Here is a 241,629-nt window from a genome sequence, read left to right on the forward strand (position 1 = left end):
CTCGTTTTATTCAGATTGATGCAAACTGCGGTGCACGGGGGATGTGCGGAGCGGGTTTTTCACTGCGAGTTGCCGGGGGTCTCGGTTGGGCTCTGGTGGCGGTGCTCGCGGGGTGGGACGCACCGTGACCTTCCTCTGTGTGACCGGCTCGTGGCCGCGCTCCCGGGACGTTCCCGGCACTGCCGCGTGGATCGATGGGGCCAGCGCGGCACAGAGCCCGGGGGCCGTGTTTACACGGTGTCTCGGCCATCGATATTGACAGCTGGGCCGCGCGTCCTTCGGGCCGCGCTGTGCTGTCGGTGCTGGGTTATTAAGGCGCCAGCAGCCGCCTGAGCCCATGGTGCTGCGGGGGGGTCACCGGCGGCTCCAGCCCGGTGTTGCGGAGCCCGGTCCTGAGTGCTGCATCCCCAGGGTGCTCATCTCCCCGCAGCATCTCGGCTGGGTCACCCGGCCGCTGTTGGGGGACGAGGGGACGGGGACAGGGACGGGATGTGGCTCCGCTGCAGCGGCTGGGAGGGTTTGGAGCCCGCGGTCCTGTTCAGGATCACTCTTTTCAAGATGATATAAAAGAGAGGAATTCCCCACCCATCAAACGGTGGTGAAAGAACAGTAGGAAGAGCTTTGGATCTTTGGATGAAAGGGGCTGAGGAGGAACAAAATACCGCTTTGCTTTGAAGACGTAAAGCCCTCTGTAAATCCTAAGCAGTTTTATTAGTGGCTCAAACGCACCATGGGCTTAAAAAAGGCACAAATACCTACTTTCTTGAGCTTTTTAGTCTTGCTGACGTTGATGTTGCATTGATGCCCACAATTGCTGGGTGGTCTTTGGAAGCAGCAGGTGATGCAACTCGGCTGGGAAGGGGCTCTGGGGCTGGGGAGGGGACACGGGTGGCCCAGGCAGGACAGGGGACCCCCTGTGCCACACGGAGGGACGGGGCAGGGGAGGCGCCGGGGCCAACTGTGCCCTCACCTGCTTAGAAAACCCCGAAGTGAAGGTTTAACTGCGCAGGTTAGGAGCCGATGGGCTCCCCGGCTCTGTGCCCCGGTTCCCCCCGCACTGCCCATCTGTAAATCCCAGAGAAATTCAAGCTGCTGTTGGCGTTTGGAGATGCTGCAGGTGATGATTTTGTGACCGTTCCCATCTCTCTGTGCCTGGCTCCAGGCGGGAGTTTGCTTGGTAATGCACGTTTCAGTCTTCATCGCGTTTTGAACTCGTTTTTAATCAGCAATTATTAGTGAGCGGGAGCAGCGCGCAGGCTCCTTCACCCACTGCCCGGGCGAGTGCTGCTCAATATGTCACGGCAATTAGCGCCCAGCGCCGGGGCGCGGGCCGGACACCGTCACTGTCACCGGCCCCGCGCCACCACCTCGCCTGCTCCCCAGGCTCTGCCGCACCGGCTGCTCCTGCCGAAGATGCAGTGGCGATGGGCACGTGCTCGAGCATCCCCGGTGTGTTTTGGTTATTGAGGTTGAGCTGGGCGTGGGGTTTGGTGACCTGGGCTAAAGCGGCTTCAAGGACCGGGCTTTGTCCTCTCGTATCGAACTTTGTTTGTTTGCCTTGCAGACACAACGGAGAAGGGGACGCGAGCGGCACCGCCAGCCCGGCCGTGGGAGATGCGCTGCTGCTAATTACAGCTGCTGCCATGGAGGTAAATGGGGGAAATCAGCCTTGGACGAGGCAGAAATGGAGTCAAGTACGGGTGCCCCTTGCAAATAGCTAATGAATTACAAGTGCCTCTCCGAGCGCAGGAGCTGCCGTCACCCCGTGACCGGCTCAGAACCGCAGCCGGGCGCTCTCGAGATGCGGAGCCGGCCGTAATTGTTCGTGTCTTGTGAGAGCTGAAATAATTGCAGGCAGAACGGTACAAAAGGGTTTTATTTGCGGTGGGGGGGTTGTTATAATCAGGGTTCCAGTGCTGGGTGCTCTGGGGCCATACGCTGGTGGCACCCGGGCTGGCGCCCGCCGCAGAGATCAGTACCTGAGCTTTGAAAACCTGCTATTTTATTGTTCTTTAATAATAACGAGGAGGCCCTTGTAAAGAGCCACGAGAGGAAGTGCTTAAGCTCATAATTAATAAACGCTGGCTTGGTTTCTGCTAACGAACCGCGGCCTTGAGATACCTGATGGGGGGTAAACAGCTGTGCTGATGGCCGAGGGTCCTTGTGTGTGCGCCACAGGTTCCTGAACCCAGGACGTGTCCCCGTGTGCAGGGCCAGCCCCGGGGGTCGTGGCACCCGGTGCAGGTTTGGGGGCCGTGGGGCTCCTCTTGCAGCGCTTTATGCTGCAAAAGCCCAAGGAGCCCCAGCTGCCTCCTGAAACCCATCGTTACCGCTCGGTCGTAAATGTTTATGGCAGGAGGGAAAGGAAGTAAATCACATTTATACCCCTTGTTTTCTTTATCGGGGCACTAATTTGACAGGGAAGGGAAATTTTTGCTTATTTTACAACTCTGATTTTTAGCCGCAATTTGATTTCAGTAGCTGGGAGGCGAACACAAAATCTTATTTTTATTCCAGAGTTGGTATAAAAATTTGCATTTTGACACAGACCCCCGCTAACATTTTAGTGCAGATAGAGCGGGGCCTCCGGGCTTTCCACAGCACACATAACCCAACATATAATACGCTCATAATTCACTAATGTTTGCTGAATGACAGGGTTAAGTGGCTGCTATTCCCGGCCTCCCAGCACACTAATGCGCTCCAGCCCCGCGCTCCTTGCTGCTGGATCGCAGGAACCGTTTCCTCAGCCCCTTCCACCCGCGTAAACGCTACTTCCCAAACGGTTTTCATTTGTTTTTCTGATCTAGCTTTTCCCTTCGGTGCTCCGCTAATCATCAATCCCATGAAGGGCTGGACGTGGTGACCACTTTGCAGAAGACAGAACTGGGGCGTCTTTGCCTTTGGGCGCAGCCTAAACCCAGGTTTGTAGCGTGACCTGTCCCGTCTCCCCTCTGTTCCCGCAGCTGCTCTGGAAGGCACAGGGATGGGTTTGCTGCTGAAATTCAATCATCTCTTTTTATTTTATTTTAATTTTAATTTGATTTTAATGTTCTTTTTCCCCTCAGGAGCCCCCGCTGCTCCTCGCCCCCCAGCCGGCTGCTCCGTCCCCTCCAGCGCAAGGAACGTCGGTCCCCAAAGGGACAGCAAGGACAAGGCAGGTAGGGTTTCTTTTCCCCCAGGTATCTCAAAGTCACGCAGCGATTGACAAACAGAGGCGCTGATTGATACCTGGACACCAATATCGCTGAGCCGCAGAGCAAAGCTCTTCCCCGCTGCAGGACTCGCGGGGCAGGAGCGTGGGGCCAAGTGCCAGCCGCTCGGCCGGTGACACAGTGACACGCGCCCCCTCCGCCTCCTGCGCCCCCACAAGCGCCGCTTCCCCTCCCAATGAAATGGACTCCACGGATCTGTTCAAAACAGTTTATTGTATTTTTTCGTCAGACAAACACATTGATTTCTGGACCACAGTAGAGGATGGAAACCTTTCACAAACTTATTTATTTGAAAATACAAATATAAAATTATACTTTCCACATCTGTGATGTGAGAGACCCCCATCCACATAGTATTTTACAACAGGGCTTTAGAAAGCCATACACAGAGACCTGAAAGATGCTTGATATATATAGATACATATATATATGTATATATATAAAAAAAAACTCACTACCAAAGTTCTCATCAGTTCATACTAAAGTATAAAAGGGCTAGGCCTGCCACTGTGCCATAGTTTATTTAGGTACGTTTATGACCGCCTGAAACGCTTAGACTTGCATCCTAGTACTGATGGAGCTCAGACCTCGCACAACAGAGAATGACGGGGACTCGCTACCTACGACGGGCGACGCGACACGGAGCCCACGCGTCCCGGCGGCGCCGGCGGCACCGCGCACACGGGCTCCGGACACAACACAGCGGACTGCTTGGGAACCGAGAACCGGTCACGAGGATTTACTTTCTCTACCTTTTTTTTTTGGTAATTTTGTTACAGTAGTAAAGTATTGCTTAGCTTACAGAGCCTCCTCCCGTCGTGCTCGCGCACGGCAGCGCGCCGGACTCGGCCTCTGTACGTATGAGACTCTACAGTGTCGGTGCCAGACCGGGCTCCCCGCCGTGTCTCCACACGTCCTGTCTCTTCGCCTTACGCTAAACCTCACTTTTCTCTTCGAACGATTCCGTTAACAAAACAAACCAAACCACTAAAGAAAAGAATTCCTAACATTCCACCCAAGAGCCATTTCCACACATCAAGGACAGCCAGGAGCTGCAGTTAGTGTTGTGGTTGTGTTTTTTTTTTTCTTTTTCTTTTTTTTTTGTAAACAGTTTCATATGCAATATCATACAGACCCATGGCTGGCCTTCGGTAAAAATGTAGTAAACTATATTGCTTTAGTATTGATTATGTTGCATTGAGTGATGGGTAAAGGAAAGAGGAAGGGAAGTGTGGCTGGAGCCGCGAGCCCGCGTTCCGCTACGGGTGAGAACAACAAACAGCATCCTCAGTCGGAGCAGGAGAACAGAAACCAACACCTTTCAGGTCCTTATTACCAACAGCTACCCCATGGTGTAACCAGCCCAGAGATGTGCGACATTCACCCGCGGTGAATGCTGGACAATGCGAAGAAAGAAACTCAGAGCAAAGAGAGCCATGCTACCTTAAAGTCCAAGCTACACATTCAACTTAAAATGAGCGTTTATGAAGGAAAAAAACCAACAGGGGACAGCTCGGGCTGTGTTTTGATGAAGCCAATCCCAAAGGGGCTGGTTTACTTGGAGGGGATGGAGCTCTGGGTGCCCATTTCGCACAACTGGATGGAATAAAGGCGATTAAACCATCTCATTTTGGTCACTCCGGGGTCGCGGGAACGTGTGGGAGATTCGGGACCGACCCTTCGCTCGCTGTGCTCGACCGAGCCCAGCGCGGGGCTGAACCTTTGTGCTGGAGAGTTACCAAAACCCCAAACGACCGAACCAAACCAACCACCACCCTCGAAATGGACTTGGATGAGCGGGGACTAACGGAGCCTCGGCCTAGGTAGTCACATCCAAACATACCGGATTCCACGACGGTTGTGCTATGGGGGCCACTGGGACTTCTCAAAGGTATAGAAACATCTAAAGCGTATTCACACAGATCAGCAATTTTTTTTTTTCAGAGCATTCTTAAAAAAATAAGTTTTGTTTTTTTTTTTTTTCTCTTAGTAAAATGGTTTTAATACACCGTGCCTCCCTCTTTTAAAAAATAAACTAAAAAAATCCAGTTTTGCATATCTAGCATTAGCATTTAAGGTAGTATGGCACGTCCCCGGCCGGGGGGGAGCGACAAATGCCTTGGAGTTCGCCAGCATTTCAACGTTGTGAGACCTTTGGTTAGTTGAAACCGCATCAGATCCGCAAAAGGAAAAGAGTAAAAGAGAGGAAAGAAGAAAAGGAAAACCTTCCCAAAATTATTATTATTATTATCATTTTTTTTTTCTTCTTAAATAAGAGAAAGTTCTATCCTTACTGGTCCTAAATCTGAATAACTACATCTAGATTTTTTTAACCTTAATTACGATACACCTACCAATATGTACTGGGGGGGGGGGTCACTACACTAGCATCAGGACAGCACTCTGACAAAGATCGCATTTTATACACTATTAACAGACAATGAGCAACAAAGAATTGCATGAGGTGACAGGGAATGGAGAGGAAACCAACCGGTAGTACAGTACAGTACAGTACAGTACGGTACGGCACGGCGACAGCGACGGCGACGGCGAGCGGTCGCATTCCCCCATGGGACCACCCCAGTCAGGGAATTTGGTTGCTTCCTTTTTTTTTTTTTTTATATTTTTCTTTTTATTTTTTAAAGAACCGTTTCATTTATTGTATTACTTGATCAAGTCTCAGTATTTAAAAAGCGTCCAGCATTTTGCTTAAACCTGGTTGTTCTGAAATAAGAAAAGAAACCTAAAAGGCTACATAAAAAAGCATGACTCTCAAACCCAAGCAGCACAAGGTTTGCTCCTCCTGCTCTACTCAACCTCTACGTGAGTCTACTCGGTAGGAAAGTTTACAAAAATAGGAGTGCAGCAGCTCTTTTTTTAACAAATGTCGCATTCAGTGTCTGATACCGGCTGTACCTAAAGTACCAAATTTATAAACGTAACAATTTAAAAAAATATTAATAAAACTCGTCAATATTACGTTAAAAAAAGAAGAACTCTACCCACACTACAGTATGTTCCTAACGCCACCGACCGCGTGGTACGGCTGCTCGCTGTTGCAGGCCTATTTCCCAATATTAAAAAACTTAAATTAAAAAATATCCTTCATAAGTTTCCTCCCCCAACAGAGGACCATATATATAACAGCCAAATATTAAACATGTGCAAATAGGAAACTGTCAGTTTTTCCCCTACCAGTCACAGTGCAATGATGGTTTATATAGTTTTTCTTTCTTTAAATTCTGTTTACAACTACAATAAATTAAAAATCTTCCGCTGCTTCTCGGGTGAAACTTGTAGCACTGAGGTATTCCCAAAAAGATAATTAATAATAATAACAAACCAAAAAGTCGCTTTCCTAATTTGTTAACACAGTAAATGACGGCAGCGCGGAGCCGCTGAAATGGGGCCTGGAGCCGCTGAAATGGGGCCCGGAGCCACTGAAATGGGGCCCGGAGCCGCTGAAATGACTGCACAGCGAGTCCATCTGCTTGAAAACAACCACCAGAACCCCAAATCAAGGTGTGCTTTGAACCGGAAATGCCTGAAATAGGAAAAATAACCCCCCCCCGAAAAAAACGTAGCTTCGTGTTGAGCCTTGGGAAAAGCGGGCTTTAAATGACGCAAATGACGCGAATGCCGCGAGCCTGTTCCGGGTGGGCTCAGCGCCCGCCGCAGCCTCCTCAGGGCTAAACCGGCTTGTTTGCTTCCACTTTCCTAGAGAAACTGCCTTAGGCTGACTCCATCACAAAAATAGGTTTGTATTTCTTTTTCTTAATAGTTTATATGTAGTTAATGGAATTGTATTTACAGTATTATTATTATTATTATTTTTTTTTTTTTTCAGAATTCACAATTTCAAAAAACCTTATATCACCTCTTTCAACAAAAAAAAGCACTTATAGAAAAAAAGGACGCACAAAAAAGTTTGTAGTCCTTGCCTTATTGCCGAAAAATAGATAGAATTAGGTTAACGAAGACGCCACAAATGAAAAGAAGGGCTCGAGAAGCTGCTGCTCACCCCTGCCCCCCCGTGCCCTGCGAGGCCCCCCCGGAACCGCGTCCCCCGCAGAGCCGGGCTCGGCCGCCGGGGCTCCTGTCACCAGCTCAGCATCCTTACTAACGGTACATAGAACAGAATGGGGGGAGAGAACCGAAAGAAACCCCTTAATATAAACAGTTACACTATGGTTAGGCTCTGTCTAGATACACAAAGAATTAGAACTACGTGGCTACAAGACTATGTCAAAAATGCTATGAAAAAACGTGGTTTGGATAGGTTTAAAAAGAAGTGTGGGGGGGAGAAACCCAGCAAGAAAATAAAACGAACAAGAAATGGATTTTATATACATACTTTTAAAAGCTGTTGTTTTTATAGTACAGCAGATTCATGAGATGATGCGAGAGATTTTTAAACAACCCAAGTCCGTCGAGTGCCACCTCCGGTTTGCTTGCGTTCTTGGTGACGATGTAATTAATGCTCAGAGTCTGATGAGATCACCCAAACGTGGGCCCGTTCAGAAGCTTCGCCCCGTCTTGCCCGGACATCCAGAGAGACTCTGCGGGAGGAGAAGCAACACGGGACAGTTAACCGAGCCCAACTGGGATCTTGACAAAGCCCCGGGTGTCTGCCAGGGCTTTGCAAAGCCGCAGCTGCTCTGACCCACGGCCGGGGGACGCGGAGCGGCTCGGCCGAGATGCAGAGGCGTTCCTGGCACTGGGAACCGGGCACTTAATGTATTTATTTACTGCTCCTGGTTTCCAGCCCCAGCCCTGCGGACGACAGCCTGGGCCTCAGGCAGGCCGGGCTTAGCCGTGCGCTAGGCTGGCTTAGGAACAATAAAACGCGACTCGATGCATCAGAGGGACAAAAACTGTTCCCCAGGCATCCGTTACGCCGGGAATTTACAAGGCTTTGCTAAAATGAGTTTTTCCTAAATACATGGCTGAAGTACATGAAAGGCAACAACTTTTACACAGTGCTGATGATTTATTTCCTAATGGAGGCTTCCACTTCTAACGCTCTGCTCCTGCCAGCGCCTGAGCTGGAAATAAATATGAGAGGCCGGGGTTGGAACGCGCCCGGTGACGCGTTTGGGTGACGGGGGCGGCGGCGGCCGGGCCCAGACGCTCGGGATGCGCCGCCGTAATCAACATTTCAAACTCAGCGGTCCTTGAGGAATTAATAAGAAGGCTCATTTCCTCCCCTCAAAATCTATTTTAATTAGTAATGAGTGACATTAAAAGCGCTCTCTGTTTTTAAGTCATTAATGGTTTGAGTCTTACCACCGGCCAGTAAATGATGGTTGGGGTTTGATGTGCCGTGGTGAGTGTAAAGCGATTACGATGCATTAATGTGATGAACGCCGCCGTCACCGCGGCCGCGTTGGTGTGAATGATGATGTTTGCCGAGGTCTCCAGCCGGCGCTGGTACCACCTCGTCATTACAAAGGCTGACGGCCCAGAAAATGTGACGGATTCTGACAAATTGATCTGCGAACGTACACTGATACGTGCAAATAACAACTAGGATTAAAGCAGGAGTGCTTACGGCACTTTGGACGTTCCCATAAAAAACACTACTTGGTGGAGCAAATCAATTGGCGGAACAATTTCAGGTAATCTTGGGCGTATGTGGGTAGATGAAGAGTAAATAGAAAACACCTTTATCCACTACTATTTACGGACAAATCTATTCTTATATAATTTAAAGCCTCCAAATGTTTTGCACAGTTCTCAGTCCCTTGACTGACTCTAATTCTGATTTCATAGCTGAATTTGAACATCAAACGTGGCACTGCTCAGGCAGCGCTGGGCCAAAGGCAGAGGAGTGAACTCTGTCACGTCCATCCCCTCCGTCCGTGCGGACCGAGCTCCCACGGCAAACCCGAGCCCTGCGCGGGGGAGGCTGCTGTTCCTCGACTGCCTTTTCTAATCCACGCTGCTCTCAGGGCAAGAATATTTATTTGCAAAGACGAATATGCCAAAGGCCAATAAAATAAAAAAAAAAATTAAACATTTAATTAACTTCAGCTTAGTTCAAAGGGCAGGAAACTGGCGGCGATCCAAGGACGCATAACTCAGGTCATGTCTAGAATTTAATTTGCTTAGGTTTAATTTTTTTCTCGTCTTGATAATTGCTCTATGGTTACTAGTTACAATGGTATCTTTTAGCTGTAATATTTGGTAACGCACACCATTAAGAATGATGGTTTGTCTGTACGTGGGGCTGGCCCGGCCGCGGTCCGATCCCATCGGGATGCTGGTACCTGGCACTTGCTCCCTGCCCCACAACTTCCCGGGATCGCTGGTTTTCCACAGGGCTTTTGTCTCTCCGAATTACTGCACTAAGTGCCATTAATATCAAAACGTGACTTTTGGGGGGTTTGGCTCCCGATCTGTCTTCCAGTTTCCATCCCTTAGACTGAATAACATAAATCACAGAAAGGAATGATTAAAGGCCAAGGAAAGACAAAATGAAGGTAAAAAATTGTTCACTTAAAGTAAATATAGGGGAGATGGTAGTTTAGGACAAAGTACAAATGGTATATACTGTAATACCTCCAAGTGAGATGGCAACCAACCATGTGTAACGTTTCAATGGTATCCATTTGTAAAAGCCGTTGCAATCAAAGGTCCCTAAAATTGCACAATTGTTAAGGTCATCAGTGCTCTATACATGGGAACAGATGATTATTAATTTTGGCAAGAAATTATCACAGGACTTGAAAGACTGTGTTGCCAGCATGAACAGGTATTTCCGAGAGCTGCTGTGCTCCCCGGTCACTCGGTGGGCGAACCCTACGGGGACCTTTCCAAGACCGTCATCTTCTCATTCCTCCAGTTGCAAAAATATGCTCTGGGCTTTCCCTCCTTTATTATTAACCCAAGGTTAGTAAATGGAGAGTGTTAAATAAATATATAGGTAAAAAAAGCTACAGGATTCTTTGCAGTTATTGGAGGAAATTAAGAGGCTGCCAATCTGCAAGTCAACTACAAAACGGTTCTTCGGAGCAGCGTTAGTGCAGACAAATCCGATACCCAGGCTCAGGCCTCGTATCCTGTGACCTGTGACCAGGATATTACTGAGGCCAAGGTGCTTGAGTTTTCAAGAACAAACAGGTCTTTTTCTTTAGGTGAAAAATGGAAAGAAGAGGTGTTGTAAGTGGTGAGACATGGCAGTTTCAATTGATGTAGCTCTTAGCAGAGCAATAATATTCAGCGTTTGGTACCAGAGTTGACCCGATGGGATTATCACGTCCGTGGTGTAACCACGGCAGAGGAGGGAGCGGGATGGGGACCACACGAGGGCACAAACGGAGCCAGCTTTGTTTTTTCCCCGACTATTAGTTGCTAATGCAAAAAAACCCACCACAATTTGAGGAGCTTTGTCTGCACTACACTCCGCTCCCCGACCCGTCCGGCTTGGGCAAGGAATCAAATTCTCCGCTCAGCCCGAGGGATCTCGGGGGAGCCCTTTGTGCTTTGCCACGGTTATTGGGCAAGAAAAAGAATCCTCATGGTTTTACTGCAAAAAGGGAGCAGTTTTCCTGCCCGGGAGACTGACAGCCACCAGCGGGGTCCAACCACATTCATGCTAACACACAGGTAACGGTGCAGCTGAGAACCAGCATGCAGCTTTGTTAAGCAAATCTCCATCGCCCGTCATTAGTGAGATCGCAGACCCACACAGTCATTAAAGAGGCACTTTCCCAATGACTTGACGACCAAACAGAAGCAACTTGCTTGTAACCTGCAGATTTTAAGGACTGACAGCGATGCTGTCACCGGCTGAAGTGGGCGGGGGTCAGCAAATGCCAGTGGCCACTGCTGGTGACAGGGAGGCTGAGATGACAGGGACAGCTGTCCCCTCACCAGGGTGGTTGTGGGCACCCCTGGGGTCCCGCTGGCTGGATTAATTCTTACTCATTTCGGTAGGAGCAGGGATTGGTGCATTGGCTGCAATCGGCTCATCAGCCAGGATGGGCGGTTGGGCTGCTATAAAGCCCATATAGATAAGCAGGAACTTTAAAGTCCATAATTATTAAATATTTCCTTTTGAATGTGTCAAGTCTGGACTGCAGAAGGTGCCAGAGGAGCATTTCCAGCTGCACCGGCACCCGGGGCAGTGCAGCCTGTTGGTGTCTCCGTCAGGTTGGGCACAGCTCTCGCAGGCTACGGCAGCAAGGCGCCGCGCTCGCCGTCAAGTCATCATTAAAAACAACCAACACAGCCCCCCAAATGTCATTAAACAAAGAACCCCCCTCCCTCAACCGAGAAGCGGGGGCGGCGGTGCCCGCGGTACTTACGGCGATGCCGTGGCCGAAGCCGGAGCCCGGCTGTGGGCTGGCGGCGCTTATGTAGTTACCGACGCCGGAGTCCTGGCTGGCCGTGCCGTAGAGATCCGCGACGGGGCCGGGGCTGTTGGCCCCGGGGAAGCCTCCGGGTCGGGCTGGGTTGGAGCCTGCCGGGGAAGCGGGTGCGCCAAAATTCGGTTGAGCACTGTAGCTATTCAAGACTGGTGTGCAGAGAATAAAGCTGGGTATGAGGCCAGACGCCGGGCATGCACCGGTATCACAAAGCCAAACACCAGAATAAACAGCCTGGGCCCAACTTCTAACACTTAACCAAGGCCATGCGATAAGAGAGCAAGTACTGGAGAAGAGTCAGCCCGTACTACTACGAAGCTTAGAGCTCCAAAAATATATATATGGATATATATTAAAAAACAAAAAGAACAAAAAAAGAACAATCATTCAACACACTACTGCAACCAGAGACTGGAGCTGCTCATTTTCACCAAATTATCACAAAATATAATAGATATTTTTCAACATCTGACTTGATGCTCATGCAGTAGTAACAAGTTCTCTAGGTCTGGGCACGCCGAGACAGCATTCACATCCCATGCAAACTACAAAGGAACTAGTTTGAGACTACACATTGTGGTAATATTGATATTAAATGTTGACAGCAAATAACTTCAATCACGTCTAGTGATTTGGATCCATTCGATACTTTGGAAAAAACCCGCCCTTTTAGATCGGAAAGCTGGAGAAATAATTCAATAGCTGATTTTTCTTTAAATGGTATGGAATGGAACAGTTTGGAGGTTTTTTTTTAATATGACCAAGGAGAATATTGTTTTATTTAAGTTTTTCCTTTCGATTTGGAGAGCGAAGACCTACCTTCGTCTCCAAAACCATGCTCGGGACATCAACCAAAACTGAACAAATAAATCAAAATCAAACGCAAAAAAGAACTCCAGAGGGTGTTTGACAACTCACCTCCTAACGTGGAACTTAAACAAAATTTAGTTTTCCTCCCCCTTTTTTTTTGTTTGAGACAGAAAAACAATGTAAATAAGAATGATACTAAAGAATAAATTTCGATATTAAAGCATGTTAGATGAGCAGGCTTCTGGCATTCCTCACAGTTGTTCTTGAATGTAAAATTTATGAATAAGAGGGTCAATGCAAAAGAAAAGTCAGCGGACGAGGAGGAGCTGGATGGAAATGGCTGCGGAAGCTGGAGCTACACCTGGGGGACTCGCGAGGGGATTTGGGGCACTCGGGGACGCGCTCGCCCGCAACCGCGGCCTCGCCGCACCCGCCGCGCCGGTACCGGCAGCGCCGACACCGCCTGCTCTCACCCCTCCTGACCTGGCCCCTTCCCCTGCACCGTCCTCGCAAGACCTCCCCATTTCTCTAATTCATTAATTCACTAGGTGTCCTGGTTTTGCCAAAAACAAGTTTCTCTTTTAGTGAATTCGCCTGTCGGCTGAAGCTTCACGTGAGCTGCATTTTCCTGGAGAACCAGATCCATGTTTCGGTAGCCACAGCAATGGAGTGCGAGGTCACTGGTAGGGATGGACGCACATCTCGCGAGAGGGGCAACGAGAAACAGGTGACCAAAAACTGACCAACTCAAGCATTCCCATTCACGGCATACTTCATATAAAAGGGGGAGATCAAGAGGATCTCACCCCTCTTCCTTATCTCACCCCTCTTCCTTATGGCCAACATTAGGAGAGGACCTTGTGAGTCGTCCCTGCAAACTGAAGCCAAGTGACAGACTGAATCCGCTCCAGTTGGCTGCAGAGTCCAGTCCAGGACTTCGGCTGCCGGTTCTGCAGTTGCCGGGACTTTCCAGATTGTATTTTGTATTATTTTCTCTATTTTTATCAATCAGTAGCATTAGTAAAACACTTCTAATTTTTCCAACTCTCTTGTCTCTGTCCTCCTTTCCCTCCCGATCGCCTGTGCTGAGTGGGAAGTGGGGAGGAAGGGGCCGAAGGGGGAAGGCTGGGGTCAACAATACATCTGCCAGGGTTCATTGTCACCCCGCAATCACAACCTCAACACCAGGCAAAAACCCCTCAACCCGGCAGCTGTCGACTGTAAAGTAAATTTTACAGAATAAATGATTTAATGCAGCTCTGAACTGGTAGCAGGGGAGAGTAAGTAGGACATCTAAGCTAGCAAGTTAAAAGAAATAAGGCATAAGTGAGTAAACAGATTTTGGAATTCACTGGCAAACAAAGTGCCTTTTTTATTATTAAAGATTAAATGTCAAGATAACATTTGGCCTTCTCACTCATAAAGAAAAATATCCAGCTGAGATGTTCAAAAGCCCTTTATTGCTATCAGCTAGCACTTTTTTCCCTTTTCTTCCTTCTGGTTCAATAAAATGGACGCGAGTTTTACTGCCGGAGACTTTCCCCGGGCACCGCGGGGCAGGCAGCCCTCGCAGCCCCAGCGCCCATGGCCAACAGGCTCCGAAAGCTCCGGGTCCAGCTCACCCTGCCCACCCCGCACCGGCGTCCCCACGGCTCCCAGCTGCGCCCAAGTGCCGCCAGCCCAAGGGGGTCCTCTACGTGCAATCTGCAATCCCAAGGGTCACCAGGAAGCTTGTGATAGATCACGGTCAGCAGGGGTGTGGAAAAGATCAGATGCGTCTGTAAGTCACCGCTAACCCACGTCTGTCTCCAGCCACAACGATCCCCCATCCTCTGGGTTGCAGAAGCGCCTTCCTACATCTATGGAGATCAGGAGGCGGCAGCCAGGAGATGTGGCGGTGATGGACCAGGGAAGTTTAATGCCTTGTTTCCTTCACTTTCAATTTGCCGTGGTATTTCATACGGAAGAGGCTTTCAGCCTGTGAATTCTGATCAGTAAGCAAATGTTAGCTCTGAGACACTGCGCTGGAGCTCGCTGCTGCAGACCGCCCGCTCCGCACACGGCCGCCCTAACGCACCCTGCTCGTGCACTGATCCCTTCAACAGAAGGGTCACCACTGGAAGAGAAACTCTCTTCCGATGAACTCCTGAGAAAGTTCTAAGTCAGGATTCCTTATGCCATTTGCCTTAGCGAACAGTGTATTACACTAACGAGGACCCGAGCCCTCGCTGCGAGGGAGGAGAGGGCTGGGTAAAGCACAACAAGGTGCTGGAATCCCACCTGAAGAAATTCAATCCAGCCATGAACAGTGATGAGGAAGAGGGAGGGAAAGGGAGAAGAAACGTAAGGACTCGGTCAGGACTGTCCTGCAAGGAGAAGCGGTGTGGTACCGGCTGCTGCTCAGTCCCTCAGTGCCTCCTAAATTAGGTGTGAAGACAAAGCAACGCTTTCGAGCACCACTAAAATACGCTGTATTCCAAAGGAACCAAACCTCATGAAATACGCACACAGGATCACTGTCCTCGCACACAGCCCACGCGGAGCCCCTGGTGACAACACTCTCCCTCTCCTACAAAACCAACAAACCAGACTTAGATACCACTGCAGCAGCACTGGCTCCTACAGCAGTCTCTTCACCATTAACTGCTGTAATTTTGCTTTAACACATAACAAATATGAATATTTCAAAAGCAAAAAACAAAGAAAGGTGAAGCACGGTGCAAACTGTGGTTAGAGAAGCTGGCGGCTGCCTTCCCAGTCACCGAGCACAGGCAAGGAAAACCTCAAGCTTGGAAGAAGCCACCACAGGATACACTGCATTTCCTCTTCGAGAAGAGGCAGGATGCTCCAGGATGAGATAGAGCGCCCTGTTACCATAGCCAGAAAAACGTTTTGCTCTGGATAGAGCAGCTGAGAGCAGAGCGGGGCCGGCTGGAGCGCAGGGACACGGCCGGGGTGACACGGGACCCCGCGGCCGCATCTGCTGCCCAAGGTGTGCGTTGGTCACCACTAACCCAAGGCTCCCAGAGACCCGTCTAACGCCACTTGGTCACCACCTGCACCTCCTGGACCAGGATCCTTATCCCTGGGCAGCAATCCACACGGGCAAGAGGTTCCTCCCCTCGGAAATTCACTTCTAATCCCACACCAAGCATTTTCCACACTCAGCGCTGCTCGTCTCCAGCGCTTCCCTCGAGGGCGCCCTCGCTCCTGCCCCGTCCCAGCAGCCAGGGTGGCCTGCTGCACAAACCGGCTTCTTGACAACTTGTTGATGCAGCGCTCTAATTTCTGGATGACTCTCTCATCCACCATAAACAGCCACGCACAATTTGGCAGGCATTTCTGCCATCAGTGTTTATGATAATAACTACACGTGCTTGAAAGCAGCAGGAAATTTTCAATATAACTATCATTAAGACAAAATGCTTTAAATCAAAGCCATTACCCACTACCAAGACTCAAAGCTCACAAGATTAGGCTGTTTTTCTCTCTTTATGAAAAATTCATATAACATGCTGCAAACATCATCTTCCAGCTCGAAGGAGTAAATGATACATCAACACTGAACGCTGCTGACGGGGACGGAAACGGGCAGGGATGGGGGGCACGGAGGTGCCGTTTGGCACCAGCCCTGCGAGGTGAGCGATGGAGAGGAGGTACCGCGGGCCCATGGGCACGGTATTCATCTGTGTTCATCTGCACACAGCGCTGCCCGTCCCTCTGCCCACCATGGGCTCAGCAGGGCTGGAAAGCCGCGTCCCACGCAGCCCGGCCGGGACAGGGATCCGCACCACGGTCTGCAGACATTTGAGTGACTTGGGATCTACCGCTGGGTGTTAAGAGAAGATCTCCATGGAAGGAACACCACCTGCTACCCGAGCATCTGAGCTGCTGTACGGCCTTTGCACCACCGCAAGCACCACCACAGAGGACGCTGCAGCGCCGCCGCGGTGACCGGCGCAGGATTCCCCGCGGGTCCCACGTCTCCCGAAGCACCGGTGCTGGTGGCCACGCAGCAGCCGTCACAGCGGGATGCCGACGCTTTACATAACCAGCCACGGCACGCACTGCGGGGAAACTTCAGCACTGCACACAAATCTTACATCATTAGTGCTTAGAGCCTCATAAATATCGTTAGCGAGCACTGCGCCCATGATACAGACAGCCTGGTCAAAGCTAATTCTCGGTGCGTTCACGGCTGAAGTTAATGGGAGCTGGTACCTTGCTTCTCAGAGATGCTGACAACCAAGACGTGATCTACCCGAGACTGGATGGACAAATTAATGCCAGCCTGAAATAAGATGTCGGTGCTCCAGGTTCTCAGTTGCCTGTTGAGGCTGCAAGAGCACAGAGGCGCAGCACTGAGAATTAAATGCTCACATTCAGGCTCTTTTTTCCTACACCAATTACCACATACAGCTCCAGCTAGAGGCACAAACACCTTTGTTTGTGGCCAGGCTGATCTATCAGAAGCATCACTTTCTTGTATCTGCACTTTCACACACAGGGGTGTTTTACGCCTGAGCCAGCGCACGGCACACCTCAAATTCAGATCAATGCTCCAGCTCAAAAACGCCTCGGAAATAACGACCTGGAAACAGAGATATTCTGGAGAGCAACAAGGTATAAACAGCTCCCAACTAGCTGAAACAGAGAGTGGGAGACACACCAGAAAAACAAAGAACCCCGGCGTTACAATTAGAGGTGCCATTCAGTACATCTCCCGCGGGGACCCGCGAGGCGCAGCACTTCACTCCGGCTCTTCCCAAGCGGACATGAAAAGCAAACGCTGGGTGAGAAGCCCGTGGCAGACAGAACTCCTCTGCAAGTATAAAGACCGTAGATATTTTGCTCATGACAGTCGGTTCGGTCCTGACTCTGGAAAATCAAACCGCGAGCTCCGTGCCTTGGCTGCGGCTCCGCCGCGGGGCTGTGCCGGAGCAGCCGGGCACCGGGCCCTCCCCTGCAGCTACAGTGGCCCTGCAGGGAAGAAGATAAAATAAAACTGTCGGGCTCATCAGCAAAAGAAGTGGTGATGAGGCCAAGAGACACTGAGAGCAGCTATCTGCCGTAACAAGGTACTATTTGTACGTTATTTTTCTATCTGCAGTCACACTTTAAAAGGTTGTTCTGCCTCTGCAGCCCCTTCGGAAATGGCTTCACACATCAAACCATCGCATGGCTAACGACAGCAAGCAGTGGGTGGTGAGCGGGTTCCCGGCGCAGCAATTACCGCTGGCAGCGAGCAGAGCGCAGGGAGGGAACCGGCCCGGCCGTGATTCACACCCGCACACCCGCACCCGTGCACCGCAGCTGCTGCTGGGAGCCGAGCTGGGCACGTCGGGGTGATAATGGCAACCGGGACCTTGTGGCAACTGCTCCTGCCGCGGCCCGGCACCCTCCAGCCGCGGCGCAGCGCGGGCGCTCCCGCTCCGGCACCAGCACGGATGCTGAGCAGCAGCACAGGCACAAAACCAACTGCTAAGTTACCTTAGATGGGCGGAGGAAGAGCTGGGGGGGTTTCATAAGCTTGGGCAAGCTAAAAATTCAACTGGTGCAGGTGTTTTCCAAGGCCAGCCCTGTCCCTCCCGCGCGCTGCAGGCGCGTCAGCAGCACCTGCTTCTGCTAAACACTGCGGTCAACGCACCCGGCGCGACAGCCGTGTCTGCGAGATTGATGTGCGCCAATCTGCAGACGACATAAAATTCAACATATTCAAGCCCAGCTTTTCTAAGTCCTGCAGTTATGTAGCAGGACAAATAAATGCACTTTCCATCTTGGCTGTGATTTTTTGCCAACGATCAATATTTATTGCCTAATCACATTTTCCATATTGCAAGTTAGCGGTGTCACTCTCGCGCGGGGTTGAGTGCTACGCGGGGGCCACACAAAGCTTGGCTTGCAGAAGCTGCAATCAGGGAGCCAGCTCTTGTCACAGCCTTACAAAAGGATTTCCTCTCGAGCAGCTCATCTTTAATCATTATAAAAGCACAGAAGTTTAATCCATTTTTGATGTAAGCGCTAATAGCTTTGTGTCCTTGAAGTTCAAAGTGGTCTTCGTGCATGTCGCTAATTAGCCGAGCAAGCAGCCATTCAGCTCCCTCTCATGTTTCTAATTAGATCCTTAACAACAAACAAATGTCGACCTTACAAAGGCTGTGCTACGTTTCCCTCCATTAGTTCAACAGTTTGGGAGGGATGCGGTTCCCCGGTGCCTGCATCCCGCCCCCAGCACAGTGCGGTTGGGCCAGGGGCTCTGGGTGCCCGTGCTGCCCATTGCAGAGGTTACGCGGGACCGATGGCGCTTTCCAGGGGTGCTCAGCACCCCAGGGCCATGGGGAGGGGGTGGCCACTCCAGCCCCCGTGCCCACCAGCTCTGCAGGCTGTCCCCGCCAGCAAGGGACGTTCGCCAGCTGCGCCGGGACAAGCAAATAAAACAGAGGGTCAATAAGCTCTGTCCCGTTAGTCATCTTCCTAACGGGTTTCTCTGTCAGTCTAACTGGTTCTACAGTTAATTCAAAATCTGGTGTGCTTTAATGTTTACGTACTTCACACCAAACGCGCAGGACTGTTTCCTTTCACTCTTCTTTGGCACCCCACGTTTGTAACGCGCTGCACCAGAGCCACGCCAGCAGCACCGCGCTCGTGCTTCCACGCGCTGGGGTTTTGGGCGAAGCCTTTGCTCAAGCCCTGGCTCCGCAGCCGAGCGGCCCCGTCCCAGCGCTGCTCACCGTGGGGGGGCCAACGAGGAGGCCTCTGCCCCAGGGACGCGCTGCCATCGCCTTTCCCTCGCACGCCTGGCAGGGCTGGCTGCTCGCTGTTCGCAGGATCTGACCCCGGCGCTGTACCTGCTGTCTGTGTCTGCACATTAAGCTTTAACACTTATTACCATCCATCCAGCTGGCAAATAAGGGCTAAAGCTCGTGATGTTGTGCTAACGCAGACCTCTCTAATAATTTTTCTATTTAAAATGAAGGAAGAGCTGAGCCAGGCGACGCTGGCGCTTTCACCTCACGCCGGGTAACGCGAAAGCTGTTGCTAGTTTTACCACGGGCAACCACATCTACATTAATTGTTTACCACAGCCTGGACAGGTCTTCTATTAATATTAATGAGTAACAGGGAACAAAAGGCCTCTTTATTTTTAGCCTACTCTAATTGCGTAGTAATTACTCATCTACAAAACAAATGAGCCGAACTCCATTGCCATAGCAACAGAAACTCCGGCCTCCCACTGTACCACATTAACTGGCTATCACTCCTGTTAATTTTAAATTGAAGCCTTTTGTACAATAACAGGCAATACAGGAGGAAAACTGAAACAAACCCGGGTCTTTGTTTCACTGCATATTTTAAGTCGCTGCAGCGCGAGCTGCCCGGGGCACCTCCTGCTCCCACGGGCGCTCACGGGCTGGCTGGATGCTCGGACGCACAGGGGGGCTATCCAGGTAACAGGAGAGAAACCCAGCCCCACAAAGCCCCAGAGATTTCTCCTCTCCTGCAGAGCCTGCACCAGGCACCTGCACACAGAGAGGGCTGGGAGGGGTCCTGGTAATAACACCCCCAAAGGAAAACCTGAGCTCACCCATGTGGAAACACTGAGAGACGCTGCTGCTGCCCACAACACGGGGTCTGGGGAGGGCTCAGGCACCCAAGAGTCCTCACAGCACAGAGCTCTGGGCTCTGGTCTCTCCCTTTAACTAGCAGGAAACACCCTTAAAAACGCTCAGCTGTGTGAGTTCATTATTTTTAAATAGCTCAAGTTTATATACCTGCAGCCCAATTTTGCATTCTCTGGCAATTATTAATCCAGCATGCTCCTCACACTAATGCAAAGCCAGATGCATGCTAACATCTGCTGCAAGGAAAAACTCCACTGCTCCTTCTTCAGTTTTCTATTTCAGAAGGGAGAGAGAGAGAAAAAAATAACTGTAATTATGTATTTACTTTTAAAGCATTTGGGGAGAGAATCAGCATGAAAATACTCACAATAGTATGTCAGTAAAATGTGCGCTGCATCGCATTTAGTAGTTGTTCCGCTAATGGGTAACAGCCTGCGACTGCTGCCAGACAGGCGAGTTACCCCTCGGCTCAGCGAGGGCCTTACGCGTTCGGTGATTAAAATGCATGAGATGCGCTCGTGTGCTCAAGCGCCTCACTGCACTGAGAGCTCCCGCGGAGGGCCCCGTTCCAAACTTCGCAGTGACTTGCCTGCATCTTGCGTGGAACAACGCCTAATTACCACGGCCAAGAGCTCCGTCCCTCTGCTTCCGCCGGGAGAACGGAAACCAACCACCGAAAATCGGCTGGTTTAGGGCTTTGTGGGGCCGGAGCGCGGCTGCCCGGTGAGGGCGGCCCAGTCCCGTGCCCAGCGAGCTGGGCTGTGCCCGCGGCTCGAGGCAGCGGCGGCGCCGGCGCCATCGCCGTGTGCCGGGAGCAGCCGTGGGACGAGTCTGCCGAGGAGTGTTTTCCCATTGAAAATCATTCTCCTGATTGAAAAGACTATTAAAAGTTAGCCGTTAAATTCTTTAAAGATTAACTTCCACTGTACTTAAGTCTGCACTCCAGAGGTGGTCACTAATTGCACTGGAGATGATTTATCAAGTGCACAAGATTTTCTATTACAAAATTATTGATTAAAGCTGATGTGTTTTAACCACAATAGACTGGAGCCAGGAGCCCTGTGAAACCACCGCCGCTGTGGTCAGGGCCTGACAGCAGCAGCACCGGATTGTTTTGAATCTACTGCATTTTCTACTCAGCACCGCAGGGAGCTCGGTCCCTCGAGGATCGAAACATTTAAAAATGGCATCCTACAGTAAAGCAAGAGGAACCGCTGTGGGATGTGGTCTGCGTTCTGGAAAGGACCCGTGTGGTTCCAGCCCAGACCAGCACGGCACTTCTGAACCGAAACAGAAAGGACTCCCCTTCCATTATTTTTTTTCAGTTTGGGGTGTTAGTCAGACAAGTAACTGCAGTGCTCACAAAGAACGAGATATTGCCAGTAACGAGGCCAAAACCCCCGGAGAACCGCCGAGCGGCCGCCTCTAAAGCTGCACGACGCTAACGAGAGGCGAGCGGCGCGTTCACCGCTCGGGCGGGCGCTCCGTCCAGAGCCCGGCTGCTTTTATTTCGGTTCAACACGCGCCATTTGTCCCCGTGTCCAGCTCCCCCCGGAGCCCCAGGCGGTGTGGGGTCCCCTCTGCTCAGCCGACGCTCCCCGGCGCAGGCTGCCTGGGCTATAAAAATAGGCACAAGATACAATCTGATGCAGCCATTAATTTTCCGATGCATCAGCCACCAGCCTCTGTCACATAATTACCAGCGGTTCCAGCAGAGTGAGAAATTTCAGCCTGCTTGCTGCTCCCAAGTGGTCCACTTGTTAGGTTCTGGCTTTTGAGATTACATAGCTTGGATTAAACTTTATGTACTTTTATATAGTCGAATGAAAGAGGGAGAGCAGTTCCATCAGAGCCGCTGTGCCACAAGGGAGCCCTCTCAACAGGCCGCATAAATCCCAAATTGGTTCATCGCTGGATCTTTGACTCGCTCCTCCTTACATTTCCATGAGCTGGTGGCAGCTTCTCCCCCTCCTCACACACAGACCAATCTTGTCCCACTTTTTATGGCCGTAATTTGCTAACGCTCTGGGTGCCTAACGACAAGATTAAATTTTGAGAGCACCTTCTTTAAGCGTAAGACAAGGCCTCCTAAACCCCGTGCAATTTGTCGCTCTGCTGACTTTCAGACACACTCCTCACTCCATCATGCGCCCGGCGCGTCGAACAGCGGGTGCCCCCGTCCCCCGCCACACTGAGATCTAATGGGGAATCATTCTCCCCCTTGACGCAAAGCGTCGCAGCTCCAGCGCAACACGGGGAGCTCGGGGTGGCTCAGTGGCCCCGCAGCCCGGCACTGAGCTCCAGCCAGGCAGTCGTTTGGGTGATTTACTTAATGTTCTGTGCGAGGTAAGGAGCGATGCAAATCCTTAATTACATTTTGTCAGCCCGTTCTGGGTATTTTATCTCCTAGGAAAGCTCTTGCTGGGCTGAGCACAGCTGGTTTGCACGGCTGGTTTGGGGCTGCCCGGGGGACACGGGGAGCAGGGAACGGGTCACCCTGCCATACAGGGCCTTTTCTACTCCCAGCAGCATCTTTTCTGACAAGCAACACACCAAACAAATACACAACAGCCTAATTCCAGACCTCTGCTAAATGTACTGACTGCAGCTTCCTCTGAGGAAGAATCCTAAAAGTTGAGCAGAGAAACCTGGGCACAAGAAGCAAAGACACTCGCTGGCTCAATGGCAAAGATGATGAACTTGTCTCCAACTCCTCATGTTGATATTTATGGAATGTTAAACCTTTATTTTCAAGTGTTCCCTTAAGCTGGGTGACATGGCAATGAGTACGGCCCACCAATAGCTCAGACTCTGTTGCATAACAAGATTTAGGGTTTATGACCTAAAACCAATTGCCTCGTGTGTCAGGACAGTCTGCGGGAAGCTGCTTCACACACGCATTACCTACGTAGCCAAATGGAGTGATTTGCGCCTGGCACATCTGGCCTACGGCTGCCAACGGATGATTCTATGGGCTAATATGGACGAGTAACAGGCTGATGGAGAAACCATGATTGTAAAATGATTTAAAAAATATCTTAAGTTCTTTTTAATCCAAAATAAAAATAATACAGTTCTAGTCAGCATTTTAATTCCTAGGGGGATTAATTTGAAAAAGAAAAAAGGCAAATTTACTATCAACATAACAGCATATGCGGGTTCTTGTACAGAGGGTGTAGGTTGCCTACAGCCGGGCTCAATTTAAACTTCCAGATAATGGGGTTTAACAAATAGGGGACTATGGATCCAAGGCGTTAGCAGCTCTCTGCTGGCTTGATAGCCCTACCCTTTCGACCAGACCAAGGCGATGCTTTTAACTGCCACGCTCGTTCACGTTGGTGACACCTATAATATCAACTCGACAATGCATGTTCTACAACTACATCTACTGCTACCAGTACGACTACTACAGTGCATGCATTTAGTTCAGTCCCACAGATACATACACTCTAAGAACAGGCAAGGGGAGATGTGAAATGTTTTACGGGACGACAGGTGTTTTGTTTTTTAAGTAAGGGAAATTAATAAAAAACATCAAAAGAAAGAAAGTGTACAAAAAATAGAGACATTTCTCAAGAGTTGATATGAGTTGTTTCTTGAACCGTTTCGTCCGAACAAGCAAAAAACATGCAACCAGCTGCTACTAACAAGAAGCTGGACACTGAGAGAGGATTAATAGGTGTGGACAAACCTTCCCGCTGAGAGCGCTCAGAAGAGTGTTTGAGAGGAGGTGTGCACGTCCGAGTGTAAGAGAGGCCGGAAAGTTTGCCTCAGAGACACCCTCTCTCACAGCAGCCCCAACCAAGCAAGAGAGAAAACAACAAAACATAACTGCTCACACTCACCATCAAGGTCAGTAGCTCACGTTACGAGATTTGTTAGAGCTGGCAAGTATAAAGTACAGTAAGGGGTTGTCGGGGCTCAAAGGCAGCACTGGCGAGCCGGGACTGGCGCCCCAAATCCAGATGTGCCGGGGTGTCGCCGCGCTGCGTGCCACCAAAGCGTGCCCGGGGAGCCTGCGCCGCGACCGGCACCGGCGGCTCTTCCAGCGGGAATCGGCTGGGTTACGGGTGGCTTTACGGGTTTTGTCTCCAGTCCTCAGGGAGGAATCACTGGTGGCAACAGGTTGGGAACTGGAAAAATCTGAGACTTGTCAATGAACCACAGAGGAAGGAACAAAACCCCTCTTCTGCCGAATTTCCTTGTCTCCCTCTCCTGCCGGATGAATCCCTCCCATGGCAAATGCAAGATAAAAATGTGCCTCCCCATGACTGTATTTTGAAAAAAGCATTTACAAAACAAAAATGTTTTACACGTAAAATATGTCAGGTGAACTCAAAAGAAACGTGACGCTGATAGTGAAGTTGTCTAGGAGGAGTTTGCAGCATTCAGACTTCTAAGTTTGATCGCTTCCTGCGGCTCAGGTCCCAATTCATTTAAAAAAATACGAGAATGGGTGAGGTTGTGAAAAGCGGCAGAGGGACCGGGCAGCACAGCCCCCCGGCAGCCGTGCTCGCGGGACCCCAGCTCGCCCGCCGCCGGATGTCAACGGGGCACACGGTTTGGAAAGGGAGGCGCTGCCGCGTTCACCTGGCCGGCACGTGAGCAGCTACGCTGGACGTGGGCTTACGGGGCACCGAGCACGGGCAGGGGAAATGCCCCTTGCTGCTGGTTGTGGGACAGAGCTGCTGTGACAGATAAAAGAACCTGTTTGGCTATCGAGGCGAAGCGGTGAGCGCGTCCTCACACGCCGCAATAGAAAAAGAAGGGGCACGGGCAGGGGAGAGCAGGCAGCGCGGAACCGGGCTCTTCTCCATTTACCGGCAGAAAGGGGCCAGCAAAGGCCAACCGCGCTGCGCCTGTGGGACTGGGCACGTGTGGGGGAGGGCTGCGCAAATTTGCAAAGGGAGAAGCAAAACCCAACGGAGAAGAATCAAAAAAACCCCAACCGTTTTTCTTAGAATGAATCGGGCCCATACGCTGTATCGCAAGATGGATCGGGCTCTACTGCTCCTGAACACAATTCACTACCATTGCTGGATGGAAGTGGCGAACCCAAGATGTCCCTTCCGGAAACCGTCTTTGGATGGAAATGGCTCTAGGGCAAGCCCGCTGTTGGCGGAGCGCGTTTCGCTGGACAGGCGAGCGGCCGCCGGGGGTGACAAACAAACCATCTTCCTCCTTGAGACCTCGGCCTGGGAACGGGGGGGCTCTTCCCATTCAATTTTGCAGTTCGGCCAGTTTTGTGCACACAGGCAATTTTGAGGCTTGAGAGACATTTCCAAACACCATACTGCTCTTTAAACTTGCCAGAAAGGGTGTTGTTAATTTAGGGTTAGATTTAGTTTTGTATTGCAAGTTCAAATAAAAAAACGAAAAAAGAAAATAACAACAAACCAAAAGAAAACCAGAAAACCCAACAGAAGAAAAACCAAAAACCACTCAAAGTAAAGACAAATGATTTTCAGGCACAGAATTGATCAATGCTCAGTTCAGTTGTAATGGGCACCAAAAGCACTCCGATTAAAAAAATAATAATAATCAGGGAAGCAATGTTAATCCAGCCAAACCCTCTGTGCCTTGCTAAGGGGCAACTCACCAGCTCTGTTTGCACGTAAAACAAAACCTGAAGGGCAAAACATGAGGAAGAGGCAGAAGCAATGAGGTCTGTTTTCCAAAAATCATATGCAAAATCAATCTTTTTTGGTTTTTTGGGTTTGTTTTCCCCCTCCATGAAGGGGCGATGGGAGAAGCCGGGAGATGGGGAATCCCCACAACCAGTCTGGCAAGTCACCCCTTAAGCGCTCTCTACATGCCACAAGATGAAACTGGTACAGATAATCCTTTGTAGCCTGCAAGCAGTGCCAGTTTGCATGGAACGGAGTTCTCCTGATGTCTTTCTTTGGCCTCCATGGCCTCGGGCTCGCACTCGAGACACACCTGGGCCTGCGCCCTCCTCCTAACCCCTCACGCAGCGGTTTGGTCGGGGCTTTTTGGGAAGAGCCTGGTGAACACACCGGCGCTGCCAAAAGAGCCACCGAGAAACCGCCACTTCAGGCCTGGGCCATGAGTGAGCTGGGAGCTGCGGCCGGCGCCATGGCCTCCTCTGCGGCACCTCCGCCATGGCCTCCTCTGCGGCACCTCCGCCATGGCCTCCTCTGCGGCACCTCCGCCATGGCCTCTGCCGCGGCACCTCCGCCATGGCCTCCCCTGTGCCACCTCCGCCATGGCCTCCTCTGTGCCACCCCCGCCATGGCCAGGCCGGGCCGCGCGGGGCCGCGAGCCAGCAGCTCACTGATGGCCGTGCTGAACGCTTAACACACCTGAGCAAAGCCCTAATTCACGTGTTTAGCTAAATTTAAAGTCTAAGGTAATAACGGCAATTGGTAACGGCTTATTTATTTCCCTTAAGGGGAAAACAAATGCAAGTTTTCAGAAGCAGAGGAAGAAAAGCTTTGACGTTCCTCATGAAAGCTGAGGGGGTCGCCCAGCCCGGGCGGAAGGTGCTGGCCCCAGGGGGACGCGGCCCCTCGGGCTGGCAGAGCAGCGAGCGCCCCCGGGCACGGCGGGAGCACCCGGGGCCGCGCGCCCTGCCCCCAGCTTTCTGTGAGGAGCAAAAGCTTTTTTTCAAAAAATGCAAGTTAATTTCTTTTCTAGGGTGTCCTTTATAACCTCGAATTTAAACCAAAGAAAGAAAGAAACCAACACAATAAAGGAATAAACAAAGAAACAAATGAGAATAGCTACCCCGGTTTTGGCGGTTCTCACACCAATCCCCTGCGAGGTGCTCCAGGCCCCATGGCCTCTGCTTGTAGTTTGGGTTTGGTTTGGGATTGAATCATTTTATTTTGACCATTTGTTTTGAGGTCCTCAGGATAAGCGTGAGGAAAATCAGAGAAATGATGGAGAGCTGCAGCCACACAGAACACGGACAGAGCTTTTACCTGACCCTGCACTCTGAGGGTTTGCTCTTCCACGGGCCCCCCTACCTGATCCTCTTGCTGCCGCCACGGCTGCCGCTGCTACTGGTCCATAAGCCGCTGCCGGAAAACCTGGCCGTGGAGAAAAGGAGAAGGTGAAGAGCGAAGCCAGCGGTACCGCGAGTCCCTGCGGGGCGGCCGTCCCGGCTCTCCGCGCCACAACGGGCGCCGCTTTCGGAAAGAGCAGAGCCCTTGCCGGGTGCCCGCTGCCGGCACAAGCATGGCCCAAATCCCCTTGGCAGAAGAGGAGGGCGGTGGCCCCTGGTGGCACCTGGCCGTGGCAGCGGAGGTGCGGGGAGGCCGGAGCGCGGCAGAGCCCGCAGCACTGGGCTTGCGCCTCCGCGCTCTCCGACGGCTCCGCTAAACAACGAGGGAATTCTGCTCCGTGCTTATTTGCAAGTGATAATAACGTGCTGATCTACAGACAGGGCAGTAATGGAAAATATGAGGAGGTCCCCATGTCAAGATCACAGATTTGCTGGGATCAAGCAGAAAAAACAAGAATAGAGAGAAAGAGAGAGAGAGAGAGAAAGAAAGGGAAAGGAAAAAAGCTTCTGAAAGCAAAACAGCCGCAGATCAAGGAGCTCTAGGACATACACCATGCTACCGGGGGACCGAGCGCTCACAGATGAATGAAATGCTGCCAGCAAGATTGCAGAATTAGTTTCTTTACTTAATCAATATTCAAAAGATCTGCCAGAGGCTCTGACTTAAAATATATGTATTTTAAGCGGGCAACGGCACGGTCCAGGTGATCAGCAAGAGCCCAAGGCTGCAATGTCACCAAAACCCCGGGGGGTTCCTGGTCTCTGGGGAGCTCTGCCCGCTCCTGGCGCCGGGGGCGTCCCCACCACGGCACCTGCCCCTGGAGAGGCTCCGGGACTTTGATCACAGCTGCTTTGCAATGCTGAAGAACCACAGAAAAACAACCGAGGCAACAGAAAGAGAACAGTGAGCTAGAGGAGCCGAGAGAGCGAGACCCAGAGAAATCCGCACACTGCAAGCCCGCTACCTCTAGCGCTATCGTCTCAGCTACAGATGATCTACCGGGGCAAAGCAGCAGAGGACGACTAGGCTAGAACTTGAAGCTACTTAAAACATCAATTAAAAAAAGACATACTTGCATTTAAATATGGTAATAGGGCTGTTGGGGGGAAAAAAATAGTATAGGTAAACATATGCACAGCTACCCCAGGCTGCTGTCTGCTGCTGCTCCCACGCGCCGCACGAGCCCTGTTCTCAGCGCCCATGTGAACCTGTTCGGTTTCACTGTGCTGATGAACCGCTACAGCCTCTGAGGAGTGGGATGCAGGAGGACACATCCAGACCGGGGGATATCATAACCAAATACCCGAACGCTAAATTCCCTCTGGCTGCTGATGGAGCCATCGACCCTGGTCGGGTCACCCCCGACAGGTTTGGCTGGAGCTGCGATATCCTGGAGTGAGAAGGCCTCGGTGTTAGAGTCAAACCAACCTCCAGACAGCAGGGACAGCACTGGCAGGACACGGGCTCAGGCTCTGGGGCTTGGTTTCCATGCAGAGCCGTGCTCAGAGCGGCCCCGAGCGCTCCCGCTGCGGCTCAGGAGGGAGCAGAGCTGGCGCATCCCCGTGGCACGGCCAGGACCCGCTGGCCACCACAAATCTCTCATCTGGAGGCTCCGGGGGCTCCCTAAACCATCCGTGAGGGATCAGGGGAGCCGTGGATTTTCCACAGAACAAAATGCCTCTGCCAAAACCAATCAAATACCCTTCAAATCACCAAGCACTCCCTGAAAGCAGCACAAATAACAGGGCTGCGATGTTTGTTTCTCTTGTTCAGCTGCCAGGGATGCTCAGTATCCATTTGAAATGCAGGACAAAAAGTTTTGCCATGCAAAACAAGAACGAAATAACAAGGGTGGAGAAGGCGCTCCGCGGAAAGAGCCTGAACAAAGGACCTGTTATTGCATTCCAGCGTGCACTGGGGACAGATGTGTGAAAAATTAATCCCTCCACACCCAAAGACAGCTATTATCCCACTTCTGAGATAAAAGCATCTGTGCGACATGGCACTCCAAACAACTCAAGTGTGATCGGCTGCTCGCGCTCTGCCTGGAACGGCCGGGCACCCCCGCGGCTGCGGGAGATGGAAACGGGGACCTGCTCAGCGACACAGCCTCACGGGCTGGCTCCATCACCGGAGGACCCCTAAATCAATCCAACGCACCGAGAGCAATCAATCCCCGCACTGCAGTGACATTTGCCAGGCGCTGCATTCATCAGCTCGTTCGGCTGAAAACAAATTTCGCCGTCCTCACGCTGCTGAGCACGTTAATGCCGCGCGGGGCCTCGCACCCCGCTAACTCACTTCTGTACTTATGTGGTTGTTCGCACAAACCTCTCAGCAGCGATCAGCAGCCAGCACTGTCCCCACGTCACGGATGGGATAAAATGAGGCAGAAAGAAGCAGAATGACTTGAGAAGACATTTCAGAGAGCCCAGGGTGCAGCTGGGCTCTGGCACGTTCTGCTCAGGCTCTCCCACTATCTCTGCAACGCCCCTCGCACAAACCCTACAGCGTTATTCAAGCACTTTGCCCACGCTGTACTATTCCCTCCCATCGGTTACAAACTTCTACGCCAGTGAAGACTTGGAAGAACTGCACTACACTGAGAGTGCAATTAACGCTGCACCTGCTCTGCGTACTGCGGGAACCTTCCGACTCCATCACCCTCCGCCCGCATTGGCGCAGCGTTTTATTGACATTGAGAGCCGAGGTATCTGCAGTAGCAGAGCTGGACGTGACCTGTCCCGCTCTGACCGACAGGAACCTCGGCACGGGGCACCGGGGACACCCGAGCCGGGGCCGAGAGCCCAGCGTGTGAGGTGCCAGTGCCACTGCCGTCCCTCGCCGTGCCTGGGAGCAGCGGTGCGGGGGCCCTGGGGAATCAGCAGGGGCTCTGCACCGAGGGACCGGAGCCCCTCTGGGTCATCCTGAGCGGCGGCTGCCGCTGAGCGGTGCCGGGGACGGGCGCCTGGCGCAGAGCGTCGACCGCAGCGCGTCCCGCACCCCACCCCAGCCAAGACCCCTGCTCTTGGAAGTCAACTGGAAAATCAAAAGGGGTGGAGGGAGAGATCGATTCATTCACTGTGTTCAAGGCGCTCGGATTCCTGCTGAAACCACCCCGTCCTTGTTTGCGTATCCACTGGTTATAATTGCCTAGAGAAAACAAGATACCAAAGCTGTTCAAAAGGACAAAAGTGCCCACTTTAGGCACTGCAATTAGAAGATATTTTACAATAAATGTTTTGCAATGGGCTCACACACTGTCCAGGAAAGCCCTGAGGATTCACACCAATTTCATGCTCTCTTACTGCTCTGAACGAGCCAAAGCCAGCATTTGGAGTTCAATTTTTCACAGATAAATTTTTCTGCTTCCTGCATCAATAGTTTAACTTTAAATACCGAAGCAGCCTGGTGGACACATCTGCTTTTAAATGCATTGCCCTCAGGCCACAGATGCACTCAAGGGCTGGCTGCAAGGGACCCCTTCTCCAAGGCACAAACAAGTTTGGGAGAAGGGGGTGAAGGGGTGGGAACGGCATCACCCAGCAGAGAACACGGCAAACAGGAGCGAGTGAGAACCCCCAGAACCGTCTGACAGCCCCAGCTTTCGCTTTGAGATCACCCACCGCCTCAGGCCGCCCTGCTCCGCTCAGCCCCACAGGACCCCTCATGTCCTGTGTCCCCAAGGAACACAAGGGCCTGCCCTCCACAAACAGCCAGACAACAGGAATCAACCCCAAAAGAAGCCACAAAGATCACTGAATTAGTTCTTGCATCAAAAAATATTACACAAAGAATTTTCTCTGCTTCTAATGGCTAAAGCACTTGGGGCAGGCGAGGTCTTACGTTTAGACTTTAGCGCTAAGCACATGGCTTTAAAACAAGAATAAAACCAGGAGCTGAGATTCTCAAATCAAGATCTGACTGCAGCAACTGACTTCAGAAAATGACCAAAATGATGGGAGAATACACACCACCATAAAACTGCGCCTAGCAAGCGAAATCCTTCCTGTCTGCGGACTGTTTGGGGTGTTGGCGGCTCCATCCCCAACGCCCCCGCGTCGCTGTGCGGGCGCTCGCAGCCCCGCGCGCCGGGGAATCCCGCTCTGGGGGGATTTTACCCCAAACCGCGTCGCCTGTTGCGCTGCCTGAGCCGCTCGGTTGGGGGGGTCACCCATGTCCCTGGAATAGAAAACCATCCGCAGGTTGAGGGGGAACAGGAGAGGGGGGAACCGATATCCTCTTTTCAAACAACGTTACCAGCGGCTTTGATCAGCACAGAAAAGCGTCGCCAGGCTCACAGCTGTCATTTCAAATGGGTTCTCGCTTGCATTATTCTTTCCATTAGGCAGTGTTATCCTCTTTGTAGGATCTTTAGGCTTCAGTTCAAAAGTATCAGAGACTCAAAACCATGAAGCAGAAGAGCCCGGTAGCTTTTCTTCCTTTTGAAGGCAGGCGGGCGTGGGTCCCATTTACTGGACAAACATGGAGTCTAACGGTGAGCAGGCACGAGGAAAAGCTCCATCCCCAAACAATCCCTTTATGGTGAAAACCTTCATCTTTCACACCTCTCTGTCTCAGACTCCCCCTCCCTTTCTATAAGAAAACAAGAACGGGGAAGAAAGAACCCTGCTACCGCTTCAGGCTTTAGATTAACAACTCAAGGCTCAACATCTAAAGAACACACAGCCAGAGAAATAGAATTTTATCCAGAACTGGTGAAAGATCGGGATTCTACCACATCATTCAGGACACATTGCTTAGGGGCAACGGACCCTCTGGGATCTGACTGAAGCCTCTACCGATGCTCTCACAGGACAGAGGCAGCTACAAGCCCGGAGTGAAACGTCCCGCCGTCCCCGGTGACCCCGGTTTGTCTACGCGAGGGGGACGCAGCAGCAAACGGGGGGACCAGGCCGGGACCCCAGGGGCACGCGGAATTGCTTTCCTAAGCTTCTGATCAATTCTATTCACACTTCAAGCACCTCCAAGCGCGCTCAGCCCCATCAAGCGTTTCCCTTTGTCTCTAGATGCTGTGTGACATCAAGCTTACCAAAATCTAGCTGAGCAGGTGAGGAACCGAGCGGACTGGAGGCGCGGCACGCGGTGCAGGATGGGCAGCGCGGTGAGCAGCCCCGGAACGGCGGTGCTGGGAGGACAGTGCACAGCGGCACCGCGCTTCGCACGCCGCGTGTTTGCAGATGGATGTTGTCACGAACAAATATTTCTGCTTTGGAATTCCAACACAACAACAAAACCCAAATATAGTTCATTTGAAATCTGGCACTTCCACTTTACGTACAGTAAACGGCCCATTTTTCAGCTGTTTACCACTCTCAGGCCACGGTTTGTAAAACGAGAACGATGCACTTTTGCCCAGTAATTACTTTCTGCATCAGTGAGACAAAGCCTTGTTTGTCTCCAAATTATCGCTCTGTGTCGTTTCAAGTGTAATAACCCTTTTGCAGTTATTTCACCGTACAGAAAACCGGGAAACTTCTCAAAGGCAAATAGTGCATTCTACAAAAACTATTTATTCAAAAAAACCCAAACCAACAAGCAAAAGCTGGTAGCTGATGTCACTTACTTACTCTGCTTAAGGATTGTCTCTGTTCTATGGCAGCTTCCAGGCACCCACTACACTTCTCCAATGTGTCCCATGAAAACCCTGCCTCCCACCATCCAGCGCTCAAACCCAATATGTAATTTGGATTCTCCCTAATTTAGTAACTGGTGAAACACAGAGAATTATGAGCTTCATGTGAACGCAGCTGGTGTGGATCAAAGGGAATCTCAACCAAATCGCTTCCTAAAAGCAAGTAATTCTGTTTAACACCGAGCTGATCGCTCCGACGAAAGCATTTCTCATTCTGAAGCCCAACGCCAAACATTTACTATTGATTTTTAACAAGCAAGGTAGGTATACGATGAAGCGACGGCTGCAGGGGGTGCGGTAGCTGTGGATCCCTGCGCACAACCAGCTCAGCACCTCTGTTCGTGTCGCCGGCTGCCGAACGAACAGGGGCAGCTTCGCTGGAACCGCATTAGGGCACAGATTGAAAGTTCAGCAGAGTGGCGCTGATTTGCTTCAAGCCTCATTTCAGTCGCTTCGTCGGTAAAGAAAATGAGCTATTTGGTTAAACCGCTTGCTTAAATTTTTATGAATGATCTAAACTATCTGGATAAGTATTATTAAAAGACAGATCTGTGCTGATGAACAAAGGCATGAAAAGAACTCCTGTCTGGAGGCTGAGGCTGGGAAAATTCAGCGCAGATAAGAGGAAACTACGCAAAAGAGAAGATAATGGATCAGAGGCCAAGGTTATCCGAGGGCAGGAGATTCTCCACCACCTGCGGGTTTGGAAGCCGCTGCAGGGCCGGAACCCCCGCTGCCTGGCTGCAGGATCTGCCACCGCTGCTCACGACCCACGTTACAGAAAGGGCAGCGGATTGCGGTGCTGAGCCCGGAGAGCTCCGGAGCTGCTGCTGCGCCCGCGCTGGGAGGCCACTCATCGCCAGCCTGAGGTCCCACTGCTAAACGTGATTGAAAACCAGTCACACTGGAATGTTTTTGCGCTTTAAGAAGACTGATCTCTTCATGTTCTCTGCAAGCCCCAGCTCCCAATTTCTAACAGCACTGCAGTTCAGAGCTGCATTCACAGAGGCCGAGGCACCAGCATCCACGCCATGGGCAAACTCTGCCACGGAGAGCTCCGCACAGCACAACCGGCACTACCAGCCCACGTTCTGCTTTCTACAGGGTTATCCACGTTTTCTCCCGTATGTGTGTGTTTGCGTTATGTCTCTTTACTCTTGTGACTAATTATTCTCGTTACGGTTCCCAGCAGCGGCAGCTGTGGTTCGTCTGCAGCGGGAACCGTCGCCCAGGGCCCCGGTGCTGCAGCATCACCCCAAACGCAACGAGCCCCCGAGACACTGGGACGCTTGGGTTTTCCTCCGTTTCTCTCCTCCCCATCCCTCCACCATCACTGATTTTCAGGGCAGCGACCTCAAGTTTGAAAGCCGGTCTCCAACTCCATGCAGTGAGCAGCTGAGAACAGGACAAGCAGCATTTAAGTTTGATGTTCAAAATGTTCTTACTGCTCAAGCAGGTTTTCAAGGTACCGGTGGAGAAAAACCTCCTGAAGGCCCCGGGCAGCCCTGGGCCCTGGCCCGAGAGCCTCCCGCTCACACCGAGGAGACAGCACCAGGGGACAGGAGAACTTGTACCGAGCACTCTGCTGCTGGCTTGGTGGAAGCTGGAGCACTGACTCAGATCAGCACGGAAACCCCACCTTACATTTAACATTGTAGGGGGTGAGGGAAATGGGAGGTGAAAAAGGAATTTTACACAATTCTCTGCAACATCAAAACTGCGACTCTTCTCAGGAAAAAATGTACCTAAGAGGCAAAGGTGCTCAAGCTCTGCTTGGACTCAGGGAGTAGCTCTAGATCCCATTTTTCCTGTGTCAAAACAAAAGCCACCGTCACCTCAGCAGAACGCGAAGGAGAACCGTCTGCCTGGAAATTCATGGCCTTCGCTATATTAATTTCTCAGCCTGCTGTCAGCAGCTGCTCCGCACTCCAGGGAGGCCCCTCCAGTGCGAACCGTCCCTCCTCAGCAGCACAAACCCACAGCCTCAATCTTAAACCAGGTCCAGGCCACTGCCTTTGTTTTCGCTGCTGGAGGCTGAGAGGAGGGGCCTGGAGAGCGGAACGTAACGGGGTTCTAGCAGGTTTCAGATGCACTTGACACCATGCAGATGCAGCGATGCGTTGGAGGTGAAGGAAAGCATGCGGCACAGGGATGGTCAGAGCAGGTTTAAGCAGTTAAGCAAGGGTTAGACCAAGGAGCGGGAACCTCTTCCAGCTCGGTTCCACACCTCTTATTGTTATACGTGGCTTAACTAACTGAAGAGACCACTTAAAACACACTTGGTATTTCCTCCCCCTATTTTGCAGCCGCCAGTAATTCCACCCCCTTTCTTAATTCTGATCATTAAAGTATCACGACCGAACTTTGCTCCTGCTACTGAACATTATAAAAGTTTTAGACTAGAGGAACAGTGCTTTGAAAGAGCGTTTCACAGAGCTGGCTCTCACCAATACCAACTTCGCTACTCCCTGCCGGCAGAGCAGCCAAACGTAGGCAGCTTCTCCACTTTCCAAAGGCTTTCAACGCTCTCATAATAATGAAAAATGTGAGTTTAGACTTAGAACTGAGCTTGTGCTGCGTTCTCCCAGCAGCAGGCGCTGCCGGAGCACAACCCAGGCTGGGCTTTGCCAACTACGGAGCACCATCGTTAATAAGCAAGTGTATTTCCCTGAGCTCTGAGAAGTTTGTGAAAATATTTGGTTTTCCCACCTTTCCCCACGTACCGAGGTTTTAATAAGCTTTCACAAACATACAAGCAAACAAAGCCTTAATTAAGGGAAAAAACCAAACCAAACCAAACCACAACAAACTGAATTCCTGAGCTGAAGGCTTCTAAGTAACTTGGCCCATCCCCAAGCATCCAGGTAAGGATGGAACAACGTACGACGGAGACAAACACAGCGCTCCGGTCTGCACGGAGCAGAACCGGGCTCCTGCACTTGGTGCTGGGGAGGTGGCAACGGGGATTCCTAACTCGCTCCTGGTTTGATGGGTAAACCTGCGTGCTGCTGGCGCCGGGCACGGCGGAACGGGCACCCCGCACCGGGCGCACAGCGGAACACGGGGCGCCCTCGGCGGGACAAGGGCTCTGTTGTCTGTCTGGGGTTAACTTCTGCCGTGAGCACATCTTGCACAGAACCGTCGGTCTGCGGGTTCTTCAGCCACGGGTCGGAGCGAGGGGGGGTTGATTCGTTTATTAAACTGGCATTGGTACTGGTTATTTGGTGCGTCCAAAGCAAGGTATTAAAACTGCGAGCTAAGAGAGCAGCAACACAGCATGTCCGTTGTAAACCATTTATTATTGTTTTCTACCTCGGTTACTTACAGGAAAAAGGTCATAAAAAAAGAAAAGAAAAAAAAAGAAAAGCACAGATGGACTATTTACAAAAAATTAGGAAATTCACAACAGCTGAAATGTTTGCAAATCATGCACACTAAGACAGGTTCACAACAGCAAAGCAATTCATAGCAAAAAAACCCAAACTAAATCATGAGCAGCCATACAGATTAAAAAAGCCGTTGCCTGCAGGAAAGGAAAAAGAAAACCAACCAATTATTACATCGAGCATCTTCAACGCAATGAACAGCACAGCCATGGATCGCAGCGCCTTGACACCGACATTTTAAACAGGTGGATTAACAAACATTAAAATGCATTACAGTTCTACTGCAAGCATGCAATTCACTTCTCACAAACTTATCAAACGGGCACAAACACTTGTAAGAAAACCCAGAATTTAAATATGAGGCGTGTTTGCTACCCAAAGGTCCAGAATCTGGTCTCGTTAAGAGGAAAGCCAATGATGGAGGAGTCGCCCTCGGGTGTGCAGCTCTGCTGCCGGTCGGGTGGGGATTAAGAGTGCGATGCAGCTTAAGCCAGCGGGGAAGCCCGGCCCTCCTGCCAAAACCCCAGCTGTTTGCCCTGATTTGCAGGGTGCGGGAGCAAAGCGGCTACGGGGGGTGTGGATGCGGGGTGTGGATGGGGGGTGTGGATGGGGGGTGTGGATGTGGGGGGTGTGGATGTGGGGGGTGGATGTGGGGGGTGGATGTGGGGGGTGGATGTGGGGGGTGGATGTGGGGGGTGTGGATGTAGGGGGTGTGGATGGGGGGGTGTGGATGTGGGAGGTGTGGATGTGGGGGGTGTGGATGTGGGAGGTGTGGATGCGGGGGGGTGTGGATGCGGGGGGTGTGGATGAGGGGGGTGGATGAGGGGGGTGTGGATGTGGGAAGTGTGGATGTGGGGGGTGTGGATGTGGGAAGTGTGGGTGTGGGGGGTGTGGCTGCGGGGGGTGTGGATGGGGGGGTGTGGATGGGGTGTGTGGGTGTGGGAGGTGTGGATGTGGGGGGTGTGGATGTGGGGGGTGTGGATGTGGGGGGTGTGGCTGCGGGGGGTGGATGTGGGGGGTATGGATGTGAGGTGTGGATGTGGGGGGTGTGAATGCGGGGATGTGGCTGGAGGGTGCGGATGGGGGGTGTGGATGTGTGGGGTGTGAATGCGGGGGATGTGGATGGGGGGTGTGGATGGGGGGTGTGGCTGTGGGCGGTGCGATGGGGCCGGGGCTGTGGCAGGACCGGCTGAGCCCCTCGCTTGCTGCCGCCTCCAGGAGCCCCCGACACGGGATGGGGCAAAACCATTTACCCCCCGGGTAAACCCTTACGCAGGGCACCGGCTCCGTAATTAACCCTGCGCTGCTAACGACCCCCGGGACACAGCCTCGCCCGCCCCACGCGGGTCAGGATCGGTGCCACTGCGGAACACCGCGGTACGAAACCCCCGGCGTGTCCCTCTGCGGCCTGATCATCGCTTTTGCTTCCTTGATCGAGCTATTGCTAACAAGTTTGTGAGAAGCCATGCCTCCAAACGCCCCGTCCTGCCCAGCCACATTCCCAGCGCGCACTGAAACCCGTGACAAAGCAGAGGGAAAAAACAAACAAAAAAGAAACAAAAGCCAACTCAAAGCGGTGAGGATATGGAGCCTTTAAAAATCAAAATAAACCGAAAAGTCCAGTCAATCAAACCAGTAAGAGCAGCAATTTTCAGTGGACATTGATATTAAGCACGGACCACCCAGGCTTTTCTGTCTTTCTCTCTCATTAGCACTGTAGTAAACCCCGATTAATTTGTTATGCATCTTTAAGAACTAGTTGATAAAAATTATGTCTTGTGAAATCGGCAAATAGTCTGCAAAGTGAAATAAGAACAGAAATTAATAGATTAAACTGAAAAGATAAGTCCCAGAAATTAAAAAATAAAAATGAAAATGCAAAGACACAGAAAGGGAGCAGTTGCAATAAAAAAGAAAGACTGTGCACTGAGTTACGGAGGCCTAGAGGGAAAAAACAACGGGACGGGAGGAGATGGAGCAGTCGCCAAAGCGGTTGCGTGTGTCTGCAGCAAAACGCACGGCCAGGTCCGTCCCTAACGATCCGCGGGGCGCAGCGCGACATCGAGACGCATCACACTGGTTTGTACATTAATCCCCGCTCGTGGCCGTGGCAGCACCGGCTCCGCTGCCCCACGGTTGTGTTGTTGTTTTGGAACCACGGCGCTGGGCGCTGGGCGCAGCCGCTCGCCAACCAGCGCGTCCCCCGGCCCTCCGCGCCGGGTCTGCACGGCACCTCCTGCTGCCCCGCGCTCCCAGCCGCGGCCGCCCCCGGCCCCACCGGCGCTTGGGCGAGAGCCGAACCCGCGGAGGGATGGGCTGGGGCAGAGCGACGCGCTGGAACCACGTTTATGGCATTCGGCCCACGGCACTACGGCTGGTCGGTCGCGGTGCCGACTCAGTCCCGTCCCCGGTGCCACAGGAGAGCGGGGACAGCCCGGCTGGCAGTGGGGACAGCACAGGACACATCCCTGCGAGGGCACACCCCGTCCTCAACCCCGACCTGCTCCCTGCACGCTGAGCTGCGCTCCCACGGCACAGGCTCTGTCCCCAGCGCTCCGGCAAGGGGACACCCCGTGGACACCCCACCGCCCCGACGGTGTCTCAAAAAACCACCTAACGGCTCCACGAACGGTTCAGATTGCTGTTAAGGAATGAATTCTCCGAGCGGGAGAGGAGCCGGTGCCGGGCAGAGCTTCAGGCACAGCCCAGCCGGGCGCTGGGGGGCTCTGAGCAGCCCCCTCCTGGGATGCACCCACTTCTGAGTGGTGACAACCCACTCTGGTTTTCTTCTACATACGTCGTCTACTGCAAGAAACTGAAAACAACCAGTGAATACCTGGAAGGCCTGTTCCGAAAACAGGCCCTTAATAAAAACACATATAACGAGGGTAGAGTCAAACCTCTGCTGTCAGCTGGCAGACACCTTCATTTTAGACATGTTTATAATTAAAGTCATCTAAGCTCTGCCAATTTTCATCATTTATCGAAGGCGTCTCTCATTTAGCTGTCTCCATACCAATCAGCCGGGACAAGGAATCGTGAGGATCCGTGTGGAAAGCGCGAGACAGCGCGCAGACACGGTCTGAAGCCCCATCCTCACGTCCGGAGCTCTGCCCGCGGGAGCCGCCGTGCCGAGGACACTTCTCTGATGGCTCCCAACAACCCGCAAGCTCCCAGCGCCGCGTTTCACCCCGATGAACGACCCAGTGCCGAACACAAGGCTGCACCTCTGCCCCGATGCAGCGCAGGGAGCGCCGGGCGTCCCTCCACAGCCTCACCCGCGCCGAGGGACCGGCCCCGTCGGGCGTTTGGTTTTCACCCACCAGGGCTCACTCCGTGGGTTTCACTCCGTTCCCCAGTTGTCCCTCTGTCCTGAGCCACCGAGAGCGGCGGTGGGGTCGCTCCGCCTGACCCTGACAAACAGGAACGAACACCCGGCACCGCGGGGTGTCTGGCCACCGGGAACCCAACCACCGCCAAACTGAACCATCGCCACACGGGCAGAAAGCACCATCGCCAAACCGAACCATTGACAGACGGGCAGAAAGCGCCGCCACCAAACCGAACCATTGCCACATGGGCAGAAAGTGCCACTGCCAAACCGAACCATCACCACACGGGCAGAAAGCACCACCGCCAAACCGAACCATCGACAAGCGGGCAGAAAGCGCCGCCACCAAACCGAACCATCGCCACACGGGCAGAAAGTGCCACTGCCAAACCGAACCATCGCCACACGGGCAGAAAGCACCGCTGCCAAACCGAACCATCGACAAACGGGCAGAAAGCACCGCTGCCAAACTGAACCATCGACAAACGGGCAGAAAGCACCGCTGCCAAACCGAACCATCGACAGACGGGCAGAAAGCACCGCTGCCAAACCGAACCATTGACAGACGGGCAGAAAGCACCGCTGCCAAACCGAACCATCGACAGACGGGCAGAAAGCACCGCTGCCAAACCGAACCATTGACAGACGGGCAGAAAGCACCGCTGCCAAACCGAACCATCGACAGACGGGCAGAAAGCACCGCTGCCAAACCGAACCATCGACAGACGGGCAGAAAGCACCGCTGCCAAACCGAACCATCGACAAACGGGCAGAAAGCACCGCTGCCAAACCGAACCATCGACAGACGGGCAGAAACCGGTCCTGCGCAGGACGGCAGCGAGGGCGGCAGAACACGGGACGGGCGCACTTCTGCCCCCGAGGCTGCGCTGGTACACAACACCACTCACCGCCTGTCGTACGGGAACGTGCGTCTGTGTGTGTGTCTGTGCGCATCTCTACGAAACACACACGACAGGGAAAACCCATCAACGGGAGGGTAACGGCTCGGAAACGATCTGTCGTGTTACGTTTTAATTTACAAAGTTTGTTTTCAAATAACCAGTACCAATTTACACGTTAGTAAAAATGTATTTAAAATATGTCTATAGAAATATCTATTTTAAAATAGTAAAAAAAGGCAATAGTTGTAGTGTGAGATGCTCCCTGCAGACTCGCCTGTCTCAGCTTGCAGCCATGGATATTGGAAAAGGAACAAAAAAACAGGAGGAAAGAGGGGAGAGAAATAAATCTGCAATTGAAAAGTACATACCTGGGAACTGATAGCTGTAACTTGGGGCAAATCCAGGATATCCTCGGCCATACGTTGCAACAAAATTTGGGTAACCTTGGTCACAGAAACATGAAAGAGAGAGAGAGAAAGAGAAGGTGGAAGATTAATAAAGGTTTTTTGCTTTTAAACACAATGCAAAATGACAGGGAGGATGGGCGAGACTTGATTTTTACAGCAGTATTAAAAAAGGAGATTCATCCTGCTCATGCAAAGTGCGGGAAGGTTCCATTATCACAGAGCAGAAAGCTCCGGAGCGGGCGGCGCTGGCTCCACGGGGCAGGGACTGTCACGCCGTGATTAACATGCACCGGGGCGTCCGCGGCCCAAGGACTGCGCACACTTGTTAGCTGAAGAGTAAATGCCAAATGCTGAGGCTAAACACATAACACGGGTTTGCTCTGACATTTGGAGAGCTTACAATGAATGTACTTTGCGGCAGAGCTATTGACAGTTGGAGATTAAGGTGGTAGTAATTCTTGATCCCAGGAGTGTGAAGGACAACAGTTAACACATCAAAGAGTTGAGGCAGCAGCAGGAAGGAGCCAGAGAGGCAAAGAGCTTTGAATTTCTCTGAAAAGTAAAACTCAGCTATGAGAAGCTTGATTCCGACCCTCGGCATTTCCCTGCTCGGTCTTCCTAAGAACAGGAGCCACCCTTTGCAATTTCAGCGCAACGCAGGCTGCGGCGCGGCCCCGCGCTGCTCAGCGTCACCATCGGTGTCACCATCGGTGTCACCAGACCCCTGTGCACCCAGAGCCAGCACGCGGGTGCTCCCGCTGCCACCGCGTCCCCGCAAACCCCGGAGCTGCGCTGGCCCCCGAGAGGAGCTGCAGCAGCCAAACCGTTCTTCTGGGGGCCTCCTACATCTGCTTTTATTTATTCTTCAATACACTCGCACACAGTACAGCTGTTCTGCTGCTGCGGCAAGTCCCTCCACTTCTGATTAGATTTATATATACGTATAATGTACTATTAACCATCATCGAAAACCGGAAGATCAAAATGCTCGGCTGAATGTTGATGACGGGATTAAGCGGCCCCGCGGTGCCCGGACAGGACGCTGCGGCTTCCAGCACCGCGTACGCATCACTTAGCCCCTGCCTGGTTATTTCAGAGCTCAACAGCTGGATTCCCTTAGAAATTAATCACTTCTGTCGTTAAATCAGATCTTCCAGAGTTAAGCTTAACAAACCTTTTTTCTTTTCTTTTTTTTCTTTAAAAAAATAATACTGATAACAGGATTGTTTGCTGAGTCACACCAGTAACACCAGTAACACCAGTGCAAGCTCCACCACGAAAAACCACTGTGTGGTGTTTGACCACAGCCCCTCACCAAGTGGAAAACGTGAGTTTAACTCCAATTCGAAGGACTCGGCAGCAGATCCGTCGGCTGGCGGCTCTGGAGGGGACGATGTGCCGGGCAGCGCCGGCGCTTTGCCGCGGGTGCACACCGGCCGTGCCTGACGGCACCGGCGCAGCCGCCCGGGGCTCTCACCCGCGACGCCAGCGCTCAACGCGCTCCAGGTCAGGCAGATGAAATCATAAATTTATAATACAACATTACTTCAATTTTCCTCTCCATTTGCTGCTGCAGCGCCCAGCTCTGCTCTAACGAGTCGCAGCCCGACCCACACCGGGAAATTGCCTGGCTGAATATCAATAGCGCATTAACACCGTGCCCATGTGGATGCTTCATCAGGCCGAGTTATGGCCACGCTGACCTACCCACCGTTTCCTTTAGGTGCCATCCTCATCCTGCATCGGGAACTGAGCGGTTTATTTGCGTCAGCAGTCCCGGGGCATGATCACTCTCTCTAATTATCCCTTGTTGCTGGACCGAAAATCCAAGTTTTGCCTGGATCGCCTCCTCTGAAGCGAGACCCTCCTTCCACGGAAGCAGAACTCAAACCCACAACCAAAACCGTCTCCACACCACCGCATCCACCCAGGACCTCTGCTTCCAAAATTAATTCGGAAGTTCCGGTAAACGCACGAACATTCTTGTGCGCTGGTGCCGCTCGGAGCACGGAGCGGCAGGTCCTTCTGCCCCGCACAGCCCCGCGCTGCAACTGAAACACGCGGGGCCTCCCTCCAAAGAAACGCGCTGTGACCTTCACACGAGCACCGGTGGCACGAGGGAGCGCACACCGAACATCAGCAGACACGGGGGGTCACGTAGGAGGGAACAGCTACGGAGAAGAAACGCGTCTGCTGGAGAAGTCTGTCCCTCGATCCAAGGGAGTACAGAGCGGAGCTGAAGCTGTCGGGAGCTAACGAAGGGCTCCCCTTCCCAACCCGCCTCAGAGGCAGGCGCTGCTCTATTAAACGGAGTCTGATGGAAAAAGGAATGACTTTCTTTGAAGGGCACAAGCTTCTTTTATGCATGAGTTCAGCCTACCTGGGCGGAAGGTGTGCGGTGAGGCAGAGCCCAGCTTTGCCGTGAGCGGTGGTGTCAGAAACTGCAGAAATCGGCGGTTCGCACCAGACACCCCTTTGGCAGGCTGGGCCGCGAGCTGGACGGGCCGAGCGCTCCTGCCTCGGGAGGGGGCTCTGAGTTAAAAAGAGCCCAATTTTAATATTAAACACCACCAAGTCTAAGATGCCCATCGCTAGAAGAGATGAGTGCTGGGGGCCCCGGTTCAGACCCAGTAGCACCACCGTCACCGGGACTACCCAACAGCAACTGTGACATCCCAGACGCAGAGAGCTGCTTCAGATGGAGGGGAGACACGGACACCTCCCATTAATGTTGCTCCTCGGCCGTCTTCTTCTTTTCTCTCTCTTTTTTCCGAGTTTTCAGGTACAGACCTGGAGCGCAATGAGCAGCAGGGCAATGCAGCAGCGCCCACACGTCCTCGGGTGACAGGGCTCCTGGTTTGGCAGCAGGACCGGGTGACAGAGATGAGGCTCCTGGGTGCGTGGCAAGCTTCTCGGCCACTGAACCGCTGCCGCCCGGCTGCGGATGGGACGCTGTGTGCTGGGGGACACGGTGCCGGCTCTGAGCACCCCTGGGCGGGGAGCAGCTCGTGTCCGCTGGGCTGCCGGGGAACTGGGACCGCTCCAGCCTGCTCGTTATGCAGAGTGGCTAATTAATATCCCCAATCTCCCCGAGACCGCGCGTGTCCCGTCAGCGGAGCGAGCCCCAGACAGCCCAGACGCAGCCCTGGCAAAAGGCTCAGCCTGCCCGCGGCTCCGAGTCCAAAAATCCTTTCACAAGAACACTTTAATTTTGTTCCAATCAGCCAAATCATCACAGAAGCGGCTGCCGATGCCCCTTTAGACCCCGGCTGCTGCGGGCTCCTTGGGGAGGTTGTGATTAATGAAAAAGACCAACTTCCTTAATAGCTTTGGAGGGAGCCGCTCTCCGCTCTTTCCTTTGGGTTGTCTGATGCGGTTGTTCCTGCGATCCCTCCTCTGCCCGCCAGCAGCGTCTGGAGAAGGTGACCTTGAGCAAGGGCTTCTGGAAACGGGTACAAAAATCCTTCCAGAGCAGCCCCGATCACTCTGCTCCAGCCCAGCCAGGCTCCCAAAAGGACGACCAGGGTCGGGCTGACACGGCTCCCCCGGGACCTCAGCACAAGGCTTGGCTACTGCAGCCGCTGCCTCTGGCGGTACGTTAATTGGTGTGCCTCCTCGTTTGATGGGTTAATTACGCCCCTGTCCCACCGCCGCGCAGCTGCCGGGCTCGGGAGGGAGACTGGGGCTCCCCGCTGAGCCGCTGCCCACCCGCCCCTGGAAGCCAACTCTACCAGGAGCCTTTGAAACGGGTTCACCAGGGCCGCCCCGCCAGCCCGGCGCTCGGGTGCTGCAGTCTCCTGTTTAGCGCTTAATTATTTAACACGGTGCCACTGTAGAGAGGAGGAACTGGGAAGATGAAAAACCAGCTAGAGCAGATAATGAAGCATCTGGCCTTCAACATCAATCAATCATTAATTCCGAGCAAGTCACCCCAATTTGAAATCTAATAAGAGCACGTTGCGCGAGCAGCTGGAGCAGAGCCGGTCGGGGTGACCCGACCACCGCGGCGGGACGGGGATTTGCCAACAGATCCGCTCGCCCAGGGCTCATCCATGACTTCAGATGGCTCGAAACCGCCGTTCTCCAGAAGGCAGCCCTGGGGGGAACGACTCACACGCTCCCCAGGGCTGAATTTTCCCTTCAGTCTCTGGGGTGGGTCCCGGCTCCATTCCCCAGTTGCGAGGAGCAGGGTCAGGGCAGCGCTGCCCCACGGACGGTGCTGCCGCCCCACGGACGGTGCTGCCGCCCCACGGACGGTGCTGCTGCCCCACGGACGGTGCTGCCGCCCCACGGACGGTGCTGCCGCCCGGCTCTGCTCCACCAGCCCGACGCTCAGCACCACGGGCGGACGAGAAAGAGAAATGGCAGAAATAAAGTACGTGTGCTCAAGCACACTGGGAACACACAGGTAACGAAATCACGGACTGACTAGAAGAAGATAAATATTTTAAGCATGAAATGTAATTTCCAAATACTATAGGGCAGGGTGGTGGTGGAGCGTGGGGACAGAAAAATAGATGATCAGCTGAAATAACCGAATTACGCATCCCAGAAATGGATCGCTCCAGCCACACGAACAGAAGTACTATTAATTCAGAGATAAAGCAAACATGGCAGGACCATTTTCCCTATCAAATCAAGCGGTGCCTCAAGTCAGACATCTCAGCTTGAGCCTCAGAGCCCCAGTCCTGGGGCCGCGGGTCCCCAGCAGCTCAGCCGAGCTCAGCACAACCCAGCACCAGCTTCCAAGGCTGGTTCTTGAGCTCAGTTTCTGGGACCATGTAAATCCAGGGCAGGAAACTCAAAGCACCCTGGAGAGCCCGCGTACCAGGGACGCTGCCCATGAAGGGCCCATTTCTGCTGCCCTCCGGTTCTCGCAGGCTTTAGGGACACAGCAGGTGGCAACCGAGGGAAAGTCCAGTGATGCAAAGGGAGCAGAACGTTGAAAATGCTTGAGGTTTCACAAAAAGACATTGGGAATGGGTTAGCAGCGTTTTGGCTCAGTCAGTCTGAGGACAGAGTGTTAAGAGGTTGTCACATTATATAGAAAGAAGAACCATCTAGGCAGAAACAAATGAGAACCAATTATAACTAAATAGACCTCGTGCACAAACAGAATTTTGCCACTTAATATCATTTATCCCATTTAATTAGTATTTTCTGGACACAATACTCTGGACTAAAACACCGTTCCATCTCCTTGAAACTTGTAATTATTGTTGTGACCTGCACTGCCTGCATCCCCCTGCCTCCTCCATCCCGCGTGCCAGTTCAGAACCGGCAAGATTTTCAATTATCTGCGCTGAACTGTCAGAGATACCTTTAAAAGAAGGGGATAATGCGTGACTCAATTCCTCTAAAAAAGGGGAGAGATCATTTTTAGTCAGAATGAACACCCTGCATCTTTCATCATTCTATTTTTGTGAGTAAAACAGGCTATTTAAAACACCCATTTAAATGCAAATTGTTATATTCCAGGAAGCAGGGTGGGGGGAGTCGATAATTTACCACCGAGGGGGTTATTCTCCCCGCTCCCCCCGCTGAGGTTCCCGCGCGTGGGGCGCGGGCCGGTCGGGAAGGGGCCGCGGGGGCTCCGGCACTTACCCAACATGCCCATCCCCAGCATGAAGGCGTCCATGGTGTACGGCAGCCCGCGCGCCCGGCCCCTCGTCCCTGGTGGAAACATCACTTCTTTAGGTTGTGCTTTCTTACATTCTACCTATTGAGCAGAAACATGTACAAATGAGATGCAAATGAATGCCATGTAAATGTCAAACGCAGAACTGATCTACTTTGGGGGGGGGGGGGGGGAGTTTTATTTTTAGCGCCTGCCTCCCCGCACCGCCTCCCCCTCAAAGGTGAACTTTAAGAATAGCGTAAATGGATTTAAAAGAGCAAACGCGGATGTCTCTTTAAGCACACAGAGCAAACCCCTCTGGAAAGACGACACAAGTGCTGATTTAAGAAGCTGCCGTGCTCCTAAGGAACCGCGTGCTGCCTGCTCGGTGGCGCGGGATGAATGGACGGAGGTCTCCAGCACAGCTCGATCGCAGTCGATAACAGAAAATGACTCTCGGTGATGATTACAAAAAGCTTCTTTTAAAATAGGAATAAAGAATCGATATTTCTACCCAGCAGAAAATTTCTGCAAACCCTATTAATAAACAATCTGCATTCTTTCACTTCCAGCTCGTCCCGCTGCCTTTGGAAGTTGGTTAACGCCACGTGAACCATATTGTGAGTCCCCACCGGCACCGTGCGAGGTGACCACCCAGGACACCCAGGACCCCCGGCTGCCGCTTCTCGGCCTCTTTCGGGGTGGGAAAAGGGAGAAATAAAGCACTTTTCCATGTTTTCCAGCACTGCCGACTCGCCCCCAGCAGAGCATCCCCATGCTCCCCGCAGCACCGGCCGCCGGGAAGCTGGTTTGGAGCCAACCGGAGCCATTCCAACCCATTTCTATGGCTTTCCAGCCCGGTCCACGCTCCGAGCAGCAGGAAGAGCTGCAGCCCTGCCGGGGATGCCCAGCTCTGTGCTGCACCCCGGGATCGCTGCTCCGAGCGGAGGTCGGGGCTGAACCCAGAGCTTCCAGCTCCTCGTCCTCTGTGCAGCACACGGGGGTGAGCGCCCCCGGCAACGCGGGCGCTGCGGGGACACGGCCGCACCTCAGCGCCCAGCGGCCCCACCAGTGACCGTGACTTCACTGCCTTATGAAAACCGGCCTCCTGTTCCTAAGCAACCCCATCAGCGAAAATTTCAGCTTTATACAATCTTCCTTTAGGGAACAGAAAGGTTAACTGGCTGTAATGGGAGTATTTTAAACAAACCCACCTCCTCCTCCCCTTCCCGCTGCAAACCCCCGCATTTACTTTGCTCGCTCGCAACGCTTCCCGAAGCCACCGCTGTCCGAACGTGCACTTCTTGAGAACGAGCTGCCCAACCCAGCCAGGTTTGGGGCAAAATCCTTCTGGAGTTCAACTTTGGGTACTTTTCTGCCAAGAGGCGCTGGGGTCCCGGCAGGAGGCAGCGGAGATGGGTACAGAGGGACCGGGGAGCGGGAAACGGGCAAAACGGGCAACAAATACCCCCTGAAACCACCCTTGGCTTCTTTTTCATCAGAAGGGCATTTAACAGGAGCCCACCAGTCTGATTTCTCCAGCCAAACGGCCTGGGTGAGCCCCACAATGTGCCACTTCACTTCGCAGCCGCGTTTTTTGGGTCCGTCACCACCCCAAAGGTCGCGGCAGCGTCGGCTGCAGCTCGCGGCCGCTTGTGCTGCCAACAGGCGGGATGATAAAAACAATCTAGCCTGGCTCGACGGACAATTAACAGGAAAATGAAGTTTGGATTAGCACCGTTAGAAACAATAACCCAGTAATTAGCTTTTGCAACCACAAACCAGCCCACCGCTGCTCTCTGAAAGATGAGCGTAATTTATGATTTTCACAGCGCACGAGGATATAAAGGGAATGGCAGCGAGCTGCAAAGAACTTTTAACTGGGATTTAAAGGGAAGAAAAACTCACCAGTAGGGAAGCAAAATAATTCCTGAGCCTTTGTAAACAAATATACCCCATATTGAGGGCAAAAATACTCCCCGCTATGCAGCAGAGACTCCGTCCGCCGGGAGGGTGACGGGGGGACACGGGCCCTGCGGCCCAGCCCGGGGAAGGGGCTGGGTGACCCGCGGGTGCATTGCGACACCCCCACTCCACAACGTCAGGGCTCCAAGTGCTTTGCAGAAGCTGCTCGCACACCATCCCATCGGCAAACGGGGAAAGCGCAGCAAGGGGAGGCGAAGCCCCACGTCAGCGCATGGGCCGTGGGCTCGGATGGAGCCTCTCCAGAACAGAGGAGCAAACCGGGGAAAAGGGGCCAGGCTGCTTGTCTGCAAGAGGCCGGCCCTGTCCCCCCCGGGAACCGGACGGAGACGCCAAAACCACCCACGGCCACGGCTACCGCAGGGAACCCATGGGGACGGCAAAGGGGATGGCGATGGGGCTTCTCCAGCGTCCGGACTGACGAGCCCGTGCTCAGCTCCACCCGGTCACCCCACGTCGTACATAAATCTGGACTTTGCACAAACGCTCGGTTCAGCACTTCTGTACATCTTAATAATTTCCAGATTGTTTCCACCTCCCCTATACGAGGGATGTGCTTCACTTTGAGCAGCCTAACAAACAGCGTTTTAACTCTAAAAAATAAAGAAAGAAAAAACCAGGGAAATTAAAATCCACTATTTTTGTTTAGTCTAGTTTGGAGAACGAACCTTACACTGGGGTGCTCCTGGGTCAAGGCGAGCGGGAAAAGGCACGAGAACCCAGGACGGCTGCGATGGGAGTGAAAAGCCTCTCAGAGCCGTCCAGCACCGCGGGCCGTCAGCTCCAGCACCGGCGCGTCCCAAAAGCCCAGAGCGAGCAGCTCAATGGGGAAACCGGGGCTGGGTTGAGGGAAGCAGAACACGCACACATTGGCCATGCACAAAAAGCCACTTTACCGCCCAAAGACAAGGCAACGTTGTCCTGCCAGCAACGTGCGATTCACTCAGTTACCCTGGGGACGTCGTGTCGCTCAGGGCACGGCAGCCAAAACTGCCGCTCCCCTAACAGAGAAGTCTGTGTTCGCCCTGTGCTGCTGCAAGGGCTACAGCAGGCAGCAGCAAAAAGGTTGTAAGCACCCTTAAAAACCCCCTTAGACCACTGACAAAGGTGGTGTGGGGACAGTGGCACCAGAAGCTGCCGCCACCAGTGAGACACCAACCGGGGAGGCGGGAGGACGGAGCGGTTCGGGCTCTCCAGGGACAGAGGTGCCTTAAACCACAAGGTATTGGGACGAAACCCCAAATGTGTGTGCGATACGCGCTTCCAAAACGTCACCGCACAGCAAAGGCTGCGGTTCACGGAACAGCCTGGAAAGTGCTGGTGTGTTACACAAATCCACAACATAAACCCCACCAAACGAGAGGGGAACTGCCGCAGGTGCTGCACTATATCGAAGCCTATTTTAAAGCTGCCCAACGCTCCTGTCAGCTGCTCCGCAGCCCCAGCCCAGGTCCCGGGAGCGAAGTGCCCGGGCAGGCCGGGCTCACGGCGCCGGCACCACCGCGCTGGGCTGGGCACGGCTACCGCAGCGGGACCGGAAGGGCGATAAATCACGGCATCGCACTCTTCTCCAGCTCCTTTTGCACTTCCTCAGAAAAACAGGTTTCTCTTTGCAAAGCAGGCTGCTCCTGTCAAAGGAACAACATTCTGGAGGCTGCTTGTTTGGGTTTTATTTGTTCCCCCCGCGATGTTTGGAAAGCATCTTCGGCCTCCCACGTAAATTCCAAGTTTTATGTATTAAATACCTCACTGGCATTTTCTTTTTGCCTTCGCACTGCTTGTTTAATATTACATTTGACATTCTAAGCTTCACGGATGGCAACAGAAGCAGAATGGGTGGGCTAAAAATAACCTGCCGGGGAGACGGGAGGCTGGAAATAGGCTGGGGAGCAGGCGCAGCCCCGCCACCCTCCGCCCGCCCCGCGGCTGGGAAACGGCAGCGCTCGGGGGGCGAGAAAGAACGAGCTCGGGGCGAGTTGGTGCCCACGGAGCCACAGACGTGCCAGCTGAGCAGCCCCGGGATGGGCACAGGGACGGGGACAGGGACAGGGTGTCTCTGTCCCAGCTCAGCGAGCAGCTGCAAACCCATCGCCTTGAGCCGGGGCTGTGAGAACCCGTCCCCTTCGCCAATCACGGCTGGACCAGGCCAGGTCGGACTCAGAGGGCGCTGCGGAAGGCACGTGTGTGCCTGCCCGTGACCCCGGCCGGCTGGGTGTCACCAACGGCCACCTGCGCCCCTGGCCGCCACACACGCCCGCACGAGCTCTCCTGCCCTGCATGGGTTGGTAATTAATCCGCAGCCACATCAGCACTCCGATGAGTCAGTCCCAAGGCAGGACCATGGCTCATCTCCTCCTTCGTGGGCTGCTTTTAAAATCAGTGCTGGAGAAGCACTGATGAGAAGACCCAAAGCACCGTGGCACCTGGATTGCTCACCAAGCCGGCACAGACAGCTGGGAAGAATTTATTTTAATTATCCGCGACAGTAACACGCCAACAGCCTACACCCTTCCTTTGGTTTTGTGATGTTTCTTGCATTTTCACCCTGTCCCCCTCCATGTTCCTTATGCTCCTGTCCCCATCTCATGCAGCCTTTTGTCTGTGCAGAAACCCTCCCACCACCTCCCCGCTCCCCCCAGGGCTGCGCCAACAGCCGTGTCCAGGTTTTCACGGCGCAGGAGGACAGACCTGGCTACGAAACGGCAAATAACGCGCCAGGACAGCCCAGCACCCGGCTGCTCCTTCCAGCCGACAACCAGCCCCTCCGCAGGGCCGTGCTGGGCCGTACTGGTCTGACCATCCAGTCCCACGCAGGGCCACACTGGTCTGCACATCCAGCCCCACGCGGGGCCGTGCTGGGCAGCACTGGTCTGCACGTCCAGCCCCATGCAGGGCCGTACTGGTCTGCACATCCAGCCCCACGTGGGGCTGTACTGGGCAGCGCTGGTCTGCACATCCAGCCCCACGCGGGGCCGTGCTGTACTGGGCAGCACTGGTCTGCACATCCAGCTCCATGCGGGGCTGTACTGGGCTGTACTGGTCTGCACATCAAGCCCCATGCAGCACCGTACTGGTTTGCACATCCAGCCCCATGCAGGGCTGTACTGGGTAGCACTGGTCTGCAAATCCAGCCCCACGCAGGGCCATACTGGTTTACACATCCAGCCCCACGCGGGGCTGTACTGGGCAGCACTGGTCTGCACATCCAGCCCCACGCAGGGCCATACTGGTTTACACATCCAGCCCCACGCAGGGCTGTACTGGGCAGCACTGGTCTGCACATCCAGCCCCACGCAGGGCTGTACCGGGCAGCACTGGTCTGCACATCCAGCCCCACGCAGGGCCGTACTGTACTGGGCAGCACTGGTCTGCACCGGGCCAAGGCTGAGCTTCGCTCCAGAGAAAAACCCATTGCAGGAAACAACTAAAGCTCCGGAGCACCCGCGACACGCGCCCTCCCGCGATGAAGCAGGAAAATCCCGCAGCTCTTCCCACGGACACGTCTTACCTAAATCTACATTCCGAGCGTTTCTGCTCTGTTGCTGGGTCTGTTGTCTGGATGCTGGGGTGGATGGGGTGAGTTCTTTTTGTTCGTTTTAAGGCAGATTAATCAGCACTTAGTGACTGTACCGAGTGGAAGGAGCCTCCCCCAGCACCCACGCGTGTCTCCTGGGGCATCGCTGGTGGGCGATATGGGGCCAGGGCAGAGAACAGCCCCACGGAGACGGGGTGAGGGGCTCCCCGGCCACCCCCCTTTGCCAGCGGGACCCTCGCTTTTATTTCAGCTGCATATTGCAGTGAGGAACAATATGAAGAATATTATTTCAGTGCCCTGGGAAAAATTAGCAAGTCAAATATTGAATCAGGCCTCCAGCATATGCCAAGGAGATTGCTTTGATCTTATCCACACTAAAAGCTCTATTATTGAATTTAAAGTCTGTGAACACATATCAGACCAATATACAATGCATATCTGAATACACATTTGAGAAGCAAAGGATGTTTTGACAAAGGGAGAAAGAATATTTTAGCTGAATATATCAAAGTTACTGCATCAATTGAAATACAAATGCCCTTTTTCATCTGGCTTGGCGGCTTTACTGACAGGGCAGCCCGGGACCCGTCATGGGCAGAGAGCGCAGGCCGGCCCGGCTGCTGGGCAGAGCGCGGTTCAACCGGGCACAGCGTGGTTTGACTGGGCACAGCGCGGTTTGACTGGGCACAGCGCGGTTCGACCGGGCACAGCGCGGTTCGACCGGGCACATGGCGGTTCGACTGGGCACATGGCGGTTCAACCGGGCACAGCGTGGTTTGACTGGGCACAGCACGGTTTGACTGGGCACAGCGCGGTTCGACCGGGCACAGCGCGGTTCGACCGGGCACATGGCGGTTCGACTGGGCACATGGCGGTTCGACCGGGCACAGCGCGGTTTGACCGGGCACAGCGCGGTTTGACCGGGCACATGGCGGTTCGACCGGGCACATCGCGGTTCGACCGGGCACAGCGCGGTTCGACCGGGCACAGCGCGGTTCGACCGGGCACATGGCGGTTCGACCGGGCACATCGCGGTTCGACCGGGCACATGGCGGTTCGACCGGGCACATCGCGGTTCGACCGGGCACATGGCGGTTCGACCGGGCACAGCGCGGTTCGACCGGGCACATGGCGGTTCGACCGGGCACAGCGCGGTTCGACCAGGCACATGGCGGTTCGACTGGGCACAGCGCGGTTCGACCGGGCACATCACGGTTCGACCGGGCACATGGCGGTTCGACCGGGCACAGCGCGGTTCGACCGGGCACAGCGCGGAGCCACAAACACACTTACCATCTTATTATTGATTTCGTGGAAATGAATTTCACAGACTTTTTCCACCACGTCTTCATTTTCAAAAGTTACGAAGCCAAATCCTGTTTAGTAAAGAAACAGAGAGGGGAGGGGGGAAGGAAAATATTAGTTAAGTTAAAAAGATCTCATTTTAGTAAAGCATCACCTGGCCACTGGGACTCTGGAAAACTGTAACCAACATACGCACACGGAAATGCAGCTGCTGCCTATGGAGCTGCGGCTGAACCCCGGGCAGGCCGAGGGAGGGGAGGCAGCACTGTCCTGGGGAAAATTAATACGGTTCTCTTCCAGCTCTTCCATAGGATTTAATGGAGAATTAAAACCTCCTTATGGATTTTTTGATCCATCCCGCAGCATTTAATGGATAGTTACACCTCAGTTACACGATGGCTCGGAAGCTACAGTAAGGCTGTATTTCCTTTTACACCTTATAGGTTTTTAAGAGCAATCTCTACAAAACCCAATTATATTTCTATGGAACCACATTGATTTTATCTCTTGTATAATTCCACAGGACCTCTCCATTAGGGCTGACTCAGTACACAACGACCCCAAGGAAAACAAAACATCCGAGAAGGCAGAAGATGGTGGGAAAAGCCACCGACGCTTCCCCAAAGCCACAGCAGCACTTGGCGCTTCCATTCGCTTTCAGCAACAGCGACCGTCCCGCGGACACGGCCGCGCTCCGGAGGTGCTTTATTTGGCCCTTTCTTCCTGAATTGCTTCCTCTAACACCTCATCAGGACATCCTGAGGCCCCAAGAAGCCAGGACGCTTCGGGCCGCTGCTCCGGTGGCTCCTCCCTGCTCCGTGGTGGATCCGGGCTGCTTTCGGGGTTCTGAACCCACAGCTGCACACCGGGTTTGCTCTGCTGGGCCACACTGATGACCCCGCAGCCCCAGCTCCTCACGGCCACGGTCATGGCCCCGGCAGCCCCGGCTCCTCACGGTCATGGCCCCGGCAGCCCCAGTTCCTCACGGCCATGGCCACAGCAGCCCCGGCTCCTCACGGCCATGGCCACAGCAGCCCCAGCTCCTCACGGCCATGGCCACAGCAGCCCCAGCTCCTCACGGCCATGGCCACGGTCCCGCTCCCTCCTCACAAACATACAAATCAATCTAACAAATGAAAACCCAATCTGATGTCTGTCTGTCCCACCCCAGCTGTTGGGGAACAGCAAAGCCCCAGCTCATCCCCACTTTGCTAACACCAACGGAAGTTTCCTTGGGGGGAAAAACACCAGAAATGGTTTCTAGATCTTTGCCAATGCACAACGCACCATCCGACAGCACATCACGCTATTTTACTTTGCACTTCGAGCATGTAACAGCTTGAAGTATTTTACTTAACTCCAGTCTTTCATTTGCCTTCTAAATTACTCCATTTAAATCTACCTTAAACAGACCTGTAGTTAAAACTAGGATTTTTGTGGTTAAGCGGCTGAACACGGCATCCCAGGCATCCCGGAGCTCTGCCCGGCGCAGCCAGGCCAGCGCGGGCCTACAAGTCATTAATTGTCTGAGCACCGGCCACGTCTTCATCAGCCGCAGCTCATTAGCGAGGGCTGTGGTTGAGGATTTCTCTGGGTGCCTCTGCAGCTCTGCCAGCCCCGCTGGATGGGGAGGGAGGGATTTGCAGATCAGCCGAATACACCGTGAGAAAGCCACCGCAGCCCTCGCGCCTCGGGAAACGCGTCTCCCATCCCCACCCCACTCACCGCAGGTTTATCAAGAAACGTTTTGTCTGATTAAGTCAGATAGCCACCCAGCCTTCTGTGCCTACAGATTCTATAACACGAATAAAATAACAAATCCGCAGGGGCCAGCGCTCGTTTGCAGGTTTTTAAAAGCTCTGTGCGACTGTGCACAGGCACAGAGTTGGGCAACAACCACCAGAGGTGATGGGTCCGTAAGGAAAACCAGCAGCAGGGTCCATTCCTGCCCCCCGGAGCGTGGCCGGGCAGGGGGCTCAGCCCCGCCAAACACTCACCGTGGTTCACCTTTGCCATCACCCGAGTCTGTAACTGATTGGAAACACTCACCATATTCTACCTTTGCCATCACCCACGTCTGTAACGGATTGGAAACACTCACCATATTCTACCTTTGCCATCACCCACGTCTGTAACGGATTGGAAACACTCACCGTATTCTACCTTTGCCATCACCCGCGTCTGTAACTGATTGGAAACACTCACCATATTCTACCTTTGCCATCACCCACGTCTGTAACGGATTGGAAACACTCACCATATTCTACCTTTGCCATCACCCACGTCTGTAACGGATTGGAAACACTCACCATATTCTACCTTTGCCATCACCCGCGTCTGTAACGGATTGGAAACACTCACCGTATTCTACCTTTGCCATCACCTGCGTCTGTAACTGATTGGAAACACTCACCGTGTTCTACCTTTGCCATCACCCACGTCTTTAAATGACTGGAAACACTCACCGTGTTTTACCTTTGCCGTTACCCACGCCTGTGACTGATGGGAAACACCGTATTCTACCTTTGCCATTACCCATGTCTTTAAATGAGTGGAAAGCAACCAGGGGATTTTAATCTGCGTGCACCCAGGCGCTTAAAATCCATAGGATGCTATTCAAGAGATGCCATCACTGCTCAAATGAACAACCCCCAAGACATCATACACCCCGGCATTAAAATCTTCATAAAAGTGACCGGTAATGGGTCCTTTTTTGGTTTCACTTCCTGAAAATCAGATTCTAACTTTTCATAATCGCACACACAGAGAAATGTTCTTGCGTGCATGCCTTATGAGTTAGCATAATGAACACGAGCTCATTTTTAAATCACCAGAACTCTTAGAAACCTTCCTGGACTCAAAAGACAATTATTTCTTCTGAGTGGTACTAAGAGTCAACAAAAAATGGTTCTCGGGAAGTGTATGAAGAAGATTAACACAAAACAAAGCAGGCTGTTTAAAATGGTGACATAAATAGGATTCCGGTTGTCAAGGAGCACACATTTTAAAATGAAATTATACCGCATCCTTCTGAATGAAGCTATTATTGGAAGCTAACAAGCTCTATTTAAGAGATAAGCATTTAACAGAGTCAAATGGCTGGGTTTTTAATTCAAATGAATAAAACTGAATATTCATTTGAATAATCTTTTCTGTGAAAGAAAAGACAAAGAAGAGGGGAAAAAATAAGAGGAGAGGCAAACAGCTGCCCCTGAGCGAGGCTCCGAGCCAAGCGCCGCGCTGAGGAAGCCGAGACGCGGATCCATCACCTCCAGGTGGGAAAGCTCCGGAGCACCGCGTGGAGCCGCTGCCGGGGCGGTGGGCAGGACGGGCAGGACCCGGGGACACGGTGGCTGGGGACACGGTGGCTGGGGACACGGTGGCTGGGGACACGGTGGCTGGGGACTCGGTGGCTCGGCCCAGCGGCCCATGGCGAGCAGTGGCTCTGCTCACCCGTCCTGCCCACCCTTCCTCTGCTGGGTGTTTTACTCGCTGGGACGTTCTGCACCTCCTAATTAGAAGCTACAATACTTGGGGGTCAATCAGCAGAGGATGCAGCCGCTTTGGCTGGAGCAAAGCAGGTGGAAGGTGCTTGGTAGAAGCCATAAATAACATTAAGAAGCTGTGCTGAAGATAACGAATGTCAGCGCTCCTGCGTTCTGCGTTTCGTTTTCTCCACGCTCAAACCAACTGTATTTCATGCCTTTGTCGTCACTTTTGAGAGATCTGATGTCAACCTCGGCAAAACACAGCTGGATGACGACACCATTGCTGCGGCGCACGCGCACGCGCTCGCTGGCAGCAGGTTCTGCACGGCCTGTGCTCGGCGATGGGCCCCGCAGCCGTTTGCTGGCGCACGGGACGGCACTCGGAGCAGAACCACACAACAGCGCTTCGCCCGCTCAAAGGTCTCCCTCTCCGAGCCCGTGCACGTATCAAACCAACACACACGGGGTGACCGCATCCCGCATCAAAAAGGAGCATAAATAGAATTATTTATGCACCTGCTTTCTTGTTTATACCAACAGTTTTGGCAGCTGGTCCTGCAAACCGTAATAAAACGCCTTTCAAAAAGTTAAAAAAAAAAATATAAAATTAAAAATGAAGAAATGTGACCAGACAAGCCAGGCATAATAACATTAGAGCCCGTGTCAATTAATTTTTCCTCTTCTTGATAAACGAGCCCCATTCCATCCATTAATAATGAGGGAAGAAACAAGAAGAGTTGACACTGGTTTAATTTATTTTCTGCACTTGCTGGCCGTGCTCCTCCCTCCGCAGAGCTCGCTGCTGCGCTGGGAATTGCGAGGGGCTCCCGCGCGCCGATGCACAGATTGGTGCGAATCAATACCGCCCGCGCGATTCACACATCCCTCGTCATCAGAGGGGAAAAAGTTACTTAGCAGCAACCGCATCCCAGCCTGCCAAGCCGCCCTATGGAAATAATAACAACAACAGACCTGCAGGAGAAAGGGGGAGAGGAGACAGGAAACCGAGTCCTGTAATTGCTGTCACCCAGTCTCGTCTTTACAGACACACAGAGTGACCCCAGCGGAGGGGCCGGGACATTTTAATTGCTCAGCCAGCAAACGAGGGATGTTTCCAAGTCCTGGCTGTCTGCGAAGGTAATTCAAGTCATTACCCGCGGGTCTGGAAGCGGGGACCTGTGGGTTCAGTCCTGCCCCTGGGAAAAGCTGTTTGTCTGTCAGTGCCAGACCCAACAGCCAGGCCTCCAAAACCCAGACCTGACTCTGCCACCTTCTCATTCTGGGGCTGCGGACAAGACACCCAAACCTCCCCTGTGGTCCAGCTCCCACGTTTCTTCCCCCCATCACACTTTCTAGTCCCTTCCACAGAACTTGCATCTGACGTAGTGCAACTCAGCCTGTTCAACCGCAAAATCATCTGGGATAGCACCTGTCAATTCTGACTTATTTCCTGTTATTCCAATCTCCTCTGCTGCAAACGCAGGAAAGCAGAGGTTTCGGTGTCCAAAGTGACTCCGTCCAGGCTGGCAGGACACGGCTCAGCCTGACACACACGCTCGCTCACATTCTCTCTCCTCACCTCTGTGCTGGGGTTTGCTGGGAGTGCGATGGGCAGACCCGCAGGCACCACCTCAAGGTACCATCTCAAGGCACCAGCTGCTCCCTGGAGATCTCAGCCCACCCTGTGACAACCAGACAGGGAGGGGGACGCACCAGGGATAGGAGGGGAAAGGGAAGGCTAACACCTACGCTTTAGGCTAGAAAATATCAACCTCGTTTAACTGTAAAGTGTGCACTCGAGCGGTGCTGCTGTGACTGACGCTCATCAGGACACGATTACCCTGCACACCCACGTGGTGTTCATGGGCATCTTGGGCTGGGTATGGCAAACAGCGGGGTTCTCCCGGCAGACACAGGCAGGTATTGCTGCCGGCTGAAGTGTCAACATACACCCCATGACATCAGAGCAAATCCTCAAAGCTACATCAGCAGACGGCCGGTCGGATCAGAACGTCCCGGCGCAGCTGGGAAAGGGCAGCGGCGAGAGGCTGCGCGCTGCTCGGGGAAGCGGAGAATCCGGCTCCCCATGAGGTGTTTGCACAGGGACAATCGCTCAGGGAAAGAAAAAAGCACCACGGGATGCTCAGCCGCTGCACCACGTAGCAGCCTCACCCTCCAAATGCACGAAAACCCATCCAAAGTGATTCTGGGGAACCATTGTCCCCAAATGAAGGATAAAGGGCACAGGGACTTGTCCCTCTCCCAACTGACCCATCATAAGCGCAAGTTCCCGTGCTGGGGACACACGGTCCAGACGCCGGTTCTGCCTGAGCTGTGGCCACGGCACGGGGTGCGGGAGGGAACCCCACGGCATGGGATGTGGGAGGGAATCCCAGGGCACAGGGTGCGGGAGGGAACCCCACGGCATGGGGTGCGGGAGGGAACCCCATGGCACAGGGTGCGGGAGGGAACCCCACGGCACGGGGTGCGGGACGGAACCCCACGGCATGGGACGTGGGAGGGAACCCCAGGGCACAGGGTGCGGGAGGGAACCCCATGGCATGGGGTGCGGGAGGGAACCCCATGGCACAGGGTGCGGGAGGGAACCCCACGGCATGGGGTGCGGGAGGGAACCCCATGGCACAGGGTGCGGGACGGAACCCCACGGCATGGGGCGCGGGAGGGAACCCCATGGCATGGGGTGCGGGAGGGAACCCCATGGCATGCACAGGGTGCGGGACGGAACCCCACGGCACGGGGCGCGGGAGGGAACCCCACGGCACGGGGCGCGGGAGGGAACCCCACGGCACCGGGCGCAGGAGGTAACCCCATGGCATAGGGCGCGGGATGGAACCCCATGGCACGGAGTGCGGCAGGGAACCCCATGGCACGGACCAGCTAATGTGAGCGCTACCTGAACTCTTCCTAATACATTTTTCATAACAACAAATCTTCATTAAAATTTTATTCTATTAACATTCTGAAATCAAACCAAAGCGCTGAGTACATAATGACTGAAACGCACACTACACAGGAACTTACTAAATGCCAGTTTTATCATATTGTTAATTAACAGAAACCATTAATGCATTCACAGATCATTTAGAAGCATTAGCGGTGACCTAAGAAAAATTGCGTGTACGTGTGATACACTTACGTCTGCACTTCTTGCATCTGAATTTTCTACACAGGAGGCCCCGAAGTTTATTCCCGACTCAGCTTCTCTCTGCTGGAGACATCATGTCTCAATGGGCACGTTTTTGTCAGCAGCTCGAGAATTAATGCATGGAGCTGAAATGTGAGATGCTGAAGGAGAAAGTTCTCTCGTGTTTGCTTTTCCGTCAGTATTTGACTGCAGCTCCCAGCAGCGTTTGGGAGCAGACCCATCTCTGCACTGCGCCTTCCAGTGCACAGCTCCACCTCTGCACCGCTCCACCTCTGCACTGTTCCACCCCTGCACCGCTCCTTCCAGCGCACCGCTCCACCTCTGCACCGCTCCACCTCTGCACTGCTCCACCTCTGCACCGCTCCACCTCTGCACCGCTCCACCTCTGCACCGCTCCACCTGCACACCGCTCCACCTCTGCACTGCTCCACCTCTGCACCGCTCCACCTGCACACCGCTCCACCTCTGCACTGCTCCTTCCAGTGCACTGCTCCACCTCTGTACTGCTCCACCTCTGCACTGTTCCACCTCTGCACCGCTCCTTCCAGTGCACTGCTCCACCCCTGCACCGCTCCTTCCAGCGCGGGTCCCATTTCCCAGCTCTCTAAAGCGTCGCTGGTAAAACGATGGGAGCGCAGTTGGGTGGGGGAACCGCGGTGTGAACTAACACAGCTCTTTTTGCTACCAAAGAAGAAAATCCCAAATGCTTGTACAGCACAATTACCTCTCTACAATCCGAATGGGAGCCTTGTGCTTCAAGCGAACAGTTCTCTGTCTGTTTGTTAGAGACCTGCAGCACGCAGAGCCAGCGACAAACCCCAAACCTGCTTTACACCACCAAGAGCAGCGTCCCACAGCCCCTCACGTGCCACCAGACAAGCCAGAACTGCCACCAGCACCCGGCACCGCTCACCACCGTCTGCAGCACAAAGCGGGGGCACCCAGCCCCGTGGGGCAAGGACAAGGACAAGGGAGCAGCAGCGCGGGGCCATGAGGACGAGGACGGGGGAGCAGCAGCGCGGGGCCGTGAGGATGAGGATGGGGGAGCAGCAGCGCGGGGTCCCCGCACCCTCAGCAGTGGGAGCTGCTCCCAAGGCAGCGCCCACCGAGCACACGGCCCTGCCATCTTTATCTGTTTGCCCACAGGCGTCAAATACTCTCTGCCTGTCAATTCTTCCACAGTTTATTACCAAATTTCTAAAACATTACATTTTTTATTATATCCAAATTCGCTTTATTGCATTTGACAATACAGATAATCACATACCATATGCTCTAATGTTTTGAAACCAATGCATGTTGACAGCAGTTTTTATTCATGATGCATAATTCCACCCAGGCGAGCCTGGTGTTCGTTTTGTTCTTGGGGGGGATCCTTTTTTCCATTTCCTTTTCTTCACTTTAACAACAGATTAACAATACTGAGAGGGGAGATGCTTTACTTTCAGTAGAAATAGGAAATTGGCTGAAAAGACGGGCTTATCAAAGAGATGGCTTTGAAATATTAATAACGGGTTGGTTATTATAATTATTAATACTTGTGTTGGAAACTTGCTGCAGATGGGGGTTTGGGGTTCTGTCCCCCGTCCCGGTCCTGTCCCCACCGCCCCGAGCAGCCGAGCTCGCCCAGCAGGACCCAGCGAGCGCCGGTTAAACCGCCGGGAGAGCAGAAACCCGAGCGAACCCCAATTCCCAACCAGCGGTTCAGGCAGGAGGTTCCACGACCTGAAAGATGGCAACGCCGCGCAAACCAAACAGGATGCTATGTCTAAATTAAGCTGTAATGACCCACTCTGAGGTCTTTATTAGCCAGGTAATGATCATTTAAGAGGAGGTTACTATCTTGAGCCAAGGGCACCTAACACCATTACTGAACTTGTTAAAACCTGCCAAGCAAGTCATTATTTCTAACATTATTTCTTTTTCTCTTAACACAGCTTTCTACCTTTCCCCTTGTGGTGCTCGGCCGTAAATCACGGGAGGTGACGATCGCGCGGCCTCGGTCGCCCTTCCCCAGGAGGCTGAATTCAGCTCCTGTTCACCACGAGTGGGCTGAATACAAGGCGAACACCCCCGGGAACAAAAAGCCTGCTTTGAAAGACTCCGGCTGCACACGGCCGGCGGAGACGGCCACGGCAGAGCAGCGGCACGAACCAGGCCACGGTCCGGTCCTCCCCGCCTGGTGGCCTTTGGAAGCCGTTTGCAGTTGGCATCGACAAGATGCCACTTGGCACCGCAAGCGATTCACACGCCGCACGGACCACCGGCACTTAGGCCACGAAGAGAGAAGCTTAAACACCACACGGATTTCAGGGTTGGTGAGAAAAACAGCAGCTTCCGAGCTCACGTGGGAGCCCGGGATGGGCTCACCTAGGGATGAGCGCCTGGCGCGGGGACCAGCACCCGGTGAGGGGACCAGCGCCCGGTGAGGGGACCAGCGCAGAGCTGCTGTGTCCCCAGCCAGGAGCCGCCATGCAGCGCTGGGGCAGACCTGCTGACGTGGACTAGAACAAGACATTGAGACGCCCTCCTGCTTCCTCCTGTTATGTCCCCCAGCAGACTGAACCCCCTCATCCCCTTGCACATCTCCAGCCCTACAGGGGCTCATAGAAGAAGAGAAAACAACGAAAAATCCCAATCTTGCAAAACTTCACCGCACGCTCGCACACCGAATGGGGTCCCAGGGCTGGTCCTGCTCCCGCAGAGCTGCTGGACCTGCGAGGGACAGGACCCAGCACCCGGAGCCGGCTGCGTTTCACAGCGACCCGCGTGGGCAGCGCCGCGAACGCCGCCCGCGCTGCCAGGCCCCAGCTCGCCGCTGTCAGGTACAAGGCGGCTGGCTGCCAGGCCCCAGCTCTCACACTCGCTATGCCAGAGCATCCACACACAATTTAATTGCATTATAATTTCAAAAGTGCTTTTCAAACTGGAAAAAGGCATTCACTGATTAACCAGCGAAGAGCAAAATTGTTTATGAAATTGAATACAAAAAGCTACAGAAATGTAATTGGGTCGTTCTAGCACCTAATTTTCAAGCCATTTTCCCACTTATTTAATCACGAGATACAAAAGGAACGAGTGAATTGACTTCATACTAATTAGATTACTCCCCGCGATACTCCAGGCCTATATTCCAACTGGTTGATAGTGTTGCTTTAAAATTAAACAAAAAATGTAGCAACAGCTTGTGTGGGGCCATAACGCATTTGTTTCCCATCAAGTCTCCTCTTACGAGAGGGCCATAAAACCCAGGTCAAATTCCCCTAACCCGCAGGACCCAGCAATCACTCACCTTCCCGGAAAGGAACGAGGAATGTCTGCTGAGCTGTGGCTGGGGACAGCCTGGGGCTCCCGCCGATGGTGGAGCTGGCGGGACGGCCGGTCCTCCAGGGACGAACACAGGTCCTGGAGCAGGACGGGCGGCTCTGCTCCCAGGGACGGGAACTCGGGTCCCGGAGCAGGACAAGCGGTGACGGGCGGCTCTGCTCCCAGGGACGGGTGCAGGACTCCACCACCACCTCTCAGGGCGGCCACACACCCCCTGAGCTTCAGCAAGACCAGTAGGAGCTGTACACACTTGATTTCATTTTAAACCAAGGCACTCAATTAACAGGAACACTTCAGGGGTCCCCGGGTGACCAAAGGCCGGCGTTGTGCAGACACACGGCCCCTTCCCAGCGCCCCCTCGATGAAGACCCCTAAAGCTCCCAAGGCCCAGGGTGCACCGATCTGTTCACAGCTTCCGTGCTTCTTTTAAATATTATTAGGTGCAACGTAATTGATTATATAATCAAATGTAGAATGTACATTATCAAGATATTGTAGCACTTCACAGGCCATTTAATCAGCATATCTGGGACTGTGCCAAAATGAATTAGCTTGCATTAAATTTCAAGTACATATTATTGGTTGTATTTGTCCCCATGTTTAAGCAGGCGCTTGCTCTTACAAAAGGAATCTGGAATCCTTCAATTACAGAAATAGATTATTAAAAAATGGAAGCACACTTTCCCAGAGTTGCGGGGGTTTGGGAAGACAGGGATTTCTGCCCGATTCCAGCGGGCGGAAGGGAAGCGCAAGGCAGCTCGGTGGCAGAGGAACGAAGCCAAACCCTGGCACCGACATCGCTCCCCAACAAACCCAGACACGGCTCCTTGGTCCTGCCCCCGGATTCAGTCACCACCGCAGAGCTCAGGGGAGCGGCGGCTGCCAGAGGTGCCCGAGAGAAACGACGTCTCTGCAGGACCGGCGGCGCGGGGAAGTCTGTCAGGTGGCCGTGCTCGAGGTGACTCCTGCTCCCTGGGTCCTGCAGCAGCACCGGGGTGGGGGACAGACCCACCGACCAGGCGGGGCCCCCCCAAAACACCGGCACCTCCTGTGCCGCCCCCGAGTCCCCATTTCTAGCGGAGGTGACAAAGTCCCCCCTCCCGAACCACTGGGGATGCAGCGCAAAGCCAAGGACACTCTGTGCTGAGCGCAGGTGTCTGTCCTCTCATTAACACACACGCATCAGCCGAGATAAATGGGGAGGCAAAAGGCCACACTTCACCACGGTCACCGAACAGAGGTGGTGACGCTGCTGGCGGCTGTCACTGCTGTCCCCAGGCAGAGCACCAGCACAGCTGGCCCATCCCCACCAGTCCCGCACCGGAGGGACAGTCCAGCCCCACCGCAGCCTGTCCCAGCGCCGGCTCCTCCCGATGGCCAGCACGGAGCTCCCATGAAGGGGGACACAGGGACACGTTTCCACGGGCTGCACCTCCCTGCAGAAGTCCCCATCTCCACCAGTCTGTCCGTGACAGCTGTGGTTTGCCACCACCCCGGGTCAAGCGCTGCCGCACACAAAGCCCCATGACCCACTGGGCCGTGCGAGTCCCTGCGGTCTGCGCGGGGTCCACCGCCCCGGCCGCGTCCCAGGGCGCCGCGAGCCCCGGAGGGGAAGGCGAGCGCGGACTTGCCGCTGCCCTCCTGCCTCTGTCATCGTAATGCAAAGGAATAAAGAACCACGCACCAAACAACAAAAAAACATTCAAGGAATTGAAATAAATATTGACTGGAGTCAAGGGAAATACCAGCAAAAATGAGAAGCTTAGCCTCAGGTTAATATAATCCCTTTGAGCTGAGGAGTGTGACCCCTCCAGGCTACAGCTCCAGGCAGCACACAGCATTCTTGGACATTATTAATATCCTTGGCCAGGACGCCATCCCTGCTGCTCATGCACCATATCAGTATTTGCCTAAGCAAACAACGTATACCACTGCGAGAAAGTGCCTGGCTATGACAGATGCTCGGAGTACACGCACCATTTGTTCCTCTGGATACACATGTAAAGAGCAAAGTATTTGCTGAGCTATTCCTGGAACCAGCTCCAGCCCGGCGCGGCCAGCCCGGCGCGGCCAGCCCGGCACGGCCAGCACGCCGAGCCTGCCCGAGGGTGCACGCAGCCTCGAGCATCCCAAAAATGCTCCAATACCCGAGTTCACCCCCCGTGTGTGCGGGTTAAATACCAGAAGAAAGTTCAGACCCTTCTGGTGCGCCATTCCCAGGAAAGCTCTGATCAGAAGAAACGGAGGAGAGGGGGGAAATTGCCCTTTTTTAATATAAGCTCAAAGGCTGATTTTTGTTCAAGGCCACAGGCAAAGAGAGATACCATCAATTCCTTCCGTACATAAATGCTTATCAGAGCGAACAGGTTCAGGTCTAGCACGGACTTCAAGGAAATGATGAATTACATTAAGATAATCACCTTCTTACATATATATTTAGAGCTGGTATACAGAGGAAAAGCCCTCATCAATTATATTAATGCCATTCAGAAATTCTTGTCAGCTTTTACTCGCCAACCTGAGAATCGCCTGTAGATTGAACTGCTGGGACTTGTCCCAGAGGGCCTGTTGGTGGTGACCACACCAAGGGTGCTGCTTGTCCGGCTGTCACTGCGCCGGGTGACGTGTCGCGGCTCTGGGTGACGTGTCACTGTGCTGGGTGATGTGTCACTGTGCTGGGTGATGTGTCACAGCTCTGGGTGACGTGTCACGGCTCTGGGTGACGTGTCACTGTGCTGGGTGATGTGTCACAGCTCTGGGTTACGTGTCACTGTGCCGGGTGACGTGTCACTGTGCTGGGTGATGTGTCACAGCTCTGGGTGACGTGTCACGGCTCTGGGTGACGTGTCGCAGCTCTGGGTGACGTGTCGCAGCTCTGGGTGACGTGTCACTGTGCTGGGTGATGTGTCACAGCTCTGGGTGACGTGTCACTGTGCTGGGTGATGTGTCACTGTGCTGGGTGATGTGTCACAGCTCTGGGTGACGTGTCACAGCTCTGGGTGATGTGTCACGGCTCCGGGTGACGCGTCACCGTGCCGGGTGACATGTCGTGGCACCGACAGCTCCAGGGCTGTGGGGTGACAAGCTGTCGAGAGCCGAGACGTCCGTAACCATGGCGGAACGGGCAGCACGAGCAGCGTCTGCTCCTCAGGACTCACAACAACGCTCACCTGTTTACTCCTCCGAGCACCGGCAACCTTTTCTCAACCTTATTTTTCTCTTTTCTTTTCCCTTGGCAATGTCTGTATCAAAAGGAGACAGACGTTTCTGAAAGACCCTGCGGTCAATTTGCAGGGCCCTTTATCACAGAAAGCCAGCCTTTGATTTCAATGGCACTACACTTTTTTTTTTAAAGGCACTATTATAAAGGAGAAATCTTCAATCACTGTACACAGACTCTTTACTTTCCAGTAAGGCAGACGCAACCCGCTGTGGGAACGCCGGTTAGAAGTGGAAGGCAGCGAGCAAAGGGTTCTAACAAGCACCTTACATGTGAAGGAAAACAAAGGCCACACCACAAGGCCCTCCGACAGAACTGGCAAATAAATAACAATATTACACAGCACATGCACTCACAGAATTAAAACCTGGGGGCTGGAAACCTCACTCTTCTGCCAAGCCAGCGCAGCCCAAGGACAACTTTGCTCTCGTGTTTTATGGGGTGTGTTGGTTTTGGGGTTTGTTCAGCGGAGCTCGGACCTGTCCCGGGCTGGCAGGTATTTCTGCAGCTCTCCGTGTCCGGACCGGCTCCTCGTTCCTCCCTGCAGCTGAGGCGGGTTCAGAACGGTTCCCCCGATGAGCAGCGTCCCCTCATCACCCCAGGGACACCAGCAGCCCGGCCCCATCCAGAGCTGCATCTCCTCATCACCCCAGGGACACCAGCAGCCCGGCCCCATCCAGAGCTGCATCTCCTCATCACCCCAGGGACATCAGCAGCCCGGCCTCATCCAGAGCTGCATCTCCTCATCTCCCCCATGGACACCAGCAGCCCGGCCTCATCCAGAGCTGCGCTCCTCAAACACAATGAGCAGCATCCCCTCATCACCCCCACGGACACCGACAGCACGGCCCCATCCAGAGCCGCACTCCTCAAACATGGCACGTGGCTTTGGTTTTACACAAGGAGTTCCACAGTCAGGAGTCACCAGGTTTAGGTATGGCCAGGGGGCAAAGGCTGAAAGTAGCCATTAAAATATACATACAGATTTTTAATATAGTTACCCTGACATCTGTTCAGATGGAGAAGCCAAAGCCAGTCCTGAGACACTCCGGAAAGCTCAGTTCACACACACAGAGCAGAACTGGTTTCAGGTCTCGTCCTCCCCGCTCCATGCAGATGAAATTTCCCCGGGGAGGACGGAGCGCGAGGCTCCGGGTGCAGCTGCGGGACGAGCAGCGACCGCAGGTCCCACCAGCTGGAGACCACAGCCAAGGGACCCCGCGCCAGCGCCCCCGCCTCAGCCCAGCCCCGCTCCATCGAACTGCGGGTGCTTTCGCTGTTCCAGCTGCCTGTGCCACAGAACGAGCACGGCCAGGGCAGGCACACATCGCTGCAGCCTTGCTGGAGAAGAGGAGCTAATCCATTTACCGGAATCATTTGTTGATATTGCCAATCTCCAGTTGAAGTGACCAGAGTAAACCCAACACATCTTAATCATTTTGTCTACTGTTGGAAGCCAGGCACGGAAAAAAGCCAGGAGAGTGTTCTGGGAGCACTGCTGGAAAGATCCCGTTGTTCTTTGCTGCATCAATAAAAGCAGTTTTGCTGTTTGATAGCATAAAGTGTTCAAGAACCAGATGCAACAAAGGAGCAGAATCACCCTGGGAAAGAAAACTTTTAATAGGGACCACACAGAGCCAAACAGCTCTATAAAGCGGATCTGCTGGTAATGGAAAAGGAAAGCAAGACTCAGGCAGGCACGCTGCAGGCACAAAACCCAGAGCGCTTCGCTAATAACCCCATCTATAATTTCAGGATGCTTTCTAACGCTCCTCAGATACAGTGGGTGCTTTCCTTCCTCTGCAGCTGCATTTTGAGATCACACATGGATAGACCAGGCAGAGAGAGGTGCTTGCTTTGCTGAGCATCGGACCTCAAGTAACCACGACTCGGTCACCACGAGTGCAGCAGGAGCCCCTGCTCCGACGGCCCAGCCCGCACGCACAGACCAGCGGGTTTGTGCCCCAGCTCCCCGCTGCTCGCTCATCTGCCACCTCCAGAGGTGACCTTGTCCAGCGGCTCCAGCCCAGCTCCCAGGTGCGCACGCCCGGCAGCGCTTTATTAAAAGCCGCCTTCTCTTCCCTGCGTTTTTGGTGACATTGTTTTATGGATTTCCCCACGCTCTCAACCTTTGTTCAAACCGTTGGGGAAATCTTTATGCTTAAAAACAAAAGCTCCAGGAACAGCAGTCGCAGGCAAAGGAGAAGGTGAACTAATTACACACAGCAGAGCGTTCCCTGGAGCGTTTGCACAGCCGAGGTGCCCCCGGCCCAGACCCCCAGCAGCTCCATCCTCGCCCGCGATCGGCACCTATAGCAGCAAACACTCAGCACCTATAGCAGCAAACATTCAGCACCTACAGCAGCAAACACTCAGCACCTAGAGCAGCAAACGCAAGGCACATACAGCAGCAAACGCAGGGCACATACAGCAGTAAATGGTTGGCACCTATAACAGCAAACACAGGGCACCTAGAGCAGCTGAGCCCTGCAGGAGGCTCCTCCATCGCGGGGATCTCAACCTGCAGATGTGCCTGAAAGCAGAGAGGTGCAGGGCAGACCCCCCAGCGCTGTCACGCCAGCAGAGCAGTTCAATCAGAATATCCTTTGCTTCCCAGCTTTCAAAACAGACAAAGAAATTGCCTTTGGAGCAGCGGTGTTTACGCGATGACCTTTTCCCATTGTGTCTGCAGGCACGGAGAACAAAGCGGTGCCAGAATCTCACCGCAGCCCTGGGCGATGGGAAACGCGGCCATTTAATCGCTGCTGTGGAACCTGGGAGTCGGTTCAGGGTTTGGGGATTTTCTGTTGGTGTTATTTTGCTGGGACATTCAACCAGTGCTGAGGGCTGGAAACCCGTGACAGCTCGGCTCGACCTCCCGCCCGGGTCTCGGCTTCCAGCGACCGGCTCAGAGCGTTCGCAGCTCTCAGAGCTTTTAAGTGCTGCTCTCAGCCTCCCGGGCAAGTTCGAGCCACCTTTTGTAAAGGGTAAAGCAACCTGCTCCTCGAGCACAGCGGAACGCGCTGGCCAGGCTTCACGCAGACTGCTCCTCCCTGCGGATCCACACGTGCTCGGGGGTTTACTGAGGCGGAGCAGGGCCCTGCCAGGACAGGGGCTTCTCCAGACCGAGTCCTGGTCACTACCAGCTCCCGGCTGCGGCTGGAGAGCGGCTCCAGCCCCAGCAGCACCGGTCACCGCGCTCCGGAACCCCGGCCCAAAATCTCCTCCGTGAACCTACAGCCGTGTTTCACCCTGAGAGGTACCGGGGGGCTTCTGGGGCACAGCACACACCGCTGCCTGTCTCACCAACCATTCGGGGGGTGACCCTGAGCGGTGGGCACCCCAGGAGCCCCATCGGGGCTGCCAGTCCCCGCTTGTTCACCCACAAACCCCCCATGTGGCCTTGGGCAAATTCCTGCCCTGCAGGACCTTATTTCCCGACCCACAAAGGGTGGGGTGATCTCTGTAAAGCGATGGGGGTGAAAGGACCCACCGTATACACAGAGGGGAAAAAGCAAACCCAACACACTCAGCAAAGCCGCGCGGCTCCGCGCAAAACCCTTATTGCCAGTCAATGGAACAGACTATTTATAGCTGAGGATCATTAACTGCATTAAAAAAGCTGGATGTTCTTAACAATCTATGTCATTTAAATGCCGGCCTTCCCCCGCCGGCGCTGGGAACTGGAGCGGCAGCTCTAGCAGAGGTCATTACCCGCCCCGGCCAGCCCCGCGGCTCCTATTCAAACACCACCCCAGCTCCCGCAGCCGGCCAGCGGAAGAACACTGCTATGGATACTCTCATAAAGCCGCGCAATTATGAATAATGCCCTGGTTTTTAACAAAATAAATCACCACGCACCAGAAAAAGTGCTTATTGCAACCTAGTAAATCGCAGTTTTAAGTTCTGTATTTCTTTCCTCCCCAAAAAACCTTCCCCTGGCTAAACGTGAGCAGAGCACGCAGGGAAGGTGCTGCTCCCTGTTCTGGAGGTCACTGCTCCATCTCCACACGTACCAGACACATCTGCCCTGCTTGGCAATGGGAAAAACCAAGACTCTCAGGTCCAGAACCCAAACCCCGTGCCCTGGTTTGCTCGCCCAGCACCCCATGCCCAGCACCCCGTGCTCGCGCTGGAGCCCAGGACGTTGCAGGGGACGATGTGCCGCTCACGGCCACCATTAGCAATGCCTGTCTCTCAACTAATCAGCAGGCAATTAGCTGGAAGAATTCAGCGTGAAGCTTCAGATGAAGAGCAAACCTTCAGCCGCTAAGTTCCATCCTCAAATAGCGAGACGTTATTTTAATTTCACAGTGATGATATTGCACGGTATCTCCTGCCCTTATTTACCTCCTGGAAATAACATTAGCATTTAAAAAGAATACCCAGCGACCAGCTCCCACCTATTCCTATATATCACTAATCACTTAATTTGAGGATTAAGCCCTGTTGATGGACACAAACGATCATTTGGAGCACAGAGGCAGTGTTAATATTTGAATAAGACAACAACAACAACAAAACACAGAGACTCATACGTGCACAGTCATTCTTCCCAACAGGATGGATTCTGTTTTCATTTCCACAGAACATTAAAACCAATTTTAATTAGATCATACTAGTGCCTCCCTAACAAGGGCTTGCGGGGGAAATGCGCCTCGCAGCACAAGAGGAACAACTTGCCGCTTAAGCAGCTTAATCACTGAAGAGCTTTGAGGTGGCTCCTTTCTTTCCCACGTTGTAGCCCTCTCGCACTTTGCAGAGGGGTTGTCAGAGACGTTTAGTCATAATCGTTTATCTGGAAAATGAAAAGCGAGCTTGACAAACAGGGGTGAGATCAGAAAAGAAACAGGAGGAAAAAAAGCTGTCAATACGTGAAAGACGCCCTGTTCCTCCCAGTGACCCAAAACGCCAGGGTTTGCTCCTTCAAAAACTCAAAAAGGAACAATCCCCCCGAGCAGGCTGCACGCGGCGCAGACCGGCGCTGCCGCCGAGTTCAACCGCGAACGAAACCGCTCGTGCGCTTCTGCGCGAAGGAGAATTTAAACACAGAGCAAGCGAAGCACAGAAGGTTAAATATGTGGATGGAGCACCAGCCTTACGTAAGCCCACATCTGCCAGGCGGTCAGGGCTCGGCAGCCGCGCAGCCCAGCCGGGCTCAGGGGCCCCGCTCCGCGATGGCACCGTGTCCCACGCCGTGTCTGATCCACGGGGCCCGCTGGCGCAGCCCCTCGTCCTCCGGCCCAGGGCACCCGCAGCTCTTCCTGAGGGCCAAGGGCAGCTCAGCACGTCCGGAGCCAACCCGCCCGCGAGCGGCTCCTTCCCGGCCCGGCAGAGCCCGCGGCGCCGGGTGAACCGTGCGGCTCTGACCCGCTCCACGGGCACAGCATCCGCTCACTGCACCCGGGAAACCGAGACCCGTCCGGCCTCCCTTCTGTATGGGGCAACTGCAACACAGGTTAAGAATAATACCTGGTTTTAAGTGCTCTAATTCTAGTTCACAAAACCTCACTAGAACTTGGCGGGGAGAAGCAACTACAGCATACCCTGTGTGGACACTGACCTGGGATTACAGGTGTAGCTACCAACACAGCGACCAGAAACCTCTCCTGTGCATCCCCTTCCAAAGCAAGACCCCGAAGTTATAGAACATCGGTGAGTTAGGGCAAAAACAACAATTATTTTGCCAACTACACTCGCACAGATCTCTAATGGAGCTGCTGCTGACCGAGCCTGTGAAAAGATAACAAAGAATATACAGACGCACACCAAGGAGGCTGGAAATCCAGAACTCCGAGCTCGGGCTCCAAAGCATTTGAGACCCCTGGAATGAGAGGCTCCCCTGCACAACCCAGTGCAAGGTTCAGCACAGCGGGAGCAGGGACCGGGCTCCTGGCACTGCTGCACATCCACCCGGCGGCACCGCGCGAGCCTCGGCAGGATCTAGAACTGGGTCTAGAACTGCTTAATCCTCACAGTTCTTCTCAGAATCAAGGTGTCTTCACACTTAAATGCCCTAAGTTTAACACCTAAGTTTTCAAACACAGTTAAGAAAAGCTAGGAAAACTGCCAGCCCGCTTGGCAAACAGACCGAAGCGATGAGGACAAGGACCCGGCCCCGCGTCCCTTTGCAGCGCCTCAAACTGAGCATCCTAAAACAAAATAAATCACACTTGACTTCTGCAAGCCCTTGGCCAGCAGCTGCTCCAGGGCCGGGGTGACACAGGGGCTGGGGTGACACAGGGGCCGGGGTGACAGAGGGGACCACGGGTGACACTGCACCGCAGCAGGTCCAGCTCTGCGGATCAGGTTCAGGCTGTCCTATATAAACTGCGTCCCCCTCCATGCTGCACGCTGCTGTGCTTGTGACCAGTGGCCTTTTCCATATATTTTCCTTCCTTTGTGTTTTAATCTCTCCACATTTACTCAATCAGCCCCCGTGTTTACAGCTCGCTACACCACAAATCCTCATTTCATGTCACCCACTGGCCCGAGCTGTCCCCACTCGCTGTTCCTCCCAGACAAGTTAATAAGATGGAAGGCTCCCCGGAGGCCTCGAGCCAGCGAACATTATCACTTGGAAGCGAGGCAGAAATACTGACACATCGGAAATGACTTCAAGCCTATTAATTACCCTTTCTTCTCTGGCAGATCTTTGAGAGAGCGCTTGACAAATTGAAAGGCAGGAGAGAGCATCGCTCCCTGCCCCGCAAACAGCAACAACAGGAAAAACATCCTCCCCCAAGGAGAAAAGCCTTTGTTTCGCTATCGATTAATTCAGCAAAAATTAGGTGAACAGAGGCTGCGTGCGACTGCGAACGCGGGGCTGAGTTTGGAGCCTCCCGTCACCGAACGTCAATAATCTCCATTAATATCAGCAAACCCGGCACCCCGCTGCGCTCCGGAACCTCGGCGAGCGCCCCTCAGCCCGTGCTGCCCCCAAACGTTCCGACAAACCCTCGCGGCACAACCGATCCTCGTTGTTGTACGCATTAGATATTAAATGCATTCCTACATGCAACGTGGCTTCAACAACGAGCTCCCGGCGCAGTCTGTTGTACAAATAAACCACTGGATGCGTTATCCAAGAGCTCCACATCTGACAGCGTTAATTTTGATGCAAAGTAGCCGCCCAAGTCCAGATAAAGTCACCACCTCCCACTACAGCTTCATTTTTAAGGCGATTTTCATCATTTCTGGTTTAAACAAAAAAAACCACTACAAAATAACTTGAAGAAAAATCTTCAAGCCCCTACCTAGAAAACTATCATTAAATCATTTGTTCATTTTTATTAGTATCACTGTAATTAAAGAGAATCATATTGCAAAAATATACCTTCAACAGCACTTATCAAACCCATCCCCGCAGCCAATCAATTAGCGCTACAATAACCTCGCTCCCTTGTTGCCTGTGCCATTAGCATTTTGATTGAATGGCTGTTGAAAAGTGACTGCTAACAGAAGATTGTGTTCAGAAAGTAATGTTTCTTTATTCGCTTTCATTGGAGCTTGTCGAGTTGTCTCCAGTTCCCACTCAAAGGAGACAAGACAGTTCCAAAAGCAGTAATTGTGATGCAGGATTATTTTTTGGCGAGATAGATTGGGTGAGGCTGGACACAAACGCCATTAAATCACTTGACAGCAGCTCTGGCTCCGGACCTGCACACAGAGCACGGGCGAGTGTCACGGCAGCACCAGCCGCCGCTGTCCCCGTAAGACACAGGCGCACCGCGGGGCTTGGCCAACACCCTGCCACCAGACCCAATAATAACAGCAATTAGTAACGCACAAACTACTCGAGGAGTTTCTGGCCGCATTTATGACTAATGGTATTGAATATTAAATGCAAAAATTTATTAGATAACCCTTTGTGCTTTGGGAATACATTGGAGAGAGTTAAGTTCGCCAGCCCTAATAAAGCCTCTAACGAAGGATGGATCTGTAACCAACATCATTAGGGAGGGGAAATGGATGCATTCCACAAGTACCATGCATTATAAAGACAAGAGTTCATTAAATCTACTATATTAAAATAAAAACGACCTGCCGTGCCAGACCGTTCTATTTACTGATGGTGGCCCCGCCGGCGCCTTCCCCGGTGAATCACGTTCTGCAAGCACAACCAGCACTTCACCAAAAACGCTTTAACTGCTTGGATATGAAACTTGCAGGCAACGTTGGGTCAGCCTGGAGAAACCCCACGTCCCAAGGGTCGTTTTTATGGCTTTGAAGGTAAAACAAACCCACCCCAGCTCCCAGTCACCCTCCTGCCTTCCCCCATGTCCCCCAGCGCACGGTGATGATGGGAAACTTGACTAATTAGCAATTTAGCAGGGAGGAAAGGGAGGGAAGCAGCAGCGAGCTGGGAAGGCTCCGCAGACCCCCATCCTCCTCCTCCCGGCAGCCGCGGCCGATCACCGTGTCAGGTACCAATTCATCTGTACACCACTCGGATCAAAGATGTAAGGTGAAAGATAAGAAGAGCATACTAAATCATCATAAAGGAAACAGTGTATAAGGCGCAGCATTTTACAAATCAAAACAGTTATAGAAATGAAACGGGATGGATATAGAAACAAAGGGAGGCAGCGCGGGGGGAGGCGGGAGGGAAGGCGCCGGATTCGGGAGATATTGAGCTCATTTCAGGTTTCCAGGCAAGTCACAAAGCCTGCAAAGAACGGGAGCAGCGACGCTCTCACTGTCATCTTAAAACAGAAATAAAATGCCAGGTACATTCATACGTGAGCATGTACACACACACATCCATACGCAAACACCCACTTGTTTATGTGCCTCTTCATACAGACACATCTATAAATATAGATACATATTCTTCATACCATTACCCGTGGCTGTTGGGCGCTTTCATCAAAGTCATCTGACCTGGAAAGCATCTGTTGTTAATACCACTGTTTTATTATTTATCAAACCCATTTCTTCCCAGAATGACGAATTCCGCTCCCGCAGCTGCTCCCGTGCTCCCGCGGCAGCTGCTCCTTCCCCGGCACGGAGCCCCAGCCCCACGTGCCGCCCCGCGCCCCCCGAACCGCAGCGGGGTCTGGAACCGGCGCTTTGTGCTCCGGTCCTGCCAGGGACAAGCGGAGCTCAGCCAAACCGGGCAGGGGCGCCGCGCCGCTTGTCTGCAAGGAAACCCACCCCACGCTTTTATCATCTGATTTTGTTGTTGTTTTCCTGCAACTGCGGGAAATTCCGGAGAAAAACCCACTGTTTTTAGTTCTTGTGCCCGCAGGAGGGACGCAAACCGGGGCTGGCATCGAGAGCAGAGACCCGACTGGAGGGAAACGGGCTGCACAAGCGGAGAAAGCGGCAAAAACCACACTGGACACAAGATGTTTGAGTAACCACGGCTCATCCAAACCTCCCATGGGCCTATGGGGGAATATCTGTCACTTACAGCATCCTCTTGCCAGGCCTCTCCCTAAGATCCTGCCCCAATTCTGCGTGTGCCGTTGAACACGTGTTGAATGCCCATGGATGGATGGTCTCCATCGCTGCGACTGACGCCAACCGCCCAGCTCCCAGATGAGTCCCACGGGGCCAGCGGTGGTGCCGCTCGGAGTCAACGCGGACAGACGGCGCCGGCAAAGAGCCCTGGGAGCCCAGGAGGGCCGCGCGGGGCCAGCGGGGCCGGGTCCGCCCGCTCCGCCCCCCGCCAAAGCGGGCAGTGGGGCCGGTGTTCGCATCCATAGGTGTTTGACAATGGACAACAATCTGCGCATTATTGCAGTAGTTTAAGGTGCTCTTTCTGGTCTAGAAAACACTCAAATTTAAAACAAAAAAAACCCACAACCCAAATCTGCCGACCTGCAGTTTTCGGAAAGAAGCTGTTTCTCAACTTATTCTATCGAATCCAGCAAAAAAAAAAGTGCCAGATGTTCTTATTTCAGCTTATATACACAAAAAAACATACAAGATAAGCAAAATCACTCCTTGCCAGTACATATTAATCAACCTAATTAAAGAAATCCTCAGTCAAAACTGAACGTTTTGGGAAAAAGGCTGAGTAGGGGCGAGAGGCGCCGACGGGAAGCGGCGGAGCCCACGAGCCCGAGCGACACGAGGAGCACGACACGGAGCAGGAGTCGCGGTTCTCAGAGGGGCCTGCTCCTCCCTGCCCACGCCGGACGGATCTAGGGTCAGTAATATTAACAGCTGCTAATTTGCTAACACCAGAGGATTGATTAGGGGGAACGTATCCACGCAAGAGCTGTAAACCGTTGAGTGCGGGGCAGCAATGTTTCCACTTGCGCACCCCATTGTCAAGCCCTCCTTCCACAGCACAGCCACTCCAAGCTCTCTGCTCGCAGAAGTGGCCCCTGGGGTGATTTCTGCCCTGGGCTCTAGCACCCCAGAGCCACACACCCATCCAGGTACCTGCACAGATACACCCCACAGCCTAATTAACAACATGTAATTAACAGCGCCCCCCGAATTAACAACACGTAAAAAACAATGTCCAGAAAGGCAGAAGGGCAGCGGGGATGGCAAGGACACGGCGCGGCGGAGCCGCTCGAGCGGGACCTGCGGGGGGAAAAGCCTTCGTCACCAGCATTATTTGTGAGACCCGTGTTTCTGCTGAATCTCAAGAATCTGGGGACAGGGGCCGCATTATCTGTTCGTTTGAACAGATCACCAGGAGGTTTTACATATGGCGATGACCTTGCAGAATTAAAGGCTCCATCAGCCCCCGCGTCCCGGGCGGGAGCGAGGAGGTGGCTGATGGAGGGATGCGCTGCACCGGGCAGGGAACACCCTCCTCACCCTCACTCAAACCGCTCTGAAAGCTGCGCTAGCAAACCCAGCAGAAAGCAGAGCTCTAGGGAAAACAAAAGCTCCTTCCCCCCCAGGCGTGTTTGAGAGGACTCGCCCGTCTGCCTTCGGCGACCTGCGGGGAGAAGAAAACCGCGCGCCGGGGAGCGAACGCTGCGCAGCGGCTCGGTGCTTCCATCTCGCATCCGGGCACGGCCGTGCTGCGAGGAGCTGCTGTTCTCTCAAGGTCACCATGCAGATTTTAATTCTGCTGGCTGTAATGAGACTGCCCATCTATGTAAATGTTGCGTTTTGTTCTCCTCCTGTTTCTGGCCTTTCCTCAATTAACATTTTCAAGCAGTCCCACAAGACTGGAAGCAATAGCCACTGATCGCTTCGCTCCTGCATTCTGGGAAGGAAAAGGGGTGGGTTTCATCGGCTGAGCAGAATCACAAACAAGATCTTATTCACGGCGTTCAGGGTTTCTTGCCATTCACAGATCATCAGGATTTTTGCTAATTTGTCTGTCACTCAACCCAGCTGCTCACAGTGACAATGAGGATGCTGAACTGCATTCGGATCCAATGACCCCGCTGTCTCCTCCAGGCAGCTCCAGCTGGGCAGACCGCGGTGTGCGCCCAACACTGCTCCTGGCACAGCTCACATCCCGACTTTCTGCAGGGTAACACAACCATCATCTCAAATAAGTTCTTAACTGTTTGCACAGCTCTTGCTTTAGGTGTCCTGGAGAACCTTTCGGAGATGAGGCAGCGTCTGCTGCTCTGCCCTGTGCTCTCCAATACGACCGCAGTCTGACCGCACTGAGTTATCGACAGCGGTCAGTACTAAGTGAATGGGAAGATTATTCTTTCCAAGGCGGTGACGGTTCCCCACAGATCTCTGGGAGGGAACAGCCCGTCTTCTGCTCACTGTCCTGCCCACACTGAGCGCTGGATGCCCCAGACACCTCCTGTGAGCCCAGCGCCGCCGTCCCCACCTTCCTGTGCCCCTGCTCTCCCATCTGAGGCACTTGGACATCGGCCTCGGCTCACCTGCAAACCCACCATTTATTGCAGTCCAGTGGTTTCAGGGAGCTTAACTGATATTTGAAAAGCTGTATCGTACCTTCTGTACCCAGGTGCCGCAGAAAACCCCTTTGCAGAGCTGCCGTCACCTCCGCGGGAGGGGACACGGGGCACAGCGCCCAGTGCCCTTCGGCCACCACCTGTCACTGCCCTCTCAGGGCCATCGGGAGGACGCTGGATAAATCCAGAGGGCAAAAAGGTCTGGCTGTGCAGGGCCCTCCCTCTGGGGAGAGGGAACTGAATGACCTGTTTCGAGGTGTTAGCTCTGGAGACAAGATAGAAATGAGGTTTACAAACCCGCTGTCCTTTACACCATGCTGCTGATATTTACCCTAAAGTCTGACTGTGGAACCAAAGACTTCCAAACTAATTGCTGGGCTGTGTGTGCAGCCCTCACTGGAGGTCGGTGGGACTTTTTTCTTCTTATTATTATTGTCTTTGCTTGTTAAACGAGAAGATAAAACTGCCGAGCCATCTCCCAAGCGCTGCCGGTGAGCCGAGTCGCTCCTCTTCTTCAGAGGAAGCGTCTGCACACCCCTATTCCTGGCCAGGGCAGCTGTTCACTCCTTCTCCTCTGGATGTAATTTTCATTACTGGTATAAAATGAAGCAATAAGGTATGACAGACAGTACGTAGCTGGGCAATTATTCCAAGCCCCAGGTGGCGTTCTCCGGCGCGAGGCTGGGGGCAGAGTGACTGTAACCACCCGAGACGTGCAATAATCGCCTCGAACAGCGTGGCCAGAGCCTGATCCGCATTCTGAGGCAGAGCCTGCCGGGACGCGGGGCTCGTCCCGGCCCCAACGCCGTCATTTTCACACTTCACATAAGCTGCCCTGACGCAGCAGCAATAGGTGCTGGCCAGGAAATTAGAAGATGAGGGAGACAGATCCAAGAATTGGCAGCTTGTCCTTTTGGTTTGTGTGTTGGAGCAGCACTGAGCCCCAGCAGCACTGAGCCCCAGCAGTGCGGCGGGACCGTCACCCTGGCCCTGGGGACACCCTGGAGGTCCCCAGTGCATGGTACAGGGGCCAAGGGGGAGGAATCGGTGCCAAAGGGGAAAGCGGGGGACGTGGCCGCAGCCCCGGAACAGGAGCCCGTCCCCGCTGCTACGCGGCCCCGCCGGGACGGGGAGATGTGGATTTGCTCTGCAGCCGCCAACGCGTTGTACGACATGAATATTTATAAGCGAGGATGTAATATTAAAAACATACACATATAAAATATTAATATGGCACATGTCATAGCTGCAATCTAAACAGATAGGTATGACTGATGGCGTTAGCGCTCAGCCATCACCCCTTTCACTGATAGGTCTGTAAATGGTAAATAACATTAACTAATGAATCTTCGCAGCCCTCATGTGAAGTTTGCAAGCAAATATTTGCTTAAAAGGCGCTCTAAAAAAACCCCTGTCTGCAGCTACTGCTCCCTCCGAGCCCGTGGCCGGAGCCAAGCGCCCTGGCTCCGCACATCCAGGTTGAAGCCGCTCTCCTGGTGTCCTGGGCTGGGTTTCACCCCAGCCAGCGCTCCCCTCCAAGCCCCGTTTCTGAACTGCTACCACTGACAGGGGAATAAAAGCTCGTCTCATCGAGGGAAGCAATAACAATAATACTGCCTCTATTTATATCTTATGTCACGCTTTTCATCCGAAGCCCTTAAAGCACTTTACGCTCTTAAAAAACCACGAGTGCCAGAATCCTGCAGGTCAAACCTGGCTGAACAGCAGCTCTCGCTTCAGCTCCATCCTTCTGAAAGCAAAACTACGTGAGAAGGCGAAAGGTTCCTCCTCAAAACGCAGGCGACTATCGCCAGACTGCTGCCAAGGAAAGCTACGCTGAAAACGGCCAAATTAGGCAATTATTTCTATATATTTTAAGTACTCTTTACTCAAAACTGCCTGGGGATGCATTCTTAAATGCACATGACCTTGCCTTACTTGAGGGAGATGGCAATAAACAAATAATTACAGCGACTCTTAATTATATTTATGTCTCATCTATAAAAATGTCAATTATAACTTCAGAGGGTCATCTACATAACGGAGGCTTTGGCAGCCGGACAGAACACAAATGGCTATTTCTCTCCTAAGAAAAGCATCACCCTTCGCCCAGGCCCAGCGACAGCTCACTAACAACATCTCCCAGTAAATACACCCATTACACCCACCGCTTCACCTGGACAATTTTATGCCCCGAAATCTGCTGCACGGGGCCGGTGCAAACAGGACAGAGCCTGCGCTGTGTCTCGGTGCCACGAGATGCACAGGCACGGAGCTTTCAGGCTGGATTCTGCAGTTCTGGACCAAACCCCGCACCCTTCTGCCCCTGGGTTGATAGAGCCCGGCCCTCCTGGCCTCGCGGGCACGGAAACACCAACCACGCTGCCGCATCAGTGCTTGTCTCCTGGAGATGTCTGAACCCCCAGCACAGGGGATGCTGTGTGCATCACACAGACTGCCTACCTTTAATTTTGTTTAGTTTTAAGATTAAAGCGGTCCCGATCACATGCTGTCACTTCCCTGCCATTCCCAACCGTCTGAGAGAGTTAATTGATACGAAAATAACTCTGGGGCTGCACGGCTTTGAAAAACACACAGTATTACATTCAATACCGGCAGTTACAGCTTGGGGGATTCGATCGCTCACAATCTCTGGTTGTCTTTTTGCAAGTTGAAGCCACGGAACGAGACGTGCGGGGAGAAGAGCTGGAGCAGCTGCGGGACTGGGACAACACGTTGAGAGGAGCTGGAGCCCGAGCAGCTGCGGGACTGAGACAACATGTTGAGAGGAGTTGGAGCTGGAGCAGCTGCAGGACTGAGACAACATGTTGAGAGGAGTTGGAGCTGGAGCAGCTGCAGGACTGAGACAACACATCGAGAGGAGCTGGAGCAGCCCCGGGACTGAGACAACATGTCAAGAGGAGCTGGAGCCGGAGCAGCCCCGGGACTGAGACAACACGTTGAGAGGAGCTGGAGCTGGAGCAGCCGCGGAACGAGACGCGTGGGGAGCGCATGAGGCCGGGCCGGAGCGTCCCACCGCGGTGACCATCGTGTGCTCCTCCCTCGCTCACCTCACCTCACCCTCCCGCCCCACAGCCGCGGGAGGAAAGGGGAGCTGCCAAACACGCTCATTTTCCTTCCCACAAAACGCAGAGCAGCCTGCAGCACACAGCGTTTTCTCTCGGTTGTAGTGGATACAACAAACCTGCAAATCCCACCACCGGGGTCCGGGCGGCCCAGGAAGGGCGCAGCACAAGGACGTCCGTGTGTCCTGGAGCTGCCGTCCCCGGTTGGTCAAGAAGGACATCGGCATCATCATCATCACCGCCCCGCCAGGCTCCCTCCAAGCCCACCGATCAATAGCTAATGCTGAACTCCAGATTTTATCTGCACTTTGCAAGGGTAACAAAACAACAGCACCCTCTCTTTTTTTCTTTCTCATTACTAAATCCTTTCAGGACTGACCTGGCCATTTTCAGCTCTATGACATTTTAGGCAGAGATGAAAGTGATGGAAGCGAATCTTCCTGGGTGTCTGGAGAACCTGGGGGTGGGTTTTGCTCCCTGTACGCAATCGCAGCGGTACAGTCCAGGGTACAGAAATGGCAGATTACCAACACTTTCCTTCTAAGAACAAGTGGCATCCTAACTAAGCTGGCCTGGAGTCACTTGCTGTCTAAGTGCTCATTCCCTCCGTGCCCAGGATCACAACTCGGTGGCCAAGCCAGGAGAACCCTCGCCAGACAACGTGCCCGGTGGAGCCGGGATGTTCTGCCCACACTGCTCCAACAATTCACCGCTCCCGCAATCACACACAGGTTTTGCAGCCTGCCACTAGCACAGCTAGACAGACAGGCACAAAACGCAACAACCTGGAGTCTTCTTTTCCTTGCAGAACACCCAGAATAGCTGGACATTAAAAGAGACACCAGCAGAGGCAGCAAAGCGGTTCACTTGATGACATTTTCAACGTTATAAAAGTTATGTGCTCCGTTGGCCAGGCATTAAGTTTTATTTTGAGTGGGTTTTTCAAGCCTTCCCAAGGTATTAATAAAACTGTTGAGTGGTGAGCAGTGTTGAAAATCCCCCTTACTATGCCCGGTTAAATCTGTGCATTCCCACTCGGCAACTGGTGCTGGCCCAGCGCCGCGCGTGCTGGGTTACACACACCAGTAACGCACCAGTAACGCACCCGTGCCACAATTATGTCAACGAACATTCTCAACTTGCTTGCAAGGAAATTCCCCTCGCCTCCCAGCAGCAGGGAGCGAATCTTAATCCTTTCCTTTCCTACGCTGCTTATTCCAGGCATGGACTACAGTAAACCACAACGGATATTTTATCTGCCATTCCTCTTTCTCTTGGCTAATTTGAAGATACAGATTGCAACCCGCAAGTGGGTTTAAGAACTGCCATTAACGCTGTCGCCGCGCACCGCTGCATTTTAAATGCGTTTCCAACGCAATCAGAATGTCACAGTTTGTAAAATCTGGGGTGATTTTATAAACGATCGATGTGGCAGAACTCGCTTCATCCCAACAGCCCACCAGCCACTTCATTAGCCCCCCCGTCCCCTGCTGGGCACACAGGAGGTAACGTCGCCTCCCCAGCGGCACCCGGCGTCTGCTCCAGGTCCTTCTGCACCCTTAGTTCCTCCCCCTTACACAGCACCCCGGAGTCCCCAGGCCAGGCCGGGGTGCGAGGGGCACCCGGCAGAGCCGGGGCTGCGGGAGCCCTGAGCTGCTTCCCACGCTGCCTCCAATCGCCCGTCACGTTAAAGCGGGGAGACCAGAGGCATCAAATCAATCCCTCTGAAGCGAAGAGGGTCTCTGAGCCTGTCCCCAGCGCGGCAGCCGGTGCCACAGGTACGTGTGTCCCCCCCAGGGGAGCAGCGGGGCCGCCAGGCTCGCTCCCTGCAGCAGCAATGACGTGAACCCGCGCCGGGAGACGGAGGAGCGTCATTTATTCCCACTGAAAGGAATGGCTGTAATATTGAAAATAATCCTCAGCTCATTTTCACAGAGCTGTACAAGGGGTGATGAAACCTCCTCTCTCCTGTGAAATATGTGGAGGGAAATCCCTCTTCTGGAGACCTCGCTTATTCTGAGCTGCCGGCACCGGAGGACAAGCAGTCTCAGCGCCAAAGCTCCAGTGCGCGTGAAACCCCAGAAGAAGGGTTTAGCACCTTAATTTCCTGGCGTCTCAGCTTAACTGGCCTTATGCCCAGCTTAATGTAACGCCAGCCTAGCCGTCCTGCTTCAGACGCTCTGCTTTCCTGCAGCCTCACGCACAGCTCCCGGGCTCTGCCACCCCCAGGGACGTCACCAAGCCCAACCACGGTCCTCCCAAGGATCAGCCATCACGCTGACCAGGAACGTCACCTCGAACCGGGAAAGCCCGCGGCACGCAGCATCCCGTGCCGAGGAGCCCGTCCTCTGCGAGACCCACACACGGAGGGAGCGCCTCAAACCAAGCGGCTCTGCCGGTGCGGCACCGCGGGCCACCGCGTCGGCACTGCTTTGTGGCTCTGCCGACCGTGCAGAAGCTGCCACCAAACGCGATGTCGGAGCTGCCGGTCTCTCTTACCTCTATGCCTGTTGGTCGTCTTGTCAAACATAAGCATGGCGTCCTCTACCTGCAAGACACAAGAGGGGAGATGCGGCTTTAACACACGGGTTCACAGAAACACAACGGACGAACAGGGAGGGGGAGATAAAGGCAGGAGGAGCCATGACTCGAGCACCATGTGTCACATCTCCCTGCTTTTGCTCAGACTCGGCTCTTCCTTTTGGAAATCTGTTGCTTTCAACCCATCCCAGCTGACGTTTCATCCTGAAGCAGAAAAGTGAACGTTAGAAGTTCTGCTGCCCTAGAAAGCCAGAGATCTGAGCAGCTTCTCCACCTCTCATCTGTCCCTGCCTGTGCCTCATTGGAGCCGCTTCCCTTTGTAGGGAGATGATAAGGAAGGGCCAGGAGAGGGATTGTGGACGCAAACGGAGGCCATGGCTTCTCCACACCAGAGCCGCTGTCCTGGCTGAGAACCAGGAGGTTTCAGGCAAGAAAGGGATTCGGGGGTTTTGAAAAGGCCTTTTGAAAAGCCAGAGGAGAGAGGGGAGAGAGGAGGGCTCGGCATTTCCACTTCACAAGAGAGATGACTGATGAGACGTACTGAAGTGCAACCAAATTGCTTTCAACTTTCATTACTATTTGCATGATTTATTCCACCTCCATTTAATCTGTGCAGCCACACCTAAAATTTTACACTTATTGCAGAAGGATGCAGCGCTGGGTTTATTTTGCGGCGTTATCACATTGGCAGCTGTTGATCCGAGGCCGCAGGGGCCGGGCAGGATTTGCTGCAGGAACCGTCCTGGGTAACCCGTCTGAAGAGGAATTACGGACCCTGCTCCCTGTTGCACACCGGGCTGATCAAAACCTCCGTCAGCCTAAACTGCAGGAGTCGCTGGGGAAGGGAGGAGACCTGGGAAGAAAAGGTTTTATTCTCTAAAGGACTCCGCTGGTTGCTGGGGGGTGGGTTTGGGGATGGGTTTTTCGGCTGGGAGGTTGGGTTTTAAAGTGATTCATCTGATACTTCCATGTTCTTACATCCTGGCTTTCTATAGATCATTTCTTTTAGCGAAGGGACTCTGAGCGCAGTTACACACACTCTGCATCTTACACCGTGCCTAAACCCATCTGAAAACCTCTCCCGAGTTCACTTGTTCTCAACTTCCCCAGTCCGAGCGGTTTGCAAAGTGTGTTAGCAACGGCCTGAGATGGAGAACCACGTGTCTCCTCGATACCCATCTCGAATGAGACCCGAAGATGCTGACGCACTGAAAAATCCAAACCACGTTCAGCAGAGAGCCATTTGTCCCGCTGTTTTTCTTTACTCCACGGAAGAAAACTCATGAGTAATATCAGCAGGCAGATAAGGACAGAGCTCCCCGTCCCTGACCACCACCGCTTATCTCTGCTCCAGGGTTATGTCTGCACAGCAACCTTTATTTTTCATTCTCAGAGGTCCTGGCCTCGCTGGAAACCAGAACTACACATCGCACCCAGTGCTGTTCCCCGGAGCAGCGCGGCTGCGGCGCCCCGGCCCACGCTCGCCACCCGCCTGTCCCCATGCCCATCGCTGGTCTCGAGCGTAACCCTCCTGCCCCAAATCCACAGCAGCGCCCAGCCCAGGGAGCTCCTGTCCGGATCCACACACCCCAGGGTGACACCTCCTCCTGCGGGGACATTCCTGGGGATGTCTTTAGAAGGGCTGCTCACATTGGTGTTGGGGGAGAAGAGCTGTAAGATGAGGCGCCACACGGCTCCGACCTCGCCTGAGCGCGGCCACGGCAGCCCAGGGCAGGGCAGAGCCTGACATTCCAGAGCCGGGGCTCTGAACCTCTTGTGCGGCCTCATCCTGCTCCTCCAAGCGCTGCCGTGGCAGAGGGGACAGGTCCCGGCACAGGAGGGGGCTCAGGCCACGCTGCTCATTCCCGCTCGCACGGGGGATCTGCCCGTCCCACGGCACAGCGCGACGCCCCCTCCCGCCCGCCACCCCGCGTCCTCTGGCCGAGCAACATCTTCTGCCGCGCGTACGAAGGCCCCGCTTCGCTGGCGCGGTGATCTTGGCAGAGCCCCGCTTTATGCAAATAGCTGCTCATTAGCAGTCCCAGCGCGGCCAGCGCCGAGGTCCCCACCGCGTCCCTCCCCGCGGCGGCTCCCGCTCGGCACCGCGGCAGCGCCGGCAACGCCAGCGGGGCAGCCGCGGCCCAAGCACGCCCTCCACACAGAATAATCAGTGGGGTGTTCTTGAAGCCAGCTGGTGCCCTTTCAACAATGTCTAATTGGTTATCTTTTCTGTTTCCTAAGGTCAGAACATTTTATCTCCGTCTCTGCCCTTTCTGAGGTTACCCCACCCTGCGTTATTTTTTAGGGCAGCCATTGTAGCAGAAGAATAGCCTCTTTCCTCCATAGCCCGGTGACACAATGAGACTTCTTGAAACCTCCTGAATAGATAAAGTGCGACGGCAAAAGGAAAATTCTATTAACGCTTTGCAAAATAAAACATCTAAGAGCTGGTCAGACAAGCACCAGAAGAAAATCAAGATGGAGAGGGCAGCGCGCTTAGAAAAACTTCTCACCAGTTGCAAAAAGGTGGCGAGGGAGGGGGAGAAAGAAACTTATTAATTCAGAAGCCCATCAACGGCATGGAAATCTGGCAGAACAGCAAGAACTGCATCTCCAAGAATCTGAACATACAAAGGGCTGAATAGAATGAGCGAACGGCGCTGCCTCACACACAGCCCGTTTCTCACGGGTCTCTGGGAATCAAACACAAGCGGTTTGTTCAAGTTTTCGTCAAGGAGAAATAAGGGGCGCAGTGGAGGTAACCGGCAGTAAACCCTGCACTGAGCAAGTCGATCCCTGCTTCAGGGGAAGGAAAGCAAGCACAACCCACAGATGAAACTCAGGCAGATTCAGCAGCTGGGAGCGCCAGAAGCTCCCCCCGTCCTGCAGGAGTGAGTGACCCCCAACACCGCTCCGGAGCCGCGGGACAGCACGTTCACCGGGTCTCGACCCAAAACCTGCGACTCCCACCGCGCTTATGAACGAGAAGAAGGTGGAAGCGGGACTGAGAGGGGCGATGGGCACCCGCAGGGCCGGGTGCACCCAGCGCAGCCGAGCCCCCCAAAGCTCTGGGAAATCCAAAACCTGATATTCCTTTGAGATGTAGTGTGGCTCAACACGGAGGCTTAAAGGAGCTGGTTAATCTGAACTAATTATTGCCATCAAATGAGAGTGCATTACAAAACGAACACTCTTGGCACTCAAGGTGAAAAAGAAAAGAGGACTTGCCAGATAACACCAGTTACAAACGGACTCGTAAGCCCAACTTCTCTGCCCCAGCATACCCCACACATACACCCAATTTAGACCCAGTTCCTTACAGAAAGCCTAACTAATGGGCTTTAGTTTATTTAACATTTTTTTTCAATCCACTTGTGCTCTGAGGAAAGGGCTACAGACTCCTTTAATCACTGCCTGCAAGGAGCAACGGGGAGAATAGCAGGCGAGAAAAACCTGGAGGAGCCAAAGGCTTTAATAATCCAACAGTTCCCAGGGCTATTTAAAATATGCCCAACCAGCTCACAAAAGGCTCCACGGAGATAAATGTATTTGATTTTCTTCCACTTTAATGGAGGCATACATTTAATGCAACAAAACCAGGGTGACCTAAATAAAATGACTATTAATTGTACTCAGAAAGGCTCTGAATTTAATGCGACTGATCCAGCCCGGCACAACATTCTCCGCTCATTCCTCCCTTATCTGGTCGGGATTCCGGCCCCTCTGTCCCGGGCTCAGTGACCAAGCCCCCATCCCCCTGCACCCCAAACGCTGGTTTGGATCAGGGGCTTCACACCTCCCGCTTCTTGTTCCTCCACTGGAACCCACGGGAAATGCCCATAACTACAGGGGATGGACGCGGCTCTTTACGCCTCACACCCACATCCAGCCCAGGAAAAGCTTTTCCCGATCCCAAGCCGCAGTTTCTGACACATCCAGAGCAGGCTGGGATGTTCCTGCGGCCCCACAAGCGTCCCCAGGGGACAGGAGCTGTTTGCTCCCAACACTCCCGAGCGGCTTTGGTGCCACGATCTCATCCCTTCCAGGTAAAGAAGAATTAGGACAAACAAACCCAACCAAGCCCGGTGTCCTGGGGAGCAGGCATCACAGCGCGACGGCGCTCGGCCCCACGCAGCCCTGTGTTTCCCCCGCTCTGACCCCAACCCGTCAGCTTGACGGGTCCAACATTTCCACTCTTCCCAGAAAGGAGTGCTGGATATTGGGGTCCAATTCCTCAAATTATTTATACACACTGCACAACTCCTCCAATATTTTGCTTTCTGAAGCAGAAAAACCTCTCGGCTGCTAGTAAACTGTCAGGTGCTATTATTTTAAATGCGCATGTGAAACCGAAGCGCCAGCACCACACTTCTGCAGATTTACAACCTCCCCGCACATAAATTAAGACAAATGCGTATCGCACACCACACAGTCAGAGAAACCGCTCCCCCGCACCAGCCTCCGGGGTTGATTGCAATGGAATTAAACAAAGAAACAAACACTTCAACCTTTTCTCATCGCTCTGTCATCGCCCGGGCAACCTGGATGCGGGGTTGGGCCCTCCTGACTGTGTCCCAGCACCTGTGTCACACCGGACCCCAGCATGGCCGGTCCCATCCCAGCACCCATGTCACACCGGACCCCAGCATGGCTGGTCCCGTCCCACCACCCGTGTCACACCAGACCCCGTCCCACCACCCGTGTCACACCAGACCCCATCCCACCACCCGTGTCACACCAGACCCCATCCCACCACCCGTGTCACACCAGACCCTGTCCCAGCACCCGTGTCACACCAGACCCGAGCGTGGTCGGTCCTGTCCCAGCACCCTGCACTGACACCGGGTTTAGTAAACCCCAAAGCCCAGCCCTGCTGGGCTGGGACTCTGATGGGAGCTCCCCCTGGGCTGGGACACACCGGGGTCCCTCTGAGCGCTCCCCGGGTGTGCGGTGACAACTCGCCCACCGAGGACCGGCACATTATGCACCGTGCTAATAATCAATGCCATACTGTGCAGGAGCAAATTCCAGTGCTAGCAATTTCCCCCCCAGCAGTCAAGGCTTTAAAAAGTCTTCTTCAGCAATTATAGCTAATAAAACTACAATTTTATTCAACACACACATATCATTGTAACTAATTTTGCTCCATCAGGGCTGAAATTAAAACAGTCATTCAATCACGTTAATCTCAGGGCTTGCTCACCAGCCGTGACATGGCAAAGAGCATCCCCAAGGCTTGCCAAAAACCACAGCGGCTACTCCTGGGCTCCAAAACGCTCCTGCAAAAACCCAACCCGTTACTCAACACTTACTCCACCAAGGGGATGCGAGAATGATTAACGCTCTGCAGAAAACCAGCTTTCCACAGCACGACAAATTAAAGATGACTCCATAGACCATTTCTCATGAGTTCCTTCTCTGCATTAGTAATATGAAGTATTGATGAAAACACGGCTCTTTGCCACGCTCTGATCGAGTTATAAACCATATGAGGGCTCTCGGAGCTTTCCTTTGACCTGGTGTCTTGGCTGAGAACTTCTCGTCCCCGTCCGATTCCAGCTCACGTTAGCTAACACCCCTGATTGGGAACACAGGGCTCCTGCAACAACAAAAGAACCCGCCCCACCAACAAACAGCTCGGAAACCAAAGGCATTTCTTCCTTCAGCCTCAGGGCTGCGGTGCCAGAGCAAAGCCAAGCCCTGGGCTGAGCTCTGCAGCCGGGTCTAACCGCCCAGAACCATTCCTGCTGTCCCCTGGCTCCGACAGTCCAATGGAAACAGGTTCCAGCGCCCATTTCTGAGAGCAGGAAGAGTCAGAGGAGCCGACACCGAGACCACGTCTCGGGGAGCTCGCAGGAGACAGCAAGACACCCCAAATCTCCTGCCCTACAATTCTACATGAACGGTTTCTAGACAAGCCCTGTAAGCAGCAGTGCACCCCATGATTAACTGAGGCCAACACCCCCAGGCCAGCAGCGCTGTGCTGATAAACATCCAGTGCACATACCATGCATTATTTCTACACATCTCCCCAACAACCGAGTAACTCAGCACCAGTGTTTCCTTGCGAGATCCACAAACGAACAAAGAACTCGAGCTCCATCCATCCCGCTCCAGCCCCGTGCCCTCACTATCACCAGATAAACCCGTAAGGCAGACACACACTAACGGTACTTTTAAAACGCACACACGATAATTTTAAAATGTTCCTTTTGGCACGCACACAGGAGCTGTTCGGGTTTACGTGTTTAAGCCCCTGCTGCTCAAATGTAGGAGAACTCTTGTTCATTTGAAGCAAACGCTGAGAGCCCCACATAACCACATCACTCCAACTGGGGCTTAAATGTATCAAACATCACCAGAGCCACAAGCACCAACACCGCTGCCGCTCCCCGCGGCTCCTTCCTCCATCGGGTGCCCTCAGGCCGAGCTCTCCCGCGGGGTTCATCGCCCCAAAGCTGCGGGGCAGGGAAAGGGCCGTTCTGCCCCCGGGGGCACGGCAGGAACTTGGCTCCTTCAGCATTTCGGCAGCCAGGTGCGAGGTGGTTTGTGCGCTTCCTTTCACGGAACATTAGCTGCCGTCAGCAGGAATGATTCCCGTTCCCGTCACGGCGCTCGCCCGCGTTCAGCGCCGCGGACCTGCGGCCCCGTTCCACCCAGGAGCGGGAAGCGGTGCCGCCCGGCCAGGGCAGGGCTGGGGAAGGACGGACAGACGCGGATGTGCACTCGGCAGCCGGCGAGCACCCCCGGCATCAGCTGCATGAGCTACCGCTACCTGAAAAGCCAAATTCAGACATCTGTCCCCTTTCTGGGCTGTGGCAATGCTGGCATTTAATTTAATTACAGCACCAGTTCCGACTCTGCTGGCTCTGCCGCGGCCACGGGCCGGGAGGGCACGAGGCATTTCCCACACAAGGAACTCAGAGAAGTTCCTGCTCACCCAGTGACAAAGTTGGCGGAGAAATAACCTCATCACGCACCTCTGCGCCACGCTGGAGAATATCAGCACGCAGCTTTAGAGCACAGGTGCTTCTCACGCACCCACCGCCCCACAATAACCTGCGGGCTTCACTCAGTGCCCTCAGGCCGTGCAGCACAGACCAGCCCAGAGCGCTGTGCTCACCCAGCACAGCCGTAAAACCTCTGCCCACCAGAGCCGAGGGGCTTCCTGCAGACTCCGCCGCCGAGCCCAGGGCACACGGACACGGGTGAACAGATCTGACCACGAGACGTCCCGAGCTAAGGAACCGGATCGGGTTTAAAGAGCTTCCTGCTGCCCTTCTGTAAATACCTGCTGAATCAGTGTGAAGGTAAGACAAGCACTGCGTTACTGTGTTTCCTGATGCATGAAGGGCTTTTTTATTGCCCAGAGTTTCAAAAAAAGAAGTATGAACAATCACCACAGTCAGCTCCGGCAACAGGCTCAGCTGCAACACGGAGCGTGGTTTATTAGCAAAGAGAAACTCATCTAAGTTTCCCTTGACTGTAATGAAAAAAAGTTCCATTTTATTTCCTGCTGGATCTTTTTTCCTTTTATTGTTCTTTTCACAAACTGACTTGCATGTTACAGAACACTTTTCCAGGGCTCTTTCTTGGAAGCCGAACTCTCCCGCCTCGTCCTTTGGTCTCCAGTCAATCACAGGTTACATCTCCACAGTTAGCGATGTTGGAATGTATGGAAAATCCACTCCCGACCCAGAGCCAGAGCCACGCTCCTCGCTCCAGCCCCTCACAGTGCTGTGACTTTCACATGGTCCAAACTTAGTGATAAACCAGGAGCAGGGGAGACCTTGGATTTGCTTTCGCGACCTGCTTGAAAAGGAGCAGAACCTCCCCGGTCCAGCCCGCTCCCCCCGGCAGAAACACCACGGATGAGGCTCCAGCCCTCATTTGTGCCTTCGTGGGTTCAACTCATCCTTCACCTCTTTAAATACACTGGGAAGTCTTGATGAGAAGACAGAAGCCCAAAGGCACTTGTGGGAACAGGGCTTTTAAGGCTGTTCGCTGCAGAAAAGCATCGTGACCGGTAACCTCTGTGCAATCACGGTCGGCAACGCGCCCGGCCCGCGCTGTCCCGTGTCTGACGAGCAGCTCTGGGTGAGAAACACCGCTTGATTTGAGCTGAACATCACCTTGGCTGCGGGGATGGGCTTTAAACACCACCTTGATCCTACGGCCCTCAGCTCCAGCCCTTCCACGCCGCTCAGGCTGCGGGACGGGCTGGGAAAGGCCATTTGCCACAACAGGCTGGCGAGGCTGCACCCGGTATTAAAGGAACGCGATGAGCGGGGCTGGTGCGGCCGGGCCCCAAAACCACGTCCCGCTCGGCCCGCGCAGGTGCTTCCCAGGGACGTTAACGCCCACGAACCGCGGTCACCGGTGGGTAAACTGAGCTTCACGCGTGTCGACAACGCAAGCGCTCATCGGCTTCACAGAGCCTCGCCCAGTCGTTTAAAGCCAGGTTCAGCTGCAGTTTTTAATTACCACGGGCCGGCACAGGGATTACAGGCGTAATCACCATGCCCAGACTTCTGGAATGACGTTACTACTCTTTTAAAGCCTATTGCAGAAAAAACCCAACGTTTTCTACTGTGGGGTTTTGTTTTGCTTAAAACAACACGGAAGCCGTTCAACCTCCCACAGCTGCTTCCATCACCAAAACGACTTCTGTGAAAAAGAAATACTTTATAAATAAAAATTTTGAAAAGGATCCTCCTCGCCCTTAGTATCCACACAACAGGGATTCGAGGCACAGGCCGAGGGTTAAACCTCAGTACAAATGCACGATGGTTGAATAACGCCCTCCACACGACAACACCCGTTCACTGAGACAGCGTTACACGTGGCGCCATGCAGAACACTCCGCTTGCTTTCCACACTTTGGTCCGACTCATTCTCTTTTAAAAGATGCCTTATTTTTGCTGTTGCCCAATACAACGTCTGTTTGCAAGTGTTCTCCAGAGCTGCCATGCCCAGCCGCCCTGTCCCCGTGCACACGCACACCGACACGTGCACACGCACACCGACACGTGCACACCGACACGTGCACACCGACACGTGCACACCGACACGTGCACGTGCACACCGACACGTGCACACCGACACGTGCACACCGACACGTGCACACGCACACCGACACGTGCACACCGACACGTGCACACCGACACGTGCACACCGACACGTGCACACGCACACCGACACGTGCACACCGACACGTGCACACGCACACCGACACGTGCACACCGACACGTGCACACCGACACGTGCACACCGACACGTGCACACGCACACCGACACGTGCACACCGACACGTGCACACCGACACGTGCACACCGACACGTGCACACGCACACCGACACGTGCACACGCACACCGACATGTGCACACTGACACGCGCACATCGACACGTGCACACGCACACCGACACGTGCACACCGACACGTGCACACCGACACGTGCACACGCACACCGACACGTGCACACCGACACGTGCACACCGACACGTGCACACGCACACCGACACGTGCACACCGACATGTGCACATCAACACGTGCACACGCACACCGACACGTGCACACCGACACGTGCACACTGACACGTGCACACACGGGACGTTCACCCTTTGTCCCATGTCCCCAACACCCCGTTGTTCTCCCCTCACTCGCCCACACTGGGACATCGCGGCACAAAAAGGGTCAAACAAAGGACAAAAAACCATGCAAGAAAAGGCCGTTCCCACCTTTCCCCTCCTTGCTCCCCAGCCCCGCGCAACCGCCTGTCCCTCCTCCTCCTCTTCCTCCTCCTCTACCTCCTCTTCCTCCTCGCTGGGCACAACCGCTGCCTCAGACGCTCCGTTTGAAACCTCTTGGCTTCAAACGCTTTGCACGCCTTGCCCCAAAGCGATTGTGAATGGGTTACGTCCGGGTGAGGAATCGCTCCTAGAAACGGTGCAAGAGGCTCCTGAATCACGGCAAACGGGCTCGGTAAATCAAACAAACGGCAAAAACCGGCAAAGCGAGGATTCGGGTGTTAAGAACCAGGTGACGGGTCCACGCATCGATCCCACAGCCCTGCGAAGATGTCCTTTGGAGATGTGCAGAGATGTATGGTTTTTAACTCTGCTTCACTGACTGCACTTTATTATGCCAAAATAACGCAAGATACAATAATTAAGCTGCGATCTCAGCGGATTGTTCACAATGATAATTCCACCTTTGTAATTCAGCTTCAAAAAACCCCCTTTGTTCTGTCTTATTACACAGATTCTGGTATCATTCAAGTATATTAACTGCAGCCTATTACTGTCACACAAAAATGCTCCCTGAGCCATAGCAAAAGGCTCCCCAGACAAAACTTTATGTCATGTTAATCCAAGCTTTAATAACTATGAGGATATATAACTGTATTCTAATTGTGCTTTGTGTTTCTGAGTACAAAAACCAGGAGATATCAAAAGTGACAGAGGCAACGTTCCTCAAGCCGGCAGCAGCTCGCGCCGGGCCGGCTCTGCCCGGCTGCACCGGCGCTCATTCAGCCCCGGTCCCGGCGCAGGCCAGAGCGCCACGGCCGGTACCGCCACGCAAATCAATACCCTCCAAAACAGCGCTTAAACGCGGATAATCAGTATTATGGAAATGGTACATATTTAATTCTTGAGCGTCTGCTGAGAACGTTGTATGACAAAGGGCTGCAGTAAGCAGAGCGCTCGTTTTGTAGCCAATGCTTAAAATAGGCAAGGGGAAAAAAGGAAAAGAGAAAGAAAGAAAAATAACCTGCAGACAAGCACTGAAAGGATTTGTGATTTCTAACAGTGTATTTTCAAGGTGCTGGCTGCAAGCTGGGAAATGATTTTTAGAAAGAGTAGAAGGATCTGTCCCAGCCCCACGAGGCTGAGGCAAACGTGTTCTCCTTACGCTATTGCTCACCCGCCTTTAAGGGTTTATCCTCCCCCATAGGGAAGGTCCCGGTGCTGATCGGCAGCTGGACCCACAACCGGCTTCGGAGGAACATTGACAACCATCAGCCAAACCGCCACAAACCGCACGGGCGCCGCACGCGGTTCCTCCCCGGCGCTCGCCCCGGCCCGCGCGCTGCCCAGCACCTTCGTGCCAGAAGAACACGGGGAATGGAAATAAATATTGTACCTTTTGTACCTGTTGCTGATTTATAGCGCTTAACTACCATAAAGGGTCGTTTCGTAATGTCATAATAATAGACCCCATATTTTACATTAAGCTTCCTGACAACCCGAGTGAGATTTCGCACTTCTCTGCACAAGGAGCTCTGATGAGCTCTGCAAAACGCCGTGCTAAAGGAACCTAAAGGAACCAAAAACCCACCGTGCTAAAGGAACCAAAAACCACCGTGCTAAAGGAACCAAAAACCCACCGTGCTAAAGGAACCAAAAACCACCGTGCTAAAGGAACCAAAAACCACTGTGCTAAAGGAACCAAAGCTGCCGTCCAACAGGACACAGCCCTTCCGGTACCTCCCAATTTCGCATCACCGAAACCTACGAAACATTATTGCCTATTAGGTTTTGTTAGCCTGGACCGACCGCCTCTGCAGCAAATCGTGGCAAACAAGCTGATTTCAGGGAGTAGTTGTTGATGGCTCCATCCCTTCAGGTTCGGCGCTGGAGCTCCCCGGTATTTTGTTTCAGAGAGTCAGGCCCGTTTCATCCCTCCGAAGGTCAAATCCAGCCGGGGGTGCAGACGTGGCCTCCCTGCAGGACTCTGAGCGCGGCTCTGGGCGCCGGCTCCGCCAGCCCTTGTGCTCCATGCACAGAGCGGCCCTCCCGGCCTCCCTTGTTCAACACCAGCTACAGATGCTCGAGATCCGCACACGGGCCCCCGGGAGATCACAAGGATCAAACCCACGTCTGTCTCGAGCGTCAGAAATTCAAACCCAGCTCCCCAGGCTCTCATTAGGTGGCATCTTCCCAACGTTTCCTGGAGCAAGTCCAAAAGGTATAAACGTTGTACGTTCTGGTGACAGGAGCTTCTGTCTATTGGCGCGAATTAACCTTAGAGAAACTTGGAAAACTTCACTGGATGTGTAAAAAACCATAAAGACAAATTCAAATGAGACTAAAGGAACCCATGGGAGAACTCGGGGTTTATCCCCAAAGACGCAGCATTGCCAGGGGTGCAGGGAAACGTTTCATTCCCTTCAAATACCACCCAACCCAGGGGTCTATCAGCGGACACTGGAGCCTCTCGGTTCCGTATTTTGAGGCTGCATTCTACGACATATTTTAAAAACTAAAATGAACAGTCTTGTGTAAATCGCAAGACTCCAGAAACCGGAGTGTTCAGAAGAAAAATATCACTGAACAGCCTGAAAATCTTGATAAATCGTGAAATTTGGCAGCACCCATCTGACAATGTTTATTTTCTCTCCCCCAAAGTTGTGCTACGCTGAACATCAGATCACAACAGTTTTCTCTGGCAGACACAGGTTCTGCTCCGCGTCCCCTTCTCCTGACACACCATATGGACCGCTCCTAACGGAATGGATGTACAGAGGGATACTCAACCAGCTCAGCGCTGCTGTATGAAAAACACGGTGCATTTCTCAACCATCCCTTTTCATTTATAAGTCCTTAAAAGTGCAGTTGGTAAGCTCAGATTAAAATACCAAATAAAGCCTTAGTGATATAAACCACACACATACACAGAAAGCAAAATTACTGCAACTCTTCCAAAATGCCTTTACGTAGCTCGCTATAAAAAGAGCCCAGAGAGATGAGAAAAACTGGCTTGGACAGCTTAGATTCAGAAGAGATAACAAGACAAGCAGGAATTTATTAAAAAGTGAGGAGTGTTTCTTTCTGCAGCAAGATAGGGAGGGTATTTCTGCTGTGCGCAGGACAGAGGTACAAGCATGGGGAGCTGCTGGGGGACCAGGTACCTGGGATGGTCAACACCCTATAGGTGCCATAGGTGCCCATGGCAAGCACAGACCCTGCCCGGTGGTGGCACCCGTGACACGGAGCCCCTGCAGCAGAGACACCCCCTGGGACAAACCCAGGCAGAGACACCCCATGGGATGACACCGCACAGGACGACACCCCATGGGATGACACCCACAGGACGACACCCCATGGGATGACACCCCACAGGACGCCCCTAGGCAGAGGGAACAACCCAATGAGCCACCCACGAGCCAACAACCCCCTCGGGACTTCTGTCGACTTCAAGGAAATCTGCCAGTAATCCCACCAGCGGCAACTGGGCAGGAGCCTTTGCAGCAGAACAGATCTGTTAAGGAGCAGAGTGCTTTTATTTTGGGGAAGGGACCTGTGTCCAGTTGCTTTGAGTTTTGCGTTCCCCCCCTCCCTGTTCTTTGCCCCTCCTGGAGCAACAAGCAGGACGCACAGGCATCGTCTAAAAAAAAAAACCCATCTTGCAGCGTAATGTTAAGATCGATACGTTGACCTAACAAGTAATGCCAGCTTTAGTAGCGTCTTAATGATGTGATCATTATCTTCTTACCTGAAGTGCAGCGGCAGTTAGCGCACGGGCCAGCAGGAAGACCTAAGACTGTCCCGCACAAGAGACCACAAATACCCCTCCACACACACACACACACACACACACACAGAGACATTCCCTGCGGTTGGTGTCACCAGGAAAAAGAAAACCAGCTACCCCTGCTCCTGCCCATTCGCAGTGGGCCCAATTAAGGCAGCGCGGTGGGAAGGCGGCACTGGAGAAGAGGCGCCGTGTCCCCGGGTGGTGCTGGGGAAGAGGCGCCGTGTCCCTGGGTGGTGCTGGGGAAGAGGCCCCGTGTCCCTGGGTGGTGCTGGGGAAGAGGCCCCGTGTCCCTGGGTGGTGCTGGGGAAGAGGCGCTGTGTCCCCGGGCAGTGCTGGGGAAGAGGCACCATGTCCCCGGGCAGTGCGTCTCTCGCGGCTCCATCAGCTCCCACAGCTCAAACAGCTCCGGGCGCTCGCACCCAGGGCTCCCAGACCCGTGTCCGTGCTCTCGGGGGCTGGAACTGCTGAGTGTGTGGGGGTGACGGGGAACGGCGAGATCCTGGTCCCGAGCCCCCGCTCTGACCGAGTTTATCCGCATTCTATGACCCCGGTGAATTCGCTCTGTTCTACACTCCATTCCTATAGGAAACACTGTATTTTTGTTAAGACAGCAGCAGGCTATAAACCCCTCCTGCCTGGCTGCTGTACTCAACATAGCTCAGAAGACTCACACTTTCCATGCCCATTGGGTTTGCAATGAAACGGAGTCTCGGTCACATTTTGAAGTTTCCGCCTTTGCCGTCACCCAGCGCACAGCCCGGGGGGCTTCCTGCCCCGTCCCCCGCCCAGGGCCACAGCACAGCCGCCCAGGGCCAGTGGCACCGTCACCCTGAGCGCCGTGGAAACGCCCCCGGAATGAAAGTGAGCGTCCAACAACGCAATAATTCAACAGAGAGCCCTGAGAACAGAGCACGCAGCTCTTTAAAAACAGACGAGAGCCCGACCGATATCCTTACAGAAAAAACTAAGGACACAAGCTACCCCTGAGCACAGGAGCAGCTTCTTGTGACCAACACCTGCAGCATCAGCTGTCAAACACAAACCCAAAGATACCATCAATATCAGAAAAGATCCCTCCCTATTACCACATCAGTCCTGCTGCTTTGCTCTAAGTTTAATGTGCTTGGAAGACCAACATTTGTACCAGAGACTTGAGCACCCGTGCACCTTCCACACCAGTGACCCGTTGCCACCAGTGCCGCCATACCCAGCGAGGGTAATAAAGCAATAAAGGCCAACACCTAGCGGTTAGCAGGGACGCGGCATTTGTTCTGCCCGTTAATAAATCATTCCCAAGCACCCCCGAAGCCAAGAGCAAACGACGCCTCCTTCTTGAAAACAGCAGCCAGAGGCAAACCCCCGGGCAGCGTTCAATGGGCGCCAGCACCCGCCGCAGCAAGAGGAGCACGAGCAGCCCCAGAAGGTCCCTTCGGGCTGGGGTGATCTGCCTGACTCCAGGGACAGACCCAGGAGAGATGCCGCTAGGACAATGCACACTTAAACAGATTTGGAGACCGAAATGTGTGATTTTTGGTCTAATTCCAAAGAACGTTAGCTAGCGTGAAACATCTCTTTCAGTTGTCTGCCTGGGATCTCCCTGGACAACGCCAGATAAAGAGGCAATTCATCACTGCGAGGAAGGTGGTGCGCGACGCGTTATCTGTCCTCGCAGAGCCCCGAGTTCCGCAGCCTGACCTCCTCCTCCATCTTGAGGTTCCATAGCAACGTGAAATTAGCACGCACGGAACCGTTAAATGAATAATTTACTGATTTCCTAAGAACCTGCCGTGCAGTTCGGAGTTCTCTTTTATATCCGTGTCTTAACTCCTTTTGTAAAAAGGCTGCAATCAAGCTAAATAACATCTGAAAATCCAACAAGCACAGGCAGAGTCCCGCTCAGGGCCAGGGCTGCGCAGCCCCATGTCCCCGCTGGTCGGTGCCCATGGCCAAGGAGCCGTGTCCTTTCCCCTCCCGGCTATTCAGCCCTGACCAAGGACACCAAGCAGCATTCACAACGCCTCCGTCTTCAACCTACCCACTGTCCTTCCAGCGCGGGCGGGCGGGCTGCGAAACGCTGCGCTGACCATCGGGGTGTAAAACAGATCTGGAGAAGCTTCACCAGCACTATCAGAGACGCTCTTCTAGGGACTCAACCACGTCGTGTCACTCATACTCAATCTAAAGGATATTTATAAAGACAGTACGGCGAGAGATTTATTTTCAGACTTATTTATTTGGGTGGAATGAGCGAGATGGTTTCTGCTATGTGCTGTTAGCAGAACGGATATCTCCATTCCATGGACATTACAAGCCACAGATGAGTTTGAGATGCTGCAGCTCCCCAGCGTTTCACACCAGGGAGAGGCCTCGGTGTGCAGAAGGAGACGCGGCCCCCCCGGGACGCTGCTCAGGGCGCGGGACGCCTGCCCCCGTCGCTTTGTGTTGCACACCCCACTCCTACCGAGAGCGACTCCGGGGCTTCAGAAGTAAGGACGGCGCAGCCGTAGGGGGAGATTTTCTAAGGGAGATGAAATATAACTATTCCTTTTTCAGCACCTTCGGAACATCTGGATGGACATCCACCACAAACACACACACGCGTACACCGAGATACACGCACCAAACAAATTAAGCAGCCAGTCAAAATCTCAACTGCTCCGAGCTGCACTGAGCGCACTTTGCCTTGTTATTTTTACTAATCTAGTTGGGACTAAAAAGCAAAACGTGTCAGATTCCAGGAACTCCGGAATAGGAAGAAAAGAAACAGTTCTGTTTAAAATCTCTATTTCCTTTCAGTGTTTATTGTTCCCCATCTCTGCTGGCGTCTCAGGCCCAGCTGGACAATAGCAAACAAAGGCCTGTTAAACCCTGCTCTTAGCGTTTTATTCCCCCAATACCCATCACCTACGAGAGAGCGGAGATAAAAGTGAGGAGTTTGACCTGACCGCGCTCACAATGCAACTGCTTCCCCGCTTCCGAACAACATCAAAAGGATGTCAGGAGAGCAGATGGATTGGAAGGGAATTTGGAAAACAACAATAACAACAACAAAATGAAACCCAAGACCTAAAAGCTGTCTCCATCCAAATAAAGCTCCTCGTTCCGTTCCGATCCCCCGGGGTCGGGCGTCACGGGGCTCCGGCTGCCGGCAAAACCAGGGGAGGAACTGAGGGGGATAACGGGACCAGAGCACCCGCCACGGGCGCTTCTGAGCGCTTCACCAGCACTGACCACATCGCCCCGTGTCCCAGGGCTGGCAGAGGGGCAGGAGGGCGCTCGGTGCCCCCAGCCCAGCTCCACCGCCCCCCGGCATTAACCATCACCCAAAAAAGCCACAGTTATTCAGGGCCATGGTTAGGAACCCTTAGGAAAGGTTTCACACCTTCCTAAGACCATAAAATAAAACGGATTTTAGCTTGATTATTTTTCCAATAAAATATCATAGGAATAACAAACACTCCCCACTCCCACGGTCGAGCTTCCATCTGAATCGCCGGCTTGCTCCCGGCACAGGGCACGCTGCGGGTCTGTCACCCCGCGGAGCCCCGCACCGCCCAGCCCGGAGCTTCCGCAGCAGCACCCCCAGGTCCTGCACGGAAAATTCTCACCCGCCGGTATTGAAACACCTGCCTCCTTTAAAAAGGGGGGCAGCAAGGCGGGGGACACACACTCAAGCTGTTCACATGGCAGCGGAGGGGGCTCAGGTCAAACCCTTCGTGATCCTGCCAGGAAGTTTTAATTCTGCACTGGCCCCTTCCTCCCCGATCAATCCGCAAACACCCGCCCTGGCCGCAGCTCCTCTGCTGGTAAAAGGTTGCCGTGCCCTTCAATGGAAGCAAAAGGACAGATCTCTGCTGGTCCCCGCTAACCTAAAGGTTAAGCCATTCTGGTGCGTTGTTTGCAGTAAACGGCCAACTGTTGGGGTTCTCGAGCCTCTCGCGGGAGCTGCTCGCCGCCAGCCTTGGCTCCGCACAGCGCCGCGCGGGGACACGCGGGCGGCCAGGGCTGCGCTGCACAGAACCACACGACGCCTGCGAAGGGCCAGGCGGGCTCCCAACGGGCCAGGGCCAACCCCAACACCGCCCCGTGCTGACCGCCTTGCTCTAGCGAGGATCCCGCAGCCCAGCCTTGGCACAGCCTGTGCTCCCAACCAAAACAGAAACCCTGAGGAAAATCATAGAGTCGTTTTAGTTGGAAAAGACCTTTAAGATCAGCAAGTCCAACCGTTAACCAAACACTGCCAAGCCCACCTCCAACCCATGTCCCTAAGAACCTCATCTCCATGTCTGTTCCACCCCTCCAGGGACGGTGACTCCACCACTGCCCCGGGCAGCCTGTTCCAGTGGAGAGGTCCCAGCAACCACTCTGAGCAGTGCCAGGGACACATTCCCTGTGGAGCAAAGGCGGCTGCATGGAGTGGGCGCTTCAGCACAGCGCTCCCCTCTCCTTTACTAAATCATCAGTGCAACAAAAGGGATTAGAACAAAAGGTTAAATTAACAAGTTGGCTGAGGAGACCGCCCCGATCCCTGGTGGGATCGCTGACACTGAGCAATACTCCAGCCACCAGCAGCGGGTCACCCTGGGGAGAAGAGACACACAGGTGGGGAACACAGGCTGAACACGGCTGCCCACGCACACCCTGCACCCCGCGAACACCCCGACCCTCCCGAGCAGCCGCCGAACCACGCGAGCGTCCGCACGTGGGTGTCTCAGCTCCACAACCCGAGAAACAGCCCCAGAAAACACTCAGGAAGCACAAAACAATTTCAATGAAACATGCTCCAGTTAACAGTCCAAACCACTATGTTAGAGAAGAGATACGCAGCAGAATTTAAAGGAATTACTGTGAATTACTGCAGTGAATTAAAAAAAAGTAAAATTACATAATGGAATTCTTTCATTTAAGAAGCTTCTTTACAAAAAGCAATTTATTTCTTGCTGCTTGGATTCAATTCAAGATGCTCCAGAACATCCACGTGCTGATCAAAACAAGATCTGGGGGTTTATAACGCGCAGGGGATGGGGAAGAGGACGGCAACCCGCAGGCCACCGGGAGCGCGTCCCAGCCCGGCTCCTCACGCCTTGCTCCACGGAGCACGGACCTGCCAGAGCCGGCTTCTGCTGGCCACACGCGGGCCGGCACCTCTGCCACCTCCGGTCCAGTCAGATCTCTTAAGAACTGCCCACCTTGCAGGGACGGCGTCGGAGATGGAGCAGTGTCCTCATTAGGTGCTCTGGTCATGTCAATGAGGAACTTGCTGCGCTGTGTAATGGCTGCAAAGAAGATGCAAATCACAGTAGATGGCCCGATATGTTTCTGGTGGGAAACAATTCCAGCTTGTTTGACAACTCTTCCTTAAAATGAGGCTAAACTGCCCTTTTGTGCCAATTAAAGACTCACCAGAACAGAGCCTGAACCTATATTATTGTTTAATAAAAAAGGGAAGAAACAATTTTGCTTCTCTTTTCAAAGAAGCATCAACATCTTGCTAAGGATTCTGTGACAGGATGTTTTTTGGTCCATGAGTGCTCTCAAACAATCACCATGACAAAAGACAGTTGCTTCTCCAGGCGGCTCGGGGGATGCTCCTCCTTTCAAGGGCCCCAAACCCACACTGCAAACAGCTCCTAACCAACAGGGCTTTCCAAAAAGAGCATTGCTCCCAGGTGAGGGGCTAACACACTGCAATCAATGCAAGACGACGCAACCTACGCAGCCCAGTCCTTCCAGCTGCTCAGTGAAGGAAACATCTGCCAAAAGTGAGGTGGGAGCTTTGGGGGGGGATTGGGTTTTTAATTACTACTGCTTTTCACACCGTATCAAAAGCCCAGCAGATTTGAAACAATCATCAAACCATAACCAGAACAACCCTGGAAGAAAGCAAACCAAACCAAAGCAAGGCAAAGCCCCAGCCCGTCACAGCCCGGCCGCGGCTGCACCGCGGCGCCGCCGCCGCACCGGGCTCTGGGACGGAGCCCGTTTAAGTGGCTTTGACACACGGAATAGGGTTCGCTTTGCCACCGGTGCAGCTGACAACGCTGAGAGCGGGTTTTTCTGCCGCTTTATATGAGGTTATTTCCATTCCTTTTATTTTTTGAAATGGTTTCATTATGGTTGTCTAAAACACGTTCGCGGCTTCAGAAAAACAAAAGCAAGAACAAAACCAAATCAAACCCCTCAATGTGTTGTTCTGGAATCCAAGGGGGAAGAGAAGCAGCAGGGACAAGCTGGCCAGCCCGAGCTTTGGGCACATCTGCAGTTCACAAAGCAGGGGAGAGTCTCCTCCACCTTCCCGCGGCTCCGGTCACCCCTCGGACACCCGGTCCTGCCCCAGGATCAGCCCTGTCTGGGGATGGCACGGAGCCGCAGAGGACGGCGGAGCTGTGCTGGTCTCTTCCCTGGAGCGCCTGCCTCTGGTCAGGACCAGCAAGGGCAGCAAACAACATCTGGCAGATAAAATAAGGACAAAACTTCAGCTCTTCCCCCGTCTCCGGCCCAAGACGCTGTGAGAAGAGCAGAGGTGCAGGACATCCCGGTGATGCCCAGGGAGGAGCGTGAAAGGGAAACGGGAGCCCGGAGGGAGGAGGAGGAAGAGGAAAACAAGCTTGCACGAGAAGAACACAACTACCCATGAGACTCCAGTTTGATCCGTGCTCCCTCGAGCTAAGGCAGTTGAAAAAGCAAACAAACCAACCAACCACCAGCCCACATCACCAAAACCCAACCAAATCCTCCTCCCCGAGCCGCTCGGTCGCACCCGGCGCCGCAGGCCCCGATGGGACCAGGCCAGCGCCACCCCTGCCCTCCACACCAAAACCGCGGCTCCCGCTCCACCGCCCGCCCGGAGGGTGCACGTACGCACACCCCTATTGCAGACTTAAACACACAGAGAAATAACAGCTTCCCTTAAACAAAGCGACCTCCCCCGGCCCGCAGACAGAAGTGCCCATCTCAGGGAACGTTTGCTTTTACTTTCCTTGGCTGTCACTGAATTTTGCTCATGGCAACAGTTTCGAGCTGGACACATTCCATACAGAAGCTAACCAGAAGCATTTGTTTCTCAAATAAAAGCCTCAATTGGAAACAGGCTATATAAAAATATATTTTTTAAAGGAGAGAAATTTTAAAAAGTCCTTTCTTAGGTGTCTAAGTCAAACACCATGGAAGAGGAATGAAATGGAAGCGTGAAAGGCACCGGGAAGGAACATCCTGTAGCTCACAGTCCTTCACTGTCTTAAGCAAGAGTACATGCTATCCCTTCCACTCACTGATAGGCAAACTTAATCTGAACCTCCAGGTCAAATCTATCAATCTCAGTTCCCGACTCTGCTCGCCCATCCACCCGCGCTCGGCCCCGCGCCCCGCAGCGGGCATCGCCCCGCTCGCCCGCCGCACCAAACTGCTCTTCCAGTCGTCAGAAACCACCTTTTCATTAAAACGCATTAATAAAAAAATCACTACATGAAGCTTCTGGATTTGTATCCCCCCCTCAACGCCAACACCGCTTCCTGGTGGAGAGCAAAACCCAACAGTGAAACGGGAATGAAATGCAGAACGTAAACAAGCAGGCTCACTGATTTAACATCGAATTGTCAGGGTTTTGGAGGGAGTCCAAACTTAATAGCACAGAAGGAAGCGAACGTTGAACTTGGGGATTTTTAACCTCAAGTGTCTGTTTCATTTTAAAAACAGCTGCTGGTTACACATTTGGGCGCTGCACTTTCGCACGACGCGCACACCGCCTACCAGGGAATTGGAATCAACGTCAGACGGAGCCAACTACCACGAGAATGAAGAACGACCCCCCAGCCCCGCTGCTCCCCGGGCAGCGGGAACCGGTCCCGAGGAGGAGGAGGAGGAGGAGGAGGAGGCCGAGGGCCCGCGGTGCCCTGAGCCTCCTCACCCCGCCAGGGGACGCGGGCACACAGGAAAATATGCTCCAAAACGGGTCATCTGTTCTGTACCCTTGTTATTTGCAGCTAAGTATAATGGAAAAAATTGACTGTTTGCTTGGTGCAATAGGGCATGACTCTGTTTACACAGAAATAATAGCTGAACAGTGATGGATTCTAAATCTCCATTACAGTGAAAGATTTGAAGAAGTAAAGCAGTTAGAAAAATAATTGGTTTTCTTGTTTAGCTTTAAAAAGCCTTTACACACTGCCAAATTGAGAAGACTTCTCACTTTATTTTGGTGGGGCTTTTTCCTTTGGGAGGGTGGTGTTTCAACAAAGGGAATAACAACAACCCCACGGAAGAGAGGCCCTTGGCCTGCACTGCTGAGCCCCGAGGGCAGGGCTGCGCAGCCCAGGAGCCGCAGGATCAGGGCCCACAGATGATAAACCCAGCCTAGCGCTCAGGCTTGGCCTTCTGTTGTGTGGGCTCTTTTTGGATGAAGTAGGCAATTATTACAGCAAACTGCAATCTTTGTAACTTTTCAAGGCAAAGAGGAGATATTTAAGCCTCAAGTGAGCGCCAGGCCTGGATGGGGAAGCAAATGTCCCTGTCCTGGTGGCAGAGGTGCCGTCACCAACCTTGGGAGACAGAACAGGGCGACTTGCTCTGACTTACCCTTCCCAGCACCCTTCATTTTACAGCCGGGCTGGACAACCAGCACCAGCTAACTGGAAATAGTGTAATAATAACAGTCGTGGAAACCACACAGGACTTCTCCATAATGGAAAAAAGGCAGACGCTTATGAGTTCAGAGCCCTCCAGGATGCTTCTGAATATTTCAAACGCGAAAACGAGAGACTTTATATTTTCTGAAGGCAGAGACCTTTCCCCTGCCCCATCTCCTCTGTGAATTATTGAGCAGTGCGGTGATTACCGTGGGTGCTGGAGGAGACGGCGGCACCCACGGAGCGGGATGGGGACGCAGCTGCCGGTGACATTTGCGGGATCCCGGCCGCGCTGTCGGGGTGGCAGCGGCCAAGGGGCTCCCTGCGCCGCTTTAGGTCATATTTACATACAAAAGAGCAGCTGCTGTGCTGCTATTATACTGCAAAGTTTCGAGCGGAGGGTGCGGGAGAGGGGGGAGCGGCGGGCGCAAAGCACCTATTGAGGCCCCATTAATTTTTCAGGGCTTCTCAGGCTTTGGCTTTTACCAAACGCGGCAGGAGGAGGGAAGGGGAGAAAGAGACTCCAGCCAGGAGGAGTCTCCCCCCAGCCATCCTCTCCCCATCAAACAGCTTTGTCAGAACAGAGATGTGAATAGAAGCTGATCCCAACCCCTTGCGGTCCCTAATTAGACGGGAAGAAAGGCGGGTGGTGATGGATGTGAGCAGCGGCCCCGGCCGGGCTCGCCAGCTCACACACACACACACACACACACACACACACACACACAACTTTCTCTCTGCGGCCCAATTTCCGGAAATTTATTCCAGTTGTAAACCATTAGGTGCCAATTTTTCAAATCAACCTTACGATTCAATAGCACTGCCTAATAGACTCTGAAAAATCTTTTGCTGTCTCACAGTTGAGCAAACGTTATCTAAAAACATCTTAATAAGGCTCCTGCTACTCCTTCACCTCGCTGCTTGGAGAGGGGAGACCCCGAGAGGCAGTGGGGGGAGGTGACGTCCCCAGTGCCAGCTCCGGAGGGACGGGTCACCCCGCAGCACCCCGCGCTCTCCTGACCCCTTGGCCTTAAAAAGGGTTGGGGGAAACCAAACCAAACCAAACCAAACCAAACCAAACCAAACCAAACCAAACCAAACCAAACCAAACCAAACCAAACCAAACAACCAAACCAAACCAAACCAAACCAAACAACCAAACCAAACCAAACCAAACAACCAAACCAAACCAAACCAAACCGTTTCTTTGGGCCCTGGAAAGGCACCCACCCCTCGCCCCCACTGTCACCCTGTACCACCCAAAAACAGGAAGGTTCTCCTCTGAAGGTACCATGATGCTGGTGGGTCATGCACCTTATTTTATTTAAAGCAGCTGAAGGCTGAATTTGAGCCGTTCACGGCTCCAGGTTGGGCTGGGAGGGAGTGGGGCAGGACTGAGAACCTCAGCCAGGGGACACCCCCAGCTCCCCCGGGAGAGCGTGGCCAACAGGCCCCCCGAGTCCTCACTGTGGCTCTTAAGACAGTTTAAGAACTGCTGTATTAAAAAAGAGCTGGTCAGCAATGACCCTGGCGAACCCCAAGGCCTGTGCTCAGGATGGAGGAGAAAGTTCTAATATCCTATCTCCAGCCATCTGAAAACTCAGATTACATGTCTAATGCACCTCTCGACTTCTCCAGCTACCCCTGGGGCGACCTGCCAGCATGGATCTTCACAATACTTTCATGTTTAAATAAAAGCAAATATTCTTACTGGATTCCTTTATGAATTCCTGCATACAACTTAAGGAAATAAACGTCTGGTTCCAAAACCCACCCTCAGGTTCAACCTATCCTCCCTGCTTTGCATACCGTTCCTATTTAATTGCCTCCAAAAACAATGCCAGGTGGGTCAGGAAGGGCTCGCGCTCTCTGCAGCGAGCGCTCGGGGCTTCACAGCACAGCGCACACGCGTTAGCTGGACAACCGGAGCGCCAGAGTCCCCAGGTTTGGCCCCGTACAAACACCACGGCTGAGCGCTTGCTGAGGGACGCACCGCGAGAAGAAAGCACGCTCGCCGTGCTCTGAGCTCCAAACCAAGTTTATAACCAGGATCTAAAGCCTCAAAGGGTGGAAAAAAAAATTAGGCTTACAACGTTAATGCTGACAGATTTACCTTCGGCGTTAACAGAACATCTCTGTACGCGGGAAGAGGCAGAGCCGCACGCTATCATCGACGCTCGCACAATATCCACTTGACTGTGAATATCCCAACTCTGCTCCTGTGAGCAGCTTAGAGGAATTACAAAGGCTGAGCCAGCGAGGAGAGAAAGGATTACCGAGGGCCACAGTTCATCCTGCTTCCGCACAACAAAATATGACCTTGATTCAATTAATAATCAAACTCAACATCCGCACCGAAGAGTTGCCGGGGGCAGCGCAGGCCAGCGAGATAACCGCCCGCACTCCTCCAGCCCCGCGGACACACGGACACGCGCAGCCTCCGCGTCCCCAAAAAAGCCCAAACAACGCTTAGCAGGATTAATTTTTAATAACTCAGCACTTTGTTTTTATGTACTTATTAAAATTTAAGAGACTGAGTCATTGACCCCTGTAATTTTTCAATTGTTGAAACCATGAAGCCTGGGTTGGCTAATTACGCCTGAACAGTTGTTGGAGACGACCTTGCGACCAGCGGGGAAAAGCGATGCAATGCTATCGCCCTCCCGAGCGCTGCAACGGCCGCGCGCCTCCCAAACCCCTTAGAATCTTAAATAAGTTCATGAGTTAATCACACTGAATAATTCAGAGGGTTATTTGGGAAAACAAACCCTCCTGATAGTCTAATAAATGACAGCCACGGGCACACGGGGCACCTGCAAATCCCCCATCCCCAGGAAGACCCAGCATTGCCGTGCCAGCCCCGTCCGCACCCGAACCCCCACCACGCGCCGCGGCCGTGGGGTGTGTGGGGTGTGTGGGGTCTGTGGGGCGTGCAGCACCGCAGGATTGCGTCAGGGCAAAACCAAAAGCCAGGCCTGCGCAGGTGACCCAGCCAAACCCGAAGCACTCCCTGCGAACCGCTGTGGCGCTTGAAGAGGCGCTGCAGACACGCTCCTCTCGCTCACAGACGCAGCAGCGCCGCAGGGGCCCTGGGGTTGTTTCCACCAAAAATAGCAATCGTCAACAGAGACACCATATTGCAGCGTCACGGGTTGTCACAGATTTCTATTAAAAATTGATATGCTCTTGATACTATTACATAGTGTTTGTAACTGCACCTAAACCCGAACGCGCAGCGTCACAAACACGCAGCGGTGTGACCAGGGGCGCTCTCAGGGCCCGACCGCAGCGCGGGGCCCTCTCCTGAAGCTCTCACAAGCTCGGCTGCAGCGAGGCGAGCGGGCTCTGCGTTGCAGCTTTGTTTATTTAAGCGATGCATCAGCAGATGTTCTGCTCTCTTTTCTGTTTTTTTGGGGGGGCAATAAAGCAGAACTAAGTGCTTGCAGCACGCGCGGCAGCAGCCCGGCTCGCGGCGCTGCCCTCGCTGCACACGTGCGCGGTGCTGCAGCTCCACATCTGCCGCTCATCAGCATGTGTGTTTATACTGGAACAAATACACGCAAATTTTATTGTACTTCTTCAAATGTGCCTTGTTTAAAAGATTATATCCTTCCAGGAGGGTGGACGCTTCTACTCGTCACCGTCCTGCATACAAATACACAAGATGGAAGAAGAAAGCCTGCGTTTCTGTTTCGCCTGCGTTTCTCCCGGCAGCCGTGCCGAGGGTGCGGGTGTCTCTGAGGTGCCCCCAGCTCGCGGGCCGGGGCTTCAGAGGAGATCAGAGAGAACGAAATCAAAGTCTCTTTTTGAAAATGAAGCTGTAAAATGCAACGCAGGCAGGCTGAGGTGTAAAGTCCAGGCTAACGAAGGGCGATCCCAGAGCAGCGAGGGGAGCGCTGACCAGGCCCACGCCAGCAGAGGTCCGGACGGGCCGCAGCGCTCCCCTCCAGCCCCGCGTGCATTCCCGCAGTGACCGTGCACGGCTGGGTCACCTCCACGGTCCCTCGGTCACGCGGTGCTGCCAGGGAGAGGGCTCGGGCTGCCGTGGAGCTCTGACTGCTGACGGATGAGGAAAACGCAGGCTGGGAGATAAGCAAAAAGCACCTAAAGGCACTTAAATCCAGTCTCCAGCAAGTGGCTGAGTGACAGGAGCACAGGGCGGAGACTGAGCCGCAATCAGGCTGCTAGCTGCAAGGACAGAATCAGGAATTCATTTACGTACGCTAAATAGACAATTATAATTTGAAATACAGCTATAATTGGGAGGAAAGTTCACATTTCAGAGAGCGTTCCGTGTCCCACCCTGCATGGTGGTTTTCCTACATAAAAACTGATTAAAGGCAGGATACCGTTCAAAACACGTATTTGTTTTCTCCCAAGCACCCGGCCCTCACCCAGCGCACAGGACCGGGGCTGCTGGCCGGCGCTGCCGCCAGGCGCGGTCCAACCGAGCCGCCAGCGCCAGGAGCGCCCGAACGCGGCCCTGGCTCTGCAGCACCAAACCAGGAGAGCTCTGCTGCTGGCTCCAGGAAGACCAGACAGAGGTGGCTCAGAGGAAACAGTAGCCAAACCTTGGCTGGTGGCTCCCCCGCACACGCCAGCGAACCTGCAGCCAGCGCAGCCCGTCCAGCCGCTGGCCGCGCGCCCGTGAAACGCGGGACACGGCGCTGCAGGGGACACGGGGACACGCCAGCACCGCTCCCCCGATGGGGAAAAGGGTCCTTGCCCTTCACGCACCTGCATTTGCCAGGTCATTGAGGCTATGGCAAGGGATCATTTGCTGGTCTGCTCCGAGCTGGACCAAAGCGCTAAGGTGCTGTAACGGGATCCGCTGGGCAAGGGTGGCCAGCTCACCCGGCCCCGGGCAGCAGTCACCGCTGAAGGCACCGCACGTGTCAGGAAAGAACAGGAACAGCCAGAAAGCATCGCTCAACCCTTCACCCACGCACAGCAGCTCAGCACGAGGTGAAAAACCCCTTCTCAGCAGCCAAATATGCAAATAACAAGCAATGCTCAGGTGGCAGAAAGAAAAACACCCTTCGGGAAGAGGCCTAGGGCGTCACTGCCTGGGCTCCCGAGTGCCCGCTCCAGGTCTGCAAGCCCCAAACCTTTGAGACCCATTGTAAAACAACATTTTACAAGAAAGCAGCGACATTTTTAACAAACGCAATTTATTTGGGGAGCTTTTCCAGACACCTCTAGGCTGAAATCTGTTTGTACATTCAAGATGCCCCTCGGTACCCTCCGTACCGGGGTCTGGAAGAGGAGGCGTCGCTACTCTGGGAACCGGGGCGTCACCACTGACACGCGCTACCTCCGAGCCTCAAAACACAGCGCAAGGCTCTGTCTGCCCACAGTTAACACTCAGTCCCACTCGTACCTGAACACTTCTTAATCTCTAATGCACACACCTTCAGTACTTTGCTGGAACAAAGGCAGCGGCACTTCAACCAGATTTTACAGATGGGAAATAGAGGTAGAGAAGAATGAAGTAATTTGCTCAAAGTGCCAAAGAAAATCTGTAACAGTGCCGAGACTTGAATCCAAACACCCTTTGCACGTCCCCGGCAGCGCCAAGCGCTCCGGCAGCTCCGGCACCGAACTCCGGCCACCTGCACGAGCGAGGACGAACAAGCAGGCACCTTTTCTGCTTTGAGGCCACCAAACGGTGACGCATTACTCCCCAGAGAGCGCTTCCCAACCTTGAAATGACCAGAACGCTCCTCACCAGCTGCCTCACACACTTGTTCTCGTCTCCATTTATTCTGCAAAAACAAGGTGCTGTATTTAAAAGACCTTTTTTTGAAACGCACTTGAAGACGACAGCTTAACTGTCAAAGGGATCAGGAGCAAAAGCTCCTGCACCTCCATTAAACTCCAACTGCTCAACGATTCCGGCAATCTGCTCCGAGGACTCCTGACAAGGGGCGCACATAAACCACTCAATCCCATATGCTTTTAAATCACCCAGAAGCAGCATGTTCCTGCGACACGGCTCCTCCTCCTCTGCTAACCAGATTTAAGTGGTAATTCCATAGGAAGGGCGATTACCACTAAAGTTTTAATGAGTTGCCATCTGTACACTGCACTGCATAAATGGAGAGGGCTCCACTACCGTGCTGTCCAGGAACATCGAATGTGGCAACAAAGCATTACAAGGTGATCTAAAATAATATATCCCTCCTCTCAAAATCGATGCCTTTAACTTGGCAAAGAGATACACGGCAGAGAAGAAAACGAGGACTGCACTTGAGTCCTAGGAAACATATGAGAAGGTTTCAGTTAGTGTCATCAAGATTCATGGCTCTTATTTGGCTGGATCTAAACTTCAAAATAAAATTATTGAGTATTAAGAGACACAATAAAACTCGTATGCTGAGATGGGAACTGCGTACTGAGTTAGCCAAGTATGTTCAGCAAACTGGCGACGGAAAATGCAATGACTACATGGCTAAGGGCCTCTCCCGGTTTTACGGCCAACACAAGCTCACCCTTTTGTCCCCAAAAGTTGACAAAGTCGTACATCACCAGGCTGGTGTGTTTGCTCCTCAAGGGACTCAACTGCTGCAGCTGTCTCCAGGGATTTAGAGAACTAGGAGCCAACCAGGAATTCCTTATTAACATCATGGAGAGCAGAAATCAATGGTCCCCGGTGTCAGTCATTCCAACGGGGACGGGGAGGAGATGGGGGAGAAGAAATTCTACCACCACCTGGAGTGGCGGCGAGCTGCCAAGCCACAGCGCGCCCCAGCTCAGCTCGCTCCAGCCCACGAGTGGTCTGCGGAGTCACTGCTCCCGATAACCCACCCACCTGCACACGGAACACAACAACTTCGCGCACCCACGGGCGCTTTCGCACGTGCTCGCTGCTACCAGGAGGACACCCATCACAAAGGACCAGCGGTGACATTCGAGAGAACAACGTCAGCACCCAGCGTGGAACGAGCCTGAGAGGCTTTAAACCACCTTGTGTTCACCCACCACCGAACCCTTCGAGCCGGAGGTCACCCAGCCTGTCCCAAGGGCACGGCCACCCTGGGGACAGGTCCCAGCGGCACCGCACCGGCCGCAGCGCAGGAGAGCACGGGGCAGCGGAGTCGACGCCGCAGCCCTGCCCAGCTAACAGAAACCTGCCATCCAGCGTCTGCCATATAAGCAATTTCTGCTTTCAAGGAAAAGCAAAAAGCAATTTTGCTTGCTGTAACTGCTCAGGAGAACCCCAAACCAGAGCGTGCGTCTTCGAGCCCACGTCAAAAACGGAGCAAGAGCGGGAGCGCTGCAGCTTTGTGCTGCTGAGCAGAGCTCGGAGCATTCGGCATCGCACCACACCTGCCGCTAGTACCTCCTTTAATGGCCTGAACCTGGTGTGGCACCGCGGGCTCCGCGCCAGCCCCAGCGGTGAATGAGCGGGACCGTCCCGCGGCGCCGGAGCTGAGGCTGAGCGGGAGCCAGTCCCGTCCCACTTGTTGAACGTTAATAAATGCTGCCTCCATTCTCCAAACGGTTTATGAACACTGTAATTTTCTCCACTAAAACACTGTCTAACAGCACCAATCCCCCCTTCTAATTATAGACGTCTCTTACGCATGATAATCTTTACACAATTAAGCCCACTTAAAAGAATAACCGATTAAATAAAAAAGTGTTTAAATAACACATAAGGTTGTAATAAAAAATGACAAAAGCTCAAGAGATTGAAAACTAAAGCAGAAATTCTCCCCTTAAGTGTACACTAGTGATGAAACAGCAGCTCCAGCTTCCAAAGCTGACTTGGCAGTGTGAAGTTGAAACATTAATAGAAAATCATTCTTCCATTAAAAAAAAAAAATCAAACACAACCAAAAGAACCCACAACTGCCCTTCTCTGAACTGCGTATGGAAAGACATCCATCTCCCCTCAATATGCTCTTTGGAAGAAAACCAGTTGGTTTCATTTCAAGTGCAAAAAGCTCCCACACAAAATGCTCCTGAAACTTCACGTCTAATTTAGGTAAAGGGTCCTCTAGGTAAAAATATGTTTAGGCAGAGAGTCAACGTTTGCTGGAAAGCTTTGCAAACGGTGCTGCGTTCTGCGACTGCGCCGCTCCCACGAAAGCGATGGGATACGGGAGATGGTCCTTTCGCCATCTCTGGTCACCATCTCCAATCCTGCCCGCTCTGCAACGGAACTGCAGCTCAGCCCCGGTGCTGGACCGTCCCCTCTGTTCCAGCCCCTCCTGAACGCATCTTTATTCTCACGGTGCCAGCTTTTACTGATAACAGTGCCATTCTCCGCTTCCTCGCCGAGGCCGGTGGACGGAGGCAGAACCAACGCCGGCCTCTGGCGTTGCCCCCGTCTCTAAGCTGGAAGACTCGCCTGTGACACGCGGCAATTAAAGGGCTGTTTACACCACACCTCCCTCCGAGCTGGCAGCAACGAGGCCACCCACGCACGAGCTGGGCCTTTTGCAGCACGGCATAAAGGGAAGAGATGCCCGAACTGCTGGCACTAGAGCAGCACCCACGCACCCCAACGCTGCACCGATGGGGGGGACAGCCGAGCGCCCCCCGTCCCTGACGCCCTGCTGCACAGGAGGGTGTTGGGGCACACACGGTCCTCCCTGCCCAGCCGTTGCCCACAAATGTGTGTGTGTATATATATATGTATCTACACATAAGGTGTAATTGCAGATAGGCCATACGACTCACCGGGGGGGCAGCAGCGTGCTGCCGATGCTATAAATAGACGGGTCTATTTTTAAGTTGACCATCGCTTAGCACAGTCGAACTTCCCCCTCCTGCTCCCGCTGTCATTGCTGCGGGTCACGTCCTTGCTCAGCCGCACACGTGGCTCCAGGACCAGCGCAAACCCGTCCGCAAACGCCTCTGCATTCACTGCCTGGACACGGGGCTGCTTTGCCTCCGGTAACCGCGTCCTTGTGCAGCTCCGCTCAGCCACGGGCTCTCCACGCGAGGCCAGCCTGCCAAAGCCCGGCCCAGGGCAGCGCCGGGCCTGTCCGGCAGCCCCGGTGCAGCCAACACGAGCGCCCTGCTCCGCGCCAGCGTCCTGCCCGCTGCACACCCACGTCACAAAACAGAGCTCCACGTTTACTTTTTAGCAGAACTACTCATAAGAGGGATTCCCCCCTACATTCCATATTGTAACAGGTCATATATAAAACTTGAAAGGAATTCAACCACAGCTTTTATTTACCGCGGTGCATATGGGCCGATGGCTGTGGCAGGCTACCAACTCTGCTGTCAAGCTGGCCAAGTCTGCTCTCCGCACGTCACCACTGCTGCGTCTTGCTGAAGAGCCAGGGCTGTGTCTGACGCCAGCCCCGCGACGGCAGCGAGCGATGGAGCGCTGGGCCCGCTCCGGCCGGCCGGACCTCGGGAGGCCCCGGGTGCTCCGAGAAGACCAATCCAACACCACCAGCTTACACGGGTGAGCCCCGGGACCTCTGCTGAGATTGCAACCGTGTCCAAAAGCACCAGGCACAGAAAAGGCCCCATCCCAGGGGCTGGACAGGCACCCGCGCAGCCCGTGATCCACAGAACCCCCCAAATGGAAAAGGCACCACGAGAGCGTGGCCAACAAACCCTCCGCTTTGCACCCCGTACGGAACAGGTACAGGGCCTTATTTTGAAAGAAAACTCGCAGACTGCTCCATTTCCAATTAAATCCTCTCTTGTCCGCGCGGGCTGTGCCGCAGCAGGTGACTGAAGTCTCCCAAGGAGATCTGGCACCGAGCGGGAGCCCGGCACAGAGACGCTCCAAGGCAAACACACGCACAGGGAGACGCTCACGTCCCACGCGCCATTTCAGACGCCTACAGCCCAACGGTGACGTCTCTTCCAGCAGCTCCCTCAAGAAAAAGGGGGGGAGCATCACCTTAATGAGGTGACGGGAGCTGATGTGCAGCTCTGTACAACCCCAGCGCTCCAGAGCTCACCGAGCCCTCCCCACCTGCACAGCGCGGTGCTTCCCACTCCTGGCGCTGCCGTATTGCTCAGCCTGGGCTGAGGAAAAACAGCAAACAAACAAAGACGGACCTACTGGTTTCATTTTTAAGCCAAGTTGTTGTTTGCTAAATTGCGATGACCTTCCTCCTTCCCCCTCTCCCCTCCCAGTCATGAGCAATAGGAATTAAATTGATTCAGTCTATCAGTGCTCTGCATCTAAGTGATTAAATTCAGCCACCAGAAAAATCTGTTTTGTGCTGCATCTGAGGAGAAGCAGCGCGGGTATTGGACCCAGGAAAGGCACAGGAGGTAAAATACACACTCGGTCATTGCGCTGGTATCTTAGAAATCATCTTTTTTTCTCTCTTTTTTCCCCTTTTTAAGCTGGATCAGTTATCAGATGTACCATTAAAAGCAGCTCCACAGCCAGGCTCCTGGGGCAGAGCAAAGAGGAGGCGGAGCGGTGGGGCAGCGGCACCTCGGCGGCACCGGCACCTCGGCAGCACCGGCACCTCGGCAGCACCGGCACCTCCGCGTCCTGGACCCGCCACGTCCCCCATCAGCCAGTTATCCATTCCCAGCACAAGTGAGAGCGCTGGTGCAACCCAGCCACGCCGGGACAGCCTGTCCCACCACACCAGCTCCGGGCCCCATTTATCAGGCCTGTTGAGCAGGCAGCGCTCCCGGGGACAGACGCCATCCTCCCGGCTGCTCCCAGCCTCTCCACCAGCTGACCAGCTATTTTAAGCTGCTCAGCTGGGATTTTACTTCGGGACATCCAAGCTGAGAGACACATTCTTCCTCCTTCCCTTTCTTCCAGACGGCAATCAGAGAAATTAAAGAGGCCGGAGGATTTAAGGCGCCTGCGCAGCCCCTTCTTCAAAGAACACACGGCGGGGAAGGGGAGCTGGGGTCATGATTGGTGTGAACCTGCGTTAGCGGGGATCTGCAGAGGAGCCGGGCCTCCCCACGTCGGGGATTTAGGAAGAGAACAAACGCACAGGGAGAGGAGGAAGGTACTGAAATAACCACCCGCTCCAGCCGCATCCTCCAGCAGTCGCTCGTTTCCTGCATCCGTGGGATTCCTGGCATGGCCGGGGTTCTGACCTCGCCCGACCTCCCCGGCGCATCAAAGGGCCGCAGCGAAATGGGGGGTGAAGTTCAGAGGGAGCTCAGGGACCCAGGGGCTGCCCGAATCGTCACCCCCCCGCGCCCCGCTGCTGCGCAACAAACGGAAAAGAAAGGGAAGATACCCAGAGCGGCAGAGCCAAACCGCTACAGAGAGGAAACTTCGCATCTGCATACTGTGGGAGCTGAATTTTAAGCAGCACAAAGTCTAAGAATACATCTGGAAACACACATGCAAATTCTTCACGGCTAAAAATAAATGTCTCTGCTGTATATTACTCTCCAGAGTAAAAGGGAAGTGCTAATATTAATTGTAGGGTTTTGTTGCGTTTGTTTTATTTTATTTTTATTCGAGATCAGAGCTGATAAATTGTTTCTTTAAAATCACATAGATTAAATTATCCAGATAATTTAAAGCATCGTACACTTAGATTAGTATTACTTATAGCAAACTACCAATTTGCCCCAGGCAAACTACATCACCAACAGTTTTCGGCTCGTTTTTGAAGCCCAGATCCCCTGCTTTGGAATCCAGTGTCCTTCACGTCACCTCTGCGAGCGCCACATCCTCCTTCCCGCGCGCTTCCAGCGCTCAGGACCAGCAAACAAACCGAACCAGCCCCGCGGGCCGCAGCTCCCCAGCAACCCGCTCCACGCTGATTCACATCAACAGAAGCCTCTTCCTTAGAGGAAAGCTCACAAACTTAATTCCCTCTTTACATTTGCTTATTCAAGTTCCAGCTGCGTCTCCCCCTAACGTCCCATTAGGGCTTTCCTGTTAATTACTTTTTCACGTCATCTGCGCATCCCTTGCAAGGTCTCTTTCTAGGAACTCGGTTCTCTCTCCCCGGCCCCCCTCATCTCGCCTCCTCCGCCTGCCCCCGTCGCCCAGCCCGTGTCCCCAGCTCCATCTCCTGCCCGCTGGGACCCCCGGGCTGGGACACCCCAGGAGCGCGGGGCGGCAGGGCTGGGCACGCAGAGATTCGCTCCCGAGCACGACGCTCTTGGCTCAACGACGGTTCCGCATTACACGGCCTGTCCTTGCGACTGTCATAAGAGATTAAGGAGCACAAAAACAAACTACTTCATCGCAGGCAGGTGTGCAAACCTCTTCCCTCTGCCTGCGCCTCACGCTCTTCAGAAATAACCTTCAAAGAAAAGAAAACCCTTAGTGCGAGAAAGTAAGGGATGCACGGCAGAGCTGTGCTGGGACAGACGAGCAGGGCACGGCACGGGGGTGCAGGCTCCTCGGGGGCCAGGGAACGTCCTCCCGGCCCAGCCCGGCCCACGTCACCGTCAAACAGCAAACGCCTCTGCCCCACGGCCTCCAGAAACCACCCAGCGCTGCCCAGCCCAAACCATGGAAACGCAGAAAGCGGTTTGGCCAACAGCACCCAGGTTTAATGCTCCGAGCTATCTCACAGCTCCAGAAATCCAACGGCAGAACAAGGGCAGCTTCACCCCAGCGAGAAGGAAACACCGAACACTGCACCTTGCTGCTGGGGGCACGCGAGGCGCGACCCGGGATGGTGCGCGGCTGAAAGGCAGCCAGGCCGTCCACGGGAAAAAAGCACGCGCCTTTTACCAAGTCTGAGTTGATTTAATACACTACACGGGCTGAAAAAGAACATCCTTTTTCTGTAAAGCTGTGCTCATCTTTTTTGAAGTGTAATAGGCAGAAAGACGTCTCTCTTCTCCATTCTGCTTAAAAATCATCTTCTTCACTACCAAGATGAAAGCCTGGATTCAATGTCAAGATACACAGGAGAAATCAGTTTACTCTCCGCAGTACGAAACAGCAGAAACGTAAGTTCACTCACAGAGGCGGCTGATAAACTGCTACAAAATCAGCCCAATATCCTTCAAGTTTAACTACACATTGCCGCAAAAGACAAGACGGATCAGCTACTTGGACAGCGCTTTGAAAATGTAAAGTGCCATGTAAGTATTATTATTACTAGCAGGCTGCTGAGGATGTCTTCTACATTTACCATCTGGGAAAAATAACTACTTTAAACAGTCTGTCTGAAAGAGTCCCAAGAGCAGTTAACGTTTTCCAAATATCCTCCCAATCAGCCACAGATGATGCAAATAGCGAAGCTCCTTCCCCATTTCACCTGAGCTCCCCAGGGCCCCGGGAAGGGTTCAAGACCCAAATCTTCCTCCCTTGCACACCCGGTCACTGCAGATGCTCCTGCCCGGGGCACTCGGCCGCAGCAGACACGCGTCCCCCTTACAGAGCACCGCGCGCTCCGCACACCACCCAGCGATGTTTCTTTTAAACCGGATGATTTGCTCTGCGTTTAATATTTCAGCAGCACCGTAAGCGCAGGAAGGGATTTCTTGCCGGGCTGTAACGAACGCAGACGTTACTGCTGGAATTTTACCCATCTCTTTTTGATTGTTTTTTCTGAAAGTGCGGGAGGGAGAGGAGGAGAGCTCCGCAGTGCCCAAAAATGGTACCATTTGTGTTACACTTAAACAAACCTCTGGCTCAAGTTGCCTTGAACTCCAGATCAGTATCTGCTCTGTATTATCAGACATCTGATTTTTGTTCCTTCTCTTTTGTTTTTCTTTTTCGAGGTTTATTTTTAAAAGAAGACTATGTAACAGGGCCCCTTCCATTCCAGGAAAAGCAAACAGGATCCTTTGCGAGGAGGATGAGGCCGGAGGAACAATGCCAGCCAGAGCGAGCTGCGCGGACGCGGTCGCGTTCGTCCCGGTTTGGCGCGGCACGGCGCTGTGGTCGCGCTCAAGGTCACGGCAAGGTGCTGCACGCGCTGGCGGCTCCGGCGCAGGAGCAGAGCCACACCGGCAGCCCCAGCGCTGCATGGAACCCGAATGAGACCAAAATAATGCGGCAAATCATCTGCAAAGCCACGTTCTTGAAGTGAGGTTATAGCACAGCCAGAGCTCCATCCTTCTCGTTCCTCCTGGACTCACCTGGCGGATCAGACCAGCTCAAAACATCACCCTTCCTCAGTACCAACCTGTCTAAACTCAGCTGACACTCTCACCATCAGCAGCGCAAAGCCCTGAAAGACGTTTTTCCACAGCCAAAAGCAACCAAGTCACCATGGAGGATCCACCAAGTCCTGAGCAGCTGCAGCAGGACACCCCAGCGCAAAGAAACCATGGGGACAAGGGAGCTGATGGGATCTCCAGGACGTCTTGGAGCAGCCGTCCCCACACGGAGGCCACGCCGAGGGCCACGTGCCGCTAAGGCCGCGGTCTGCACGAGCTCCCCTGCTACCCAAGGCTAACGCTCCGGGTGCGGACGCGCGCGGGAAACACAACGACTATGGGGGTGGGCTGGGAGCAGGAGAGCTCCAGGAACGCCCTCTGGCAGGAGGAGCTGGGCCCTGGCCAGAGCATGCGGGAATCGGAAATCAAACAGGACAGACCAACCGCTTCTTCAGCCCGGTGGGGACAGGAGGCAAGCGTGATAAATATTTAAGTTCCTGCTTATTAGGAAATGCTCGGCAGATCACGGGAAGCCTGAAGGGGGTGTTAAAGAGAAGTATATTCAGTGTCATGGGAAAGTTAATGAGAAGCTGTAACCATTATGTATGTATCATATATGGAAAACTAGGTGAGGCCCCTATGGACCATTATATACTGCATAAAACTTTATGGACACAGTACTGCATTATTTTTAATGATTCCCTTGCCTACTTCAGGCCCTGGAAACCAAGAAGAGCTTGCCTGGCTTCCTGACGGTGTTTTAGCAATGACACCCCGCTTGTTGCTGGATTTCTGGGTTATGTTAATGAGAAATAATTGGGTTACTTTCCAAGATCGCACAAAGCACATACACGGTGAACAAAATCTGGGAGAAAGTTGCTGCTGCGTTGCAGGCTCTTCACGTCCTCTGCCTTCCAGAGGGTTCTCTCCCCGGTAAACCCCCCATCGGCAACGCGCCCACTGAACACTGACACTTGTGCTGGTTCAAGTTTGCGTTGTCACCGCCCGTCTCGGGGGAGCCAGGCCACAGCAATAAGCAGCTGCCACATCGCCACGATCGCCCCTGCAGGAGATGTATGTAATGAAAACGGAAAGCTGCAGGATGAACTTCTTACATACTTGTCCTTCTGGTTTATTCATCAGAAATAATTATCTGTGCTAACATTCACAGGAGCACATACTTTATGATGTACATTAAAATTTAATGGGTTTTTAATAATACTGTAACTACAGCAGTAGCAGGGAAAAAAGACACACATTAAACCATATGTGCTGTGTTGGTGGGTAAGTGGTGTCGAGCAAACATCAACAACACGTAACCAGTTCAATATCAGCGACGGCAAGAGGGAACCGTCACTGATCTCTAATCCTGAACATTCAGCTTAAAATCTCCCTGAGAAGCCAAAATCAGCGCACGCGCTGAGCGCGCAAAGCGGAGCCTGAGCGCGGGGCCGCGGAGGCGGCGCCCTCGGCCTTCACCCAGAGCCCCAGCGCAGCCTCGCCGCCCCTGCCGCGGAGAGGAGCAAACCCAACAGACCCCGCGCCCGGCACGGGAACGTCTCGCAATCCCATCTCCGTTGGGCCACTTAAAGCACTCCCGGTATTTTACAAAGCTACTGATGTCTATTCCTTCAGCATCAGCAGAAATTATTGCTCCAGCAGGAGCGACTGATGCTCCAACCGCTCTCCTCAGCAAAGCATCCCCACGTCGCCAAGACGTGGACTGACATCTATTTATAGATGAAGAAATTATATACATGGTGTCCCCACCAACAGTGACACATCTTCGTTCAGGCATGAGTCACCTATTCACAAGCGTGTTTCCAAAAATAAATCCTATTTACCAGAATTAAATTCCACACGCTCGGGAGAAAACGTGTCCTTAAAAACAAAACAACGGGATAAAAGGCGCGTTAGAAAACCAACCCAGAGCGAACACGCAGCGGAGCCTCCAGCCCGCAGGTCCCCGCGGCCCGTACGGTGGCGCTGAGGCTGGAAGCGTTTCAGTTGCGCCAATGAAGACGGGCGGACCCCGTCACACCAACCCCTGCCAAGGTCACCGCAGCGCTACCGCCCAACAGGAAGGATCCGGAATATTCTTGGCAATGCGCGCTTTGCAGAAACGCTCAGTATATTGCAGTTGTTAGAGAGAGCAGAGCGAGCGCCAAGTAATCCCAGAAAATGCAGCGTTAACTAGAGGGTTCAAACCACAAAGCTGTTGATGGGGAATGTTAAAAACGTCAGCGTGGCTGAAAAACACTCGCCAGCGGTGAATGTCAAGTAGCGAGCTACTGTTCCGCAGATGCAATAAAAACCCGTAAGGGTACTTGGGTAATGGGACCAACAGTACAGTTGTTGATACAAATTATATCCAGAAAGCAAAGAAATAAATGGATAAATAAATAAATAATGCGGAAATGGAACCAGTTCAAACTTCTTTTATAGTAATAGTCTCCAGTTGAGCATAATCACCAAAGCTATAGTGATAAGATTGCCAAAACTAGACAAACATCTGTGAGATGAATTCATCTCGGAGGGGAAGCCAACAGCTTGTTATCATTAAAGAGGCAATGCTCTCTCTGCGTTTGAACTGCAGGCGCCTTGTTACTGCGTGTGCTGCGGCAATTGCACCAGATGTTGGCAGCTATCTTCAGATGGATGACAAGCACCTGCTGGTGGGGAAATTAAATGCTCGTCGGCCTCCTATCCTTCAGGGGAGGGTGGGAGCGGTGACGGCTGACCCTCCGAAATAAACCTATTTATGCAAAGTGACAGTAAGTGCTGGTTTGCCAAGCAGGGAAGCAGAGTGGAAATGCATTGGATCTCTTCCATCGCCCCCGGTGAAATCTGCTCCCACCCTCCCAGTCCTGACAATTAACACGGCACCAGTCTGAACTCGCTAAACTGCTCACCGGAGTAGTGGAGGGAACGGAGGGACCTTCTCCCAAAATGTCACCGCTCGCTCGGCGCTGTCCCCCAAAACGCAGCACGGCTGCAGTGGGGTCCCGCTGCACCCCCGGACCCGCCCACAGCCCCGCACCTTCGCCTGCACCCGGAACCTCGTGGAACACCAGCGGAACCCCACGCCACGCCAGCAGGACCCCGTACACACTCGGGTTTGCTCCGACTCGCCATCCCCGGCCGGGGACAGGGTGAGTGTCACCTCACTGCCACCACCAGCCGGTGGCTCCTGAATGTCCCTTGGCGGTTCCCTTCAGACCAGCCCCTCTGAGGATCAGGAGCAGCAGAAAAGGGCACGATGGGCTCTGCAACTCATTTTACAAAAAGAAAACACATAGCAGCCTCTTCTCTGACAGACTTGCTAGTGTTTGCAACTTGCTGTGAAAAACTGAAAAATGGGAACTCCTTTCATATCAGCGATCGTTTCTTTACGATACGTCCAATCCTCCTCCTTTTTCAGACTTCCCCAGTGATGACATTAGAGCAAAGAGGCACACGCTGCGATGTGTTCTGCCAGCAGGACCCAGCAGACCTCACATCACTATTTCAACCACATTTTGCCCTGGACAGTAAGTTGAAAACACTGTTAACCCCTGCTCAGCCCAAACCCCTACAAACGAGACGACGTTTGTTTGATCTAAACTGGCCACATGCATTTTAGGTGTCCTTCAGATTAAGCAGCAGTTAATCCTCAATTCTTCTTAGATTATCTTAACTGGCTCTTCGTTTGAGCTACTTTGCCCTTGCCCCCATTTCTGAAGCTGTATTTAAAATACACGCACACAACCCAGTGCGGGGCACCGGACGGTCATCGACGGCGCCGGGCACCGGACGGTCATCGACGTTCACCAACACTCCCTGCTTGGCTGCCATTCACCCTCTAACAGTGGATACACAGGTGTGGTTTTCCCCAGAAAATAAAATACACGTGTGAGATGGACAAATCAACTTCATATTCTAGCTCTGCAGAACCAGCGTGTTTAATTAAACTGGTGGTACCTCAATATTGTGCATGTGAACACAGCTCCATCGTTCCACCCCGAGGACTGACTGATAATCACCTTGTTGATTTTTGGCACCCTAATGGAAAATCATAGAAACAAACAGAAAAGGACAAGCACACAAACAAAACTGCTCGCCAGCACCAGCCCTCTGTACCACCAGCCAAACGGGGACGAGGGACCCGCTGCGGCCGCTCATTCCCACGCGAACAGGCGTTACCGCACCTCCTGCCTCTCACGTGTGCTTCTTCCCCACATTCGGAACCATTTCTATGAAGTTCCTCAGGGATACTCTTCCTGAGCTCTTTGGTTCCCAGACACAGCCCTGACTAACGACCGATGGCTTGTGTGCTCTTGACACGCGGCTGGGTCGCCCATGGTCATCCAGCTCAGGATCAACACGGCTCCCCCATCTCACTAAGGTGTGTGAGACAGAATACAGGGCACCAGCCACAGGAGAAAAAGCTATAGCAGAGCTGTGTTAAATACATTTTAAACAAAGGATGCTTGAGCTGTGGTTGGGGACACCCGAACCAGCCCCGGTGGTTTCTCCAGCGCCGGAGGCTGCGACACGAGCGTTGGCATTTTCACATCTCCCACGGCCTTCGGAGCCCACGCAGTAGGAAAGGCCGGGAAACGTGAGGCGAGATAAAGCAGCCGGCCCGGAGTCGGCAGCAGGCGGGGGACACGGGGGAACAGGAGACAGGTGCTCAGGGCCCCGGCCCCACCACCAGGACCCGGTCTCACGGGTTATGGCACCGCAGCACCAGAGCTTCCGCGCCATTTCAGCAACCAGAGCAGAAAAGGAAATAAAACCGTCCTTCAAACTTCTGCTGAGTCCTGATACAGCCTTCCTGCCCACAAATCCTGCCTTAACATTTCCCCTTTTCATAAACTCTAGGTAGAAACCACCATCTAATTTATAACAAAACCACTTCCACAAAGCACGCGTCTATTACAGACCACCTAAAAACTGCCTTCCTGTGTACAGCTTTGCACCGACAGAATGAACACACCGACTTCTATTTAAGCAACGATCGGGTTTCTCGGTTTGTTAAAAAAAGAAAAGAGCATGTGTGGGAGGGAGAAGAAATAAGAAAAAGCGCTTTGGGCCATGAGAGACCACGATATCCCTGACCCTGTGTCACACGCCAAAGCAGAAATTTAAAGGAATATTCCTTATCCCTTGGAATATGACGGACGTAACGTTCAGCCCCGCAGCCCGGGGGTTGCGCCGTCCCCAACCCATCACAACCTGCAAATAGTGACGAACCCACCTGCTGCTCCCGCTGGTGCCATGATTCCAACCACGTAACCTCTCCCAAGGCACACGGAGGTAACTCAGACCTAAAAGCTATTTAACCCCAGGCTGAGAGCTCGGAATCGCCTTGGAAGGGACCAGTGAGGTCGGCAGCAGTTCTAACACAGAAAATGCCAACGCATTCTCTATTTTACCGCATGTCACACATGCTCGGGAACTCTGGCTAATACAGAGTAGAATATAAATAAGAGTCCAAATCTGTCCCTTCATTTCATAAAATGTAACCAATTCCAAATACTGAATCTGGAAATACAGTGCTGAAGAACATGAAAGGTTAACAACTCATCAAAAATGATCTTTCTGCAAAGCAAATACTTTAAGAATAGACCATCCATGTATCTATTGACTGCTAAATCTACATATCGATGTCCCACAGGGGTAACACCACCATTCAAACTGTATGCCAAGTCTAAACTAACTAAGCTTTCACTTTCACACAAGCACAATCCCTTGTACCTCCTGACTCTGGACCAGCTCTGCACAGACCTCCAAATCCCCCCAAACCAACCCACGAGAAAACCACCTTTTCTCATGCTAACATCGCTATTGCAATAGCATCTTCAGAGGCCACACTGGGGTCTCAGGGAGAAGTAAACCACTCCAGTGCTTAATGCTGCAGGGGCAGTTAACTCCTTCCATCCCGGCCGGCCTTGCCAAACAAGGAGGAGTTTGCTCTCGTCTTGATTTACATTTTCGCAGCTGTCAGACAGCGCGTAGGAAGCAAGTTATGTAAAGCACCCGAATCCCAGGCCTGGATGGCACCTCCTCCCTGCCCGGCACAGGTCCCCACACAACCGGACGGGTTTCTGTCTGCTGCTCGCAAAAGAGGATCCTTTTCAAAGGCTGAACTGCCCAGTATTCGCGCTGCTGTCTGTGTTGCGATGTCCAACACTGCACAACCGAAGGAGGGAATTCTCCTTCCCACGTTTGGCTGCTGTCAGCTTTACCTTCCTGGCCCGGCTGCGCTGGTCGGACTGAACCGCACTGGAGGACCAACCATGGCTACCGCAGGAGATGAGAAAAGCACAGCCTTCCAAAAGCTCAGCTGCTGCACAGAAAAAACCCATCGTCAGAAACTGGATATTGCCCTGCCACTGTCTGCTTTGCATCTCGCAGGAAATAACAAGTGACTGCACAAAGCGTTTTGCATCCAGAGAACTAATTCAGAAATCCTGGCTTGTTTCAAGATTTCCAAGCCTTGAAAGCCATTCCTGAGGAAACAACGCATTCCGAGCGAAGCTGAACCGCCTGCCATTCGTCTGCGGGCCCCGTGGCGAGCCAGAACAGAGAGCAAAATTAATGCTGGTCTGTTCCAATTTCATCTGCAAATTGGAAATAAAAAGCAAATGCCATAGCCCCTTCCCTAAAAAAGTCACTTGAGATTGCTGTGAAAGAAACCAAACACCAAACCAAACCCAAATGCAGAGCCAACGCTCTTGAAGTAAAACAACTGGGCCACCAACACCAGCACTGCTTTTCTAACAGCTTGGAATTAACAATATATGAAAATATTGTTTGTGCACTAAACTATCTCACAAATCTCCTTTAAAAATCACCATTCTTTTTCAAAAAAGTATGAATTTAAATGTATCCTCTCCCATGCAAGAAAACATGGTTTTTCTTCTACAAGAACAGTGATGAACGAGCTGATCTAACAGTTCAGGCCAAGTGAGAGGTGCCTTTAACAGACCCCGCTCCATGTGCTGGACACGAGCGGGGAGGACACAGGAGCCTCCTCTTTACACGACTGTTCCCAACAAGACTCCTTATGGTGTTTCCAGTAAGAAGATTTTAACTCAGAACTGTTTTGATAATTGGGTCAGAACGCGTACCTGGAGCCCAACCACGCTAATGCACCAATTAACGACCGCACGCAACCGCTTGGCGCCCGTCAGCTCATCGCCCTGCGCCCACAGCACCAGAGCAGCCCCGCGGCAAAGCGGAAAGGGTTAAAATGGCCCAGAAAGGGTTAAAATGGCCCAGAAAGGGTTAAAATGGCACAGTCAACAAGCCAGGCCTGGCTCCAGCCCAGGAGGGACATGGGAACCAGGGCAGCTGAGTTATAAAGGCCTCATTGTAGCAGCCCACTGGATTGGAAATGACTTGTAGGCCTAATGAAACAAAACTTTGGCAGTAAAACAGAATGAAAGGAATGAGACAATAAAAGAGAGGAACAAAGGGAGCAGAGTTGTTTCAGCTTAGGAAAATAAGCTCACTTTGTTGTTGGGAAAAGCCAAAGCCGATTAGGATAAACCAATGACTAGGCATAAGTCTTCCAAACTAATTACACAGTTCACCATGTGAAGTATAATTGCAAGTTACAAAATAAGGACTACACTACTTTCACAGGAGCTCCATAAAGGGAGCATTACCTGGTAAAAAATGAATCCTAAGTCCTTATCATCAGCTGCTTGCAGCTTAAAAGCTGCAGAACATGCATGTCCCGAGAGAGCTGCAATTCATCAGCACACGGGGCCTCCTGCCGCTGGTCACGGCGCTCCAGGTCAGGCTTTAAGACGCTGTCGCTGCCTTTTTTTCCTTTTTTAAACGATACCTGAAGCCTCAAGTGCTCCAGCACGTCCGCACCTGGGAGCCCGGCGCTAAGCACGGGTGCGGGCTGAGCACCGCCGGCTCCGCGCACTCAGCAATCAGCAGATGCCCATCACGCCCCTTCGTGCTCCTGACAAGACGCTTGGTCGCACTCAGGTGATTTCTCCCCATCTTCCCGGCACCTTACAGCAACAAGGGCGCCCGTCTCTGCAGAACGAAAGCTGGGACTCTTAGAGACTTCACAATCAAAGTCTCAGGAGTTATGGTTACCACGTATTTTGGTGCTCTACCAGGCAGGCATTTCCACTGGTGAAGTCAAGGAAGACGGTTTATTAAAGCAATTTTCTTTGTATTGGAGTAAAGGTTCCGGCATTTACTTTTCCAAAAGCTGCAGTTCAAACTCAACACTTCAGGCCCTTTGCTGCCAACCCCAGCTGAAGGCCCAGAGCTGGTAGCTGTTCCGGCCACGCTGTGTATTTCGAGAGCTACCTCCAGTTACCAAAACAACCCTCCCTGGCTGCAAAGCTCTCCTCTGCAGCAAGTACAAACAGGACTTCAGGAATCGCAGCAGTAGGTAAGCCATGTTTTCCACACCAATAAACAAGCTCAGCATTTCAAAGAGCAAGTCACCTGAGATGCTCTTATCAAATACGGGCGGCTCCTCTACACGTTCATTATGTAATGCAATTTTCTTTATTTCAAGAGAACACGAAGCAAACGCAAACCTCGCCAATGGGTCACGTTCGCATGGCAGCGGCTCGAGAGGAGAGCGGGGCTGGCGTGCCCAGCAGCGCACAGAGCTCCAACCAGCCCAGCCACACTCAACTCGCAACCGCAGCGAAGGTGGGGAAGCGGAACGGAGGAGGAGAAGGTCCCACAGAGCCAAATCTGAACGCAGCATCCACCCGCTGCGCTGTGTTAACGAGTCTTCTAATTTAGCTGCACCACAAGTCCCCATTTCCTAGGGTCATTAACAAGCTCCGCATCTTCTCACAACCAGAGCCCTGGGGAGAATCGCCTCAAAACACCCCAGGAACCAACGCGTGTCAGCCGATAGACAGCAAGGAGCAGCAGAGAGAGGCGGGGTGCCCGCGCGCCGGGCCGGGGGACGCTGACACAGCCGGGAAGCCTCTCGCCAGATCACCATCCACGCCAAGCTCGCCGCCTCCTCGTGGGCTGGACCAGGGAAGCGTCAAACAGGGATGGGACCAAATCCTGCAGGATATCCCAGCCCCGCCGCAGGGAGCGGCGCCCAGCCTCCAGCACAACGCCTGCCACTACTCCCAGTGCCTTCATCTTTCAGCCCTCAAATCAAGACACTGGATTTAAATGCTTGATTTCCCAAAGGGAAGGCCTTTGGGAAGGCAGAGCTCTTTCAGGCTGTCTCAAGAAAGGCAGAAGCAGAACCGAAGCGTCCCGAGTCACTACTGAAAAACACGGCCTGGTCATCTGCGTTCTCAGGGACTGTAAAATTACAAGCATGAAACTACCAGATGGTGAAATTAAGAAGACTATATTGAGACAGCACCCAGACAATATGCAAAATACTTATATTGAAACTATTATTAACTACAAAAATACAGGTTAGAGGAGTTCTGCAATTAGAAGTAACTACAGAAGAAACATCCAAAAGCTCATGTAATCCTTTAATAAAAGGCTCAGCAGGCTGTAAACATCCTGCTGGAATCAAAGATTATTATTGAAAATAAAATGAACGGTTTGCAAAACAACCATCAATCCAGCACAGGAACCATTTATAAACTCCCCTCCTCGGCCCTCAACAAAGTATTGCCTGGCCAAGCTTTTCAAGGCAGATAAAAGAAACAAACTAAGCACAAGGAGTGGGAGCAGCTCTGCTCCGGACAGCGTGCTGCGGCTCCAGCGCAACCCTGCGCTGAACCGGGAGGAGACGCGTTCCAGAAGGGAGGCTGGAGCTGCACGGGGCAGCGGGGACAGCGGGGACAGGGGAGGTGGCACCAGCGGCTGCTCTCGAGCAGACTCCGCGATCCCAGCCCCTCGTGGGACCCCTGGCCAAGCACCACGGACCATGGGAAGCTCCATGGCCATCGGTGACACCAAACTCCAGCTCGCCAGAGCCTGGACTGGGGGGTCACGCTGTTCCCTCACTGGAAAGTCTGTCCTGGTTCAGCTTTCCTTCTTTGCATAAACTTTTACTCAAAAATGGCAGGGTTCTACATATATTTCCACAGGATCTTGCATAAAGATTTTTTAACAAGAAATTAAATGGATATCCTAGTGACTTCCATTTCACTCTTGCTATTCATGCGGTTCCTTCAGGCATTTTCACAAGTCAGTGAGCTCTCTGCAATACGTCCGTCTGCTCCTTCAGCCACTGCTAAACAAGGCTGGGTCTACGGAGCAGACAACTGTGCCATCATTCAGCTAAGGGTCAAGTTCTTCCTGACCGTACAGATTCACCTCCCGATGGTTGTCTTTTCTTTAACGCAGGTAAACGTTGTTGGCAATAACGCACACATACACATGCAACAAACAGAAGGAATTCCAGAAGCTTCGAGGCATTACACTGAAAGGCAAGCAGCTCCGAGCGCAGGCCTCGCTGCGCTCGCCTTCAAAACATACTTTAAAAATAAAGGCAGAAAAACGTAATTCAAAATATGTCCCGCTCGCTTGGGCAGGAACTTACCTTGCCAAACTGCTCAAAGTATTGCTTTACATCTTCCACTACTGTGTTAGCTGATAATCCACCTACAAATATTTTCTTTGTTCTCGTGACCATCTGTAAGAAATTACAAGACAAGCACACGGTTTAACCAGGTTACTTCAAACAATACGTGGAAAAGAGAAATATTCTGCAGATGCCATCCCTAGCCCAGTTAATGAGAATATTTCTTTACAAAAGCAATTCAGATTCTATTTGATTAGATACTGCTTTTCTCCCTTTGTCTTGCTTTGGTTTGATTTGAGGGTTGCTGAGTCAAGGCACTCAACTCAATAACAACTCTAGCCCCTGGATATTTTTTTTTAATAAATGATTTTTATTGTGTTTCTCAATGCAAACATAACTGGTAAAGGGGTCCGGGTGTCATATCCTCACAGCTACTGTCCCAAAAAGAAGCGTCGCCTTCCCCCCGTTTCTCCCCGAAGACGGAGTGCATGCTCTTTGCCAGACGAGAGCTAATTACATCTAATTGCAGCGATGGTTTATGAAGTTTCCGTGGGTCAGTTTAAAAGGCACTTGCAGGGTCACTTTAAAAACAATCAAATGACAAGAAACAGCGAGAGGTCCCGACGCTGCTCACGGCACCACCGTCCACGGGGTGGATGGGGCCTCCCGGGAGCCCCCACGGCCCCGGGTTTGGTCCAGAGAAGGTGATGGGTGACACTGGCGTCCCCACAGAGACAACACGTCCTCCACACCCCGCCATCCAGAGCCCGCCATCCAGAGCCTGTTACCCAGAGCCCGCCATCCCCGACCCGCAGGCCCTGGGGCGCCGGAGCCGCTGGCTGTGCCAAGCTGACCCAACACAAAGCTCAGAGCAGCCCCAGGTTCCCTCAGCACAGCACAAATCAACCACCACCCCCATCTCCACCGCATTCAAACCCAGCAGGGCAGACGCCTCCCTCAGTCACCCCGGCCATGCTCCGCGGAGCCTCACCTTCGTTATTTTTTTAACTTAGGACGGAGAAGAAGGAAAAAAAATAAAAATCACAGTGTAAAAATTCAATTATTTTTTCCTGGCTGCAATCTCGGGCTCCAAAATTGAAGCCCAAGCATATATTTTTCTGTAGAAAATTGTCATTTACAAATAAAGAATTGGCTAAAGCCGACTTGTAACTAAAGGATTCTGCAGGGCTGTCAGAGCCCTCCGCCTGCCAGGATCTGATTTAAGATGAGGCCGAGCTTCTGTTGTCACACAAAAGAGGGAGGAAAGCAATTATTCTAAAGCAGTGTTTGAAATTATCATCATTTTTATATTTGACCAAGAAAGAAATAAAAGGAGAGCTACTTCTTTTAGAAGCAAGATTGAATGTTACGGGAAAAAAAAAAAGAGACTACTTTGTTTCAATAGCTTCAGTCAAGGCAAATATTGGTAATGACAAGCAAATTGACGACGTTTTAATGCCGAGAGATGTGTTGCGAGCTGGGAAATGGCCTCAGAAATCAGCTCTTCGGTACAAAAGTGAAGCACAAAATTAAGTCTGCTCTTACAATTCGAGCGTTCTGAGGGGACGGCTCCACAGCTCAGTTCTGAGGGGACGGCTCCCACAGCTCAGTTCTGAGGGGACGGCTCCCACAGCTCAGTTCTGAGGGGACGGCTCCCACAGCTCAGTTCTGAGGGGACGGCTCCCACAGCTCCGAGGGGACGGCTCCCACAGTTCAGTAGCAAGGGGACGACGCCCACAGATCCGAGGGGACAGCGCCCACAGTTCGGTTCTGAGGGGACGGCTCCCACAGTTCAGTTCTGAGGGGATGACGCCCACAGATTTGAGGGGATGGCGCCCACAGTTCAGCTCTGAGGGGACGGTGCCCACAGATCCAAGGGGACAGCTCCCAACCTTCTGAGGGGACAGCGCCCACAGTTCGGTTCTGAGGGGACGGCTCCACAGATCTGAGGGGATGGCACCCACAGTTCAGTTCTGAGGGGAGGGCTCCACAGATCTGAGGGGATGGTGCCCACAGTTCAGTTCTGAGGGGAGGGCTCCACTGCCCCCTTGTTGGTTCTGCCCTCGGCCCATGTGGGCCCAGTGGCTCCTCTGGCCTGGCCGCCACGGATGCTCCCAGCCCTGCCACACCAGCGTGTCCCCAGCCCTGTCCCCTGCGTCCCCAGCCCCGTCCCCTGCGTCCCCAGCCCCCAGCAGCCCAGGCCACGGCGCAGGTTCGACGCCGCCTGTCCCCGCGCAGCCCCGGCCATGCCGCGGAGGGACGAGGCCGCCGCTCATCACCGGCTGCCCCGGGAGAGCCCCAGCAGGCGAGAAATCTGCTGTTCGTGCTGGAAACAGCCATTTCTTCCTCAAACACAGGCACCAGGCGAGGTGCTGCGCCGGCTGACTTGTCTGTGCTGGTACGGCCTCACCGATTTTCAGTTATTAGATAACTGCGGTGGGACACGGACCAGCTGGAAACAAAACCTCCAGCTCCTGCTCTAACCTGCAAACCCTCTTGTGAGCAAAGCGGATGAGTTACCCGGCAAGACCCGGGCAGGGTAAGAACCCAGGAACGCTGTGGTCCCCTCTGCACAGTCTGCCAGCCCAGAGCGGACACTCAAAGCTCTGCAAACGCGTCAGCCAAACGGGACGGAGCGCTCACAACACCTTAAAATAAACAAGCACTCACTAACTCGGGGGTTTTACCATACCAGGGTAACCCTCGGTGTCTCAGCCACTGAATCACCAGTGGAAAAGATCTCAAAGCACATCAGATTGCCAGAATCAGGTACATTCACACACAAGCTCTGAGAAAACTGATGGTAACTAGAAAGTCCCCAAACTGCTGGTTGCCCAGGGCTGCGATGGTGCGGGAGGGGAACACCCTGCGGGAGGAGAACACCCTGTGGCACATTGAACACCCCACGGGAGGAGAACACCCTGTGGCACATTGAACACCCCGCGGGAGGAGAACACCCTGTGGCACATTGAACACCCCGCGGGAGGAGAACACCCTGTGGCACACTGAACACCCTGCGGGAGGAGAACAACCTGTGGCACACTGAACACCCCGTAGGAGGAGAACACCCTGTGGCACATTGAACGCCCCGCGGGAGAAGAACACCCTGTGGCACATTGAACGCCCCGCGGGAGAAGAACACCCTGTGGCACATTGAACGCCCCGCGGGAGGAGAACACCCTGTGGCACATTGAACGCCCCGCGGGAGGAGAACACCCTGTGACACATTGAACGCCCCGCGGGAGGAGAACACCCTGTGGCACATTGAACGCCCCGCGGGAGGAGAACACCCTGTGACACATTGAACACCCCGCGGGAGGAGAACACCCTGTGACACACTGAACACCCCGCGGGAGGAAAACACCCTGTGACACACTGAACACCCCGCGGGAGGAGAACAACCTGTGGCACATTGAACGCCCCGCGGGAGGAGAACAACCTGTGGCACATTGAACACCCTGCGGGAGGAGAACACCCTGTGGCACATTGAACACCCTGCGGGAGGAGAACACCCTGTGACACATTGAACACCCTGCGGGAGGAGAACACCCTGTGGCACACTGAACACCCCGCGGGAGGAGAACACCCTGTGGCACACTGAACACCCCGCGGGAGGAGAACACCCTGTGACACATTGAACACCCCGCGGGAGGAGAACACCCTGTGACACATTGAACACCCTGCGGGAGGAGAACACCCTGTGGCACATTGAACACCCCGCGGGAGGAGAACACCCTGTGGCACATTGAACACCCCGCGGGAGGAAAACACCCTGCCCAGCTCTGCTCTGTAGAGCTGAGAAAACACCCATCACAACTACACTTTTATCATAACAAAAAGCCCGATATGAAGTGATTTGTGTGAATCAATCACAACTCCCTGTTTCACGAATGACTCCAAGAGGTCGAGGTCACTCAGAAACCACAATACCTCCAGCTTCGCGGCTTTGGTTTAACTTTGCAGTATAGTACATCTATCATTCAGTACCGCAGGGCTCTGCAAAATGCAGATATTAAATGTTTTTGGAGCTTTAGTTACTGAAGGCATCTGTCTCACTGCAGAAGGAACTGACGGGACAGTTAGATCTGAGGCCGGTTCTAAAGTCCGTTAATTGTAAGTACCTGCGGAATCGCTTTGTCTGTGCATGGTGCCAGCGGTGCAGTTAATCAAAACACGTGTGACTACTCCTGCAAAGAGTCATTCAAGGTTACAGCCTCTTTATTGGCTTGGCTTTTGGAAAATACATTCACCTTTGTGTTCTGAAACCGAGCAAACACTCCGGGTGGTGCAGAAGCGGGGAAAAAACCACCCCGCTGTAGCACGGCAAGTCTGCTGCTTTTAGGCCATTTTTCGCAAGGTGAAGGTTGTGATTAAATCAGCTTGGGGCGTATCAGGTAAATGTTCTCTAAGCAACAGGCTGAAGATTCAGTAGCTGGAAATACAAGTCTCAAACATCACTGCACTATGTGGGCTAAACCCAAGTGACCCGGGGGAGATGCAGGAACCTCAGTTTTGCAAAGTCAGAGCCTCCGGTTCAGTGTCCATTAACACCTCTGCCTACTCGCGTACCAGCTCTGCGCTTCGCTCTCCTGGTGGGCTCCCCGCTCCGAAACCTTCTTATTATCATGACTATTAGGAACAAACACAGGTGGTTTTAAGCTGACGAAACCTTTTGCAGAATTCCCAGAATCTCAAGCAACAAGTACTCCCCCCTCTTTTTATACGAGCCAAGCCCAGTCTATCGCTAACACAGGGGCTACAGCCCCTCTTTTGCTGTTCTCCCCCCACTCCAGCGCAGAGCTCCTGGCTCGGGAGGCGACGCGGCCGGGCAGGACGGGCGCTCACCCACAGCCAGCGCCGACGGGACGCCCAGCGCCGACGGGACGCCCAGCGTGTCACTGCCAGGTCCTGCTGCAAATTAAATCTGTGTGCTTGGAAACTGGGCTCCCCAAAGGTGCGGGTGCAACCAGAAGTGACCCAGGCAAGCGCAGACGGTGCCGGCAGGAACGCCAGGATGCTCCGCACACCAGCGTGTCTTCGCTGGGAATGGGAGAGCCTGACCCAGGGCAGCGGCTCAGGTGCCCGGGGCAGCGGCTCAGGTGCCCGGGGCAGCGGCTCAGCACCCGCGCTCCCTCTGCGGAACCCACCGAGGCTTCGCATCCTCCACTCCTCCATACCATGCAAGCAAACTGGAGTACTAATAGTGAATCTACCATTGTAAATTGGCAAAATTAGCATTAATTTCAGATTAAACTAATTATGCATATATAACTGTTTTCCAGAGCGCTCTCTGCCCCGTCCGCCAGCGTGCACGCGTGGGTGCGCGCGTACTCCGGCCCGCTCACCTCATCCGCACTTCGGCATTTCATCATTTCTAATGTATCCGCCTTCTAAATAGGTTTATAATTGGAAAAATCATCTTTGGTATATATGCTGAACTGCATTTTATACCCCATTGTGTTGTACATTCAAACTACAGCATTACCTCTAATTAAAAACAACAATAACTCATGTAATGGGGAAGTGATCTCGTTAAGTGAACTGCCAGGCTTCTTTGGCAGAGCACAAACCATAAGCAACAATTCTCCAGTTTTTTTTTTTGCCTCCGGGATCCTCAGAGCAAGTTCCAAAACGCTATTGAGAACCGCAGTGAAACACGATGCGGAGCCCACGCTGAGAAAGGAGCGATTGCCGAGAGCTGCCAGCCCGCTCCATTCACCGAACACCAGGAACCAGCCCCTGTCCGGCGTCACCGGGCGGCTGACAAACGAGGGACGTTTTTTGCTGGTACCATCGGCTGGTAAGCACGAGACTCTCCAGCCCACACCAGCAAGAGGAGCTCAGTCCTGTGCAAAGGCAGCGCGGCTTTGTGTGCCGCGTACAACGCGCTTAGGTATTCAAAACAGGATTTCAGCAAGACTTACACGGTGCGAACACCTCGTGCCTGACCCCTGTAAGCTCACGTCATCCCGCGAGCACGGGCCGGAGCCGCAGGCAGGTCTGCAGTGACCAGCGGGCTCTTTAATCCGAACAAGCAGCACAGATTCCCAGAGGGGTAAACCACTTCCCTTGACTTCTGTGGAAAATACAGATGGATTGTATTCTCCAATCCACTCATAAAGGAAACTGCTAACTTAGTCCCTGCTACACTGCAAGTTTTCGGCTGTCTTTGGTTTCGCTGTTAACTTTGGGAGGGTCGGTTTTGGCTGCTGTTTTCTCTTCCTCCCTCGCTGACTGCGCCATCGGCAGGAGGCAGAACACACAAATGATTTGTACACGACAGATGAACTGGCAGCGGTAGCCAAAGCCATCCTTGGCGCTCCACGAGCGAGCGTGGCCGGGTCCAGCAGAGCCCTCCTGCCCGTCTCCCGCAGCTCAGCCCATGGCGGGTGGCTGTGCTGGGCCCCACCACGAGGATCTCCCTTCATGGAGACCCAAGCTCCTCAAATCAGCCCCAGCTGTGAGAGTTCAGCGGTTTTTTTTTGAGCAAGATCTGCCTTCAAGCTTCATATCTAAAGATACAGTAAAATTCACCAGAGCCAGACTTCACACCCTCCGGAGAACAGGAATAGATCACAGCCCCCCAGCCTGGCTAGAACCAGCTCTATCGCATCCCTTAGGGCTGCTCCCTCCTCCTGTGCTCATTAACTCTTCGGTGCGTTCCAGAAGCAGAGCACAGAGGCAGCGAGAAGGGAGCAGAGAGAAAGGCCTATTGAAATCCTCCCGGTTGCTCTGGCTTCTCCTGCGCAGTATGGTAAGGAAGGTAACCCTAAACATTCCCTGAGCACAGCCAGCTCACCTAACGCGCCTCGTTACCATCCCGCAGCGCTTAAAAACTGCATTGTTTAAACGAAGATGATTATTTTCTAAAGGAATGCATCTCAGGACCACAAACGGAGATCGCTGCCCAACACGACTACGTACCAGGGGCGGGATTTTTGCGATGCCCATGTAATGCAGGGACAAAGGTCCCAGTGGGAAGCAACTAAGACTCTGCTCCTAAATCTACAGGCTACTGGCAAAACTTGACATTGCACAGAGACAGAGAGCCATGGCGTTCTGCCCGAGGACCTCCCACTTAAAGCCATGGCAGCAACACTTGCTGGGAATGCAGCGTTAACCGGCCATTACAACGTTCATAATTCCTCAGTTCATGTTGTACTGTCTTCTGGAAACACCGTGTGCCAAATCCAAACTGCGGGCAGGGAGCCTGTGTCCCGCTGCAGGATGAGTCCCAAGGCACGGCCATGGTCAACGTGCACCCGCGGGGCCTCCCCACGGGTGAACCGGGGGGTAAAGTGGGTGCAGGTGGGAAACCAGGCTCAGCAGCTTCCCAAAGCATCCCAGTCCTCTTTCCTTACAAAAAGAAGGAGGAAGGAATGCACCTGGAGGTTCAGCACAGAGTTTAACAGATTCCAACAGCGCAGTCCCATTTGGAGATGAAGAGAAGCGCACACCCTGTAGGAAATCACAAAATTCGCTCAGATGCCAACACCGAGGTCGCTGCAAGGAAAAGTGTGTAACCTCTCCACTGCAGGAAGCAGACATGACTTAAACCCTCTAAGTTAGTATCAACTAATTTTTCATTCTAACCCTGTCAAATCAGCACTGAGAGCTCTCTGTTCAGATCCTAGAGAACGCTCTGCTAAAACAAGGAAAATTCACAGCGAAGGAAACGTGTAAAGCAATTTACCTCCCTCCCAACACACTCCAGATGATTTCTCTGAAAAGAACAAATGGAAAACTTTAACCCTTAGCCTTGATTAATTTCATCTACATAATCTAGACGCACATGGCAATCAGTTACTGATGAGCAGTTTTACTTCATCTGCTGAGTCAAGCCGATGTCTCCGCAACACGCCGCCCGCATTTCACCGGGGGATCTTCTCCTCTGATGCGAGACCAGTGAAATCGCGCTAAATATCTAGATCTGCTTACTATTGCTCTTGAAATACTTTCACAAGTTCAAGAAACGCCGCGTTTTCTGGAGTCCTGTCCCGCAGCGGTGGGTGCGCGGCAGGAACGGCAGCGCCCGGAGCCAACACGGAACCACCAGACACTGAGAGAGCAAGAGCTGTCGCTTTACAGCACAGCAAATAACCCTTGACGAGGGATCCACGGGTCCCGAGGAGCGGCACGGAGGAGGAAGAGGGGAAGCAAGACGAGAAACATTGGCGCTCGTTCCGAAGGCGGGGGATGTCTGCTCAGCCAGCGACCACGGGGCAAGTCAGCCGCGTCTCCGTAGGGCTGAGGTGCCAAAGAGCCTGGGGAGGAACCTGCTGGGGACCGCGCGGCTCAGCACTTAACACCATTGAACGCGCAGCATTTGGAGAAGCCTCATTAGGTTGAGTGCGTTGCACTATCGAGCGCTATGTGCCTTGATTTCCACGAAATTGAGAACAAGACTATATCCCCATAGCTCGATGGAGCCCGTGAGGCTTCACTCATTAAACGTCTAACCCGCCGAAAGGCTGACTCGAAGATGCTGCAATAGTGCAAGACATCATTACTGACATTATTGTTATTAAAGGAAGAATAAAAAAATACTATTCCTAGCTCGGAAGGTCAGAGCAGACCACCACGCCACAGATAAATCAGCCACGGTCTCCAAAAAGAGACATTATTTCTCCTTTACTCCAACATCTTAATGTGCGTGACTTTTTTCGTGCTGGAAATATATTTCTATAAATCCTCCTCTGCAGAAAGCTTTGCTTTCAGAAGGGGAAAAGTAGCAGATAAAATACTACCCATCAAAATGAACTCAAGTCTCTAGTAACATAACTAAATGTGTAATGTTACAGATGTTTTATGGCCAGGATGTCGGATCCATTTAGATCATTTTTACAAACCCAGCAAGAAATATCTCCCTGACGCTGGGAACCATGCTAACAGGTCTCGGACCAATTGTTTATCCGAACAAAAATGCCGCTGGGAGACAACAGGAACTACTGACCAAAGCTGGGAGGGCTCGTTTCTCAGCCTTGTGCCGGGGAGCCGGGAGCCCGAGGAGGACGCTGGGCCGAGGGGAGAGCACTGCATGCCAGGGCCTGTCCCTCCGCACGAGTGAACGGGATCCAGCTCCAGCCAAGGAGAACCAAAGGAAAACGAGGGATCGCTCGATCTGCCTTGAACTTCACGCGGCCGCTGCCGTACAACTGCGGCAGAATCAAAATGGCCCATCCACTCACAGCACGTTCAACCCCGGAGCCCAGGAACCAACGCACTTTGTCACCGTCCTTCGACCGCCGTCCCCAACCCGAGCAGGTCGCAGGTTTGCACACCCGCACGTCCGGTGAGACCAGGCACAGGCACACGGTGGAACTCACAGCGGAACCCGCGGCACAGCCGGCACCGCCATGGGGCTGCACGGACCCACATCGCCCCCACCACACGCCCAGGTGCGCACACGGAGACCAGCGGTGCCCCGCGCACACACGGAGAGCAGCGGTGCCCCGCGCACACACGGAGAGCAGCGGTGCCCCGCGCACACACGGAGAGCAGCGGTGCCCCGCACACACGGAGACCAGCGGTGCCCCGCGCACACACGGAGACCAGCGGTGCCCCGCGCACACACGGAGACCAGCGGTGCCCCGCGCACACACGGAGACCAGCGGTGCCAGCTCGCTCTGACTGACGGGCAGTTTTACTTCCAGAGCCCATTAGCAAGTGGTAACCAACACTGAGAGATTTATTACCCAGAATGATAACTGCCTCATGCTGCTTTGTTTGTTAATTGTCACTAGCTCTGCCTTCAGAAGGGTAGGAGCCTAATAAATCAGTTATCTCCAGGAAGAATTTATTCAAAGCTGTTAACATTGTAAACTCGAGTACTTGGCAAGAGATTCTGCGAAAACGGATGTGTTTATACATTGGCATTTGGATGGCAGAGCACACAGTGTGACTCAGCACCCAGACGCTAATGAGACCATCTCTGAGCAAGACCTTGGTGGGCTGAGACTGACTTTTGTCCACCAGAACAAGCCACCTTTCATTCCTCAGCTCCCCGTGGGCTGTGCCAGCACCGGCCCCGGGCAGCACTGGGCTTTGCTTACGGCGCATCCTCTCCCCACAGCGGCTCGGGGCACTTACAGAAGCAAGAGAGAACTAAGCCCGGTCCAACTCCAGGCACAGCACCCGAGCTCGGGGACCTTCAGCCCCCAAAACTGCCAAGCTCGGTGCTACTAACCAGGTCACAACCACGGAACGACTGACACGCAGGATGGCTCCATCACAGCTCCCTGTGCACGGTGAGGACTTGGGGGAAGGAAACGCGGGACACGAAGCGGCGGCTCCAGAAGAGGCAGAGCGCCAGCAGCCCGCACCAGAGCTCGCGCGGCCTCCCTGCCCCGTGCGCACAGACCACGCGGACACATGAACAACAGCCCCGGCCCGCTCTCGCTCCACGCGCTCACCCGTGAGATCAGATGGAATGAACCCCCTGCAAACCACACCATCGACACCGCCGGGATTTACGGCGATTTACAGTACGTAAATGAGCTGTCCAGACCGAATTAACACACGGGAGATGTTTTCCTTTCACACTGAGGCTACCGGCATCAAAATAAGGAGGCCATCCCAGCTGCACCCACAGCCACAGGGAGCTGAGTATAAAGTCAGGACCAATTCCCTCCTGTCCTCTGCAAGAACTTACAGCCCCAACACAACAGCCCAGAGCTCAGGGCAGCCAGACACCTTTCTTGCCTCTTTTCAATAGCGATTTGCTACCCATTTTTATGAACCACAGTCTGCCAGTCTCTCCAGCTCCAGCGCCCTGCCCTGCAGGCACATGCACGGTGGCGAGGGTGTGATGGATCTTCCCCGGGAAGACGGGGAGAGGAGAAAGCAAAGGGGTTGAAGGTTTGAAAATGTCAGGTTATACATTCAGCTCGAGTTCAGCAATCCTTCATCCATTGTTAAATCACAGACCACACGCTGAGAGTTAAAGACTGATATAGGACTCCAGGGACTAATCGAGGAACCATTTCAGCTTCTAACTGCGCTCTAACCAGGCACTTAGGACGCAAAGCACAAGTTTGTGATGCTATTGTACACTGCATCAAAATGACTTTTTGATACATTTCTGCAAATAACTAATAAGGAAAAAACCGCCATCGCCCTGGTGTTTAACATAATTCTTCCCTCTGTCCCCATCCTTATATTCACATTTGTGACCAACAGCCGCTGTCTTCAATTAGGTCTACTTGATGCACGCATGAAGCCCCCAAAATATCAAAGAGTTTTTATGCAACACCAGATTATCTAATGTGCGCATATTTTGCAAAAGAGCACCTTTAAAATACCCGGTCACAGAGAAGGGGAGAAAAAGGCATTCCATTCAGTGAGAGAGAAAGGAATAAAACCCACATAAAAGCTGCGAGAAAGAAACCGAACGCGCTTTTATATGAAGCAATCAAGTGCTGTCACACACGGAAACACAAAGCGCTGAAGTTTAAGCGGGCACACACCCAGGGCCTTGCCACGGGACGCGCTTTGCGCAGCACAGAAAGCGCTCCCTTATCGCCGCGGCGCAGCGAGAGGCGGCACCGCCGCCTATTTAACAAAACCCAGAGCAATCACTTCTCCTGACAGGCTGACAGCTGACATTCTTAACCCAAAAAGCTGGGTGCCAAGAATTATCAGGCCTGGCTTTTCTCTCCCTGATAGATGACAGAGCAAAAAACAACAACGGCCACACACATCTCATAAATCACAACTTTTATTGAATGCCTCGCCACATAATAGCAACAGTCACACCGAATAAAGACGCTTTTCAGTGCTCATCTGGAAAATACAGGGGGAGAATAGGGATCATTTCTAGCACTAACGGCCTGTCCCAGATAGAGCAGGTATTAATATCAGTGCTGCTGTTATTTCTTACGGAGTTACCTGGAGAGTTCAGAGGGTTTTTTAAATATTTCACTGTTTGTTTTAAAGAAGCACAAAAGAAAGGAATGCACAAGAAAAACAGGAATTAAGCGCCTGAGGGATGGGGTAGAAGGGAAGACCAAAAGCTCGGAACAGTTAAACTGACCAAGTCCTGTTGCTGACGGTAACGCCTGCACTGAGAATCCAACCCGGCCCTCGGGATGAGGCCGGGCCGCGGGACACCAGCACTTGCTGCAGAACTGCCCCACGGCCTGGGTTCTTCCCTCTGAAGGACAAGGAGCCCGCCTCCAGCCTTCGGGATCGGAGAGGGGTGAGGAGAGCACCCCTGCATGCCAATGAGGAGAAGGCAAAGGTGGCAGCCCAATCGAGGCAAATTAGCATCATCTCCCAAGTCAATTAACTGGGAGGAAGACTGAAATGAGAGCAAAAGGAGCAGGACTGCAGATGAATACGAGATGGACCGGGAGAGGGGGGAAGCAAAAGATAAATTCCTAAAATAGCAACTTTATCTGACGGGCCCTGATGGAAGCGAGCGGCCCCAGAGCAGCGTCCTCCAGCACCCCGGGCCAGGCTGCACCCCGGCCAGCGCCCACACGAATGGCAACCTGCACAAGAAATGTTGTGGGAGAGTCACAGCAAGAGAAAATCCCGTAAGGTTTTGAAGAAAACAAACAGGAAGAGCACGACTGACTGGCACCGAGGTGGAGCACGTGGTTCACCAACAGGACGAGCTCCCACCTAAACCCTTCACATCCCTCTAATAAACACGTGCTGGAACTTCCATGGCAAGAGGATTGTGCTTCGCGACCAGCTGAACCAAAGAGCACTTGGATTTGTGGAGTCGCCTCCGACTTCACCAATTCCATCACCTACGGCTGGTTCCGCTAAGCCAATCATAATAAAGATATTATTTTCTACTTTTATCTGAAATGATCAAATACCAATAGCACCGTTCATCTGAACAGCCGAGAGTCACTTTCTGATTTCAAGAAAATCCTAAAAATGCATTTTAATCTCCCTTGTACCAGAAAGTTTGTAATACAATCTTTCCAGCACATAAGCCAAAGAAAGCAGAGGGGCACCTGTATATTAAATCGATTACCAAAACTTCCCTTCACGCAAGCTAATTCAAATTTCACGTGATCCATCCCAACAACGGGACAGAGGATCACAGCTGGCGTTTTCAAAATCAAACCACAAAATAAAAACACAAAGAGGATCTCGGTCTGCAACCCCACGGCTAGCGAGACAAAACCAGACACCCGGCTCCCACTGAAATTCAACTCAGTGCAAGTTTGACACCCAACTCCTTTGAAACTTGAACCATGGGCGTCCTTTGAGCGGCTCAGCCCCAGAGCAGAGCCTGCAACTCCGGGACCCACGGTCGGTTCACACGCGGCTCCGCGCCCCAGGGCTCCCCAGGGTTGTGTCCTTGTACCGGTGCTCAAGCGGCCGTAACACACACGAGCACTGAACATTTCCCAGTAAGTGAAAACCTGACGGAAGAGCCTGCCCAAGGTTTTGCAGGAACGAGCATCAGCTCAGGCAGCAGATCACAGGGGTTCCCCGGGGTTCTCCTTGGCGCTGCACCCACAGTAGCACGTCCCTTGCACACCCGGCACACTGGCTGACACCCCGTGTCACGTATTACAGCACCACCAGATCAAGCAGGCTCATAAAGAGGTGACACGGCTACCGTGACGGGAGGAAAGGCTGGGTCCCAGGTGGCCGCAACAAAGGGCCAGTGCTCGTGGATCAGTGACGGGGCAGCTGGACAGCCCCTCGCTCCAGCACCAGGACAGGACACGCCGAGCGGCACCAGCAGCGCCATGGTTCTTTTCCACAGCTCACCAGTGCTCACCAGCACGGGAACCTCAACCTTGACAGGGTCAGCTCCGCACCACTGCCTCGTGCAACCCCGAGATGAGCACCCGGCTTCAGCCACACCTGCTGGGCTGCACCAGGGAGCACAGGGAACCGCTTGTTGGGTTCTCCTGCACCCCAACTGGGACACTGAACCAGTACCAAACCAGAGGCCCTCGGATTTTATTAAATGCAAAACCCTTTCTGTGTCTGTTTCCAATATCATCTTTTTTGAGAAAACAGCCTGAGCATATGTTCCGGAGGCTTTTGCCCACAGGGTGGGTGGGTGTTACGATAAACTTCTAATGCAAGATGGCAACCACATATGCCTAAATACCTCAGGTGAGGTTTGGCTGGCTCGTTCTGTCAGGTTCAGGATTAATAGCATTTGGCCACTACCAAAATTAATGAAACAACTTCCAGGCTGAATCTGAGCCGAGATGCCCAAGCGAGCTCGTTTCCTCCGCACCGGTGCCCGGTCCGACGCGGCACAGCGTCTCCCGCGCCCGTCCCGGCGCCCACGCTGCTCTGCAGCCGCACGGCACGGACGCTCCAGGGGAGCGATGAAGATCTGCAGAGGAGACGCTGTGAAAGTGCTTTCATTGCTCTCCAAGGGTAAGGAGGCGAAGGGAGGGGGTGGGGATTTTGTTTCCAATATCCATCTGCTCCTGCTGCTGTTCTGCATGTGAAATCACACTCCCGAATTGGTGCCATCCGGCCTGGTTGCTGTGGAAATCGCGGCGCCGTCACCGGCAAGGCCAGCGCCTCCACTCGGGGAAGGAGATAATGCGCTCACTTGAGTGTTGCTCTAAAGAACCAATCAGCCAACCAGCCCAGATAAGGGGGAAAAATTAGGAGAGAAAACGACGACCAGAGCAGATTTGCCTCTAAACCAAATGTTTCCTAAGTTTCCTAGGAAGGCATTAGCATTTCTTTAATTTCCATTGGTGTTTTCTCTTTGTTCCATTAAACACTGCAAAATCCACCATTAATGAAAACTCAAAACCGTCTCTGTTCACCAAGCGTGGAGCCACAAACATCAGCATGTACTGTATTATTTCTAATCTGCTTCACGGGAAGGAGACATAGATTTGTGTAAAGTGCTGCATCACTCTTTCTGTCCAAGGGCCCCATTACCGGACTGTACTTATTTGCAAGCCAAATCATGATGCCACTATTTGAATACATTCTCAAGCCCCAAAAAGCCAAGCCGGTAGCTTAGGCCGTGCCCAGCTAAGTCGGCGTGACAGGCCCAGCGCCGGTGCCTGTGCTCCTCGGCTGCTCTGATATATTTAGGCACGGGAGGGCAGGCAGGGGGAAGAGAGCAGGCGAGTCACTGAATCCACTGCTATTAGTAACCAAAAATAACAAGCACCGATTCAGCTGCATCACTCAGAACAATTCAGCTCCATCACGCAGAATGCGGCTAATGGAGAGTTCACCAGCAGAAGGGCAATGCCAAAAAGGACACACAAGGCACTCGGAGCAGCAATTAGGGAAGCTGCGCCCCGGGTTTACAACATGCGTAATGAAATGGTCGCTTCCCTCGTGCATCCACCCTCTCAAATTGCCTAAATAAAGAAAAATGTAAAAGTTTGGAAGGCCAAAAATATTTTTCTCAAGAGACGAAAGAATACCGTATATAGATATAGACTCCACGCATCTATTATGTAGCCTGATGCCCTTTCCGTCTCAAGCCCCGTCCTTGCTCAGGCGCTCGCTGTGAGAGGGAAGCGCCGCTCTCCAGCTCAAAGGACAACACGCCAAGTGTGTTTGAAGAGCTGGATTCAATCTTTCCTGCCCCTCCTCTCAAGTGCTGCGCTGAACCTCGGCGAGCGAGCCGTATTTACACACGGAAATCAAAACCACACAGAGACAAAACATCCCTGATGTATCTCCAGTTTCAAAAGAGGGAGAGTGGGGTCTGCCTGCTTTCCTGAGCTCTCCAGGCACCCGGGACGTCTCCGGCGGGACCCGGAGATGCGCTCACAACGCAGTGGGGAACCCTCACCACACTGAGCAAGGGGACGAACACAAAACCAGCCCAGAACCCTCTAGAAAGACACGCAACACATGTGAACGACAGCGGCCACAAGACGTGGTTCCCCGCGACGGGCGGCCTCGCGCTACAAAGGGCCGGCAGGGGAGGGTACGGGGCTCCGAAGGATCTGTGTTTGCTGGTAACGAGGGCCGGAGGGACAGAAGCTTTCGGGTGCAGCCGGGCGGGCCGGACGCTTGGGAAGCCGAGAGCGGTGCCCGCCGGCCCAGCACGGGGAGCTGGAGCTGACCCCAAACCCCGCTGGGTCCCTCCCCAGCACACCCGGCACCGCCTCCCCGCTCCCTGCTAAAGCAAAGCCAACCACACCGCCCAGCTTTTCTGTTTCCACAACAGCGATGCAGCCTTCGCATTTTAAGGTTTTGTTTAAGAAAAGAGAACCTTTAAATGTAAGCGGAATCAGGCACCAGAACCTTAATTTATCAATTAGACGCCATCTGTGGCTTGTGTTCTTTGAAATAATTGTTGAATTTGACAATGCGCGGCTGCTTTATAAAGTTTCTGCCAGCCTTGCTGCCATTTAATTAAATTTCTGCACTTAACTTTGATTGCACTGGAAGCACCGCTGGTTTCTGCCCATCGAGTCCCTCAGCCACCCGCTGGGTAGAACTAACCATGTTTCCACAGTCACAGCAAAAAACATATATACATTTATTTTTAGTCTTTGTCTTTCTCCAGTCTTCACCAAAAGAGAAAATAGCATAATAAACCCCCAATGATCGAGTGTGCTAAAGCCATAACCCCGGCACGGAAAGCAGCGGCTTCCACGTCTCCCAGCACCAGCCAGACACTTCCCTCTTGGTCTCCACCACGAGACGAGCGTCAGGCCATGATGGCTCAACGCGCTGCGCTTTGCTTAAACAAAACCAGCTTCCCGTGCCGCCTCGTTATATTTGTGTACATATCTTGTATTTATATCTTGAGATAAAGGCAAACATACTAGCAATTTACATACATAAATATTGCACAGACAAATAAAGATCAAGCTGTCGTTCTCTCTCTAACCCGCAGCACAGTTTGGGAAACACAACTTCAATAATGTCAAATTAGCAGAATGAGGAGCCCCGAGAGCCGACGGGCACCTGAGAGCCTGCGAACACCCGCTCGCTGCCGCACCAGCCTCCCTGCCCAACTCATTTATTGCTGGATCAACGGGGGATCAAACACAGGAGCTGAGGCAGGCGCCAACACGGGTTCTCCTCCCACCCTCCCGACTTAAAATCAGACAAGTGTTTCCTCACCCCGATGAAAGAGTTCATGCTAAATTAATGCACACTAGATATTTTTAAACCTTTCACTCTAAGTGTTTTGAAAGTACAAAAATAAATTCTACCTATTAAAAAAAAAATCAAATGAGATTTAAGGGCAGAAGAAGTTCCAAGTCAGTAAGAAAAGCCCGAGTTTACGCCAGGCCTACGGTTCGGGGGATGCTAACGGTACCCCCAGGAGGCCGCGGGGCCGGCGCAGCGCCTGCTGCTGGGGGCGCTGCGGCCACGGAGAGCCAGGCATTGCCACATTTTCATCGCTCCAATAACCCTCCATAGCAGTTATGAACTATTTGTTAGCAACCTGTGGGGCTGACTAGCACTGCTCCACGAAAAACACTACCTTAGGCAGTTTCCTAAGTGTGTGTTCTGCAAGCGGAGAGGCTGGAATAACTGTTCCAAGCCAATATAAGGCATGATGGGGTTTATGATGCGTTTTATAGAAAGTTGCAATTGCATAATTAAGTCTCCGCCCCGATGAAGAGCAGCGAGGGAAGCGCTGAGCCGGCTCCACAGGACGGGGCTGCAAACCCAAACTCCAGTGACCGCAATAGGGAGGACGGGAACCACCAGGACTATGGCAAAGATGTAGTTTCTGTTCTACAGGGCTGAGACCATCCTGGACCCCTATATATATATATATGTATATATATATTTTTACCCAAATGTACTCTTCTCTCCAGCTTCATGGCACCAAAGGCTTTCATGAACCCCAGCAGTGACAAGAGCTGCCCTAGGGAAACATCTCGTTTCCACAACCACAATCTGAATTAATCTGCTATTTTTAATGGTCTGCTATGGCCCACGTCAGTACAAGCCCAAAGTTTTCCTTCAAGCAACGAGCACACAACGCAGCTCGTGGCCAGGACTCGGCACCGGCTCCAGTTCCGGCTCTCAAACCCCAGCCCCGCGACACGGCAGGATCTGTCCTGGCTGGGCCAGCACCGCGTCCCGGGCAGCGCCAGAGCCCGCACAGGCATCGGGGTCGGTGACAGCACAAGGAGGCACAGGAGAAGAAAAAACACTTTTCCTGGTCTTGGGTTCTGTCCTAAATTAACTTTTAATATTGAACAGAATGTCACATTTGCTCCTTCACGTAATCTAAAAATTTCTCCTTATGAAGAAGCAATAAGGAAGGCTTTTAAAAATTAAAAAGACCTGAAAACCACACAAGGGTATATTTTCATGGCTATAAGAAAGCATTTAAAATGTAGAGTTAAAAAGGTGTTTCAAGTGTTTTCATCAAAGGAAGGCGAAAATGGAAGAAAAATTGTTTGTGTTTTTTTTTTTAAATGCCCTTTTTCTTTAAAATCAGCCTCAGGAGTCAGAGCACGTGGAGACCCCTCTGCTGCTGCGCAGACCCTGCAGCTCACCCGGCCAGCACCGCTCCGCGTTGTGTGCTGAGCCCACACGGCTGCTGCCCACCCCGAGCCCCGCGGCCCCACACCGTCCAGCCACCCAGCGCACGTTCGCCCCATCGCAAGCGCCCTCCTCACCCTGGGTGGGCTCATTCACACGGGGGCTTCACTGCAAACCTGTGGAGCCTCCAGTGAGCCTGCATAGGCAACGCGGTCTGCGGGAGGGAAACCCGCTCCTTGGGCTGCGGGCAGAGGTCAGTCCCAGGCGGCACCTGTCTGCAACTTTTCACTAATAACAATAATAATGATAATAATAAGTATTTTGGTAAGGGAACTGTCACAGAGCCATCTGCAGCCCTCACCGCACGCTCAGAATTTCATCTGACATCTCTTTGCAGTCTCATTTTATTTGTATGTCCGTTTCCCAGCAGCACAAATGAAGAGCGCTTGGAAGCACAAACAGCGTGTTCGCTGCTCCCCAGGTCAGCGCACGGCGCGGCAGCAGCGGGGGCGCTCGGGGAGGACGCCGTGGGGTCGTTAGAGCTTTGCATCCTACACAACCACGATGGAGCAGAAACCCCATTCCAGCAGGTGCAGAACCAAGGCCTGGACACCAGCGCAGGGCGCTCCCCGCTCGCCTGTGGTTTTTCTGCACGCTGACCCACAACAAGATGCAGTCACGCCAGTGCAGCTCTACTACCAAAATGACAACAGATCCTCCAAGCTGCGACAGAACTCCCTGTCTGCCGGCGAGTAGCTGCGAAAGAGCAGACTGGAGTTCCTTCATCTCCTCCCAATAGCCTTCCCCCTCCAGTCTTGATTTTTTTGGAAAATGCAGAGCACTGATCAGCACAACCTGATACCCGGGAAGGTGCAGATTTGCAACCACCCAAAGCCCTGGGCTCCGTCGGAGCCCCCGGGCTGGCGTGGGCACCGGCTGCCGCGCAGCGGCTCCTGGAGCCTCATGTTTGCTGAAGGCCCAAACACCAAATGACACGTCGTGCTGCTCCTCAACAGTGCCCTGGAGCGTGTCTTCCATTATTATTTTCAGTTAGCGAACCGCAAAGCTTATTTTCCTAAGTTTTTCCAACAACTTTCAAGTAACACCCTTCAGCTCACCGTGTTTTGATCACATTCTCCAAGAGCCTCAGATCTGTGCCACTGACCCTCAAACCAAGATCCCAGCTGTAAAGCGAGCAGAGCAAGCTCCGAGTTACCTCTCACCTGAAAGCAACAGGATATTACAACAACATCCTGGTTTGGCTGCCCGAAGGAGGCCAAGCATCCCCGCTGCAGCCAGCGAGCACACAAGGAGCCCCCGCTGCCACACGCCCGTCCTCCCGCCCAGCGCCACCCGAACGGGGCACAGGGAGGAAAGGGAAGGTCCTGGCATCTGGATGCATTCCAGCTCGAGTAGCTGCAGCCTAAACCACCGCTCAGGAACGCGTATGAGGAAGCTTTTATTAAAAAACCAAAAATCTGCTCTCTGTAGTTAATAGTGGCAATGATGCAATTACAAGGGGGAGCCAGGATACCCTCAGGCTCCACGTTCTGTTCCAAGCAGAGCGGAGGAAGCAGAGCTGTTCCGATGGCTCCTGGAGCAGCACGTGGAGCCCAGACACCAACACCTCAGACACCCCAGGAAACTGCAGCAGACAGCGGCCAGGCCCCGTAACCCACACACAACACACGGTGCTCACAGCACAGACTCACGTAACTCCAAATGCCTCCACTGCCCGTTAATTGATTAATCGCAGAGTTATCTGTGGTTTCAATAGGCTCCATGGCCCAGATTTCTCCATCTGAAGTGGCTGTGGAAGTACCAGGTGGGACAGACTGAGAACAGGAGGCACCGTGATGAACTCTGCTGCTTCTCAGAGAAATCAGATGGATTTGCAGCAGCAGGGCTGCCAAGGAAATGGTGAAAGGGTGAACCAGGAATACTTCACGCATTGCATGTAATGGCAACCTTAATTTCTGACCTACACCGAAATGAACTTACAAATGACTACTAACACACAGAATTAAAAGATAGGGCCTCAACTGACTGCTAATCTTCACTAAATAATTACATTTACATATAACTGTAAACATACATACAGATCTACATCAATAAAAAGCTTTTAACAATACAACTGTAAAGCTCTATCACCGCTTTTAACAAATGACGCCAAATTCCATGTTAAAGGAGAGACTGAGCACTGTGGCATACCCAGGACACCCAGCGCACCGCGACTTCAGCACGGAGCATCGCTCGCTGCACATTCACAGACTTGTTTTCCCTTTATAAATCATTTGCGTATTGAGACACACAGCTAAATCAGCTAAAGCACAGGTCTAATTAAAGAACCTGGAAACTGATTACTGAGCTATGTAACACATCAAGGGATTTTTCTTCTTTCTTTTAAAAAAAGAACGAGATCCGGCCTGAAATCTTATCAATCCCACACGTGCCAGAATTAGTCCCTGCCCTTGCGTCAGACGGAGACTCTATCTACAAATCGTCACGCAGAACGCGCGCTTGAGACGAACAAAACGCAGCTGTCTTAATCTGTTAGATTATATTCTGCGCTTCCCCCGCCGGCAGACAAAGTGCAGGTGGAGCGCCCGCCAAAGCCAGACGCTCTGACCCAAAATAGAAATGCGGGTGGTTAAACCGAAGCGGTCGGTGCGTGGTTCTCCAGGGCAGGTGTGAGGACGTGGGAGCCTCTGGGCTGCCCCAGGCACCAACCACCCCACTCACTTCTCCAGAGAAGTGCTGCTCCCGACACGCACGGACCTGCCGTGGATGCTCAAGGTGTCTCCAACAAGGACTCGGGTGTGAGGTGCAGCACTGGGACGTGTTGGCTTTAGGGTATTAATTACTGAATAATAAATCTATTTGCCACAGCATCAATTTGTTCTGAAGGACTGGAAGTAAATATTAAAGAAATGCTTGTTTCACGCCACACGCAGCCGGTCTCACCGTCCCCTGGTTGAGCAGCAGCGTCTGCAATCCCAGCACCACAGACAAGGGGACCCAAAGCCCCCCAGACCAAACGCTCCTCCACTGCACAAAGAACCTGTTCGCTCCTCAGCGGGGAAACAGGACCAGTTTACAGCCCCTATTTCTCAGTCAGATACCTGCAATTCATGGTTCCGGGCTGGCTCAGCACACAGGCTGGTGGTGGCAAGGGCCAGCAGGTCAGGCACCCGTTAACACCCCCTAGTGCTATTTTAAAACGTGTTGATGCTGCTCTAACGTTTTACACTTACACCCTAATCATCGTTATGGCTTCTGACAGGTTTTAAATACAATAGTATTAACTGCAATTAATTCATTCGGAACTCATGCGGATATTGCAAGCACTTCAGCAGGATCTCCACCGCAATTCGCCATTCATTACTGCACCATTATTTTTTAAGTGTTATCCATAAAGCAGGCTGCCAGTGCATTTGCATTTAGGTGACAGAAGCAGGAATACAGAGGAGCAATAAATTAGCACAAAAATTAAGCAGAAGGAGGCAGCGGAATTACCGCAGCCCCTTGTCTGAAGTTTTAATATCGCTAACGACTTTACAATTGGGAGCAGCGCAGCCCCTGACCCCAGCGCAGCCCCTGAGCTGGCTCAGGACCCCCCAGCTGGCTCAGGACCCCCCAGCTGGCTCAGGACCTCCCAGCACACAGAAAGCGAAGGGGTTTTTCCAACGCAGCCATTAGAAGAGCCAGCAGAGCCGGATGGTGAGGCAGAAATAAAACTTATTAGACTATTAAATACGGCGCACAGCAGCATTCCTCCTCGGGAAAAAAATGTCTTTGGTGCAGTTAACAGCCATTTTTAGAGCATTAATGACCTCGGGTGAAAACAAACTGGTCATTAAGAACACACATTAAGGGGATTAGCTATCATCAGAACATATAAGTTACTTAAACTGAAGTAGTTCCATATGGTTAATTTATCATTTCCAAGGTATTAATCAGCGAACAAATTCTGCTGGTTGCAAATAAAGCGCCAAGGGGCAGCCTGGCGCAGCCATCGGTGCGGCCATTGGCGCAGCCACCGGCACGGCCATCGGTGCGGCCATTGGCGCGGCCACCGGCACGGCCATCGGTGCGGCCATTGGCGCAGCCACCGGCACGGCCCTCAGCAGCAGCTGCCGGGCACCACGCGTCCAGTTTCAATCTGCTGGCTACACTGAAAACAAACCAGAACCAACAACCAGGAGGATAAATGTGCCTATGATTAAACAAACATGTTTGCAGATTCCTGGCAAAACTTAAAAGAAAGAAAAACAGAAAAATTTCATTTTGAGTGAATCCACATCATCTTGGTTTAACTCCGAGCGGAAATACACTGGGGGGTTTTCTAGTTTATTTAACCCTTTTAAAACCTTTTGTCTTTTAGGCCCGCTTTTAAACTAGGAGAAAAAAAATACTGAAGTTTGTTTTAGAAAAAAATCATCATTGTGGCCTCCAATCTACGTCTGGTGTTTCCAGCTTCTCCTCCTCCCTCCGTCTTACAGAAATGCTCTTGATGAGAAGCCCTGGCCCAGGGGCACTCGCAGTGTCACTGGTGTCCCTGTCCCTGAACTGGTTTGGGGAACCAGAGACCCAACGGGCACCAAGGGACACGGACCCACCATCTGCACCACGGCCTGACGGGCCAGGGGAACCAGAGACCCAACGGGCACCAAGGGACACGGACCCACCATCTGCACCACGGCCTGACGGGCCAGGGGAACCAGAGACCCAACGGCACCACAGGACACGGCGCTCCCAGGACACCAGCGGGATCTTACTCTGAGCAAGACTTCCCAATGGCCCTCACTGGGACACGGGCCAGCAGTCCTGACCCAGTACTGCTTTGCAACACAGTGTAGTGTCACCTGCTGACATCTAAAGATAAGACAGCAAGACATCTACACACCTACGGTATCTAAAAGATAAAGCCTTAAGACACTAAAGGGCACTGAAGCTGTAGCATTATACAATAAACACATAAACCAATCTTAAAGCAGGATGACAACTTCAATATTTACTTGACATAAACTCCTAAGTAACCAGACAAAAACATCCGAGAAAAGTAACACACCTACCCACCACAAAAAGGGAGAAGAACATACCTGAGAAGTAAAGAAGGGCAAACTTTCGTTCATTGCAAGACAGAATCCATTTAAGTAATGAATACACTGCTAAATACATACTCCCCAGAACTTAATTCTAAAATACGTGTTCTTTTTATCACTGAATCCTCGCGGGACATTTTAGAAGTCCATTCACCCTCAAAGCACCGACTCCGCCACACTGCAAGGCGTGATGGCGATGAGCAGAGGGCTCTGCGGGGAGCGAACAACAGGCGCGAGAGTTCCGCCTGTCCCGCAGAGCAACAGCGTTACCAGATAAAACACTCCAACCCTGCACCGCCAAATCCTTCCTGCTAAGCTCCGCTCCCAGCCCAACAGGCGCATCTTCCTCTGCCGAACCTCCCGGTACCCCCGCCCACCCCAAACCCACCCCACACAGGACAAACCCAAAGGCCTCCAGCGGGCCCGGCCAAAGCAAAGGGGCTCTTGGCAATTCAGGAGATCCAAAAACGGTCCTGAAGTTTCAACGTCTTCAGATTCAAGCGATCCCATCACAAAACGCAAGAATCCAGAAATCCAAACCCATTTTGGCTCAAATCTCTGCTTTACCAGGGTCTGAACCAAGCACTTCTTGGGGAAAGGACGGGCAAGTCTCTTCCCAAGGTCATCTCAAGGTTTTCATACCAGCAACAGACAATCATCCACCTGCAGCAGTGCACCCTGCATGTTCACCTGGGAAGGTAAATATGAGTCTAACGAACAGAACAGTCCACGAGACAAACGCCTGTTCTGCGGCAGCGGGAGCACCGCCCGCCCGTGTCCCGGGAAGGTGTTGTGCCAACATCCCTCAGAGCTACATCAAATATAATTTTCAAACCAATTAGCTCAAAAAGCATCAACACCAAAGCAATGCCTTCCACATTCTAATTACCGGGCCATCCTATTCAATTCTTAATGAGAGAAGAGACAAAGGCAGGATATGTATTAGGGTCTACTTCAAGAATTCTTTTTCTTTTAGCAAACAGATCCTCTTTTGTTCTGGTTAAACACCAATTACTCCGTTCTCTCTAACATGCAAATCAGCCAAAAATAGGGCATGATGTATCTCGATCCTGCACCACTACAAGTTTGAATGAAGGGGGAAAATAAAGCAACCCTCTAGGGGCTTTCAATTCCAAGTACTTTGTACTCTGATAAAGCTCTTTTCAAAGAGCTTTTTGTATTATCTGTGGCAGTTCCCATAAGCAGCGATTTTGCCATTATGCCAAAAGAAATAGCACATTTAAGGTGTACAATATAAGCACGGAAAGTAAAAGTAGCCAACAAAGCTGTTTACATGTAGCTTTTAGTTGTAACGGCCCACTGCAAACAGCAAAACTCGGGAGCGTTATGAGCATTACTGGGAATGGAGAGCAGAACGGAACAGAACGCAAAGAGCTGCACCCCAGGCTCACAGCGTGCTGCTCTGCTCGAGCCGGAGCATCACGGAGACGCTGCGGAGAGAGCCCCGAGAAGGGGCCTCCCGGGTCACACTGAGGGGACAACCACGGCCCTGGCTCCAGCGCACTTCAGGTTGTGTCAACAACCATTCGGGAACTGTTATACACACAGACACACAAGTGTTTCTATATGGAAAGATGCATTTTTCCAATGCTAATGTGCAGATCTCTAAGTTTGCAGCGAGTTTGGGAGCTCTTAATCCAGGGAGGCTGTTCGGAATGGAAAGTTTCTGTAGCCCTTCTTTCTGGGCAGCGCGGCCGAGGGCGCAGGGCCGGGGACCCACACCTCCTGCACAGCACCGCGCTCCATCTGGGGAGGAAAGGGGAAAGAGGGACCCGCTGTGCAGAACGCGGAGCGCGGCCTGTGCCACGGGGCCAGAGCCCCAGCCCAGAAAGAAGGGCTACGGAAACTTTCCATTCCAAACAGCCTCCCTGGACTAAGAGCAAACGGCACGAGCTGTCCCGCGGGTGACGGTCCCTGCTCCGAACGCCACAAACATCCTCAAAGCCAGAGGCTGGAGGCCAAAGCATCGCAGGAGGAAGTGGCGGCTTCAACCCCTCATCCCACACCGCGTCCTTTGTGGTGTGACGGGGTTGCACAGAACGTAACCACACCGCTGAGCTCAAAAACGCTTTAAAGGGGAAGCACCATGGTGTGGTGGTTACTGAGGAGCAAGACACAGCAGGGCAGCTCATTCTGCTGCAGCGCCTGCGAGTCCCAGACACGGTGCCCCCAGCACCCCAAATCCCCGACCAGCACAACACCACAAAAATCACCTTGTAACTGATCTTCCTGTCTAAAATTCTAATTGAATTTATAGAACGTAGCACACACATTCAACAAAAACTACGCACATGCTAATACATACATTATATACACACAACCCCCACCTCTGGTGGTGTTTTTATAGAGAGGTCGATAAAATACATAAAAATAGCTCATTTCAAGGAGAAGGACCCTAGAGTATTTCACATATATAAATTCAGCCAAAAACCACAGCACATTAGTCTCTTCTGCCAAACATTACAGACAATCTTCCAAAAAAGTTTTCATCTGTTTTGTTGGCCTTTAATATATTTTTGATTTATGTCATTTTGAATCTTTTTTCCCTTCTGTAGCTTAGGAGAAAAAAGCATTCTTCTGATTCCGGATTCCAGACCTCTTTAAAGAGAAACCCAGAGTAATAAATCTGAAGTGTCACGCTGCTACTGCATCACACGAGCATCACAGCGCGTGTCGACTGCAGTTCCCAAGCAAAGAGCCTGTAAAGCAGCGGTGTTTTCTTACATTACCCCAGAGCGCATTTCTTGCGGTGCACACACCGATGTTCCTTACACACCAGCACATACACACGCGGGGGCTGCTGGGGCTCGGGCTCTTTGCTGTGTCCTCCTTTCCACACAAACGAGTGGCAAAGCTCAGGGCAAGGCGTGGAAACCTCGCCTCGGGAAGCACCGGCAGCTCCGCTCGTGCCCTCATGGCCGCAGCGCCCAGAACAAGGTCCCAGCCTGCGGTTCTCTGCGCGGTTTGCTCCCCAAACTCACTGCAAGTTAAGGAGTCCGAGACAAACACGGGAGAGCAACGGGGCAGCACCGGTACCTTTGAAATGGGAAAGAAACTAAACTGGCATTACTGCTTTTACACCTTACAAGTAACGAAGCAAGGCAGCTTCTCACCAAAAACCACCGTGCCAGTCCAAATGTGAACACGCGTAGTGATCCTACAGAGCTGCCGTATCTTTCTGAGCGGAGCACAGCGTGCTGCTCCAGATTGGTTTTGCAGTAGATGGAGGGGGACAACCTCCTCGCTGAGAAAAGACTTGGGACATGGAGAGGGGAAGACCTGACCGAGCGCATGAGTTAACAGGACTGTCCTGTGTTGAAGCAGGGCAGCGCTGGACCCCTCGGAGCCAGCAAACTCCCTGCAAACCCACCCTTCCTCTTCATTTCCCCCAAGGGAACGGGCTCTCTCAGCTACTCCAGCCCTGGCGGCAGGGGAATGTGGCCAAATGTTGAGTTGCACATACCATGTACACGTATCAGAACCCAACTGAGTCAAAAACCAGCCACACTAACTAGAATGTTCTTCTTTGGGGGTCGCTGTGAAAGAGGAAGGAGAGTGGGTTGAGAGGAGCCTGAAAATGGAGGAAAAAATGAGCAATAAACCATGTAATGCAATAAAAACGGCAGTTAGTCTGGCGAGAATGTAGATACCAGGCTTATTTCAGTTTACCACTGAGAACTAAGGATAACTGCAGGGCACTGTAAAACGTTTATTCCTTTGCATTAATTGCTGGTAGAGTCATGGTTTGGTATATTATTATACCAGCCTCAGCTTGTTCTAATTCCTTATCCCGTATACAACTGACAACACAGCTTTCACATGCACCCAGCAGAGTCAAGCGAGCCATCCCACACCGCACAGCTCCAGACGCTGCCGCCGTGCCAACAGATCCGCAAACCAGCTCTGGAGGGAACACGAGTGAGTGGCGCTCGAGAGCGGTGCCAGAGGAGCAGAGCGCGGTGCCGGCGCCCCACGGGGTGCGCTTCTCCATCACTGCCCTGCCAAACATGCACGAGCCCACACACACACCCACGAACGAGCAAAACGGCCAAGTTCCCGTCGCATGCGGGTTTGGTGCCTGCCCGGAGAGAGGTCACGGCTCCGCAGCAGCGGGTGAGCTCAGCCCCGTGTTACTGTCCCCATCCCCTGCTCCCTCAGCCCCGTGTCACTGTCCCCATCCCCTGGTCCCCCAGCCCCATGTCACTGTCCCCATCTCCTGGTCCCAGCAGCGGGTGAGCTCAGCCCTGTGTCACTGTCCCCATCCCCTGGTCCCCCATCCCCACGTCACTGTCCCCATCCCCTGGTCCCCCATCCCCATGTCACTGTCCCCATCCCCACGTCACTGTCCCCATCCCCTGGTCCCCCATCCCCACGTCACTGTCCCCATCTCCTGGTCCCCCATCCCCACGTCACTGTCCCCATCTCCTGGTCCCCGGGCTCCCCACCCGAGCGCATCCCTTGCGGAAACAGCTCTGCAGAGCTACCAGCAAACTCCTTGACACAGATCCAGAATACGGAAAGAGACAACGGCAATTAGGCCCCAAAATGATTATTTCAATTTAAAAACAAACAAAACAAGCGTGCACAACAACAAACCACACACACAAAACATCCAGGAAATCGGATCTGGGCAGAGCTGGCTGCATCACCCTGGCTTCGTTAGCGATTGACACGCAGCGAGTCTCCGTGTTCCCGGACAGGGAATACGGGACCCCTGCGCCTCAGAGACAACCTGGGCACACAAACGCTCACTAACCTGCTTTATAAAAGGAAGAAGCAAGAGGGGCAGTCAGCTACATTTCAGTGATGAGTTACGAACACCCAACACAACACCCGAGAGCCGGTGGGGGAATCCGGGCCAGCACGTTACTGAACCCATGGAAAGAGAAATAACTGACACCTCCAATACAACTTCACACCGCTATTAATGTACATAATCACACTGATTATCTAATAACTGCGTTAGAAACATATTTACCTACACACACGTCATTAAGAATCAGAAAAGCACTAAATAAAAGTAAAAGCTTTTACAAAGCCATAAAAGTTGCAACTCCACATAGAAGTTTGCTGCCTCGAGACTGGAATTACAATGCACATTCATTTTGTATCCTTTTATAAGGATGATATCTCCAAATGCTTTATGATGTTAAATAACACACAGCTGCACAATTTAACGAGCGAGAGGGAAAAGCTGTGTAAGGAAGTAACAAGAAAAGCCAGGGAAGCGTCTGATTTTCAAGTGAAAGTTGGTGAAATGAAACGCAATGGAGCATCATCCAGGGAAATTGTCCGAGATGGCGGGGGCTTCCAAGGGAAAGCTCCGGGAGAACAGAGCACAAAGGGAGCAGATTCACTCCCTGGGTGGATAAATCACCCTTTTCTAGGGAAAGATGATCTCGTCGGTCCCTTTCCCCCAACCATTTCCTGCCCATTCGATCTACCGTCCGCATGTCCTCAGCTCTGCGAGCAGATGTACGGACAGCGAGGTCCCGCCGGGCAGCTGATGGACACCAGGCAAAAAGGCAAAGAAAAGGCAACATCTTTAAGGGCAAAAATGAGCCTCGGGTTTCACCTAAGGGAGCTTTTTACGGCAAACAGACCTTCAACAGAGTATTTACAGAAAACAAGCGAACGGTGTCGGTGCTCTGCAGCGCTACCGGACCGAACGCGCACAGCGTACGGCTCCTGCGCCACGGGCAGCCTGCAAGGAGCTGCCAATCCAGCACCCACCCTCTGAAGTTATTATTCAACATCAAACGAGTGCTATATTTAGACCTTTTTCCATGAAGCAGCGGTATCCAGGGGGGCTGAGCCAAGAGGCATTCAAAGGTTAACCGAGTCCAGCGGGCGTTCCTGCGCCAGGTTACACTTCGCTGCTCCCTCACGGCTGCGTCTCCGTTTTGTAGAACATCTTTGATTTGAGGAGTGAGATACGGCACCAAGAACGACCCTCTCTGGTGCCTGTGTCTGGGTAGTGACCTCACAATTACAGGAGCACATACACACAATTACTGGGACTTAACTTAAAAGGCTCTGCTAGCAAAGATTAATTTAAAGCATTAAAGAATCTAGAAAAGCCCCATAAAAAAGCCTCGGCTACTTCAGTCAATATTTCAGCTTCTCAAGCTGCTCTGAACAACACACATTCTTCATTGTCTGATTTTGTCCATATTTTAGGAAACAACTGTTAGATCATGGAGAGATTTGGATTCCGTTCTCTGCGAGAAGTGTGGTCTGGCTACCGAAACGAGCAGAGAACAACTCACAAGCGCGTTCCAGGGACAACTCTGCGCATCGCTCCCCCACCTCCCCTGCCTTCAGGAACGAGTGACTCCCTCACTTCTCTCCCAGAGGCGACGCGAGGCTCGAACTGTGTGCGTAAGGCTCTTCCACACCCTGCAATAACCAACACAAAGACATCTGAAAGCTCAAGACAAATGCGTAAAAGGCCACGACAGCTGCGGTCTGAGCTCACAGATAAACCAGTCCGATGGCGCTAATAAGAAAATATCCACTTTGCCAAGCAGACCAAGAGAGAACAGCAATCCCGACCACTCAGTAACATCACTGCCTCAAACTGCGTTTCCTCCCGAGCTCTTACGAAACGCAACCAGCGGGGCGGGAAGACTCAGCACCCAAGGACAAAGAATCAGCAGGAATGTAAGCACCAATATTTATGTAACGTATGTCACGCTCACAGTCACAATGGAATCCTTGTCTTCCAGCGCAGGTTGGCATGTTTGGAGCATTCGTTTGTTATTTCTAAAGATGCAGGAGGCAAAGCAGTTAAGAATAAAGAGGTCACTGCATGCAAAATTAATCTTTAACTGCCTACGCTGCTTTAAATGACTTGTGGGTACTGCAGCGCTGCCCGAGCCCGGAGCACCTCTGTTCGCCAACCGGAGGCGCAGGGCAGGCCGCTCAGTCCATCGGCTGCCGAGCCCCAGCAGCCCGCGCTCCCGCTCACCGGGGGCTCTGCCCGCGCCGCCAGCACCGGGACACCCAGCGCCGGCCAGTGCGGCTGCTGGCAAGGAGGCGATGCAAGGTCCCAGCCTTGCCTAAGCCCATGCTTAAAATGGAAGGAAGAGAGCTGTAAATTAATCTCATTCCTCCCGCGAGGAGACAGCAGCGGATCCCTTCAAAGCGAAAGCTGTGGCAACAGGAGCTGTTAAATGCTGAACAGGATGTGATGTGCAACACGACTTCAACGCTCCACACACCACCCAGCCCTGGAAAAGAGCGAGGGCCGCACGGAGGAGATGGAGCTTTTCCTCCCTGTAGCAAGGGATGGTTGTTCAACACTTGGCTACCGGAAAGAAGGAACTTCAGGATTAGTTACCCAGGTGCATCATAAAATCTAACTTAAAGAATTAAAAAACCGAACCTACGCTTGGCATCTCCAGAAAGGAGCCATGACCTGCAGTATAAATCCCCAGCGGACAGTCCGGAGAGCCCTCTTAAAGGGAGCCGCTATAAATACATGTTATTACAAACACAGAAGCCTGTTCTGAGCCGGAGGCGATCCCCGGGTGGCCTCTGGCAGTTCCGCACAAGCCCGGTGCATGGCTCAGTTTACCTCTCCGAGGAACAGGAACGGCACCTTCCTATCTCCAGATTCGTGTTTCTAAAAGCACTTCTAAATCAGGACAACCATTCTCATGCCACTTTTCTGAACATAAAAGAGGCAAAGCAGACAACTGCTGCAAAATTCACCAATGCAAAGCAGCCTCATCACAGATGCAACAGTTGGAAACTGATTTCTCCGAGAGACATGGACCAAGGATACAGCTCCCCACTTTGTTCACTGAGAAGTGTCTAAACCACGTCAGCTGTATGTGGAGTGGCTTGCTGCACTCCAGACAACTGGCAGGGTAACAAACTGTCACCTAGGTGACAAAATAATGACCCTTCTGTGAAGCTCTTGCGGCGTCTCCGGGCCATAATTGGACACCGCTGCTCGAAAGGAGCAGCGTGGGAGGGAAGGGCTGGTCCTGGCTGCGGGGAGGCTGCGGGTGGACCTGCGGGACCACGGGACCTGGACAGCGCTGGGCGACGCTGGACCCGAGGGACGGCGAGGGCTGCGGAGGGTCCTGCTGCGCCCGCCGGGCGTGCAAACACGGCAGGTCTTGCCTCTGCAAACCCCCAGCCTCCTTCGACACACCTGTTGCAGCTGGCATTAGAAGGCAATGAAAGCAGCAAACACGCGACACTACTCTGTATTTTCCCCACCTCTGGCCCCGGGGGGGAAGCAATCCACCGGATACAAGAAAGCTGGCTCAGCTTCAGGGATTCTAATGCACAGTAAAACAAACTGCAGCAAGACTTCCCTGTTTTTGTCACCAAACGAGCACAACACACACTCGGTTTTCCTCAGGAATAATCAGGTTCAATCAAGAAATGAAGAGGCAGTGCTGTCCTCTGCAGGAGAGGCCACGGGCTGCCCGAGCCGAGGAGCGAGGCCGCCCAGCCTGCCCCGATGACCCCGCAGATGACGAGTCCTCCCACCGGGCCTGGCCCGGGCAGGGCGACCACACAGCACCACCGCTGGGGGAAAACCCGTTCACAATCCATCTATTGGGAAGAACCAGCGTTAGTTCCAGGCTTGCTGCACCTTGCTACAACTTCACATCAAGTGCGTCTCAGCGTCAGGTCCATTAGATTGGCTGTAACATTTGAAAGCGCTGAAATACATTTGCCAAAGCCATGTAATGCACGTACTTGAACCCCTGCTTCTCCAGAGCCAGCTCCCTGCCAGCAGCCGCTGCCGAGCTCGTCAGCCTGTCACATCTCATTAGAGCTCACCTAAGAAGATCAGCAACCTGGCTGTCATGGCGACAGCGCGGTCGAGCGGCCAACGCGCCGTCCCCGGCCCGCGGAGCACGCGTGGGGGACACGGAACCAGAGCCGAGAACGCGGGTTCAGGCTCATTCCGCCGGAGCGGCACCGGCACGGCCAGCGCGCCGGGTTCGGCTCCCGCCCGCCGCGGAGCACACGCCGGTGAATGGTGGGAAAGGGGAGCGGGAGAAGGGAGGAAACAACACCAGACGATACAATGTCACCTGAAGTACTTCCCAACAAGGAGGGAATCCATAGGAAATATTAGACGGACACAAAGAAAAGGTTCAGGACCAGGAAAGGCCCAAGATAAACCTGAATTATGAAGAAAAAGTGAACCGAGCACACCCATTTCTGTTCCTCCTGGCTTACCCCTCTACATCAGCTTCTAAACAGCCAGGAATAGTTTCCATGGTATTTCCCCATAAATTCTGCTTTGATCATTCTGATAAACATTTATTGCCTTCCCCCTGAAACAAGAACAAACTTTTCCGTTCATGCTCATACCAAACCCAAATGTCTGACAAATGAAGGCAAAGAATAGAAACTATTTCTATACCCAGGAGCAGGTACGGCTCCTCGCAGCCACCGGGGTAATGCAGTCATAGGGGTTACATCAGATGTTTAAGGAGGCAAGTTATAGCTTGAAATGAGGCATGGAGCTCAGCGTAACTCAGGATGAAATGGAAATCACCCTCTGACTAAGAGGTTTAACCAAGATTAAAATAGCAAAATAGGAAAAAAAAAAAAGCATTGCTCAGCTAATCTTGCAACTGCCTTCAAGTCCCATCGCATCCGCGCTTCCCGCCCCGCAGGCCCGGGCCAGGGCAGCTCAGGCAAGATTAAAGCGGCCACGGGAAGAACCTCCGTGTGCACCAACCCCTGCGCCCGGCCGAGCGCGCGTCAGACACACGATGCCGGGAGGACCAGACTCCTTCCCGTAAACGGGATATTTCCATAACTGACATTTGAGAAGAGCCTTTTGGCCTGCTAGGGCACGACAAAAGGTGGACTCCTTTTGAGCTTTCCCTTTATCCTCCTCAACAGAACTTCCGAAGTCTTGTTCTTTGGTGAGCTCCAGATCCCACTGTGCGCCCCGTTCCGTGCACGTGAGCTCCCATCCGCAGTCGCAGAGATCCCGGTGGGCACGGAGGGGCAGGCGCTGGGTGATGGCAGCTCTGCTAATCCAGCTTGTAGGGACAAGAAGAGCTGCCTTGTGTTGCTGTTCCCTGCAAGCAACAGCTCCTACGGCTGTTGGCAAGAAGGCAGAGCTGGAGACTGTAATCACTAACATGTAATCAACAGCCCATCTAACGAGAGCCGCTGACATAAAATGAACTAAAGGCGGCAGGTAAAGAGAGGACGGTGTGGGACTGACGGTATTTGTCAGTGTCAGCAGCTCCAAAGAACAGCCCCCCAAAGAACAGCCCCCCAAAGGGGACGTCTACACAACACCGCCTCCAACACCTCCACAGTAAACCACGTGCAACACAACAGGTTATCACCAGGTACCTCTAATGCATGACATGCGACTAAACGAAGGATAAGAGACACGTTTATACAGATTTCTCGCCTACCTCCCATGGCAATTCAGTAAACATATGGAAAATCTACATTTAAGAAATCAGCATCTCGATTCCAAGCAGAGCGGGTGCTCCAGCCAGCACGCTCTCTCTGGACAGCGTTACTGAGCTCCCAGTCACGCACGCCGCGCTCCCGAGGCGATGGGACAGGAGTTCGTGGGTTCGGTGTGCGGAAGCTGGGGCCGGGTCAGCCCACCCAGCCCCACGGCAGCACCAGGCGCCCGCACACGAGCACCGCGGGACGGGCGACGCTCAGCACCAGCCTCGAGGCACCTCCTTCGCTTCCAGTAATTTATTCACACGCCCAAGCTCTTCGTTTCTAAAGAGGCATCTTTCAAAAACATTTAGCAACGCCTCAGTTATTCTGAGGCTCCAGAAGGGAGATTCACTAAAGCAGATAAGCCTATTTTGTTTATTTTTAAAAAGCTGTTTTCTTGCCCTTGGATTTGAATGGAGGATTTGACTCCTGGAAAGTCTCTGGAAGGAACGAGCGCACAAACACACACCACCCGCGTTCCAGCCGGCCTCAGACGGCAGCGGCGACAGCCACCCAAAGCCACCGCTCCAGCCGCCCGTGCAGACGTGGGCTCTGCCTCTCCCGCGTTTTGGAGAGGACCCACGCCAAGGCTGGCACAGCCAGAGCCTCCCCAGGGCGGGATGCTCGGGGTGCCCGGGGTTCCCATCGCCCCGCGGCCAGCACGGCTCCCCTCAATGCACAAGGATGGGCTCCCACGTTCCATGAGCCAGGATTTACAGCAACATAAAAATTCACAGGGAAACTTAACGAATCTCAGATAGTGTGTAAATTTACACCCAATATGTTTGGAACATGTCAATAAAATATTTATCGTTGCATTGTGCCTCTCCCAACTGTTGTGTTTTCCTCTTGGCAGAGGTTAAAATGACTCCCCCTCACCATCCTGTGCGTATGTTATAGATACGCTTTCAAAACCAACTGCCAATGGGGAATAGCAAATTTGGTTCAGGAGCGTACTCTTTAAAATTAAACTCTCACAGAACAATTGAGATTAGGAGAGCAAGACTAAGTGTTTAATCTTCCCTTGCAATTCCTAACGATGTTCCTTTAGGGGAAGAGAAATGCACGGCAAATCCCTTTTTCTAGTAAGCGTTTCCTGTCACCAAAACCAATTCAGGTCGTGGAACCACGGCTGCAGAAATCAGAGTCCAGCTCAAAAGCAATGAACGAGCGGGGACACAAAGCCGCGGGCCGGGCTGGACGTGTGGCGCAGCAGCTGCCCCGGTGCCCAAACCACTGAGAACGCAGGGGCACAAACACCAGCACCACGGGCACAACCCCAGCGCACCGGGAAAAGCCCCTGCAGAAAACATCTCGGCCGATCGTTCTATTGAAAATGTAAAACGAAAGAAGGCCTGAGTCTGAGGCACCAGGGAACTCTCGGTGCCCAGGATCTCACATCTTAACCTCACGCTTCAGTAGCACCAGAATGAATATTCTGATGGCTTTAGCCAGAGGAAGTGAAGATGCGCAAAAGGAAAAGGAGGGCAAACACCAGGCTCCTCCACCACCACCATTTCCAGACGCGGTTCCCTGCTGAAGCGACAGGTCTGATTTACTTCTCTCGTCAATACGGCGTAAGCCTCTCTGCCTTCCCATGAGTGCCCCGTTCAGAAGGAACTCCCCTCATGGGCTTTAAAAACAAAAAATCTGTCTGATACAACTTGAACTTCATTTTCTTTGGGAATTTTCCTGAAAGAAAATAATAACAACATGGGAGCGTTGTGCTGAGGTTAACCACTAATGCAGCAAAACGGAACGGAAGGCGAACGGCGTAAACCTACTTTGAATTCGGATGAGAAGCTGGGGCAGCATCAGCTGTCAAACGGCCCGCGGCGCGCTGCTCCCTCCCTTCAACCGCTGCCACCCCACATACGGCCCCAAACACACATGCAACGAAGGCTGAAGGATGAGAGGCAGATGAGCTGTCTTAGCCCAGAGTTAGGAGGTTAAAATGACCTCAAACCATAAAGTCCAGTACAATATTTAATCTTTGAAATTAGAAACGTTTAAAACAAAAAAACGGTCAGCATCGACCATGCCAGCATCGCTCCCGCTCCAACAGAGGCGCTTTGCTCCAAAGCAAAACCAACGATCGAAGGCTCGTCTATGGAAGAGGAGACGGCTGCGCATGGAGACATCGGTTATAAATTCAACAGGAAAGAAACATCACCCAGGTCTTCACAATAGAAAATACGACGTTTATGGGGCAGGCAGGAAGCCTTGCTCCAGTCTCCTCCACGTCCCGCGGGTCAGACCCGCTCCCCCCGGGTGACACGGGCGCCGCAGCGCGTTCTCCGGTGCTGTGCAGAGCTGGAGCACACACGGCACAGCCACACGCTGGCCGGGGGGACACTGTGCGCTTACACAAGGCCTCTCTGGTCCTGCCACCACGCTCTTGTCTTTTCACCATCTACCCTACCCAAAGAAAGCACTGAAGCTGCTCCTCACATTTCATTAAAAGAAGCTCAGGAGTTTCCTTTCAGTGAGAACTTCCCTTCAAATTTCATTACCAAGAGACGGCCTTTGTGCCGCAACGTGTTCAACGATATTCCCCTCCCCATCCAGGAAGGGAACGTCTCCTCTTTTGGATTGCACCGCTTGCACGTGAAGGGACACCCCGCAAAGCTGGTGCTCCGGGGCTCCGAGGGCGCGCAGCACAGCCCGGCCGGCTCACGGCACAAGGCCACCCGGGTTTGCGTCCTGGCAAAGGTTCACATCTCCCAGCAAAGCAGGATTTCAGTAAACATTTAGTTCAAACATCCACTCTTCAACAAGGAAAAAGCCACAAAACGCAGCAAGCAGAAGTGATTTGCTTCCCACCACAGACGGGAACCAGCAGGTCCGAGCAGAGCGCAGCCCCGTGCAGGATGCAGGGTCACCCTCCCGCTCCGCCCGCTGCAGCTCGGGACCTGCTGCCTTTCTAAGGTTGTTTGTCTGCGCTCCAAACCTGAACCGACTCTTTGGGTTCAGGCTGTTACGGAGCAGTCTCTGAACTGTCTAAACCCTTCACATTACACAGGTTGAGCCTCCGAACTCACAGCCACCCGGAAACACCCGCCCACCGTCTCCAGCGACGCGACAGCGCTTGCCCCGCTCTGCCCCGGACACGGCTCCCACGAGAACCATTCAGCCGCATCGGGAGCGCAATGCACACAACAACGGGCCCCATCTCCACAACCAGCACCTCACCCAGTACCCAAAGGGTCCTTGGGCCTCAGCCCCAGGGACAGAGGGATCCTCAGCCCTGAAACAGGGAACGCATCGTGTTTTCCAACAGCAGCTCTGCTGGCTCGGGAAACGCGTTTCCATCTGTAGGATGGCGGCTGCAAGCAACGCTGCAAGATGCAAAGGGACGACAGCGATGGCATTAAACCTACTGTGTCCCACAAACTTCAAAGTCTGTTGGGGAGGAGACTGGAAGGACAGAAAACAACATTAACGTGAGCTCCACGTTCATTTTTCAGGGAAAGAAAGCTTCCTCCCACCCAATACCACCCAAATATATCAAAGTGATGGAAATTATATTATGATAGATAGATCAGTCACTATGATATATATGTTTATCATGTAAGTAGCTAATTGCAAACATTCCCTTCTCTATCCTTAACTTCCACTCCAAGATCAACAAGACCTGAGATGACACCAGCGGTGACCTAAACAAACCCCAGAACCAAACAAAATCCAACCGACCAAAGAAGATGTGAATTTCTCTCACAACTTCTCTCAGCCCCAACCGCCCCAAACATCTGGAACCAGGGGCTCTTTATCGCGATATTTTAAAAACTCCCTGCCATTTTCCCACATTATGGATTAAATTGCCTACGATGTTTTCCTTTGGCGCAAGCGGAATTTGAGCTGCACGCGGGTCAAGAGGCACTGAAGGTCGCTGCTGTCAGGGCTGTTTTCTCCCCGCTGTGCAGCCCCAGCCGGGATTCCTGCTCAGAGCTGCGCACCAGCCGGCCGGAGAACCAGGGACAGGACGGCTGAGCCACAAGAACCAGCCCGTGCAAAGGCGGGAGCTGACACGGCCACACGCCCAGCACGGCAGGCCGAGCTTATTGTTTAAGCTCATCTTTCACAGCCGAGTCTTCTTCGCAAAGCAGCTGGAAATCCCCGGAATCTGGGGCGCTGCGTGCAGGAAAAACTCAGAAGGGGGAAGATGTGACTGTTAACACACACAGACCACTCTGGTCGGCCGGTGCGAGATGCAGAGCACCCATGGGTGTCCTTCACCAGCGGCAGTTCCGCACACCCCAAAGCACCTCAACCCGCTCTATTTATCACCGCATGTGCTCGGCAAGGCCAGGCTTTCCCAGGGATTCCAAAACACCGACCACAAATATGGAATCGCACAAGCACGCTCCCGTGTCCAACTTCTTCCTCTTGCATGGGAACTTGCATATGGATGACATAAAATCTTTAATCTGGACAACTGAAGGTAACGGGCACAAGTATTTTTTGTTGTCTAAAATCCTGCTTGGGTCAGTAGGAGCTTAAAACAAGCGCTGCCTCCTACCCGCTCCGTGCCCTTGCAGAGGGAGGCAGGATGAGCTCCTGTTGTGTCCCGAGGGACGGGAGAGGCCGCCCAGAAACACCAGCTGGAACCTTCACACTCACCAAAGACAAAACACTGCAAACCCACAGTTCTGCACCCACCCCAAGGCTGGGCCATTCCCCAGCTATCCAGCAGCCAAAAAGGTACGGTCAGACTAGGGGTGCCGATCTACCCCATCCTGTCAGTAAAATGCAAGGCCCCTGGAAAAGGAGACCGCCTTGCACTGTGTGCGTGTTGTCGCTGAGTCCGTGACAGCAGCTCCTCGCCACCGCTGCAGGACAGATAAATGAGAGAAAACCTCCTTCCAGACTGCCACCCTTCCAACCAGGGCACTCGGCACTCGCTTCCGTGGCTCATTTCAGTGTCTTCTGACCCAACGACAGCGTGAAAAGGAACATGGAAAAAGAGAAGAGAACCAGGGGGCGTTGGGAAGCGTGCCGTTCCCGCGCTTCCTTGGTTTTCTCCTTTTAATTTTCATTTTAGGAGGAAACATTCATGGTAAGTATATTGCTCTCCATCATAATGAGAAAAAGACTCCAGTTGGCAGGAAACCAAGGGCTGCGATGTTAAAAAACGCCCCCGCCACTGGTTCTGGCAGCCAAGGCCACCCCCATGGTGGCCGGAGGAGGAGGTTTGAGCGGCACTCGGGATCCCTCCCCGGCAGCTGCAGGACAGTCACCCTGCTCCCGTGTCCCACCGGCAGGGGCCCCAGCAGCACCGCGAGAGCCCCCGCACCCCCACAGGCACACGAACGGCGCCCGGGACCCCCACACCCTGTGTCCACCCACGGTCGGCACAGCCACCATGCCAGCACCGCGCAGGGGACACGGCGCTGCCCATGGCGGCTCAACAGCTGCTCCTCCTACACACAAACTGAGATTAACTGAACAGCGGCCCAACAAAGTCTGCTTTAAATAATCCAGACGGAAGCTTGTGCAGATGATAAATTAAGAATAATCATCGATCCATCCCTCTGTGTATCCACACGCAGCCCAGCTCCCTGCAACAGGCCCTGGCTTGGCAGGGAAGCATCAAAAGCTCATTCTTGGTAGCCAGGATTCAGCAGGTTGCTTTGTAAGAAAGCCACGTTATTCAGGTGGATCTGCCCCAAATGGCCATTTTTAAGCTGCGGAAACAAAGAGACATCTAAAAGAGCTGGTGGCTGTCCCCAGAACTCAAAACACCACTACAGCTGAAAGAAATTCAGCCACTGCAACAGAACAATCAGCAGCCCGAGTCAGAGAGCGGCTCTCCCCCCGGCACGCACGCCAAGCGCCCGCAGGAGCAGCCACCGCAGCTGCGCTTGGCGCGCCGGCACCAGCCCCGCTCCAGCTCGCTCTCCGCGCCAGACGCGCCTGGAAAGGTTCTCTTACTCATTCTGGCGTGTGGGCCAATCCAGTCCAAACCCAGATCTTCAGCAGAAAGAAGCGCTCCATCTCACAGCATGCTTCACCACCGCCACTTCACCATCACATCATCTTGAAAAAGAATTCGCAAACAGCCATTCTGCAGGTTCTAATTCCCTTGGAGGAAAAGCAAGAACTGGAAAGGGAGGGAAAAGAGCGGCTCCCCATTCCAAAGCGTTGTGACTCCGTTCACATCTCTGCCATCCCCTCCCCTGGGACATAGAGAGGAGGTGGTACCGGCCCTGGGCTCCCGCCCGGTTCCATCCACACCAGCACCGTGCAGCCGGCTGCGGGGCCCCGGCGGCACAGCGAGCCTGCGGCAGCGCTGGCAGCAGCTGAACCGGCTCCTGTCACCGGCGGCTTTGGACAGCAGACAGACGGACACAGCAGAAACAGCTGGGATGGAGGTCCCGGCCCATCAAAGCAACAGAAGCCAGAGCACATGGTTGGACCCACTTCACTGAACTTGTCTTCTGCAGCCACCAACCCTGGCAAAACTGGGAAGGGTTTGATATTTGGCATTAACAGCAGCTTCCATCTCGCTTCTAAGTTTTGTTATTCTGTCAATGTCATCAAAATTGAGTCAAATATCCAAAAGGCAAATTTACATGAAATGAATGGACTGAAAGAAGAATAATTCAAATGCTATTTTAAATAAGCTTGAGAAGTACCTAAGTAAAGATTTCAAGACTCCATCACGACACCATCCAGCAGCGACAAGGGAACAAATGTTAATCTCACACAAGATGTATGCACAGCATAAATCTCCACATTCATTGTGCAGAGACAATAACATCTTCCCACAGCTTATAACTGTATTTAAAATTCATTTATGTAAATTATAATAGCACATGTATGATAAAATTGTTAAAGCAGAATGTGCCCTTTGCACAAAACAAAAGGACTGACGAAAAGATATTTTTAATAGTAACAAAAAATATCTATTTCTAGTTCAACTTATTTTAAAGCATATGCTCTCAATCATGCACTATTAATTTCCCCAATTTATTACGAAGCCAAAGGCAACAAATTGCTGTTATGGAAGCAATGACAAAAATCACCATGGTGGGGAAAAAAAAGGCATTAAGCAGGCAGTCAAGTTTGATGAACAACGAGAATGAGGAAAAGCCTGCGATTGTGTGAACGGGGAAGCAAGAGATCCAGCACTACAGACAGACAGACAGACAAGACGTGTCCAGAGCCTTCCCTACCAACAGGCACCGACAGAGAGGGTCTGGGCTCAGGAAACAGATCCCTTTAAAACCAGTGTACTGCGCACCTCGGGGTTAGAGCACAGGAGAGCAGAGCCCTTACACGACCCAGAGGAAAGAATGGGCTTCATTGTGGGAGATTTCATTCAACTGTGTTTAGAAATGAAAACGCACAAAGCTCTGCAGATAACGCCGACTTGTATCTGGTTCCAGCGAAGCTCTGACTGAACTCTAAAGGGAGGTATTGACTTACAACACACCCACCCACAGCATCAGGAATAGAAGCGTTACATAATGAGACCAGGGTGGCGGTGGCCAGCGGGCCCAGGCGCGGGCAGGACTCCGATCCCGGCCGCCGCAGCCTCCACAGCGGGCGCACGGGGAGCAGGGCCGCCCACCGGTGACGTGTGCCAGCGTGCAGCGGGTCTGGCGGGACCAACGGGCTTATACGGAACCAGCAGCTTCCAGGAAACCCGGCGGGACCCAGGGAGAGACACCGTGCACACCAACGTTCCACCGCAGTCTAACCCGGCAAGAGGAGCCACGCACACGAAAACAACTCTCACAACATTTCATCCACGCCGAGTTGCTTCCCTTCATATCCTTATTGCAATTACCCTGCAGTCACACCCCAAAGGCCGTTTAAAAACATCCATCCAGCACTAACTTGTTGTTTCTGCTGGTGGGGGAGGCAGCGGTGGGACCGGAGCACACAGCAGCCTCTGGCCAACACCGGCGAGCCCCAGCCCGTGCCGCAGCACAGCTCCGCGGACGGGTGGGCACGGGGCACATTGCTAATGACAATTAGCTCACCAGATGCTAGGGAGCCGCGTATCTTGAGTCACCAGACCCGCTCCGAGATGAACGCGTTTCCGGAAGCACCAGCTGAGGGAGCATCATCAGAACAACGAGTGCAAGAAGAACCAGTACAGCACAGAAGGGCAAATACTGGACCCAGGGAGAACACGGTGTTAATTCCTCCATGGGAAATCAAACTATAAAGTTAGAATTCTCACTCTCGGAGAGATTTTCAAACAATTCTCCCCTGACCAAACCATAAAAGTAACTGTGTACAGGTTTCAAAAAGTCAAAAAAGGCTCCAGTTCTGGCTTCAAGTTCTCAGCTCCCTTCCACATCCTAACTCAAGAATGGAACACAGGCAAAAGACAGAGGGAACCAATACATTTTACAATATTTTATCATCAAACATAATTTGCTTTAAAAGTAGTGTTCATGGAAGCTCTCAAGCAGCCTTATCAACTGTGACATTTCAGCCCAGATTGCTCAAAAGCACTTTAAACAGAATCCTTGAGGAGCGAGATAATTGTTACTCTATCCACTAACCAGACAAGAAACCGAGGCATGGAGACCCTGGCGTCCAGAAAACACACAGGAAAACACAACTGCGCAGAAAAAGAAGTAGGAAAAAAAGGAATCAGGCATTTTCTTCCCGATGGAACCACCACGTGAACCACCAGAGCAGCTGCTTTCGTACAGCCAGGCCACTGGACTGGGTATTTGCCGTCAGCTGACGCTCAGGTTTTGACAATCACATGAAAATACAGGATTTCTAGCCTTCTAAAATAGAAAATGTATTTGCATTTCCACCTCTCTCCCCACACGAGCACGATGCAAACACCACGAGAGCTGCAGGACCCGGGGAACCCCCTGCGAGCCCGGCGAGCGGGGCCACTGCTGCCCCCGGGCTGGGTACACGGGGGTCGCCCGCACCTGCCAGCCTCCCCCAGCTGTGACACAGACAGCTGCGGAAGCCCCGGCCGGGACTGACTGAGCGCTGGACCAAAGCAAGCGGACTGGTTTACGACAGAGAGCCGCTGGGCTCCTTCCCACGGTGCGGGACGGAAAGGTCAGGCAGATATTTGATTTGTGCGAGGAGATGCCGAGCTCCGCGCCTTCCCCTCTGGCTCCGACGCTCCTCGTGTTCCCCAAGGGGCCGGAGCAGCCGCCGCTCCAGCACGAGAACAGAACAGCCCCAAGTCTCCGGTGCATCCACAGCGCGGCTGGCAGGTCTGCACGGCACACACCGCATACCTGTGCCCGCACCAGCGCCTCAACGAGGAAAAATTAAGCATTCATATGCATACCCATCTACTCCTAATCCATTTTCCTTCACTGATTACAGATTCCAAATGAAGGCAACCGAGGGAAGAAAAACTTAGAGAAAAATTAATCAATCAGCTACTTGAGCCTTCTACGCTTTCACAAATAATCAAGTAATGGTGGCAAAGTATCGTAGAGCACCTTCCCCATTACATGCAGGGAAAAGTATTCAACTCCGCAGGGTGATGAGCGGGGCAAGGCTGCGCGGCAGGGCCCAGCCCCCGCGCACGGGAATCACGGCAGCGGGGAGCGCAGGAACAGCTTAGGCCAGGCTGTAGTTGGACTTTAATGCACACTCAGATACCCACTGCAATTTTTTTACTTCTTTAACTTGAAAGAAGGAGCAGAAGGAGATTTAAAACAAAAAGGCGAAGGCGCAGCCAGTGGAACGCAGAGCACTGCCCGCGTACACACGGGCTCTTCCGCAGGGGAGCTTCTTACGCCACAGCCCCATTTCCAGCCCCGCTGGGGATGAACAGGAGCCAGGCGCACAGCACAGGCTCCGGGGAGCTCTGCGCTGGTTGTTTGCTCAGGTCCCCGGGGTGAGGTCCCACACCAGCCCAGCGCCAGCACACAACCACCTGCGGCTGCCGCGTGGGACCCGCTGCTCCGCACCAGAGACAGGACAGCTTCCACCAGCACCTTAAACTGGGCTTTGCTACGGCACGAGTTGACTTAAAGCGGCATTAGTGCTTATGGAAAAATACTCCCTCCCCCAAACACGAGAGGCCGATCAGACCAACGAGAGCTCTGCCTGTAATGCTGCTTATTGCACTTAAAGCCTTATTACAGCACCACAGGGCTGCCTGCTCTTCGAGAGGGATGTCTTTGCAGCACTAAAAAGGTCTTGTGTTTAATTAAATTAGCTGCACCTGTATATATTATGTGCAATAAATCAACTATAATTTGCTACCATAGGCAGCTATTAATCTTCCCTGTGTTATTTATTGCTCAGCATCATTAGTACGAAGGCTTTTCCAGGATACAGTAAGAAATGGCAGTTTGGGGACCAAAAGCTATAACTCATTTTGCTTTCCCCTCTCCCTTTTCCAGCGGTGCCAATCACATTTCTTGCACACTTGAACAAACGCGAACGTGTCAGAGATGATGGCATCCATTATGCGCGTGTGTTCGTACATATATTTATATATAAAATAAAATTAATGTTCCCCACGCATCTTGGTCTTGACTTCTATTTGCACATATCTACGAGCAAAATGACACAGCCCAAACAACTGAACAAACAAAATAAAGCGATAGTCCTAGATCCTGGATTCTTGCTCTTTCATGTTATGCAGGGAAATAACGCTGTAGTGCTCCGGCTACGCTCCATCAGGGACCCAGCAGATCGGGAGGCACCGAGGGCACCCAGCAGATCGGGAGGCACCAAGGGGACCCAGCAGATCGGGAGGCACCGAGGGGGACCCAGCAGATCGGGAGGCACCGAGGGGGACCCAGCAGATCGGGAGGCACCGAGGGGGACCCAGCAGATCGGGAGGCACCGAGGGGGACCCAGCAGATCGGGAGGCACCGAGGGGGACCCAGCAGATCGGGAGGCACCGAGGGGGACCCAGCAGATCGGGAGGCACCGAGGGGGACCCAGCAGATCGGGAGGCACCATGAGCTGCGAAGCGCGGGCCCAGCGCGGTACCTGCGGGCTTGCAGAAAGTGGTCTCTGCGATCTGCTCCCTGCTCCTCAGGGGTTTACTGCTATTCTACAGCTGCTCCAACGCGCTGATGTCCACAATGCATTAAACACTTTCCCTGCAATATTTTTCAACTGCTTTAACTGACACGAGAATGTTATGCAACAGCTAATGTAAGAGAAGCTGTCTCAGGGAATGCAAAAGTATTCTGAGTGCTTGAGGTTGCTGCTAAATCACAAGTCCACACTAAGCACACGTATTTTGTGGTTTCTATTTCATTCCTGGACGTGGATCTGAAATAACATCTTGGTTCCTCCTTCCCTCTGCAAATGTGTTTATATATGTATGCATATTTTTTAAAAATTATGTTATTCTTTTAAATAAAAACAATGGCTGATGGTGACAGAATCAGCGGTAGGGCTTTCAGAAAAATGCCTTTAGGACACATACAAGAAATTAGCGACAATCCTGGCCAGAGCAGAGAATAAGCGCAAAGGCACCTACTTCTGGAGCTCGGGATGAGGGCAAAGCACCGGCACGCTGAATCACACAGCCCTCCAGCACCCAAACCCACCGCTGCGCCGGCTCCGCGGCACTGACGGACTTTATTGAGTCGAGTGGCTCAAGAAAAACAGCAAAGAGCCTGAACTTCATTGACAAAAATTAAAAACTCAATAGAGAAACAGAACAGCCCTTTTAGACATGAACAAGCTGAAATTCAAACAAATTGAGTCCAGCTGATAGATCAGTGGTTGCCAGGAGCAGGACTCCAGCCAGCTGTGGTGTCTCCTGTCTCGGCTCCATCACATCCCCAAGCGCTCCCCTCTAACCGGGCTCCGCTGGGCACAGCAGCTCCGGCCCCCTGGGCCCTCCCGCCTCCCTCCCCATAACACAACGGCGTTTTCATGAACGCCTCTAGGACTGGCAAACACACACGTGTGCGGAGCTGCGGGCGGAGGAGCAGGAAGCTCGGCCGGCAGAGCTCGGGAGCGAGGAATGAACTCCCGCATACCACACCGAGCCGGAGGGAGCACGTTACAGTAACACAACTATTAATAAAAATTAAAAGGACGTTCAGGAGTGTTGCGAGCCAGATTGGAAGCTGGCACTGGACAGGGCTCAGGGAGGCCTGACATTAAACCCTGAAGAGATGATGTAACCTAAGCTGCCTGGTGATCATCTGTTCCTCTGGGCTGGCGTTAAAGGGGCAGCGTGAACAACACCGGCTCCGGCACAGCCGGGCTGGGCCCAGGGCTCAGGGACCTGTGCTGCCGGGACCCGCACACCTGCCGTCACCGCGTGCCCACAAACACGCCACGTCACCCATTCTCCACCGCGAGGTCTGCTAGCACACGGCTGAAGTGGCAAGCAGGGAGCACGCGTGCAGGGGCTGAAGTGGCAAGCAGGGAGCACGCGTGCAGGGGCTGAAGTGGCGAGCAGAGAGCACGCGTGCAGGGGCTGAAGTGGCGAGCAGGGAGCACGCGTGCAGGGGCTGAAGTGGCGAGCAGGGAGCACGCGTGCAGGGGCTGAAGTGGCGAGCAGGGAGCACGCGTGCAGGGGCTGAAGTGGCGAGCAGAGAGCACGCGTGCAGGGCCGGGGCTGGGTCTGCTCTGCCATTTAAACACCGCGCCCTGCTTGGAAATCCCTGCAGCAAGCGCTGGAAAAAGCCACGCGGCTCCTCCGGCTCTGAGGCGGGCGCTTCCTGCACACTGCACCAGCAGGCGGGCAACCTCAAAACCCTCAGCACTGCCTCAAAACGCTTCAGCCGAGGCAACACGCTCAGCTTCTCCACCCGCAAAGCAAGGCAAGGGGAGTTTAAGAGGATTTGCCCTGCTCTCCTTGACCCAGAAGAGCAACACCTACAAAAAGAAGGCACGCCCGCTCGCGCAGGGCGGTTTGCTGACCTGGGCGTGCAGAGCGGAGCATCCGTGCAAACCGGCCAGGCCAACGGGACGGGACGCGGGAGCAGCCACCGCCAAGCAGCCACCTCTCCGCTCCTGTCCTCGCCGCGACCGCGGGGCACAGACATTCGCATCAGCCGCAGCTCCATGTTAAACGTAACCTGAAAATCCACAGCACACAGAAAACGGCCTCCCTAACTGAACCCAGAAGTGGAAAAAAAAATCACATCTTAAAAATAAATAAAGAAATAAAATAAAAAGGAACTACCATGCATGTTCAGAATAATTTCCTTAGGCCGGCGCAGCCAGACAGCCGCTCAGAGCTGCAGAACTCGGGGCGAGCGCCGCGGCAGCCTGTGCCACGCTGCTCCCCAAGCACCCTCCTTCCTCCCAAAAAACAGCAAAGCCTTGACCTTCGCATCTTGTTTTGGCACAAAAGGTCAGCGGTGTAACAGCTCCTTGTTGATGGAGCCTGAATACCCAGAACTTTGTCACCTCCAAGAATCAGCAAAATGAGAGCTCAAAGCTCGCTTTATTGGTTACGTCAAGGGCTGGAAGACGCTGCCCGAATCCTGGTGGAACAGCAGAAAACAAAAGTGGTCTCAGCGTGAGCAGGGACTTGATTATCTGCAATTAGCGAATCGATGATTCTCCGAGACGCTGATTTAGGCCAGCACTTCTTATTAGCGACAGTCAAGGAAAGCACAAGGGCAAATTGCATCAGAGCCGAGCCCAGCTCCCAAATACCGCCTCGTTGAAAAATTAACATCCAATTTCACAAGGACTCGAATCCGCACGCACAACGGCGTCGCTCGGATCGGCCTGCCAGGCACGAGCCGAACCCAACCAGCAGGCGGCTGGCCCTGGCCCCCACCACCGCGGAACACGGCGCTGGGTTCCCCTGCCCCGCGGGGGCAGCTCGGGGGGCCGGACGCGAGCTCGGCTGGCGCTGCGGCGGTCGGGCCCATCGCGGAGCCTCGCGCGGCCCGGGAGGACGCCCGCGGCTTTTGGATGAGGCCCTTCCGCTCCTAACCACTTGATCTAATTTTGTCTGGTAACGTTACACAAGAACACAGCTGTATATTTAATCTCAGAGTTAAACCATTAATTTGCAAATTACTATATAGTAATTCTCCCTATTAATAATGCCATTACACGGGTTATGTTCGTTTTCTATCTGGAAGTTTAAACACAACAGGTCTCGCTCAAACAGCTTAAAATTAAACCATTACATCCATTTGAGATCAGGCACAAAGACAGGTATGGTGTAAAACATACAACAGCAGACAGCTTGAATATACATTTTCCCTTCATTTGTCTGAGGTGTTTGTGCCAAGAATCCACTTGAGCCTGCTCTTCAATCTCTTTTAATACAATTAGGGAGAAAAATCTGTTTTTAAAATGATTAAAAGCATAACACTGCCCAGTGCCACGTACCCTCCAATCTGTGTGCCTGTCTTTGAAACCGTATCTGACCAGTTTTATCACTTGCAATGCGTATTTTTGGTTTACTAGTCCCACCATTTCTAGAGGGGTTACTGCAAGAAAAGACCTTCATTAGTTTTAAAATAAAAACAAGCAAAAAAGCCCCAACATTTAGATATTTTAAGTAAGAATCAGACAGGCTTGAACCTTGCTGCAGAACAGCAAGAGAACTTTCAATTTATACAACAATGCCATAAAATTAAGGCGGCCGAGTCAGGTTTCAACAGCCCTTGCTTAACCAGCCTTCTGCACAAACACCCCCAGAACAACGCAGCGATGTGCGGAGCAGCACAGCCCCACCGCTTCGAGAACTCGCTTCGAGAACTCGCTTCCTTCTGCTCTCCTGGAGACAAAAGGACGGGCGCCTCCGCTCCTCCCCTTGCCAGCCCAGATAACTCCAGCCCTGAAGTACAGGAAATTAAACCAGAGTGATAAACTAAGAAGAAACGCACGGGGGAAGGAAACCCCGAGTCCAGCGCTCGGCCCCGCAAAGAGTTAAAGCCGCAGCCCAGCTCCCAGTGCGCCCAGTGCTCCCAGTCCCCAGCCGCCCGCTGGCTGGCACAGCTGCTCCCTGCAGCCTGTCCCTGTCCCCTGTCCCCTCGCTACCAACGCGCAAGGGGAAAGTGCAATTTTGAGCTGCTCTTTTCATCTCTATGGTGACAAAAAGCTCTGCGGAGGGAAATCAGGGTGCCTTCCACTCAAAGGCTTTTTCGTTTTCAATGACTGCCTTTCACAATATTTTAATTAAATCTCTGGTGGGGAATCTTTGCAGAATTTTTTTTTCCGGATTGTGGGCCTCACTTCCAACAACAGTTACAGTAAAACGGGTGAAAAAAGGTACTCTAAGCATTTTTAAAACAGAAAGATTCCCTGGTTGAAGACACGCGAATAAATCTACCAGCTGCAAAGTTCTACAAAACCAGCATGTGGAGGGGCCAGAAAGTCTGCCAATACGGACACATTTCTGTTGCACATAACACATCTCTGGAATTCCAGGAGAGGTTGAGGGAGCACCCAGGAAAGCGTCTTTGCGGGGGGGCCGAGCACGGGGGCAGAGCGGGTCCTGCACCACTGCAACACGAGCGCCACCGCAATGTGCTGTGCTGGTGGTGCTGGAAGGACACGGGAGAAAAGCCAGGCCGTGGCATTTATCTTTGGTTTTAAAAATCTCGGTTTGCTGCCAAGAAAGCGCAGAGACACCCACAACCCCAAAGGAACGGGCAAGTCCGTTCTGCAAACCTGTGGGCACCGCTGAAGGACAGTGCCTTGAGCCCAGCTAATGGACAAGGGATGGAACTCCTGAAAAGGCACTAGAAAGTTTGGATAAAAATAACCAAATACATCCAGAAAGAATCAGAAAGCGGTAGAAGGCAGGAGATGAGGCTGGGGGACGGTGGCTCTGGAGAATGGTGGTTCTGCAGGACGGTGGCCCTGGGGGACGGTGGCCCTGGGGGACAGCCCTGACCACGGGCACAGAGCCCTCGCAGGCCCTTTCTGCAGGACGCCCGTTCCGACGGAGACGGGAGCAGCTCAGCGTGCGGAAGAGGCGCAGCAGAGAGAAATGGATGAGGCTGCAATTAAACCCACAAACGGCGCCAAGAGATCCAAGTGTGTTAACAAACGTAAAGCTCTGGACAAAGCGCTGTAACTCCCATCCAAGCTCTCTTGTGTAATGTGGCAATTATACCACCTCTTTAGCTAATGTAATTGCTCAAAGAACAAGGTACGGGAGCTCCTTAGAAAGCAGGCTCTGTGACAGTGCAGAGCTTGAGAGACACAAACCAGGACAAACACATTGCTAATTATTTTTGTAAAGTTTAACAGTCTACTGAAGTAAAAAGCAATTTCTAACTTGAGATGCAAAAAGAAATATTCTCATCCTCTTTTACAAATGAAAAACGAGGTGCAGGGAGGTGAAGCGACACAACAGGTTGGACCAGACCCAAAGCCCAGACCGGAGCCTCCGTCACCGTGCTCAATAGAAAACCCAGGTTATTCAGCCAGGCCGGCCACTTCTCCAGCATCCCCAGCCGGGGCTGGAAAGGGCTGTTCTCAGAGCTACCCCATCCTTAACAACCCCTACCCCATCCTTAACCACTCCGTCAGTTCTCCGAGCTATCCCATCCTTAACCACCCCTATCCCATCCTGCTGTTCTCCAGCTATCCCATCCTTAACGATCCCTATCCCATCCTGCTGTTCTCCAGCTATCCCATCCTTAACCACCCCTATCCCATCCTGCTGTTCTCCAGCTATCCCATCCTTAACCACCCCTATCCCATCCTGCTGTTCTCCAGCTATCCCATCCTTAACCACCCCTATCCCATCCTGCTGTTCTCCAGCTATCCCATCCTTAACCACCCCTATCCCATCCTGCTGTTCTCCAGCTATCCCATCCTTAACCACCCCAGGACCTTTGATTTCAGGGCAAAGGCGGAGCCACGAGACCCTGCAATGAGCTCGTCCCTCCAGCTCTCCCTTCATTTTCAAAGCCATCTCAAAAGATGAAACAAAATGTTTCAGTGCCCACAGGGCCTAAACACCTATAGAGCTCGGAAAGGAAACACAACCTGCCTTCCACAGCCACCGATCGGCAGAAAGCACGTTCTTTAAAATCAAACACTGGGGCAGGGCTGGGAGTCTCTCAGGACCAAAGGTTCCTTAAAACGGACACAAACAGAACTACCTATTTTTTCATGTAAATTTTGTTTTTTAATCATAATCACTGCTGCAAGTCCAGCTACCCCTGTATGCAAAACTCTTTCTGCATACATATTTTCCTGGGGGAAAAAAGGCTTATCCCCACAAAGGAGTATGAAATAAATTGCTTTACTGAAGGTTAATAATATCCTGTCGCCGTGGTAAAAGACTCAATTACAAAACCTTCAGAAGAGCTCCCAAGGAACTCATCTGCCTGCAGTGACAGAGGCTCAAACAGCCAAAACACACAGAAAGGCAAAGCGCTTCCCAAAAGAGAGGAAACGGGGAAAAGATGGGGGGGTTAAGTAAAAAACCTGGAAATTGGGCACTCAAGGTTATAAAAAACAAACAGACACACGCAACCACAATTCCTCTCGGCACACACAATTCTCTGTAATCTCGGCAAGAATTATGGCCTAGGGAGACCAACACTAATTTTAGAACCAGATTTATTATGCAGCAGGGAGCGGGAAGCAGTCAGGCCCGTCTCTCACTCCTAATGGGCAGAAGCGGCTCCCGCTCCGGGAAGGCCTGGAAAACGCGGCCCCCGGGGCTCCCCCGAGCGCAAACACGCCGCGCTCTCACAAGCCGCAATAAAACACAACGATACTCCTCATTCCTACGGCGCTGCCTGCCAGCGGGTCCCACGGCACGGGAGTCGGAGCTCCGGCGTGGCTGGCAGAGGAGCCACGGCCCCGGGGAGGCCGGCAGGGCCTGGCACCCAGAGTCCGGCTGCGACGCCTCCTCCTCCTCCGCGGCCGCGCGGGCAAGGCCTCTGCGTGCGGACGGGCAGCGCCGCGCTGCACGCGGGGCGTTCTGAGCTCCGGCGGCTCCGTCAGAGCAGCGCTTCGTGGCCATGGAAGCCAACAGAGAGGTCAAGAGCTGCTCAGAACGCTGACCCGCTTGCTGCGGCCGCACAGACAGCAAAACCCCAGCACCGCGTTCGCCGGCACACCTCGTGCAGAGCCCTGGGTCCCAGCGCCGCTATGGATCCACAAACACACAGATCCTCCCCTAGAATCCCCCTGACCCCGGCAGGGAGCAGTTCTGTAGGCGTTCCTGCCTCTTCTTGCCCCGCACGGCAGGTTTTGAAGCATCAGTCGGGTGCCGGTGCTGCACTCGGTCTGTTCTGGGCGCTCACCCCTGTGTCTCACACATTTCACAGCCTACCCCCACCTGCTCGCGCCCCCCTCAGACTCGGAGCACCGCTACCATCATTCTTGAGATGCTTCAAATGCCCAGAGAAACCAGGCCTATTCCAAACAACTGTTTCCAATAAGCCAGTATTAGCACAAAAGCCCTTTCCAGAGGGTTTCCACAACTGACTCACACTCCTCTCTCCAATGATGCAACACCAAGGCAAACCTCACACAGCTCTGTCACCTTACGGGGACCGAACACGCAGAATCACCCGTGCAGCGGTGACCGTGGCACAGCTGGGATCTGGATTCCTCAATCCCCACCAACACCTGGGAGCACAGAGCACAGCGGGGCAGCCCCAGCCCCACAGTGGCTCTGGAATCACCCTCTTCCAAGGCACCAGCCCTTCCCACCGCTTCAAACACGGCACAGCACGCAAGCGGCGCTTCTGTTTCCACATCCGTGAAACAAGGGCGATGACAATTGCTTACCTCACCTCCATATGATAAGAACAAGGCTCAGATTTAAACTAGTTTAAGTCATCTCCATGCGTGAAAGCAGGATGCTGATGTCTCCAGGAATGTATGTCCCACAGGCTTCCAACTACATTTTGAATAAAACCCTTCCAAGAACCAGTTTTTCACTGGCAGCTCACTATGAAGACCAGGAACTTTCAAAACATCACTACCTCCTTTTCATTTCAAACAGAAGACAGGCAGGCAGCTCACAAAACCTGCACTGCCTCCTTCTCTGTGTATCTGGGCACTTTTCTAGCAGTTTTCTGGTTTTGTTTTTCAAACGGCCTAGAGCGTATGAGGTAATTGAGGAGCTGTGCTCCGACCTGCTCCAACAGGAGCCAGCGGCGAACTCCCGCTAACTTCAATGAACGCAAAGGCACTCATCACTAAAAAATCCAGAAAAGTCTCCCAAAAACATCCAGTTGTGTTTCATTACCCAGCCCCAATTCAGCGCTCCAGCAAACAAAAACAGATTTAGAAGTTTCGGATTCCTCTACGTCTACTCTCGCCCCTCAGAACAGCTGCCTTTCTGCCTCAAAGTTTCAGGGGAAAAAAAAAGGGAAAAAAGTATAACCAGTTTCCTGCCTAAGAAACGCCTCCCCGACCCAAAAATCACACACAAAACAGTTACCTTAAAGCCCGAACTCAGCCCAGGACATTCCGGTACTGTTTGTTAGGAGAGCACAGGGCTTCTGGCTCGATCTCCTTAGTTGTGCTGACCGCCCACCTACCCCTGAGCTGAGCAGGTGACTGCAATCAACTTAACAAGGTTGAGAAATTGCCTCAGGCCACAAACACACCTGCGCGGGAAGAGGAACAGAGACCAAGGGACAGAAAAGGCAGGAAGCAGATCCTAGAAACACTGGCCTAGCTTAAGTAAACTCAAGCCATCTAAGTCCATGCCTATCTTGGCATTACCAACACTGATGCAAAATGCCAGAGCTCTGCATATGCTGCTCCTTCTACCGCGCTGGCTGTCAGGCAGCAGAAAGTCTCTTAACATCTCTTAGGGTAGTGGAGACATAAAAGCCTCTTTGCAAAACGGGCACCAGGTTACGGTTCAGAAATGCCACGTTAGATCCCGTCAGCTGGCTGTCGCGGTGTGCAGAGCAGCCCCATCGCGCACACAGTGCTCCGAAGCCCAGCGAGTCCACAAAAACTACCAGGGACTTAATACCGAGCATTTCAGAGCTGACAAACGGCAGGAAAAGAACCTTGCGTGCAGCCAGCAAATTACCTCTTCCTCCTCTGCCTCTGCACTGCCCAGAGCACATTTGCACCCGCATAAGCAGAACCAGCAATCGGGCCAAGCAATTCAGGACTTGCTCTCTGATCTCTGTTCCACCCCGAGAAGCGCCCGGCAGCTCCCATTTGTCTGCCCCGATCCAGCCACCTCCCGCCCGCAGGAACGCAGGACAAACAGGCCCTGTGGTCCCTCTCCCAGCTGGAGGAAATTCAGATCGTAAAGGAAATAAAGGGCTGCACCTGCTGCAGACCTCTAAGAACATCACAAACAGGAACATGTATTTTGACCACATCCATCTAAGATGCTTACCCTGCCAACTGCATTCCTTCAGCTGCAAGCTGCATGAAATAAGGTTATGCTTTCCGCAAGGATACTTGTCCTCCCTCACCTTTTTCTTTCGCCATCATTTTCAAATGAATTGACCCTTTATTTTACTTTCCACCTATTGCAAGAGATCAGGATTACTCAGCACCAGCTGAATAACGTTCTGCACACACTCTCATCAGCTTCATGTGTTCAGATGACAGTGATGGGGACCATAAAAGCATGAAGACAGATAATCACTGCTTACGTCTGCAATTATAGTTCCAATAAAGTTTCTTCATGGCTCTTTAGCATTAAAGCCTCTGGACTAGTAACTAAATTGCTTTAATTTTTTTTCCTATTCTATATTTTGTTCTTTTCCTATTGCATATCTGACTGAGAGAAACGCCTCTACTAAAATATCCACTGGAGATACCTACAAGACACAGGTCGAGAAATCTAAACTGGCTTCTAGTAACTACAGTAAAATCAAAGCCACGCTCACAAAACTTTGGGGCAATCCTATCTATGGAGGACTTTCAACTATCATTTTATTTGATCTGGAAGATTAACGGCATCGAGGATGCGACCAGGTGAGAAAAAACAATAAAAACCACACAGGATGCTCACAACTCCCTCTTCATACATAAATCGCCAGGCACACTGCGTGCGTAACCTGCTGCTTTGATCACAGCTCATGGACCAGGTGAGTCAGGGATTTAAAGCACAAAGGTGCTGTGGCAGGAGACTCCGGGTGCTTTCCAGCACCACCCACCCCTCCCGGGACGCCAGGGCAGGACGTCCCGGCTCGGCAGGCAGCGGGAGCGGGGCCGGCGCAGCCGTCTCCAGCGCTGGGCTCCGGGGTGGGAGCGCGTCAGGACGCGCTGCTCGTCCGTGTGAAGTGCAGGGACCACCACGGCCAGCCCTCCGAGCTCCAACAGGGGGAACGCCGGGCACAGGGAGAAACGGGTACGGTCCTGTGGCACAAAGGGGAAAGGCGGCTCCCAGGAGCTGGACCACGGGACGGAGCAGCGCCCGGCATGGCCGAGCACCCAGCTCTGCGGGAAGAGAGGAGCCAACGCGCACGTGGAGGCAGAGGGACCGCAGGACACCTGCCGCTCAGCGCCCTTCCTCCTCTCCTCACCGAGGGCACAAGACCAACCCTGCATTGCTGAGCCCACTTAAATCCACTGCCTGCCTCTTGCCTCCCAGCGCCCGAGCGTTTGTAACCGCCGTGGGAGTGCCATCAGCCATAACTCACCCCGCAAACCACCTTCCACGTGCTGTGGCCTCGTGTCCTTATCTCGCTTCCCCGTCCCCGCCGTTCGGAAAGCCCGGCGCACAGCAGGAACCTCGGGACGGAGCGGTTACGGCCTCCGCCACGCACCGCAGCGCTGGCACTCCCGTCAGGCCTCCCGTATAAATTTTCCAGTCAAAAGTCATTAAAAAAAAACAAAAGCAACCTCCGCTTAACCCCTCAAAGACAAGTCGCATAAGAGCTGGCAGCGTTCGGTGCTGCTTCGCCTCACGTGCTTCCTCCCCAAGGCCCAGGGACGCTGCCAAAGTCTCGATCGCACACAGCGGCCGTTTACCGCGGGGCACCCAACCTGGGCGTCAGGAAACGGCTGTGCCCTCTGCCGTGCCGAGATACTTCGGATAACCCCCCGCTGCCGTTTCCCCAGCCCCTGCCGCTCCTCGACAGCGGCATCAGCACCGGGCTGGCCAGGGCCTCGCCGCGGCTCCCGCACGCTGCACCAGGACAGACCAGACTCCCGGTGACGGTGATGCCGTGAATCCCGACGTCAAACCCAGCCGACAGCGGTCCTGGGACATCAGCACAGCAGGTTTGACAAGGGCATTTTTCACCAAGTAATATCTGACAGGGCAGAGTTCAAAAGTTAGGCACACTGCATTTTCAGCAGGCCACCCATCCAGGCCTGGAGTTATAGAGTTGAGCTACAGAAAGCAATCGGGGAGGGAGGTGAGCTGTCTAGCACAAATACATCAACCAAACAAAGCCCAAACACCTCACAGTAGAGACTTTCTGAGGATACAGAGCCCCAGCCCCAAGAAGCCAACATCTTTTGCCGCAGTTCTCACAGCAGGGATCTGCCGGGGTGCTCAGGAGCGGAGCAGCAGCGCGACACCGGCCAGCATGCAACGGGACGGGCACAGCACCCCACACCAAAAGGCGAGCTGATACCCCTGCGTCCTCAGGAAATTCCTATCGTATTTCACAACTTAGCACTAACTTTGATTTATTTCCTATGTTTTCTGTTCCCTTCCACAATTCACTGAGCACAGAGCGTTGCTACAGGCTTTGCTGGTCTGCCAAACACAACACCGGAAGTAGCCAAATTTCGCCAGTAAATGAACATCTTTATACTCATTTACAACACTCCGCAAACCTTTGGCAAAAGGATAAATGCTCCGTGTATGTATCAGACTCTGCACAGCCTGCGCTCAGAGCAGGGAGCAGCACCGACGCGGCTCCGAACGTTGACAACACGGCCAAATGGAAAAGCAGACACAAGTTTCACTCTTCCCGTAAGCACAGCAACGTCCCCTCAGCAACGCCTTTCCCAGCCGGACAGCGGACAGCAAACCTGCCGCCAGTGCTGAGGGGCTGCAGCCGACAAGCTCTGGCCATGAACCAAGCTCCGACTTGAGCGATACCTCTCACTCCAGCGGGATCTACTTGGGACGAAGGCTCGGCCTTGCTGCAGCCTCCTCTCGCAGTTGCAGGGCACACACAGAGGAAAATAAAACCAACGGGACTTAACAGCTTCAAACCCTGGGAACTGCTTAATGCACCAGCTACGAGTTTCTTTCCCCCAGCCCAGCGTTCTCCCTCCCACCTGCCAGGCCACCTCATTACTGTCACTCTGCATCAGTTCTTGCTGCAGTCGTTTTCTTGGACCTTTGCCCCTTCAGTCAGCTTGAAACCCCTTCCCTATTGTACATCAGAGTCGATGGGAAACTAATGCAAGTCCTTGCTGGGGGAGGGAAGGCCAGAGGGAACGACACTTTCTGCTGCTGTCAATACTTTTCCTTCGCCCTTCCTGCCACGTACACTTCACCAACACACTAAGAAGCCTCGTCTACACTTAACTGTGCTTGCTGAGGTCTCTGAACTATTCCTCATGTGCTGAATTGCATAAGTCTTAGCGGGGTTGGGTCCCTCTTCATAATACCAAGTTCCCAAAGCACAATCTCAATCCTCAATGGAAGGCTCCTCGGGCACGGCAGCACAGCCAGCGGCAGACGTCCCAGCACCAAGAGCCACTGAGCAGGGGACCAGGGCTCGCTAACATTCCTCACATTTTCTCCGCACTCAAAAAATAAAGGAAATATTTTCAATAGGAGAGCAATGAAATGCCAAAGTTTAGAAGTAACTTATTAATACCGCATGCTGATCTGACTACAGAGATTCACATTAACTTTCAAATTACTCAGCAAACCACAATTTCTGTAGCAATAATATTTCAGAAACCTAAGCCACGTTGAACACTATGCACATGGTTTACAGAACTATTCCAGTGACTAAGGCAAACAGAATGTGTGATTGCAGGGCTGGAGTTACGCTTAGACAATTAATTTTTTCTAAAGCCTGATGCTACACTGACCTTGCGATCACTTTTTTGAGGAAACGGCAGATTGGTATCGCCCTGTGAGTGAGATCCTGCGGTGGAGGGGGAACACAAGACATGAAACTCGCTGTCTCTGGAAGAAGCGATGGGGCAGACCATCCACAAAGTGCTGCCCAATACAGGAAGGAACCTTTGCAGCTTTTTCTGCTACAATGTCCACAGTTCAGCAAAGCATTTAATAACGTGCTTTTAGCCCATCCTGATACAGCAGAGCACCTACCCGCACGCTTACACCAACTTTCACACAACTGGGACAGAGAAGATTTGGGCCCCGCAGATGAACCATTTCCTGGAACAAGCCATTTTTTCCTAAGATGACTGGCTCTATTTACAGCTTCTCCTCCCTTTATAGCATGACCCAAAACGTGTTTAAAGAGAACATGAAAACGCTATTGAAAAGTCAAACAACTGTTAGGAACAGCAAAGACATCTACGTTTGGCTTAACGAAATGGAGGAGTTGTGCTTTTTCCTGCTCAGCATAACAAACACCTTGATCCACGCACACCCCGTTACCCGTTTCAATAGCTCTCTTCTAAAAATAAGGTACAAGTTCCCTTGATGCTTTGGGTTTCACGTCACTTATGAGACTATCACCAGAGTCTTTTTTATTTATTTGCCTATTTATTGGACTATCAACAGGCTAAGAAAACAATCCATTAGCATGAACTGGCGTGGCAGCGGCAGTGACAGCCAAACCAGCGCGATGGCTTTGGACCAGGGGTGAGCAGAGCCCCCGGGGTGCTGGAGGCTCAGCGCTCTGCTCTCCCTGCTCAACCCTCACCTGGATCCCATTCAAAACAGCCCAACAATAGCGAAAAAAACATCCCAAGTCAGATGATGTCCAATTTTAATTTTAGTCAGCAGTAAGCCAAAGGGAAGCAAAGTACATTAGGACTATTCTTAACATGGAAGACATCCTAAGGCAATGATAATGGAAATACATCTTACCCAAGTATAAGGCAGTCTGTGGGGATTAAGGAAACACGAGCAATCTACCTGAGTGGTTGGGGAAAAGACCTAAATATTTACATCTCCAAAACCAACAAACTTACAAAAATGCAGCCCCGCTCCTGCTTCCGGCAGAACTCAGAGCGCTCCTCACAACACCCCGCACAGCCACCTTCTGCTGGGGCTGCCAGCATCCGTAACAGAGAGCACGCTCTGCCCTGAACACACGGCACGGAGCAAGAACCCGACCCCAGGAACAGCGGGGGTCAAACCCTGATCCTCTACCTGAGAAGGCCTGGGTTCATTAGCCAAGACTCAGACCCATCAGCTTTTCCATGCGAGCATCCAGTGCCAGGGGAGACAGCCTCCAGGAGCAGCCTGGCCCGGACGTGGGAGCAGCATCAAAGCTGGCTGAGCGGACACCAAACCGCACCGCCCGGCAAGGACTCCAGGCCCCTGTCTGCAGGTGGCACAGCGCTATTAGTAAGGTTCTCATCTATGCCCAGTGCCAAGCACAGGAAACACTTCCTCTCCTACTCCATTCAGACCTGCGGGGGAATTTGTAAAAAAGAGAAAAAAAGGGAAAAGGCCTGACCTTGCTGCTCTTCAGAGCCCGCTGGGAAGGAAGGGTGGGGGGAACGGAGAATCCTGAGTTCTGCTGCTGTGTGCAGTTCACATTCTTTTGAAAACGACTTCAAAGCCTACTCAATACTTAAAATAAGATGGGAAGTAGCGGGGTTAACCTGTAGGAGTTTACGGGCAGAGGCAGGGGAGGAAACAAACAAAAGAACTCTTGGTTTTCAAGGTACATCACTTGCTTTGGAATAAAATCTCTCTCTGCTACTCTGGCTCAGGCTTATCAGGCAGCCAAGGGACACAGACACCCCACCCACAGTTAACTTAATTGGAATCAGACTCATCCACTCATTAGCTTTAACAAAAAGCTCCCAGGTCAGGCTGGGTGTTATTCCGAAAGGCCATGCCCTCCATTGCTGCTCCGGAACGGCCGGCTTCACGTGGGCTCGACCCGCGGCCACTCGAAAGGAGAGCGGCCAAGGCGCTGGGTGTGCCAAGGAAGCCGAACAGATGTGCACATCTGCACCTCCCAGCGCCCCCGGCCCAGGCACACGCAGCCTGTGATACACTGGCTGGAGCCGGGGATGCCAGAACCAGTCATCGGTTCCACACAGCCCCTGTTAAATTAAAATGCATTATATGAAAACATCAGGATTCAGCATCACCGTCTGACTATCAGACCAGAGGCCTTCCTCACCGAATAAAGCCCTTCTGCTACGTTGTGACCAAACAGCGGGACCGGCTCCGGGAGCCAGAGGCAGGACCCGCTCTGCCCTCCCTATTTCAGGACACAGCCCACAGTCAGCAGGGCACATACACGAGAACGAATGCCGCTGAACGCTACTACAAGTAGCTCCAATGGGTTGACTTGCTGGGGCAATTCCCAACCTCGTGTGCGATGTCCCCGGAGCAGGTGCCGGGAAGAGCAGGCACCTCGGTCCCATCCTGGAGCAACCCGAGTGCAAAATGCACCTCGGTGGGCGGCCTCACCAGCTGCGAACACGGACTCAGGTTTGCTCTGCCTGTTTCGTACGTGGCTTTGCACGATAATACCAATAAGTCACACAAAGGTGCATTAGTGGCCAAGGTGCTTCTTCACGGCCTCACTCTACTGTCCTTTTGCTCTTCAGGTTTGTTTGTTTTTTAGATAAATCCCAAAGGCGAGGGATGAGAATGGAAATTGCTTACATTCGAAAATATCTAATGAACATGCTAAATTTGATAAGGCTTCTCCAACCTAATATAGCAGGTAATGTCAGGACTGACAGGCTATGTATATTAAAAAGTCAAATTATCGTAGTCTTCGGTATGCAGAAGGGGGTACAAAACCACCACCCCTGCAACCACTGGTGCTTTTTAAGGATTTTTAAGTCAGCAGTTATAAACGATGAACTGTTACAGAGCGCCTTCCAGCACCTGGAAGCAAGGCAGATTTTCATCAAGGAAGAGCGGCCACGACAAAGCACACGTGTATTCTTTCCATCTCGCCGTTCGCCATACACCAGAACCTCAACAAGTTAAACCCCCGCAGCACATTTCCTAAAACGATGAATGCCACTTGTCCCGGGCTTCCCAAGGAGAGCAGGACTGCACATCCCGGCACAACCCACCGGAGACAATCGCCCAGGGTCACTCGGAAAACCAGCGAGGAACGTTGTGCTCCCACAACCTGCCGCTGCCTGCTCAGGAACCAATCGGCACCACCAGAGAGGTGTCAGATCACGGAGATGCACTTAAAAAGCCCAAAAGAAAGCACGTTACCGGGCTACGCTTGGAAAGGAGCCCGGCCAATTAACGGGAACAGAACGGGGAGGAATGAGCACGGATGATTGTGCGCGACCCCACGGACCACGGCGAGCGTGAGACCCGGGACACGAGGTGACGGCAGCGCCAGAACCAGGCGGGTGAAGCCTGCCCGGGAGGATCCAAGGGGGCCCGAGGGACGGACAGAGGGAGGGAGGGAGGGACGGACAGAGGGAGGGAGGGAGGGACGGACAGAGGGAGGGAAGGTGCCCCGGCCCAGCACCCAGCCCCTGCTGGGGAGAGCCAGGAGGCCGCTGGAAAAAGCCCAGTCTGCGTTTTGCTAAATGTACCAGGAAGGCCACTGAGGAAAGAGAAAAGAAATAAATCTCCTCTCAAACCTAGAGACAGCGACATTTCATTAAATGCCATTAATCTCCCCAGACCCACGCAACAGCTAGTTAATTAGAGTAAAATGCAGTCATGTTTTAACGCTGAACGTTCGCTATTTGGCTGGGATCAATGAACAACTGAAGTCCCAAACCTTAGTTCAGTATCTAGTTAAAAAACAGAGAACAAAAAATACAGACTATGAAATGCTGTCCAGAATAACACGTCATAATCGATGTAAAATCTGTTCTTTATTGCATCTGATTTTCTGCAACTTCCTGATACGGCTGTTTTCAATCTTCAGATGGTTTTCAAGCACCCCGTAGAAATCCCAGCGCTTTGGAAAGGACGAGTGTGTAAAGAGCAGCAGCAGAGCCTGCGGACCCCCCAGAGAGCCGGGTCCCCCTGACCCCCGCCAGAGAGCGAGGCCCCCCTGACCCCCCCAGAGAGCGAGGACCCCCTGACCCCCCCCAGAGAGCCAGGTCCCCCTGACCCCCCCCAGAGAGCCAGGTCCCGCTAGGGGCAGAATCCGGCCCATGGTCCACAACCTGCCCCCACTCGAAAGACGTCTCTCACCAAAAACAAACCAAAAATACCCTTGAAAACCCCCTATGTGGAGAAAAACAAAACCTCCTTTGTAAAAATGACCTGATTCTGCATTCTTGAACACGAAAATTTAACTCGCTAATATCCTTGGCATCAGACATGCCCTGGTTTTTTAATTGTTTTAGAAAAGTCATATGGGACAGCTTAGCAGCTCTGCAGTGAGCACTGTAAACTTTCACAAATAGCACCGGTAACTGAAGACAGTTTAAAATGTAAATCAGCCTTTAAAAGGTATTGGAAAGGGAGAAGGGAAGGGAACATCAGTCCCAGTGCAAGGTCACCTTCAGATTTTAATGAAGAAACCCTTCAAAATTCTGGTCACTTTAAATTGTACCCTAAAGACAGCATTCATCCAACAACATAAGCCAGAAGCCACAACCCTACAAGCTATAAACTCTTTGCTTGGCGCAGAAGCAAGCCAGGCTCACCATTATTCACTAATTAGTTATTAGATATGTCCTATGAAGAAAAGAACGTCTAAATATTTGACTACAGTAGTTGGTTTAGAACTCTGCAGGCAGGCCGGTGGGGTTGGTTTTCTGTCATTGCTGGTTTACTTTCCAGGAATCACCAGCACCTCTCCCGCTGCACACCTCGGGTTCTGAAATTACACGTTTTTCCTCGACGCGTGATTTGTATAATATTGAACATGATGGTTCCACACGCTATTAAACCGCTTGCTTTCGCGAGGTGCAATAAAACCGTTAGGCAGGATTTGTTCAGGTAGGCTTTTCCTCATTGACTTGCACCCACAACTTTGCGGCCTCGTCTTTCCGTTTTTGAACAGAATACCAAAGCAACTCCGGCTGATCAGCGCACAGGCGGCACGCACCAGCTACACCAAAGGCTTCCAACAGGCTCTCAGAAGCAAATATTTCTGAATTTCAAAATTCAGATACAACTGGCTGCACGTTTGGATTTGAGGTGATCTGCCGGATTTGTCGGGCACACCCAAAGAGCAACAACCGCTCCTAGGGCAGAAGGAACGGCCCCGGGGTGCTCAGAGCCCGGCTGCGGCGCAGCGTGCGCAGGTGGGCAGTGGCGCGGCACGGCCCGCGGGCCCCGCGATGAACGGGGCGCCGCTCCGGCACTCACAGCTCATTGTTCCGCTCTCCTTGCAAAGAACACCCCGTGGCCTGCAGAGTCCAGGGCGCCATCGCAAACTTGCTATCCAATGCTTATTAGTCTCCAAACACATCCCTGAAGTTATACAAAAGCAAATTTGCAAACAATGAAGGCAGAGATATATTCCCATCCATCACAACCACAGAACTGAAAGCTCAGCTCAAAACAAGCCTGAAGTCTGCACTTAATCCAAACACTCTTCATAAACACCATGCAAAACACATTGCGTAAAATAGCATAACGAACGCAAGTAATGCGGCAACAATCTCTCCCTCGGACTGAAGAAGTCTCTGCTTTGCAGCCCAGGACCCTGCAAGGAGACGGTTAAACCGGAGACACGTAACATCGCACAAAGCGGCTCTCCTGCCGCTTCACAGCCATACGCTGATACCCTTAAGACGCCATGCACTCCGGCTTTAAAAGCTTTCATTGCCAATTCCCTGTTTGAAACCTGAACTGCCTGGCAACAATGATTCTCTGTGTGCCTAAAATCCTATTATCGATCCTCCTACTTACCTTAGGCTGTGCTCGTCGGGGAAATGCAACTTTAGGGTCAATCTGGGGAGAAAGAAAGGGGAAATCAACAAGATAGCTTTGGTTGTCAATTTATTTTTTTTTTAAATTCATTGAATTATTAATCCCTCATTTCTCAGGCTCATAATTCAGCACATCGGGTCATGCAGAACTACTCTGGAACTGATGCATCACAGCCTGGGTCTGTCTGGGGTTTTTTGGCAGGGGAGTGAGGAGAGGAATCAACATCTCCTGTGTGCAGCTCCCACATCACCCTCCGGCAACGGCCTCTGCTGCTCGGGAGCTCCAGACCGGGCTCTGGAACCAACGGCCTCTGCTGCTCGGGAGCTCCGGACCGGGCTCTGGAACCAGCACCGCACACCCAGCATGAGCTGCGGGGCTCACAGTTCCTCACCAGCACCTGCACCGCCTGCCCTTCTCTGGGGTTACTTCGCTTCGCTTTGCTTTCTCTGCTTTGTTTTGTCAACTGATGAGCAGCACCACACACCAGAAACGCAAACCACAAAGTCAACTGATTCGTGTTTCAGTTATTCAAACTAAAACGTTAGAAGGACTACAAGATCAGCCTCCATAACAGCGTGCCAAGCTGATCTGGTTTGCCCAGAGATCTGTGAGCAGTGACGGGCCATGAAGGGGCAGCATCAGAAGGGTGGGCAGAGAGGAGAGCAAGGCACAAACGAAAAATATGGGCATTTAAACCAGCAGAAACCAGGTTCTTCAAAAGATTTTCCTTGGAAGAGCTGGCTAAAGCGTGCTGGGACGAAGCACACCACCACAGAGGAAACACGAAACAACAGACACCTGTCTGCTGTACCCCCTGCCCCCTTGTTCTGAGACGCAGCACTGACTCCATTGGGCTGCATACATTAGGAAGCACGGCCACTCCGCAACCCCAAAATGCTAATTCTGCAGTTTTAAAAACAACTTCTGTGTGGGTCATCTTTGAAAAGAGACCCTTCTCTGCCATCCAGCAATGGCCGAAACCAAAGAGGGCCCGGCGGGTGCACGTCTGGGTGCAAACAAAAATCATACCTGTTAGCCAACTGCCCATCTCTAACTGCCAGCTTTTCAAATGACTGCAACAAAATGCCCCCTTGCTGCTGATTTCACCTCTGGTTTTTAGCAGCAGCTGCACACAGATATATCCTATACAAAGAGGCTGAAAAATCATTTTTTAAAAGACTAAATTCTACCTTAACTGTGCAACTTGTGGCTGCTTTCAGTGTAACGAACTGATGGAACTAATCCTCACGGTGCTAAGGCACATTCAGCAGCAGAGGTTTGGGTTTCGTTGGGTTTCCTCCCCCTCAAGCTAACCCTGGTTAGGAAAGGAGACGTTTTCATCTGCCCTTGTCATTCCTTTGCTGAGAAATATTCCCTGACGAACACACAGGCCTCTCCCAAAAAGCACCTTTACTCAATCTGTCCAAACTGGAGGCAGCACCAACGTTTCACGTGCGGCCGACAGACTGGTTTACATCAGATCCAAATGTAGTTCCTTTTTTAGGACATACCTGAGAAATGAGCGATTAAGTGCCATTTATTGTTCAAAAAGCATAAATAGTAAAACTCTTTATCTAGAAAGCTAACCTTTTCACAGAGATTAACATTATCTACAAAGATATCCAGCACTGACTAGGCATTTGTCTACTGGGGAAATACAACAGGTACGGATTTTCCACAGCGATACCCAAAGGTGGAGGCAAACGTGCACATTTCTGCATTTGCTCCAAAAGCCCACGTTTTCTCACCAAAGAACAGGGGTCGGCCATCGCTGCCACGAACCACCGGGAAAAGTTGCAAGAGCCATTAAACTCTAAAGCAACACATTTGTTTCTGAAGGTCAGTTCGAGGAGCACCGAGCTCTCTGCACCGCAGCGACGGCCCCTCTTGGATAACCGGATTTTCCTTCACAAAACCGTTTGGATCAACACCCTCAGCGTCCGACGCCGGACACCAGCAACCAGCACGGCAAATCCATACCTTTTGCATCACCCTGTCAGCTATTTAAACACCGACCAAAATTAAAAAAATAAAAACTTCTACAAGAATAAATGAGTTAGTTCGGTACAATTCTACTTACTGTATCTACAAGTCCTCTAGGAAATGACTCTAATACTATTTCTGATATGAATGGCCATTACCTAAACAAAGCTTTTAACGTAACTGTAAACAAGAGCGCCGTTTCCATGCCAATACCCAACCGCTCTGCCTCCTGCGCTGGACGTTGAAACAGAGTCAAATGCTGTGTTACACTCCACATCGCAACCCGGCCCCAGACGCACGGCTCGCAGGGACCCTGCCCGCTCTGCTGCTTTACTCTTAAGCTGCGCTCCTGATTTTAAGGTCGACTTCTTATTTAGATCGATTCAACCATTGTCACACGATCAAAACTCGGGCAAATTTGTCCTGGTCGATCTGTCCACCCCTCCCCCAGAGAAGAGCAAATTAATACATTGCAGGGACCAGACTGTGCTACGAGAGAAAAGCTGGGGGAGGACCTAATTATAGTCAGAAATATGACAGGGTGTCCTCCCGTGATTTATTCTTTTTAAACCCTCATTCAAGATACCGTTTGCTTTGTTCTTCTTATCTAAATTCATCTTTAAAAACACATACAGAATATAGCTGTACATGAAAAGTCTGGTGAGTTTAATCTCAGGAGCACAGTCGAATCAGTTATCTTACCGTATCTGATTAAACCTAAAATCAAATTATTTAGGCATGTGAAAGCACGGGCTATGTGTTCAGACAAGCCCAGCAGAATTTGTAGGTCGAATTAAAACACCAGATTCCACCTGCTTCTGGGAGAGCTTTGGGCTTTTTGTTTTCATATAAATCACATTTAAAAAAAACCACCACGCACTCCTGTTTGCTCCCTGCTTCTCCTATTCTCCATTTAACTACGGTATCATACACACAGGCACACACAAGATGTTCCAGCACCGCGACGGGATTTCTCCGAGCACCATGCCCGTCTCAAAATAAAACCCTGAAGCCCCAGAACACATCCTGCCAGGCAGTTCCAGCAGGGAACACGTTCGGTACGTGCAGCAGCAGCTCTGCCGGGCGGCTGAACCGACCCCATCCTTCCCTTCCCAACCGCGACCCCGCACCCGAGCTGCACCAACGACCTCCAGCAGCGTCCTTCCCGCCCCCCCGGCCGCCCAGCCTGGAAAGCACAACCAGGCGGGAGGCAGCAAAACTTCATCCTTCCCGGGAGAAGAAACAGGGCCTAAAGCTACACTTGCTGGGTCCCTTTTGTCTGACCCAACACTGAAAATGCAGCAGCCGGGCCAGGGCCAAACTCGTGTGTTCTGGTTTGGCTTTTTAAAAAAAAAAAAAACAAATATAATATTTATTTAAAAAAAAAATAGATCAGCTGAATCTCAAGAGCATTTTTCCCTACGTTACCCACGGGAGACTGAATGAAGCAAAAAGCTCTGGAGAAACAACAACAAACTGGGACTTGGGCTCCTCCACCACATCTTCTCTCGAGCTCCCGCACAGCTTTCCAAAAATCAACGTGTACATTTCATCAGGGCCCTGACATCGCAGGTGAGGGGACCTCTCCAAAAATGACTTTGAGAAATGACACCAGAAGCAGCGTTTAGGGTTTGACAGTAAGTCACTCCCACCGTGAAACGCGCACGCCAGTAAATAAATAATCCAGCAAAAGCAGAAGAAAGTTCCCTGCAGAAAGCGCTCTGCAGCGGGGCACAAAGAAAGTTGGATTTTACTCTGTAATTTTTTCAATGTCACCGCTCAATAAAATATAAGGCTGGGGGAGGAGCCATCGGTCGGTGTGGGTAAATTCGGATTTAAAAAATGAAAGTTACGGCTTTTCATGAGCTAACGGCAGACTCTGGGAAAAAAAAAGAAGAAAAAATCCAACCATGCAAAGTCCGGCTCAATGACAGCTCGACATCCCCCGCAAAAACCCAGCGCAGCGGCGCCCGAGCCGCGCTCCCCGTCGGGGCGCCTGCCACCGCTGCCGTGGAGCCGGGGCAGGCCCACGGAGCCCAGCGAGCCCCACGGAGCCGGGGCAGCCCCACGCAGCACCTACCGTCTTGGAGTCCAGCTCGTGGTGCGGCTGGGCCAGGACTTTGTCTACACTCGCCGGATCCGCGAACGTAACGAAGCCGAAGCCTCTGCGAGACAAAGAGCGAGGGGATGGGAGAGGGGAGGGGGAGCATGATGAGAACTCGAGACAGGGAGAGAAGTCGTAAAAATAAATGGCTCTTTCCTCCCCCCTCCCCTTGCCCAAATCCTCCGGTTCCCAGGAGGGGGGGCGGACGGCCCGACCCGGCCGCCCCTGCCCCTCTCCGCCTCCGCCGCCCGCTTTGTTTCCTCCTCCCGGCTGGAGGGATGCGGAGAAACCTCCCGGGGTGCCCCACGGGCCACGCGTGGGGTGGGATGTGGCCGGGGGGTCCCACCCGCCCCGGCGGCAACTCGCGAAGTTTGTCAGCCCGGCTGGGGGGGGCGGCGGTTTTACCTGGAGCGCTTGGTGGTGGGGTCCCGCATGACCATACACTCTCTAATTTCTCCGAATTTGCTAAAATAGTCTCTAAGGCTGTCTGCGGAGAGAGAGAGAAGCAGAGAGGCAGAGCAGGGGAGGGGGCGCGGGCAGGCCCCGGCGCGGCGGGACGCGGCCCACGCGGGGCGGGACGCGTGGGGAGGGAGCGGGGGGGGCGGCGGTCCGTACCTGGTGAGGTTTGCCAGCTGAGGCCGCCGATGAACATCTTGCTGGGGGGAGAGAAGAGAGCGGAGTTGAACGCCGGTGCGGGATCGGCCATTTTGACGGGGCAGCTCACGGCGGCGCGGAGAGGCGCGGAGCGGAGAGCGCGGAGCGGGGGGGGAGCGGCCGGCCGGCCCCGCTCCTCGCCCCGCCGACTTACCCGGGGTCGTGCTGCGCCTCGCCGGGGCTCCCCGAGGTAGCCTGGCTGCCGTCCGCCTCCATGGCCGCGCGGAGCCCGCAGCGATCCGCGCCGAGCGAGAGCCCTTGAGAGGACCCCCCCCGCCCGCCCGGCCCGCCCCCCCCCGGCCCGGCTCTGGCTCCGGCTCCGGTCGCTCCGGTTGCTTCTTCCCCCTTTCCCTTCCCCCCTCCTCCTCCCTCCGCTACCGGAGGATCTCACTGGAGAGGCGCTGGGGAAGCAGCCAGATCCGTCACACGTGGGATCGGCTTAGCTCAGCTCAGCGCCGCGCCGGCCCTCCCCCCGCCACCATCCTCCCCTCTCTCTCCTCCCTCCATCCCGCGCCGCCGCCCCCCCTTCCCCCCCCCCCCCGCGGGGCGGGGCTGCCGTCGCGTGGCCCGGTCGCGACGTCACCGCCGCGCGCGCGCGCCACCGAGCGGGCAGCGACGGGCACCCGCGCGCGTGCGGCGGCCCCGGTGCCAGCGGGCGGTAGCGAACCCACCCGGTACCGGTACCGAACCCACCCGGTACCGAGCCCACCCGGTACCGACCTGACACCGGTACCGAACCCACTCGGTACCGGCTCCGCTGGGCCCCGCGGGGGCTGCTCGGGGCGTCCCCGCGTGGCCGTGGGCCGGTCCCCCGCCGCCCAGCAGAGCCCCGAGGTGCGGTGGCGCCTCTCGCGCTGGAGGCGGAGCGGGCCCGGGGGTTCCCGCTGTGGCTCCTGCGCTGCGTCCCCCTCGGCACAGCCGGGCTGATCCCCACGCACAGTGTCAAGGTCGGGGAAGGTGGGCGTCCAGCACAGGACACTTCTAGGGACTAAGTGACAAACTGGGGCACTACTGCAGGTGTGCTGCGTCCCGTCACCCAGCCTGCGCCCCAGCACCCCCTGCCCTTCTCATGGGCACTGCGCACAGCCCACACCCTGCCAGCACCCGACGGTTGACCTACAGCTTTGTAGGGCTACTTGGAGAGTGGCTGTGCCTGCTGTCCCCAAGTTCTGGCATCCCGGTGCCCCCGCATCTCGGACTCCTGCATCCCGCTGCCCCCAGCATCCCCGGACTCCTGCTTCCCGGTGGCCCTGCATCCCCGGACTCCTGCATCCTGCTGCCCCCAGCATCCCTGGAATTCTGGCATCCCACTGCCCCTGCATCCCTGGGTTCCAGCAGCGCTGACGGGCACTGCCCAGTGTGGGTCACAGGGTTGACCCTCAGCCCCACATTCTGCACTTGGTGTTTGAACTGCACTTTGCAGCGTCAGACGGAAGCGGCGCTGGGGCTGCCGTCTCCTGTCGTCATTACACGAGGTGGAAGCAATCAGTTTCACCTACATTGAGCGCTGAGCGGGAGTGTGGGCCACCCACCCGATGGGACATTTTCAGAAACATCCACCGATTTTGAGCACCCCAGCTCACCCCAGGCCGTGTGTCTCCTCACTGGAGCCCTCCCAGCTCAGCCGTGCCTGCAAGAGCCGGGGGCCACCAACTATTTCAAGCTTTTAATTGGCGGGGGGCAGTATGTAAATGTACTTCCCCGCAGTGACTGACGAACGAGGTGTAAATTAGAGGACAGGTCTGGTAGGTCAGGCCTGGCAGAGAAACCGTCACCGTGTTTTGACGCAGACCACTGCAAGATCTGCTAAATGCCCTTCACTGGGTTTTTTGTCACCAAGTGCTGGATCCTGGGCCAGCAGCGCCCATGGGCCAGCGCTCTGCTCAGGGACCCCACACACCCAGCAGCTCCAGCGCGCAAAGTGAACGGATGGGGGGGATTAAAGAACAGGTTTTTCCTCCCCGCTCTGAGCCTCCTTTAGATCTTAGCTATTTCTTGTAATAATCACCGGGAAATTACTTGTCAGGAGTGTGGTTCCTGGGGTTATATTACCCCTTTAATCTCTCTGACCGTGGTGCAGAATTTTAAAGGGGTTGCAGAATGAACAAGCACAAGACTGATTTTACTGATGGACAGAGGGAACTTCAGTGCAGCTGATTACAGCCTAAGAAAAAAAATGTGATTTCTATATATTAAAATGAAATCTCCACTGTTACACTTTACATCAGTGAACACTGCGGGTCAAATGGCTCTTTAAGAACTCCGTCGTACTTTCTCTTTCTGCAGAGCCCGGCTGGGTGCAGGCAGGCGACCGGTTTCAATCTGTTCAGTCATTTTTGCGATCTCTGCTGCATGCGCTACTGAGATTTACAAATTCAGCCTCTTTTCAGCCAGCCTTCCATTGCTGTGGTTGTTCTTGCCCTCGATGAGGTTTACAAACCCGAGCAGTTAAATATGCACGTCAGGCTGGGACCCCCAGATCCTTACGGGTGCTCTGGCAATGGCTCTTGCACGCCACCAAAAACCAGTCAGCCCAGTTACCCTACCTGCCACCTCCGCTGACATCCCAGTCTGCACACCCCCGTGACAAGTAATTACCCCACAGCTTTCTGAGGAGCAAGCCATTCGAATAATGCCTAGGGCAGAATTTGGCCCAGGGAGTGAGTACAATTAGCGCAGTGTTTGGCTACATCCACATTTCCCTGCAGTCTGTTCCCAGTAGGGAGGATGCGGACGCCCCGTTTGCTGCCCTGGATGCCGACGGGGAGAGGAAAGGCTCAGAGGGGTCAGCATTGCCGTGTTTCTGTCCCCAAACCACCCAGCACCTGTCTCCAAAGGAGCTGTTTGAGCCCCAATCCTCAGCGTTCTCTCCAGACCGGGGACTCTGCAGCCCTGGCCCCTGCTCGGCTCCTCTCTGAGCTCTGACGCTCACGCTGACTCTGAACTCCCGGCAGATTTCCGCCGGCAGCTAATGAACTGCAACGCTGACATCTGTAACTGCTGGTCAGCGCAACGTTCTCCCCAGCCGCACCATTAAAAGTTGGAGCGTTTATTCCAAGAACAAGGAAAGTTACTGCTATTGCTACAAACCAACCCAAACTGCAGACGGTGGCACTGGTGACAGAGCTCGGGAAGGGCACATCTGTCCACGCACTCGTGTAGCACCCACTCAGTAACAGGTTTTAGCCCTACTGGCGTCCTTTGGAGACCTGGCAGCTCTGCCCCGCAGATCAGAGCTTGGGATGCTGAGTTTGTTAAGATAAACGTTTCTAAGGCCTGAGTAACGTGTGGCTCCAGCTCTCACTGCCGGTGCACGGTCCTGAGAGTCTGAGTTCTGAAATAAACACATCTTGGGCTCCTAAACCAGCGAGGGGCTCTTGAAAACGCCCCGGCAGGGGAGGGAGCTGGGCCAGGGGTGGTCTGGGTCGTGGCCCCGGCCCCTTGGCCATCTCGGGCAGCGATGCTGGGTGGCCACATCCAGCTCCCGCGGCCTGGAGCGGGACTTCATCCGTCTGCTGCTGGAGAAATCCGCATTTATGTTTTGTATGCTCTATAAATTCAGTGTCATAATAAAAAGGGTCTAAATCTTTACTGAATAATTCATTTTCGTGCGTGGGGAAGAAATAATGACCTATATTATATTCCATCTATCACTTAGTAAGTTCCTGAGATTGATGGGCCGGTGGGTTTGGGAAGTCCCCGATGGCCAGCAGCGTGCTGCGGACTGGCCCGCCTGCTGCCCAGATGTGGCCTCACCTGACAAACATCATTAAGCCAGCGCTCCGGAGCGGCCGCACACCGGGGAGCTGCCAGGAAATCAAAGATCATTTAAAATGCAGAATATGTCTTTGCAAACAATTGGTCTTCTCCAGGCGACTCTGCCTTCGGCGTTCCCGGTGTCAGCTCAGCGCTCCCAGCCCTGCCCCGGAGGAAGGAGCAGCAGCGTGGGGCGGTGGGTCTGCGCCGGTCGGGGGGGCTGGCCGGACCCAGGCCACATCTCCAAAGAGCTGCGAGAAGGGTTTCTACCCCCCAGATCCGTAACAGTTCTGCAAGGCCGGTTCATACCTCGTGCAGAGGTGGCTCTGGACTTTTGGGCAGACACAGAATATTTCCTGGTACAAGTTCCAGATCCGCATCGAGTTATTTCAGCGTCTTTCTGATGAAGACATTACACCGACCTTATTAAAACCATGGGGATTTTCATCTTAACTGAGAAAACAGCATATTTCAACTGTTTCAAAAGAAGAATAAAACCCAAATATTATCACCCCATCTTCTAGATGATAAGGGAGGGGAGCTCTGTGAGGAAGGATTTCAAAGTCTGCTTTGTTTCCAATCAGCTTTGAAATCAACGGACAACCCTGAGAATTTTGTTTTTCAGAACTGCCGCGTTTCATTCTATTTACGACTTCCAGGCAATTCTCTATATACACACACTGAAAAACTCAGCCGGAGCACTTTAAACAAATCCTCCTGCCCTTTCAGCTGTGTGGTTTCTCCTGCGGGTAGGATTGCAGGATACAGATCAATTGAGTTAGAAACAAACCCAAACCTGGGAGGAGAGGCGGGGAGGAACGGGGTTGTTGGTGCCCTGCAGCTCTCCCTGCCGGTCTGGCTGGGGTGTCCATCTCTCGGACACCTTCGCTGCAGCCTAAGGAGGGGTTTAGCGCAGATGTGTTCAAGGCCCTTTCCCTAACCGGGCCGGTCGGCAGCAGCTGGGACACAGCGCCCTGCCCGTGCCGCCTCCGCCTGCTCAGACTTACACCAACAATCCCCTTTCCTTCCCTCTCCCAAAATGAGACTCTCCGCCTTTTTCTTCTACCTGTTACCAAAAGCCTTTCAGATCCTCTGATAAACTGTTCCAGAAGTCCAAACTAATATTATTACCTATGAATCTTCTCCTATAAATAATTCTCAGAAGTAGATCAATGCTACAACCGAGTCAATGGATTCACTGGAATCATTTCTTCCTGTTACTCCTGGATTTTTTTTCCCTTGTCGCCACTAATCGATTATGATGATAAAACTACCCTGGAACATCCCCAAAATAAAGATAAGCAGTGTGTATTAGCAGAGGCTGGGAGCGCGCAGCATTGGAGATGCGCTACCTGCTCTGGGGCGCATTTGTTTTCCCCTACAGACAGTTAAGGGAAAAAAGAGGAGGCACGGTAGATGAATGGTCTGGAGGTAGCACAGCATTAATTCCCTGACCTTCTGCATCGAGTGACTAAGAATCTCAATCTCAATTATTTCTTTCATGATGGAATCTAAAATAGACACAGCAAGTCCTCACATTCCTGCTCAAAAGCAGGAGAGGTGGAATGAGACGAGCCAGCCCAATCACTCCGTACTGAAACCACATTCATTATCAGCTCCATGTCATTCAAAAAAATTGACGGCAGGAGAAAGCAAGAGCATCCAAGGAGAATTACTGCAAAATGTGCACTGGCAGTGTCTGGATAAACACAGACACGCTGTTATGTATGCATATGCACTTAAAATTCACGGGTCTGAAGCTGAATCGGGGGTAGGAAAAACAAGTCGCTCCCCAGAGGGCATCATCACTATAAATTTCCAACAAGCAGATCAAAATTGCTGAAAACACCCTTGATAAGCAAAACCGCCTCTGTGTAGATGGTGGGGATCCTCACCATTATGTGAGTTCACCCCGCTGATAGGGACAGCCTGGGGGACCCCGTTACAAGGTCTGGACACACCACATGACCTGGGGAGGCTCAGGGACGGGGAACCAGATGTGATGAGGCACAAGGAGAAGGTAAAGGGAACCATTCATCCCGTGGGCTTAATTGCTCTGCAGATCCTCTCCGCTGCACGGTCACGTCCCAAAGTGTCTGTGTTCGGTGGCTGATCCTATGGTGACAACAAAGAGTTTTTCAGATTTGCCTGGCTGTTGGGAGCACAAGGGGGACACGTCCTGCCAAGTCCCCTCACCCAGAGGAGAATCACCGCGGTGGCCACGTCCCACCACATCCCACCACGTCCCTTTGCCCAGAGGAGAATCACCACAGTGGCCATGTCCCACCATGTCCCACCATGTCCCACCATGTCCCACCATGTCCCACCACGTCCCACCATGTCCCACCACGTCCCCTGGCCCAGAGGAGAGCCACCACAGCGGCCATGTCCCATCGTGTCCCACCATGTCCCACCACGTCCCCTGGCCCAGAGGAGAATCACCACAGTAGCCATGTCCCACCATGTCCCACCATGTCCCACCATGTCCCACCACGTCCCACCACGTCCCACCATGTCCCACCACGTCCCCTGGCCCAGAGGAGAATCACCACAGTAGCCATGTCCCACCACGTCCCACCACGTCCCCTGGCCCAGAGGAGAGCCGCCACAGCGGCTGTCACCAGGGCTCCTTGGTCCCCCATCCTGGGTTTAGTCGAGCACAGCCCTGCCCACCCGGTGGCAGAGGTCGATCTCTGCAGGGCCTGGCACGGCACCCGGGAACCGGCAGCAAGCCCGGGAGACGAGAAGTCACACACAGCCTCTGGCCATATCTTAAATTCCAGCATTGTACGTCAAGAAGAAATGTGCCTGGTAAATGTAGCTGTAACTGCATTAAAACACGATAATTTAATTCTAAGCACATCATTAGGGACGTGCAGATCAGATAAACACGAAAGAGAGATGGAGCTGGCGTTTGCTGCTGGGCTGGGCTGGCGGGAGCCGCGTTCCGTGGCACCGAGCGACCCATCCATGGCACACTGCAACCGCAGTCCGCCCACCAGGGACCGTTCTCCCGTGGTTAAGTTGTTTTCTTCTCCTGTGGTTAAGAAGTTTTCTTCTCCCGTGGTTAAGAAGTTCCTCACCTTTACGCATCCTCTCCCCTGAGATTTAAAACACCGATGGCCGGCTGTCAAGGTCCTGGATTCCCTGTCTGACTCCTGGGCAGCCATGAGATGAACTCTGTTGTTCCAAATCATCTGAAGCAGCGGTGAGTGCTGAACTTGTGCTCGCACCTCTGCTGAATCAGGGCTTTGCCAACTTCCTGCTTTATTTATTTGGCTTTTTGTGACTGCTGAGCCGCAGTGGCAAGGATCCCGCCTTGAACCTCCCCAGGGCTTCTCCTGATGAAAGGCAAAGGCTGCAAACACTCCGGAGTCTCTGCTGCATTGGGAGGGTCGTTTCATGAGATTCATGTCTTTCGTATTGTTCTATGAAACTAAAGAGCAGAGGAAAATCACTTTTGAGGAAGTGAAGATCTACTGCAATAGTTTATGTATAAACATAATTAAGCAACTGGTCCTGACACATCTGTCCCTTCTCAGCCAAAGTTCACCCGGAGTTTTCATCAATGTTAAGATCAAGCTACGCAAATAATTTGAACAGGCTTCCTCAGGAGAGTAAGATGCGATTTGGGGTGACAAGATCTATAACGATGCTCCCCCTGGTCCTTCTGAGCCAGATCCAGATTTTTGGGTCCTTCATTTCTCTTCCTGCATCATCCACATGGCAGCTTAATATTCACACTTGGCCGTGTGTGGAAGGCTGTTCAAGGCACAGCTGCCAGCACGGCAAGCCTGGCTCTCGGACTCCAGATACACTCTGAACTGGTGATAGCCAAGCAAAACCAAGCTACTCTTAGGCTGAGCTTGGAGCATCGAGCCTTGGTGGCGATATTTAGAACTTTGAGTCTCCGGGTAGGAAATGGTTTTCTAAAATGTCTGCTTTTTTGTTTCCTTTTTGTTTAAAGTAAATGTATAGCCTTTGAAGCTCTAAGGGAAGAACTTGAAAAATGTGACCTTTAGAGCTTTGATACTAGGTGACAAATAAAGAGAATCCAAAGGACAATCCCTTTAAGAGTATATGTGGCTATTACTTAGCGAGCAGAGAGAGGAAACAAGGCTGCCGTGTTTTGCTCGGGGGCCAAGATTGACAGCCGCCTTTTATGTTTTCCTTAAAACGTGGGTGTGCTAAGGCGGCACTTGAGAAAGTTTCAGCTTCACCCTTCGTGTCAAAATCTCTGCACGGTTTGGGACCCGCGCCTGGGCCCCACCAGGAGGCGCTTCGTGCGATTTCTCATCAGGGGGCTCTTTCAAGGAAAGTGAAACAACTTGGGAAATCTGGGCAGTGCTTCACCAGGGTGGACAGAGTCTCTCGGGCTCGTTCTTCCTGACGGAGGCCGTTTTGGAGCCGTACATCATGAGGGCTCCGTCGCTCCGTGATGTATGGGTGCGGCGGTGCCGCGGTGCCGCATCGCTCGTCGCGTCCCGTCCGCCCCTCACCGCCCCGGCCTCTGCCGGCGAGAACGTGTCCGGGGCAGCCAGAACGGTTCATTTATTGTTTCCAAAGACTTTTGGAAACTTGCACTGTTTGTTTGGAAACTCAGATTTATTTCCCTTTGGGTACCCAGCTGTTACCGTATGGTTTATCTACGGTACCATTTACCATAGATACAAGATGGCTGGTTCAACTCAATACAGGGACAATATCTGGTTGATCCACACCAACAACACAAAAATAAATTAAAACCAGCACAAACTTAGCCGAGAAACTAATAAGAAGGCAAACTCAATTACTGCTTCATCTGGCATTATTGTAGCTTTGCTGTGCTTTGCCAGAGACTTCTTCCAGGCAAAACTGGAGAGATTATCTTGTCTGGATGTTATGAAGTAGCTAATCCCTTCCGCAAGTGGAGGAGAGCCAAGCGTTCCACGTTGGGGCAGCACAAGTGTAAATATGGTGACAAAGTGCCACCGCCGGCTCCCCGCCCTGGGCTCCGAGGCAGCTTTCTGCCCATCTGCATCCTGTGGGACACCGCGACTCCCCCAGGATCGGCCAAAACACCCCGTCTCCCCCCACCCCCTGGCTGCCCCACGAGCACCGGCGGCTCCGGGCACACACGCGCGCTCTGCTCACAGCAAGAATTAACGAGTTAACGAGCCCAGCAGAACCAGCGTGCAGCCAGCAACAGGCACCACCGTGTGCATGGGCAGCGGGGCCGCAGCAGCTGGGGAACAGCTCACCCGGCCCCAAAAACGCAGCTGGGGCGAGGGCTGCGGGAGCCACGGGCTGTCCCTGCGCCAAGAACCGGGTCGGGAATGACCCAGCGAGGGGGACAGCGCAGAGGGACACGAGGGCCACGGGCAGGGTGGGCAGCCCCGCGCAGCCAGCGGATTGGGCTCGCTGGCTCCTCTGCTGCTGCTGGGGAACAGGAGGAAAAGGTATTTTTAGAAAAGCGAGAGGCCGCTGTTCAATGTCACCGTGCTCAATGAGCAGCTCTGTTCCGGCTCTGCCGGTGGCAGACGGCCCCGCCGAGCAGCGAACGCGGCTGCCACCAAAGTGCTGCTGGGAGCGGGGACCCCCCCCTCCACAGGGACCCCATCTGCAGGGACCCCATCCGCAGTGACCCCCATTCGCAGGGACCCCATCTGCAGGGAACCCCCTCTGCAGGGAACCCCTCTGCAGAGAACCCCATCCGCAGGGACCCCCATCCTCAGGGACCCCCATCCGCAGGGAACCCCATCCGCAGGGACCCCCATCCGCAGAGAACCCCATCCGCAGGGACCCCCATCCTCAGGGACCCCCATCCGCAGGGAACCCCATCCGCAGGGACCCCCATCCGCAGAGAACCCCATCCGCAGGGAACCCCATCCGCAGGGAACCCCATCCGCAGGGAACCCCATCTGCAGGGACCCCCATCCGCAGGGACCCCCATCCGCAGAGAACCCCATCCGCAGGGAACCCCATCCGCAGGGAACCCCATCTGCAGGGACCCCCCAGGCCCAGGCAGCCCCATTCCAGGCAGAGCTGCCCGGTGCCGGGCGAGGTTTGTAGCTGTGATGGGAAGGGGACAGGAGCGCTGCCGTTCCTGCATCGCATCACTGGGCCATTATTTCTGGGGCCATTATTTGCAGTAAAGACAAAGTCTTATTTTCACATAAGAATAACTATTATTTTGTTACTTCACACTTAAATGTACCCAGGGTAAGGTTGCATTAAACAGGAATTCATAAAGGTCGAATCTTTAATCACACTGCGCATTAACCCGGAGCAGCGCGTTTATGTAAACAGCACCAACGTGACCAACACCTCTGGGCTCCGCGGGAGATCTGTGTTACAGCCCGAGAAAACAGACCCGCGGACCCGCGTGTATCAGCACCTCCAGCACAAAACCCGCACTCTGCGCCTTTTCCACAGCGATAACAGAGACAGAACAGGCGCCCGCCCGCCACCCCGAACCCAGGGCTCAGGTAAAACCCATCTGCAAAGCTGGGGGAACGCGAAAGGTTGCTCAGCTGGAAAAACTGCCCAGGCGCTCGGCGCTGTCTGCACAGATGCGGCTGTGTATATATAATACACACATGGATATATTTAATGATAATTACTTCTTTTCAGCAGCAAGCGATGTGCCTGTTACAACCAGAAATGATTTTGCTATTTCGACGTTGGGAAATCTGCAAGTCAAAGGTGAGGAAACGGCCGCACGGAGCAGCCGTATTAAAAACCCCAATCTGGCAGCAGCAGCCGCCTGCGATTTCTGGGAGAGCCGATTGCCAATCATTTTATACCTCTGCGCTTTAAATAGCAATAATGTGTTGAATGTGAAATTGCCTGTGCTGATGTGGTTTGCTCCGCGCTATTAAAATACAAGCGTTGGGACACATATTACACATTCGTGATTCTTCAGAGACATCGTTGGGGGAAAATACAAACTCCAGGAGAAATTTGGGGAAGGGGGAACGCAAGAGGTAAAGGGGGAGGGAAAGTGGACAATCAAATCAGGTCTCTGAAAGATCACAAGGATACAAAAGGAAACAGGGAAAACACCGTTTAGCTTGTATACGCGCAGGAAACAGCCAATTACTTCAAAGTCGTTGGAGTACATTAAGTCATGGAGATTATTTCCTGTAAGATTTATTCCCTGTCCGATTTCCATTTGGTTTGCTCTGGTTTGGCCCCTTCCAGACCAACGCTTGGCCCAACACCTGAGATGCTGTTCTGGATCTCGGCTGCGGGGTGGGGGGGAACAGTGGGATGGGGGGGCCTGGTGGGATGGGGGGAACAGCAGGATGGGGGGGCGGCCAGGGGGCACAGCGGGATGGGGGGGCGGCCAGGGGGCACAGCGGGATGGGGAGGCACAGCGGGATGGGGGGGCGGCCAGGGGGCACAGCGGGATGGGGGGGCGGCCAGGGGGCACAGCGGGATGGGGAGGCACAGCGGGATGGGGGGGCGGCCAGGGGGCACAGCGGGATGGGGAGGCACAGCGGGATGGGGGGGCTGCCAGGGGGCACAGCGGGATGGGGAGGCACAGCGGGATGGGGGGGCGGCCAGGGGGCACAGCGGGATGGAGGAGCCTGGTGGGATGGGGGGAACAGCGGGATGGGGGGGCTGCCAGAGGGCACAGTGGGGGCGAGGCACGGAGAACCGGGATGCACATCCTCCCGACGGGGAACAAAGCAAAGAGATTTAAGGCCCCGTCTCACTCCAGTTTTATTGGTCCATGCGCAGCAGATACAGGACTGATTTTTTTTATTAATATTTTTAAGAGGATGGGCACACCGGTAAAGTCCTGGTAATAAACGGTGCCAGAAGGGAATAAAAACTGAAGGATCTCTGTTCATCACAGTCACGGACGCTGTGCTCTTTAAACAAGGTCACGCAGAACCGGTGCCCAAGCCCACATGTCCCCAGCCCCTGTCCCCCTGTCCCGTGCTCCCCACGCTCCCCCCTCGCTGCAGCGTCACCAGCAGCAACTTCACCCCGAATGGCAAGAGCGCCTCACCCGTCCCGCAGCTCAGCGCTGCGCCCCCGGACCTCAGAGCCAGGGAGACACGGGGTGCGACACGATCGGCGCTAAAAGGCTGAGAAAATTAACTTCAGAACGTTCGATGTGAAGAACAAAGACTTGAGACACGAGCTGGAAGACAAATGGTGCTCAGAGGAGGAGCCAGGCCGGGCGAGTGCAAAGGTGCTGTGTTCACAGCAGTTGTAGCGCTGAGGAGATGGCAAGTGAGGTATTGATTTGATAAGCAGATGAGCTGAGATTCTGAATGCATTGGAGATGCTGATGGGAAAAAAGAGGGAGATGGAGAGACAGGGGAGCGCAAGAGAAACAGCTGTGTACACTGAGACGCGTGAGATGTTATGGAAAAGAGAAGGTCATTGTGATCCACGAAATTCTCAAAAGAAATAGGAGAGGTGGAGATCGCAGGGAGAGAGCAGATGTTTCCATGCCAAGACAATGATGGAACCGTAATTACAGCAAGATAGAGCATCCTGCATAGTCACAGCAACAAAGAAACAAAACAAAACCCCCAACCACAGACGTCTGATTGGCAACTGGAAAAGGCTATGGAAAGGTAATAAGCATTTAGCTCTTCTATTACCCAGGGTCAGACAAGCGGAAGCAACAGGGCACCTCCTCAGCCCAGAGCAGAAACGCTGCCCCAGAGGTCAGGCTGCAGCAAACCCCACTATTTATACACATGTTTATCTGGGTCTCACACGTGATAGAGCTGGGGGCTCAGAAATCGTTTTCTCTCCCCATTTCCAATGAGGGGGTGCAGGCGCGCACGGCCTGAGGGTGCTCAGCAGACAAGGGGGCGAGTGCTTGTCCTGGGCAGACACGGCCCCAGGCTCTTGCTCAGGGGTAAAACCCGAGCGAGCGGCAGAGCCGGGTCTGTCCGGACAGACGGACGTGGCCCTGGGATCGCGCTGCTTGTATTGGGTGCTGAGGTTACTTCCAAACACAGAAGTTTTTCGGTATCCACATCTACAAGTCCATTTCCAGTGTGAGCACAGTGAGCTCACTTCATTTTGGCTGGGGTGCAGGGGGGGGAAACCCTGATTTGAAAATAAAACCAACTTGGTCCTGTGCACGGGGCGGCTCCGTGCGGAACGGCACGGCCCCAGCGCCCGGAAAACATCCCGGCAAATTAGGGGTCAGGCTCCGCAGGGGAAAAGTAACACTTGTCCCTTATCTCTAGTCCAGACACCGTGTAAACACAACTCTGCACAAGCAGAGATACAATCTGCACCTGCGAGCGGAGAGGAGCATGCAAAGCGTGTAGATCAAGGGCCCGTGGACATCTTACGGCTCATATATACGTCTTCCCTCAAGGACTGAGAGCCTGGACACTTCTCTTGCGCTAGTCAGGCAAAAATAGCTCAGACTCGCTGTCGGCAGCACAAGGCTCAGCTTATGCTCGAGTGCCATCTGCTGCTCCGCGCCCTGCGGGGACACAGGGACACGCTTCGCCCAGCCGCTCTGCTCGGGAGCTCAGCAGCCCCTGTTCTCATGGCTCAAACCAGCAGCGAAGGCGGAAGGAGCAGCACCAGGGACGTGTGAAGGGGACAGGACGGGTACAAAATAGAGGAAAAAAACCAAAGGCAGAACCCAAAGCGACTTTCCCCCGCTCTGCCTCTGCCCTCAGCCGGGACCCACAGAGCCCCACGCGCCCGTGTGACACACGGCTTGTCCCAGCAGCGCGGGGGCGGCCATGAGCTTGTCCTTCAGCATCCAGAAATGCAGAAGAATCAGGGCTATGGGCTTGGCAAGGCAGCCAAACGTTTCTTTCCTGCTCTGACAAAATAATCCTTCCGCGGGGAAGGCGCGTCTCCTGAGGAAGGGCTGGGTTCCCAATGTCCCTCCCAGTGTCCCCTCCATGCTGGGGACAGGGAGCTTGGTAGGGGCCAGGACAGAACCATGAGACCCTTCTGTTGCTGTCTGCAGCTACAAACCAAAGAGCGTTTCTCCAGAGGGCCGGAACAGCCGCTCAGAGACACAGACACTACACCCAGACAACACACAGGAGCCAACCCCAGCTCTACGAATCTCTTTGTAAGCGCTGTTTTCCAGAAACGAGGGCACCTCACTTGAAAGAGCATGAAACGTCTCATCAGCATTCTCGAATCCAGACTGCGGAGTTCAGGTATAAAAGAAGAACATCACACGCGCAACAGACGGCGTTTTGAAGCTGGGACATCAACCGCACAAACCAGCAAGTCCCTTTGATCCCAGGTCCCCTCTCGGGAGGGCCGACACCTCGGTGCGGTCACGGCAGCTCCCGGCAGCTCCTCCTGCGAGGGTGAGAACGCGTCACAAGCGCCCAGCCCTGGGGTCAGGCACAAACCCACGTACCCGGGGATCTGCAGCAGCTCCTGTGTGCTCTGCGTTGGGCGGGAGGAGGAAAGGTGAGGCTCCGCAGGGCTGGAGAAGGCACAGGGCTGGTGTCGGGGGGTGCGCAGCACCCACCAGCTCCTGTGTAAGGAGGTAAATAGACCTGGGACGCTCCAGCCTGGAATGGAGACAGGTTACAGCAGAGAAGTCCATAGGCTGCTCGGCCATATAGATGAGTAAAGCAAGGGCCATCGCTCACCTTTCCGCGGTACCGGGATGATGGGTTACCCAGGGACGCCTTCGGGCAATTTAGAAAACAAACAGGAAGCACTTTTTTCACTCGCACGTAATTAAGTCGTGGGCCGTATCGCCACAGGATGTTGTGAAGGTCAGAAGGACAAATGGACTCAAAATGCCATTACACAAATTCACCAGAGGCGGTTTACGGGTGTCTGGTAAGGGCAACGCTGTGCGCAGGTTTTGGCTCAGAAGCCCCTGCACTGCTCGTGGCTGGGAACAGCGTGGCAGGGCAGAGCTGCTCCGTCCTGCATCCGCCTTCTGCCCCCACCCCAACCACCCGCAGTGCTCACAAGAACCATTCACAGAGTCTGAGACCCTCCCCCAGGTGCCCAAACCAGCCCTTTTTTTCCTCTCCTTTGCAGTGTTGCTGTTTTTTCTTTTGAAGGGGGCAGAGGTGGCCGAAGCCAAAACAGCGCCCCTGAGACAATAAACTAAACTCAAGACACGTGTTCTTCAGTTCTCACTCAGCAGCCCCTGACACACAGGCTTCCTGGGGACAGCACTGGGGAGCCACCAGATCTGTCTGACACAATAGAATTAGAGTAAGAATAAAATTTATTATTATTTTTAATCTTTAGGAGAACCCTATGGCCGGTGGAGCTCCCACCAGGGCCCCGCGGTGCCGGGCCCGGCTGCAGAGCAGCTGTGCAAGGGGAGAGCTGAACCACTCCTTGTGTCAGCGGCTCGAGCGCCAGTGCCGGACAAGGGCACCATTCTCCTCCCTGCTCCAAACACACCCTGCGGGCTCCTCCCTGCTCCCTCACTGAAGAGACTTTCAGGCTCCCAGCCACAGGAAAACCACCGCAGGCTTTGCCCAAGGAGCGGCCCTGGGGCTCCGGAGGTTTGTCAGGAAGGAGCCGCTCACCCAGGGACAAGCTTGGGCTCAGCTGCCCGGGGCAGGGGCTGCGGAGGATCCCCCATCCGGGGCCGGGAGCATCCCCCCCATGCCCACCCCGGGAGGCTGTCTGGGAGGGACGTCTGTGCTTCCCGCACAGGGAGGCCCGGATCGCGCCTCGTGGCGGGCGGGAAGCTCTCCAGGAGGAAGTGATAAATTAGGTGTCTCCAGGGACCTCATTCATTTTGCCCGTAATAAAATTACCACTTTTCAAAAGGGAAAAGCCCCTTTGAATGGCTCCAGTCAAACTAAGCCCGTGGGACAGCTTAGCACAGGCGCACGCGTGCTCAACCCCAGGTTTGCAGCCAAGAATTGCGCAGGCGCTGCAGGGCCACGGCTGGTGGGACGAGGGGTGCGACCCCCAAACCCACCCCAGCTGCTGCAGATCCCAGTGTGGACACGGCCACAAACCAGGGAAACACCAACAGCAGGAGTTAAACTGTCACAAACACATTCATCCCCCTGGCTGCAGACTACGTAGTCCAGGGCTAAACTCCTAAAGAAAAACACCCACCATTTCCCAACTAACACGTGTTTGGATGTGCTGACCACGCACTGTACCTTGGAAGATCTCCGGGGTATGGGAGCAGACAGAGGGAGACACATTTGCTTCCAACCCCTCAATGTGCAGCACCTGCAGCCCCTGGGGATGGTGCAACCACCTCAGGACTGTCAGTCTGAACTACGTTCTACCTCTTCTGCTTCCACATTGGTAAGCAAGGCTCCTGGACCACAGCCACCCCACTCCCACGTCCTGCGGCGACAGCAGCTCCGGGCCAGCTGCTCAAAGACTCCAGCACCAGCTTCACAGGAGAAAAGAGTCTGGAGAAGGTGAGGCAGAAGAGCACCAGGGTGAGGTGGAGAGGGGGTCAGACAGGGCCAGCTCACCCATCACTTGCCTAAGCAGCACCGAGTTGTAGCCCAGGGTGTCTACTGGTTGTGTGTGCATTGTGCAAGGAACCCAAGGCACGGGTTTGGATCCTCGAGACGGGGAAGGCCGGTACCTGGCACCCTGCACCGCATGTGTGCATCCGCAGACCACAGGGGTGGAATGCAGAGCTGAACCCTTCGGTCAGCGCAGCCCACGCGGGGCACATGAACGCTGAACACAGCACAACACCTCCCCAATTCCGGGCGCTCCAGCACCGGGGAAGGACAACCTGTCCCTGCGCCACCGACCCACGTGGTCGCACCGCTTGGCCTGAACAAGAAACCCATCAACATTTTAAAGAGGAAACTTTATAGCCTGCACAATAAAAACAGACTCCCAAGTTTCTGTTTTCAACACACGAGCGTGACAAAAGGGACATCCTGAGACCAGGTAAATTAATTCCACAGACATCTAACAGTTCCAACATCCTCCAGCAGCAGCGCTCAGACTAAAGCTTTCTAATAAGTAATTAATCATAAATATAACCCCAGTTTTCAGCTGGAAGTGAAAGGAGCCCCGGGAGCGGTGCAGCTCGACCCTCTGCAGCTGTTGAGAAGCCACCAGGACCCTCTCAGCTGCTCCTCCCTTCCCAGCCCTGCAGCACAAGAGGTCAGGAAATGAAGGCTTAGGCAGCACACCTTGATTAAGACAGCTTAAAATTCGAGCTTTAATTGAAATGGAAAGAAACATTCCAAGAGGATATGTTTTATAGATTTAACTGAGATACCAAATTGAGTTTTCATTGGATGTTACTGCAAACATGAACGTTAAATCATAAGCACTGAATAAGAGAGAACTCAGAAAAAGGAAATAACCAAACCGTATCAGAAGGGGTTGGACCAAATGCTTTTGGAAGCAACGATCCAAAGGGTGATGTGCTGACACCTCAGCTGGGGGACGTGGGGACACCCACATCAGCCACCGGCAAACCCTCCCCGGCCCGACCCCAGCAACGCTGTCCTGGCAGCCGCCTTCTCTGCCAACAAGTCCCAGCTCAACACATACCTAAAATGATACACATTAGAGGGCATATGTTCAAGAGTATTAAGTCAGCTTAAATTACTTGAGCAAAACTTTAATTATGTGATAGAAATCTAAAAAGGAGCAAAAAAAAATGGAGAGAACACCATTGCAATATTAATGCCAAGTTGTTACTTTCTTTTCTTTTTTTTTTTTAAACAAATCTGTACAGCAGCACAGCAGAGAACGCAGCGACCACAAGGAGAGCAGAGGGCGATGCGCAGGAACACAGAGCCGAAACTCCCCCGGCATCCCCGTGCTCACGGCAGCTACCCTAACGCATCCAAACCGCTTCTACCTACGCAGGACATTTGGGTGTGAAAAAGTTCCTGTAAAGCTCCCTTTGTTTCCAGTGTTTTTCTTGTACAAAATATTACAATATTTTTTTTTAATATATATTTACAGACTTGCACAGCTAGAAAAATATAAACTACAATTGGGCTTGGCAATCAGTTCTTTAAATACATGACATTTCGGAGCAAAAATTGTAGTGGTAACGCATCCTGCACTTTAAGCACCTGCACGGAGCAGCTTTCCTCCCAAACCCCAGAGCCGCAGCGAGACACGGGACACAAGCGCAAGGAGCGCAACGTCTGCTCCCGCCCGAGGAAGACAAGATGGATGTTGTTTGTGCAGGTTAGTGGCACCATATAGAAAAATCCATAACCGAACATTAAATTCCTTAATAACATTCATTAATTTCATATGCAGAGCCTGTTAAAAAAGGACAACCATCGTAACGCTTAGGAAAGGCAGACGCTAAGTTCGTGGGGCATTGCACATCCTGAACAAAAACGCGACCACCGTTAACATTTCGGGGCATTTGCCAGGTTCAAGGAAGCCCCAGGGTTTTCAGGTTTTTCCCATTCAACTTTCGAGCAGAGGCCAGGGAGGATTTTTGCTTTAAAGCTACAGTATCTGTCATTATGGCTTTGAACACCCGCCGTTCACCGCGATGGGGTTCGCGTTCCGGGAACGGTAACAGCTGCGCAGAGGAGGTTCAGACGACCACGAACTCCGCACGCAGGGCAAACGGGTCGTGGAGAGGTTGCCAAACCAAATTGTAACAGTGCAAAACAACATTTCTTCTCTTTTCTCTGCAGAAAGAGTTGTCAAGGCATCTGGGACATCGCTAGTAGTCAAGCCACTGAGCAAACCCTCTTTCCACCAGAGTTCTGTTTACTGACACCATCTAGAGAGAGGTGAGAAAGCACAAAGGTGAAACCACCAGCAAGAAACATCAGCAAGTTTTGTAATCAACAATAAAAAGCCTGCATAATCATAATTCTAACAGCTTTGAAAATATAGGTTTATCAACATACGCACCTCATCTCCCGTCAAGTTCCACAGCTGAATCAGCGGCAGCCCTGTTGCGCTGTCGTAATTCGTGACCTGCAAACAGAAAAACACGGGCAGTGATGCTGGTCCGAGTCACGGGGGCGCCAGGCGATGTCCTTCGCTGCACAGCAGGTACCCAACGCTTCACCTCACGTGCAGGGTGGGAAACGCGGCTCTGGCAGCCGGCAGCGGGGGCACCGCGGGCAGGTTTGCTCCAGTCCCTCAGATCCACACCCTTGCAAGATTAACGATGCATTTGAGCACGACGTTAAAGCAAACAAGCTGCGAGATGAGCACACACGCCATCAGCTTCCCACTCACCCCACTTAACACACGTGGACAACTACAGCCCTTATGAGAAGGGCTTCGGAAGGGGGAATCAGCCCTTCCCAGTCCTGATGCTACACAAGGTTCTCAGCACCAGGATTTCCCAGTGAGAACCCTGCCCAACAGGCTCTGGCTTTGGTTTTAACACACACGGCATGCAGAGAGGACGAGGACAGCACTTAAACTGGCGACAAGGCTTTTGCAGCCAGCTCCCGCGTACCTGCGCCACCAGGACTGCGCCTCTGGTCATCTCCCTAACAGCGGCGTCAGCTTCGGATGAAAAGTGATCCTCGTCTTGGGAAAGAAAAGAGCAGGAGAAAACAAATCAGATACTCAGAGGCTTCAAAGGCCAGAAGGAACTATTGAACTAATCCTGTCCGACCTCCCGCACAAGTCAGGCCAGAGAATCCTCACCTACCGCTGCTGCAGGCATTTGCTGAACCCAGTCCATTAAGCTGGAGATCACAACGTGTCTCACCTGCTGTGCTGCTGCAGGATGAAGTGCTTCCTAAAGCCACTAGCTAAGCCAACGCGAACACAAGGGGCTGATGAATTAGGAGGTTTAAAGACAAGAGCATGCTTGTGCAGCACCTTGGAACTGCCACGAGTATTTTGATCCTCAAACTAAGCTCAGGGCGCTCAGGACTGCACCGACCCTGCACAGAGTGCAATGCTGTAAATCGGGACTCAAAAGCATCTGCACCACAGGCTGCACCGACCCGCTCAGACCTCGGCCTGCACGGCGTCCCCGGGGACGGCGGCCAACTCCGCTCCCACGCAGCACGACACCTCCGTGTCCTTGGCAATACAATCTGCGCTGTAGACTCAATGCTTTCAGTATGGGGGAAAGCTGCTTATTTCCTACCAAATTGCTGCAAAATAAGGTTTCTCCATTGTGCTCTCCACCCTGAGACCATCTCCAGCAGCAAGTGAACTCCTACAACCCCACAAACACTGCAGGAGGTCCATTACCCCAAGGAACAAGCAGAACTTCTGCTAGAAGCAGCTTAGACTTCACCACCCATCCACAGCAGAGCCAGCACCTCCTGCGGCCACCCGCCCCGCGGCCCGCGGCCCCCCGCCCCGGCGGGGACACCCGCCCCGCGGCCCGCGGCCCCCCGCCCCGGCGGGGACACGCGCCCCGGCAGGGACACGCGCCCCGGCAGGGACACGCGCCCCCGCTCCTCTGCGCCAACACAGCCTGCAGCTCTGACGCTACCAGAAAAGAAAAAAGCACTGCTGAGATGCTTTCTGGTTTGAGTGACACTTTCCCAGTGCTTGGGGGGCAGCCTTTTGAACACAGAACTATACACATCAGTCACTTTAGTATGAAAACGCCAGATATTTATCTAGTAGATTAAAAACTGAGTTTGCATTTACAACTACTCTACAACAGGAGGCAGATTAGTTACAGCTACTTCACCTATACCCTGCCACTCCTGCCAAGTGGCTGTGTAGGCGAGTAATTCATTCTCTCCTGCACGCAGGAAAGAGCCTGGACATTTATCATCTTTCCCCTGGAGCCTGACAGGCTATGCCATGCCAGCACATTTAGAAGAATCCAGTACAACTGTTCCAATCCCTGCTCTCGGCACAGCAGAGGCTGCACTCGCAATAGCGGAGCAGTTTGGACAGAATCGCCGCCCGTACACGCTGGCACCGCGGATGCCCGCGGGAGCAGCGCCGGCTGCACGGCTCCAGAGCTCCGTTACCTGGAAGCGGCACCACGTTGTCCAGTAAAACTTCTGCTCCTTGGAAAGGCAGCGATAAAAAATCAGACCTGAAAGAGAAGAGAATCAATCAGAACAAGAACATGGCTTTAGTTACTCCTGTATTCTTAAAAGTGACATTGATTAATCAACTGTTCTAACAGGAATTCGGTTTAAAATTGATTACATTAAAAATATACACTATTCTCCCAGCAATTTAAGCAGTGATTAGTACGCCAAGTTGGATTTGGCTCCAAGAAAAGCCACCGCCACACTGGAGGCTGTACTGCTTTTCTCCCACCTCTGGGGCACTACCAAGTATTTAACGGGCCTCAGGCCATGGAAGAGCAGCTAGAGACCTGATTTGTCTGAGTGTGTCGACCTTCACTTTGTCGTATCCTCCATAGTCCACGTATCTGAGCTCTACTTCACCGGTCTCTTCGAAGTAGCTGATCACTTGAGCCCGTAGCCATGCCCCGTCCAGGCCTGGTGCCGCACAGATAATACCAACTGCAAAACGAGAGCACAGCGGAGAAAGGCTCAGTATAAGTGGACTTCCAGAAATCAGCACTTCGGGCATTAGAGGTGCTGCACGGTTATCTACTGAGAACCAAGAGCATTTCTTACGCTGCTTCCATCTTCCTTCACCAGCACCCACACCCACAGCAGACCAGGCCCAGCTCGGGGGTGTCCGGCTTTTGCATGACCCTGGAAGGTTTGTGAGCAACCAAAGTGACGTGACTTGCCTTCTACTGGAGTTGGCAGGGTTGGAATTTCAGGCTGAGAATAGCAGGCGTACATCTGCTGGTCCAGGCTACGCAGGACATGGAACGTGGGGTGCGTGTGCTGCTGCAGAAACATGTGCCCCGCATCAACCTGGTTTGCCACGACCACCTCTACGGTGACTCCGTCTGGGAGGAACAGCTGCCACGCGAGGAAAGAAACTCTCGTTAGTGTTCGTTGCAACACGAGCTCCATTTGCAGCAACTCCCTGTTCCAGCAGCACCTCCTGACGCTCGCAGCCCTGGCTGGGAAAGCCCCGGCACGCTGCTCTTCACTTCCAAAGGCTGCTTTGGATCAGGAGCAGAGAGCTACTCGCTGCTACTCCAAGCTGCTGCAAAGGAAATCAGAGCTGGGGTGGGGCCCATCTGTACACAGACTATCAGCCCAGAGCAGCTGTAAGACCCATTCACCCAGAGCCAGAAACCATGCGGGCCAAGCCACGCTGCACTATCGCTACAGCACAACTCACAAGGATTCCCTGCCCACGGGGTTTTAAACCGGGAGGTAATCTTCACAGGGATTGTCCAAGATTTGTCACAGAGGCCTCATTTTCAAAGTAACTTGCCCTGGCTGCTAGAAAGCCGTTGTGTTGGGCAGCTTCTCCTCAGCACTGCTGTGCTCAGAATACACCTAAAATGCCTTTAATTTCCCAGCATAAGCTCAATTCTCCAGAATCAAGATTGTCTTCACATCTACACAGACAGTTCTGTGCACGGGCATTTCACAGATTCTAGTTCCCTGATGTAAACAGAGAAATGTTTTCAAGTATCCATCCAGCAAGAGAAGCCTGAAAACTCTTCTGATAACCTCCTTTACGTGTAATTACAGACCATAGGAGGTGGAACATTTTGAGAAGACAAGCTTCAGGATTTAGGAACAATACCAATAATGGTAATGGATCAATGCGGTATTTTGACCTCACAGCAAGCGGCCCTTAAGCAGAGGGAGCAGATAATCAATTCAGCTTGAGACTGAAGCATTTTTTCCTCTGGCAAATATTTAGTCTGTGGGCAAGTGCCTGCGGGTGAGATGTGCAGCTCAGACCAACCAGCCTGGTGGAACACTGCTACCGCCCCAGGGCGAGCAAGAGAGACCTCGGGGCCTCGGGGCGGCCGGTCAGGGGTCGGGAGCGCAGGCAGTGTTCTCCATCCTCGACTGGATGCAGGGGGAACACAGCGACAGGTGAGGAAAAGGCTGAGGCACTTAATGCCGTTTTTGCTTCGGCCTCTGTTAAAGCGCAGCAGCCACGTGGACACCGCGCGCTGCGACGGCAGCGACCAACAGCGGCATCGCCGGCGAGGGGCACTCACCCAGGCCGTCATCAGCAGGGAATGCAGCGTCAGCGGCGTTGGCGGGGGGATAGCGTAGATGTTGGTGAGACACAGCTCTTTGAACTTCTTGCCAATCAGGCTCAGTACTTTTTCTACTTGTTGCGAGGAGCCTGGAAGACAGAAATCCCGCAAGAAATACAGAAATCCTGTAGCACGGATATGCTGAGGACGTCCTCACCCCCACCACATGAAGGAACAGAGCTACCAGAAGCCTTCTGTGCTACATCAATGGTTTAAGTTTTAATAGATCAGGCACGTAACCTGATATTGGACCAACATGAGCCACTCACGCTGTCAAGGCCCCCGTTTCAGCAGCTTTAGCCTCCAGTATCAACCCAATTCACTGGCAGATGTTTTTCAGCCACAATTAATCTAACACCCTTCAGAGTGAAGACTGCGTTTGCTGACACACAGCCCATGGGTTCTGAGGTGACCCTGCAAAAGGTGTGGGTTAAACTACAGCAGCAGATGTTCAAATGCATTCCGACCGCTAGAGCGGAGGGCTCCCACGCCGAGGCGCAGGCGGCCTGGTGTACACATCTACTGCAACGGCCTTGAGCAGAGAAGTTTCGTAAAGCGCTGGACTCGCAAAGCCACTAAATCTGTTTAAGTTCCTTGCCCATCTAATTAAGGCCCCCAAGCTACATATTAGACCATGAATAAACCAACTCCACTTACCTTCAATGTGACAGACTTGGGAGTCACGGAAGTAAGGCAGTGTTGAGACATAAATTTTGGCACCAGACGCTTGCCTCAAGAAGGTCATGTATCTTCCTTGTTTGCCAATCAAGCGGCCAACTAATTCCTTTAGGAAAGGGACAAGAAAGCAACAGTCAGGAAAAGTAGATCAAACACTGTTTTCTCCGGCTAATTTCAGCCACATGCCCAGCTCCGGTAGCACAAGGCCAGGCAGGATAAATACAAGGCAATGCTGGATCAGTGCAGAGTTCAGCCGGTCTGAACCCAGAAGCAAGCTCACTGTAAAGACAGAGACACAGCAGCGCCACAGAACAGCTCTGCTGAAACATAACCCTCCTAGGTAGGGGAAAGAAAAATAATCATCACCTCCTCTTATTAACTGCGTACCCTCAAAGCCTTCTGAAGGCTTTCAAAGCATCAGACTAACAGACTGGACTGGACGATGGGGAACAATGAGTCCAACAAGCACCGTTGCCCTGGGTGTAGCCCTGACACGCCTGTTGTGCACAGCTGTGCGCTGGTTCATCACTCCTGTGAGTCCTAACGGGAGCAAAACGCTCAAATCCCCGTTCATTCGCTGTTCGCCTCCCTGGGACGGCACGGAGCCAGCACCGGGCTGGAGGAACCGGAGGGCAGCGGGAGGCGCGAGCAGCCAGCGGGCGGTTACCTTCGGGACCTCTATTTCCCAGATAACGTAGTCAGACTTGCTGGACTCTCCTCTGAGCTTAGAGTTCTGGCGAGTCACCGTCTTCCTCATGGCACAGCCACTGTCCACAAAATCCATGTCATTCACATCCGAACCTACAAGACATACACACGTGTCAGCATTCAGACAACCCAGCTACCAGACACAGGGCCATGAGAACACATCACTTCATAGCGAGGTTGTATGGAGCTCTTCCTGTGCATTCAGTCGGGATATTCCTGTACCACGTTCTCCACTATTGCCGAAAGGGCAAAGCCCCATCACACGCAGCCCACCGCAGGTTTCCTTTTAGTCCCGAAGAAGAACCCGCACGCCTCTGGGAACACAACAGAAGGGGTCCCAGCTCCGCAGGAGCCCTCCAAGCGCAGGGACACCTCACCCCGCGGCAGGGACAGGGCACTGCAAGTCCAGGCTCCCGGCTGAGCGAGAGCGATGCCAACACCCGCACCGAGCTGCAGTGCCCGAGTGCCACCGCCAGCTGCGGCAGGGCACCGACCGCCTCTTGACCAAACCTGCCATACGCCTGAGGAAACAAGGTGCCAGAGCTGAGCCATCTTTTGCTCCCAAAGCCGATACCAAGAACATTTCTGCTCAGGAAGGGGACAAACTCAAACAGCTTCCTCCTGGTCAGATCCCAGGTACAGTCCATGTAACACAAGGTTCATCCTTCCTCCAAATTCACAAGCAGAAGCATGAAGATCCTCGCTTGCAAGTATTCAGACCACCCAGTACAAGACCAAAGAGAAAAAACACACCTAAAAGCTGCTTCGCGTTGCCATGTGTTACGCAGTAACACAGACTGGGTCTGGGCAGCCCAGCAGCGCAGCCGCCTGCTCGCAGCGGCCCCGGCAAGGGGAGGGTTTCAGCCCAGCCCGGTGCGCGGGTCGGCACAGCACCGCTCGCCCACCACAGCCACGCCAGCGGCTTTACCGCCACGACCCCGCACACCCCGTCTCAAAGAGCTCTCAGCCCTTGTCGTCCCCCGGCTCCACAACACACTCCTGTACCTTCTCGTCACACCAGCATTCACAACAAGGCAAAAACCTTTTCTTCCCTCGGTTACTCTCACAAGTGAAAATGTTTTGTGGGATTAATCCTTAATTGTTGGAAAACTCAATCCCCATGTCTTGCAACAATCAGCGTTTCAACTACTTCGTAGCAATTACAAAAGACCTCGTGTCGGTAAGGGCTGTCGGCACCACAGGGTCCCATGAAGGATTTAACATCCATGCCAGGGTCACACAGGTTCGCTCAGACAGCCCCGTGTTCCGCCAGGCACACGCCATCCAGGGCCCAGAAGGCAAAGGCCACACAGAGACAGATCGCGGAACTCCATGAACGCTGCTCCCTGTTGGGATTCCTTGGCATGCCCCTATCCTTCCAAGCAAAAAGGCTTTGGGGTAATTGGTCTTGCAACCAACTGATTTTATCACAATCCACCAGAGCGCTTCCCCGGTTCACCCAGCAGCACCTCAGAAACCTGCCTTGTGGCTTCTTCCAGCAGCAGCCATAAACACAGGTCAGAACCCAGGGCTTACTCACGGGGCCCGAACTGAAGCAGAAACCACCGGTGCTGGGTGTTCGCTGGTCTCACCCAGCCCGGCCTACACCAGCCACAGCACTGGGCTGCTCAAGCACAAGCTGAGCTTTAGACAATCAGCTTTGTGCTGTAAGGGGATCAGCCCGGTCACCCCTCTGCAGGACCCCCTGAAGATCACCCAGCTACCACCGCGCCCTACGGGGACGCAAAATGTGAGAGCAAACGCCCATCTGCACGTGAGGGCTAAATATTCATCTACGGGGAAGTTAAACATGAAGAGGATTCATGTGAACACGTTCTGAAGCAGAAGGGTTACAGCACATAAAAGCACTTGTTCACCACGCGTTTGTAGGAGGGTTCTCAAATCCCTTACCTCCCGAGTGATCTCCATCCATCCCTGCTGCTCTGCTGCACTCGTGGGCCAGGTCCGGCCCATCCTCGTTCAGTATCCCATTGCTGTACGGCACTGTGTTGTCCTCAGGTAGCTTCAGAGGAGGATTTTCACTTGGTACTGAGCTCTGCTCAGCAGATGCGCTCAGTGAGTCCGAATGCTGGCCTGATGCAGCAAACAGCGTTGTGTTCTGCAACGGGTCCTCCGCACCCGTCCCACCGTCAGATGTGCGTGTGCTGTACCCAGAGTCCTCCATAACCAAAGGTGACTTTTCCAGACCGTGGTTCTCCACAGGAGTCCTGTGGACTGCTTGGGACTCGCTGCACACGCTGTTCTTCACCTGACAGTCTGTTGTGTCTCCCTGAACAGGGCCGGACGAACAGCCGTGTGTTAAACAGCCGGAGTCTGTCACACTCTGATCCCGTTCCTCCCTCTGTGTGGATGTCAGTACCGCAGCAACGCTCTCATCTGCTCCCATAGCTTTCTCCGCAAGCATCTGACCAGAGGACACAGCACTTCTTGTCTCCAGAGCTCCCTCGACTCGGCCGGCAGCGGCTCGGCAGGCCCGGGCGGACACATCACCTGCAGCACCAGGCAGCACCGCCTCGCTGCACACGCTGCTCTTCATCCAGCGGCCTCCCGTGCACCCCTGAACACGGTCAGATACACAGCAGCTGGAATCTGTGACACCCCCAGCCCGTTCCTCCACCTGCGGAGACGTCAGTACCGCAGCATCGCTCCTCGCGGCAACGTTCACAGCCATTCCCGCAGCTGCCTCCGCAAGGACCCGACCAGAGGAGACAGCGAGTGCCGTCTCCAGAGCTCCCCTGACTTGGCCGGCAGCGGCTTGGCAGGTCCGAGCAGACACATCACCTGCAGCACCACGCAGCACGGCCTCGCTGCACACGCTGCTCTTCATCTGATGGTCTTCAGTGTCTCCCTGAACAGGGCTGGACAAACAGCCGTGTGTTAAACAGCCGGAGTCTGTCACACTCTGATCCCGTTCCTCCCTCTGTGTGGATGTCAGTACCGCAGCAACGCTCTCATCTGCTCCCATAGCTTTCTCCGCAGGCATCTGATCAGAGGACACAGCACTTGCCATCCCCAAAGGTCTCTCAACTCGGCTGGCAGCGGTCTGGCAGATCCGAGCGGACACATCACCTGCAGCACCAGACAGCACTTCCTCAGTTGCTGCCAAAATGACCTTGGAAATGATCTGTATTGCTACTTGCTCAATTTTCTCAACTTCTTCCTTGTCCAAACTCACTCTTCCCATCTTCCCTCTTTCCAACCCGTCTCCTTTTGGCTGTGTGCCCTCCTCCTGACACACGGGTACAGTCCTGGCAGTTGCCTCAGACACCTCTTCTTCCCTGGCCTGCTCCAGGCAGGCAGGCTCCAAACGAGCCGGTAACATGTTCACTGCAGAATCCTTGTGACTTGATACAACTTCATTACTCAGAAAGGCTTGTGGGGTATTGGCTTCCTTCTCCGATCCCAAGCAAAGGGCTGTCACAGAGCCAGTATCCGACAGCACCGCTTCTGGCATCCGGCTTTCCTTAGGAGGCTTAAAGGAAGAATCATCTGACTGCTCTGCTTTGCCCATCTCCTCCGTGATTCCCAAAGACTTTTGCGCCAGCGCTGCTGATGCTGACGGCCACTGATCTTGGTTCGCACTGGAGCCCGAGTCCGGCCTAAGGCTCGCTGCAGCGCCGCCGCGACACACGGCGCTCCTGGAGACCAGAGGGGCAGAAACACAAGCAGGGACATCGCTTTCATCTCGAGATCCTATCGTTTCTAGTTTTTCACTGTCGTCTTCAAGGGCGCTGGGCTGAAGCGTCATTACGGACGGGTCTGGAAGGCCCCGTGGGAGATCTAGCCTCTCGTGAGCTTGACACAGAAGAGAGGGCGTCATCGACCCCGCTGGCCGCAGGGGGGCCGAGGTTTGATCCTCTGGGCATTCCTCTTCCGAGGAGAGAGGCCGTCTTCGAGGAACACACGCTTCTGGTTTGGGCGACGAATCTTTCACTGGCACTTCTTCCTGCTGCTCTTCTCCGATCACTATTGCTTGCTTGTTGTGATAGTTCACATGCTTTTTTCGTCGGGAATAGATCCACCAGTAGCCAAGAAGCGCCAGCAGTCCAGGTATGGCGTATGGGATGACACTGCGGAACCGTAAAGCCATTTTACAGCGCCTCAGCAACTGTATCTAGAAAGAGAAACAGAAACCATGTTAAAATAGTCACAGGGAAGGTAACAGGAAGGCTAAAGTTTCGTGAATGCCTTGAGGTGTTTCTATGAGCGTGAACGGGCTTGTTTCCCAGCCACTCTAAATCCACATCTCTGCTCTACCAGCAGAACACAGAACAAGATCTTCACCTAACACCGGGGATACCTGGGCACTCCTCACCACCATCCTCACCAACATCGCCCTACCTCACCTTCACACTTCAAACAATTCCACCTTCTTTCTCCCGCCTCCCGTTGGCGGGTGGTACCGCACACAGGACGGCGCCCAGCACCGCTCCGGATGGGCTGGGTTCACACGCAGCTGCACGGCGAGCACGCCAAGGCAGACCCGACACACCGCGCGTCGCCCCATCCCCGCTTCACAGGCAGCATCGCATCCCCGAGAGGTCCCGGGGCTGCCAACACGCACCTCTCTAGAGCAGACACAGCTGGCTGAAGGCTTGCGAACGTTCTCACCCCCGGCGCTGCACGGAGCTGCTGCGCGGGCACACGACAACCGCGCCGGGCAGCAGGAGCCAGACAGCACCACACAGCTGCTCCGCTTTCATGGACACAGCGCAAGAATTCCTAAACAAAGAGCCACTACAGCCTGATGAAGCAAGTGTTTCCTCATAACCAGACATCGCTCTAAAAGATTTTGCAGTGGTGAAGATGGGAAATAGGCTATAACACCTTTATAACGGCCTATTTGTCCAGCAGAGCAGCCTGGATAGAGACAGCACTGCTCAGGAACCCAGCTCCAAGGTTTGTCCCACACCTCACCCGACTCCACTGACGGCTGCTGTTCTCTGTCCAGAGCAGAACTGTCTCTTTCACTCTGGAAAGCGTGTGAGCAGCCCCTGCCCGTGTGCCACCGGGGTCCCGCTGCCCCCGGCCCCACGGGTTACAGCGCGGGGCTGAGCCGCCTCTGCCCCCCGGCCCCACGGGTTACAGCGCGGGGCTGAGCCGCCTCTGCCCCCGGGCCAGCGCAGCTGGAGCACAACCTACACAGCCCCCAAAGCCGCTGATGTTTCACTGAGCAGGAACGAAAGCAAACCACCGCGTGTCTGACACGGCTTACGCACCACAGACCGCTCTCCAAACAGGCCGTAATACTTTTGCCAACGAGCAACAAAAATAAAGATTGTTTTCATGAGATAGCAAAGTCCTAAAGCTGGGAACCACCCTCTGGAAAAGAGCATTATCTAGTTCCTCTTGAGAAGCATAATATTTCTTAGACAAGAGAAGACAATCGAGTCAGTCTGTCAACTGTGCTTAGTCTGCCTCAACCGGAAAACCCTTTTGTTATCTGAACAAGTGTTCTGACCACGGCTTCCAAACACAACTCTCCTTCGGGGCCTTGATTTCACGAGTCGATTCCACTCGAGCTGAGGGACACAACACGCCTCCCCCAGGCTCACACCGAGCACCCAGGCCTCCGATAACTTATCATCCGCTCTGGGTTTCCCACCTCCAACCAGCTGCACAGCAGCCTCGCTTCCCCTTTACAGACCCCTGATGATGGAGGCAAGTAAATAAATGAATGGCAAAACCAGGGAGCAGACAATTCTTCGCTCAATCTCAAATCAAAGGTCAGCTGCAGACAGATTTGAGAAATCCAGTAACATCTCCAGCAAATGAGGTATTTAAGTTGTTCTGCATGGGAAACTTGAGTCTGTGCTCACTGGACGTTCACGTCTGATACCTTTAACTCCAAGTTACTTCCAGCTGGCTTCACACAGCCAAGTAGCAGAGCTCACTGCTGAGCACGAGCTTTGGGTTAACGGCAACGGCTGAGATTCGGAATTAAAACCAACAAAACTCTGCGATAATCTGGATGTTTGGTGTTTGGAACCCGGTAAATGGAAAGGGTGAAGTCTGTACCCTGCTAAAACAAAAGGTTCACATTTATGCACAGTGGCACATTGTGAGCCGCTGCAAGCGCTCATCTGCCGGCCGCTGGAGTTGTGCTAATTAATGCTGAACCGCCCCACAAGCTGCCTCACAGGCGCACCGCAAACTCAAATTAAAGTGGCTCACATACGTCCATTCCCAGCAAGCTCTCCTGAGTCAACAGACAGCCCTATTATTATCCCGTTTCCTACCAAGCTGCACCAACCGTACACACAATAGCCCCACACAGCTCCGCAGCGCAGGCAGACGGGGCCACGATGCCCCACGGAGGGACCGGCCTTCCCGGAGCCCGGCACACAAAGCCATTCTAAGAGTCATTTTAAAGATTAATATCATTTAAGATAAAGATCTCCACCCTTCTGTGATATTTAGAGCAGTGGGGACTGGTGGATTAGCCGACTGCTCCTTGCGAAGTTCACTTAATGTCATGGTTTTAACTGGGCCAGTTTTGGCGAGAGCTGCGCGTTTGTGTTCAATGGGAACTCCACATGCTCCCCCCAGCAGAGAGGACGAAGGCAGCGGCTCCGCACGGGGTGCCCGCAGACGTCCTAAAGCCAACACCAACAAACGCCGCCTTACACAAACACGGGGGAACACTTCGGGGGCCTGATTTTGAAATGCTGCTCACAATATCGCTCTTTATGTGACTGTTAGAAGACAGCTGATTTCCAACCTGCTCAACCAAACAGCTGGGAGATGCAGCGGATGTTTCTCTCTCTTTTCCTCCACAGGATTGCTCCCAAAGCCCACACGCATTTTCCAGCACATTCAAGAGCGACAAAACCCTCTCTCCATTGCCAGTGTGACAGCCAGCTCAGGACCGCGGGGGCCACGGGATCATTTAAACGCACAGGGGGAGAGAGCCTGGGATTCTCCTGCCAGCAGCAGGACAGAAAATGGCACCTTGTCAAATCACACGGCGCTAAACGCGGCCAGGGCGGAGGGAGCCAGGGGGACGCCAGCAGCTCGGGGACTTCGGATCCGTTTGCAAAAGCCAGAACCGGCATGAAGCCCCGGACACCCCGGTGCCGTTTCTCAGCTCACGGGGCCCCGCGCAGCGCAGCAGAACCAGAGCCCAGCTCACACCGTACGTGTCACCGGCCACTTCCACCGCGCTGGCACGGCAGGAATCCCGTCTAAATGTCACACCTCACGGCAAGCACGGCCCGAGAGCCACGGCGAGGACGCGAGACCCTTCCAGCTCACTAAATAACCCCCACAGTAGGTCAGGATGGGATCGAGACGCCAAGGGGAGAGCAGGGGCCGGTCAGCTCTCCAAAGCTGCGTCCTGACTTGATTTATGGACAACTCCTGGTAAAGATCGGGGAGATGAGGACAAGAATGAACACACACACACACACACACACACACACACACACACACACACACACACACTTGCCTACCTTAAAAAAAAACAACAAACACACACCAAAAAAACCAGGGACAGTCAAATTATTGCACTTGCTTGCATTAGGGTCCCAGAGCAGTTTTAAAACACGTTGTTTCTGCAGCCAGGACAAACAACCCTTCAGTGCACTCGTCCTTATAAGGTTAGAAATGTTTGCAGCACAAGGTTCCAAGAGAAGGCAGATAATTCATCCTCGGGGCTGGAGAGGAGAGTTCAGCAAACACTGGCTCTGGGTCTCCGGGCAGGTCTCCAGGACAAGCCACCTCAAGGCTCTGCAAGCGGAGACAAGGACAACGGCCGAGGGACCGAGCCCGGACCGCAGCCCGTCCCCCCGCGCTTACACTGCCAGACCCCAGAGCAGTGGAGAGCAGGGCTGGAATTAAAGGCTGCACTGCAGGATCACAGAGCAAACACGCTGGAAGCTAAACTGCAAATGCAGCTTCAACAGCAAGGCCAGACGCCTCCCTACGAACCCTATAGTTAGCGATACAGCACTGGGGAAATAAATACTATCTGGGTGAAAGAGAACTGGACAAGGCTGGCACGGTTAAAGCTAAATAGGACCACGTGGGCTCTTAAAATTTTCCACGCTAAAAATAACCAGTAGCACATGCTCTGCCTTATAGGAGGCATAAGAACAGGAGTTGACAAAAACCTAAAGAACGGGAGGCTATACCATTAAGATTAAAATAAGAGAACTCACTGCACAGAAACAGTCACAGAAAGGCTGACCTGACCTACCCTTGGCATCGGGTGTATTTTCATAGAAAGCTGAACTGCACGTGGCGCTGCACTATCACAAAAACGCAGAGGCAGGCAGTCCCCAGCGAGGGACCATCTGCTTCCCCCCAGCCCAGTTCAAAGCCTCTCTGGAACGTGGTTCCAACTGAAGACCAAAGAGATGATTTTCCCCACACGGGTTAGTGACACACGCCGGTGTGTTAGTGACCCCACTGCGGTCACAGCGGCCGCGAGGCACCGCTGCCAGCCCTGCACCCCACGCTCCCGACCGCCCGTGCTGATCCCAGGGCTTGGCAGCCTGTCCTGGCTCTTCTCCCTGGCCAGGTCGGTGTGAAACCATCAAAACGAGCATCGCCCAGCGGCGAGAGCTCAGAAAATGTGACTCAGGAGCTACCAACGTCCAGGGCCAGGCGGGAGCCAGGCAAGCGCCATCACAAACTGGGTGGACTTTAAAAAGAAGTGAACGGGTAAGTTTCTCTGTACTTAAATAAAGGTAAACGTTCTGCAGCAATTTCTGCATCTGCACTGGCGCTGAAAGACAAGAGCAGCAAGACACAGCCCTAAGCAACGCCACCCCTGCACGGCCCAGTTAACAGGGGCTACCGAGCTCATGAAGCCTCTGGGAATGAAAACTACTACTGACACCACTCCACAAACCAGAAACAGTCAAGAACCAACAGTCCCGTTTGCAGAGGGATAAATTATGACAAAAGTAAAGGGCTGAGAAAGCTGGTTTAGAGCTAAACTAGGGCTCTGGAACAAGAAACACCACCAATGCCAGGCTGCCTTTTATCTCTACAACAAAAACCGCTCTCGGTGCAGCCGGCTTCACCAGCGTCCCTACAACAGCCCACTGCCCCTCTGCAGCTGAAGTGCCTACACTGGTGGCCCAGGCTTTATTAATACCTCACTTTGCAGTGCCTGTTTCTGGGTATTTTCTCCCACTCAGGAGCCAAACGGTGGCCCAGCACCGCTCCCCAGCCCCACAGCATCACCCCCGGCCCAAGCACAACCCTGAACAGGTTCTATTTACTCACTCGAGCAGAGGTTCACGGCAGCACTATCAGCCCAGCCAAGGTGTAGGTGTTTCTGGTTTAAAAACAACCAACCGACCCCAAAGCAAGCAGATGTTTTGGAAATCACCAAGCAGCTCACATCTGTGCAAACACCGAGCACCTGCACTGCCTCCTGCACTCACCAAGGTCCTCCCCGATCCCTCCTGCCATGCAATGAGCCGCAGGTTACCCTCTTAATTAACATTAACCCTATCAGATTATCAAGCTCCTTACTGCATTTTATATCCTATTACCTTACTGCTCCAATCGTTTCATTATTTATAGACACCAAGCTGGTGTCTCCCTGGGAATCCTGAGTTACAGAGGAAGGTCAGCGCCGTTTTTCACCACTTTTCCACAAAGCTGTGTCAGACACAGGGCAAACTTCAGAAATCACTCCTGCACGACTTCACCTACACCACCTTTATCTTTCTTGGCCATTCCTCAACATTTAACGCGGTGGAGGTTTTTTGTTTGTTTGTGTTGGGGTTGTTTTGTTTGTTTGCCAGTTTTGGAGTCCGCTCCAGAAACAGAGCCAGAGCAAACGCTCTGCTTCTCCGCACCAGCCAAGAGCTCAACACAGGCCAGGGCCACAGGACCTTTGCTATCACCTGGCTTTAAACTGCAGAGGAAGCTCCGTGACTCGGAGTGACCCACAGGAGCGGCCCCGAGCGGGGCACACGGCGCGGGCGGCAGAGCTGCTGCTCTCTGCACAGCTCCTCTCCTCCTGTCACACCTGCCAGCCCAGATCCCCCTTGGAAGACTGAAGAGAATCAGTCCTCCACAGCACAGGCAAAGCGATACACGGCATTTCACGTTTGCTTCCACACCAGTGAAGCCAACGTCCCTGCTGTGGGCAGCAGTGTCGTGTCCACTGCAGGTGCAGCTCCTAAATTAAAACCCAAAAGCAAGCAGCTAAGTCAAATGCTTGGCATCTTTATCAATTTACACAAAACAGGCATGCACAACACCCAGGAGCAGAGACTAAACTAACCAAGGCTTCCAACATTCGCTGCACACAGGACAGAAAACAGGCTGGAACTTTCAAGGAGACAGAACGGTGGGGTTTACATCACAACACACTGATAGGCTGTAGGACAGCGAGGAGAGGCAGCCCCGAGACCAAACAGGTACCCGGAGAGCAGCCTGGGCTCCCGGGAGGTTTGCTGCGCACAGCACCAGACCTGATAAGCAGCTTCTCAAAACAAACGCTGGACTAGGCTTCAACAGCAAGGCGAGAGGCGCTGGGGTTCAGCTGGGAGCCTGGTGCCCTGGGCTTGGCTTGCTGAGAATGAGCCAGAGAAGTACACAGAGAGGAAGAATATCAAACATTCGTGAAAAAAGGCACTTCATATTAATCTACGGCAGGAAGGAACAGCAAAGGTTTCACTAAGAGTCACTTAGACCGACCGAGCAGGAAGATAACCGGGTGCATTAGCAAGCTTGCTATGAGAAGTCGCACAACGAGCTTGAGCCCTAATCAGAGGGACAGGCTCCGCTTTGATCTGCGCTTCAGCAGCTCCTACCAGCCCTCGGCCCGGCGCTGCCGGGCTGTTCGCACGGGGCCTTCCCCAGCGACCGCAGGCGGCCTCCTCTGCCCAGCTTCAGCCGTCCTTCCCTAGCAAACACAGCCAAGACACAGGCTACGTGACCTTCCTACAGTCACACTGAGCGGAGGAAACACAAGGAACAGAAAACAGGCACTTCAACCCAAGAGACGAGAGCCCCTTCTCCTTCCGAGGCAAACAGCGCATTCCACTCCACCCAGCTTGAAACATCTGAGGGAAGAGATGTGCAGATGTCTCTCCTGTGCGCCTGAGCACCAACAAATTCTCCCTAACCCTGCATCTCAACAAGAAACGGAAAACAAGCCCAAGTTCGTAACAAAAGAGGCTCCTCTTTCAGGACGGGGAAACTACAGAGTCACAGACCTAAGATTTTTGGGGCTACATACTGCAACCCTTGTTCCAGAGACATGGAGTTTCCAGCTCACGGTTCCTCCCCATGCAAAGCTAACGCCCCGACACAAGCAGCACACGCAGATCGGGAGCTTGTGCCAGGACCGCTGCTATTTATACACGGGGAGTCCAAACCAGCTACGGCACATGGCAATTTTCTCATCCTCATTGCCAGGTGGCAGCAGAGGTCAAAGGCAATCAGGACTTCTTCAGGCCTACAAGCAGTGATTTGTTTGCTGAAGAATGACTTAAAATCATCTTTTATGAAACGTTAAACTCCACTAACAGTAATGTACAGGGCCAGAAATTCAGACCCAGCTTCCAGCCAGGGTACAAAATGCAGGAGCAGCAAAGTTGAACAGAATCCATGTAGGAGACAATAAAAACCCAGTAAACCAGCCAGAGACAGATCATCCGCAAAAGCAGCGAGTGGCACACAAACACGACACCTGCAGCAATTCCCACGAGAAGCAAACTCAACAGCCTGAATTTCCAGGAAATATCAAGCACCTGCAGAACAAAAGGGCTTCTCCCAAGTATCTGAAAGTGACTGCCTGAAGTTAATCGTCACTTCATGAAATGCAACCGGCCATTTGCATTGAGAGTTCCACAGGAGCACCGCAGCTAAAAATCAGAATCTTAAAAAGGCTTGTCATTAGATCTGAAACACCAAGCAACTGAAAGTAATTAATGTTTTAATTAATGTTCTTTAATTACTTCTAGATGTTGCTAAGGGCCCCTAGGATCCCAGCCCTGATCTTATTACAGACTCCCTGGACACTAGAAATACCTTAAATGGTTTTTTTACATCAGCTAAGTGCACACGGAAGACGAGAGCCACAGCCAAGTGGAGGACGCTGCTGTTAAAGCATTATGCTCTTCAGATAATTCCACTACAGCAAAAGTACCCTTGCCCTCAAACACCCCAAAGTCAGCCTGCAAGGTGTTCAAAATGAACACAAGTCTCAGCCTAGCAAAGCCGGCTCTGAACAGCTCCGGCTGCACCCTCACCCTGTCACACCGAACTCGCAAGGGGACCTGCGGGAAGCGGGAGCCCAGGTACCGCGGTGGGTCTGGACTGCAGGGACCTCCGTCCCACACCCTGCGTGCCGAGGGGAACTCCCGGTGCCCAATTTCGGGCACTCCGGAGTGTCTGGGTTACAGCCACGGCTTTCCAGGCAGTTGATGATCCCCAGTATTAGTATCTCAAAGCATCTCCAGAGATCTCCAAGGAGGAATCTGGTTCCTAGGACGGGTGTGCAAACTCGCGTGACCAGGAGACCTCACCTAAGGAAGCAGCGGTTACCAGAACACACAACAACCGGGCTCCCGCAGCACCATCCACGCAGACCCTTCACCCCAACACCACCACTCACTGCGTGTCTGAGAGGAAACAGCCCGTACCCCCTTGTACAGGGTATTGCTACAATCACCTAAATCCCTACTAAAAGGCTGTCATTTCCTTCAGTGCACTAGGCAGCACAGACAAACAAGCGAATCAGTCAAGAACCCAACCCTGCCACCAAGACACCTGCAGTAAAGCTGTACTGCTCCTTTCCAGACTCCCAGGTACACGGAGGCGACACGATGACAGGTACAGGAGCTCGGGGGATGCCTGCACAGCATCTCACCCTTTGCACAGGAAGCTCATTAAAGAATGAGGAGGTTAAGCGGCTGGACGTGGGTCAGACCGTGAGCCCGGCAGAGGAGCGAGCTCAGCTCGGCTGCTCCCACAGCTCTGGGACTGCTCCGGTCCCCGTGCTCCCCAGACGCGGCCGAACCTCGCACCGCGCGTCCCGCCTGGGCCGCACCGCGCACAGCGTGGCTGGAGCTCAGTAGATCATTCACAGGCACAAAGCAAACAGGAGAAAAGCAAAGTTACCATCTCCTGCTACTACCTTCCACGGCAACAGCCATTTCCTTTCACCTGAGACAAAGTCCACAGAGGCTCCGATAACACCCACAGGTGCTAGCACAGCCACGAGGCAGCACGCGGCCCTGGAAACACAGAAAGTCACAATTACACCATTCTGCAGCTCCTTACTTTTCCTTAACAGACAGACTATGGTCAAATGCAGCTTTTGTTGCTGTTTCCTACTATGACAGACAATTCTCATGAAAATACGCCTTTCCTGAGATGCCTATTCGTTTTGTGTTCCCTGCTTCACCGTACAGCTTTCCAGGCTGCGATAAAGAGCTTAGCCAGACACAGATCAAATTGCCCAGTTCTAGCATAGGAGTAACTTAGATCTTACTTGTTTCAAGGAAGGGAAAGAATTAAAAAGAAAAGAGGGGGAAGAAACAGCCAAACAACAAGGATTCTTCCAGTCCTCAGCAGCAATAATGTAATTCCTTTGCTCCCGACTATACTCCACACTGGCTTGCAAACAAATAGAAGTCACTGCCATATATGAAAAGTTTACTAATAACAGTTTTTATCAACTATTAGCATAAAATAAGCAAGCTTGCCATACCAGACATACAAGAGACAGCACAACGCATCCTTAATCTTTACTCGCAAGTCTGCACCACTTAGGCCATCCCTGCCTTTCGTTTCCAAGCAGCTCCGGCGCGGTTTGCAGCGGGAATGACTCACGTTCGTACCCACTCGCGCAACCCCCGGGCCCGCGCGGCCGCCTCTCCGGGCTGCGCTCATTGACTCCGCTGCTGCCGAGTGGGCAACGCGCAGTAAACATCGAACACGGAAAGACTCAGAACTGCCGCTCGTTTCTCCGAGCGAAGCTCCAGGCCCCCGGCCCCCCGGCTCGGGGCCGCCGGCACAGCCCGGGCAGAGCCGCCGGAGCCCCGGGAGCCCGAGCCCCGCGCCCCACGCCCGCAGCGCGGCCCCGCCGGGGTGACCTCCGGGCCAGGCCGGGCCCGAGCGCGGCGCCGCTGACCTTGTGCGCGGCCGGGCCGTGCGGGGCCGCTCCCGCTGCGGCCTAACGAGCGGCAGCGCGCCCGGAGGACAGCGCGCCCGGCACCCCCCGCCCCGCTCCCGGGAGCGGCAGCCCCGCGGGTCGCTGGCCGGCTGACAGCCCGGGGCAGCGGACGCAGCGCTCCCCGAGGGCCCGGCCGACCCCCGCGGCGGTACCTGCGGAACTCCCGGCCGGTGCGGAGCCCAGCCCGGCCCCGGTGTCCCCGGCGCCCCCGCTGCCGCCCCCCCGCGCCGAGCCCACGTGCAGCCCGGCCGGGCCGCCCGGCTGGGACATGCAGCCGCGCGCCGCCACGCCCCCCGCCACGCCCCTCTCGCGAGAGCGCCGCGAGACCGCACCCCGCACGCCCTGCGCACGCGCACTGCGCCGGGAGCGGAGCGGAGCGGGACCGGGGGTACCCGGTGCGGGTTCTCCGGGCGCTGTGCCGGGTGTCCCGGGCTCGCTGCGGGTTCTCCGGGTGCCCCGCCGTCTCTGGCTCCGTGCTCGCGGGGATTCGGTGCGGAGGGGTCTCCGCACTGCGGGAGGCGAGAGGAGCGGTGCCGCCGAGGCGCAGTCACGCCCGGCTCTGTGCGCCCGCGTCCCGGGCGGATGACCCAGCGCCCGGCCCGGCCACAGCCGCTGCCCGCAGCCCGAGAGCCGCGGTGACAGTTTCCCGCTCGTGGGGCAGCCCCGGGGGCCCCGGCCTGGGGCGGCTGATCCAGCTCTGGGCGCCCGGGGCGGCTCTTGGCGCCTCCTCCCGTCGCGGTTCCTGAAGGGTGCGGAGAGCGCCGCACCCGCTCAGCCCCGTTCCTGCAGGGACCATCGGAGCCAGCCCTGGAGCCGAAGCTCTCGCCTGTCTCCTGAGAGCGCACGCTGCAAGCCTCCCCGGTGCTGGTCAAACGAGCCAACAACCTGCGCTTCACACGAAGCTTTAGGCAAATGCTTCGCCGATGACAAAATACTGTACAGCAAAGCCATGGGCGGGCAGCTCCAGCACGGCAGGAGCGGAGCTGCTGTCTGCAGCGCTGAGCAGGATGAAAATGGGTATCTGGGCAAGGCGACTGCGTGGTTGCAGCAGCAGGGACAGCAGCGCGTACCCGTGGAAGCCTGATCTTCCCTGTCACCTGGCAGTAACAGGTTATTTCCACATTAGCCTCCTTCCATTTCCAGTGACCGAGTCTCCATTCTGCAGGGGTTTTCTGTTCCTGTGAGCCCTCCTGGCCATGTGTTCCGTGCTCTGTAGTGCTGCAGGAGATCTGCTGTGAACACCTCAACAGCAGGACACCAGGGGAGGCTCATTGGCCTAACGAACCAGGCTGGCTGCAGTTAAACCTGCTCAGTTGTTTATTTACACAGGTATGCAGCAAGCAGTTTGTACATTAGAGAGTGTAAATGAGTAACTTGGATCACAGATCATGTCTGAGCAGGACTGTCCTTCCTAATTTACTGATTTGTGTCAGTATTTTCCTGTGAAAAGTTCCAAATTTGCCTCAATCTTTTTGTTCAGAGCAGTTCAATTTTCACGATGATTTAAAAAGCAAACAAATGTTCCTGGCAAGAAAAGTTGGCACCATACAAAGTAAAAGGATTACTGAAAGTAAGAAATGACAGGTAAGGCATGTCAGCGTCCTTGAGGCCAATTTCTTCTTCTTTGTTGTAAATTACAGGTACATCCATTAACATCTCAAACAACTGGAAGATTAAAGGCCAACAAGATGCACTGGCTGAATTGCTTTGCAGGGCGTTGGATCCAGTCCTCCCGGTGCCGCAGCAGGTTGGTGCGCTCAGCGCCGGCCGGTTCCGTCTGTCCATAGCCACTCCCTGCTGCTGCCTTTGCCGGCAGCCAGGGCTGCGCGATGTGCTGGCCATGGTGTGCTAGCCACGGTATGCTGACAGCGATGTGCTGGCCACGGTGTGCTGGCCACGGTGTGCTGGCCACGGTGTGCTGACTGCGGTGGTGCTGACTGCGGTGGTGCTGACTGCGGTGGTGCTGACTGCGGTGTGCTGACTGCGGTGTGCTGGCCATGGTGTGCTGGCCATGGCGTGCTGATCGCGGCGTGCTGGCCACGGCGGTGCTGCTGGCACCACGGGCGAGCCCTCCTGTCCTGAGCAGGCAGAGCTGGGGCTGCCGCGGCGCGGTTTCGCTGGTGTTGCCGCTGAGGGAGGGAGTAGCTGTGATTTTCCCTCTTTCAGGAACTGCGTGAGACCAGAGTGAAAATGGGGCTGGGCCTGGGCCTGGCTGGACTGAGAGCGGGGGAGAACAGCCCTGGAGAACAAGATCCAGCGCAGCTTTGGGAGGACAGAGCACGCGGAGCTGGCCGTGGCCTCCACTCCCCTTCCTGTGAGCATCTCTCCACGTGAGTAACTCACGGCAGCGCAGAGGCAGCCTTTGCGCTTTGATCCCTGCTGCATGGACGCTTGGATCCGAAGTGTTTTGGGCAAATGCAGAAGTTCCTTGGCGTGTTCTGTTGTGCTGCCTCAGCCTCCCCAGTGGCCTCGCTGGTGTTTGTGTTGTGGGGCCTTTGAGCCTTTGTACGTCGCGTTGCTCTGAACCAGCCTGCGCTTCGGCTCAGCGCTGCTGTTGAGCGCCGTCCCTGGCCCGTGCCCAGTCCTGCCCGTTCACAGACAGCTGCTCTCTCCACACTACGCACAGCTTTTCATTGCACCCTCTTTGCGTGTGCAACCACGGTGAGAGCTGAAATCCTCGTGTGCCTGCCTGGTGCCGCACTAAGTGCCCTCCAGGCCGCTCAAAGCGTTGGGCTGGCGGGCAGTGAGCCCAGGAGGGCAGGGGCGGCGGTAAAGGGAAAGAGAATCACCAGGAAAGTGGGAAAAAGCCATGGCTGGTGCTGCAAGGAGCTGGGGAGCACAGCCAGCGAGAGGAGCTTCCTAGAAAGCAGGTAAGGGCAGAGGGAGCGGAGCCCAAACAGGTGAGGCAGAGGCACCAGCTGCGCCCTGCCCGGCATCTTAGACCTTGAGCATAAGCAGAGTTGATAAGCTGAGCTTGGAAGACCCCTGCCCAGCCAGGCCTGTCCCTGTTGTGGACCGGCCGTTTGCATTACCCAGGGCTTCACATGCTGTGGAGATCTGGCCGACCAGTTCTTGTTTCTGCGGCGAGTCCCGTTGAGCTCCCGGTCCCCTGGGCAGGGCTCGCTCCCCGGGAGCGCCGGCCGGGCTGGGGGCAGCGCCGCGGACTCTGCCGGTGCTCCTGAGGGACAGCGTGAGAAAACAAACCAACCTACCCCGATTTAATAGTTCAGAGGGATTTTCTTCAACAAATAGTTACTCATCACTATTTATAGCACTATCATTTGAATATCCCCAAAGAAGCAGTCGTCAGACCTTTTTCATTGCTGCTTTGAAAAACAAACCTGTACTTGTTTTAACAAGTCACGTCACGGGAGATGTTCTTCTGTGCTCTCCACCCACGCAACCCTGGCATTATTTTCACTTCAGAGCTTGTTGAACACAGCAGCAGTCAGCCCAAGAACCGACTGTTCGAGACACAGAGATTCACGCCGATACATCACGAACTGCAGTAGTGGGACAGGACCATCGTTGCTTCCAACCGGAACGGTCAGTACTGCTCTTCAAAGATACCAGGAGCTGGCTTTAGATTTGAGTCCAGTGACAGTGACAAGTCGCATTGTATCCGTTTAGGTTCAAGTGTTTTCTGTCCACCTTTCCTGTGCAAGGGGTGTGAGGGGAGGGGAGGAAAATGAAAAGCACTTGCCAATGGCAGGAGCATCCGGAGGCAGCGGCTCAGCACCCGGTCCACGCTGCGGTTCCCTCGGGGCAGCTCCCACCAGTCCTGGGAAAAGCCTTTTAACCTTTGCGCGGTTCTTTGCGGTTTTTCCATGTGCTTCAGAAAGTCTCCAATTGAGGGAGTTACAAGCTTAGTATGAAACTTCTGGGATATCTAAACTATGAATATTGTGAAGACTTGTTTAGGATTTAGGAATCGGCCACTAACATTACGGGTCGGTCCTACTGCCTGTGAACGACTTCCCTGCTCTTCCTCCTGTGCAGTTTTGCCCCACTTAACTTGCCATTTTTTTCCCTAACTATGAGTTTTACGTTAAGACACAACCAACATGAAATTCTCTCTCCTTTCGTTCCCTCGTGTTCTGTGACCTGCAGCAGCAGGGAAGCTCGGCTGCCCAAGAGGAACAGCAGCAGCGATTGCGCCTGTGCTGTTGGGGAAACACCCCCGGAGGGCCCCCCGCTCCGCTCGGAGCTGCTGCCGATTCGGGGCCCATCAACGTTT

At 53.3% G+C, this 241,629-nt stretch overlaps 2 protein-coding genes across 16 annotated transcripts; both read right to left on the minus strand.

Moving 5' to 3' along the window:
- Positions 1 to 6,840: 6,840 nt before the first annotated feature.
- Positions 6,841 to 199,381, minus strand: MSI2 (musashi RNA binding protein 2). Of its 14 annotated transcripts, XR_011741919.1 has the most exons (15): positions 199,244 to 199,381; positions 199,051 to 199,091; positions 198,841 to 198,922; positions 198,412 to 198,496; positions 194,328 to 194,369; positions 130,548 to 130,640; positions 83,808 to 83,856; positions 53,155 to 53,237; positions 46,331 to 46,445; positions 40,688 to 40,762; positions 27,006 to 27,068; positions 23,708 to 23,799; positions 11,525 to 11,679; positions 9,777 to 9,854; positions 6,841 to 7,774 (listed from the first exon to the last, which is right to left on the minus strand). XR_011741919.1 is itself a non-coding variant. In XM_065853393.2 (14 exons), exons 1-13 carry the CDS (start codon positions 199,303 to 199,305, stop codon positions 9,813 to 9,815), a joined length of 987 nt encoding a protein of 328 aa, XP_065709465.1. In that variant the 5' UTR covers positions 199,306 to 199,381; the 3' UTR covers positions 6,841 to 7,774; positions 9,777 to 9,812. The 14 variants fall into 14 exon arrangements, 13 of the variants coding, with proteins under 13 accessions (XP_065709465.1, XP_065709463.1, XP_071673106.1 ...); XM_065853393.2 differs by lacking the exon at positions 23,708 to 23,799; XM_065853391.2 differs by lacking the exon at positions 23,708 to 23,799 and having other exon boundaries at positions 11,525 to 11,733.
- A 16,569-nt stretch (positions 199,382 to 215,950) lies between these two features.
- On the minus strand, positions 215,951 to 238,561 carry AKAP1 (A-kinase anchoring protein 1). 2 transcript variants are annotated; one of them, XM_071816898.1, is made up of 11 exons: positions 238,463 to 238,561; positions 225,134 to 227,357; positions 223,182 to 223,315; positions 222,494 to 222,620; positions 221,795 to 221,925; positions 220,448 to 220,625; positions 220,061 to 220,211; positions 219,705 to 219,772; positions 218,213 to 218,286; positions 217,654 to 217,719; positions 215,951 to 217,519 (listed from the first exon to the last, which is right to left on the minus strand). In XM_071816898.1, the coding sequence occupies exons 2-11, from the start codon at positions 227,331 to 227,333 to the stop codon at positions 217,460 to 217,462; spliced, it is 3,189 nt and encodes a 1,062-aa protein (XP_071672999.1). In that variant the 5' UTR covers positions 227,334 to 227,357; positions 238,463 to 238,561; the 3' UTR covers positions 215,951 to 217,459. The 2 variants fall into 2 exon arrangements, with proteins under 2 accessions (XP_071672999.1, XP_065709059.1); XM_065852987.2 differs by lacking the exon at positions 238,463 to 238,561 and adding an exon at positions 237,545 to 237,650.
- Between the last annotated feature and the right edge of the window lie 3,068 nt (positions 238,562 to 241,629).

Source organism: Patagioenas fasciata, chromosome 19 (assembly GCF_037038585.1).
Source record: "Patagioenas fasciata isolate bPatFas1 chromosome 19, bPatFas1.hap1, whole genome shotgun sequence".
Lineage (NCBI taxonomy): Eukaryota > Metazoa > Chordata > Aves > Columbiformes > Columbidae > Patagioenas > Patagioenas fasciata.

What these genes read in the sequence shown, in the direction of transcription:
- AKAP1 (XM_071816898.1), bottom strand. Translation starts at nt 227,333, where the DNA reads ATGGCTTTACGGTTCCGCAGTGTCATCCCATACGCCATACCTGGACTG. An exon ending in GGATGGAGATCACTCGGGAG is followed by an intron (nt 223,316 to 225,133) that starts GTAAGGGATTTG and finishes TATGTCTTGTAG; the next exon opens with GTTCGGATGTGAATGACATG. An exon ending in CCTGCCAACTCCAGTAGAAG is followed by an intron (nt 220,212 to 220,447) that starts GCAAGTCACGTC and finishes CTCGTTTTGCAG; the next exon opens with TTGGTATTATCTGTGCGGCA.
- MSI2 (XM_065853390.2), bottom strand. Translation starts at nt 199,305, where the DNA reads ATGGAGGCGGACGGCAGCCAGGCTACCTCGGGGAGCCCCGGCGAGGCG. An exon ending in ACTTTGAGCAGTTTGGCAAG is followed by an intron (nt 83,857 to 130,547) that starts GTAAGTTCCTGC and finishes TGTGTCTTGCAG; the next exon opens with GTAGAGGACGCCATGCTTAT. An exon ending in GACGACCAACAGGCATAGAG is followed by an intron (nt 53,238 to 83,807) that starts GTAAGAGAGACC and finishes TTTACTAAACAG; the next exon opens with GATTTGGCTTCGTAACTTTT.